The following is a 287,303-nucleotide window of genomic DNA, read 5'->3' on the forward strand; positions in this document are numbered from 1 at the left end:
ACAAAATCTAAAAATTTTTTTCAGTAATATTCTGAAAAAGGAGGAGGGAAGGTGGGAAAGGGTTGAAACTATCTGTTGTGTACTATGTTCATGGTTTGGGTGACGGGTTCAATAGAAGCTAAAACTCCAGCATTAAGTAATATGCCCACATAACAAACCTGGGCATGTACCCCCTGAATCTACAATAAAAATAAGTAAGTACATAAATAACATTCTGAAACTAAATTCCAGATCATTTCAAAGTAGGAAATAGCAGCAGATGGCTAAGGTAGAGAAGTGAAAACATGCTGCTTGTTCTTTTGCTCCTGATGAAATCCTAATTAACTCTATACTTTGAAAGAATAGTATGTTTCATAATGTGTTTAAAATGTCAAAGATAATTGCCAAAGAGACAGAACTAGCATGCATTACTTCCAAATCACTGCAGAAAAAAAATGCAGCAAGAAAAACATAACCAATGTAACAGGGGGAAAAAAAGCAGGAAAGAAAAAGAACAAATTTTAAAACAGGGCAAATGAACATTTCTCAAAAGAAAACATACAAATGGACAACAGGGATATGAAAAAAATATTAAATGTCACTAATCACAAGGGAAATGCAAAGCAAAACCATTATGAGATATTTCACGGCAGTTAAAATGGCTATTATCAATGAGACAAAAAAATAACATGCTGGTGAGAATGTGGAGAAAGGGGAACACTAGCGCATTGCTGGTGGAAATGTCAATTAGTACAGCCATTATGGAAAACTGTACAGAGATTTCTCAGAAAACTAAAAATAGATCTGCCATATAATCCAGCAATTCCACGCTGGGTATATATCCAAAAAAGGGAAATCAACATGTAGAAGAGATACCTGCACACCCATGTTTATTGTAGCACTAATCATAATAGCCAGCATATGGAATCAAACTAAGTGTTCGTCAATGGATGAAGAAAGAAAATGTAGTATATGCCGGGCACGGTGGCTCACACCTGTAATCCCAGCACTTCGGGAGGCCGAAGTGTGCAGATCACCTGAGGTCAGGAGTTCGAGATCAGCCTGACCAACATGGAGAAAACCTGTCTGTACTAAAAATACAAAATTAGCCGGGCATGATGGCGCATGCCTGTAATCCCAGCTACTCAGAAGGCTGGGGCAAGAGAATCACTTCAACCTGGGAGGTAGAGGTTGCAGTAAGCCGACATTGCGCCATTGCACTCCAGCCTGGGCAGCAAGAACGAAACTCTGTCTCAAAAAAAAAAAGAAAACAAAACAAAATATAATATAATATATATACACAATGGAATATCAGTTAGCCATAAAAAGGAATGAAATTCTGTCATCTGCAGTAACACCAATGAAACTGGAGGACGTTAAGTGAAATAAGCCAGGCATAGAAAGATAAATATTGCATGTTCTCACTAATATGTAGGACCTTAAAAAGTTGATCTCATAAAAGTAGAGTAGAAGTATGGTTACCAGAGGGTGGGGGGTGAGTGAGGGGTGAAGAGAGGTTGGTTAATGGGTACAAAAATACAGTTAGAAGGAAAAGTTCTAGAGTTCAACAGCACAGTAGGGTGACTATAGTTAACAATAATTTATTGTATATACCCAAATAGCCAGAAGATAATATTTGAAATGCTCCCAACACAAAGAAATGATAAATGTTTGAGGTGATGAATATCCTAATTGCCCTGATTTGATAAGTACACATTGTATGTACGTATCAAAATATCACATGTACCTCATAAATATGTACAATTATTATGCATCAATTTTTAAAACATGGTAAATTGGAATTTGAAATGTCAGGAGTAAATTCAAACTTATCAATAAGCACAATAAACATAAATGGGCTAAATTTCTCTAATAAAAGATAATGCCTTTCAGTTTGGGGTGCTTCTTTTTAAAAAATCCAGTTAAATACTGTAGACAAGACTATGCAATAAATAAACAACAAACAAAACAAGACAACATGGAAACATTGAAAACAAAAATGTATATCACAAAAATTCTAACAAAAAGAAATCAGCAGATGCAAAAGAAAAGTAAAAACAAATTTCCCTATAATCATTATCTGATTGTCACTCCAGAGAAGTAGGCATAAAATTGGTTAGTGGGAGTTGGCAAGATAAATCAGTTAAGCATTTAAGAGACTCATTTTTAAATTTGATATGATGGTGGTGGTGGTGGTGGTGAGTCTGTGGGTGGTGGAATGCATCCATGACCAGATCTAGACAGTAGCAACAGCCATCAATGTCTGCCACTAATCTCCTGTGGATTTTAGATCTAACATAAAGATTGCATATGGCTCATTCTGCGGGGATGACCAGAAGTGACAAGCTAAAGGTCCTCACCCTGAAAGTGGATGCATCTCTGTCTCCTGAGAAACTTAGATCACAGGACATGAGCCATAGATAGGCATAAGACCTGGAGGTATAAAACTTTCAGGCCTTTGCTTACGCCGTTTTCTCCACTTAGACGACCTCCCACTGCACTCATTTCCACCAGTCAAAATCCTCCTTACCATTTAAGACCACCTTTTTCATGAAGCTGAATTTTACCCCAACCACGAGAGAGGTTTCCCACAGTACTCATTTTGTGTCTCTCTCCAGACATTCACTGTACTCTATATTATAGATTGCTTTATATTTCTGTGTATCTCTTTATATAAGCTCTTTAAAGACACGTTAGTCATCTATTGCTGCATAACAAACAACTAATATTTCAGTTGTTTACAATGACAAACACTTCTGAAAACTCTCAGCGATCAGTAGGATGACTGCAATTTAACTGATCTAGGCAGGGATCAGATGGGCAGGTCTACTTCATGCTGTGGGAAACCTGCACTTAGCTTTAGGCTGTGTGTTAAATTCAGGTCTGCCTCACATATCTTTGCTGTGACTCTCGGACTGAAGGAGCAACCGCTATGCAGAGTGTGTTCTTCTCATAGTGGATCAGGAGAACACAGGAACATGAACCACAGCACAAAAAGCACATGTGAGGCATCACTTTGCATCATATTTGATTCATGTTCCTTGGCCACAAGTCACATGGGCAAACCCAACACCATGGGGTGGTGTTATAGTTTGGATATTTGTCCCCACCTGAATCTCATGTTGAATTGCAATCCCCAGTGCTGAAGGTGGGGCCTGGTGGAGTTAGTTTGGGTCATGGGGGCAGATCCCTCATGATTTGGTGCTGTCTTCATGATAGTGAGTGAGTTTTCATGAGATCCGGTCATTTAAAAGTGTGTGGGCCGGGCCCCGTCTGGGAAGTGAGGAGCGCCTCTGCCCAGCCACCCATCGTCTGGGAAGTGAGGAGCGCCTCTGCCCGGCCACCCATCGTCTGGGAAGTGAGGAGCGCCTCTGCCCGGCCACCTATCGTCTGGGAAGAAGTGAGGAGCGTCTCTGCCTGGCCGCCCCGTCTGGGAAGTGAGGAGCGCCTCTGCCCGGCTGCCCCGTGTCTGGGAAGAAGTGAGGAGCGCCTCTGCCCGGCCGCTCCGTCTGGGAGGTCTACCACGGAGGCCAAAAGCAATGTGGGGGCTGGACGTGGTGGCTCACGCCTGTGGTCCCGGCACTCTGGAGGGCGAGGCGGGTTGATCACTTTGGGCTAGGAGTTCGAGACCAGTCTGGCCAACTTGGCGAAACATGAAAAATACAACAGACAAACCAACCAACCAACTCAGTGACAACAAAACAGGTCTACCCTGGGGTCATACTCTCATTTTTTCTATTTTCCTCCCTCTCTGATCCTTTATCCCACTTTCTTTTTCTTCCTCTTCCTTCTCCCTCTTCTTTGTCAAATAGAGGATTGAGTTATTATCACTGATCCATATAAAGTCCCTCTCTCATTTATTTTAACTCCCACCCCCCATTTCTATTCCCTGACTTCCCATGTGCAACCTTCCTAATATGTTTGATATGCATCTTTTTGTTTGTATGTATTTTTAGAAAATGTTTACTGTTTTTGTGTGCAAAAAAAATTAATTAAAAAAAAAAAAGTGTGTGGGCCGGGCGCGGTGGCTTACACCTGTAATCCCAGCACTTTGGGAGGCCGAGGTGGGCAGATCACAAGGTCGGGAGATCGAGACCAGCCTGACCAACATGGTGAAACCCCATCTCTACTAAAAATACAAAATTAGCTGGGCGTGGTGGTGCATGCCTGTAATCCCAGCTCCTCGGGAGGCTGAGGCAGGAGAATTGCTTGAACCCAGGAAGCGGAGGTTGCAGTGAGCCAAGATTGCACCACTGCACCCCAGCCCAGTGATGGAGCAAGACTCTGTCTCAAAAAAAAAAAAAAAAAAAAGTGTGTAGCATATTACCCACACTCTCTCTCTTGCTCCTGCTTTCGCCATGTGATGTGCCTGCTCCCCCTTCACCTTCTGCCATGAGTAAAAGCTCCCTGTGTTTTCCCCAGAAGCCAAGCAGATGCCAGCTCCATGCTTGTACAGCCTGCAGAACTGCAAGCCAATTAAATCTCTTTTCTTTGTAAATTATCCAGTCTCTGGTATTTCTTTTTTTTTTTTTTTTTTTTTTGAGATGGAGTCTCGCTCTGTCACCCAAGCTAGAGTGCAGTGGCACAATCTGTGCTCACTGCCAGCTCCATCTCCTGGGTTCACGCCATTCTCCTGCCTCAGCCTCCTGAGTAGCTGGGACTACAGGGGCCCACCACCACGCTGGGCTAATTTTTTGTATTTTTAGTAGAGACGGGGTTTCACTCTGTTAGCCAGGATTATCTCAATCTCCTGACCTCGTGATCTGCCCGCCTCAGCCTCCCAAAGTGCTGGGATTACAGGTGTGAGCCACCACGCCCGGCCTCTGGTATTTCTTTATAGCAATGCAAGAACAGCCTGATATGGGTGGGGAAATATGCTCTGTCTATCTGGTACACTGAAAGGTCATATGGTAGAAAAATTGTGATCACTAACCAACCTAACCAGGCTAGGTGGCTCAAGCCTGTAACCCCAGCATTTTGGTAGCCTGAGGCAGGAAGATTGCTTGAGCCCAGCAGTTTGAGACCAGTCTTTGCAACACAGTGAGACCTTGTCTCTACAAAGAAAAAAAAAAGTGTAAGTTAGCCAGGCATGGTGGTACATGCCATGATCCCAGCTACTCAGGAGGCTGAGATAGGAGGATCACTTGAGCCCAGAATGTTGAGGCTGCAGTGAGGCATGATTGCACCACTGCACTCCAGCCTGGGCAACAGAGTGAGACTCTGTCTCAAAAATAATAATAATAACCCAACCTACCACAAAAGGCAGAAAACAAGCCATATCACTTTCATCTCTCTATTCCTACCATTTAGTACCAGGACCAGCATAGAATAAACATCAAGCAATAATTGTTAAAATGAATTGATTATTCATGGCATGGAGTAACATGAGACATACACATAATGCAATGGTTAAGAACTTGGACATCAGAGTCACAAGGACCTGAGTTCAATGTAAAATGACAAAGCCTCTTTGAAACGTTTGGCAGTTTCTTACAAAGTTTAACATGAGCTTACCATAAAACCCAGCAATTCCACTCCTAGGAAACTACCCAAATGAGATGAAAACATCTGACCATACAGAAACCTGCACGTGAATGTGCATAGCAGAATTCCTTATAGCAGCCAAGAAATGGAAATAATCCAAATGCTTATCAACTGGTAAAATGAATAAATAAAATGGGGTATACCCAAACATTGGAATAATATTCAGGAATAAAAAGGAATGAACTATGTTGTTGTCGTTGTTGTTGTTTTTGTTTTTGTTGAGGAGGAGTCTTACTCTGTCACCCAGGCTGGAGTGCAGTGGCATAATCTTGGCTCACGGTAACCTCTGCCTCCTGGGTTCAAGTGATTCTCCTGCCTCAGCCCCCTGAGTAGCTGGGATTACAGGTGTGTTCCCCATGCCTGGCTACTTTTTGAATTTTTAGTAGAGACAGGGTTTTCCCATGTTGTCCAGGCTGGTCTTGAACTCCTGACCTCAAGTGATCCACTCACCTCAGCCTCCCAAAGTGCTGAGATTACAGGCGTGAACCGCCATGCCCGGTTAGGAATGAACTGTTAATATATACAACAACATAGTTATCTCACCATGAGCAAAAGAAGCCAAATGAAAAGACTACATATTGTGTGATTCTATTTATATGAATTGTCTGGAATAGGTAAATTTATAGAGACACACGGGCCCAGGCACAGTTGTCACCTGAAGCTACAGAGGGGAATGAGGATTGACGGCAAATCAGCACCAGGGGTCATTCTGGACACCATGGAAAGGTTCTAAGACTGTGTTGTCGGCCGGGCGCGGTGGCTCACGCTTGTAATCCCAGCACTTTGGGAGGCCGAGGCGGGCGGATCACGAGGTCAGGAGATCGAGACCACGGTGAAACCCCGTCTCTACTAAAAAAATACAAAAAATTAGCCGGGCGCGGTGGCGGGCGCCTGTAGTCCCAGCTACTCGGAGAGGCTGAGACAGGAGAATGGCGTGAACCCGGGAGGCGGAGCTTGCAGTGAGCCGAGATTGCGCCACTGCACTCCAGCCCGGGCGACAGAGCGAGACTCTGTCTCAAAAAAAAAAAAAAAAAAAAAAAAAAAGACTGTGTTGTCATAATAATTACACAACTTTTAAAATTTACTAAAAATATTAGCTGGGCATGGTAGCCCATGCCTGTAGTCTTAACTACTCAGGAGGCTGAGGTAGGAGGATGGCTTAAGCCCAGGAGTTCAAGACTACAGTGAGCTACAGTTATGCCACTGTCCTCCAGCCTGGCCAACAGAGCAAGACCCTGTCTCTTTACAAAATAATAAGTGGGCCGGGCATGGTGGTTCATGGCTGTAATCCCAGCACTTTGAGAAGCCGAGGCTGGCAGATCACCTGAGGTAGGGAGTTTGAGACCAGCCTGACCAACATGGAGAAACTCCGTCTCTACTAAAAATACAAAAATTAGCCAGGCGTGGTGGTGCATGCCTGTAATCCCAGCTACTCGGGAGGCTGAAGCAGGAGAATCACTTGAATCTGGGAGGCGGAGGTTGCAGTGAGCCAAGATCATGCCATTGCACTCCAGCCTGGGCAACAAAAGTGAAATTCCATCTCAAAAAAATAAAATAAAATAAAATAAGTGGCTCACGCCTGTTATCCCAGCACTTTGGGAGACCAAGGTGGGTGGGTCACCTGAGGTCAGGAGCTCATGACCAGCCTGGCCAACATGGTGAAACCCCATCTGTACTAAAAATACAAACATTAGCCAGGCAACATGGCATGTGCCTGTAGTCCCAGCTACTCGGGAGGCTGAAGCAGGAGAATCACTTGAACCCGGGAGGCAGGGGTTGCAGGGAGCCGAGACTGCACCACTGCAGTCAAGCCTGGGCCACAGAATGAGACTCCATCTCAAATAAATAAATAAATACATGAAATAAAATGAAACGAAATAAATTTACTAAAAATCATTGACGTGCACATCCAAATGGGTAAATTTTAATAAATTAAAGAAGAATCTGTGTTCAGAACTTGGCTCTACCATTTAGTATCCATGTGATCTAGAGCAACTTATATAGTGACATAACCTCTGTGAGCCTCAATTTCTCCATCTGCGAAATGGAGATGAAACAGAGGCCTGTTGAAAAGTAGATGAGATAATGCAGGTTGTGTCCCCAGCAAAGGGCTTGAGAGGTGTCTGAGGAGTTCTTAGGGACTCTCCAGCACCCTGTGCTTTTAGGGAAATCATTTCCACCCAAGTCTCTCCCACATCCAAGGTCCAACCTTTGTTTTTATTTAAGTTGCTAGTTCCCATATTCCCTTAGGACTATGTTGTTCTCTGCCTTGTCCCCAAATCTCTAGTGCAAGAATTTTTTTTTTATTTTTGAGATGGAGTCTCGCTCTTTCACCCAGGCTGGAGTGCAATGGCAAAATCTTGGCTCACTGCAACCTCCACCTCCCAGGTTCAAGGGATTCTCCTGCCTCAGCCTCCCAAGTAGCTGGGATTACAGGCATCCGCCACCACACGCAGCTAATATTTTGTATTTTTAGTAGAGATGGGGTTTCACCATGTTGGCCAGGCTGATCTTGAGCTCCTGACCTCAGGTGATCCACCCGCCTCGGTCTCCCAGAGTGCTGGATTACAGATATGAGCCAACGTGCCTGACCTCCCTGATGCAGGAATTACTCAGACCTTTTCTAGGCCAGAATAAGAGTAGCTCAATTTCATCCAATCCACAGCTCCAGAAATTGAGGCATTTCCAGAATACTGTACAGAGATGAGAGGCCCTGACCAAACAAACACATTACCTTTCCACTTTGTATGTTCCTTCTCATTCTTAACAACAACAACAAAAAAACAAAAAATAAATAAATAAAATTAAAAAAACCCTGGCTTGGCAGTTCTAAGCTAGGGCTGACAGATCCTATAAGCAAGTCCCAGAAAACATCTCAGCCTTTGCAATGAACCTTCAGGGAACAAGTGGCCAGTGAGAAGGTGATTCACTTTGATGATAGCTTCCTGATGAGGGCTGGAACCAGCCAGAGGGTTGGTCAATTTACGACTTCATAGAAGACTCAATAAGAGCCATAAATAAAAGGGCACATGGGTGTGAGTGCACTTCACAGTGCTGGGAGGCCCCATACGACAGAACACGAGACCAATAATTCTGATTTGGCTCAAGGTTTATCACCTACACAGTGAAAGGTGCAGACCCCACATGCCTGGGCTGCTTGTCTCCCAGTGAAAATAGATTGAGCCTATGGACTAGGGGAGACATTTCTCAGATTCCTTAGGCCTTGGATCTGTGGGTAGTGTGGGGTGAGGAATGGCTGCCTTCTCTAATAAAATACATCTTGGTGCCTCCAAGGTTGACCCTGGATAAGGACACTTCTGGGAGTACACAAGGGATGCCTCTGCTTCCAAACCACCTGCCCCTCCTCCGTTCAATCCCAGAGCTGAGCACTTAAAGTCTTCTAATCACCTTAGAATAGGTCTCATGTTGGGCTGGGCGCGGTGGCTCACGATTGTAACCCCAGCACTTTGGGAGGCCAAGGCGGGCGGATCACGAGGTCAGGAGATCGAGACCACGGTGAAACCCCGTCTCTACTAAAAATACAAAAAAAAAAAAAATAGCCGGGCGTGGTGGCGGGCGCCTGTAGTCCCAGCTACTCAGAGAGGCTGAGGCAGGAGAATGGCGTGAACCCGGGAGGCGGAGCTTGCAGTGAGCCAAGATTGCGCCACTGCACTCCAGCCTGGGTGACAGAACGAGACACTGTCTCAAAAAAAAAAAAAAGAATAGGTCTCATGTTGTGCTTTCATTCATTCATTTAATAACACTACTATTATTACCAATATTAATAAAGCTGATTCTGAGTTTACTTCCTCTCCTGCAATAATACAAACTTCAAGGCATTCTGTGATAGTGAGAGTTAAATGAGACAGAGTTGAAAAAAAAAAAAAAAACAACTTAGCACTTGCTGGGCACATAGCTATGCTCCATAAATGGTAGCTATATAATTTCTGACTATCAAAACCTTTTCTTGGTCTTGCATGGTAGCTCACACCTGTAATCCCAGGACTTTGAGAGGCTGAAGGAGGAGGACTGCTTGAAGCCAGGAAGTTTGAGACCAGCCTAGGCCATATAGCAAAACCACAGCTCTACAAAAAAAAAAAAAAAATAGGGCCAGGCTCGGTGGCTCACGCCTGTAATCCCAGCACTTTGGGAGGCCAAGGGGGGCAGATCATGAGGTCACGAGTTTGAGACCAGCCTGACCAACATAGTGAAACCCCATCTCTACTAAAAACACAAAAAGTAGCCAGGTGTGGTGGTGCATGCCTGTAATCCCAGCTACTCAGGAGGCTGAGACAGGGGAATTGCTTAAACCCAGGAGGCGGAGGTTGCAGTGAAACAAGATCATGCCATTGCACTCCAGCCTTGGTGACAGAGAGAGACTCCGTCTCAAAAAAAAAAAAAAAAAAAAAAAAACTTTTTTTTTTGGCGGGGGTCGGTGGGGCAAAGTCTTGTTCTCTCACCCAGGCTGGAGTGCAATGGTGTGATCTCAGCTCACTGAAACTTTTGACTCCCAGGTTCAAGCAATCCTCCCACCTCAGCCTCCCGAGTAGCTGGGACTACAGGCTCACGCCACTACACCTGGCTAATTTTTGTATTTTTAGTAGCGACGGAGTTTCACCATGTTGGCCAGGTTGGTCTCAAACCCCTGACCTCAGGTGATCCACCTGCCTCAGCCTCCCAAAGTGCTGGATTAGAGGCATGAGCCACCTTGCCCAGCCTTAAAAAAACCTTTTCTCATGAAAGGATTTAAAACTCACACAGCACTGTCTATAATAACAGAATGAATAGTAATAATTATTACCATTATTTACCTATTTTGTGCCATACACTAAGCGCTCTGGGGCCTTTCAGAGAATGTAAAAATGCTGAATATATATATATCCAGAGAGTTTATGGTAAATGCTAAGTATGTGTGTATGGCAAGATACGTTAAGAAGACAGAAGTGATGGGAGGTGTTATTTTTGTTAGGATGATCAGGAATGTCCCCCCAGATGAAGCAACATTTGCAGAGTCCTGAATGGAGTGAACAAGAAGGCCATGCAGATATCTTGGAGGAAAGACATTCCAGGGCAAGGAAACAGCAAGTGCAAAGGCCACAAGGTGGGATTGAGTGTGGTGTGTTTGAAAGCCTAACTGTCACCGGTGCAGGAGCAGAGTGGGCAAGGCAGAGCAGGGGAGTGATCCAGGCAAAGGTAAATTTCAGGAGAAATTGACAGTAAGGAGTTCGGATTTTATGCTATATGTGTTGGAAAAACCAATGAAGAGTTTTCAGCTAAGTAACATGATCCGATTTACTCCCTTTAAAGATTTGCCAGGCATGGTGGCACATACCTGTAATCCCAGCACTTTGGGAGGCCAAGGCAGGAGGATTGTTTGAGCTCAGGAGTTCAAGATCAGCCTGACCAACATGGCAAAAACATGTCTCCACAATAATAATAATAATAATAAAGTAAAAAAAAAATACAAAAATTAGTTGTGGTCCCAGCTACTCAGGAGGCTGAGATGGGAGAATCATCTGAACCCAAGGCCGGGCGCGGTGGCTCACACCTGTAATCACAGCACTTGCGGAGGCCGAGGCGGCGGATAACGAGGTCAGGAGATCGAGACCATCCTGGCTAACATGGTGAAACCCTGTCTCTACCAAAAATACCAAAAATTAGCCGGGCGTGGTGGCGGGCGCCTGTAGTCCCAGCTACTCGCGAGGCTGAGGCAGGAGAATGGCGTGAACCCGGGAGGCAGAGTTTGCAGTGAGCTGAGATCGTGCCACTGCACTCCAGCCTGAGGACAGAGCGAGACTCCGTCTCAAAAAAAAAAAGAATCATCTGAGCCCAGAAACGTTGAGGCTGCAGTGAGCCGCGATTGTGCCACTGCACTCCAGCCTGGATGACAGTGAGATCCTGTCTCAAAAAAATAAAAATAAAAAAATAAAGATCACGCAGGCTACTATGTGAAGAGTGGATTATAAAGAGATGAAGGAGGAAGCAGGAAGAGTAGTTAAGAGACCATTGTAGTTGTCTAGGCAGGTAGGGGGAGCTGGCATGGGGTGATGGGGCTCAGAGAAGAGTGGATGTATCCGGGCCATGCTTTAGAGCCAGGATCAGTAGAGGCAGCCAAGGTGTTAGATGTAGGGTGAGTGTAGAGCAGGAGGGAGGAGAAGAGTTTCAATGTGTCAGTGGTGACTCCCAGCCCTTTGGTGGGCCTCCTGAGAGGAGGATGGCCCATTAACCGAATGACAAAGGCAACAAGAAGTAGTTGAGGAAAAAATAGTAAAATAAAATATTAAGAGTCAGGGCCAGGCATGGTGACTCACGCCTGTAATCCCAGTACTTTGGGAGGCTGAGGTGGGTGGATCACCTGAGGTCAGGAGTTCGAGACCAGCCTGGCCAACATGGCGAAAACCAGTCTCTACTAAAAATACAAAAATTAGCCGAGCATGGTGGCACATGCCTGTAATCCCAGCTACTTGGGAGGCTGAGGCAGGCGAATTGCTTGAACATGGAAGGTGCAGGTTGCAATGAGCCGAGATCACACCACTGCACTCCAGTCTGGGTGACAAAAATGAGACTCCATCTGAAATCCCAGCACTTTGGGAGGCCGAGGCAGGTGGATCACGAGGTCAGGAGATCAAGACCATCCTGGCTAACGTGGTGAAACCCCGTCTCTACTAAAAATACAAAAAATTAGCCGGGCATGGTGGTGGGTGCCTGTAGTCCCAGCTACTCAGGAGGCTGAGGCAGGAGAATGGCGTGAACCCGGGAGGCGGAGCTTGCAGTGAGCCAAGATCACGCCACTGCACTCCAGCCTGGGCGACAGAGCAAGACTCCATCTGAAAAAAAAAAAAAAAGAAAGAAAGATAAATTAAGAGTCAGGTAGGGAATCAAGCAGATGATAGAAAAAAAGAGACTCAGGGTCATACCATAAACCTTATCAGTCATCTTTATCTCTATATGAATAATAACAGCTTCTATTAATCATGGCTTTTCAATTCACGAGAAACTTTCATCTCTACTATATTATATTGGTATATTACATAATATATAAGATATAGTCTAGAGGAAAGTTGCTTGTATATATAGCATATATTACATAGTATACTATATTATATATAGCATATATAGTATATATATTATAGTTTGTGTTATATGGTATGTATATCATATATACTATAGAATACTATATGATATATAGTATATGTTATGTACAGTATAAAATACAAACACGGTATAATATGTATATGTGCCATTATGTTACATAGTACATATGTTAGAGCATATATCATTGTACTACATGTTTATATGCTATAGTATGTATTATATTTATTATTAAACATTTAATACTTAGTATACTATAGTATATTAGATACATACTATATAATATATATATAATATATTGTATTAGTCTGTTTTCATGCTGCTGATAAAGACATACCTGAGATTGGGCAATTTACAAAAGAAAGAGGTTTATTACTCCCCAGCCACGTGGAACTGTGGCTGGGGAGGCCTCACAAGCATGGCAGAAGATGAAAGGCATGTCTCACATGGCAGCAGACAAGAGAAGAGAGCTTGTACAGGGAAATTCCCCTGTATATAACCATCAGATCTCATGAGACTTATTCACTATCACAAGAACAGCACAGGAAAGACCCACTCCCATGATTCAATTACCTCCCACTAGGTTCCTCCCACATGTGGGAACTGTGGGAGTTACAATTCAAGATAAGATTTGGGTGGGGACACATCCAAACCATATCATATATTATATAGATATGTCATATATACCATATATTGTGTATATATAATATAACATGTTATGTGAAGTTCATATAGATGAGTTTCTTATATACTATTATGTGTTATATATTAACATATATAAACATATATATGATACAAATATTATGCTAAGAATTTCTAAATTATATCTAATTTAATTCCCCCCACCAAAACCACCCCATAGTGCATATTTTTTCATGATCGTCTTTCCACAGATAGAGAAATTGAGGCTCTGATAGGTCGGGGACTTTGCCCAAGGTCACAAGGCTGATGAGGAACAAAACCTGAACTCTTCATCCGCCACAAAGGGGCACTTGGATGGAGACGTTCAAGTGCCAGTTACACCAGTTCAACTGCTGGAATCCAGGTGTTGCTTCTGTTAAGTCTATGGAAAGAAATGCCCAATTTTACTGTGACTTTTCACTTCTGAACTGTCTTGTCTGTAGTGAAAGAGATTTCCAATTTAGGTTTCTATGCATAGATTATGTTGCAAAGTTAAACCCTCTTCCTGGGAGAAAATTTAAAAAAAGGAAATTATTAAAATTGAGCCTGAAAAAGAAATAACTAGCACACAGACAGCAAAGATGGAGTTGAAGCCTTCAAAGATGGAAATTACATAAATAGCCTACACTCCTAAAATGTAGATTTCTCCTATCCAGGTTCTTCAAAAGCTCCAGATGCTTGAAGGAAAATATCTCTAAGTAGATGTTGGCTCCTGATTTTCTCTCATTACCTATGAGAACTCGCCCTTCTAAGCTGCACATTTCTCTTATCTTCTCCTATTCTCCATCACACAAGCTGCCTAGAGCTGATATTTCTTCATTGTTCATCTCTCTAAATTGCACACAGTTTCCTAAAGCATTGCCCAGCGCCTTTGGTTTGTCAAGATATTGTATATTCTGTGATACTGGCTAGAACAGGGAGATGGGGAGAGGGCGAGGAAGCAAATGAAAACAAGAGCCTAAGTCTTGTCCCCAGAGACCAGGAAAATGAGCATTTGCTCAGATGAGCTAATAGAGGGTGGGCTGCACAAATGTTAAAGATGGTGCAAAGCCTTTTTCTAGGAGAACATCGTAGTCTCATGGAATTGGCTTCATTCTCCCCCACCTATGCAAATAGAGAGTTACCAGCTCCTGGGAGTGAAGGAAATCAGGAGCCAACACTTATTGAGCACCTACTATATACCAAGCACAACACTTATTGAGCACCTACTATATACCTAGCATAATGCTTATTGAGCATCTACTGGGTACCAAGGACACATTTCCCTAACCCTCACAGCAACCCTCCGAGAGGGATAGTTTCATTTCCTTCTACAGATGAGAGTAATAGGAGATAGTGGCCAGCGCAGTGGCTCATACCTATAATCCCAGCACTTTGGGAGGCTGAGGTGAGAGAATTGCTTGAGTCCAGGAGTTCTACAACAGCCTGGGCAACATAGCAAGACCTCATCTCTACAAAAAATAAATAAATAATTAGCCGAGTATGATTGCACACACTTGTTGTCCCAGATACTTGGGAGGTTGAGGTGGGAGAATGCTTGAGCCTGGAAGGTCAAGACTGCAGTAAGTTATGATCAAGCCACTGCACTCCAACCTGGGTGACAGCAAGACCCCATCTTTTTGAGAAAAAAAAAAAAAACAGTAATAGGAGATGACTCACACTGCTATAAAGAAATACTCAAGTGATCCACTTTCCTCAAGCCTCCCAAAGTTCTGGGATTACAGGAGTACAACAGCAGACTGGCCAACAGAGCAAAAACCCCTCTCTACTAAAGATACAGAAAAATTAGCCAGGTGTGGTGGCACATGCCTGTAATACCAGCTATTTGGGAGGCTGAGGCAGGAGAATTGCTTGAACCTGGGAGGCAGAGGCTGCAGTGAGCTGAGCAAGACTCTGTCTCATAAAAAAGAAAAAAGGAAAGAAAGCCTCAAGACTGGGTAATTTATAAAGGAAAGAGATTTAATTGACTCACAGTTCTGCACGGCTGGGGAGGCCTCAGGAAACTTACAGTCATGGGGGAAGGGGAAGTAGGCACGTCTTACATGGTGGCAGGCCAGAGAGAGTGAGCAGGAGCAGGGAAACTGCCCTATAAAATCATCACATTTCATGAGAACTCAATCAGTATCACGAGAACAGCATGGGGGAAACTGCCCCCATGATTCAATGACCTCCACTTAGTCCCTCCCTCCATACATAGGGATTATGGGGATTCCAATTTGAGATAACATTTGGGTGGGGACACAGGGCCAAAACATATTGTCATGCTACCAGGGATTTTGTCTGTCTCATTTGCCCATATCAGCAGCAAAGGGCCTAGCACCTAGGAGGTGCTCAGAAAACATTTGGTGAATTAATTAATAAGGAAGCTAAGAATCACAGATGTATGGTATATAGTATCAGTAAAGAAAAAGACATTGGAGTTGGGGTGACCTGGGTTGCAGCCCCAGCTTTGTTATTTACCTGCTGTGTAATCTCTAAACTTCATCCACAAAGTGGATGTAACAATGGTACCTATCTCCTGAAGTCTGAGGGAGGATGAAGTGAGATAACACTAACAAAAGCATTTGGCAACCAAGCCCTCAATAAATGCTAGCTATCTTTATTACAGTTTCAACACATAGCCAAGTCCACATTTGAATTTAATTCATGGAAGAAGAAGAAGAGGAAGAAGAAGGAGGAGGAGGAGGAGAGGAGATGGGGAGGGTGGGAGGGAAAGTGGGAGGAGGTAGAGGAAGAAAAGATTGCGGTGATCTCAGGAGTAAGTATCAATGGAAAAAAAGATCCTGGCTTGGAAGCATGTAGACGACTTGCGAGCAGATGGAAACAACCCAGTCAGGGCCGGACATGATGGCTCACACCTGTAGTCCCAGCACTTTGGGAGGCCAAGGCAGGTGGATTGCTTGAGGCCAGGAGTTCGAGACCAGCCTGGCCAACATAACAAAACCCCGTCTATACTAAAAATACAAAAAATTAAAATTAAAATTAACTGGGTGTGGTGGCACACACCTGTAGTCTTAGCTACTCAGAAGGCTGAGGCACGAGAATCGCTTGAACCCAGGAGGCAGAGGTTGCAATGAGCTGAGATTGCACTACTGCACTCCAGCCTGGGTGACAGAGAGAGACTCTGTCAAAAAAGAAAGGAAGGGAAGGGAAAGGGAGGGGAGAGGAGGGGAGGGGAGAAGGAAAGGAAGGAAGGAAAGGAAGGGGAGGGGAGGGGAGGGAAGGGAAGGGAGAGAGAGAGAGAGAGAAAGGAAGGAAGGAAGGGAGGAAGGAAGGAAGGAAGGACGGAAGGAAGGGAGGGAGGGAGGGAGGGAGGGAGGGAGGGAGAGAGAGAGGGGAGAGGAGAGGAGAGGAGAGGAGAGGAGAGGAGAGGAGAGGAGAGGAGAGGAGAGAAGAGAAGGAAACAACCTGGTTGGTGCCCAATATATTCTTACTGAATTATATCAGTCTCTATAAATGCTGCCAACTGTCTTAAACATTCCAGACTTCTCCTTTTCCTACTCCAGCTAAGTAGAGTTAGATGTGATATTCTTCCCTCCACTCTCCACTTTGGGAGTGGCTTTTCAAGTTTTGCATTCAATCTCTTTAAGGACACTCCACATTGATCATATCCAAAATGTCTGGATTGAATGTTCCTCAGATCCAGTGGTTCTCAAAGTGTAGCTACCAGACCAGCAGCACCAGCATCAGAATCACCCAGGTACTTATTAGACATGCAAATCTTATTTTGGATATGGTGGCTTATGCCTGTAATCCCAACACTTTGAGAGGCCAAGGCAGGTGGATTGCTTGAGCCCAGGAGTTCGAGACCAGCCTGGGCAACATAGAGAGACTCATCTCTACAAAAAACACAAAAATTAGCTAGGCATGGTGGCACATGCCTGTAGTTCCAGACTATGGAGGCTGAGTGGGGAGGATGGCTTGAGCCCAAGAGGTCAAGGATGCAGTGAGCCAGGATTGCACCACTGCACTCCAGCCTGGATGACAGAGCAAGACCCTGTCTCAAAAAAAAAAAAAAAAGCAGATTCCCTAGACCTTACCCTAGACCTCCTGAACAAGAAATTCTGGGGGAATGAATCCCAGCGATTTGCATTTTAACAAGCCCTCCACATAGTTCTGAGGCATGGGAAAGTTTTGAGAACTGCAGTTCTAACAAAAAGGCAAACAGGGCAATCAAAAGCTGTTTTCTCTGCTTAGTCCCTGAGTGGTTTCCCGGTTTGTTGGTTGGTTGGTTAGTTGGTTTGAGCTGGAGTTTCTCTGTCACGCAGGCTGGAGTGCAGTGGGGCGATCTCAGCTCACAGCAACCTCTGCCTCCCAGGTTCAAGTGATTCTCCTGTCTCTGCCTCCCAAGTAGCTGGGATTACAGGTGTGTGCCACCACGCCCAGCTAATTTTTGTATTTTTAGTAGAAACGGGGTTTCACCATATTGGCCAGGCTGGTCTCAAACTCCTGACCTCGTGATCCACCCGCCTAGGCCTCCCAAAGTGCTGAGATTACAGGAGTGAGCCACTGTGCCTGGCCCAGTTTCCTGGTTTTGAATTGGGAAGAGTGAGATGAAAACAGGACTCCCTGGAGAACAAATGGCTTCTCCAACAAATTGTAATGGAATTTTACATGAGAGGAGCCAGAAAACTGCTGCTCAATTAGTCAGCCAAAAAACATGGAGTACCTACTATATTTCAGGTGCTGTGCAAAGTGCTGGGAGAACCATGGTGAACAAGACATATGCATCCAGCTCTGCAAGATTGAACACTGGGTGCCAGCAGACTGCATTTCACACACATCAAACTGGCAAAGATAAAAAGTCTGACAAAACCAAATGTTGGAGAAACTGAAATTCTCATGTACTGCAGGTAAGAGTGTAAATTGGTACAACTGTTCTGCAGAGCAATTTGGTGAAACTGGGTAAAGTTGAAGATGGATAACCCCCACAGCCCAGCAATTCCACTCCTAGGTACATACCCTGTAGGGTCCAGCCCCACAGGGTCAGTGGGTCTCTTCCCGTGTGTGGCAACGAGAGAGTGTAGAAATAAAGACACAAGACAAAGAGATAAAAGAAAAGGCAGCTGGTCCCGGGGGACCACTACCACCAATGCACGGAGACCGGTAGTGGCCCCGAATGTCTGACTGCGCTGTTATTTATTGGATACAAAGCAAAAGGGGCAGGGTAAAGAGTGTGAGTCATCTCCAATGATAGGTAAGGTCACGTGGGTCACGTGTCCACTGGACAGGGGGCCCTTCCCTGCCTGGCAGCCGAGGCAGAGAGGGAGAGGAGACAGAGAGAAAGACAGCTTACGCCATTATTTCTGCATATCAGAGACTATTCATACTTTCACTAATTTACTACAGCTATCTAGAAGGCAGAGCCAGGTGTACAGGATGGAACATGAAGGCGGACTAGGAGTGTGACCACTGAAGCACAGCATCACAGGGAGATGGTTAGGCCTCCGGATAACTGCGGGCAAGCCTAACTGATGTCAGACCCTCCACAAGAGGTGGAGGAGCAGAGTCTTCTCTAAACTCTCCCCCGGGGAAAAGGAAACTCCCTTTCCCGGTCTGCTAAGTAGCGGGTGTTGTTCCTTGACACTTTTCGCTACCACTAGACCACGGTCCGCCTGGCAACGGGCGTCTTCCCAGACGCTGGCGTCACCACTAGACCAAGGAGCCCTCTGGTGGCCCTGTCCGGGCATAACAGAAGGCTCTCACTCTTGTCTTCTGGTCACACCTCACTATGTCTCCTCAGCTCCTATCTCTTTATGGCCTGGTTTTTCCTAGGTTATGATTATAGAGAGAGGATTATTATAATATTGGAATAAAGAGTAATTGCTACAAACTAATGATTAACAATATTCATATATAATCATATCTAAGATCTATATCTGGTATAACTATTCTTGTTTTATATTTTATTATACTAGAACAGCTCGTGTCCTTGGTCTCTTGCCTCGGCACCTGGGTGGCTTGCCGCCCACAATACCCTAGACCAGAAGAAGCTCTATCAGTTTGCACAAGGAGAAATGTACAGGAATATATATATTTGAGACAGAGTTTTGCTCTTATTGCCCAGGCTGGAGTGCAGTGGTGTGATCTTAGCTTACCGCAAACTCCGCCTCCCAGGTTCAAGCGATTCTCCTGCCTCAGTCTCCCAAGTAGCTGGGATTACAGGCATGCACCACCACACCTGGCTAATTTTGTATTTTTAGTAGAGATGGGGTTTCTCCATGTTGGTCAGGCTTTCTCAAACTCCCAACCTCAGGTGATCTGTCCACCTCGGCCTCCCAAAGTGCTGGGATTACAGGCACAAGCCACCATGCCTGGCCTGTACAGGAATATTTACTACAGCACAGTTGGTAATAGAAAAATAGAAACAGGTCAGGTGCGGTGGCTCAGGCCTATAATCCCAGCAGTTTGGGATGCCAAGGTGGGTGGATTGCTTGAGCTCAGGAGTTGGAGCCCAGCCTGGGCAATATGGTGAAACTCCATCTCTACAAAAAATACAAATATTAGCCAGGCATAGTGGTGCAAGCCTGTTATAATCCCAGCTACTCAGGAAGGCTGGCGTGGGAAGATTGCTTGAGCCTGGGGGGTCGAGGCTGCAGTGAGCCATGTTCATACCACGGCACTCCAGCCTGGGTGACAAAGTAAGACCCTGTCTCCAAAAAAAAGAATAAAGAAAAGAAAAAGAGAAAGAGAGAAAGAGAAAGGAAAGAAGGAAAGAAGGAGGGAAGGGAGGAAGGAAGGAAGGAAGGAAGGAAGGAAGGAAGGAAGGAAGGAAGGAAGGAAGGAAGGAAGGAGAGGAGGGATAGAAAGAGGGGAGGGGAGGAGAGGGGAGGGGAGGGAAGGGAAGGTAAGGTAAGGGAAGGGAAGGGAAGGGAAGGGAAGGGAAGGGAAGGAAAGGGAAGGGAAGGGAAGAGACGGCCAGGCTCAGTGGCTCACGCCTGTAATCCCAGCACTTTGAGAGGCCGAGGCGGGTGGATCACCAGAGGTCACGAGTTCAAGACCACCCTGGCCAGCATGGCAAAACCCCATCTCTACTAAATATACAAAAATTAGCCGAGTGTGGTGGTGGGTGCTGTAGTCACAGCTACTTGGGAGGCTGAGGCATGAGAATCACTTGAACCCAGGAGGTGGAGTTTGCAGTGAGCCGAGATGTCGCCATTGTACTCCAGCCAGACAAAAGAGCAAGACTCCGCCTCAAGAAAAAAAAAAAAAGGAACCTAAATGTCCATCTGCGGAACAGATAGTTTAATTATGATTGAGCTCTACGGTGGATGCTAATACTAACAGATTAACACTAACAATAGTAGAAAATAAATGAAACACAACCTGTATCAACATTAATACTTTGCAAAATCGGCCAGGCCCGGTGGCTCACGCCTGTAATCCCAGCACTTTGGGAGGCCAAGGCGGGCAGATCACCCGAGGTCGGGAGTTTGAGACCAGCCTAACCAACGTGGAGAAACCCCATCTCTACCAAAAATACAAAATTAGCCGGGTGTGGTGGCACCTGCCTGTAATCCCAGCTACTCAGGAGGTTGAGGCAGGAGAATCACTTGAACCTGGGAGGCGGAGGTTGCGGTGAGCCGAGATCACACCATTGCACTCCAGCCTGGGCAGCAAGAATGAAACTCTGTCTCAAAAACAATAAATAAATAAAAATAAAAATAAATTGCAAAATCATAACAATGAAGCAAAAAGCAAGTCATGGGAACAATACATACAGTGGTAGTCTATTTAAAGTGTTAAAATATGCAACATAATGTTATATGTTGATAATGGATAACATATATTCAATAAGAATACAAAATAGCCATGAAATATAAGACAAAACTGCAGGATAGAGGTCCCATTGGGAAGGAAGGAAGAGAGAAAGGAGCACAAGATTAAGAGGGGTCCACAGAAGGACTCGATTGTCTTTGTTTTGTTATATTTTTTAAACTGAGTGATGGGTAAATAGTTGTTCACTGTGCTGGTCTTTATAGTTTTTTGTGTGTCTGAAATAGTTCAGAATAAAATTATTTTAGGTCACTGTTTTTTTCTGGGTTTTTTTTTTAATTTCTTTTAAGGAAAGCAACACTAGAAAATAAAATTATTTAAAATAAGCCACTTCGAATAATTAATGTAAAATTACAAATGTGCAAAGCACTGCAAAGAGGGACTACAGGGTATCATAAGAGGAGGTCTGATGAATTACTCATCCTCTATCTCAACCCTGCCCTTAATCTGGCTTCTTAAAAGTCTTACTATTAACCCCAGCCAATTATAAGTTATTTTAGGCCAGGTGTGGTGGCTCACACCTGTAATCCCAGCACTTTGGGAGGCCGAGGCAGGCAGATTGCTTGAGACCAGGAGTTCAATCCCAGCATGGACAACATGGAGAAACCCCGTCTCTACTAAAAATACAGAAATTAGCTGGGTGTGGTTGCATGCGCTTGTAATCCCAGCTACTTGGGAGACTGAGGCATGAAAATCACTTGAATCCAGGAGGTAGAGGTGCAGTGAGCCAAGATCATGCTACTGTACTCCAGCCTGGGTGATAGAGTGACTCTGTCTCAAAAAAAAATTATTTAAAAAAAGTTATTTTATTTTTGTTTGTCTATGTTCTCTAATTTTTCTACCCAGAAGATATGCCACTTATATTTCAAAATACCTAAATGATATTTTTAAACAAGGCAATCAAAATCAGCTTACAAAAGTTTGCATAGGATATCTCAATGTTCTATATATCTAGTATATGCTTATAAGTATAGCTAAATAAGGGGAGGGGAATTCTGGGAGGATTTACATTAAGAAGTCAACAGTCATTATTTCTTTTTTTTTTTTTTTTTTGAGACGGAGTCTTGCTCCCTCACCCAGGCTGGAGTGCAGTGGCGCAATCTCGGCTCACTGTAACCTCCGCCTCCCGGGTTCACGCCATTCTTCTGCCTCAGCCTCTCCGAGTAGCTGGGACTACAGGCACCCGCCACCACGCCCGGCTAATTTTTTGTATTTTTAGTAGAGACGGGGTTTCACCGTGGTCTCGATCTCCTGACCTCGTGATCCGCCCGCCTCGGCCTCCCAAAATGCTGGGATTACAAGCGTGAGCCACCGTGCCAGGCCTAACAGTCATTATTTCTAGATGGTGCAAGTATTGGAAACTTGCTATTTGCTTCTTTTGTTTTTGTTTGTTTTGTTTTCTTTTTTGAGACAGAGGCTCGCTCTGTCGCCCAGGCTGGAGTGCAGTGGCATGATCTCGGCTCACTGCAAGCTTCGCCACCTGGGTTCACGCCATTCTCCTGCCTCAGCCTCCTGAATAGCTAGGACTACAGGCGCCCGCCACCACGCCTGGCTAATTTTTTTGTATTTTTAGTAGAGACGGCGTTTCACCACGGTAGCCAGGATGGTCTCAATCTCCTGACCTCGTGATCTGACCACCTCGGCCTCCCAAAGTGCTGGGATTACAGGCGTGACCACGGCGCCTGACCTTTTTTTTTTTTTTTTTTGAGATGAAGTTTTATTCTTGTTGCCCAGGCTGGAGTGCAATGGCACCATCTTGGCTCACAGCAACCTCTGCCTCCCAGGTTCAAGCGATTCTTCTGCCTCAGTCTCCCGAGTAGCTGGGACGTGCCAACACGCCCAGCTAAATATATATATATAGTTAGTAGAGACAGGATTTCTCCATGTTGGTCAGGCTGGTCTCGAACTCCTGACCTCAGGTGATCTGCCCACCTCAGCCTCCCAAAGTGCTGGGATTACAGATGTTATTTGCTTCTTATATAGCAATATCCATTGTTTTCATCAATTCATTTCCTTCTCCTCTTTCTTTTGGAACAGAATCACCACTTCCTGTGGAGGACCTATTTTAAGTGGGCCATTCCTTGATTTCATCTCCCCGGCCATTGACTAACTGATCTGGCCAATCAGAGCACCTCATCCCCAACCACAGGGATTGGTTCAAGGATGCACACGTGGTACATCCCCAACCACAGGGACTGGTTCAAGGATGCACACGTGGTACACCTTCAGCCAATCAGGTCCCTCCCTGAGACTTTCCTATCTGAGCACTGGGAAGAGACTCTTCCTTTCTAGTAGCATTGTTCAGTTGATGGAGATTAATCTGGAATTGATAATGTCTACATTTTCCACCATCTGGAGAAGGCCTATTAATGAAATAGAGACAGAGCAAGCAAGATGGCATTACGCTAATAACGTTTGAGCCCTGGATACAGCCATGCCTGATCCACCTCTGTGACATCCTTGTTCTGTGGGCCAATATATTCTCTTGAATCATCTAAACCAGTTTGCAATTGATTTCTGACGCTTTCAGCTGAATGAGCTCTGACTTTTTATATTTTTTCTGTTAGCTTGTCTATATTCATCACTCATGAGTTCTGACTTTTACGCTTTCATTTTGTTCCCATCTATTTTCTACATTTTCCACAATGAGCTTGTATCACATGTAGAATATGTCTCAGACTTTCTTTTTTTAAGCAATTAAAAGAAATGGCAGATTAGCATTTGTCTGTAGAGGGCTGGCTCACAGACACTTTTCACCTAAGGCGTAGGTTGGGCCTGCCTAATCTGGGGGACACCATGGGTTGCCTCTGGCTCCGTGATTTCTCTGGCTCCGCTGAGGTCCCCAGGCCTGATTCACTGCTTCCAGACTAAAGATTTTACTCTCCCAAATCAAGAGCACTGCCAAAGACACCTTTGCTGTTCCCCCCCACCACACACACACACCCCTTGGTCCCTGCTTTAAAGTGGTAATTAGCATAGAGCTGGGTGTCTTTTTCCCTGTGGGAGAAACATTCCTTAACAGTGTGAAGTGGAACAGAGTGTGGGTGGCCTTAACAAGGAGCTAAGGAAGCTTATGTAAGTGGCATTATTCTATATAATTATATCACTGGTATAAGAGAAACTATACCGATCATATTGTTTTAGGCTTAAGTGGAATAAAATGATGAGGAAAAACCATGAGAGCCTCCAGCAACCCAAGGTTGTTCTTGCTCCTTCTCTCAACCCCAGAATAACATCAACACTTACTCAGCTTTAGTATGCTCCAGACAGTCTTAACTCCTTCTGTATATTAAATACTCATTGAAATTTCATGAGGGGAGAATCATTATTATCCCCATTTTACAGATGGAAAAACCGAGTTACCAGGAGATTTCATAATTTGCCCAAGATCTCATGGCTGGCAAGTGGGAGAGCCAAGATCCCAACCCATGTCATCCAATCCCGATGTCCACATTCAAAACCTCTCAGGAAAGACAACATTGAAGCTGTGCACAAAACCAAAAATCAACGAGCCAGGTCTCTCCATGAGGTCAAATATACAACAAATTTATTAATGGGTTTGGGGGGGTAGGAAAATCAACCTAACCGGGGTTTTTGGGGTGGTTTTGGGTTTTTGTTTTTTTTTTGAGATGGAGTGCTAGGCGTGCTGGGATTAAAGGCGTGAGCCACCACGCCCAGCTATTTTTCAAACCATTTTAGATGGTGCATGTGCTCTCTAGTTTACCATAGTCCCCACCACTCTCTAATGTCTTACACTTGGCCCACATCACTCATTTACAGGGAATCTGACTGAATTAGCAGCCTCTGATACAGGGAATGGTTGATAACAAAAGGAGAAGAAAACTTTCTTGTTGGCTTCAAAAGAATAATTGGGTAATCATAATAGTTAAAATATGTTGAGTATTTATGCCAGATCTTGTACCAAGTGTTTTACACATCTTTTCTCCTTTGATTGTAGTAACAATCCCATGAGAGGTTAAGTGATGCGTGGCCACGAGAATGTACCTGCCACCAACCTCCAGCTATGGGGAACGTAAGAGAGCAAGGGCCCAGCTAGATTTAAAATCCAGCTCACCCATCAATAGTGTATGGCAGCAGAGAAACTAAGGCAACTCATTCCTAGAAAACACAGTGGCCCTTGACAACTGACTTTGGAAACCCCAATTTTCTTTAGACTGCACAGCACAGACAGTTCCACCAACATTCTCTCTTCTCCTCCCTTGGAGTCAGGCTTCATCACTGTCTAACTTCTTTCACACAAGGGTTTCCCCTAACAAAACCCTTGCATGTTAGGCCAGGTGCGGTGGCTCACGCCTGTAATCCCAGCACTTTGGGAGGCCAAGGCAGGTGAATCACTAGGTCAGGAGATCGAGACCATCCTCACTAACACGGTGAAACCCCGTCTCTACTAAAAATACAAAAAAATTAGCCGGGCATGGTGGCGGGCACCTGTAGTCCCAGCAACTCAGGAGGCTGAGGCAGGAGAATGGCGTGAACCCAGGAGGTGGAGCTTGCAGTGAGCCGAGATCACGCCACTGCACCCCAGCCTGGGCAACAGAGCGAGACTCCGTCTCAAAAAAAAAAAAAAATCCTTGCATACTGAGTCTCAAAGCGAGCTCTGCTTCTCAGAGGACCCAGACTGACACAAGGAGATTTCCTAAGGCTCACACCAAGCAAGGATAGAAGCAGGATTGGAACTGAGGCCACAAGCCAGAACTCTGAACCACTACCTCAGAACTTTCTTGTCCATGGATTCTTATTTTCTCAAACTTCTTGGTCCAGAACACCAGAACAACTGGAGATTTCCATCTGGATCCAAGAGCGAACCAAAGGCAAAAGGGAGAGTTTTTTGTTTTTGTTGTCTTGGCTGGATTAATAGCTTTATAACCTTTTTTTTTTTTTGGATAGTGAGTCTCCCTCTGTCACCCAGGCTAGAGTGCAGTGGTGCAATCTTGGTTTGCTGCAACCTCCACCTCCCTGGTTCAAGTGATCCTCCTGCCTCAGCCTCCCGAGTAGCTGGGATTACAGGTACATGCCACCACACCCGGCTAATTTTTGTATTTTTAGTAGAAATGGGGCTTCACCATGTTGACCAGGCTGGTCTCCAACTCCTGACCTCAGGTGATCTGCCCACCTCGGCCTCCCAAAGTGCTGGGATTACAAATATGAGTCACCACGCCCAGCCTGATAGCCTTGACACCTCAAAATATCTAGCAAAGACAAACATAAAACCCATATAAAAATGTATGTTGACAATTCTGAAGACATTTCTATTTGTATTTACCAATAATTTTAAAGCCAGCTAGTTTTGTAAAGATTTACTTAAGTCACATGAACTTGAAAATTGCTTGGACTTATTAAGTTATGAGCACTCTCTTACTTATAAGCCAATTTGGTAGGCACAACATATAACAGTAAGTCTACATACAAATAAACACATTTAGACTTGTATACACGCACACAGATGAAGATCCAATGGCTTTTACCTTGGAACTCTAGCCATGAGATAGCAATACAAGCTCACTGGTTTTACATGGTTCCACTGTTTGCCCCAATAGGTAATCCAATGAAGGCTGTGAACCAAAATTTTGGAGTAAAGCAGTTTCCATGCCAGTTTGATTTTTAAATTCCAAAGAACACTGGGGCCAAACAGCACCAAAAGAGAGCATCACATGCTAACCAGGCCTGACCCCGCTTAGAACAGCAGCACAAAAGCCTGGATACATACAACACCATCCCACTTTCCCATTCAGCAACAAACTCCAGATTCCAAGCAATATTGGGGACAAACTATTGCAAAAGAATATCAAGCATTTCCTCCTTAGATTATCGGGGTCAAATTGATACCAGTGGTTGAGGATGCAGCCAAGCAGGGGATCAGGTAGCATAGATGGAGTCTTTCCCATTATTGTCTCCTGGCTGGAACGCCAAAATATGTTACTGGTGGAGGGTATCCAGGTTCTTAGCAGTTTGAACAAAGACTCAGACAAAACATACAAAGCAATGAAAGCACAGATTTGCCAGGTGCGGTGGCTCACGTCTGTAATTCCAGCACTTTGGGAGACCGAGGCAGGCGGCTCATGAGGTCAGGAGATCGAGACCATCCTGGCTAACACGCTGAAACCCTGTCTCTACTAAAAATACAAAAAATTAGCCGGGCGTGGTGGCGAGCGCCTGTAGTCCCAACTACTTGGGAGGCTAAGGCAGGAGAATGGCGTGAACCCTGGAGGTGGAGCTTTCAGTGAGCCAAGATCGCGCCACTGCACTCCAGCCTGGGCAACAGAGCGAAACCCCATCTCAAAAAACAAACAAACAAACAAAAAGAAAGCACAGATTTATTGAAGCAAAAGTACCCTCCACAGAGTGGGAGTGGGCTCAAGCAAGCGGCTCAAGCAAGCAGCTCAAGAGCCAAGAGGGAGAGTTTTGAACCCCCAAAGCCAGGCACAATATTCATTCCTAGATCCTAGTAGGCTCCACAGCAATCAGGAAAGTGCATCGGCTGCCCAGAGCACAAAAAGGAAACACAGGTAACTGACAAGCAGACATATGTCTATGATTCTCCTTTCTTACAGTCCTGCAGAAAAGTCAGCCCCTCCCCCAGGACTGGGGCAACCCAAGGCCATGAACAATAAAAGAGAGCACTTGACTAGGAGTCCGGGGATGCACCCAGCCTGCCCCACACAGATGAAGCAGATAGCAGGGTGAATAGCTTTGTAGTCCATGAAGTATTTTCATGTCCACTATCATACTATTGGATTCTTTTTTTTTTTTTTTTTCTGAGATGGAGTCTTGCTCTGTCGCCCAGGCTGGAATGCAGTGGCCTGACCTCGGCTCACTGAAACCTCTGCCTCCCGGATTCAATCAATTCTCCTGCCTTAGCCTCCCAAGTAGCTGGGATTACAGGCATGTGCCACCACACTCGACTAATTTTGGTATTTTTAGTAGAGACGGGGTTTCTCCATACTGGCCAGGCTGGTCTTGAACTCTTGACTTCAAGTGATCCACCTGTCTCGGCCTCCCAAAGTGCTGGGATTACAGGCATGAGCCACTGCGCCCAGCCTGCTCTATGCTTTGAGGCCTCCTTTCTGTTAGCTAAAATAAAGAAAAGTCTTAGAGACACACTAGTATCAAATTGAGCTATTCTCCTTGGTGTAAGCAGATTAAAAGGGAACTGAAATGAGATTGATAGTTTCACTTCAAAATGCATCCCAGACAAGAGCTCTTCTTAACCTCGGCAGGGTTACCACCTAACTGCAAGTCCCCATTATCTCTCTCCTAGCTTTTGTCTACTCAAAATGTGGTCCAGGACCAGCAGCACTGGCATCACCTGGCAACTAGTCAGAGACGCAGACTCCAGGGGCAGGAGGCTGAGTTTTAACAACCCCTGCATGAAATTCTCATGCGTGGTTAAAATTGAGAACCACCGCCCTAGATTACAACAGCCTTCTAAGGGGTCTACATGATTCTGTTCTGCCCACTACCCTGCATCCACCAACATGCCTTAGAGGTAGGAGGCAGGACTCAACTCCAGAGGTGGGGCTCAGACACCAGACCAAAGTGAAGACTAGCTATAAAACAGGGCCAGGGTGGAAGCAGCTTTCCAACAGACACTCCCACCAGCGTGACATGTCAGTTTACCGTTACCATGGCAACACCCAGGAGTTACTGCCCCTTTCCATGGCAATGACCCGACGACCCAGAAGTTACCACCTTTTTCCTAGAAATGTCTGCATAAATCGCCCCTTAATTTGCATATCATTAAAAGTGGGTATAAATATGACTACAGAACTGCCTCTGAGCTGCTACTCTGGGCACACTGCCTATAGGGTAGCCCTGCTCTGCGAGGAGCAGTCCCTCTGCTGCTGCTGTGCACTGCTGCTTCAATAAAAGTGTCTAGGCCGGGCATGGCAGCTCACACCTGAAATCCCAGCACTTTGGGAGGAGGTGGATCACCTAAGGTCAGGAGTTCAAGACCAACCTGGCCAACATGGTGAAACCTTGTCTCTACTAAAAATACAAAAAAAAATTAGCCAGACATGGTGGTGGGTGCCTGTAATCCAAGCTACCCTGGAGGCTGAGGCAGGAGAATCACTTGAACCCAGGAGGCAGAGGTTGGAATGAGCAGAGATCTTGCCATTGCACTCCAGCACAGGTGACAAGAGTAAAAAACTCTGTCTCAAAAAAATAAGTGTCTAACACCACCGCTCACCCTGGGATTCTTTCCTGGGGGAAGCCAAGAACCCTCCCAGGCTAAGCCCTAACTTTGGGGCTTACCTGTCCTGCATCACCTTCTCCACACAGTAGCCAGAGTCGTCTTTCTAAAAGCATAAATTTTACCATGTTGCTTCCCTGCTTAACCTTCATAGGCTTTCACTGGATTTAAAATAAAATCCAAACTTCTTCCTTTCCCTGCAAGAGTCAAGAGTTTCCCTCTCTGAAATCTATATCTTACCACCATCCTCCTTCATGATGTGCCCCAGACTCTCCAACCTTGTGCAAGTCCCTCACATTGCCCCAGGAACACTCCTGCCTCCGGGCCGTTGCAGGTATTGTTCTGTCTGCCTGGAAACCTACTCGGCCAGCATTCCCATCATTCACTCCCTCATTGCACTGAGTCCCTAACCAAATCCTACCTCCTCAGAGGGCCAGACCCTGACCACTGCTATCACAAGGATGCCCCTCTTAGTGTGACCAGCTCATCCCAGTTTGTCAAGGGTTGCCCCAGCCTTAAAACTGAACGTCCCCAGCAACCTTTGGTGGTTGTCCACCCTGCAGTCCCCTCCACTCTCTGTGACATTGCCCTACTTTGTCCCCCATCATGTAGCATCTTCATATCTGTTCTTATTTGCTCTCCTGCTCCCTCACTAGAATTGGAACCCCACGAAGGGCAAGGAGTTCAAGATGTTCTGTTCACTGCTGTGTTCCTGGCACCTAGAACAGTGCCTGGCACATAACTGGCACCTAATTCATATTATCAACAAAAATATCAAAAGAATGAGCATTGTGGCCTATTTAACCTATTGCTCACAGTTTAGTTGTTTCTCCTGTTTGGCAGCAATGCATAAGGCTCTCTCCACATTTAAAATTATTTCCTTGGGCTAGATTGCCAAAAATTGATTTATTGGGCCAATGAGGATGCCCGTGTTTAAGGTTTTGCTACCCAGTGTCAAACTGTTTCCCAAAATAATCAGATTTCCAATTCCCACTGCCAGGGTTCCTGCACCTATTTCATTCCACCAAGGCCAAAGCCAGGATTCTCATTTTCAGAATCTTTATGAGGTGAAAATACAACGGTTTGTTGTTTTAATTTGCATTTCTTTGATTACCAGTTAGGCTGACTTTTCCCATGTGCTTAGCTAATTGCATTTTCTCTTTAGTGAGTTGACTGTTCACACCCCTTTGCTTGTTTTTCTACCCAGATTCAGGGACTTGTCTTAGTGATTTGTTTGAATTCTTTGAAACATAATTATGTTAACCCTTTCCCTTCACACATTGAAGACTTCATTCTATGCATTTTCTGGTCTCTTGTCACTTGTGTCCCTTCCATATTTCCTTACACCTTTTTACATGTTTACACCTCATTTTGCACTTCTTTTTTCACTTATCTCTTTTAGTTTTTTTTGTTGGTTTTTTTTTTTTTTTTTTTTTTTTAGAAACACAAGGTCTTGTTCTGTCACCCAGGCTAGAGTGGCACCATCAAAGCTCACTGCAGCCTCAAACTTCAAACTGCTGGGCACAAGCAATCCTCCCACCTCAGCCTCCCAAATAGCTGGGACTACAGCAGTGCACCACCACATCAGGCTAATTTTTTGTTTTTATTTTTTGCAGAAACAGGGCCTCCCTGTGTTGCCCAGGGTGGTCTCAAACTCCTGGCCTCAAGTGATCCACCTGCCTCAGCCTCAAAAAGTGCTGGGATTACAAGCATGAGCCACTGTGCCTGGCCCAGATTTTCTTTCATAGTCAGTTACTGAACAGATGCTTAGAGAAACTGTCTTATGGTTTTCTATCTCATTAAGAGGAAGACATTTTTCTCACAATCATCTATAAGGCCTTTCATGACCTCTCCCTTACCCCCACCCATAGGACCTCTTTGACCTCAGTTCCTGTCTTTCTGCCCCTGGATCTCCCTGCTGTGACCCTTCTGGCCTCCCTGCTGGTCCTCAAACACAGGCACTCACTGCACTCTCTCCTCAGAGCCTTTGCACTACCATTTCCTCTGCCTGGAAGGGTCTCTCCCCAGGTGTCTATCCATCACTTCCTTCAGGTCCCTACTCAAAAGTCACATCAATAAGTTCTTCTGGGAAGCCGTGGTGGCTTGTGCCTGTAATCTCAACACTTTGGGAGGCTGAGGCGGGAGGGTCACTTGGGCCTAGGAGGTTGAGACCAGCCTGAGCAACATAGCAAGGCCCTGTCTCTACAAAAAAAGAAAATAGCCGGGTGTGATGGCACACACCTGCAGTCCCAGCTACTCAGGAGGCTGCAGTGGGAAGTTCACCTGAGCCCACAGTTCAAGGATGCAGTGAGCTGTGATTGCACCACTGCCCTCCAGCCTGGGTGACAGAGTGAGACCCTGTCTCTAAAAATAAATAAATAAATATATAAGTTATTTCCTGGCCACCTTATCTAAAATCTCTGTCCCTGTAGTAGACAGAATAATTCACAACTACCCCCTCCCCAAAAATGTCCACAGGCTGATACCCAGAACCTGTGAATGTTACTTTACATGGTAAAAAGGAGGTTGCAGATGTGATTAAAGTAAGGATTTTGAGATGAGGAGATTATCCTAGATTATCTGTATGGCTCAATCTAATCGCAAAAGCTCTTATAAAAGGGAGGCAAGAGGGTCAGAGACTGAGGTGTGTGTAGATCAGAATGACGTAGGGCCATGATCCAAGGAATGCAGGAAGCCTCTAGAAACCAGAAAAGGCAACGAAATGGATTCTCCCCTGGAGTCTCCCGAAGGAATACAGCCCTGCTGATCCATTTTAGAGTTCTGACCTCCAGAACTATAAGATAACACATATGAGTTGTTTAAAGCCCCTAGATTCATGCTGTAATTTGTTATAGCAGAAAAAACTAGGAAACTAATATCCCTAACATCCCCTCATCCTCCTTCTCTGCTTTGTTTATCCTTAGCTTTCACAGCTCTCTAAGTTCCTATATTATCTATTTCTTTTTTACTTTTTCCTCCCACAATAGAATCTCAGCTCCACGAGGGCAGGGGCTTTTGTCTGTTTTGTTCACTGTTGTATCTCCAGCACCTTGCACAGTGCTTGGCACACATAGGTGCTCACTGTGCATGTGCTGAGTGAATGGATAAAGGAAGGAGAATGAAGGAACCTTTTGCTCTCTTTTTATTTCGAGATGGAGTCTTGCTCTGTCACCCAGGCTGGAGTGCAGTGGCATGATCTCGGCTCACTGCAACCTCCACCCCCTGAGTTCAAGCGATTCTCCTGCCTCAGCCTCCGGAGTAGCTGGGATTACAGGGGCCTGCTACCACGTTCCGCTAATTTGTTAATGGAACAAACAAAGTGGGGTGTGGTGGTGCATGCCTGCAGTCCCAGCTACTCAGGAGGCCGAGGCAGGAGGCTCACTTGAGCCCACGAGGTTGAGGCTGTGGTGAACTATGATTGTGCCACTGTACTCCAGCCTGGGCAAGAGAGTAAGATCCCTGTCTTTAAAAAAGGAGAGAACTAGCTGGGCACAGTGGCTCATGCCTGTTATCCCAGCACTTTGGGAGGCTGAAGTGGGAAGATCACCTGAGGTCAGGAGTTTGAGACTAGCCTGGCCAACATGGTGAAACCCTGTCTCTACTAAAAATACAAAAATTAGCTGAGCATGGTGGGGGGTGCCTGTAATCCCAGCTACTCAGGAGGCTGAGGCAGGAGAATTCCTTGAACCTGGGAAGCAAAGATTGCAGTGAGCCGAGATCAGGCCATTGCATTCCAGCCTGGGCGACAAGAGCTAGACTCCCCATCTCAATAAATAAATAATAAATAAATAAATAAAAATAAAAAATAAAAAAGGAGAGAACTGAACTGACATCGTTGAATACCTATTGTGTGCCAACACTACACTTCAGATATTCAGTCTCACTGGAACTTTGCAACTAGTCTGCAAGATGGGCATTATCGCCACCCCCCTCCCTGCTCCACTGCCCTGAACTGCCCTTCCCTGATTAGGGAAGCCAGTTTCCCTACTGGGAGTGGGAAATGGCTAACAGAAACCCTTTGGGAAAACCCCACTATGCATTTCAGTTACCTTTAAGGACATCCAACTGGAAGGCTGTCTGCTGGCTCTTCCTGCTCATTTTTCTTCTCCCTGACCTCCTTCTTTCCCTCCCAATCTCTCCTCCTCTCCTTTGCCCTCTCTTTCCCCCTTCTCATCCTTTTCCAGGATATCCTGGAGCCACTTCGCCAGTCTGTTCAGATCCTGCCAAAGTCTTGTCTCAGAGATTTTTTAACACAGGAAAATCTGTGTTTTTCCTCCACAGGAATGGGTGATGGCAGATGGCTGCACAGATCCACTCTGAAAAGGGGAGGGCCACCTCCCACAGGCCCCGCCACGTCTAGACTCCAGCTTCCTGAGACATGAATCAGAGGAACTCAGCAATGGAACTCCCAGAAAAATCCATCTGATAACTTCAGCTTTCAAGATGTTCTTGCAGAAGATGGGGACAGAGCTCTTGACTTACCCAAATACCATGGTAGAAAGTCTAAAAGACTGGGTTCACAGGGCTAGGCATGGTGGTTCACAAATGTAATCCCAATATTTTGGGAGACAGAAGTGGGAGGATCACTTTGCCACAGGAGTTTAAGGCCAGCTAGGTAACACAGTGAGACCCCCATCTCTACAATAAAGACCAAAAAATTAGCCAGGCATGGTTGTGTGCACCTGTAGTCCCAGCTCCTCAGGAGGCTGAGGCAGGAGAATCGCTTGAGCCTAGGATGTTGAGGCTGCAGTGAGCTATGATCACACCACTGCATCCCAGCCTGGGTGACAGAGCGAGATCCCGATATATATATATGTATATATATATATATATATATAGAGAGAGAGAGAGAGAGAAAGAGAGAGAGAGAGAGACTGGGTTCACATCCTGACCCCAGCTCATAACATGATGACTTCAGGCAAGTTGCTTAATTGCTCTGAGTCCAATTTCTTCATCTGTAAAATGAATGTAATGATTCTTTCTTGAAAGGTCACCATAAGGATTAGTAAAAACATCACTAGCACCATGTCCTGCTTGCAGTAGATGATCAATAAGTGGTAACAATAACCAGTGGTCTGTCAACTCCTTGAGGTCAAGGACCATGGCTGAGGGCGTCTCATTCCCAGCCTGTATTAGTCGGGGTTCTCTAGAGGGACAGAACTAACAGGATATATGTGTATATGAAAGGGAGTGTATTAAGGAGAATTGACTCACGCAATCACAAGGTAAAGTCCCACCACAGGCCGTCTGCAAGTTGAGGAGGAAGGAAGCCAGTAGTGGATCAGTCCAAGTCCCAATACCTCAAAAGCGGGGAAGCAGACAGTGCAGCCTTCAGTCCGTGGCCTAAGGTCTCAGAGCCCCTGGCAAACACTGGTATAGGTCCAAGAGTCCAAAAACTGAAGACTTTGAGTCTGATGTTGGGCAGGAAGCAGCCAGCATGGGAGAAAGATGAAGGCCGGAAGACTCAGCAAGTCAAGTCCTTCCATGTTTGTCTGCCTGCTTTTATTCTGGCCATGCTGGCAGCTGATTAGATAGTATCCACCTAGATTGAGGGTAGGTCTGCCTTTCCCAGTCCATTGACTCAAATGGTAATCTCCTTTGGCAACACCCTCACAGACACACCCAGGAACAATACTTTGCATCCTTCAGTCCAATCAAGTTGACACTCAATATTAACCATCACTCAGCCCCATCCCCAGTGCTCAGAGCTTTGTAGATTCTGAATAAGTCTTGGTAATATATACACATTCATCTTTTTCTTTAAGTACATATAATGATGCTGAGCTCCCTCCAGACGAATGAGAACTGATGTGTTGCTTCTTAGGTGCCAGGACCGGGATGAGGGAGAGGCAAGTGAGACATTCCCCTCAGGAGCAAAATTTAAGGAGGCACCAAAAACCCAGTCATCAAGATAAATAACACTTGGATGCAATATGTTTAAAAACAAAAAAGAATGAAAAAATTAATGCAAAACTAATGCAAAAATACTCATGATAAACAAATATCACAGTCTTCAAGAAATGATTGGTATTACTAACTTTTCCTTTGGCCCCTGGCACCAGAGTGCCAGGCATCATTGAAGTGCTTTGAAAATACAAACTCCTTCTTTTTTCTTCTTCTTCTTTTAAGACAGGGTCTCACTATGTCACCCAGGTTGGAATGCAGTGGCTCCCTGCATCCTCAAACTCCTGGGCTAAGTGATCCTCCCACCTAGGCCTCCTGAGGAGCTGGGACTACAGGTGCATTCCACCATGCCCAGTTAAGTTTCTTTCTTTCTTTTTTTTTTTTTTTTTTTTGAGATGCAGTCCCTTACTCTGTCACCCAGGCTACAGTGCAATGGCATGGTCTCAGCTCACTGCAACCTCTGCCTCCCAGGTTCAAGCGATTCTCCTGCCTCAGCCTCCTGAGTAGCTGGGACTACAGGCATGTGCCACCACACCTGGCTAATTTTTGTATTTTTAGTAGAGACGGGTTTCACTATGTTGGCCTGGCTGGTCTCAAACTCCTGACCTTGTGATCCACCATCCTTGGCCTCCCAAAGTGCTGGGATTGCAGGCATGAGCCACTCGGCCTGGCAATTTTTTTATTTTTTTGTAGAGATGGGAGCTCACTATGTTGCCCGGGCTGATCTCAAACTCCTGGCCTCAAGTGATCCTCCTGCCTTAGCTTCTCAAAGTGCTGGAATCACAGGTATGAGCCACTGCACCCACCCATTCAATCCTTATAACAAGGCTGCGATGTAGCCATTTTTTCAGATGAGGAAAGGGAGGCCCAGGGAAGTGAGATAACTTGCCCAAGGTCATTCAGCTTGTAAGTGGCAGAGCTTGGACTTGAACCCAGGCAGTCTTCATTCACAGTCCAGGTTCCTAACCACTCTCCTGTGGCTGTGTGTGATATATCTCTGCCCAAAGGGTCCTGTGTCAGTACATCCTAGGCTCTGACCAAAGCTTTGGTGTTTGAGCAGTACCTTCGTCCTTTCATTCAAATTGCAGACATGCAGGGGCCCCTGCCATGCTCCAGCCCCTGGACTGGACTCTGCAGACAGAGAACTAGCTACAAAATAGCACCTGTTCACAGAAGCGCCGGTGTCTCACATGACAAGTGTAGGGCTCCTGTCGACTGCTCTCAGAGACCTGGACAAGTGGTCTGTGAGGACAGAGGAGGACATGACTAATTCTGCTTCAGCCAGGAGGTCCCTTGAAATTCAGAGGAGCTTTCCGGCTTCCCCATTCTGTGACAACTGACGCACCTTTGAGAGATGAGTAAGAGGTTGTCAGCCTGAGAAGACAAAACAGTGCTGTCCCCATTTGACAAAGACGGAAACTCAGCTCCAAGGCACACCACTTAAGTGTGCCTCAAGTGACACTGTGACGACCTCTCCATGTTTACTTCCAGTTCATTGTGGGTGACCAAATGGCCCTCAACTCTTCAATCAAGACCCTGAATGAACGGCATGAAATGACGCTTAAGAGCATTAAGTCAGAGAGCTGTGAACCCAATCCGCACTCAGCACTTTTTCAACTGCGTGACCTGAAGCAAGCCAGAGTCTCTCTGAGCCTGTTTCTTCATCAGTAAAATAGGGATAGGGATGCTGACGCCACAATCGTTGTGGGGATTAAATAAAATAAAGTACTTAGCACAGTTCCAGAGAAATGGAAAGCACTCAATATGTGGTAAATACACATTTATCACAAATACACAAAAACCCATTAGTTTCAAAAATGGATGGCAAGCCAGGCATGGTGGCTAAAGTCCCATCTCCTCAGGAGGCTGAAGACAGAGGATCACTTGAGCCCAGAAGTTTGAGTCCAGCCTAGGCAACATGGAGAAACATAGTCTCAAACAAAAAAAAAAAAAAAAGGAAAAAAATGGGTTGCAATGTAACCTATGCTTATAAAACAGTCCAGCAACTCAGTCCCTTGATGAGAAAGTGAAATTGCCTGTTGGATGTAAGGAGCAGTAAGCTCGTTGAGAAATTCAAGCACAAATATGGCATTCACCTGAAAAGCTAGGGCAGCTGAGACCGCACATTAGAATCACCTGTGCGCACTCCCAGGGAGTCTGTTTTCACTGGGCTGAAGGAGGCTCAATTGCATTATTTTGTAAAGTTTTCCCAGGTGATTCCATAGGCAGCCAGGGGTAAGAGCGCCCCAGAGAATGGGAGGGAAGCAATTACTCTGGGGCAGAGGTTCTGACAGACGGCAGGAGCCGGTAATGACCTGGTAACAGATTTATAGATGTCCACTTGAACTAATGCTCATTCACAATACCTTCCTGTTTCATGCATTTTTTTTTTTTTTTTTTTAATTTGAGACAGAATCTTGCTCTGTCGCCCAGGCTGGAGTGCAGTGGCGTGATCTCAGCTCACTATAACCTCTGCCTTCCAGGTTCAAGCAATTCTCCCTGCCTCAGCCCCTTGAGTAGCTGGGATTACAGGCGCCCACCACCATGCCCAGCTAACTTTTGTATTTTTTAGTAGAGACGGGGTTTCGCCATGTTGGCCAGGCTGGTCTCAAACTCCTGACCTTAGGTGATCTGCCCACCTCGTCCTCCCAAAGTGCTGGGATTACAGGCGTGAGCCACTGTGCCCAGCCTGTTTCATGCATTTTCTATGTGAATATTCTATATCATCATCTTAGGTTTTTATTGTGGGGAATTTAAAACATACACTAAGTAAACAGTATACTGTGTACTGTGTCTGCCTGGGTCATGACACAGTTCCCCAAACCATCAACTCACAGTCATTCGTGCTGTGTCCACATGTCCAGACTTTGTCCAGCTCCACCAGTATTTTAAAACAAATGCCAGCATGAAATCATTTTATCTCTAAGTATTTTCATGTGTAACTCTAAAAGAAAATTTTTTTTTTTTCTTTGAGACAGAGTTTCACTCTTGTTGCCAGACTGGGCTGCAGTGGCAAGACCTCGGCTCACTGCAACCTCTGCCTCCCAGGTTCAAGCAATTCTCCTGCCTCAGCCTCTTGAGTAGCTGGGATTACAGGCACCTACCACCACGCCTGGCTAATTTTGTATTTTTAGTAGAGACGGCATTTCACCATGTTGGCCAGGCTGGGCTCGAACTCCTGACCTCAGGTGATCCACCCACCTCAGCCTCCCAAAGTGCTGGGATTACAGGCATGAGCCATCGCGCCTGGCCAAAAAGGCTCTTTTTTTTTTTTTTTTTTTTTTAAATAAAACCTCCCTATCACCTAGGAAATGAATCATTCCTTAATATCTGCAAATGTTCAAATTTCAAATTATCTCATGGATAACTTTTTAATTCTCTCAGGATTTAAATAATGTCTGCATATTGGCATTTGGCTTCTTTGTCTTCTAAGTCTCATATGTATGTTCAATTTCAGTGCTTCTCACACATCAATATGCATATGAATTCCTGATGATCTGGTTAAAATGCAGATTCTAACTGAGTAGGTCTGGGATGGGGCTGGAGTTCTGTATCTCTGACACATTCCCAGCAGATGATGCAGTGATGCTGGTGCACGGACCATACCCTAAATAGCATAACTCTACTTCACAATAAATGAAAATCTTTTTTTTTTGAGATGGAGTCTAACTCTATTGCCCAGGCTGGAGTGCAATGGTGCGATCTCAGCTCACTGCAACCTCTGCCTCCCGGATTCAAATGATGATCGTGCCTCAGCCTTCTGAGTAGCTGGGATTACAGGCATACGCCACCATGCCAAGCTAATTTTGTATTTTTAGTAGAGACAGGGGTTTCTCCATGTTGACCAGGCTAGTCTGGAACCCCTGACCTCAAGTGATCTGCCCGCCTCGGCCTCCCAAAGTGCTGGGATTATAGGAGCAAGCCGCCACACCTGGCCCAAAATAAAAGAAAATCTTTTATTAAAAAAAGGAATGTTGACATGTTGTGGTGGTAGGGGGCCAGCTTGGTATAAAATCCTGGAAGGCAAGCTGCTGCTGGCTGGGAAGGGGCCTCACCTTCCCCTGAATTGTAGTTTTAATCACACCTGCTATGGATATTTAAACATAAAAGGCAACACCTGACCCTCCAGAATTGGTACCTGACACCCTGGCCACCCGAGAGTTTATCCCTGCAGGATCTGGCCGTCCCAAAACCAGAGGCCCCCTTGTCAAGATCCTCAGAACCTCTGGAAGTGCATTGATTTGTTCAGTTTCTGGCAGGCAGACAGAAACACAAGCTGCAGAAATAAGGCAGTTACCTTTTCTCGCAGTTATAGGTTTAATTAAAAAGCCCCATGCTGCCAGATTCCAAGCACCCTCCACTGATCTGCGAGACCTATTGATTGCCTAGCTCTCCCTGCAAGACACAGCAGAGAGAAGACTTTATCTTCCTTTAATCAGACCTGCTTCCTTCCAATCTGGCTCCGACAGGGCTGCTGAGTTCCTGTGTAGCACACTTCCATGGCCCCATCTTCATCCAGCCCCGAATACAGTGGGTAGAGCCAGCATCAGCCACGGGGAGCTGTGATCTATGCTCGTGGTGTCACAGGAGAGACGGCATCATCATCGTCATCACCGTGGCCAGCACAAATGGAACATACACCAGGTGCCAGGCGCCAAGCTGATACTTCAAATACATTCTCTCATCTTATGCATCAATATTGTTCATTTCTGTCTGTATTATTACCTAATTGCCCTATTTAATGTCACCTGCACCAGGCATTTGTTCCCTTTCATATCACCTGTACTATTTTCTTCATTGCCCATAGTATTATCTGAAACCGTTATTTACTTATCTGCCTCATTATTCATTGTCTCTGCCCCTGAACTGTAAACTCCAGAGGGGCAAGGATTTTGCCCTTCTCATTCGGTCCAGCATCTTGGCACTGAAAACGGCCCTGAGCACATCAAAAGTTCTCCATAAATGTGTGTTGAATTTGATTTGTCACATTTACTCTTCCCAGCACCCTAGGAGCTCACTGTCTTACACCCACTTTACAGTTGAGGAAACTGAGACTCAGGAAGGCAAAGGAATTTACCCAAATGCACCCACACAGGGAGCTATAGAGCAGAGATCGAAACCCATGTCTAGCCCGGGATGGTGGCTTATGCCTGTAATCCCAGCACTTTGGGAGTCTGAGGCAGAAAGATCACTTGAGATCAGGAGTTCAAGACCAGCCTGGACAACACAGTAAGACGAAAATAAAAATTTTTAAAAAGCCACAAAAGCTCACACCTGTAATCCTAGCACTTTGGGAAGCCAAGCTGGGCATATCACCTGAGGTCAGGAGTTCGAGACCAGCCAGACCAACATGGTGAAACCCCGTCTCTACTAAAAATGCACAAATTAGCTGAGCGTGGTAGCACATGCTGTAATCCCAGCTACTCAGGAGGCTGAGGCAGGAGAATTACTTGAACTCGGGGGGTGGAGGTTGCGATGAGCCGAGACCATGCCACTGCATTCCAGCCTGCACGACAGAGCAAGACTCCGTCAAAAAAAAAAGTCACAAAAAAGAAAGAAACTCAAGTCTATATAACTCTAGCAAGGGCCAGTAACCTGGGGTCAATGAACTCAGAAGAAAAAATAGACCTCTTAATTTTACTAACATCAAACTGGAATGTAGCAATTCTTTCCATTATGAGTGTAGGCAGCAAACTGCAGTTGTGTCAACAGAACCTGTAGCTTTGTCACCCACGGAAATCACAGATATTTTCATGTCCTGTTACATTTGTTGCAAAGATGTTGGAATATCATTTACACTCATCACTGCTTTAAATTACAATTGTAATAATGTTGCCAACCCACCACCAGATTGCCTTATATGGTGTGTTAATAAAGAGGCATGGGTATTGCTATATCACAGTTTGGCATTGTAATATCTTTGTAATAATTTTGTAATATTTATATCAGCTGTATTTCCATATAATCATTTGTCTTCACAAGCCTTTGGATTTCATATTTAGAAACATTGCTCAGAGGCTGGGAGCAGTGGCTCACACCTGTAATCCCAGTGCTCTGGGAGGCCAAGGCAGGCAGATCACTTGAGGCCAGGAGTTCAAGACCAGCCTGGCCAACATGGTGAAACCCCATCTCTACTGAAAATACAAAAATTAGCTGGGCGTGGTGGTGCATGCCTATAGTCCCAGCTACTTGGGAGACTGAGGCAGGACAAGCACTTGAACCCGGGAGGCGGAGGTTTCAGTGAGCCGAGATGAAGCCACTGCACTCCAGCCTAGGTGACAGAGGGTCACTCCGTCTCTACAAAAAAAAAAAAAAAAAAAGGCCGGGCAAGGTGGCTCATGCCTGTAATCCCAGCACTTTGGGAGGCCAAGGCGGGTGGATCACCTGAGGTCAGGAGTCTGAGACCAGACTGGCCAACATGGTGAAACCCCATCGCTACTAAAAATACAAAAATTAGCCGGGCGTGGTGGCAGGCACCTGTAATCCCAGCTACTCAGGAGACTGAGGCAGGAGAATCACTTGAACCCAGGATGTGGAGGTTGCAGTGAGCCGAGATGGCACCACTGCACTCCCGCCTCAGTGACACAGCAAGACTCCATCTCAAACAAAAAATGAAAGAAAAGGGAAGAAAAAGAAACATTGCTCTGAGAAGGGTAATAGGCTTCCCCAGATATCAACAGGGCCCACAGTGCAGAAAATATTCAGGACTGGGCTCTAAAGCCCATGCTCAGACCACAGGCTGCAAATAGCGTGTGGGTCAGACAGAAGAGAAACATGAAAATGACCACAGGTGAGTTTCCAGCTCTCCTCCCTCCAAGGGCAGGGATGCTGAGGTTCAGTGTGGGGATGTGACCCGGGAGGACACATAGCAAGGTAGAACCTGAGTCTGAACTGGACTCCGAATTGTCCCATTAGCAGCCTGGCACCTTTTCAGCTGCACCATGCTGCCACCTAAGGACACAAAGCATTCCAAGCTCAGACGTTTGTGGGCTGTAGCCCATGGTGATGGGCCACTTGGAGGCAGTTTGTGCAGTGGAGAAGGCTCTGGTTCACTGACCTGCAGTGACTCATAGTCACTTGTTCACACAAAACAGTGATTATTCGCTCACACACTGCCAGCAGGATGTAGATCAGTTCAGTCACCTTGAAAGGCAATTGGGCAGAGCCTGGTAAAACACGGGGTTGGGTTCCTCTTTTGGCCCAGTCATTGCAACACCAACATCCCCAATGTACACCCCAGAACAGCAGGTCTCAACCCTGAATGCACATTTAGAAGCACCCTGGAGCTTCTAAAACTGCCGACACCTACCCTGAACCATTCAATTAAGAATTTGGGGAGAGGCGGAGCATTGGTGTGATTGTAAAAAAAAACTTACAGGTGATTCTGTCTGCAGCCAAGTTGAGAACTACTCACCTCAGGAAACACTTCACGGTAGTACACAGAGGCCTATGCAGTGCACGCACTGAAGTGCTATTTTCAATAGCAAGGCAGTAGACACAACACAAATGCCCATCAACACAGAAATAGCTTGAGAAAACAAAAGGCAATTAATAACATAGTGAGATGCTATGCAGAAGGCAGGAGGAATTAACTAGCTCTCTATGTATCAGCGAGGATTGATCTCAGAAACACAATGTTGAGTGAAAAAAAATTGAGTTGCAAACTATACACATAGCATGCTATATCTTGAGGTTTTCAGAACAAAACTAAAGATGCATACAAATGGATGCAGAAGTATTTGAAGGTCCTTAAGGATACTACGATGTTCATAAAAATAAGAGCTAGCTGAGCGTGATGGCTCACGCCTGTAATCCCAGCACTTTGGGAGGCCAAGGCAGAAGGATCACTTGAGGCCAGGAGTTCAAAACCAGCCTGGATATCATGGTGAAACCCCGTCTCTACTAAAAATACAAAAAATTTAGCCAGGCATGGTGGCACGTGCCTGTAATCCCAGCTACTCAGGAGGCTGAGGCAGGAGAATCGCTTGAACTCAGGAGGCGGAGGTTGCAGTAAGTTGGTATCATGCACTTCAGCCTGGGAGACAGAGCGAGACTCTGTCTCAAAAAAATAAAATAAAATAAAAAAGCAACAAGGTGCAGGAACTTGGTGTGATCACTAAAAGGACTTGAGTTTTCCTTTTTTTTTTTTTTTTTGAGACAGGATCTCACTCTGTTGCCCCAGGTTGGAGTGCAGTGGTGCAATCATGGCTCACTCAGCCTCGAACTCCTGGGCTCCAGCCATCCTCCCACCTCAACCTCCCAAGTAGCTGGGACTAGAGGCATGCCCCACTAAACCTGGCCCAGTTTTGCATTTTTTTAAAAAAGCAAAATATGTATATTTTTTACAGAAGGAATTAAAATTGATTCTAAACATTAGTATATTTAAAAATATCCCAGTGCTTTCTATGTATTATTGTACTAGGCTCAGGAAAAATGAACTGGAATGGAAGACTTCAAGAAAGATACAATCCAGAGAGGGATAAAGACAATGTTACCAGAATACAGCATTTTAGTTGGTGATGAGAAAGAGCTGCGGAAGATCTAAGAAGCAGCTCCTAGGCCAGGTGCGGTGGCTCACGCCTGTAATCCCAGCACTTTGGGAGGCCGAGGTAGGCAGATCACTTGAGCCCAAGAGTTTGAGAACAGCCTGTGCAACGTGGCAAAACCTCCATCTCTGCAAAAAATACAAAAAATTAGCTGGGCACAGTGGCATGCACGCACTGCACACAGTGGCATCCAGCTCCTCAGGAGGCTAGGGTGGGAGGATCACTTGAGCCCAGGAGGTTGAGGCTGCAGTGAGCCATGATCACACTACTGCACTCCAGCCTGGGTGATAGAATGAGACCCTGTCTCGAAAAGAAAGAGAGAGAGAGGGGAAAGAAGGAGGAGGAGGAAGAAGAAGGGAGGCAGGGGAGGGGAGGGAAGGAGAGAGAAAGAGGGAGAGGAGAGAGAAAGGAAGGAAGGAAGGAAGGAAGGAAGGAAGGAAGGAAGGAAGGAAGGAAGGAAGGAAGGAAAGAAGGAAGGAAGGAAAGAAGGAAGGAAGGGAGGGAGGGAGGGAGGGAGGGAGGGAAAGAAAGCATCTCATGCACAGGAAATAATAAGGTCAAAATCCTAGAGTGAAAAATGAGGGCAGCAGCCCCATGGCATTCTTAGGTCACTGGTCATTCCTTTTGGCTGGAGGAAATGGTGAACAGTGAGGCTGAGAAGTGGGCAGGGGCCGGATGGTTGTGGGATCTCTTGAGCCATGTTAACGATTTTGGTCTTGATCCTCAAGGCAATGGGACCAATGAAGTGTGTTATGCAGGGAACTGTCACCATTACATGTATCCTCCTGGGTGGAAGGAAAAAGGGAAGGGAATAAGAGAGGGAGCAGAAGCTAAGCAGCTTCTGTGGTCACCAGGTGAAAGCAGGAGGTGGCGGTGGGAGTGGAAAGAAGTGGACAGAGCTGAGAGAGGCTTTGGAGGCAAAAGTGACACACTTGGTGACAGGTTCAAAGTGAGGAGTAAGTAAGGAGTCCAAGAAGATACCCCTTCAACTAGGCACTTCTGGCCCCCAGGGTCCAGCCAGACCTCTGTTGGTCCGATCCCAGGTCTGCATCCCTCTAGATTGTCTCTGGTCCAGAACAAAACTCTGGCTAAACAATGAACCTTCCACATGCCTGTAATCCCAGCATGCTGGGAGGCCAAGGTGGGAGGATCAATAGAGCTCAGGAGTGTGAGACAAGCCTGGGCAACATAGTGAGACCCCCATCTCTACAAAAAGTAAAAAAATTAGCCAAGCATGGTGGCATATGCCTGTAGTCCCACCTACCTGGGAGGATGAGATGGAAGGATAGCTTGAGCCTGAGAGGTCAAGGCTAGAGTGAGCCGTGATCACGCCACTGCACTCCAAGTCTGGGTGACAGCGTGAGACCCTGACTCAACAAAAAAGAATGAGCTTTTCAGTCGGGTGCAGTGGCTCACACCTGCATTCCCCACTACTTGAGAGACTGAAGTGGAAGGATCACTTAAGCCCAGGAGTTTGAGGCCGGCCTGGGCAACATAGCGCAGAAAAACATCATCTCTTAAAAAAAAAAAAAAAAAAAAAAAAAATTTAAAGGGATTGAGCCTTCCGGTAAGGAGGGTCATCTGAGTTTCAGCACATCTCAAAACAAAAATCCAAATGATACCCTTGGCTCACCACATCCAGTCTCTTGTGCCCCAAAAGTCATTATCCTGTTATGGCGTCCAGTGACAATTAGTGGGAAATTGTATGGACAGCTCCCGATTGGATGGAACACCCCTGACACGGAGCATCGTGAATCAATTACTCTGCGTAACTCAAGCCTAACACTTTGACACTCTGCCTCCCAGGAAAGTGCCTCCTTCTTTCCACATACACTTCTTTCTTCCCAGTGAAGAAATTGAGAGCTGTTTGTTCACAGAGACAAGGTTATTTTCATTCGTGACTGAAGAAGCAGCTCTGCTCACCCTGTTAGCGGTGAGTCACAGTTGATTCCCTCAAGGATGGGACTGAGTTGGGATGAAGGGCCCCAGCCTCCCCAGGTATTGGTCCCAGTCACTGCCCAAGGAGTGGACTGTCTTACCCTGGGTCCTGGGGACCCACGAAGCCAGAGCTCCTCAGAACAGGGCTCCCAACATAGCTCCAGGGAGTGAACCCTCAACCTTCATTCAAGAGCAAATCCTGACCGCCTGCTCCATACCAGGCTCTGTTCTGGAAACCCCCGTCCACATAGAGGAGGGAGATACACAAGAAACAGAGATATGTAGTATGAAGATGATGAGAAGTTCTGTGGGAAAAAAAAAAAAGCAAAGACATGAACAGACATTCTTGGGAGGGGATGGGATAGAGGGAGCATTGCAAATGTAAATGGCATCATCAAGGATGTCTGGCTGAGAAGGTCACATTTGAGAAAAGTCTCAGCCGGGCGCAGTGGCGCATGCCTGTAATCGCAGCACTTTGGGAGGCTGAGGCAGGCAGATCACTTGAGGCCAGGAGTTTGAAACTAGCCTGGCCAACATGGCGAAACCCCATCTCTACTAAAAATACAAACATTAGCCGGGCATGGTGGCACACGCCTGTAACCCCCGCTACTCAGGAGTCTGAGGCAGAAGGATCACTTGAACCCAAGAGGTGGAGGTTGCAGTGAGGCAAGATCACACCACTGCACTCCAGCCTGGGCAACAGAGTGAGACTCCATCTCCAAAAAAAAAAAAAAGAGAGAGAGAGAGAAGCCTGAAGGCAGTGAGGGAGCAAGTCGTGGGGATGTCTGGGAAGGGCACAGGAGACAGCAAAGGCAAGTGTCCTGGGGCAGGAGTGGCAAGCGTTTTGGAGCCACAGCCAGCGGACCAGTGCAGCTGGGGAAGAATGAGCGACGTGGGAACAACAGGAGGTGAGGTCAGAGAGGCCACAGGGTGGGGTAGCAGGGGAGGGAGGGCAGAGGGCCTGGGGCCTTTTAGGACATTGAGAAAACTTTGGCTTTGATGCTGAAAGAATTTAAAAGATCAGCCTGGCAACGTGGCTCCTGCCTGTAATCCCAGCATTTTGGGAGGCCGAGGTAGAAGGATTGCTTGAGGCCAGGAGCTCCAGACCAGACTAGGTGAGACCCCATCTCTACACATTTTTTTTTAACTTAGCCTGGCATAGTGGCTTGTGCCTGTAGTCCCAGCTACTCAAGAGGCTGAGGCAGGAGGACTGCTTGAGCCTGGGAGGTCGAGGCTGCAGTGAGCTATGATCACACCACTGCACTCCAGCCTGGGTGACAGAGCAAGACCCTGTCTCAAAAAAAGAAAAGAAATCTCTCCAGCTGCTATTGCTGCTGATGATAATTGTGATGACAGTTGTGATGGGCTTTGCTGCTGTCATGCTGGAGTTTTGGTCTGCTTTTCTTTCTTTATGCCAGGCCAACATCTCATCTCTTCCTCTTTTACCCTGGTGGCCCCTCTGGGAGTTCCCCGTTATGAACACCACAGTGAGGGGATGGTGGCCTCCCCTTGCATTAGGAAACCCTCAGTGGGCTGGGAACGCGGTGGCTCACGCCTGTAATCTCAACACTTTCGGAGGCCGAAACGGGTGGATCACTTGAGGTCAGGAGTTCGAGACCAGCCTGGCCATCATGGTGAAACCCCGTCTCTACTAAAAATACGACAATTAGCCAAGCATGGTAGCATGCGCCTGTAATCACAGCTATAGGAGGTTGAGGAAGGAGAATTGCTTGAATCCGGGAGGCGGAGGTTGCAGTGAGCTGAGATCACACCACTGCACTCCAGCCTGCGTGACAGAGTGAGACTCTGTCTCAAAAAAAAGAAAATGGAAACCCTAAGTGGCCAGGCCTCCCTCCCTGCACCCCAGCCTGAAGGTCATGTGGCTTGGTTGGACCAATGAGCTGCTCTCCTCAGACCCTGCATCATGAGGGGTGATCCCAGCAAGGGGCCGCAGGAGGTCCTATCCACGTGGTGGCTGTGGGGGTTTTAGGACCAGACTGCTCCTGCCAGGGGCCTTTTCTGTGACTGCCGCTGCTCAGATCTTCAGAGCCTCCTTGGCCCCCACTTATTTCCCCAGCCTGGATCCCCCAACTTCCTGGTGCGTTTGTGGACCCCTAGAGTTTTCCAATAATTTCCCTTTTTGCTCAAGGCAACTAAGTTTTCTTTTTTTGAGATGGAGTTTTGCTGTGTCGCCCAGGCTGGAGTACAATGGTGCAATCTCAGCTTTCCCAAACTCTGCCTCCCAGGTTTAAGCGATTCTCCTGCCTCAGCCTCCTGAGTAGCTGAGATTACAGGCACACGCCACCACATCCGGTTAATTTTTGTAGTTTTAGTAGAGACAGGGTTTCACCATGTTGGCCGGGCTGGTCTCAAACTCCTGACCTCAGGTGATCCACCCGCCTCAGCCTCCCAAAGTGCTAGGATTACAGGCGTGAGCCACCATGTCCGGCCTGCAGCCAAGTTTTCTGTTACTTGCAACCAAGAGCCGCTCTTGATGCAATAATGAAGACAGCCAGGCAGGTGCTAACGACAGCTCCCAAATCCAGCTGTCTGGCCCAGGCTGCTCTGCTGGACTCCAAGCATGGACATCTACCTGCTGACACCACATCTCCTCCAAAGCTTAGATTTCTCATGCTCAACGTGTCCGCCATACTCCTGATACTCCCTTCTCAATCGATGGCAACCCCATTCTTTAAGGTGCTGAAGCCAAAAACCACAGGTCACCCATTATTTCTCTTCTTCTCTCTCTCATCCCATCTGCACTCCTTTCAAAATACATCCAGAATCTAATAACCTCGTCACACCTCCTGCCACCACTTTAGCCCAAGCCACCGCCACACTTACCTGAATGACTATATGGTAGCCACCAAATTCACCTTCCTGCTTCTGACTCCCCAACCCTACCCCTACCTTCATACTATTCTCAACACCACAGCCAGAGAGAGCCTGTAGAAAGCTACATCCAGTGAAGCCACTTGGGATGGTCAATTTGATGTGTCAATTTGACTGGGCTACGGGCTGCCCAGAATTTTTTTTTTTTTTTTTTGAGACAAGGTCTTGCTCTGTCACTCAGCCTGGAGTGCAGTGGCACAGTCAGTCATGGCTCACTGCAGCCTCAACCTCCCTGGGCTCAGACGATCCTTCCACCTTAGCCTCCTGAGTAGCTGGTACCACATGTGCCATCATATCGGCTAATTTTTGCATTTTTTTTTTTTTATAGATACAGGGTTTTGCCATGTTGCCCAAGCTAGTCTCAAACTCCTGGGCTCAAGTGATCCACCCATTTTGGCTTTCCAACGTGCTGGGATTACAGGTGTGAGCCACCATGCCTGGCCCCCAGATATTTTTATTCAAACATTATTGTGAGTGTGTGCCTGTAAGGGTGTTCCTGGGTGAGATTCACATTTGAACTGTAGACTAAATAGAGCAAGTCGCCCTCCCTAATGTGGGTGGGCCCCATCCAATCAGTTGAAGGCCCAAATAGAACAAAAAGGCAGAGTACAAGGGAGCTTGTGCTGCCTGCCTGCTTGGGCTAGGACACTGTGTTTTTCCAGCCTGAGACTTGAACTGAAACATTGGTTTTTCCTGGGTCTCAAATCTGCTCGCATTAGGACCAGAACTTATGTCATTGGCTCTCCTGGGAACTCAAAGGGTCTTTGGGCCTCACACTGGAGCTAAATCATCAGTTCTCCTGAGTCTCCTGTTTGCCAGCTGCCGATCTTGGGACTTCTCAGACTCCATAATCATGCGAGCCAATTCATTATAATAAATATCTTTAAATAAATTAATATAGGCCGGGTGCGGTGACTCTTGCCTGTAATCCCAGCACTTTGGAAGGCCGAGGCAGGCGGAACACCTGAGGTCAGGAGTTCAAGACCAGCCTGGCCAACATGGTGAAACCCCGTCTCAAGTACAAAAACTAGCCAGGTGTGGTGGTGGGCACCTGTAATCCCAGCTACTTGGGAGGCTGAAGCATGAGAATCGCTTGAACCCAGGAGGCAGAGGTTGCAGTAGGCCGAGATTGCGCCACTGCACTCCAGCCTGGGCGAAAGAGCATAACTCAGTCTCAAAATTAATCAATTAATTAATATAGACGTGTATATCCTGTTGGTTCCTTTTCTCTGGAGAACCCTAATATGCCACTCGTCTGCTCAAACTCCTGCACTGGCTCCCCTCTGACCCAGAAAAAAAGCCAAAATCCTTCTCACAGCCTCCAAAGGCCCTGCAAACTCTAACCCACCCATCATTACCTCTTTGCCTTCATCTCCGACAATCTTCTCCCTTCTGTACTGGGCTTCAGGCACACTGGCACTCATTCTGTTTATTGAACACCCCATGCATGCTCTGGCCTAAGGGCCTTTGCACTGACTCTCCCTTCTCCCCGGAATTCTCCTCTCCCAGAGATCTACATGGCTGGTTGCGTAATTCCTGCCAATCTTTATTCAACAGTCAGCTTCTCAATGAGCCCTTCCCAGGCCACCCTTTCTGAAATATTAATCTCCCCACCCCAACACTGAATAGTACGTCTTTCCTACTTTTCTCACTTACTTCCTGTCCCTTTTTTTTTTTTTTTTTTTTTTGAGATGGAGTTTCACTCTGTCGCCCAAGCTGGAGGGTGGTGGCTCGATCTTGGCCCACTGCAACCTCCGCCTCTTGGGTTCAAGCGATTTCCCTGCCTCAGCCTCCCGAGCAGCTAGGATTACAGGTGCGTGCCACCATGCCTGGCTAATTTTTGTATTTTTAGTAGAGATGGGGTTTCACCATGTTGGCCAGGCTGGTCTCAAACTCTTGACCTCAGGTGATCAGCCCGCCTCGGCCTCCCAAAGTGCTGGGACTATAGGCATGAGCCACCGTGCCCAGCTACTTCCTGTCTCTTCTGCCAGAATGTGAGTTCCTAAAAACCAAAGACTAATAGGGCTTGTTCGATTCCAGCTGTATCCCCAGAGTAATGCCTGACACAGACTTAGCACTCCATAAATATGTGTGGAATTTAGCCATCCATCCATTTACTCATTTATTGCACACCTACTCTGGGCTAGGCACACAAGTAATTTTATAACAACACAACAAGGGAGGTCTTATCATCTCTAGTTTAGATAAGGAAACTTAGACTCAAAGAGAAGGGTGCTACCCCAGGTTATCCACCCAGAAATTGCCAGAGCCAAGAGGGACACTTGCATAGCTTCAAACCACTCCTTCTGTCTTTTGTTTTCTTATCTTTTGTAAAGATGGAGTCTCGCTATGTTGCCCAGGCTGGTCTCAAACTCCTGGGCTCAAGCATCCCACCCAAAGTGATCCTCCCAAAGTGCTGGGATTACAGGTGTGAGCCCCTCACCCAGCCCAGCTTTTTTTTCTTTTTTTTTTTTTTTTGAAATGGAGTCTCGTTCTGTCACCCAGGCTGGAGTGCAGTGGCACAATCTCGCCTCACTGCAACTTCTGCCTCCCAGGTTCAAGCCATTCTCCTGCCTCAGCCTCCCGAGCAGTTGGGATTACAATCGCCCGTCACCACGCCCAGCTAATGTTTGTACTTTTAGGAGAGATGGGCTTCACCATTGGTGAAGGTTGGTCAGGTTGGTCTCGAACTCCTGGCCTCTATTGATCTGCCCACCCCAGCCTCCCAAAGTGCTGGGATTACAGGCATGAGCCACCATGTCTGGCCTGGCTTTCCTTCTTTCTGTGTAGTCCCATGAAGTAAGATCTGAATTGAGATGGAGTCCTGCTGGCAGTAACTGGCTATGAGGCCCCAGCTGTCACGTACACTCGCTGTTCTTTAGGAAACAGGACGCGGTGGCCAAACCACCACCAGGTCCCCTTCTCTCCATATCGTGAAAACCTGGTGCCATCCTGTGACTGCTCATCAGCTCAACTCAAGGTCCTCTGACCCACTCCACATGAATGTAAAACCTTTCTCTGGGGAATATCACTCAGCTTCGGTGACTTCCAGCCTCACTCTGCAAATCCCTGCTTCCTTTGCAAAGTCTGCATTTGTCTCTGTTTTAATAAGAAAAACCTGACCTCCTTCTGCTTTTCTGCTGAAAGAGAAATTGCTGGTACTTTCCAACTACTAACCAAAATCTAGAGTTTCCTGTGGTCCCACCGAAGCACCACTTCCCTTCTCCCACCTCCCCCGCCTACTCCTTCATACAAGCTGGCAGATGGGCACCCACAGCCAGGGTCCTCTCCCTCAACCAGCCGTGGGCCCGCATCTCAGTTTGGTGGTAGCCCCTGCCACTTCCTCACCCCATGGCTCCATGGGACCCAGGACCAGCTTGCAGCCCCATGATTCAGGCTCCTCTCTCTGGGGTGCTCCTGTCCCACCACTTCCCTTCTTCTAGACCGGGTATGTGGGGCTGGATGAATCCTCTACAGAACAGAGCCCAGCACCAGGTTAGACATACATGGGTCCAAATCTCAGCTCTAACCCAGTTAGCTGTATGGCCTCAGGCTAGACACTTAACCTCTCTGAGCTGCCTTTTTTCTTCTTCTTCTTTTTTTTGAGATGGAGTCTTGTTCTGTCACCCATGCTGGAGTAGAGTGGCACAATCACTGCAACCTCCACCTCCTGGGTTCAAGCAATTCTCCTGCCTCAGCCTCCCGAGTAGCTGGGATTACAGGCGCACACCACCACATCCAGCTGATTTTTGTATTTTTAGTAGAGACGGGATTTCACCATGTTGGCCAGGTTGATCTCAAACTCCTGACCTCAGGTGATCCATCTGCCTCGGCCTCCCAAAGTGCTGGGATTACAGGCGTCAGCCACTGCACCTGGCCAACAATAATAAATTTTAAAAACAAAGACTATGATATGCTGCAGGTCAGAAATATCCTACTAGGAGCCAAAGCTTTAGAAGCCGGAAAGTCAGGAGTTGGCAGAAATCCCAGGGAAGACTTGAGACCGCCTCAGGAATGGGGTAGAGGAGGAGGAGGAAGACAGGACATTGGGGGAAATTTTATTGAAATCAGAAGGGGCAAAAAGGGCCCCAGATGAAATCTGCTTTATATTCAGAAGTAAAAGAGTGAAGAATAATATTGGGAATGGGATGCTAGTAACGGGTACTACAGACAGGTCCAGAAATCTGTAGTACCAGCTGCAGAGATAAAAGCAACCTTGACACTCAACAAAAGGCAGTACCGCTTATTCTCCGTGTGTGTGTATGCATGTGTGTGATATATATCAGTGTGTATGTATGTGTGTGCATAGATATGTGTGTGTGTATATATGCATATTAGCACAGGTGCTCAAAAATATTTATTGGATGGATGAGTGGATTGGTGGATGGATGAACGAACGCATGGACCGATAGGTGGGTGGATGGATAGATGGGTGGTTGGACGAATGCGTGGATGGATGGATGGATGGGTAGATGGATGGGTGGGTGGGTGGATGGGTGGATGGGTGAGTGGGTGGGTGAATGGAGGGTAGGTGGATGGATGGAGGGTAGTTGGGTAGATAGGTGGGTAGGTGGATGGAGAGATAGACGGATGAGGTACACCAACTATTCCTGTTCTCCAGCCCTCAAATCAACTCTGTTTTGCCTCAAGACTGGCAACACTTCTACTTTCCTTCCTCCTCCCTCCGGCGTCCTCCTCTTCCCCACGGCAAGCAAATGCTGTACCCCAGCTCCAGTCTGGGCTTGCGCTCAGGGACCACTATTCCAGGACATTTGCAGTCCTACCCTACCACCTACAGGGAGCTCTGTGGTACTGCAGAGAGGAGCCCTCATTTGACTTCGATTCAGGGCAGAGTCACGTATCTCACCTTATTCAGAAAGAGAAAGGGTAGCACTCAGAGTGCTTGGCAAGGAGTCGGCAAAGCCCACGGGGAACTGGGGGCTGGTTTCGGCTTAGATTCTTCTTTCAAAGGGTGAAAACATTGGGCTAATTCAGGTACGCAGAGCCCAGAGCTGTTAGGTAGGGAATGCAGGCACATCAGAGAGATCGGGGGAGGGAAGGGGAGGGAGCGCCCAGGAGGCGAGAAAGAGCACCCGCCTGGAGGTCGCGTCCCCACTCCCCTTTCATCCCTGACCGCCCGTGCGACCTGGAACTGCTCACTTCTCCCCTCTCTAGACCTCACTTTGTTCAACTGAAACACAGGCCAGAAGATTCCTTTTTTTATTTTTTGGGACGGAGTTTCACTCTTGTCCCCCAGGCTGGAGTGCAGTGGCGCGATCCTGGCTCACTGCAACCTCCGCCTCCCGAGTTCAAGCGATTCTCCTGCCTCAGCCTCCCGAGTAGCTGGGATTACAGACGCCCGCCACCATGCCCGGCTGATTTTTGTATTTTTTTAGTAGAGACGGGGTTTCACCACGTTGACCAGTCTGGTTTGAAACTCCTGACCTCAGGTGATCCACCCACCTCGGCCTCCCAAAGTGCTGGGATTACAGGCATGAGCTACCGCACCAGGCCAGAAGATTCCTTTAAATCATTCACCAAGCGTTTCCACTTATGTGGTGGCTTATGTCACTTCACAGCAGACCTGTGAGGTGTGGGTCTAGTTCGGGTTATTACTTTAACAAGATAAAAATATCTGTAGGAAGGCTACAGTTGGCCCTCTGCCTCTGTGAGTTCCGCATCTATGCGTTCAACCAACCGAGGATAAAAAAAATATTCAGGAAGGCTGGGCACAGTGGCTCATGCCTGTAATCCCAGCACTTTGGCAGGCCAAGGCAGGAGGATCACTTGAGGCCAGAAGATCAAGACCAGCCTGAGGAACATAGCAAGGCCCCATCTCTATAAAATATATATATATTTTAATTGACAACAAAAACCATCTGTACTAAACACATACAGACTCCTTTTCTTGTCATGATTCCCTAAACAATACAGTATAGCAACTATTTACATGGCATTTACATTGTATTCATTTTTATGGGTAATCTAGAGATAATCTAATGTATACAGGAGGGCCAGGCATGGTGGCTCACGCCTGTAATCCCAGCACTTTGGCAGGTCGAGGTGGGCGGAACACTTGAGGTCAGGAGTTCAAGACCAGCCTGACCAACATGGTGAAAACTCATCTCCACTAAAAATACAAAAAGTAGCCGGGCGTCGTGGCACACCTGTAGTTCCAGCTACTCAAGAGGCTGAGGCATGAGAATCGCTTGAACCTAGCCGAGGCGGAGGTTGCAGTGAGCCAAGATTGCGCTACTGCACTCCAATCTGGATGACAGAGTGAGACTCCATCTCAAAAATAATAAATAAAAATAAAGTATACAGCAGGATGTGCATAGTTAAATGCAAAGACTACATCATTTTATATAAGGGACTTGAGGGTCTATGGGGTTTGGTATCCATGGAAAGTCCTGGAACCAATCCCCCATGGATACCAAGGGATGACTCTATTCGGAAACTCTCAGAAAGAAAACAGAGTTGAATAAACTGGCCTTAAAAAACACAGGAGCCGGCCAGGCATGGTGGCTCACGCTTGTAATCCTAGCACTTTTGGAGGCCAAGGCGGTCAGATCACCTGAGGTCAGGAGTTCAAGACCAGCCTGGCCAAAAATGGCAAAACCCCATCTCTATTAAAAATACAAAAATGAGCTGGGCATGGTGGCGCATGCCTGTAATCCCAGCTACTCAGGAGGCTGAGGCAGGAGAATCACTTGAACCCAGGAGGCGGAGGTTGCAGTGAGCCGAGATTGTGCCCCTGCACTCCAGCCTGGGTGACAGAGCTAGACTCCGTCTCTAAAAACAAAGAAAACACAGGGGCCTGGACAGGTTAGAATATCCCAGAACCCAGGAACTCTCTCAGGGTTTCCACCTCCTGACCTAAAGGCAAATTTCTACAATGAGGCTCTGACGGGCCCGGCCTGGATTATGTGTCCACCTTAGAGGTAGAATCCTGTTACTGGCAGATGTCAAATAAAGGCTGGTATCCCCAAAAAAGGGATGCTAAGCAGCCCAAAGCAAGTATACAAGGTAACATATATGTTAATTAGCTTGATTTAGCCATTCCCTGCTGTATACATATATCAAAATATCATATATACATATAATTTTTATTTGTAATAAGAAAGTAAAATGAGTCTCTTGTAGACCGAATATAATTGGATCTTGTTTTCTCAACCCATTCAACTTGTATATTTAGCTGTCCTCATTTCACAGGCAAGAAAACTGAGTCTCAGAGGAGTTTGATATGGGTAGTGTGTCAGTCAGATTCTTCTAAGTTGGCCAGAAAGAGAAATATTCTCAGTTTACATTATGAAAGCTGGAAGGCCAAAGTCTCACCACCCAATCAGGGCTGCCAGAGGCTGGAACATCTTCAGGTTACACTCATCACTGACAGCAGCTCTGTAATTCAGGGGACCATCCTAGCTCTGCCCTCTAGGCTCCACCAAGATGGTGACACAGCATCTCCGAGTCTTGGCCTATTCCTCTGCTATCTCCATGCTACTCTCTATCTCATAGTTTCTGCTGACTTGTGGCGCTTGCCACGACTCAAGTTTCTGCTGACTCATAATTCCTGTCAATTCACGGCTCCTATTCACCCATAGCTTCTGCTGACTCAAAGCTTCCTCTTATAACTTTCTTTTTTTTTTTTTTTTTTTTGAGACGGAGTTTCGCTCTGTCGCCCAGGCTGGAGTGCAGTGGCACAATCTTGACTCACTGCAAGCTCTGCCTCCCAGGTTCACGCCATTCTCCTGCCTCAGCCTCTCCGAGTAGCTGGGACTACAGGTGCCCGCCACCACGCCAGGCTAATTTTTTGTATTTTTAGTAGAGACGGGGTTTCACCGTGGTCTCCATCGCCTGACCTCGTGATCCGCCCGCCTCAGCCTCCCAAAGGGCTGGGATTACAAGCGTGAGCCACCGCACCCGGCATAACTTTCTCTGTGTTTCTGTTTCTGCCCCCAATACTGACTATTAATCCTTTCTCTATGTCTCATATTTAGACTCTTCAATAGAAACCAACTGAATTTTTCAGCTGGTCCTCAATATCCCTATTTGTTGGATTTTTCACCTTAGGTTCGGTGTCTGCTCCTGTCCAGTTAGCTGAATCCTGCAGTTGTAAGTTGCAAAATGGGGTTTATCAGTGTGAATAACCTCTCAGAAGGGGCAGCAATGCAAATGCAATGGGATCCTTCAAACCAAGTAGGACCAAGATTTTGAGTCAAGGTTCTCTGGTTGCAAGTGTTTCCCACCTGGGTTGCCCTATCCCACAGGATCAAAAAATAATAACTAACACTGACTGTCAAGCACCATCCTAGCCTTACACAGACTATCTCAACTAATCCTGACCCCAGTCCCAGGAGGTGGCCTCTTTAACTGTGCCCATTTCACAGAAATGAAAACTCATTTAGAAAAGATAAATCACAGGCTCAAAGTTATACTCCTACTAAGTAAATTAACTATCAATAATTACTTTAAGTATAAATGAATTAAATTCCCCAATTAGAAGACATAGAGTAGGTGAATAGGTTGAAAAACCAAGATCCAACTATACTCTGTCTACAAGAGACTCGCTTTACTTTTTGTTACAAATAAAAATTATGAGCTGGGTGCAGTGGCTCACGCCTATAATCCCAGCACTTTGGGAGGCCGAGGTGGGCAGATCACCTGAGGTCAGGAGTTCGAGATCAGCCTGACCAGCATGGATAAACCCCGTCTCTACTAAAAATACAAAATTATCCAGGCATGGTGGTGCATGCCTGTAATCCCAGCTACTAGGGAGGCTGAAGCAGGAGAATCGCTTGAACCCAGGAGGCAGAGGTTGCAGTGAGCTGAGATCCTGCCATTGCACTCCAGCCTGGGCAACAAGAGTGAAACTCTGTCTCAAAAAATAATAATTATTATATTTATGGTGTACATGACTTTTTGATATACATATACAGTGTGGAATGGCTAAATAAAGCTAATTAACATATATGTTACTTTGTATATGGATCATTTTTGTGGTTAGAACACTTTTATTAACTAGTCACAATAGACCTCTTGAACTTTTTCCTCCTGGCTAATTGAAATTTTTTATCTTTTGACCAATGTCTCCCCAACCCTCTCACAGACACCCTCACCTTGCTTCTGATAACCACCATTCTACTCTCCACTTCAATGACTTCAACTTTTTTACATTCCACATATAAGTGAGATCATGTGGTATTTGTCTTTCTGTGCCTGATTTATTTCACTTAACATAATGTCTTCCAGGTTCATCCACGTTGTCACCAGTAACAGGATTTCCTTCTTTGTTTCCTTAATTTTATGGAAATGGGTTAAGGCTGAAGAGTATATATACCACATTTGTGTAGTGTATCACATTTTCTTTATCTACTCATCCACTGATGGACACTTAGGTTGATTCTATACCTTGTTTGTTGTGAATAATATTGCAGTGAACATGGAAGTGCAGGTATCTCTTCAACACACTGACTCCGTTTCCTTTATTTTATTTATTTATTTATTTTTAATTTTTTTTTTTTTTTGAGACGGAGACGGAGTCTCGCTCTGTTGCCCAGGCTGGAATACAGTGGCACAATCTCGGCTCACTGCAACCTCCATCTCCCAGGTTCAAGTGATTCTCCTGCCTCAGTCTCCTGAGTAGCTGGGATTACAGGCATGTATCACCAAACCCAGCTAAGTTTTGTATTTTTAGTAGAGCTGGGGTTTCGCCATGTTGGCCAGGCTGGTCTTGAACTCTAGACCTCAGGTCATTTGCACAGCTTGGCCTCCCAAATTGCTGAGATTACAGGCGTCAGCCACTGTGCCCGGCCCTTCATTTCCTTTAAATACATAATAGGATGGCTGGATCATAGAGAAGTTCTATTTTTAGTTTTTTGAGGAATCTCCATACTGTTTTTCATCATCATTATACTAATTTACATTCCTACCAATAGTGTACAACGGTTGCCTTTTTCTTCATATCCTTGCCAACACTTGTTATCTTTTGTCTTTTTGATAACAGCCATTTTAACAGGTGTGAAGAAGACAATGAAATTGTCTCTTCATGGACAGGTGCGGTGGCTCATGCCTGTAATCCCAGCACTTTGGGAGGCCGAGAGAGGTGGATCACGAGGTCAAGAGATGGAGACCATCCAGGCCAACATGGTGAAATCCTGTCTCTACTAAAAATACAAAAGTTTTCTGGGTGTGGTGGTGCATGCCTGGAGTCCCAGCTACTCTGGAGGCTGAGACAGGAGAATCACTTGAATCCAGGAGGTGGAGGTTGCAGTGAGCCAAGATCGCACCACTGCACTCCAGCCTGGCGACAGAGCAAGACTCCATCTCAAAAAAAAAAAAAAAAAAAAAAAAAAAGAAATTGTCTCTTCACTCTATTGATTGTTTCCTGTGCTGTGCAGAAGCTATTTAGTTTGTTGTAATCCCATTTGTCTATTTTCACTTTTGTTGCTGTGCTTTTGTGGTCATATCCAAAGAAACCATTGCCCAGATCAATGTCTTAGAGCTTTTTCCCTATGTTTTATTCTAGTAGTTTTACAGTTTCTGGTCATATGTTTAAGTCTTTAATACATATTAAACTAGTCTTTGTGTATGGTGTGAGGTCTAATTTCATTCTTCTATATGTAGATACCCAGTTTTCCCAGCATCATTTATTGAAGAGACTGTCCTTTCCCTTTTGTATGTTCTTGGCATCTTTATCAAAAACCAATAGACTATAGATGTATGGATTTACTTCTGGGCTCCCTATTCTGTCTCATTGGTCTACCTGTCTGTTTTTAGGCCATTACCATGCTGTTTTGACTACTGTAGCTTTGTAGTATATTTTGAAGTTAGATAGTGTGATGCCTCCAGCTTTGTTCTTTTTGCTCAAGATTCCTTTGACTATTCAGTGTCTTTTGTGGTTCCATACCAATTTTAGGATTATTTTTTCAATTTCTGTGAAAAATACTGTTGGACTTTTTATAGAGAATGCATTAAGTCCACAGATCACTTTGGGACTATGAAGTCTTTTTTTTTTTTTTTGAGACAGAGTCTCACTCTGTCACCCATGCTGGAGTGCAGTGGCACAATTTCGGCTCACTGCAAGCTCCGCCTCCCAGGTTCACACCATTCTCCTGCCTCAGCCTCCCAAGTAGCTGGGACTACAGGCACCCACCACCACATCCAGCTAATTTTTTGTATTTTTAGTAGAGACGGGGTTTCACTGTGTTAGCCAGGATGGTCTCGATCTCCTGACCTTGTGATCCACCTGCCTCGGCCTCCCAAAGTGCTGGGATTACAGGTGTGAGCCACCATGCCCAGCTAACACTATTAACTCTTATAATCCATGAACATGGAACATTTTTCCATGTGTTTGTGCGTTTTTAAATTTCTTTCATCAGTGTTCCATTGCTTTTGGTGTACAGATCTTTCACCTCCTTGGTTAAATTTATTCCTGAGTACTTTTTTTTCAGCAGTTGTAAATAGGATTGTTTTCTTGATTTCTTTTTCAGATAGTTGCAACAAAAGCAAAAACAGACCACAATCAACAGAGCAAAAATCAACCTACGGAATGGGATAAAATATGTGCAAATTGTATATCTAATATGGGGTTAATATCCAAAACACATAAGTAACTCAAACAACTCAATAGCAAGAAAACAAATAACCCAATTTAAAAATGGGCAAAAGGCCTGCACAGACATTTCTCCAAAGAAGACATACAAATGGCCAATAGGTATATGAAAAGATACTCAGCATCACTAATCATCAGTAAAATGCAAATCAAAACCACAGTGAGCTATCACCTCACACCTGTTAGAATGGCTGTTGTCAAAAGGATGAATAATAACAAGTGTTGGTGAGGATATGGAGAAAAGGGAGCCTAATATGGTTTGGATATGTGCCCCTACCCAAATCTCATGTTCAATTGCAATCCCCAATGTTGGAGGTAGGGCCTCGTGGGAGGTGATTGGATCATGGGGGCAGAGTTCTCATGAATCGTTTAGCACCACTCACCCCCCCCTTAGTACTGTAAAGTGACTGAGTTCTCACAAGACCTGGTTGTTTAAAAGGAAGAAAGCACCTCCCCTATCTCTCTCTCTCTTCCTCCTGCTCCCAGATATGTGAAGTTCCAGCTCCCCCTTCACCATCCACCATAATTATAAGTGTTCTGAGGCCTCCCCAGAAGCCAAGCTGAGACTGCCATGATTCCTGTACAGCCTGCAGAATCACGAGCCAATTAAACTTCTTTTCTTAATGAATTACCCCATTTCAGGAATTTCTTTATAGCAGTGCGAGAATGGACTAATGCAGAGCCTTTCTACACTGTTTGTAGAATGTAAAGCAATACAACCATTATGGAAAGCAAACAACAGAATGTTAGGATGGCTCTTTTCTTTTTTTTTTTTTTTTTTTTTGAGACAAGAGTCTCACTCTGTCACCCAGCCTGGAGTGCAGTGGCACAATCTCAGCTCACTGCAACCTCTACCTCTCGGGTTCAAGCTATTCTTGTTCCTCAGCCTCCTGAGTAGCTGGGATTACGGGCATGTGCCACCATGCCCAGCTAATTTTTGTATTTTTAGTAGAGAAGAGGTTTCATCATGTTGACCAGGCTGCTCTCAAACTCCTAACCTCAGGTGATTCACCCGTCTCGGCCTCCCAAAGTGCTGGGATTACAGGCGTGAGCCACCACATCTGGCCCAGGATGGCTATTTTCAAAGAAGCAAAAGATAACAAATACTAGCCAAGACGTAGAGATCTTTCACTGTAGTTCTGACCAAAAAAAGGGTTGTTATTTGTATGTGTGTGTGTGTGTGTTTTTTTTTCCCCTGAGCAGCCCAGGCAGAGGACACTGGGCCGCATGCACTATGCTGTTACCTTCACATTTTGTCTCCACTAACCCCAGGCCCAACCCCTACTAGACCTGCAGCTGTGCCTGTGCCCAAAGTCAATAGACTGAAGAGCAGACAGAGGGAGTGGACTCTTACCCCATGGCTGGCGGACATTAAGATTTATCTCTAGGCCAGGCACAGTGGCTCACACCTGTAATCCCAGCACTTTGGGAGGCCAAGACAGGCAGATCACCTGAGGTCGGGAGTTCGAGACCAGCCTGGCCAATATGGTAAAACCTCACATTTACTAAAAATATTTTTTAAATTAGCTGGGTGTGGTGGTGCGTGCCTGTAGTCCCAGCTTCTTGGGAGGCCGAGGAAGGAGAATCACTTGAACGTGGAAGGAAGAGGTTGTAGTGAGTGGAGATCACACCACTGCACTCCAGCCTGTGTGACAGAGCAAGACTCCGTCTCAAAAAAAAAAAAAAAAAAAAGATTCATCTCTAGCTTGCAAAGCCAAAGTCTCCCAACTGCCACTGAGAAGCCCCTAATCCATGAATGAGGGGCTTTAGCTTTCTTCATAGCCAGACAAGGACGGAGGAAACGGAAGACAGGAGACGGATCAACTACCCAGAGAAGCCAGAAAACCCTCTGCAAGGGAAAATCCCACTTGTAAAAATAAGAGGATTATTTGGCTGTGAAATTTGCTTAATAATTGAATAGAAAACTTATTTTGATTCCCTAGGAAAAACCCAGAAATTAAGTAATGTAAATTACTGTTCAGCCAGGAGCCAAATAAGCAGAAAATATGAATTACTAGAGTCCTCCCCAATGCCACACCCACATTCTATTTCACAGGAAATAAACAAAGAAAAAAATTCTCTGACATGGGGATTTTTCTCTAACCAGCAAACTGTCAGAATGGGTTGGGGAGGGAACTGCCCGCATTTTCCCATCCTCCTTTCTCTCTCTCTCTCTCTGTCTACCACGGCCCCTCAGAATCACTCACAGAGGACTAATCATATCCCTTGTGTCCTTTTGTGAATCACTTGGATCCTCCAAGGGCTAGAGGAGGAGTGGCTCATGATCCGGCAATGTCATGAATAAGTGATCAATGTCTCAGGAGAGGGAAGCCATCAAGAAGCAGAGAATGGACTGGGCGTGGTGGCTCACACCTGTAATCCCAGCACTTTGGGAGGCCGAGGTGGGCTGATCACCTCACCTGAGGTCAGGAGTTCAAAACTAGCCTGGCCAACATGGTGAAACCCCGTCTCTACTAAAAATACAAAAATTGGCTGGGCATGGCGGCAGGCACCTGTAATCCCAGCTACTCAGGAGACCGACACAGGAGAATTGCTTGAATCTGGGAGGCAGAGGTTGCAGGGAGCCAAGATTGTGCCATTGGACTCCAGCCTGGGTGACAGGAGTGAAACTCCATCTCAAAAAAATAAAATAAAATAAAATAAAATAAAATAATAAAATAAAATAAAATAAAAAATAAACGCTTTCTTTCCCTCTCTGGCCCAGGCTACAATCTACTCGGCTTGCTGCTGCCCGCGCACAAAATGAATCAATTCATTTTGTGAAAACTGGTAAACAAAGGAAATGACCGACTTCCTTCCTTCCTTCCTCCCTCCCTCCCTCCCTCCCTCTCTTTCTCTCTTTCTTTCTTTCTTTCTTTCCCTCTCTGGCCCAGGCTACAATCTACTCGGCTTGCTGCTGCCCGCGCCGCGGACTGCCTGGGACTGCCGGCGCGCGCGACCGCTGCCTGCCTTTTCTCCTTTGGATGCAGGCACGCGTTCGCCATCTTGGCCACGCTGGTCGCCAGCTCCTGACGCCGAGTGCTCTGCCCGCCTCAGCCTCCCGAGGTGCTGGGACTACAGACGGAGTCTCGCTCACCCAGTGCTCGCTGTTGCCCGGGCTGGAGTGCGGTGACGTGGTCTGGCCTCGCGGCAGCCTCTACCCCCCGGCCGCCTGCCTTGGCCTGCCAGGGTGCTGGGATTGCAACCCCTGCCCGGCCGCCGCCCCATCTGGAAGGTGGGGAGCGCCTCTGCCCGGCCGCCCCGTCTGGGAGGTGAGGAGCACCTCTGCCTGGCCGCCCCGTCTGGGAAGTGAGGAGCGCCTCTGCCCGGCCGCCCCGTCTGGGAAGTGACGAGCGCCTCTGCCCGGCCGCCCACCGTCTGGGAAGTGAGGACCGCCTCTGCCCGGCCACCCACCGTCTGGGAAGTGAGGAGCGCCTCTGCCCGGCCACCCACCGTCTGGGAAGTGAGGAGCGCCTCTGCCCGGCCGCCCCGTCTGGAAAGTGAGGAGCGCCTCTGCCCGGCCACCCACCGTCTGGGAAGTGAGGAGCGCCTCTGCCCGGCCACCCACCGTCTGGGAAGTGAGGAGCGCCTCTGCCCGGCCGCCCCGTCCGGGAAGAAATGAGGAGCGCCTCTGCCCGGGCGCCCCGTCCGGGAAGAAGTGAGGAGCGCCTCTGCCCGGCCGCCCCATCCGGGAAGAAGTGAGGAGCGCCTCTGCCCGGCCACCCACCGTCTGGGAAGTGAGGAGCGCCTCTGCCCGGCCACCCACCGTCTGGGAAGTGAGGAGCGCCTCTGCCCGGCCACCCACCGTCTGGGAAGTGAGGAGCGCCTCTGCCCGGCCACCCATCGTCTGGGAAATGAGGAGCGCCTCTGCCCGGCCTCCCATCGTCTGGGAGGTGAGGAGCGCCTCTGCCCGGCCGCCCCGTCCGGGAAGAAGTGAGGAGCGCCTCTGCCCGGCCGCCCCGTCCGGGAAGAAGTGAGGAGCGCCTCTGCCCGGCCGCCCCGTGTCTGGGTAGAAGTGAGGAGCTCCTCTGCCTGGCCGCTCCGTCTGGGAGGTCTACCACGGAGGCCAGAAGCAATGTGGGGGCTGGACGTGGTGGCTCACGCCTGTGGTCCCGGCACTCTGGGGGGCGAGGCGGGTTGATCACTTCGGGCTAGGAGTCCGAGACCAGTCTGGCCAACTTGGCGAAACATGAAGAATACAACAGACAAACCAACCAACCAACTCAATGACAACAAAACAGGTCTACCCTGGAGTCATACTCTAATTTTTTCTATTTTCCTCCCTTTCTGATCCTTTATCCCACTTTCTTTTTCTTCCTCTTCCTTCTCCCTCTTCTTTGTCAAACAGAGGATTGAGTTATTATCACTGATCCATATAAAGTCCCTCTCTCATTTATTTTAACTGCCACCCCCATTTCTATTCCCCGACTTCCCATGTGCAACCTTCCTAATATGTTTGATACGCATCTTTTTGTTTGTATGTATTTTTAGAAAATGTTTATTGTTTTTGTATGCAAAAAAAATTAATAAAAAAAATTAACTTTTTATGTTAAAAAAAAATAAAAATAAAAAAATAAAAATAAAAAATAAACAAACAGAGAATGGGGTCAGCTCACCCAGCCGCACGTGGAAGCAGGCCAGGGCAGGATGAGGGACGGCTTGAGCAAATTTTACCTTTCATATGGTACAAAACTGTTTTTATTTGTTCCAAGTAAATATCCAAGAGTTCAAAAAATAGTTGCAAAACATGATGTTCCCCACTCTCCTTTAAAAGTGATTAAGGCCGAGTGTGGTGCCTCATGCCTATAATCCCAGCACTTTGGGAGGCTGAGGCAGGCGGATCATGAGGTCAAGAGATCGAGACCATCCTGACCAACATGGTGAAACCCCGTCTCTACTAAAAATACAAAAATTAGCTGGGCATGGTGGTGCGCACCTGTAGTCCCAGCTACTCAGGAGGCTGAGACAGGAGAATCGTTTCAACCCAGAAGGCAGAGCTTACAGTGAGCCGAGATCGTGCCATTGCATTCTAACCTGGGTGACAGAGCGAGACTCCATCTCAAAAAAACAAAACAAAACAACAACAACAACAAAAAGTGACTGATTAGCCAGGAGCAGTGGCTCATGCCTGTAATCTCAGCCTTTTGGGAGGCTGAGGCAGGAGGATTGCTTGAGTCCAGGAGTTTGAGAACAGCTTGGGCAAGATGGTGAGACCTCATCTCTACAAAAAATTAAAAAAATAAAATAAATAGCTGGGCATGGTGGCACACGCTGTGGTTCCAGCTACACAAGAGGCTGAGGTGGGAGGATCGCTTGAGCCCAGGAAGTGGAGGCTACAGTGGGCTGTGTTCTCACCACTGCCTTCCTGCCTGGGTGACAAAGTGAGAACCTGTCTCAAAAAAAATTTTTTTCATAAAAAAAACAGTGGCTGATTATACAAGCACATGTGATGTTAGAGAGTTGGCGAAAGTCCCACTTGTTTGTTTGGGTTCTGATACTGATAGCAGCTGTTAGGATTTTCTGAACATTGATCCTGTGCCAGACACTGAACTAAACACTTAGCATGTTCACGCATTTAATCCTCATGATAAGCCCATGAAGCCAATGCAGTGATGAGGACAGAAGCCAGGGTTTGAATCTGCCTCTTCCACACACTAGCCGTATGATCAAGTGACTTGACTTCTCTATGCCTCAGTTTCCTCTTCTATAAAATAGATATAAAAATAGTACCCATCTTGGCCGGGAGCTGTGGCTGACACCTGTAATCCCAGCACTTTGGGAGGCTGAGGCAGGCGGATCACGAGGTCAAGAGATCGAGACCATCTTGGCTAACATGGTGAAACACTGTCTCTACTGAAAATACAAAAATTAGCTGGTATGCGCCTGTAGTCCCAGCTACTCGGGAGGTTGAGGCAGGAGAATTGCTTGAACCCAAGAGGCAGAGGTTGCAGTGAACTCAGATTGTGCCACTGCACTCCAGCCTGGCGACAGAGCGAGACTCCATCTCAAAAAAAAAAAATAATAATAGTACTCATCTTGTAAAACTGCTATGAAAATTAGATGAGTTATATGAACAATATCTGCAACACAGTATGTGCCATAGAAGTATGGCATCATCTTTATCATCATCATCATCATCATCATCATCACAGGCAAGATAACTGCAGCTCAAAGGAAAGAAGGCTACGCTATTTCCCCACCGTCCAGTCGACTCTCAGGCTCATCCTCAAGCCCCTTCCTTCTCCACATTCTTACGCACACGGTTGCTAGGCTGCATTGCATTCTTTAAGTCCCCGTCCCTTGGATGCCTTGGGAAGTGGGAACATCACCTCTTCGCTCTGCTTTTGGAGCCATCGTGCTGGAAGGAGAGCAGGCGTGGACCTCCTCTCCCTAGGCACCTACCCACCACCCGCAATGCAACCTCTTCACCTGGCACAAGGCACTCCTGGGAGCTCTCTCCGGCTTCCACTTGCCATATTGTGTGCTTTTCGAAGAGGATGCAGACATGCAACCCCATCCCACAGCAGCCCACAACTTCTAACAACAAAAGAGAACGCATCAAGCAGTGGTTTCTCAGTGTCTTTCACCACACCTGGGCACACTAACTCAGAACACATGCCCATCCACTCAGTTCCAAAGACACGACTCTTTTTTTTTTTTTAACTCTGTGCCTATGCTTACCCAAAGACAATATCGTTCTACTTTTTTTTTTTTTAAACAAACAAAAAAGACAAAGTCTCGTTCTGTCGCCCAGGCTGGAGTGCAGTGGTGCCATCTCGGCTAGCTGAAGCCTCTGCATCCCTGGGCTGAAGCAATTCTCCTGCCTCAGCCTCTCGAGTAGCTGGGATTATAGGCGTGCACCACCACACCTGGCTAATTTTTGTTTTTTTGTTTCTTTGGGTTTTTTATTTTTATTTTATTTATTTATTTTATTTTTATTTATTTATTTATTTTCTTGAGACAGAGTCTCACTCTGTCCCCCAGGCCAGAGTGCAATAGCATAATCTCAGCTCACTACAACCTCTGCCTCCCAGGTTCAAGCGATTCTCCTGCCTCAGCCTCCCAAGTAGCTGGGAATACAGGCATGCACTACCACGTCCAGCTATTTTTTTTTTTTTTTTTTGTATTTTAAGTAGAGATGGGATTTCCCCATGTTGACCAAGCTAGTCTTGAACTCCTGACCTCAGGTGATTCACCAGCCTCGGCCTCCCAAAAGGCTGGGATTACAGGCGTGAGCCACACAGCACCCCACCTAATTTTTGTATTTTTAGTAGAGACGGGGTTTCACCATGTTGGCCAGGCTGGTCTCGAACTCCTGACCTCAGGTGATCCACCCGCCTTGACCTCCCAAAGTGCTCGGATTACAGGCACAAGCCACCGCGCCCAGCCTCAGAGCTTTCTTTCTCCAAATTTTTCCTTGGTAGTTGTAAGTCTGTTTGTTTCCCTTTTAAAAATCTAGAAGGCTGGGTGCGGTGGCTCAAGCCTGTAATCCCAGCACTTTGGGAGGCCGAGGCTGGTGAATTGCTTGAGCTCAGGAGTTCAAGACCAGCTTGGGCAACATTGTAAAACCCTGCCTCTACAAAAAATACAAAAATTAGCCTGGCGTGGTGGCCTCCGCCCATGATCCCACCTACTCTGAGGCTGAGGTGGGAGGTCAAGGCTGCAGTGAGCTGAGATTGCACCATGGCACTCCAGTCTGGGGGAAAGAGACCCCATCTCAAAAAAATGAAATATAACAAAAAGCTAGATCCAGAGTACTTCAGAAGTTGATTCTGACAGTTTTTGCCACCTCATTAGTTGTATTAGGGGAGGGACAGAGCCCTGGAATTCCCTACTCCACCATTTTGGGCCGCACAGTATCTTTAAAGGGCTCCTCTGTCTCCGCGGAAATTCCTACATTGTGAGTCTATAGATCCCCTAGGTGGAGGCCAGGACTTGTTTTCCCCATCTCCCTTGCAGCCAGTAACCCCCTCAGTTCCTAGCAAGATTGGCTCTCCATCTCACAAATATATTATTTTTTTAAATGGATTTTTCTTTTTTTTTTTTTTTTTTGAGATGGAGTTTTGCTCTTATTGCTCAGGCTGGAGTGTGTATAGTGGCACCATCTCGGCTCACTGCAACCTCTGCCTCCTGGCTTCAAGCGATTCTCCTGCCTCAGCCACCCGAGTAGCTGGGATTACAGGTGCGTGCCACCAGCCCAGCAAATTTTTGTATTTTTAATAGAGATGGGGTTTCACCATTGTTGGCCAGGCTGGTCTCAAACTCCTGACCTCAGGTGATCCACCTGCCTTGGCCTCCCAAAGTGCTGGGATTACAAGCACGAGCCACCACACCCGGCCAAGAGTTTTTTTTTTTTTTTTGAAACACATTATCTGTCTCAAATAGGCTGGAGTGCAGTGGCACAAGCATGACTCACTACGGCCTTGACCTCCTAGGCTCAAGCGATCCTCCCACCTCAGCCTCCTGAGTAGCTGGGACTATAGACTCATGCCACCACACCCAGCTAATTTTTTTCTTTTTTGTAGAGACAGAGTCTTGTTACGTTACCCAGTCTGGTCTCAAACTCCTGGCTCAAATGATCATTCCACCTCAGCCTCCCACAGTGCTGGGATTACAGGTGTTAGCCACTATCCCAGCTCTTAAAAACAGATTTACTAGTGACCACAAAGGTGTTCCTGTCCACTCAGGATCTTATGTTCAGTACTGGCTCAGCACAATCTGCAGCCCTAAACATCCATTTCATAACGAACACTGTTCAGGCCCCAAAGAATGTCTCATCTCTGTCGGGCGCAGTGGCTCATGCCTGTTATCCCAGCACTTTGGGAGGCCGAAGCGGGGAGATCACCTGAGGTTGGGAGTTCAAGACCAGCCTGACCAACATGGAGAAACCCTATCTTTACTAAAAATACAAAATTAACCGGGCATGGTGGCACATGCCTGTAATCCCAGCTACTCTGGAGGCTGAGGCAGGAGAATGGCTTGAACCCGGGAAGCAGAGGTTGCGGTAAGTCGACATCACACCATTGCACTCCAGCCTGGGCAACAAGAGCAAAGCTCTGTCTCAAAAAAAAAAAAAAAAGGATCATCTCTTGTCCTAAAATCTCAAAACAAAAGGCAACTATGGCCAGGTGTGGTGGCTCACGCCTGTAATCCCAGCACTTTGGGAGGCCGAGGCAGGCAAATCAGTTGAGGTCAGGAGTTTGAGACCAGCCTGGCCAACATGGTGAAACCCCATCTCTACTAAAAAATACAAAAATTAGCCGGCCGTGGTGGTGCACACCTGTAATCCCAGCTACTCGGGAAGCTAAGGCAGGAGAATGGCTTGAACCAGGGAGGTGGAAGTTGCAGTAAGCCAAGATCGTGCCACTGCCACTCCAGCCTGTGCGGCAAATAAATGAATGAATGAATGCAACTATTCTATGTCAGGAAGGTTTGTGGGTTGCAGCTGCTATCAGTGTTGGAGACACACATTGCTTCAGAGTATGCAAAGGACTTGAGTGTTGAAACACTTAAGAGGAAGCAGAAATTAATTCTTAAATTCCTCTTCTCAGGGAGCCTGAATGCAGTAGATTCTTGTATAACAAGTATCATTTCTCACAAGTGCTGAGAATCCATTTTTCTGTTTCTCCTCATGTTCCAAATTGTGCCTCCAGACATACTCATGAGTTAGAGAGGAATATGGGTCAGGCATGTTAGTTCATGCCTATAATCCCAGCACTTTGGGAGACTGAGGCAGGAGGATCATTTGTGGCCGACCAGCCTGGGCAACATAATGAGACCCTGTCTCTACAAAAAAAATTAAAACTTTGTTTAAATAAAAATAATAAAAATTTTTAAAAGAGACTAATATGGCTACTCACCGTAGCTGAGGAACATTTAGCCATTTAAACAATTTGTATCACTCTCTAATTTGTATATAAGATCGAGACACAACATGTATGATGCAATATCAGTCCTTTAGATGAGCAATTAGACTGACATTGAACGCTAGAACTGGGAAAAGTTATTTAATAATATGCAACAAGATTTAAGTTTTCAAAATATTAAATACAAATTTTTCAGCTTTTATTTTTTATTTTTCATTTTTGTGTCTTTTGAGACAGTATCTCGCTCTGTCGCCCAGGCTGGAGTGCATTGGCGCGATCACACCTCACTGCAGCCTCAACCTCCCCAGGTTCAGGTGATCCTTCCACCTCAGTGGAGTATCTGGGACTACAGGTGTGTACCTCTAGGCTTGGCTACTTTTTGTATTTTTTGTAGAGTTGGTATTTCATCATGTGGCCCAAGCTGATCTCGAACTCCTGGGCTCAAGTAATCTGTCCACCTCAGCCTCCTGAAGTGGTAGGATTATAGGCGTGAGCCACTGCACCCACCCAATTTTCAGCTTTAAGCAATTTTTATTTAAAACTTTGTAAAAATACAAAAATTAGCCAAGCACGGTGGCAGGCACCTGTAGTCCTAGTCTCCCGAGTAGCTCAGATTACAGGCGCCTGCCACCGCACCCTGCTAATTTTTGTAGTTTTAGTAGAGACGAGGTTTCACCATATTGGCCGGGCTGGTCTCAAACTCTTGACCTCAGGTGATCCACCCACCTCGGCCTAAAAAAAAAATTAAAAATAAATTAGGAGGATCAGTAGTGCCATTCCCAATTATCTCACAATTTCCACCATTTTAAAGAGACAACCCTCACATCTCCCAGGTTCAAAATATCCTAAAGTATCTTCAACCTGGGTTGAGTCAGTTGCCCCACCCCGGGACTAAACGCATGTGTCAGAGGGTTTGGGGTGCGGGTGAGTATTTAAGAACCATGTGGCTGGGCACAATGGCTCACACCTATAATCCCAGCACTTTGGAAGGTAGAGGCAGGAGAACTGCTTGAGCCCAGGAGTTTGAGACCAGCCTAGAGAAAATAGTGAGGCCCCATCTCTACAAAAAATAAAAAATTTGCTGGGCCTGGTGGTACATGCCTGTAGTCCCAGCTACTAGGGAGAGTGAGGCAAGAGGATCGCTTGAACCCAGAAGGTCGATTTGCACTCCAGCCTGGGTGACACAGTGAGACCCTGTCTGGGAAAAACAAAAACAAAAACAAAAACATGTCGAGGGAGGGGGGTACAGGCTGGTCATGGAAGACAGGCATGTTGCGAGCACAGGGAGCTACAGATAATCTCTTGACATCCCTAACTGACAAAGAGAAGGCTAATCCCTTTTATTACTCTAGATCCCATTGTTTTCTATTCTGCCACTGAATAAGCCCTTACTAAATATCAGAGGTTGCTCTCTCTAAGCATTTGTATCAGTCAAGATACGTTAGGTTATAAAAACGCCAAATCACAGTTGCTTAATTCACAAAAGGGTCATTTCTTGCTCTTGCTACACACCCATTGCTGGGTGGCTGGATCTCTGCATTGTCACCCTCACTCCTGTGCCAAGCAAATGAAGCAGCCGCTCTTGGGCATAATCGCCCATCACCATGGCAGAAAGAAAGAGGAGCCATATCCACTGATGGTAGTTTCTTTTGCTGTGCAGAAGTTCTTTAGTTTAATTAGATCCCATTTGTCAATTTTGGCTTTTGTTGCCATTGCTTTTGGTGTTTTAGACTGAAGTCCTTGCCGATGCCTATGTCCTGAATGGTATTTCCTAGGTTTTCTTCTAGGGTTTTTATGGTTTTAGGTCTAACAGTTAAGTCTTTAATCCATCTTGAATTAATTTTTGTATAAGGTGTAAGGAAGGGATCCAGTTTCAGCTTTCTACACATGGCTAGCCAGTTTTCCCACCACCATTTATTAAATAGGGAATCCTTTCCCCATTTCTTGTTTTTGTCAGGTTTGTCAAAGATCACATGGTTGTAGATGTGCAGCATTATTTCTGAGGGCTCTGTTCTGTTCCATTGGTCTGTATCTGTTTTGGTACCAGTACCATGCTGTTTTGGTTACTGTAGCCTTGTAGTATGGTTTGAAGTCAGGTAGCGTGATGCCTCCAGCTTTGTTCTTTTGGCTTAGGATTGACTTGGCAATGCGGGCTCTTTTTTGGTTCCATGTGAACTTTAAAGTAGTTTTTTCCAATTCTGTGAAGAAAGTCATTGGTAGCTTGATGGGGATGGCATTGAATCTATAAATTACCTTGGGCAGTATGGCCATTTTCACGATATTGATTCTTCCTACCTATGAGCATGGAATGTTCTTCCATTTGTTTGTATCCTCTTGTATTTCATTGAGGCAACCTACAGAATGGAAGAAAATTTTTGCAATCTACTCATCTGACAAAGGGCTAATATCCAGAATCTACAATGAACTCAAGCAAATTTACAAGAAAAAAACAACCCCATTAAAAAGTGGGCGAAGGGTATGAACAGACACTTCTCAAAATAAGACATTTATGCAGCCAAAAGACACATGAAAAAAATGCTCATCATCACTGGCCATCAGAGAAATGCAAATCAAAACCACAATGAGATACCATCTCACACCAGTTAGAATGGCAATCATTAAAAAGTCAGGAAACAACAGGTGCTGGAGAGGATGTGGAAAAATAGGAACGCTTTTACACTGTTGGTGGGACTGTAAACTACTTCAACCATTGTGGAAGTCAGTGTGGCAATTCCTCAGGGATCTAGAACTAGAAATACCATTTGACCCAGCCATCCCATTACTGGGTATATACCCAAAGGATTATAAATCATGCTGCTATAAAGACACATGCACACGTATGTTTATTGCGGTACCACTCACTATAGCAAAGACTTGGAACCAACCCAAATGTCCAACAATGACAGACTGGATTAAGAAAACATGGCACATATACACCATGGAATACTATGTAGCCATAAAAAAGGATGAGTTCATGTCCTTTGTAGGGACATGGATGAAGCTGGAAACCATCATTCTCAGCAAACTATCACAAGGACAAAAAACCAAACACCGCATGTTCTCACTCGTAGGTGGGAACTGAACAATGAGAACACATGGACACAGGAAGGGGAACATCACACACCGGGGCTGTTGTGGGGTGGAGGGAGAGGGGAGGGATAGCATTTGGAGATATACCTAATGTTAAATGATGAGTTACTGGGTACAGCACACCATCATGGCACATGTGTACATATGTAACAAACCTGCACATTGTACACATGTACCCTAAAACTTAAAGTATAATTTAAAAAAAATTAATTAAAAAAAGAAAGAAAGAAAGAAAGAGGAGCCATAGAGGTCTCCCGCCAGCCACTAAAGGCTCCCACCTGGAAGGAGGCACTTCTGCTCCCAGCTGACTGGCCAGAGTTAGTCACATGGACAAGGCACTCCCACCATGTGCCAACCGGGGAGAATCTGAATATTTGGTGAAGAGCTCTAATGACCACTCCACCAGGTTACAAACATTATGTATAATCTTCACAAGCACTACAGAAAATGTTACTATTATCTCTCTACTAAAGACAAGGAAACTGACACACAGAGGCACAGCAAGTGGCCAGAGATCACACAGCAAGCAACCAGTGAAGCCACTAGATTCCAAAGCGCATTCTCTTAACCTCATTTTGTTTTTTTGGTTTTTTTTTTTTTGAGATGGAGTCTTGCTCTGCTGCCCAGGCTGGAGTGCAGTGGCACAATCTTGGCTCACAGGGCGAGACTGTCTCAAGGAAAAAAAAAAAAAGCCGGGTGGGGGATAGGTGTGGGGGCAGAACCTGGGTGTCCTGCCCATATCCCAGCCTACTCCAAGACTGATTTTTGAGTCCATGGAATTCTGTGAACACAACACTGCAGCAGAGGCACCTAGATCGGATTATCTTTTTTTTTTTTTTAGACGGAGTTTCACTCTTGTCGCCCAGGCTGGAGTGCAATGGCGCAATCTCAGTTCACTGCAACCTCTGCCTCCAGGCTTCAAGCGGTTCTCTTGCCTCAGCCTCCTGAGTAGCTGGGATTACAGGCACCTGCCACCACGCCCAGCAAATTTTTGTATTTTTAGTAAAGACGGGGTTTCACCATGTTGGCCAGGCTAGTCTCGAACTCCTGATCTCAGGTGATCCACCTGCCTCGGTCTCCCAAAGTGCTGGGGTTACAGGCATGAGCCACTGCACCCAGCCGGATTATGCTTTAAAAGGCATGTTTTCCCATGGCCGTGAGGGTCAGGGATTTTTTTTTTTTTTTTAATAGCATAGCGCCATGCCCTGGGAGAGGCTAGATGCTGGGGATACACAGGTGACTAAGAGGGTTCTTGCTGTAGGGAGGCTCAGCCCTTTAGGGATTAACAGGTTCCAATAATGGCACGGACTGTTTGTGCACGCCTTGGGTCCCGTCTGCCTAACATTGTCTGGACACTATAGACATCTAATAAACACTGGGAAAGACCAGGAAAACACATGACGAAACACGCTAACGGCCTGGAGAGGAGTAGGCTGAGGCTTAAAAACATTTAAATGCTCACATGACCACTTCCTGGACAAATGGCTTTACAATTGTGTCTCACCTTTTTCACCTGAACAACTGGACTGGGCCAGGCGCAGTGGCTCATGCCTGTAATTCCAGGACTTTGGGAGGCTGAGGCGGGCAGATCACCTGAGGTCGGGAGTTCAAGACCAGCCTGGCCAACATGGCGAAACCCTGTCTCTACTAAAATACAAAATTAGCCGGGCGTGGTGATGTGTGCTGGTAGTCCCAGCTGTAGTCCCAGCTACTCAGAAGGCTGGAGCATGAGAATCGCTTGAACTCATGCCACTGCACTCCAGCCTGGGCGACAAAACGAGACTCCATCTCAAAAAAACTGGAGCTGGTAATAGTACCCATGATGCAGAATTGTTCAGATTAAATAATATATGTAACACTCTTAGCTCCACGCCTGGCAAGCACTAACAACCATTATTAGTCTCATTAAGGCATTCACATTTTTAGGAGAAAGATGAAGTAAAACACATGTTCCTTTTGGAGGAAGATAAATGGAAGTGACATTTAACTTGGCCCTCGGGAACATCTTTGGAGAGAAAAAGGCATTCCAGGTGGGATGAACCATGAGCGAAGGCTGACATGCAGCATGTATGGAGCCCTCTGAGGATTCGGGATTGGCAAGTATGTCTTTGGCAACAATGGATTAGACTGAAAAGCCAAGTGAGATTCAGAGCTTAGGTCTCCCAGAGCTTGCTTTCTCCCTGGCCGGGAGCTCAAAGTGACCTTCCTAGCCTGGGGTGAAGTCGTCTTCTCAGATGTTGGTCCAGACCTAGATTCAAACTCTGCCTTGCCCAGACACCTGTGTGCTCTTTCACCTGGCACTCCTGACCCTGAGGTGAGACAATAGCCCCTAAGTGAGGACACTTGGCATGCACGAGTATAGATGTGTTGCTGAATGTAGAGGTCCTCGGCAGTGGTTCCTTGGTCTTTTGAATGACAAATTTCTTTCAGCCTCTGGTCAAAGGCTCTATGGAGTCTCTCCATAAAAATGCACAGGTGTTAAGTTTTGCATGTATTTTTGGACAGTGCATTATATCCCTGACACCTGCAGCTCCGAGGCTGAGAAGTGGATAGGTGCTGAGATCCCTTTTACTATGACTCAAAACCACCTAGGTAGGAATGGATGATCCAGATGCTATCACCATCTCTCCACTCCGGGGTCTCTGCCTGCCAGCAGCAGCAGTATGCTGGGAGGAGGCTGGGATCAACCCACAGAAATACTTGTCTCTGAGCCAAGACATCCTGCCAGCACGAACCTAAATTGTCTTCAGACCCTCAAACCCTGGGGTCTAGTCCCACACCAAGCAGCCCTGAGTCATGTTATAAAGCCACTTACAGGATCTGAGGAACAAAGGGTAAGGTCATCTGCTTCCTTGCCAACATAAAAGAACACGTTACATCCATCAGCCACACCACTCCTTCTTCCCCTATCACGTTTCTCCCACTCCTGACCACTTCAAAGGACACAGGATCCCCATAAAATGGTGACAACAAATGGAGCCATTTTCATGTCCTATTTTATTTTTGAAGTCAGTGTCCAGAAACCGATGATTCACTCAATCAACATGTAAGTGACTGAGGTATCCCTATATGCCAGGTTTGCAGGCTAGGGACCAGAGACACAATGGTTAAACAAGCCACAGCCCTGTGATCCTAGGGCTTACAACGCTGGCATAAGAAAATCCTTCTGGACTCACTGTCCCCATGCCTGTGACTGTCATGTGCCAAGTGCGCTTTACACAGTCTCATTTTTCCCTCAACTCAGGGATAGGTTTTGAATCATTCCCATTACAGATACGCATGTTGAGGTTACTGAGTGGAAGAGGAAACCTGAATTCTGGTGCTGGACCCCAAAACTCACGTTAATTACCCACAGCCTCCCAAACATCAGAGGACCCAAACATGCCTCCCAATTCACTTCTCACAAATGGGGGCCGTTATCTGCCCCATCTCTAGGGCGGTTCTGTAACATTCTCAGCTACTTCCCATCTTACAGAGTCAGACCCTCCTTTCAGGAAGCTGATCCATGCCCCTTCATAAGGTAGCTTCTCTCCCCCCTTGGCACACCACCTGGCTAGCCAAGGACAGAGCAGAGACTAGGGGACAGGCCCCAGCACCGGGTCAGCACCCACTACCTCCTCAGTGATCAACAGCGCCCACTGCACTTCAATGGGCACCTGCAAGTGGCACCAGATCCTCTTAAGGCCAGGTGCGGTGGTCACACCTGTAATCCCGGCACTTTGGGAGACCGAGGTAGGCGGATCACTTGAGAGCAGGAGTTCAAGACCAGCCTGGACAACATGGTGAAACCCCAGCTCTACTAAAAATACAAAAATTAGCCAGACATGGTGGCACACACCTGTAATCCCAGCTACTCAGGAGGCTGAGGCACGAGAACTACTTGAATCTGGGAAGCAGAGGTGCAGCGAGCCAAGATCATGCCACTGCACTCCAGCCTGTGTACAGAGTGACTTTATCTTAAAAAAAAAAAAAAAAAAAAATTCCTAGCAAGTATTTATTACAGCAGTCAGTGACGAAAGCCAGATCTAAAATCCTATCTACACAATAATCCTAGCCAGGCAAAACAAATTCATCAAAAACTAATAGAAAATACTGAAATATAGGCCAGGTATAATGGCTCATGGCTGTAATCCCAGCACTTCGGAAGGCCGAGGTGGGCTGATCACTTGAGGCCCAGAGTTTGAGACCAGCCTGGGCAACATGGTGAAACTCTGTCTCTACTAAAATATAAAAATTAGCCGGGTGTGGCGACACACACCTGTAATCCCTGTTACTCAGGCTGCTGAGACAGGACAATCACTTGAACCCGGGAGGTGGAGGTTGCAGTGAGCCAAGATCATGCCACTGCACTCCAGCCTGAGCAACAGAGTGAGACTCTATGTCTCCAAAAAAGAAAAAACAAAACAAAACAAAACTGAAATATAACTAAAATATTTAGTGTCAAATACCTGGTTTTGGCGGACAGCAGGGGTGACTGTTTCTTAGGCATATTGGTTTCATAAGAACTTTTTCCCTTGGCTGTATTAGTCACTCCAGGGAATCGCATTCACCAATAAACGAAGCAACTGCACGCTGCCGCAGAAGCTCTGGCTACACTGCTGTAAAGGCTCAAAACGACCAAGTGGAAGCACCAGAGTCCATGAGGCATTTTATTTGTAAATATATGTATTACATCCCTAGAAAAAGAATCCCAGGATTTTCCCTCCTGTGTGTTTTCGTCTTGCTTCTTCATGGTCCATGATGCCAGCTGAGGTTGTCAGTACAATGAAACTATGGAGTGGAAAAAGAAAGTGCTGGTAAGATTAATAGTTCAACATAGTGCCTTCTAGTGCAGAAAAACACCAACACTCATCAGTGGTTAAGGGCGCTTTCCTGTGGGGCACATAAGAACTGACAGTGCCTACATGAGCTGGTGCCTCATGCAGCGTATTAGCCATGACTCCTGCAACCCAAAGAGCCAAATCCAGAGAGCCCAGCCACACAATCACACAGCCCTGACTTCTGCCTACACCATGAAACAAACTGCACTGAAAACAAAGGCTGGGAACTCCTTTAAATTTAAATGTCACTTTCTGCTCTCAGGTAAGGAGACTTTGAAAGTATTCGTATAAACTTCAGTTTGAATTGTGTTTCTGCCATGTACTGTACAATAGCTAAACTATTATATGGAGACATGTTCATTTGTACAATGAGTGGCTGCTTCATGAGCTACTGTGGGGATCACTGTAACAAGCATATGGTATGCAAATGTGCGGCATTAAAATCAGTATCATAACTACAAAGAGAAATGATTTTGGTAAGAGAATATCGTACCTGTAATACAGCAACCATGAAGTAAGAACACTTTCAACCAAGGCACCAGACGCATAATTTGGAGGGTATAAATTCTTAACCACAAAGATACGCATTTACTGTGTCAGCTCATAAAGTGCTTTACCAAAATTAAATCAGGTGCTAAACAGAGGAACTATTACCACTTTTATGGATGAAGAAATCAAGGCTATGACTTGCCCAAGATCTCATGGCTTTAAGGCAGAAAAACAACGGTTTGAACTCAGATAGGCTCTTAAGGACAAAGATTCCCAAACTAAGTTTTCCCAAAGGCCTAGGCTTAGAACTGATTCTGGCCCTGATCTGGGATCACAGGGAACTATCTGCAGTGAGCCAAAAGGGCAGACATGAAAGTGGACACGATCCTCCTCTTCTGCCAGTCTAAGCTCTCATGCGCCTCTCAGAACCTGAAGCCCAACACATGAAATGTGGCAAATAGCCAGGCACGGTGGCGGGTGCCTGTATTCCCAAATCCACAAGAGGCTGAGCGGGGAGGATTGCTCGGGGCCAGGAAGCCAAGGTTGCAGTGTGTTATGACCACACCTGTGAATAGCCACTGCATTCTAGCCTGGGCAACAAAGTGAAACCCTGTCTCTCTCTCTTTTTTCTCGAGACAGAGTTTCGCTCTTGTTGCCCAGGCTGGAGTGCAATGGCACAATCTCGGCTCACCGCAACCTCTCTCCCAGGTTCAAGCTATTCTCCTGCCTCAGCCTCTCAAGTAGCTGGGATCACAGGCATGTGCCAGTAGGCCTGGCTAATTTTGTATTTTAGGTAGAGACGGGGTTTCTCCATGTTGGTCAGGGTGGTCTCGAACTCCCAACCTCAGGTGATCCGCCTGCCTCAGCCTCCCAAAATGCTAGGATCACAGGCGTAAGCCACCGTGCCTGGCCAACCCTGTCTCTTTATAGAGAGAAAAGAAATATGGATAACACTTGAGCTAATTATTAGGTCAAAATGGTTAAGAGTAGACAAATTACCACTGCTTTGCTTTAAAAAGAAAAAAAAAAACCCTCAAGTCAAACTGCATCACAGCAATTCTTAGCATTAACTTCTTTTAATTAAGGAAAGGCCAACTTACCCAAACTGGCGGGATGGAAGCAGATTATTCTGCCATTTTTCCAGGTCTTTGAGTTGCACGTCAAATCTGGGGCTGATCACTCCGCACTATAAAATAACAAAAAAAAAATTCTTCACTTTACCTATAACAGAAAAACTGAATAACACAAGATGACATTCATAAATAAACAGTCCTCCAAAGCAACCAACCCAGCATTCAGATGGGTACCTATTCTGTGCACAATGCTTGACATACTTTTCAAAAAATACACCTAAGTAAGACTATGCCTGCCTAGGAGAAAAAGCAAAGGTACGCAAAGAGATGGAACAAGGCAATACATGGCAGTGTCAGGCCACTGGCATGCTCCCTGTTGGCTGGAGAGCTGTCCAGGATGATCAGATTTTACATAGCCTAGACATCAAGTCTCTACAAGAGAGACTACAGCCAACCCTTTCTTACATAATAAGGCTGAAATAAAATCGTAGGGTCTCAAATCCTGAAGCTCTACAAATTATTAGAATATCTAAGGAACATGCTGCACAGGCACTGAACTAAGAATGCTGTTCCCACCAATGAAGTACCATTACATATTTCCAAGAAACAATGTCCTACAGCCCCAGACAAATTTTTCCAAACAAATCTGACAGAATGATGGAAGGCAGAAAGAGCAAAGGGCTTGCAATTATCTCATCTCGTGGCTATTGGGACATGGCAACAATGATCCTCCCAAGTAAGAGCTCGCCAAGGGCTGCCATCGCTCAACTACATGCCAGCCCTAAAACACTACTGAAGAAAGTCCACTAACTGAAGACCCTCCGCTCACAAAATCTGCTCTAAAACCACAGGCACACTTGAAAAACACTTCCAAAAGCAGAGATTGACCCACAGAAACTGAAAATGGGCTTGTCAGAAAGGCCTAACTGCTCTACGCCAGGAAGCCTGCTTAAATTCTCCTACTATTACCCCATCAGCTATGCTGTGACTTGACTAACAAGGACAATCTCACAGCAGATGAAAGAAATGCAGGGATAGGAATATGGGAAATCTAGTTTTATCCAAGCAAGCTATAGTGAAAGATCTTTCCAAAGTCTGCTGCATGCTGCATCCAAGTTTTATGTTGATTCCAGCAGCAAAAATCCTTCTCATTCTGGTAGAATTAAAACAGCATACCCTCTCCCAACCCAGAAGAATCCTAAGAGGATGTGATCAAGGCCAGAATTTTAATCAATCTAGTCTTTACAACACTATCTTACTTCCAAGCTCAATTTCCACGCCAAGGGTAGGTCCATGTCTTGCATGAAAGCAATGGAGGAGGACATTCTCTTATAAATGGGGAGAAATGAAATTCCAAGAAACCAAAAATTGTTTGCTTTGCCGAAAGTCACAGAGCAGGCCAGGCACGGTGGATCACTTGAGGTCAGGAGTCCCAGATCAGCCTGGCCAACATGGCAAATCCCCGTCTTTACTAAAGATACAAAAATTAGTCGGGCATGGTGCCACTCACCTGTAATCTCAGCTGCTAGGGAGGCTGAGGCAGGAGAATCGCTCGAACCTGGGAGATGGAGGTTGCAGTAGCCAAGATCGTGCCACTGCACTCCAACCTGGGTGAGAGTGAGACTCCGTCTCAAAAAACGGGCAGAGAGCAGCAGGGCCTGCATATCAACTGTTGTAGGCTAGAATTTTTCAAACTGGCATACCACAGAACAAGGGTGCCACAAGTAAGTTCCATTTACAGAATGCTCTGTTCAAATTTATTTCTCGGCTGGGCCCAGTGACTCACACCTGTAATCCCAGCAATCTGGGAGGCTGAGGTGGGAGGATCACTTGAGCCCAGGAGTCCAAGACAAACCTAAGCAACATAGCGAGACCCCACCTCTACAAAAAAGTTAAAAAAAAATTAGCAGTCACAGTGGAATGCATCTGTATTCCCAGCTACTCAGGAGGCTGAGGTGGGAGGATGGCTTGAGCTAGGGAAGCTGCAGTGAGCCAAGATGGCGCCAGTGCACTCCAGCCTAAGCCAGAGCAAGACTGTCTCAAAAGAAACATAAATAAAAATAAATCAATCCTATTTTGAGGTGCGGTTCTAATGGCTACAACTAGAACAAAACATGACATACTGAAAATTACCCTTGCAAGTTCTTCAAATCTTAGGGAGTCTTGCCCCGCACCCAGGCAGTGGTGCGATCTCAGCTCACTGTAACCTCCGCCTGCCAGGTTCAAGCAATTCTCCTGCCTCAGCCTCCTGAGTACCTGGGATTACAAGCGCCTGCCACTGCGCCCGGCTAGTTTTTGTATTTTTAGTAGAGACGAGGTTTCACCATGTTGGCCAGGCTTGTCTCAAACTCCTGACCTCGTGATCCACCTGCCTCAGCCTCCCAAAGTGCTGGGATTACAGGCGTTGAGCCACCGTGCCCAGCTAGTTCTTCAAATCTTTAATAAATACTTCAGCAACTCACCTTCTGGGTCTCTTTCCCCACTTGTTGCAATAAACACAGGGGTGTCCAAGGGAGAGAATACAGTCATGGGTTCTTAGTTTCTGTTTCTAGTTGGGCCAGTAAGGACCCTTCCTCATCCCTCTTTTCCATTTATCACTAGAGACAGAAACTAAATACCATGGTTTCAGGCTGCTACAAGTCTAAAACAAAACAACAAAATAAGGCAGGTTGGACAAGCTTGGACTAGAGGATCTGCCTCCTCGCAAATCTGAAAGCTACAAACCTGACAAGAAGCACAGTGGACACCTCAACTAGCTTAGACACCTGCCCCCAAAATACAGGCAATCACTTAAACCAAAAAGACAGTTTTACTTGGTTAAGGTGTTGACAAGTCAAACTGAAAAGCCGCACAGACCCCAAAGACCTATGCCAGCAAAAACAGAAAAAGTATTAATATTGCTACTTAGAAAGCCCCACTTACTCAAAGATAAAGATTCCATTCAAAAAACCCAACACATCACTGAGAGGAAGGACACAGCACCTTGGACAAAAGGCTCAGTGGCCTTGAGCCACCCAAGTTCAGGCCAGTGAGGTGGGTAGTATTAACATCCAAATACCAGTACCAGCGTTGGTTTCACCCCCATCTCTCCTGAGACAGCTTATACCCCATAAAAACACTAGGTCAACTGACATAATCCTAGCACAATCAACCTAGGAGAACAAATGAAGTTACATGTGTCAATTTTTAAACCTTTTTAAAGTAACTGGATAAAGCAAGTATGGCACCACTACTCGGTACTTCCAAAGGCAATTACAACATTTAACGCCACATTAAAAAATTATTAAAGCTTTGAAATATATAGATCACTCATTCTTACCTTGTTTAGCCTGCCTGTGAGGTTCACAACAATTTTCCCAGCTCTGTGGTCATCAATGATTTCAAATTCGCCAATGTAACCTACAAAAGATAACTGACTGGATTAAATAAAAGACATCAACTTGAGAGCTAAATCCCTGTGCTCTGGCCTACTCAATTCTTCACTCTCTCATCACCTCAGTGACTGCTTCTCCAAGAAGTTGGGGGAAGACAGTTGCTCTGTATCAGAACTAACTTTTACAACCTAACATATAAGATTTGGGAGACAATACCCAAAACAATCCACCTTGCAATTCTGAAAGAAATTATTTTCCCCCGACCCTCCCTTCACTGCTTCCCATTCCCAAAGACTACTTTGTGCCAAAGAAGTGCAATAATCCCATCTTTCCTCTCAAGGAGCTCTGAGAAGATCTCAAGAGTCCTTTCTTCTTCTTTTTTTTTTTTGAGATGCAGTCTTGCACTGTCGCCCAGGCTGGAGTGCAGTGGCCGATCTCCGCTCACTGCAACCTCCACCTCCTGGGTTCAAGCAATGCTGCCTGCCTCAGCCTCCAAAGAGCTGGGATTACAGGCGCCTGCCACCACGACCGGCTAATTTTTGTTTTGTTTTTTTTTTTTTTTTTTTAGTAGAGCCTTTGCCACATTGGCCAGGCTGGTCTCGAAATGAGCTCAGGAGTCCTTTCAATGGCTTAGATTCATTTAGCTCCCAAACACCTAGCAGAGCTTCTTTTTCCAGCAGTCCTACTCTAAGTGACTCTTTAGCAGTTTCAGACTATCCCCTCCTCCACAGCCCACAGTTCAATTGCATTGGTTCTCAGGTATGACAGACATACTTTGGTCCCCCATAATTAATTTCTACAGGACTGATTTCTTAAAGAGTCTCACATCAAAACATATAACACCGCGGCAGCAGACTTACCATGCTTCATCATCACAGTGAGAAACCGGACGATGACTTTGGAGCACGGCCTAATAAGCACCTGGCGTTTGCCTCTCTTTTCGGCATTGTTGATGCTCTTGAGAGCATCCGCCAGGACATTCATGCGCACCATTATGGCTGTTCAAGGAAGACAAAACAGGAGGTTTTACTGGCATTGCCAACATCAACAGACACCAACCATTACACTGCGGAAGTATTCTTTCTTTTCTGGCCCCACCTTGGCGAAGTTTTCTTAAGCCTAAGCAGGCTGCTTCTCCACTTCCCACCACCCAGGAAAATTCCTATTTACTACGGTTGTTGAAAACAGGTTATCGGGACGTCAGCCTGCACATTTTGAAACTCATTCATTCGCTAACCACTCTTCTTCGAATCGTGCCACACACCAACGTCTGGAGACAAAAAAATGTGGGACAAAATCCACTTGACACAAGACAACGTCAGAACTGGCAGCAACTACCAGCTACGGAAACGAAAACATCGGGTACAGTCGATCAGTGATTCAGAATAGAAGCAGAGTATCATCGACAACATTTTCCAAATTGCTGAAAATCAGCAGAGTCTGTACTATTAACATTGTACTTTAAATCGGTTCACTCTCACCTACCATGAACACATCTAACTATTAAACATCCATCTTCGTGCCACTTAAAATTGAGTCCAACAGCAAGAGCCATAGTGACAAATAGAAACATTTTACATGCTGTCAGACTGGACTCTCTTCTAATGGGCACGAACCGCAAACTACACTGAAGTTTTGAAAACAAGTCTTGAGTATGGAGACCAAAGTGCCAACAGTAAAGAGAATAACTTAAATCCCTTAAGTTCAAAAGTGTCTAAAGAAAAACTCCGCGGCCCAGAAGATCCAAGTTGGCACCCAGCAAACTGCCAACCCCGGCACGATGCAGCTTTTACCTGCTGGGTGGCCTCAGCCTCCCAAGCTCCCAGTGCGGCCGCAGCAACGAGAAGCTGCACGGCCCACCAGCCCCGATGTTGCCCGCCGCCCGGGATCAAGGCGCTGCCTCAGCACTAAAGGGAGATCCAGACGCTCCGGCCCGAACCGGAGCTAGCTACCGCCTAGCTGGGCAGTTGAAGGCTCCGGCTCCCGGCAGCGCTGCGGCCTGCACCGCACGGCCCGGGATCCCTGGAGTGCACAGTCTGGGGCGCCCAGGCATGGCTCTCCTCTATGCCTGTCCAGGAACCGGCAAGGCCAGGATCCTCGGCCAAGGAGGGGGCCAGCCTCCTCGCAGGACACCAAGACCGAACCTTAGATTGCAGGATGGCGCCGATGGCAGACGGATGAAATTGGAGCTCTCAGAGAGTGCTACTCACCGGCGCGGAAAGATGGCGGAAAGAGAACGGGAGGGGAGAGCGCACGGAGTTATGGGAAGCGGGAGAGCTATCGCGAGACTTTCAAAGGACCGGCAAAAACAAGGACCGCCTAGGAGAAGGACGAGGAAGGCGGAGCCTCCTCAGGGGTTGGCAGTTGAGAGTCGATGGAATCGACCTCCCCCGGTGGGGCCTGGGAGAGGCAAGGTGAGCGGTTCGTTGGTGGTTCATCTACATTTTTTTTTTTTTTTTGAGACAGAGTTTCGCTCTTGTAGCCCAGGCTGGAGTGCAGTGGCGTGATCTCGGCTCACTGCAACCTCCGCCTCCCGGGTTCAAGTGATTCTCCTGGCTCAGCCTCCTGAAGAGCTGGGACTACAGGGGTGCGCCACCACGCCCGGCTAATTTTTGTATTTTTAGTAGAGACGGGGTTTCCCCAAGTTGGCGAAGATGTTCTTGATCTCCTGACCTTGCGATCCGCCCGCCTCGGCCTCCGAAAGTGCTGGGATTACAGGCGGGAGCCACCGCGCGGGCCTTAATTTTTATTTTAGTTTACTTTTGATACGGACTCTCGCTCTGTCGCCCAGGCTGGAGTCCAGTGGCGCGATCTTGGCGCACTGCAACCTCCGCCTCCCGGGTTCAAGCGATTCTCCTGCCTCAGCCTCCAGAGTAGCTGGGATTACAGGCGCCCGCCATCACATCCGGCCAATTTTTATATTTTTAGTAGAGACGGGGTTTCACCATGTTGGCCAGGCTCGTCGCAAACCCCTGACATCAAGTGATCTGCCCACCTCGGCCTCCCAAAGTGCTGGGATTACAGGCGTGAGCCATCACACCCAGCTAAAGTATCTTTTTTTTTTTTCATTGAAAAATAAGTGAAGCTCAGACAAAAGTCACCCAACAGTTGTTTACTGAGCACCCATGTACCAGACGCTAGCAAGGCCCTGGGGTACGAGGTGCCCACACAGGCACCATTTAGCCAGTTCTGTCCCTGCCGGTTCTTCGAGCTTCCTCCTCTCTCACACGTCATCATTGGCCCCTGCCCATTCGTTGCATTTCCTCTTCCCTCTAGCATGGTGCCTGGATATTTGCTAAATAAATAAACTTAAACCTTTTATTTTTGTTTTTAAAATTTTTCATAGACAGGGCCCTGCTCTGTTGCCCAGGCTAGAGTGCAGGGGTACACTCGGCTCAATGCAACCTCAAACTCATGGACTCCAGTGAACCTCCTGCCCAGGCTTCCCAAAGTGGTGGGATTACAGGTGTAGCCACCATGCTCTTAAAGCGTACCTTATAGACATGTAAGGACCACACAGTGTACTTCATTAATCAGATTCAAAAATCCAATCATAAATATTATATTGGCTAAGTTATAAAGAGAGACATGAAGATTCCAGCTTTTTTTATTTTTTCCCCTTTTACACAAAACAAAGTAGAAGAAATAATACAGGATTAAAACTGCAAAAGTAGTTAATCAGTAGAATATATATACATAAAAAAAATCCAGATAGGAAGACAGGATAATTTACAATGAAAGTAAGGTAAAATTAAGGTAGTTTTCTTATGAAATATTAAAAAAAAAATCAAACATATGCTACAATGGGCACCACTGTTTACAGCAATATTAAAGAGAAAACAACACTTATTTAATAGGGACAGATATACCACAAGGTACAACATCAGTGCAATAAATTCACAAAACTATATTACAGCTAGTTAATCAGTTTAAGAATTGTTCCCACGTCAGTCACATTTTTTGGCCCTCAGAAGTTCATTCCTAAAGATTTCAACTACTCTAAATTTCTAGCTACCAAGAAGTTAAGAATGATTATAAGAAGCTTTCCAAGGAGTTACGAAATCTTTGTAGACCAGAGGCCAACTATCATCACCTCAAGTCTGCTCTCACCAACAGCCCCTGTGTTTTTCAGGGAGAAATCTCTAGGAAAAAAGTCAAGACACCAGTGTAGTCACTATCTCCCATGTGAAACCTAGGGGACTAAAATGGCCAGTATTACCATAAAATGAGAATTTTGAGGTTTACCTTAAAAGGCTTATTCTGGTCTCAAAAATTAGGTAAGATTATCTTCTACTGAAATGAATCTTGACTAGACATAGAAGACTGCTGTCCTTTTGCTGGTCTTAGAGTGAAAGGCATAGACATAAGTCTTAACCTACTATATACTATAGCTAATGTCAGCTGAAAATCTGAAATTAAAAGTATGCTAGAAATCCTAAATGCAATCTTTTGGAAGTCTGCTATTAAAAAGCCTTTAAGGATTTACTAACTTCAAGTCTAAGTGCAAGGGGACAAAAGCTTAAGCCTGTCAGACATTCCTTTTTTTGGACAAAAAGATCAAAGTTTCCTACAAATTGCTAAGCTTTGCACAAGGGAGAGGCCTACACGTACTAGCGCATGGACTCAGTTTCATTTTATTTCATGGGGACTCTTCTCCCACCGGAAAGAAACAGAATGAGGAATGAATCTTAATTGGTCTCTTCATCAGAAGTGGTAACCTTGGTCTCTATATTCATGAAGTCAGACAGTTTTTTAAGCAGACTGTGGAAGCAGACAGAACCAGCTTCCTGTAGCCACAGACCACTACATGGTATCTAAACTAAAGCAAAGATAAACACTTATCCAGATTCACTTGAACTGTACTAAAGGGCAAGGTTCACCACTACAAAAAGGAAGTTGTCTAAAAGCAAGAATTCAATTAACGCTGGATAAGAACAATCAAAACAAATCATACACACTAATGAGTTGTCCATGAAGCCAACTGCTAAGAACGCACTCAACTATACGCGACATGAAGACACTATGCACAAAGCCTTACTTGGCGAGTCTGAATTTCTACTAACTAAGGGCAGAGTGAGGGAGAGCAAAGAGCTACTTCCGTAACATTTTAGTATCCAGATAGTACAGCAGAAACCGTTCCCAGGGCAATGGGTGCTGCATTAATCACACTGATTAAGGCAGATGAATCATTCATTTTTCTTTTCTTTTTGTTTGAGAAGTTTGTTTATCTCCCTCTTGGCCATTCCAATGTACTTCGACATGATTCCATGTTGGTTTAGTCCAGGAAGCAATAGTAAGGAAGTCACTTAAAATAAAAAAACAAACAACATTAAGGAGGCAGCAATTAACTTGCTAAAGGTTATCACTTTTTTTTTTTTTTTTTTTTTTGAGACAAAGTTTCACTCTTGTTGCCCAGGCTGGAGTGCAATGGCGAGATCTTGGCTCACTGCAACCTCCGCCTCCCAGGTTCAAGCGATTCTCCTGCCTCAGCTACCCAAGTTGCTGGGATTACAGGCAAGCATGCACTACCACACCCGACTAACTTTGTATTTTTAGTAGAGACGAGGTTTATCCATGTTGGTCAGGCTGGTCTGGAACTCCCGATCTCAGGTGATCCGCCCGCCTCAGCCTCCCAAAGTGCTAGGATTATAGGCGTGAGCCACCACGCCCAACGACAAGTCTCACTCTTTTTGCCCAGGCTAGAGTGCAGTGGCACATTCTCGGCTCACTGCAACCTCCACCTCCCAGGTTCAAGCGATTCTCCTGCCTCACTCCACCAAGTACAGTAGCTGGGAGTACAGGCACCTGCCACCATGCCCAGCTAATTTTTGTATTTTTAGTACACATGTGATTTTGCAATGTTGGCCAGGCGGTCCCCAACTCCTGACCTCAGGTGATCCGAGGTTATTACGTGTGTGTGTGTGTGTGTGTGGTGTGTGTGTGTGTGTGTGTGTGGAGTGCAGTGGTGTGATCTCAGCTCACTGCAACCTCCGCCTCCTGGGTTCAGGCAATTCTCATGCCTCAGCCTCCCAAGCAGCTGGGACTACAGGTGCGCACCACCACATCCGACTAATTTTTGTATTTTTAGTAGAGACAGGGTTTCGCCATGTTGCCAGGCTGGTCTCAAACTCCTGGCCTCAAGTGATCCATCCACCTCAGCCTCCCAAAGTGCTGGGATTATAGGCTGAGCCACCGTGACCAGCCAGTTATTACATTTTAAAGAAGGTAGGTTCCTAGATTATTAAACTCTGTAATGGGAGGAAGCAACGTGAAACCAGTTACTTCCACTGGGATGTATCCCCGGAAACTTCTGCTCTCATCCCCTCTTCCACCTCAGAAAATAATCATTGCTTATTTTTACCTCTTGCACATTACTTTCTACCTTGGTTATTGCATTGTTTTCACTTTCTGTGAGACCATAATCGTATTTCTATATTCCCACAGTTCCTTTTCGGTGTCTAAAACTTAGGAAGTACTCAGTTGTTTACTGAAGAAGTTACAGTTAAATTTCACTGGCCGGGATGTGCCTGTAGTTTTTCCTCAAAGACTTACCTATCAGGTAGGTGAGAAGCAGGTTGTGGACTTGTTGTCCCACCCAAGCAACCGCAGCAAGGGAAACGATCATGGTCATGAAGTACTAGCAATGAAAACAACAAGAATTTAATATCAAAACTTCATGTGACACCATAAATATATGTAATTTTTATTTGTCAATTGAAGAAGAGTGTGTTTCAAAGTTCAGGAAATAATTTAGCTTTTATTATCACTTTTCTTTAAAAATTCTTAGATTTAAAAACCTATTCCATTGGATCTACTTTATAGAATTTGGATACATTTCTTCCTAGAATTACTGCAATTCTATATGTAAACATTTTATGATATAAATTATGCAATCTTTTCAGTTAATAACTTCACCGAGCAGCCTCACAATGTGAAGCTGACAGATAAGAGAACAGATGAACAGATGCTTTCCTTTTTTTTTTGAGACAGAGTCTCATTCTGTCACAAAGGTTGGAGTAAAGTGGTGCAAACAGCTCACTATGCAAGCACAGCTCACTGCAGCCTCGAACTCCTGGGCTCAAGTGATCCTCAGCCTTCCATGTAGCTGGGATCATAGGCATGAGCCACTGTGCCTGGCCTAAACAGATGCTTTCTAAGTATATGGCTTTTACTATTATTTCAGTAAGAAAAATGAAACAGAAGAATTTTGTTTTACTAGAATAAAAAATTAAATGCAAAAATGTAATTTTTAACTTTAAAATGATTCGGTCTAATTAATACAGGTAAACATTTATGAATGTACTTAGGAATTAACCAATGAATAAATTTCAAATTATAACTATTAAGACAAAAAGGCAAATTTACTCAAATCTTAAAATTTTATTGTACTTAAGTCAAAGCAAAAAAAGTACCATCTTAGGTTTTTCTTCCTTTAGTGTGAAGAGGCGTTTCCACCAACCAACAGCTCTGCGTCGAGTTTTTACTAGATTGCTGCAAATTTCATGGAATCTTTGCTGTTGTTCAGTGGTCCTAGAAAAAGAAATTTGCCTTTTGCTATAAACAAATCTTTAGAGTTGACCAAAACACAACACCCTATTCAATTTAAGAGCCATCTTCTAAAGAGAATCAAAATAAAAACAATGTTTCACCATTATCTTATGTAGGTGGAAAAGTCCTTCCACCATTAAGACACCTTTTATCGCACAGGAGCAAGTTTTTACATAAACTGGGCAAGTGTGTGTGAGAGTGTGTGTGTGTGTGTGTGTGTATGATAAAGAAATGATCATCTATGGCTCTGAAGCCACATTTATTTAATGGTAGTAAAAGACTCATGACTTCTACGGGCCATAGAGAAATCAGTATAAATTTGATTTTGCTATTCCTAAATATTCTTTAGATCCTAATAAATTCTGCACTATACCTATCAGAATCCCACCAAACAGCTGTATTTGAACACTCTTTAGAAAGATACTAACTACTAGCATTTAACACATAACATCCCCAACTGGGCTTCATACATTTGATGACAAGGCAGCAATTAACAGCTCAAATCTAAATTCTTCTTTATAAATTTAGTCCCAGGGAGGGAAAATATAATCAACAAACAGCACAGCAGTAAAAATCCAACAAGAGACCCTCCAAGAAAACTTTTATATTTATAATGTTTTTCTTGGTTCTGACTTTTTTTTTTTTAATTGCCTTTGCACTGTCTTTGCTACACAGCTATAATGGCTGCTATTATTGCCCTGTGCTGAGGGATGTGTTGCCTTCTCTTCTCTAGCCCTCATCTCTGTAAAACTGCAGTGATAGATAAAGTAGAAGGATTTCTGCTGAGCCCTGGAACTTCTTTTTAACAATGAGACGTTATTTCTTGCCCATGGTCAAGGCTAGATTGTGGCTATGCAAGAGTGTTCTTTCTTCCCTGTAAGATCAAATAAAAAAAAAACAAAATCTGCTGTATCAATAACTGAGTCACATCATGAAACTATCAGTGGTTATTTCTGCAAACTTTCCTCTAGGAGTTATAAATTAGCAGACTGGAATGTTATCTGGCTAATAAGGCCAAGGTCAGTGATTTATTTCCTTTGCTAACTCTGTTACATTGCACATTCAGAAACTTGCCCAAAAGAGCCAACAACATTGATTCATTACTGCAAGTGAAAAACAATTCAAAGTTCCTAACACTAATCCATTCCGCTGTTGGGGGAAACACCTTTAAATATTGTCAATTATATCACAATTTAAGCAAACTTTGAATTTGTTCTTAAAGATCCATAAGGTACACATTTAAAATTCTTATATTTACAGAATTATTTTGCAATTTGCTATCCTCTGAGATACAAACAACCAAAGGCACAAGTAGAATACTAACCAAATAAAATAAACAGCCAAGGATAGAATAGCAGCTGAGAAGAAAAAATCTATTCCAACATGTATTTTGGTTGATTATTTCAATCAAAATTCAACATGCTAGAGAAAGTTAAAATACTTTTAATATGATCCTTATCCACTTAACTGTATCTGAGGAGTTCATAAACAACCATTTAAAGAATGGTATAAATAGGCCGGGCACGGTGGCTCACGCCTGTAATCTCAGCACTTTGGGAGGCCGGGGGGGGGGGGCGGGGCGGGGCGCGGATCACAAGGTCAGGAGATTGAGACCATCCTGGCTAACATGGTGAAACCCCGTCTCGCCGGGCGCGGTGGCTCACGCTTGTAATCCCAGCACTTTGGGAGGCCGAGGCGGGCGGATCACGAGGTCAGGAGATCGAGACCACGGTGAAACCCCGTCTCTACTAAAAATACAAAAAATTAGCCGGGCGTGGTGGCGGGTGCCTGTAGTCCCAGCTACTCGGAGAGGCTGAGGCAGGAGAATGGCGTGAACCCGGGAGGCGGAGGTTACAGTGAGCCGAGATTGCGCCACTGCACTCCAGCCTGGGGGACAGAGCGAGACTCCGTCTCAAAAAAAAAAAAAAAAAAAGAAACCCCGTCTCTACTAAAAATACAAAAAAAAAAAAAAAAAAAATTAGCCGGGCATGGTGGCACGCGCCTGTAGTCCCAGCTACTCGGGAGGCTGAGGCAGGAGAATGGCGTGAACCTGGGAGGTGGAGCTTGCAGTGAGCTGAGATCGTGCCACTGCACTCCAGCCTGGGCGACACAGCGAGACTCCATCTCAAAAAAAAAAGAACGGTATAAATAAAATCAGCAACCCATGTGTATACAGCTTGAACCTCTTCGGAAACACTTGGTATTCACTTTGTTAACTGCCATTCCACAGGCATTTAATAAATAATTGCTAAATGAATTTGAATGAAAATCTGCCAGTTTCCTTTTCTGTATTCATTCAAAAATAATTTGTGAAGTTATTATACTATCCTAAATATCAATGGAAATGTAAAAATGTATATGTACATCTACCATAAAAGAACTATGGAGTACAGAAAATTCATAGTTTATATTTAAATCAGTTATGACATTCTTCACATAAATGCAATAAATCTAATGCTTAGGTGTCTGATGGTTAGACAATTATCTCTGCTTATTTACAGCACACTAATCAGCCACCAAGTTCAGTAACTACACAGAAATGAGACTGCCAAATCATTATGCTACCTACCATTTATTGGAGCCAAAAATTCTAGGCGCTAGAATGGGAACAAGGTAGTCAGCCAAGCACAAAAACATAACAAAACAGGAAACGCCGGACAGAACAGATGGATCTAGATAGTAGATAATCCTGTTAAAAAAATTAATAAAGGTTAGAAAAACATAGTCATTATTACTCCTAACTAAACATGTCTAACTTAACTATTCACTTAACCCACTGGCCTCTCAGAGAGGCCATTTTTCTTCTAATTTTCTCACAAGTGGCTTTCCAGAGGCTTTGTGACATGCTGATATCATAGCTGCAGTGGCTAAGTAAATATCAATGGACAAAAGCTCTTTGGAGTTCTCACTACTTTTTAAGCGTTTAGGGAGGTGGGGGACTAGGGGAGGGATAGCATTAGGAGAAATACCTAATATAGATGAAGGGTTGATGGGTGCAGCAAACCACCATGGCACATGTATATATACCTATGTAACAAACCTGCACATTCTACACATGTATCCCAGAACTTAAAGTATAATAACAAAAAAAGAGTTTAAGGGTCTGGAGGACAAAAAGTTTGGGAGTCACTGATTTACTCAAGTGCTTTAGGTTACCAAGTTTACAGAAGTACTACAAATTCTGGAAACTACAAGTGCTTATGAGAAACACATTCTTTATGGGTTCTTTATGGGTTATATATTACAGAAGACTTAAGGCACTCCCACAAATAGAAGCTATATATTAAAAAGTCTTTATTAATAAGAAGCACAACCCATAGTAATCTAATAGCTCACTTACAGAAACACCAAAGAAACCACACCCATGATGGCAGGTGGAAACCAGGCTCTTTCCCATCGGAGGACTTTATCAGCCATCAGCATCACTTCTCCCCATCCTTGCAGCTGTTCTTCCAGACTTGCAGTCTCTGCAGCCTAAATACCACCGACATTTAAAGTGATCATTTTATCACTCTCCACGTTTTTGTGGTTCATAGACTTCAATTATTTTAAAGCTCCAAATACAAAAAATAACCTCTTAACCAAATTGCCAATTTTAAACAAGTTGGTTTCTGAAAAACTGCAATTTCAAAGATGAAAACCCAATGGGTTTTTCTTTTTTTTTTTTTTTTGAGACGGAGCCTCGCTCTGTCACCCAGGCTGGAGTGCAGTGGGGAGATCTCGGCTCACTGCAGCCCCCGCCTCCCGGGTTCAAGTGATTCTCCTACCCTCAGCCTCCTGAGTAGTTGGGACTACAGGCGCACGCCACCACGCCCGGCTAATTTTTTGTAGAGACGGGGTTTCACCATGTTGGCCAGGCTGGTCTCGAACTCTTGACCTCAAGTGATCCACTCACCTTGTCTTCCCAAAGTGCTGGGATTACAGGTGTGAGCCACCAGGCCCAGCCTAAATATCCTTTTAATGGTCACTTTTCTAGTCCAAGCACTGGGCTATTCTTTATATACATGATGTAACTTAATCCTTACAGAGAGCCACAAGGTAGGAATAATTAGACTCATTTTACAATTAAAGAAAGTGAGCTCAAAATGGTTTACTTTCTCAAAGTCATACAGGGAATCGTGGCAGTGCCCAGAGTATTAGTAAAATGAAATAACTTTAAGTTTGTTTATTTCAGATGGCTAGAATTGATCTGTTGTTTTTGTCATCTTATTGATTTAAACCCTTCTAAATCCATTAGGAAAGAATTTCGCTGAACAGCATTCAATTTCTAAAATAGCTCTTTATGTAATGGAATCACTCAGATGCTGACATTCATTGGACAATTAAGGAAAACTACTTTCACCAAATTAAAGTGGCATTTTAGGGTCAATATACCTCCTCAATACAGTGTTTCTTACCACTTAGGATGTCATTTTGATTATACTTCAAATTTCTCTGTGACTCTCAACAGCCGAAAGTGGGCCTCTAGGATGAGCTAATGTGGCAAAAGCCCTTAAAGCTGGTTTTGGTAAAGGAAGAAAAATTTAGAATAAGAAACTCAAGTGTCTCCATGTTATCAGGCTGGATGCAGTGGATCGTGCCTGTAAAGCCAGCACTTGGCGTGTAGGGGGTGGGGGGCGGCGGGGATCGCTTGAGCCCAGGAGATCGGGACCAACCTGGGCTGAGACCTTGTTTCTTTGTAAAAGTCATTCACTGGAAATCATGCAAATGACAGAACAAGGCACTTAATCTTAACAAAGACGCTCGCTATCTGTGCCACGGTGAGCACTAGTGTGATCTCAGTATTTCTGACTTTATATTCCATGCTTAATACTAGTGAAAGAAGAGACTACTACGTGTGGGCACTCTGCTGAGCATTTATATTTATACTTCAATTAATCTTCCCAACAACCCTTAAAAAAGGTGTTATTAGTGTCCTCATTTTACCAAGGAGGAAACAGATACACAGAGGTTAACCGATCTGCATCCAAGAAATCCACGACCAAAGGCTTTGCTTTCCTTAGAGTTATATTGCTCTGCTGGAAAGAGAGTTGGGAAGCAGGAGCTCTAGCCCAGGATTTGTCATTTCAACAGGGCTTGAGCAACTTCTTTGTGCTTCAATTAATCCTCTTAAAAAGATCCATGCTGAGGACTAACTATGTTAGAAGGAGTGTGTGTTTAAAGGAACAAACCATGCCATTTCTAAAAGCAAATATAAAATCACGCACAATCAAAACTGCCCTGAAGTCACGTCATTGGCCAGCGTCTGGGCTCTTGGAAGTTCAAAAGCCCCTAAGTAAATCTTTGGTTCCTTTATTGATTGCTGGTATGTGACCTGCAGTCACTAGGGAAGGGTAACTGAGAATACGCAAGGATATTTCTCTTGTTTTTTGCCCACATGGTGCGCTTAAATTCATAACAAATAAAAATGTGTCCGCCTATGATACCATCTCACTGCAGTTCCTTCGGATCCCTGCTTATCACTCTAAAGCTGTTTCCAGTAGTCCTGTGACCCCACCCCCGCCAGACTTCCAAATTCCAGACAAACGCCAAGATATCCCATTGTCTGTTCAGCTGGACCCCGCTCCCGGTTCCCCACGGTGAGCTCGCAGCCTCCCTGTCGTTTTAAGTTGTACCAGCTCTAAGAGAAATTCTGGGCAGTAGTCCTTTGACCCTCCACCCTTGTCCAAGTTTTAGGGGGAGAAGAAGGCAGGCACATCCAGGTTAAGATCAAAGACGGGGAAAGTCGAATACGGCTGGGGCCTGGGCCCCGAAAGCGCTGGACAGGCCCCAGGAGGCCTTCTGCCCCCACCCGCACCCCAGGCTAGTGTCGCAGCCCCTCTGCCTCCCACTTCCTCCTCGACTCCTACTCGCGGTGAGGAATCACGCGCCCTCCTCGCCCCGTCGCGCATCGTCCCTAGGAAAGGTAAGGGTTCGACACCTAGGAGTCACCCAAGAAGCCCGAGAGCCAGGCATCGTCGCCTGCCCCTGGAGAGAAGGGCCGGGCCCACGGCGGGTGACAGGGACAAGGCCGCGGTGTTTGAGCCCACGGACGTCTGGAGGCCTCGCTCGGCTCCCGGGGGACAGGCGGCCAGGGCTCACCAGCAGGTTGGTGCTGCGATTATCTCCCTCAGCCATCGTCTGGGGGATGCAGTCTCTACGAGCGCAGGCCACCTTCACAACGAGCCCTCCAACCGAGACCCGCACGGCGACCACAGCGCGAGGGAACGCCCCGCAGGCTACTTATACCGGTCGGCCGCCCTTCCCGACAGACCCCACGACGCTCGCTCCTCATTGGACAGACCGAGCTCACGCCTCAAGGAAGCCGGGCCAACCGAAGCTCAGCGCATGGCTTGAAATCGAGGTCAAAGGAGAGAGAGGCAGCGCCGGGCCGAGGGGGAGGGGACACGGAGTGCCCAATCAGCGCCCAGAGACTGCGCGACGCCCCGCCCAGGGCCGTGGGAAGCGGTTCAACCGCCGCTGCAGGGGGCGCGGTCCGTCAGTGGTTCCCCCGCTCCTGCCGCTGCGGTGGCTTTGGGGCCCTCTTCGTCTGGCTCTCGCAGCCGAGGAGACTCTCTGGAAAATGGGCTACTCGGAGAGAGATGCTCCGTCGCCTGAGGCGGAGGGCGGGGACGCCGGGCCTGCGACACTTCATCTCTTCCTGGCCCCGAGGCGGCTGGGATCCGTTACACCTTCGGCCCGGTGCCCTAGCTAGGTGCCTGAGCCGTTTAGCCCGGATTTGCGACCCGTGAGGTTTTGAGGACAAGTGAAAAGAGCTCTTTGTGTGGATTTTGCTGCAATGTTTCTCTCCTACCCAGTAGGAATAAGGCCTTAGCTTGGGCGGAAAAACCCAGGCCTGGTTTGAGAACGTGTGAAAATGCGCCGCCTTCTAAGTGGCTTTATTATACGTGGATGTTTAAGTTACTTAAACTAAAGCTCCCTCTCCAAAAGGATTTTTTTTTTTTTTTTTTTTTTGAGACGTTGTCTCGCTATGTCGCCCAGGCTGGAGTGCAGTGGCGCGATCTTGGCTCACTGCAAGCTCTGCCTCCCGTGTTCACGCCATTCTCCTGCCTCAGCCTCCCAAGTAGCTAGGATTACAGGCGCCCGCCACCATGCCTGGCTAATTTTTTGTATTTTTAGTAGAGACGTGGTTTCGCCGTGTTAGCCAGGATGGTCTCAATCTCCTGACCTCGTGATCCGCCCGCCTCGGCCTCCCAAAGTGTCAGGATTACAGGCGTGAGCCACCGCGCCCGGCCAGGATTCTTTTTCTGTTTGTTTTTTGAGACGAAGGAGTCTCGCTCCGTTGCCCCCGCTGAAGTGCAGTGGCACGATCTCTGCTCACTGCAACCTCCGTCTCCCGGGTTCAAGTGATCCTCGCGCGTCAGCCTCCCGAGTGGCTGGAATTACAGACACCCGCCACTACGCCCGGCTAATTTTTGTATTTTAATAGATATGGGGTTTCGCTATTTTGGCCAGGCTGGTCTGGACCTCCTGACCTCAAGATATCCACCCGCCTTGGCCTCCCAAAGTGCTGGGATTACAGGCGTGAGCTACCGCGCCCGGCCAAAAGGATAGTTCTTGACACGACCTTTCTTCCATTAGAGGTCATGCTAAGAAAATATGTAAACCCTCTCACAAGCAGTGGAATTCCTAGGCAGTTTAGGAACTGTGTTGAGGCACTTGTACATCTTTTCTATCCAGGATTTCAAATGCAATAACAAGTGCTTTGATCTTTTTTTTTTTTTTCTTGAGACAGAGCCTCGCTCTGTTGCCCAGGCTGTAGTGCAATAGCCACTGCGCGCCCGGCCGATTTCTCATCTTTTGATACAAACAGAATCATGCCAAATGTCCTGATCAGATGTTTGTTTCAGGTGAATTAACTAGAGTTTTAACTTCCAACCTTTTATCTTTTTTACAGGTTTTAACTTCCAATCTCATGGTCATTTGTATTCGGCCATTGAATTTAAATTTATTTTTAAAATGTTCCTTAAGTAACCACCAGGTTCTTAAATGTTCAAGGAAGTCATAAATGTGAGAGAACATAGCTGCAGACCACATACTGCCCCTAAGAGAGCTGGACAAGGGCAAGAGCATTGTGAATTTCATAGAAGGGTGTCAATTTGCTGTAGGTCTTTCGGGGAAGGGGGAGTGAAGTATCTGGATCAGGGAGAAGCACTTGAAAAAAAGTCTTTGCAAGGGAAGCCGACTGTTCAATAAAGTGCCACTTTGGAGAATGTTGGGGTAAATTAGTTGTATAGGCAGGATACAGCCAGTTGACAGAGACGCTATTTGGAGAGATTTTAAAGCTATGGAGTCTGAAGAGCAGGTTCTTCTCCATGCCCTAAAAAAAAAAAAAAAAAAAAAGACAAACGGGGAGGCGGGGAAGATCCCTTGAGCTCAGGAAATTGAGGCTGCATTGAGCTATGATTGCACCTACTGCACTGAAGCTTGGGTGACAGAGCAAAAAATCTGTCTCAAAAAAAAAAAAAGACAAAAAGATCGAAGTAATCAGCAGCCACATAATTAGTGAATATGTTGAGCACTGGGTGTGTGATCTTGCTAGACCCACAGTAATAGTCACTTCCAAAAGAGAGAGTATAGGGTTATTAGGGTTTAAAACTGACATTTCTACTTTTGGGAAATCAGCTTTTGCTGCAGAATATGCTTCTCGTTTTCACCCAAGTTTTCCATGCACAACTTAAGACTTGTTAACACCAGCTTGTGAAATGAAGGTAGGTGAAAAAAAACAGAAGCAACTCAAGCAGCAGTTTCTCCACTTAGTATTTTTTGTTACTTAACAATGTATTCCTATACCTATTTCTAAATGCACAGCCCTGCTATATGGTCTGTCACTAAATTTCCGATTGGTCTAATTATTAAAAAACACCCACCCTTAACGTAGCTTTCTTTAGAGCTTTGTTTTTGTCCTACAGAGACAGGATGTGATCTTTTGAAATGTGCCAGATGACTAAGCAGTTAACACAAATCCTAACATCTAGCAGCAACAAATGCAATCTCCAAGATACAAAGCCAAGCTGGACATTTTCTATTTTTTTTTCAGAGGTTTCACACTCCAAGGAATGCACCTATCTCTCAATAATGATCTATGGGAATTTTGTTTTTAAATACTGCCAAAATTAAGCTTTATAAATTGGGCCTTAATACAAAGAATTTTATCGTTGAAGTAAAATTTCTACTGCTATTCAAAAATACAACAGACGTTTGAGAGTAAAATAGTTACTTTTCTGAGAATTTAAGGGTCTTTTTTGAGGTACTAGTGCTATTCAGAAAAAAAGGCTAGGCTTGGCTCGGCTTAGTGGCTCAGGCTGGTAATCCCAGCACTTTGGGAGGCTGAAGTGGGAGGGTAACTTGAGCCCAGGAGTTCAAGATCAGCCTGGGCAACATAGGGAGACCATGTCGTTTTGTTTTTTCAAGCTACCCAGGTTCCAAAAGGTTTCAAGTTTTGCAAAATCTATTTTGACCAATAAATTCAGAACTTAAATGCTGTATCTTTTGAGACTGAACCTTTATTTTCTGAAAAACAGGTATTTCATACAATCTTTGCCATGTTAATGCAAATATGCACAAAGTAGGCATGTATTTTTGTTTTCCAAAAGATGCATTATGAACATTTTCAGGAAGCTGGTGTGATTTATTCAACTTTTAAATACAATCACAAAATTATATCCATCAGGAGGCATTACAACCTTTTGTACAGAGAAGCCACTATTTATACATTGTTACTAGGACAAGGAAGATTCAGTTCAACTCAACTTGCTCTTAGAATAAGGGTAAAAAGTAAATTAACAAGTAAGTGAAGTATGATGTTGTTGCCACTGACATCACAGGTGGAAATATAAGGGAAATTTTTAAACCAGAAAAATGACACAATAACTTTAAAGAGGAGCTGAAACTTTGTCAAAAAAAGAAAAAACTATTAGCCTGTTTTCAAAGAAAAACATTCTAAAAGTCTGCATTTCAGAACATAAAATTCTTCTAAGTTTACCATCTTCAAAAATCTACTAAATTGTATGACACTTTTACATTAGCACAACAAACCACTTTTTCTAAGTCTAACCAAGTTCCCATGGAAAGCAAACGACCCTAAGTAGTTCATGTTTTACAACCCTTGAACTTATAAAGCTTTTCTCATTAAGAGTCAGTTTTGCCCTTCTGTAAATAAGGATGGTGATACTGTTATCCAGGCCTAAAAAGCAGGAAGTGCAACAAACCTTTAGGGTTTCATGATACAGTGAATTTTCCCCTCCCCAATGTTTCGAAAAATTTGGGACACTTGCTAGTTCTTCCCTGTAGGAGGAAGCTTTCTAATATTACCCAAATACTGAAAACAAAATCTACCTTCTTTAGCCCTTGTATTAGTAATTCTACCTCCTTGGCTTATGGGGGGGAAAGTCCTAGTTTTAAATTGCTGGCATTTTACAAGCTCAACAAGATAAAAAATTGAACACTGGTTTTCATACTCTAATTTTATGTAAAACAAAGATGCTTAAATGTGCTAATACTAAAGCATTCACTGATATTTGATGTATCTGAATAGGACTAACAGGCTAATTGTAGGTGCTTTCATATGAAAATAATTGGGAGAAAAGAAGAACCAGCTCCTTTGATTTTAGTACTGCCAAAACAAGTAAGCCCCCAGAGTTAATTACAAAAATGTGGAGGAAAATAGGCCCGGAAGACTTTTCAATTTAAAGTACTGCCTATAATACCCCAGATTAAAAAGGACCTAAGATTGCACATCAAGTCTAATATTTGGCTGTACTTGCATTGCCCTGCTCAGCATTTTTAAAAATGGCTCTTTCCTTAAATTTCACACGTCAGAACAACCACAATTAAAAAAACAAAAAACAATGCAGATAACACCAAACGTTGGACAATATTAAGAAAATTACTTACTAAGCTTAGGTAATAGAGGCAAGGGTTAAGGGCAGAAGTGATGGAAGTTTTTCTTTGTATTACAAACCCTCACCCTAAACCTGGGGTTTGGGCTCTAAAAAATTTAGGGAAGCAGATCAAGAGCCTGATTATCAGTTCTCACACGGAAATCTCAACAGATTTCAAAAGCAACTCACCACAAGTGTCAGACACAAAAGAATCTTAATAATCATCTAGCAAACTACACTAAGAACTCAATGACCAAAAATAATCAATCAAACTTCAAGACACACCAAAGCAAAAAGAGAAATAACTACACAAGCTAAGCCTCCACAGCTCTGTAGAGAAATCAACCAAAGAATTAGGTAATTCTAGTAAATTAAAGACAACAAAAAACTTAAGATTGAACTTCAATTTCCAAGGGTACTTTGAAGAGGTTGTTTGTAGGTTATTCTGTACCCCCTGATTCTTAAAGAAAGTGGAGGAGAGGGGCAGGGGACAGAGGAATGGAGGGAAAGGGGGAGGCAGGAGAGAGAAACAGGAGAGGATCCCTGGTTTTCCACAGGTATTTTGTGTTATCAAAAATGTATGACTTCATAACTACAGCACTCTAACTTTTCTCAGTCTAACTGCTGAGGTCTCTTACAAAAGTTCAAATGGCAAGTCACCTTGTAGAATGACTTAACAGAGGAAGCCAAACTATACAGACCAGGGTCTTGTCCAGAGTGCAGTAAGGAGCAGGCTTTTGAGGTCATCTGTTACATCTGCCTTACAACCAAACCCACTGTGTATGCCACATTATTCTTGGAGGGACCACTTTAAAACAAAAGTGATGGATAATTTACTACAGGCACATGCTTTTGAAGTAAAGCTGTTTTTTGTTTTTGCTTGAGTAAGGTGCCAGGTACCTCTGAAGCCTGAAAACACAGGCAATAAAATTCACCTATTTATCTTCTTTACCAAAGAGAAAGCAATTTCTGAATACTATCTATAGTGCTAAACTAATGTGAACTGACTTTATCATTGCAATAAAAGTTTTTCCTTATGATGACAATTATGTTGCTGAAAGACTTTAATCTTGAAGTTTTTTCCTTATGATGACAATAAAGAATGTTGCTGAAAGACCTTAATCTTGAGAGAGCAGAGGTAATGTGATGAATGTAATTTGCTCCCAGAGCCTCTAGAAAATAAAGCAGCGTGCAAAATACAATATGGCATTATTATTCCAGCTAAGTTTTTTGCGAAAATAAGGTTCCAAATGAATGAAGAAAACAAAATTTGATGTGCTAGGTTCCTTAACTTGCTATTGGACACATGGGTATTTCAAAAAATCCACCCTGCCTACAATACTTGTTAAAATACCAAGAAAGCACTGATACTGAAACACATTCTTTCATGGGTACTTAAAGATTACAGATTAACGTGGCAATCAGAATACAAAAAAGGCCCAAAGCTATGTGGAATTTTTTCCTTAGTACCTTTCAAGTTTGTCTGTGAAGACGGCAACTAGAAAGTGACCACTGTCCTAATCTCTAAAATGCAGGGAAAATGTACTCAAACAATTAAGATTATTTTTATTTATTTTTTATTTTTGACATGGTGTCTCGCTCTGTCGCCCAGGCTGGAGTGCAGTGGCACAATCTCGGCTCACTGTAAGCTCCGCCTCCTGGGTTCACGCCATTCTCCTGCCTCAGCCTCCCGAGTAGCTGGGACTACAGGCGCCCGCCACCACGCCCAGCTAATTTTTTTGTATTTTTAGTAGAGACAGGGTTTCACCATGTTAGCCAGGATGGTCTCGCTCTCCTAACCTCGTGATCTGCCCGCGTCGGCCTCCCAAAGTGCTGGGATTACAGGCGTGAGCCACTGTGCCCAGCCAACAATTAAGATTTTAGTTGTGTTCTATTTTGTGTTGATACTTGATTTTAAGAACCCTAGTCTGGGTTTTTATTTTGGATCAGCAATTTAGTTTACACAGTCAGTACTGAAATGCAATGCTAAATTTAAGGAAACCTTGATCATGAATTCACTATAATGTATTACTGAATAGCAAGTTATTAAAATTGTGCAAAAAGTAAAGCACTTCAAAGACTAATAACTGAACTTAATAAAAGATGTTGGTGGATCCCATTTTCGCTGTTTCATGTACATGTCCTAAAATGCCAAGTAAACTAAAGAACTTTTAATTTACACTTAGTAAATTAAAAGTATCAAATGAAAAACATGAAGTAAAAAAATTTCAGTCTACCTCCACCAGAACATCACTTTATTGTTAATCTATCATCAACAATGTAAAACTCTAATAGATTCTCTATCTTGGTTTTTAAAAAGGTAAAAGATTACACTGGATTAGCTACTTTCTATGAAAGAAACTACAGCTATCACAGAAGAGGGAAAATTTGAATGACCTCCAAAAAAAATGCACACTATAAGCAAAAGGGAGTGTACATTAAATCGTCTGTCAGATTCATTACTTTTGAATGCACAGTGACAATTCTGGAAACTGTACATGATAGAATCACAGAAATGACTTAAATAACCGGAATTACATTTTGTGTGTGATCATCAGATCTTTAAACAATCCTTGAATTTTCCATGTTATCAGAAGTTGTTAACAGCATCGAGACGGAAGTATATGAAATATAAGGATTGAAATAAAAGTGAATTTAAAAATGGCTAATCTACTAGATCAGGTAAAGGGGGAACGGGTAAGTGGTGGGGAGGAGTAGGGAACGATGGGGTGGTTTTTTTCCCTTCATTTCAGAAGTAAGTTCTTCCACTGTAGTGTATCTGTTACATAGCTCTCCATTTTCAGTCCATTTCTGAAATTCATATCGCATAGCCTTTAGCCTTTTTGTACCTACTGGTCAACCCAACCAGTACTGTTGCCAAGCAACAAGTGTTACACGAGAATCTGAATGCATCAAATCTTCCTTGGCTGTGATTTCTTCACGACCCCAGTTTTCTCTGTTTCTGAGCGGGGTTTTTTTTTTCCTGGATTGTACACAGGGTCAGGTGGAATGGAGTTCCAAATCACTCTGTGCTCCGCGGCATCCCGATTTCTTTCCGCAGCTAACCTCCTGACACGTCTGCTGCTGTTCTGTGGCAGAAAGACAATCTCCGTGTTCAGGCGGTGAGCTTGCTTTCCTTCACCCTTGACCCTGGGGTTGCAGGCCATGGTGTTGGGCGTATCCCTGAGTGCAGCTGTCCTGCAGGATTCACTTCCTAGGGCACCGAGATTTCCTAGGTTTCCTCAGAGTAAGCCCCCAGTTGCATCACCACCGACTGTGGTGTGGCTTTGGATGCCTGAGGCTGAGTTGATTCTGGTGGATGTCTGACCTCGCTTAACCAGACTCATCTACTGTCTTGCCATTCACACCCAGGCTGTCCAACCTTCATACAGCTGAGCCAAGTTATCTAGATTAGTTGCTTCCTTAATGACATAGTCAACCTGTAAAAATAGGCAGGATAGTATGTAAAGTCATTTAAAGCTTTTCAATTGTCCGCTGAATTACAATTAGCAGATAAATTATGCCAAAAGTTACGTGCAAAAGACTCTATACTTACCCTGCTCCTGTAAGCCCCTGAATTTTCATATAAAATTTAATGACTATCAGAATAAAAATCACAATAACCAAGTATACTTTAAAAAGAGAGCTAAGACAGTTATAAAGATATGAAAAGCACACAATCCATTAACCTACCAGAATGTTTCTTAAGTAAAAATATCCCTAACTCAGAATATCTCTCATGGTTTTTGACAAACTTGACAAAACGGTTTCTTAAAAAAAAAATTCTTGCCCAAGAAGAGTTCAAGTCTAGGTCCTATACAAGAATGTAATAGTGTTTAAAAGAAAAAAAAAAAAAATTCCTTGCTGATGTTAAAATTGAATTACGGATGCCAAACCATCAAAGAACAGGACATTCAGTCTCTTAATTTTTATCCCACAGGAAAAATATGTACATTTATAATGAAGACATCAAGAGGATACCTCTCTTGACCAAATGATCTAGCTTATCACCACCAAAGATGGCACAAACTGACTGTCTCTTGATGTAAAATACTGAGAAACATCACTAATGTATTCCTTCCAAAAAAATATTGAATGAATTGAATTATGAGGAAAATATCAGACAAATATAAACGGAGGCACATTCCGTAAACCAACTAATCTAGACAAACCAAAAATATCAACGGAAGGGAAGAGGGAAAGGCTCAGGAACTGTTCTAGATATTAAAGCAGATCAAGAAGTAGGACAAGGATGGACAGTCCCTGACTCACACTGGGTCTGAATGACCATTTTTTACTTCACCATGGGTTTATCAGGGTATTAAATGCATTTTAGACTTATGATGGATTTATTGGGATGTCACTCCATAAGGGGAGGACTGTCTATACACAAAATGCATGATGATCCTTGACTAGATCTTGAAGGTGGGAGGAATGAGGGGTTCAGAAAGGAGGAATAAGCAATAAAGGATATTTTGAGATAATTGGAGAAATCTGAATGTGGACTGAATGTCAGATAATAGTATTACATCAATGTTATGTTTCCTGAGTTGACAGTTACGTAGTAGCTATAGTATTATAGTATTTTGTACAAGAGACACATGGTGAAGTTTAGGCATGAAGTGTTAAGATGTCTGCAAAGAACCCTCAAATTGTTCAGAAAAACTGTGTGTGCATACAAACACAGAACACTGAAACATGGGAAATTGTTAACTGGTGAGTCTAGGTAAAACGTTTATGGGCATTCCTACAGCTTTTCTGTATCTTTATTCTCAAATTTATATATTCAATATTAGTAAGACTAATGAAAAAATTTCAGAATAATGACTTCACACAAATGTCCCAATACCCAAAGATGCTTTACAAATACAGGTTGAGTATCCCTTATCCAAAATGCTTGGGACCTGTAGTTTTAGATTTTGGATTCTTTGAGATTTTGGAATACATACATGTATATAATGAGGAACTTGGGGGTGGGATGCAAGTCTACACACAGAATCCACTTATGCCTTATTATACACATAGCCTGAAGGTAATTTTATACATTTTCAGTAATTTTGTGCATGAAACAGGTTCTGACTAGATTTTCACTACTGGGATCCATTGCCAGGTCAGGCATGGAATTTTTCACTTATGGCATCATGTCAACTCTCAAAATGTTTCAGATTTGGAGCATATGAGTTTCTAATTAGGGATGCTCCACTCATACTACACCTGCAACCCAAAGGGTCCTTGGCATTTCATTTGAAACCTTAAACAGTCTTCTTCAAATGGAAACTAACTGTAGTCTGGTGGAGGAGGACTGGACTTATATTTGGGTTAAAACAGGGCTAGGGGAAAGGAAAGTGCTCATAGGGAAGGGTCAGAGTAAAATGGTGACTACTTGACGACGCCAGAGCTGTGTTACTCAAAATCTTCTGAATCCTGAAAACACATTTAAGTTCCTTGATGAACTAAGGAAATCGATGAGAGGGATCTTTATACACCTCTACTTTTCCAGCAGCATTAAAATGTGTAGCCCAAGCTTAAAACACGGTCACCTGTTCAGCAACTGACATCCTCCTATTCGGATCAACATCTCGGCCCTCTAACTTGGCTTTCACTCTCTTCCACACACTCACTGCATAGGAGTTTCTCTCTTGAACCGCTATGAAGCAACAAAAACATACATAAGTCAAACCATCATTTTATATAAAAATTTAAGGCATCTTTATTCTAACTAATTACCTTTCCCAGTTTTAGGGTCTCTGACTGCCTTTTTAGGACTACAAGCAACACTCTTGCCAGTTCCTGGAACGGTGCTTGGTGGAGTATCAGCTGATGTAGCAAGATTTTTCTGGATCAGCTTTCTAGCATTCTGTGACATGACATCAGGCTGAGTCTTCTGGCCAGTGTTACTCCGGACTGCTACAGAGAAAGAGTTGGTGGCTCAATTTACATGTAAACAGAACACGGAGGGGGCAGAGTGGAGCAAGCACGGGACAGGTGGTAGTGGTTGATACCCCAATTAAATAATCAACTATAAATCCTTATCCTTGGACACAGCAATTGTCTTCCTAAAAATATAGCCTAAAAACAGCCAGACATTCAGGTATGAATTTGTACAATTATGTTTACTAGGCTTGTGGCATCAAAAACAATAAATATCAGCCAGGCATGATGGCTCACACCTGTAATCCCAGCACTTTGGGGAGGCCAAAGTGGGCGGGTAAGTTGAGGTCAGGAATTTATTAAATTCAATAAAAGTGAAATATAAACATTAATTTACCAAAATATACAATGGTAATATGACATTTTGGGTATCCACGTGTTAATCTTTGTGAATATACATATATATATGTATGTATACTTTAAGTTCTAGGGTACATGTGCACAACGTGCAGGTTTGTTACATAGGTATACATGTGCCATGTTGGTGTGCTGCACCCATTAACTCGTCATTTACATTAGGTATATCTCCTAATGCTATCCCTCCCCCCTCCCCCCCACCCACAACAGGCCCCGGTGTGTGATGTTCCCCTTCCTGTGTCCAAGTGTTCTCATTGTTCAATTCCCACCTATGAGTGAGAACATGTGGTGTTTGGTTCTTTGTGCTTGCAATAGTTTGCTGAGAATGATGGTTTCCAGCTTTATCCACGTCCCTACAAAGGACATGAACTCATCCTTTTTTATGGCTGCATAGTATTCCATGGTATACATGTGCCACATTTTCTTAATCCAGTCAATCATTGTTGGACATTTGGCTTGGTTCCAAGTCTTTGCTATTGTGAATAGTGCCACAATAAACATGTGTCTGCATAGCAGTGCATGTGTCTGTATAGCAGCATGATTTATAATCCTTTGGGTATATACCCAGTAATGGGATGGCTGGGTCAAATGGCATTTCTAGTTCTAGATCCCCGAGGAATCGCCACCTGACTTCCACAATGGTTGAACTAGTTTACAGTCCCACCAACAGTGTAAAAGTGTTCCTATTTCTTCACATCCTCTCCAGCACCTGTTGTTTCCTGACTTTTTAATGATGGCCATTCTAACTGGTGTGAGATGGTATCTCATTGTGGTTTTGATTTGTATTTCTCTGATGGCCACTGATGACGAGCATTTTTTCATGTGTGTTGGCTGCATAAATGTCTTCTTTTGAGAAGTGTCTGTTTATATCCTTCGCCCACTTTTTGATGGGGCTGTTTTTTTCTTGTAAATTTGAGTTCATTGTAGATTCTGGATATTAGCCTTTTGTCAGATGAGTAGATTGCAAAAATTTTCTCCCATTCTGTAGGTTGCCTGTTCACTCTGATGGTAGTTTCTTTTGCTGTGCAGAAGCTCTTTAGTTTAATTAGATCCCATTCGTCAATTTTGGCTTTTGTTGCCATTGCTTTTGGTGTTTTAGACATGGAGTCCTTGCCATGCCTATGTCCTGAATGGTATTGCCTAGGTTTTCTTCTAGGGTTTTTATGGTTTTAAGCCTAACATTTAAGTCTTTAATCCATCTTGAATTAATTCAAGCCTAGCCAACATGGCAAAATCCTGTCTCTATAAAAATACAAAAATTAGCAGGGCGTGGTGGCAAGTTCTTGTAATTCCAGCTACTTGGGAGGTTGAGGCAGGAGAATCCCGTGAATCCAGAAGGCAGAAGTTGCAGTGAGCTGAGATTGCGCCACTGCACTCCAGCCTGGGCGACGGAGTGAGACTCATCTCAAAAAAAAAACTTAAATTAAATTTAAAAAACTAAACTAAAATAAAAATAAGAAAATAAAAAATAAAAATAAATTGGCCATTAAGTCATTTTTAAAAAGATTATTTAATGACTGAAAAATTATTAACTGGAAAAAGGCAACAAAAATTGCATTTGCATAATCATCCCAATGTGTTTATGTGTGCATATGCACAGCGAAGTAAATCAACAAATGCAGAGTGGTTTTTGCCTCTATTTGGAATGGAACTACAAATTTTTCATTTGTATTAAGTATTTTCCTAAGTTTCTCTGAGATAGATATATATATATATAGTTTTTTAGCCAGGCATGGTGGTGGGCACCTGTAATCCAAGCTACTCAGGAAGCTGAGGCAGGAGAATTGCTTGAATCTGAGGGGTGGAGGTTACAGTGAGCCGCAACTGTGCCACTGCACTCCAGCCTGGGCAACAGAATTTTGAGACTCCGCCTCAAAAAAAATAAAAACAATATTTTTAAAGAAAACTATTCAAATTAGCAAAGCATTTTTACTCCCCCAAGAGTTGTTTCATTTTTTTGAGACAGAGTCTTGCTCTGTCACCCAGGCTGGAGTGCAGTGGCACAATCTTGGCTCACTGTAACCTCCGCCTCCCAAGTTCAAGCAATTCTCCTGCCTCAGCCTACTGAGTAGCTGGGACTACAAGCATCTGGCACCACACTCAGCTAATTTTTTTGTATTTTTAGTAGAGACAAGGTTTCACCATGTTGGCCAGACTGGTCTCGAACACCTGACCTTAGGTGATCCACCTGCCTCAGCCTCCCAAAGTGCTGGGATTATGGGTGTGAGCCACCTTGCCCGGCCTTTTTTTTTTTTTTTTTTTTAAATAGCTGTTTATTTATTTATTTTTAAAGAGACAGGGTCTTGAACTCCTGGCCTTAGGCAATCCTCCCACCTTGGCCTTCAAGTAGCTGAGATTACAGGTGTGAGCCATCGTGCCTGGCTCACATTAGTATTTTTAAGGATAAGCTAAAATCTGTTCAGTTTAAGATTATAGAATGACAGGCCTTAAGTGTTTAATATTAGACAGTTACGTATAATTAAACATCTTAGCATCTATGTGTAACATTAACAACAGATCAAGACTCAGGACTCTTCTCCTACCTGCAGCGAAGGATGGCTGATAAGTAGCAGATGACGTTGGACTCGAACATTCATTTGTTGCATCGGTGACTAAGGGTGATGCAAAACTCACTAAATTATTATAGATACTGAAATACAAAATAAAATGGCATATTTACAAAATGTTTTACCTGATAACTACTTACAAAAATATGAACACCACTGAAAAATTAAATCAAGAGATAAACTTCTTATACCAGTAATTTTGTACTTACGTTTTATAAATTTTGACCAGAAGGCATTCTTACCTCTGACTTTGTGTTTTCAGTTCTTTCAAGGTGGGAGTGATTTCCTGGAGCATTTCAACATGTTCTTGACTTCGAACCTGACCCATAGCCTGGACTAATGTAAACAGAACTGTTTGAATGTTGTCTTGCCATGATTTATATTCACCCAAAAACTGCCTAACACTGTTCTCATAGGGAACATCTTCGCCATCTGCCAGAGCAGCTTCTTCATCCTAGAATTGATAAATTAATGATTAAGAAAAATAGTTTTAGTATCAGTAATTACTCTCAAGACAGTCACCTAGTGATTAAGTAACAAATGTTACAAATATGAATGTGTTTAAAGTGCTTATTATATAGTTCAACTCCATTTTTACAGGAACTTTGTTTCCACCATCAAATAAAAATTCAAAGTAAAAGTAAATTCTAAAATTAAATTATTTACTGTTTGTAATGATGAAGTAACAGCCTTTTCTGGAGGCTTAGTTTTCTTACTAACTAGACTATGTACAACACTGGAGGGAAGAAACAACATTTCATTCATTTTGGAGGCAAAGTGTATGGGTTTGTTGGTATAGCTAAGAAAGAGAAAGACGAGCTGGATATCTGAATGCTCAGACTAGGTTCACACCTTGGTTTTATTACAAGTTATATCACAATAAAGGAATCTATTTAAGCCTTAGTTTCTCTGTGTATGAAACTCAAACTACTATTACTGGCTTTAAAAAATAGTTGATGAAAACACAAGTTAACTCAGTTACGAACAAATTGGAAGATGTGATGAGATAAATTGTTATTTACAAAATGTCACTGTTTTTCCTACAAATAAAACTACTTGTAAATTTTATAAGAGAGAGAGAGTAAATGTGTGTTCATGGTATTAGTCTTACCTTAGCCATAGCTTTCAAGAGATGTTTCACATCTCCAAGCTGTCGGTTATGACCAGTGAGCACAGTCTTTATATTATCAACCAGATTCTGAATTGTTTCACAGACCGTTTCTATCTGCTGCTCTTTCTCTGTCTGAATTGCCCTCTGAGTAGACATATCCTGGGTCAATTGTTTGTGTGCTGACAAAAGCCATTCAGAGCTGCCAATGGGATGTTCAAGACCAGTGTCCTAAATAGAACAAGCATTTGTTTGACTTCAAGTATCAGCTGAAATAATGAGTTCTTTCTTCATTATCATCATCAAAAGATATTAGTAACTCAAGCTGACACAAAGAGAACCTCCATTGCTAAGTCATGAATTAATTACCTACAAGTTACTTAACAATAATCTCAATAATCTATGAAATATAGATGAAGATTTTTACTTTTCTGCATAATCACGCAGGCTTTAAATGCTTAAAGTTTAAGACCTGAGAAATACATTCGGAATCACAAAGATGACTGGCAATCCAGGTCCCTAAATTCTAAATAACTCTTCGAGATGAAATGTGAACTTCCTAACATACAGCTTTAAGCCTTCTGACAAAATATAAACGTCAAACTTACCAACTTGGTATTTCTGGCCTTCACTAACCTTTCCAGTATTAATCTTCCATAAGCCCTCTTTCTCCCGCTCTATTTTCAGTGCATTGGAATCATTTGCTGTATATCGTCTTTCTCCTCCCTTCTAAACTTTCATAGTATTTTGGTTGTAGCTGTGAGGATCCTTTATACTTTCTCATTTTTTTATATTTTTAAACATATAATAATATGTTTCTGGGAAGGGGGGGGCTAAGAAAGTAATTTAATCATCACTGTCCCCCATGCCCCCATAACAACCTCTAACATACAGTAGCTCAACAAATGTAATCTGAGCCGGGCGCGGTGGCTCAAGCCTGTAATCCCAGCACTTTGGGAGGCCGAGGCGGGCGGATCACGAGGTCAGGAGATCGAGACCATCCTGGCTAACACGGTGAAACCCCGTCTCTACTAAAAATAGAAAAAATTAGCCGGGCGTGTTGGCGGGCGCCTGTAGTCCCAGCTACTCGGGAGGCTGAGGCAGGAGAATGGCGTGAACCCGGGAGCCGGAGCTTGCAGTGAGCCGAGATCGCGCCAGTGCACTCTAGCCTGGGCAACAGAGCAAGACTCCGTCTCAAAAAAAAAAAAAAAAAACAAATGTAATCTGAATGTATATATTAAATTGATTTTAACAGTATAACACTAGCCTTATTTAATCAAGTTTCTTTCCAAGACTCACCACTCTCTGTAATAAACGAAGCTCTAACTCAGACACTGAACTGTTAAACTGTGATGCAAACGAACACATCTGCTGACATCGCTTGATTAGTTCAAATAATGCCGCATCCAGGTTTAAGGCTTCTGCAGTTCTTGTTCGTAAACTTTCAAAATGAATGATATTGCTGCAGAGAAAAGTGACCTGTGAAGACAGAAATGGAACCACAAGAGAAGATGGGAGGAAGGTGGGAAAGGGAGGTGGCAATTAATAACATGAAAAAATACTACTTCCTCATTTTGAGAATTCAGGACCAGAATTGGTCCTGAAAATGTTTGGGAAATAGATCAAAACCTTATAAAGGCTGTAAATAAATGTACATTTATATTGACACTGTTAGGTCTGAGATGGCCAAAAGCACTGACAAACAATTAGGTAAATTTATCTTCTACATTACTGTTTTTACATAGAATATTTACTCTACAATAAAGCTGTTATCATATTCAGCTGCAATTTGTGTTACATCCACAATTCAGAAGACACTTCTGTCAGAATGTTCCCCTTCTGCTTCTATTCTTGCCTAACTTATCTGGCAATATTAAGCTCATTTTAAGGGTATGATTAATATTGTGGTGGTTAGTTTTTTTGTTTTATGTTTTTTGTTTTTTTCCCTTTGAGACAGGGTCTCCCCTGTTGCCCAGGCTGGAGTATAGTGGCTTAATTATAGCTTACTGTAGCTTTAAACTCCTGGGCTCAAGCAATTCTCCCGCCTTAGTCTCCCAGGTAGCTAGTATCCCAGCTGGGACCAGAGGTGCGTGCCACCATGCCTAGCTAAAAAAAAAAAAAAATTTATTGGCCAGGTGTGGTGGCTCACACCTGTAATCCCAGCACTTTGGGAGGCTGAGGCCAGCAGATCACCTGAGGTCAGGAGTTCAAAACTAACCTGGCCAACATGGTGAAACCCTGTCTCTACTAAAAATACAGAAAACTTAGCTGGGCATGGTGGCGGGTGCCTGTAATCCCAGCTACTTGGGAGGCTGAGGCAGGAGAATCGCTTGAACTCGGGAGGGAGAGGTTGCAGTGAGCCAAGATCACGCCACTGCACCAGAGACTGGGCAACAAGAGCAAAACTCCGTCTCAAAAAAAAAAAAAATTTTTTTTTTTTTTTGGTGGAGACAGTGTCTTGCTATGTTGCCCAGGCTAGTTTCAAACTCCTAGCTTCAAGCCATCCTCCTGCCTCAGACTTCTGAATAGCTAGAGCTAAAGGGACATACCACCACGCCCAGCTATGATACATTCTTAAATAGCTCTTAATAGGTATATACTGAAAAATTTATAGATAAAATTATGCACTATTTGGGATTTCTATTAAACATGGATAGAAAGGAGGATTAGGGAGTATGGGTGAAATAAGATATGACTTAAGTTGATCATTATTAAGCACTGGCGACAGATATGAAGTATGAGTATCATGTATTAGTCCAATTTTGTACTTAGTTGAAAATGTCCATAATAGTTTTTTTGGTTCTCCTCCCCCTGCCCAATCCACAGCCTCTTGACAGGGCACAAGGTCTTTTTTTTTTTTTTTTTTTTTTTTTTGAGACAGTCTTGCTCTGTCACCCAGGCTGGAATCCAGTGGCACAATCTTGGATCACTGGAACCTCTGGCTCCTAGGTTCAAGCGATTCCCCTGCCTCAGACTCCTGAGTAGTTGGGACTACAGGTGCCCGCCACCACGCCCAGCTAATTTTTTTGTATTTTTAGTAGAGACGGGGTTTCATCATATTGGTCAGGCTGGTCTTGAACTCCTGACCTTGTGATCCGCCCACCTCAGCCTCCCAAAGTGCTGGGATTATAGGCGTAAGCCATGGCGCCTGGCCAACAGGGCACAAGGTTTTTTTTTTTTTTTTTTTTTTTTGAGACGGAGTCTTGCTCTGTCGCCCAGGCTGGAGTGCAGTGGCGCTATCTCGGCTCACTGCAAGCTCCGCCTCCCGGGTTCACGCCATTCTCCTGCCTCAGCCTCTCCGAGTAGCTGGGACTACAGGCGCCCGCCACCACGCCCGGCTAATTTTTTGTATTTTTAGTAGAGACGGGGTTTCACCATGGTCTCGATCTCCTGACCTCGTGATCCGCCCGCCTCGGCCTCCCAAAGTGCTGGGATTACAAGCATGAGCCACCGCGCCCGGCCGGGCACAAGGTTTTAAGACGTTTTATTGTCATGTGGAAAAAATCATATTCAAAGTACCTTTCCAAATCTTTGGATCACTTTAGTTGTATAAAAGAGAACCAGAGAACCTTAAACAAATATGAATTTAAAACCTCTTTATTTTTCAACAGAGGATGAATTTATTTAATTAATCTTTAAATGGGAGGCAGTAAAGGCTCAAGGAAATAACCTGCTGTGGGTTCAACTTAAGGCATGTCCTGAAAGGCCTATCCGTCCCTCCTCCCAGTGCTGTAAACCATAAAGTGGGCTCTCAAGCTCCCCTAGTTACCCCACATATAACTTCCAGCTACTCATCTAATCCTGTAAGTGAATACAAAGATGGTGCATGTAAGTCACAATACCTGACTTGCTCTTTGGCTCTCTTTAAGGACAAGATTTCTTCTTTCAGCTATCGTTGCTTCAAAATCTTGTAGTACGGGGGCCAATGCAGGGTTGGCACCACCTGCCCACTTGAGTCGCTGTTCAATACTTGATTCAAGTGCTGCTAGCTTCTCCTATAAAAGCCAGCAGAATCTTGGTGAATGTATATGACATTCTCTACTTCCTATTTGTGTAGTATTTTATATAACACAATAAAGATTCAAAAGAACCAGGGTGGACATATGTAATTTAGAAAACAAAAGCTTTAACAATCACCTTTTGGAATTAACCTTGATTTCACTTTGAACATTTAAGGCCAAACATGTATGGAGACAGAGGCAAGAACTGGCTTTCAGTTTATTATCTTAAAACGTACAGAAGGAAGTTTCACTTTCATTTTAAAATAAAATGATCTTTAAAAAATAAAAAATACGCTACACCAAATTCTTTTTTTTTCTTTTGAGACGGAGTCTCACTGTCACCCAGGCTGGAGTGCAGTGGTGTGATCTCAGCTCACTGCAACCTCTGCCACCCAGGTTCAAGCGATTCTCCTGCCTCAGCCTCCCGAGTAGCTGGGACTACAGGCACCTGCCACCATGCCTGGCTAATTTTTGCAGTTTAAGTAGAGACGGAGTTTTACCATCTTGGCCAGGCTGGTCTTGAACTCCTGACCTCGTGATCCACCTGCCTCGGCCTCCCAAAGTGCTGGGATTACAGGTGTGAGCCACCACACCCAGCCACAATCTTGGCTCACTGCAACCTCCGCCTCCTGGGCTTAAGCCATCCTCCCACCTCAGCTTCCTGAGAAGCTGGGACAAGAGGTGCGTGCCACCATGCCCAACTAATGTTTTGTATTTTTTGTAGAAACGAGGTTTTACTATGTTGCCCAGGCTGGTCTCAAACTCCTGGCCTCAAGCAATCCACCCACCTTGGCCTCCCAAAGTGCTGGGATTATAGGCGTGAACCACCATGCCTGGCCAAGTTCATGCATAATGGTAAAAATCCATCCAGATTATCATGACAAGGAAAGTTTAATGTAACAAAGTTATTTGATTATTTATTCAACATTTCAGGTGGACGCATTCACATTTTCTCTCCCCAACTCCCTTTACTTTCCTGCATGTCCATGTCTCTAAAATCATAAAGAGGGAGAGTTCATTCTTGTAAGTTGAAAACACATCTTTTCTCTGACCAATACACTGTAGAGAAAGCTTATTTCAATCTTCAAATGACTGAGCTCCAAAAAAGCTTCATTACAAAACTTTAAAACATCACAGAATTATACTTGATTTTATACTGCTATTAATTTACAAAAACAGAAAAATGTCAGTTACTACTGAGTACAAGAAGTATAACGGACAGACAATATAAAGATATACATAACTTTCATTAAGGCAAGTTTCTCTTACGTAAAAAAATAAGTAGGATTATGTACATAGCTTTCAATATCCCATCAATATAATAGTTCACAAAAATATTCTGCTGCCTTAGGCATCATAAAATTCCATTATCTATACAACATAAGAAATGCCCATGCTTGTTAGCTACTACTAATAAACAAAATAGAACTACTTATATACATTTCACAAAACAAATTCAGTATTCAAAGTTTTTCTAATCATCAAAATTTCCTTAATGTATTAAGGCACAATAATTATCAAATTCATTAAAAACCTGAGATATTTAGTATGTTTCTACACGTGGTTCAAAATATACCTGTTACTATAAGATTCAGTTACCTTGGAGGGTAAGAAATAAAAAATATAGGCCGGGTGCGGTGGCTCACGCCTGCAATCCCAGTACTTTGGGAGGCCAAGGTGGGCAGATCACCTGATGTCAGGAGTTCGAGACCAGCCTGGCCAACATGGTGAAACGCTGTCTCTACTAAAAATACAAAAATTAGCTGGACATGGTGGTGCGTGCCTGTAGTCCCAGCTACTTCAGAGGCTGAGGCAGGAGAATCGCTTGAACCCGGGAGGCAGAGGTTGCAGTGAGGTGAGATAGTGCCACTGCACTCCAACCTAGGCAACAAAGCGAGACTCTGTCTCCAAAAAAAAAAAAATATGTATAAATATATCAAAATATATATTTTTATATATCTTTGGTATAAATATACCAAAATATATATTTTTATATATCTTTGGTATAAATATGCCAAAATATATATTTTTATATATCTTTGGTATAAATATGCCAAAATATATATTTTTATATATCTTTGGTATAAATATGCCAAAATATATATTTTTATATATCTTTGGTATAAATATGCCAAAATATATATTTTTATATATCTTTGGTATAAATATGCCAAAATATATATTTTTATATATCTTTGGTATAAATATGCCAAAATATATATTTTTATATATCTTTGGTATAAATATGCCAAAATATATATTTTTATATATCTTTGGTATAAATATGCCAAAATATATATTTTTATATATCTTTGGTATAAATATGCCAAAATATATATTTTTATATATCTTTGGTATAAATATGCCAAAATATATATTTTTATATATCTTTGGTATAAATATGCCAAAATATATATTTTTATATATCTTTGGTATAAATATGCCAAAATATATATTTTTATATATCTTTGGTATAAATATGCCAAAATATATATTTTTATATATCTTTGGTATAAATATACCAAAATATATATTTTTATATATCTTTGGTATAAATATACCAAAATATATATTTTTATATATCTTTGGTATAAATATACCTATATATAGGCATAAATTAAAAGCAAAAGTGAAAAATATTATGGTCTTCTGGCTTACAAGCCAAGGACACACAAATAGACACACTGAACAAAAAAGCACTAACAATCATAGTGTTGGTTATTTCTAAAAAGAAAATGCCCTGGAAGGAAGATCTGGCAAAACACACCTGAACTGTTGCAATAGAAGTTTCAATTTGGCTCAGGGTATGCAGCTTCTTTTTCATGCTGGTTAGGATAGCAGACCGTGGGGGAGGTGTGACTGACATGGCTTGTGGTCTACTGATAAGTAGATCTTCATGTTGCCACTGTTAAAAGAAAAAGAAACGTATTAAAATCAGCAAGAAAAAAGCGTTTAAATAAGGGAAGGGAGGTGCAACCTAGGACTGGCGGAAGAGAAAAAATCCCAGCTGCAGCCAATGGGAGGTAAGCAGGGAGAAGTAACAGAAAAGACACTGAAAAAAATCACATCCAGGTGAGTCTTCTTGAGGTGGAACATGGCTAATAAATTTCTCGGATCACTCACATGCAACATTTAAATAGTAATTCTGAAGATGTTAACTACAGTTAAGGAAATCAGAGCTTAAGGAAGTTAAGTACAAGTGTATATACCTAAGTCTCATTTGAATACAAATCCATCTCATCCCAAAGCCTGTGCTGTTATACATCCCCTAAGGAATTAAGGCCAAAACTAGGCTTCTAAAACCCATTTCCAAAATAAAGACAGATTTATTCCCACAGCTGTTTATCACATCAACAGGGCATCACGGAAACTACTTTAGAAATAAATACAGGAAGCATACCTACATATGAATGAATTCAACATTAAAAACTATATTTATGCCAGGCACGGTGGCTCACGCCTGTAATCCCAACACTTTGGGAGGCCAAGGCGGGTGGATCACCTAGGGTCGGGAGTTCAAGACCAACCTGACCAACATGGAGAAACCCCGTCTCTACTAAAAATACAAAATTAGCCAGGCGTGGTGGCACATGCCTGTAATCCCAGCTACTTGGGAGGCTGAGGAGGGAGAATCGCTTGAACCCAGGAGGCGGAGGTTGCGGTGAGCCGAGATCACGCCATTGCATTCCAGTCTGGGCAAGAAGAGCAAAATTCCATCTCAAAAAAAAAAAAAAAAAAAAGGCAATATTTAATACAGATCATGCTTATCATACAGCTTTGATGGAAAGAAATTCTAAGGACACAAACCATAAAGGATAAATGATCTCAACTATACAGAAGAGAAACAAAGTATCATTGGAAAGAAAGTGCCAAAATGCTATGGTGTGTTTGCATTGGGTTGGTGTGAGTTCAGGAAGTTTTTAAAAAAATTCCTGTGTATTGTTTTAAATTAATTTCCCCCATTTTTCAAGTTTCCTACCTTGAGGAAAAACACATTATAAAGAAAAACACTTACCTGAAACATGGCAATATGCAGCTGAACCCGCTGCAGGCTTGTCTTACAAGAAGAAATACTGGTTTCCAGCCTTCGCACCAAGTCATGCTTCTTCCAGGCAGTGTCGTAAGAACTTGCTAACACAGTTGCCCTGTTCATAACCAACTGAGAGAACTTCCCAATCTGGATGTTATGTTCCACCGCTTTCTTACAGAGATCATCAACAGAAACTTTGCTTTCGGCACCAAAGTCCTTTGCCTCTACTTGAGCAATGATGTCTACACCCAGAGCACTGATAAAACTGCACAGTGTGAGTCCGAGGGCTTGGTTGGGTAGTCCTATCAAGAGCTGCCTCACAAAGTCAGCTGTGAATGCCTTGATAGGTTTGGCCATTTGGTCTTCACTGAAACAAGAGTTTCTAAAAAGAGTTTTCACATTGACAATCTGTACAGGCCCATTCACAGTATTCTGATCTTCAAGTGTACTTGAACCTACAAAAAGGAAAATTTTCTTATAAAGTATTTCATGAAAAAAATCAAGTAATATGCTGCTTATTTATAGTATTTAAGGTGTCATAAATGCATAATTAAATTAAGCCTACTCTATCCTGCCCCCTTCCATAGTGCTACATAGCTAAAGCTAGTATGTTTACAGGCAGAATATTACCTGACAATGTTTTAGAAAAGGTACCACAGAGCCTGAAGAACTCCTTAATAGTCTGTAGTCTTTTTAGAAAGAAAATCTCTTCTAGCACCTGCCGGTGATTATCGTCATCAAAAAAATTAACTTGAGTACTCCTGGCTTCCCTTATGATGTCAATCTTTCGCCAAGCTATAGGAATTTCCATCTTGTTCAACTATGTAAATGAAAGAAAACAAAGTTCATTTCTCCACTCTTCACACAACTGAACAACTACTTTATGGCACCTGCATTATTTTTAAATCCAAGTCCACATTTACCTTTTCAACTAATAAGCTGAAAGCAGTTTCAACTTGTGCAAACATGCCATCGAATGCTACCAAAAGCATCTGGCCAGCTGACATTTTGGGTGTTTCATCAACTGAACCATTTCTTGGCTGGATTAATTCACCGTACTGAGCATGTAGTAGTCTACAGGAAAACAAAAGGAGTTAAAACCTTCGCTGAAAAGTAATGCCTTTGGTGGGAACATACAAAGTCAGTACATCTCACAGCTGCATGCGAAGTCTAGAAAGCCTTCTGGCATTAGGAAGAAGTGTTATTAGGCCGGGCGCGGTGGTTCACGCCTGTAATCCAGCACTTTGGGAGGCCGAGGTGGGCAGATCACCTGAGGTCAGGAGTTCACGACCAGCCTGACCAACATGGAGAAACCCCGCCTCTACTAAAAATACAAAAAAATTAGCCGAGTGTGGTGGTGGGCACCTGTAGTCCCAGCTACTCGGGAGGCTGAGGCAGGAGAATCGCTTGAACCTAGGAGGCGGAGGTTGCTGTGAGCCAAGATCACGCCATTACACTCCAGCCTGCGCAACAAGAGCGAAACTCAATCTCAAAAAAAAAAGAAGGAATGTTATGATGATAAAATGGTATTTCATGTCAACCACAATAGGATTTCAATGATTCCAATTCACTATTAATGACTGTTATGTGATTAAATTTTACGCAAACGAGTGATTAGTCTCACTTTTACACACAAAATATGAAATAATATAAAATCCTACATTGAAAAATGTCAGAAATCACACCATTCTAAAGCTGGCAGACCTAGTAAATTGTCAGGTATGTTCGCACTATTACTACAAGATACGATACAACCAACTATACTTGCTGTTTTGGGTATGCTTGGTTTTTATTTATGCACATTTTGAATGTAAGGTCTTCAGAAATTCACCCCTCACATTACCATTAAGACTTATATAGTGCTTACGTATCCAGGCACTATTTCTTATCACACACACACACACACACACACACAGAAACCATTCCAAATGGCTGGAACTATTAAGAATTTTTAAGAGAACTAAAAATGTTAAGCTACCAGATAAATTTCTAATGGAAAAAGAGCTGTAAGATGGTATGAGATTTTCCTTGAGATTACCCAAAAAAAGCTTCTCTGAAACACGGCACAGACAGGCTGCCATAGATCCAGGCACAAAGCTTGTTACCCAAAGTACACATTTAGGTAAACATTCCTCTGTATGAGGATAAGAGGAACCCAGATAGCATATTAAGAGAGATAAAATGAAGTCTGAAATTCAGTGCAAAACAAAGATGTACAGATCTAGCATTTAACTTTTTAAATACTGCTAAAAATTATATGATAAAGCTGTTCTACAAATAATCTAATATTTGTTTATGCTATTAATGATTATACTTTTACTAGCCGGGCATGGGGGCATACGCCCATAGTCCCAGCTACTCGGGAGGCTGAGCCAGGAGAATCTCTTGAACCCAGGAGGTGGAGGCTGCAGTGAGCCGAGATTGCACCATTGCACTCCAGCCTAGTGACACAGCGAGACTCCATCTCAAAAAAAAAAAAAAAAAATATATATATATATATATATAGACACACACACATACATATACACACACATATATATGAATATATTTATTTATGAATATATATGTATGTATTTCTTTATGAATATAACCACTCCAGAGAAACATGAGAAACAGGAAATTTCTGAATGCAGGATAATTAACATTAAGGAATTATTGCTACTTTTTTCATGAAATAATGGCACCACAGTCAAGAAAAATAAGATTACATATATATGTATACTTTCTGCATTATGAATATTTAAGAATGAAAAAATATTTGCTTCAAAATAACTAGGGTAGTAAATTTAAACAAGACTAACCCAGTGCAGATAATTACCAAAGATGGTGACATGGGGTTCATTAGACTATTCTCTCTACTTTCTTGTATCTTTGAAATTTCCCGTGGGAGGAAACGGTGCTACAATTCATTTCTACTCTCTCAATTATACTTCTTTTGTGAATTAGACATCGGAACGCCAAAGAAAAGAGGCCCTGAGTCACTAGGGACAATGGAGCTTAGGAATTAGCTCTGAGTACAATGCATGTCTGCAGGAACTGCCCAAACTCTACAGATTCCAAAGTCAGATTGCTTTTCTGAACTAACGAGATAAAAAATACAATATTCAATTAGCTAAAACAAACTTATAATATTTAAACTAATTTAAAAGTATTCACCTGAAATGAGGTGTATACTCTGTTAGCTAAATAAATTGTTTCAGGTGCCTCCACAGGGTTCTACAAGATGGCTTAAAAATATCACGTTCAACTGTGTGTATGTACATGTACATAACTACAAGCACTAAAAGGATATATTTATGTATGTGACCAAACTATACACTTGCACATACACACACAAGTGAGTGCATGTATAACTAGTGAAATCTGAGTAAGCGGTGTGGACTATATCATTGTCAGTTTCACAGTGTTGCTATAGATACTAACATTGAAGGAAGGACGAAGCATGCACAATACCTGCCTGCACTTTTTTTTAAGCAACTTCTTGTGATGTATAATTATTTCAAAATAAAAAAGTTTTAAAAAGATACGTGTATGAGCATTTATAAGTAATTACACCTGCTCTAAAAACTAAAAGTAAACTTACGTTAAAGATCTCAGAATCCCTTTCTCTGGCTGTCCCATCTCTTTTACGAGGAAACAGCACAGCCAGCATTCACTTGCCTGGCAACATCGATGTAATGAGCATGTGTTTCTTCTTCCAGTCCCATAGCTGCGTTTCTTAAGTAGGCCTGAAGAGATTCCACTAGAGTCTGCAGGGGAACGCCATCGGTGGTCTGCTCAATAAGACCGTCCAGTTCATGCAGCATACTTTCTAACGTGTATTCCCCTTTCATTAAACATCGAAGTGCTTCTGGAAATATGATTTGCCGGAAATTTGAATTCAATTCCTATAAATATGAGAAAAAATTTTTCAATATTTTTTGAGTTTAGCTAAGTTACACATTTGGAGACTTAGAGCCATACATTAAGAGCAAACTTATGTAACTATGCCATCAACTCATTCATGTAAATACATCTTTTGTTTACTTTTTATTTGTACTTTTAAATATTTTCTTTTTAAATTCTGTTGCATAGTCGTGTGAAATTTTTCACGAACTATTTCAAATGACTTTAAAAAGTTGTCACATAATTAAACATTCCGAGGATGATGTACTTTAAGAACAAAAAGAACTGCCCTAAAGTATGTTATATAATGTTATTAATTTTTAGGAATCTTATTTCTGATAGTGATATTAGTATTGTTATTCTCTTTTTGGTTTGGTTATAAGTAGCTTCTGCTTCCCTTCAAAAAAAAGTCTTATCAAGGTATAATTTGCATATAATAAACTGCATGTTTAACATATAATTTGTTATACTTTGATACTTGCATACACTCATGAAACTGTCACCACAATCAAGAAAATCAGCATACCGATTACCCTACAAGTTTCCTCTTGACTCTTTTTAATCTCTCTCACTCACTTCTCCATACCACCTCCTCCATCTCCAAGTAAACACTGATCTGCTTTTTCTCATATTATACATTCTCCATTTATAGGGGTAGAAATGTCAAGCTTTCTTTACTCAGCGTAATTACTGTAAGTTATACATATGGCTGTATGTATCAAAGTGTCGTTCACTTTTATTGCTAAGAAGTATTCCATTATGTGGATGTACCATATTTGTCCATTTGCTTGATGAACATTTGACTTGATTCCAGTTTTTGACTATTACAAATAAAGCTGCTATAAAAATTCAAAAAAACAAAGAGCAACTATAAGTTACAGCTATAAATCTCACAATTATCTTCCTTTTAAATGACTGGTTGAGCAACATTCAAACGGGGAAGTCAAATTGCTTTCCTGGGTTAAAGAGATGAGAAAGACCTATTCAGTATCTAAAACAAACTAATATTTAAAATAAAAGTGTTCACCTGAAGTGAGGTATACACTCCATTGGCTAAGTGAACTGTCTCAGACGCTTCCATGGGGTTCGGGATATCTAAGTCCTGTGGCACCAGGTGGCACTGCTTCAGTAACTGAACCAAGCAGGTGACGTTTCCGCTCATACTGCAGAGTTCCTCCAAGAACCAGGCTCCATCCCGAGAAGTCAGATCAACCAGCTGTTCTCCAGCACTTGACGCTGCACCTTCCATCATCAGGTTACGCCTACAAGAGATAAATATCTGTACAGTGAAACTTAAATGTATGCACAAAACAAGGTAATTGGTCGGGTCAAGGCCATGCCTGTAATTCCAGCATTTTGGGAGGCCAAGGCAGGTAGATGACTTCAGGCCGGGAGTTCGAGAACAAGCTGATAAACATGGCAAAACCCCATCTCTACCAAAAAATACAAAAATTAGCCGGGTGTGGTGGCACACACCTGTAGTCCCAACTATTCAGGAGGCTGAGGTTGCTGTAAGCCGAGATCGTGCCACTGCACTCCAGCCTCAGTGTCAAGAGTGAGACCCTGTCTCAAAAAACAACCAAGATAAACTAAAATCTGAAAAGCAAGCAGGCAGCTGTAACACCTGGAAAGACTAAGGAAAGTAAAAGAACATTTTAGGTTTGGGATTAAAAATAAGACACAGGAAATGGTCCAATATGAAGTTGGCTAACTCACCTTGTAAGGGTACAAAGGGCAGAAATAATAACACTTGCTAGACTCAAAGATCCTTCTTCTCCATTCTCATGAAGGAAAACTTTAATGCAACGTTCAATTTCTTTCAACTGATCTTCACAAACTGGCACAGTGACAGCTTCCTGTTTCAAGCGTTCCACTTGTCTAATAAGTCTGCTGTTGATGTCTGCTGCATATCGCTGCAGGGTCATTTCAGTGGCAGTGATGAACTGACACACTGTTGGGGGTGGCTGGGGAGCATATTGCATTTCATATCTATAAAAATAAGAAAGAAATGCTTGTTTATAACACAACCACTCCAACATACAAAAGAATATTGCATTTAATCCTCAAACAAAACTTAAAGAGTAGAAATCATTATTTACATTTTACAGATAAAAATGTCTCAAGAGCTTAAGTAATTTCCTAAAAGGACCTGTTGATGACTGTGACAGAATCAACATTTGAGGCCAGGCACCACGGTTCATACCTGTAATCCTAGCACTTTGAGAGGCCAAGGCAGGAGGATCGCTTGAGCTCAGGAGTTCGAGACCAGCCTGGGCAACACGGCGAAACTCCATCTCTACAAAAAAATATAAAAATTGTTCAGGCATGGTGACACACACCCGTGGTCCCAGCTACTTGGGAGGCTGAAGTGGGAGGATCACCTGAGCCCAGGGAGGTCAAGGCTGCAGAATACAACTTTGCTTCCACTCCCAATAAGAAATAAAATTGGCCAGGCGCAGTGGCTCACGCCTGTAATCTCAGAAATTTGGGAGGCCCAGGCAGGCAGATCACATGGTCAGAAGTTCAAGACCAGCCTGGCCAATATAGTGAAACCCCGTCCATACTAAAAAGACAAAAATTAGCCGGGCATGGTGGTATTGTAGTCCCAGCTACTCGGGAGGCTGAGGCAGAAGGATTGCTTGAACCTCAGAGACGGAGATTGCAGTGAGCCAAGATCATGCCACCACACTCCAGCCTGGGTGACAGAACACGACCCCATCTCAAAAATAGAAGAAAATTAAGCACTATCAACTTACTTCCTGTAGAGCTCTTGACAACGCTCTACTGTGGTGTTACAGATGAGCTCTTCCATCCAGGTCTTCCACTGTTCAATTCGATGTTTCTGAAATATGGCCTTTGGATACTGCAGAGCCACGGTTGCATAGTGATGCAGTTGTTCCAGACAGCCACGGAGCACCGAGCGCCTCTGCTGCAGGAGAGCACCAACCTCCCCCTCCAGCTGCTCGCACTGGCTAATCAAGTGGGCCTGGCCAGCATTCTGCAGAAAGGCTGTTGCTGGCACGTAACTTGGAGGACCTTTTGGTAAAAGACAATATTAATCACAGTAAAACAGGGTCAAGTCAGCTGTCACTAAAAGCAAGCACAAACCAGGAACCCACCCAAACACACATAACTATAAAACTCATAGTTTCACATGTGAATCTAAAATAAGTCAACCCATACCAAGGTCCATTTGTGTGCTTATCTCTTGAAGCAAGCTTGCAAGCTGTGTTGCCTCTAAATTATTGAATGCAGCCTGATAATGTGTTATCCACTGTTCAAATTCATTCAGCTTCACCTGGATTGCTTCCTGAACAGCTCTTTGCTGAGTCTGTAGTTGGGTGTGTTCGGAATACCTAATCAGGGGGACACAACCAAAATCAAAAGATTTATTGCTGTTTTCTTCCACATACTTTCCTACCCTGGAATGTGCTCACACATGGACTGTCTGGTACGCTCCTTGTCCATCTTGAGGGCCCTCCTCAAATGTTCCTTACTTCTCTGTTTTTCCCGACCCTGTGATTCCCTCAACCATGCTCATGACATTTTAATTAAAACTGCCACATCTGCCAAGTTTTGGGTTCCCTGAAGGTTAGAGACTGATGCTTGACAGATCTTTGTAATCTGAGAGCCTCATGCAATGCCTGACACTTTCATATTCAACTACCCTTTACTGAGCACCTGCTGTGTATAAGGTTCTTTCAGTTAATCATCCTATTTAAAACTTACTGAGGTAGATGAAGTAGCTGCCATTGTACAAATGAGTAAGGACTCAGATACAATAATGGTAACAAGAAAACCAAAACCCAGATTTTCTGATTCCAAGTTTTGTGTTCTAACCACTACACCCACCTATCTCCCACAATTAGTCATTCAAACATTTAAGTTAAATATAATAAAAGTGGAAAATTTCAGTGAATTTTTGTTTACTAACACTTTGAAGTTGCAGTCACTGAGACAGCTTTTATCATTTATGTGAGTTGTCACAATAATTCTAATCCATATTGATAATGTTTACACAAATATGAAAATTCTAATTAATGGCACAAATTTATAAGAATTCAATACTGTTTTAAACCTGTGTTGCAGAGTATGAGAAGGATGATCCACCCCTTCAGCTCCTTCTAGAAACTCTATTTCCTCCAGTAGTTTGCCCTGCAGTTTTTCCACATCTGTCAGTTGCTCTTGCAAGCTTAGGTATTCGTCTAAGCTACCGTCCAACTTGGGAAGCACAACCAGCATCTCATCTCTATTCTTAAACCAGTTCACCTGTAAAAAGATATTACGATTAAGAAGATTCTTACAGGGCCAGTTGTGAGACACAACAGCGTCAGAAGAACATTTTGCACATCCTACTTAAATCTCTACAAAACCCCAAAGGGGTGATGCGCTGCCTCCACTGTACAAAGACAACTAATGTGTTCAAGTTTACACAGGCATAAACTGACAGGCTCAATCTCGTAATACCATGTATTAATAGTTGCCAACGTCACCCAGAACAAGACTGGCATCCCTGGCTACCAGATAGGGAAGGGAAGCTATCCAATTAAAGAACATTTACAGTCATCACTGGTAAACACATTTCAATAATTAAGAAATATAATTTTTTCAAATCATGAACCCACCTCTTAGGAGTGTGGAATGTAACTGTGCATGTTTGTGTGGAAGAATTACCTAATAAAAAGTTAACATCAAATTGCCATATTTAACTGCCATTTCAATATTATACATTAGTTTTGCCAAAAAAAAAATTAGAGAAACAATTTGACTCAACATTTTGATGAGCATATTTACTCTATTAATAAAAAGAAGATAATGACTTATTCCGTCACTGGGCTTCACCTTAATCTCAGCTACTCTAGAAGAAAACAGGCTGCGGGTGATCTCTCGCTCCATCTCTCTCTTGCTCTGCTTGCTCTCGGCCTGCTGGCCGCCTCCACCATAGACCGCACCAGCAAACCCAGCCTCGCCTCCTGCTGTCCAGTCCACCAGAGGGTCGTACACAAAGGCCTCCAGCAGCGTCAGCAGGGTCTCTCTGCCACGCCGCATAATGTGTAAAACCTGTTTTCAGGAGAGTTTTTAAAATAAGGTCTGCCACAAGTTTCATCACTAAAGTGTGTTTTTCATTCCGGTTTTGCTCATTTAACAAGTACACTAAAAGGGAGAAGAGAAAACAGCATACCTGCTCACATGAAAGCCTAAATACACCTTCTACTCCAGTTACACCCAGTGCTGTTTCAATGTTTTGTGTCATTCGAAAAGGTACTTTCTCAGGAACTCTAAGGCTTTTACCTTGAAAAGACAAATCATTATATTTTTGCCCTTTCACCAAGAAACATTTGGCCCTGATAAATGTAAAGTCTACTTTTATTTTACCTTTTTCAAAGCAAACATTGTAATCTATGTGAACAACTTCTCCAGTCGTCATATCTATGAGAACATTATCCAGATGTCTGTCTCCAAGGCCAATTATGTATCCAACCATAGACATGACTGCAGTAGATCTTGCATAAGACTAAAGGAAAGGAAATAGGGGCAGCAAGTGAAACACCATTAAGAAATTTCCCTCCAACATGGACGTGATACTATAAAATTTACAAAGCACCATAAACCTACTCCCTTATTTTAAAATAAATCAACAAATAAAAAGCATTCCTGAAGGTTGCTGCATGTGGTCATGCAGGCATACAACACTGTAGACCTGACTGGTCCTAGTTAATCAGCTATCAGGATGCTGGATTTAAAAAAAACACAAACAAACAAACAAACCTTTCTTCAGCCTTCCTAGTTTGTCCCTTTCTAAATTTTTTTTTTTTTGGTTGAAATTAGGTTTCGCCATGTTGGGCAGGCTGGTCTCAAACTCCTGACCTCAGGTGATCCACCCACCTCAGCCTCCAAAAGTGCTGGGATTACAGATGTTAGCCACTGTGCCTGGCCTCTTTTTTTAAATTTAAATATTGATTTTATTTAAAAAAAATTTTTTTCCTTCCAACTTTTATTTTAGGTTTAGAGGGACATGTGTAGGTCTTTACGTGGGTAAATTGTATGTCACTGGGGTTTGGTGTACACATTATTCTGTCACTCAGGTAGTGAACATAGTACCCAACAGATATTTTCTCCTACCTCACCCTCCTCCTGCCCTCCACCCTCAATAGGCCCCAGTGTCTGTTGTTCCCTTCTTTGTGTCCATGTGTGCTCAATGTTTAGCTCCCACTTATAAGTGAGAACATGCGGTATTTGGTTTTCTGTTCCTGTGTTAATTCGCTTAGGCTCTCCTTTTCATTTCATCCATAACTCTTTCCCTATCCTGCCCTCGGACACAGTCATGTTCATGCCTTTATAACTGTAATATTAAACTGAAATATACGTCTCAAACTACCAACTCTGGAGGGACAGAGGAAGGAAGGGAAGGACGACAAACAAGATAAGTAAGAAGGTAGCAGGCAAAAGAAATACTACTACTAAGTATAGTCTAAAACAAAGCACATACCTGTGTAACTCTCCACCATTCATCAGGCGTTGTGCAAGATGACCAGAGCTCTTTGGCAAGGAGATTCGGGGGTGTGGCCTCCATTAACTCTTCCAATACGGCCTTCATTACATGAAGAGGCCAATCCCGACGGGACACATCCAGGCTAAGCCCAACTGTTTTCAAAGCAGGGCCAATTTTACTGTAATAAAGTTCACTAGGACGGGGTACAATTCCAGGATTCTGAGGAGTTTGGTAGGAATCTTGGGCCTTAAGAAAAAACAATTTTTTTAAAAAAGAAAAGATCAATTTTATATAAGGAAAAAGAGTGCCTTTTGTATGTAAAGTAGAATTTTTAAAAATGATTTTTCAGTAGCATTCTCTCGTTACTCAGCTAAATTTCATGTATTAATATAAAATAGCTAATTCTTCTGGACTATGGATCTTTCTTATGATATACACCTTTTAATTAGGCCCATTCACTTTATTGAAAAATTGGTCTACTGTTTAATTTTCTAGAGGTTCAATTCAAAACTAAACACTCAAGTTACTTTCTTCTTTATAATACAGAATTGTTTTAAAATTATAGTTCATAATTTATGCACATCATTCTTCACACACGACTTAATCGTTAATATAAAACTAACAACAAATTCAAAAACACATTACATGAGAATTAGATAGCCCTTCTCTAATTACTACTTTGAAATTACCCTTCAATAACAGTTCTGCAGTCTCCTGTGCCTAGGTTTAAAACTTGCCTCCTTTCAAACTCATGCTCTTTTCCCCTACCTACCCTTATCAGAAGCATTTTCTTTAGCTAGATGTGGGATCCTGAAGATAAGACTATATAAAATTTATCTCAATATCCTAAGAGCTTAGTACTGTTCCTGGTATATATTGAGCACTCAGATACATGGCTAAAATATATTCTAAATTAAACTCCTAGGCTAAATCAAAGCATAAAATTCATAGGTACAAAATAGGATGACATGGTGATTAATTCCAAATTTAAAGTTGCTTCTTATTTACATATATAAAAGAACCTGGGTTTTAAAGCGATTATTTACAAATTTAATTTAAAAGTATGGTAAATCCAATAAAAACACTAAGATGTAAATTATCAAGTTACTGAGTGATGAACAACCACACATTCCCCCTTCTCCAAATTTGTCTCAAGTTAAGATAAACCCAATGCCATCACTTTTGCCTCTTATATAACTATTTTTGGCTGGGTGTGGTGGCTCATGCCTATAATCCCAGCACTTAAGAAGGCTGAGGTGGGAGGAATACTTGAGCCCAGGAGTTCAAGGTTGCAATGAGCTATGATCATACCACTGCACTCTAGCCTGGACAACAGAGCAAGACCCTGCCCCTTTAAAAAACAAAACCAAAAAAAAAGCAAACAACTTTATTTTTATAAAAGGTACCTCAAGGCCAGATGCGGTGGCTCATGCCTGTAATCCCAGCATTTTGGGAGGCCGAGGCAAGTGGATCACCTGAGGCCAGGAGTTCGAGACCAACCTGGGCAACATGGCAAAATCCCATCTCTACTAAAAATACAAAAATTACCCAGGTGTGGTTGTGCGCCCCCCATAGTTCCAGCTACTTGAGAGCCTGTGGCCGAATTGCTTGAACCTGGGAGGCAGAGGTTGCAGTGACCCAAAACCACACCACTGCACTCCAGCCTGGGCGACAGAGCAAGACTGTGTCACAAAAAAAAAAAAGTACCTCAAAAATACTCTCGTGGGACCTCAAGTCTTTTCCTTCTTTAACCACTTATAAACATGCAAAAATGGTCTAGTAAGCCTAGAAGTATTTCACATAATAACAGAGAATAGACTACTACACCACGTAGATGATTTAATCAACCTTTTGTGCTTGTAAGGCAGCTTCCCGTTGTTGCCATCGTTTGTAAAGACCAAATAAGGGTGTGGCTCCATCTACCCACTGGATTAGTCCTGATCTTGTTCCTAATGGTGTTACAGAATAGTGTCGAGCATGGAACCGGGGTGTTTCTTGGCGATTAATTGTAGCAAACATGGTATTCACAATAGACAGGAATTGCATTATTCTCTCATCCAGATGTAAATCCTCCAGTCCTATGAAAACAAAATTAAAATAGCTAGGATAGGTGATTAAACAGGGTTGGGAGCATACCACTCCTCTTCTTCAACTAGCAATGGCAGTCAAAAAACTGACAGTCCATGAGGCACACTGAGAGCATTAAAGAATTCTATTTTGGGACAAGATATTGGCAGTAGATATTAGCATTATTAGCTGTACCTCACCTGTCCTGCTTGTACAAGTTCATACACAAAGTGGGGGTGGAAAATCTTTCTGCACGGCATCCAATCACTGCCCTTCAAAAGCACGTAAGATATAGGGCACTGCAGGCTAATAATGACATACAGAAATTCGCCTGAAATAATCTCTTATCATACACACCCACACTCAACACAAAGCATCGGTAGGACTAATACTCTTCTGAAAAATGGAGGAAGTCTTAAATTCTACCTTTGAAAAGATAAGGATAGCTCTTCCCATCTGATCCAAGAAAGAGAAGTTTCTTTGGCTTGGTTTTAGTCGGTAAGATTGTGATGGTTCCGCCCACACTATGGATTGTGACAGTGTCTCTGGCTGAGACTTCCCCAGGAAGAGCAATTTCAGTGTTAGTCATGGCAGCCAACCATGGACTGATTTCTTCAAGACGCAAGATGTAACTTGCACGTTTCTGTGCTCTCTGTTGCAAACTTAGCATTATCTATATTCATAAGATAGGAGAAACAAACTTACATTAGATTAGAACACTTATTTTCTTCCACATTCAATCTAGCATAAAAGTAAATTTTAGGTCAGGGCGGCAGCTCATGCCTGTAATCCTAGCACTTTGGGAGGCTGAGGTAGGCAGATCACTTGAGTTCAGGGGTTCAAGACCAGCCTGGGTAACATGGCAAAACCCCATCTCTACAAAGAATACAAAAGTTAGTCAGGCACAGCGGCTTCTGCCTATAGTCCCAGATACTTGGGAAGCTAGGGCAGGAGAAGAGGATCACCTGAGCCCAGGAGGCAGAGGTTGCAGAGAGCCGAGATTACGCCACTACACGCCAGCCTGTGTGACAGAGGGAGACCCTGTCTCAAAAACAACAACGACTAAAGTAAATTTTAAAATCCATACAACTATCTGTTGTTCTAATTTCTACATTTAACTCAGTACTGGGATCTGGGCCATCCTGGATGGGTTAACGCTGGTGGCCGATGTGCATTACAGGATTCTTTGTTAAGACTCTTTCTTTTCCTCTGTCCAAACAAGCAGTGAAATCACAGGAGACAGAAGGAAAACACTACTGCGATCATCACCCAATTAGGGGCTTTTAGCAAACTATTAATAATTCCCCAATGTTGAGCTATGTATGCACAACACCAAAACAATCCAGTCCATGCAACAGGTACAGCCAGCAGTCAGCTGTCAGGTAGACAAATCTTTAAAAAGCCACCTGCAAAGTTATTAACATTAAATTACAAGAAAAAACGAGGCTCAATCTACTCTTATCAAACTGGAGAAAAGGAAATTTGGTGGATCTCTAAGAGACTTAACAAAACTGAAGAAAAGACAAAGACAAATAAGAACATTTTTAACAGAGAAGTAACCATTTAGGTCTGACCACTTGAGGTTTGCAGAAAAGCCCCATAATACTTTCTAATAACCAGAGAGAACAGACTCTATGTACAGTTGTGTTGTTACATGCAGCGAACTCAATAATATGCACCCAAATTAACAAATCATGTGAAAAAATGTAAAGCAATCTTCAGCAAGCTCTGTTCATAAAAAGAAAAAACCAATTGGAAACACCCCAAGTGCCCAATGACAAAAGAATAAATTGTGGTATTTTCATATAACAGATCATTGTTTAGCTACACAAACACACACAAAAAAATCGATCAATTATTTTAAAACTTAATACCAATCCAGTATGGCAGTAAAAAGAAGTAGACACGTACACACAATATGATCTCATTCGTAGAGGTTCAAAAACAGGCAGAAACTAAACAGTGTCATTTAGAAATGCATCTATAAACAAAAACTATTTTTTAAAAAGTAGATAGTGATTAATTAAAACTCAGAAAACTAGTTGTGGGTGGGGAGATAAAATTAGGGAGAGAAGTAGGACTTCTATAAAGTTTAATTTCTTTAGGTAATTCCTTTTTTTTTTGAGCTGTACTATATCTAAAAGAGAGACAGGTATTCTTAATTTTTAAAATTATTCTTTAAATGTACAAAATCATTTAAAAAATTTTCTGTGATTTATTATACACACACACACACACACACACACACAGGGTTCACAGGGTTTCCTCCTATATCCTCTTCTGATTTTCTAACTTGATTTACTGAAAGGCAAACAAAGAAACAAGAAACTGGTCTTAGAACACAAGGAAACGAGGCCGGGAGCAGTGGCTCACACCTGTAATCCCAGCACTTTGGGAGGCCGAGGAGGGTGGATCACTTGAGGCCAGGAGTTCGAGACCAGCCTGGCCAACATGGTGAAACTCCGTCTCTACTAAAAGTACAAAAATTAGCCAAGCATGGTGGTGTGTGCCTGTAATCCCAGCTACACGGGATGCTGAGGCAGGACAATCACTTAAACCCGGGAGGCAGAGGCTGCAGTGAGCCAAGATCGTGCCACTCACTCCAGCCTGGGCAACAGAGACTCCATCTCAAAAAAACAAACAAAAAAAAAACAAACAAAAAAAACAAACAACACCCCCCCACCCACCTACCTACACACACACACAAACACACACACACACACACACACACACACACACAGGGAAACTCGAGTTTTGGCAAGAACACATAATAAACTTCATCCTTCATGTTAGTTTTCTTTCTTGTACTTCTAGCTATTTGCTCTGAATTTAGCACCTTGCATTTGCTAAAGTTGGCTGTACTTTTTGTTTCTATATGTATCTTTTAATAGCTTTCTCACTGCTCAGGTTCAGTAAGGAAATCAGTTAGGAGCAATAAAGGTAAGAGACAGAGAAAAGAGGGAGGGAGAAGGAAAAGCTGGAGCTCAAAGTAATAAGCTCCCCCAACTAATGGCGCTATTTGCTAGAAAAGATAAAGACCTAAGAGAATATAGAATTAAGAAAACCAAAATATAAAAGATAAGGGTTCTCAAATATGTGAATACACTAATCATCCCACGCAGCATATGTGGAATTGATTCCAGAACAACTACTTGTAAAACTTTATGTTGTTATAAATGACTATTTTATCTGTTAGAAATACTGAATGCTCTCCTCGTGAAAAACTACATAGGCACAAAGTTAAATTTCTTATCTTTAATGAGGCAAATAAAGCAGGCAACCAATATTTAGCTCAGGGTCACAGCCCCTTCCTTGGCTAATTTCTTCATCTGTTGTTCACTGGTGTGAGCCTTCCATACATGAAAGATTGGGCACCTTTTCCATCCATCCCCCTTTGCCCACTGATTTCCAAATTCTTAAACAGAAACACTTTTTTCTATATTCATTATAAGCAACTGGCCACAGGCTGCCCTCTACAGGCTAAAATCTCTTACATTCCAAGTAAGGAGTCCACTTATTTAAATTTTGTATCTCATGGGAACTGTGATGTGCCATTCCAGTAGCATGCTTGGGATTATTCCGTACCTCTTTAAATGGAATCCAGCTGCTCCCAGGCTTTGCAGGGTTCGATGGAGTCTTCAGTTTTTCTAGGGCATTTTCAATGGCATCACCATAGTTATCCTGAAACCATTTTTCATGAGGTGTTTCTGCTGGAGCCGCTGTGATACTCCTCACATGCTCCAAAGCAAATACGATGGGCTTCATCAAAGCTGTGTGCTTCTCCCGCATGATTGCAATTTTCTCTTCTCTGACCAAGAAGACATTTTTATTCAAAAACTTAAACGTGTACATTAAAGTTTTACACAAACATGGAACAATTTAAATATATCAACTGTTAAGTAAACAGTACCAAGGAATAAGTCTAAATAAAGCAATAACATATTCACAAAGTAAATTACTAACAAAGAATTTTTTTTTTTTTTTTTTTTTTTTTTTTTTTTTTTTTTTTTTTTTTGAGACAGAGTTTTGCTCTGTCGCCAGGCTGGAGTGGAGTGGTACAATCTTGGCTCACTGCAACCTCCACATCCCAGGTTCAAGCAATGCCTCTGCCTCAGCCTCCTGAGTAGCTGGGAATACACGCGCGCGCCACCACGCCCAGCTAATTTTTTGTATTTTAGTAGAGATGGGGTTTCACCATGTTGGCCAGGATGGTCTCGGTCTCCTGACCTCGTGATCCACCCGCCTCGGCCTCCCAAAGTGCCGGAATTACAGGCATGAGTCACCGGGCCCAGCCAAGAATTTTTTGTTTTTTAAAAAAATGCAGCTCATAAAAGCAGCAGCTCCTCTTTTCAATGAATTAAATGATGCAGGGAAAATGTGATATCAACGTGCAAAAGAATGAAGCAATAACTCAAAATGGATCAAAGACCTAAACTTAAAAGCTAAGACTACAAAACTCTTAGAAGAAAACATAAGGGAAAGGTTTCATGACACCAGATTTGGCAATGACTCCTTGGATATGGCACCAAAAGCACAGACAAATTAAATTGAGCTACATCAAAATTAAAACGTTTGTAAATCAAAAAATACTATACACTATGGAGAATGAAAAGACAACCCACAGAATGGCAGCAAATATTTGCAAATCATGTATCTGATAAGGGTTAGTACCCAGAATACATAGAGAACTCCTACAATTCAACAATAAAAAAAACAAAAAACACAATTAAAAAATGGGCAAAGGACTTGTAATGACATTTCTCCAAAGATAGGCAAATGGCCAATAAACACATGAAAGGATGCTCAACATCACTAGTCATTAGGAAAATCCAAATCAAAACCACAGTGAGATACCACTACGCATCCATCAAAACAGCTATTGTCAAAAAAAGAAAAGAAAAGAAGTGTTGCCAAGGATTAGGAGAAACTGGAACCCTCATGCATGGCTAGGAGGATTGTAAAATGGTGCAACCACTGTGGAAAAGTTTGTTGGCTCCTCAGTAAGTCAGAGGTAGAACTGCCATACGATTCAGCAAATCCACTAGATCATCCACAAAACATACATGAAATTCACAAAAAATAATAGAAAGCAGAGACTCAAACAGATACTTGTACACCAATGTTCACAGCAGCATTGTTCATAGGACTAAAATGTAGAAGCAACCCAGCTGTCCATAAACAGATGGATGGACAAAACGTGTTATAATCATACAATATTATTCAGCAATAAAAAAATGAAATTCTATCACGTTACAACATAATAAACCTTCAGGCCATTATTCTAAGTATAAAAAGCCAAACACAAAAAGGTGGATACTTTATATTTCTACTTCTATGAGGTAGCTAAAATAGGCAAATTCATAGAGATGGCAAGTAGAATAGAGGTGGCCAGGAACTGAGGTGAGGGGGAAATGAAGAGATAATCTTTAATGAGTACAAAGCTTCTTCTGCTTAAGATAATGAATAAGTTCTGGAAATGGACCATGGTGATGGTTGTACAATATTGTGAATGTATTTAGTGACACTGAATTGTACACTTAAAAATGATTAAAATAGTAAATTTTATGTTATTTATACTTTGACACAAAGAGGCAGCTTCACCGTCTCAGGACAAGTGTATGGAAACATACTTGCGTAAGGTATTGTTGTTCTGGACTCTCTTCACCTCATCTTCGAGCTGCTGAATTCGTCTCAGGACATACATGTGTTGTTGCAGCAAAACTCCCAGCCAGAGCTCATCCCAGAGCACAGTGACCCTGCGCAGTTCAGCCACGAGCATCTGAACCTGCATACACAGCACACCCAAATAGCTCATCTACAAGCCTATGCACAGCACAGCTCTTCAAACACTGGACTTTGTAAGTTAAGTGTGTGCAATTTGTGCTCATTATACAATTGGAGAACCCTGACTGGTGATTGTCAATACAGATTGGCAAAAGCAATTTTTATTATTCTAAAAAAAATTCTTCTACAACATGTGAGTTTCTTTGTACCTGTAACACCATGGTTGGGTTTGCAGAGGACAGCTTATCTACAATTTTGCTGTAACAATCCTGCATCATGGCTTGGTCTTCATTTAATCCACTTTTAGGTTCATCCTTATTGCTATCCTGAGATGCAGGAGGACTTCCTCCCTCACATTCAGAAACCAGCAATTCTTCTCCTTGAATATTGCCAAGTAAAGTTGGAATTGCAGTGGAAAATTTATTTCCTGTAATGAAACAGGAGAACAAGGAATATTTTGAACATTTCTCCCATGTGCATATGCTGAGTTAGGGAAAACACTGATAATCTATTTGACTCAAGAGCACTCATTGAACTCGTTTGCCTTCCAGGCATCAAATTGATTAAAGATTGTGGATATTCTGCCTTTTTATAGGTAGAGCTTTCATATTTATTAATATTATAAGCTAATGGAAGATACGAAGGAGAAAGATAATAAGTGTTTAACAAATAATGTATTCTTCAAGCCAGAGTTCAAAACTTGGTATAATCCTTTCTTTTTTTTTTTTTTTTTGGACACAGGGTCTAGCTCTGTTGCCCAGGTTGGAGTACAGTGGCACGATCTCGGCTCACTGCAACCTGTCTCCTGGGTTCAAGTGATTCTTGTGCCTCAGCCTCCTGAACAGCTGGGACTACAGGTGTGTGCTACCATATCCAGCTAATTTTTTTATTTTTTTAATAGAAATAGGGTTTCACCATGTTGTCCAGGCTGGTCTCAAACTCCTGGCCTCAAGTGATCCACCCTCCCTGGCCTCCCAAAGTGCTGGTATTACAGGTGTAAGCCACTGCCCCTGGCCAAAACTTGGTATAATTCTTATCTACCAGTAACAGCTCAGTGAGCCTGGCAGTTACTCCATTTCTCCACGTCTTGGTGGATTACTGTCAAGGCTATAGATAATGTGTAAAGCACATGTCCTGGTGCCAGATACACAGTAGTTACTCCATCAATAAATGCTAATTATTACTAATAAAAAAACCTACAGCTGGGCACGGTGGCTCATACCTGTAATCCTATCACTTTGGGAGGCCAAGGCAAGTGGATCACGAGGTCAGGAGTTCAAGACCAGCCTGGCCAAGATGGTGAAACCCCGACTCTACTAAAAGTACAAAAATTAGCCGGGCGTGGTGGCACGTGCATGTAATCCCAGCTACTCAGGAAGCTGAGGCAGAGAAGTGCTTAAACCTGGGAGGCGGAGACTGCAGTGAGCTGAGATGGCGCCACTGCACTCCAGCCTGGGCGACAGAATGAAACTCCATATGAAAAAAAAAAAAAAAAACCCTACAAACTAACATCTCTGGAACATAAAGCTTAAAAACTTTGACCTAACTAAAATCATTGGCATAGTCATTTATATTTAAAGTAGCAATATTTGAATATTCCATACCTGAAGCCTGGGATTCACTACTAAGCGATATGGTACCCACTATTGCAGGATACAATATGAGATGTGGGGAATCCTGAGCCACGCGGCAGAGAAGGTTACAAATACTTTGGCGCACATACACTTCAGGGTGGTTTAAGCGTGAGAAAAGTTGCGGAATAATTCCTTCAGGACAAGAAGAGAGAAAGACACTTTAAAGTTATTTAAAACTATGAAGAAACTATCAGCATCGTAGATCAAACAGATAAAACCTGATGTGTGTCGCCATTAGTACAAATTTTAAGAGTTCAAAGTTCTCCCTGTGATAATAAAGAACCATACACAACAGTTCTTGATTCGCAAGTCTGGTTAAGGTTGGTTTAAATACAGAGCTGTAATCAAAGGCCAGGGCAGCTCAAAAATGTTATGGAGAAATGTATCTTCCATGAATGCCTACAAACAAGGCAGACACAGACAAGTTTTACAGAGGGTATACAAAACCTTTTGAAAATTTTTCACCACCCTCTCCAAAATTCATTTTGTATATAAAAAGCTCCTGCCTTTCAGCTTCCCATTTCTTGGAAAGGTGGGAGGAAAAGTCCTAGTGATGTAACAAGCAGTGCAGGGTGTCCTAGGAAGTTAATCTGGCTGTTCTTTTTACACATTGAAATAATAAACATAAGGAAACCACTTTTTAAAATCTTAATATATCCTAGTGAGAAACAATTTTTCCTGAAACATTTTATGCAGGTCTCACCTCTCCACGGTGCAGTGGGTGTTGTCTCCAAGCCATGCTCCAGATACTGCCGAAGCTCACCAGCATGCTTCACAAGCAACCGCAGCAGGCGCAATGTGGCCATCACGATCATGTCATCAGTGCTCTGTTCCACTCTGTGACTTAAATGCAGCCTAGGGTCATCCTCATCTAAAGGAATCTAAGAGTGAAAGATGAGGGGAATAAATAAGAAAATAACTCAGAACACTACTTTTGTTTAATAAGAAAAAGTTTCCAAATAAATTTTCTTAGAACACTGTGCTACATACTTGACCAGCGTTGAGTTTAAGGAAAGTAAAGTATGCACTGCAAGAGAGTTTGTACAGGCTGAATATTCTATCTACAACTTTCCTCCACACTTTAATAACTCCTTCAGTTGCACTTTCATCAAGTTCTGAAAGCCATGGGCAGCTTGATATCAACTGACGCCAGATAACATCAACCATGTCATCTTCTTCATTATCTTCACTCTCTGTTATCTGAAGCGTTATATCTTCATCCTGAAGAAAAATTGTGCGCAAAATGCTATTTTAAATACAAACTGAAAAGGGAAAAAGGTATGTAATTTGACTATCATAAAAACATTCTTCTCATATATAAAAGATAAAATTATCCCACATTTAGTGTTATACACACTAAGTCAATGTCAGTATGCTTCTCTTTATATTTACTAATATGAAGCCAGTGAAGAAAAATATAAGCATTGAGCAAAGATTAGACTTTTCTGGGGTTTCGTTGTACTTTAAATGCTTCCAAGTTACAATACGGTACTCTGCCTGCAGAAATTTTTTTTTTCCTTGTGACAAAGTCTCACTCTGTCACCCAGGCTGGAGTGCAATGACACAGTCATGGCTCACTGCAACCTCTCTGCCTCCCAGGTTCCAGCGATTCTCATGCCTCAGCCTCCTAAGTAGCTGAGATTACAGGTGCCCACCACCACGTCCTGCTGTTTTTTTGTGTTTTTAGTAGAGACAGGGTTTCACCATGCTGGCCAGGCTTGTCTCAAACTCCTGACCTCAGGTGATCCGCCTGCCTCGGCCTCTCAAAGTGCTGGAATTACAGGTGTGAGCCACTGCACCCAGCCTATGCCTGCAAAAAAATAAGCACAATCTGCTCAAAAGTTTGAAGCTGAATGTACACAGAATACATATATTAAACCTCATTCTCTTCACAGTACTGTGCATGTATCAGACACTAGCTTAGGCAGAGACTTAGATACGCTGCTGTTTACAGCAAGAACTGATCGATATAGCTTAGCTTGGCAAGTAAAATCCATGCCTTTGAGGACTGCAACTAAATAATATATTGCTTTGGCATTCTAGAATTGACGGAACTCTGAGGGGAGAGAGTGTGAATTACACAGATCATCCAGTCCATTTTCAACACTGGCTGCACATTAGCATCACCTAGTAAGTTTAAAGACACACATACACACATACACACATACACATACACACACACACACGTCTCATTCAGAATATCTGGGAGTAAGTTTCGTGCACTGGCATATGTTAAAAGCTCACAACCAAGGATTAAGAACTTACAATTTCTGATAAGAGTAATTAAAAAATAAATTAAATTTACCTAAAGTGAACTTCACTTATTAACTTTTTTTTTCTTTTGAGACAGTCTCACTCTGTCACCCAGGCTGGAGTGCAGTAGTGTGATCTCACTGCAACCTTCAAGTGGTTCTCCTGCCTCAGCCTCCTGAGTAGCTGGCATTACAGGCATGCACTACCACACCCTGCTAATCTTTGTATTTTTAGTAGAGATGGGTTTCGCCATGTTGGCCAGGCTGGTCTCGAACTCCTGGCCTCAAGTGATCCACCCACCTCAGCCTCCCAAAGTGCTGGGATTACAGGTGTGAGCCACCATGCCAAGCCAACTTCGCCTATTTTTAACAGGACTCTAAGGAAATGCCTTATTTTCTCAAAAGAAGTATATTCTTCTTAGAAAACTATAACTCACTTTCATCTTAAAATGCAGAAGTTTTTATTTACAACAACAATTGGTAAGCCCCATTCAATATTTTATCAAATATATATGATCAATTTTCTCAAAATCAATGATTTGGAGTAGCAGTCATGCCCCAAGCACCATGTTTTCCTTGCCTGAATCCCTGCTGGCCGACACACAGCCTGTCCAAGAATACCATATATTCTCTCTTTCTCTTCCTCAGTTATAGTGTCTGGAAGCAGATTCTGAACTTCAGATTTTTCTCTAGGCAGCAGACGAACACCTTCTCCCTGACTATAAAAATAAACAAGTCATCAGTATTTCAGCTACCCAAACTTTACAATATCAGCAGACATTTAAATATCTATTTATGCAATGCATAAATAAACTACACATTTAAACATACCTGGCATTGTCAACCACCTTTCTGCCCCACCTATAAGCCCAGCTGGCCAACGCTGCCCAAGATTTGGCTACTTCAGGTGCCTGTACTGAAGATAGGTGATACAACTGTCCCAAAATGAAGTCAGGTTCTCCAACTCCAATATGCACTGCCAAAATGGACAAAAAAAAAAAAAAATTATAATAAAAGAACCCAACAATGTTACATTCATAAATTCCTAATGACATTCCCATTAGCATTTTACGTTTTTATCTGCAAGCAATAAAAAGTTCCATAATATTACTGTACATAACTTGATAAGGCACAAATATGAATTATGTTCTCTAAAAGGTTGGTATGTTGAAATGAATTCATTAGCTTCCCAAGTAAGATTGTATTATCTCCTGTGGAAGACATCAATGTTTTTCATGACACTGAACATTGTAAACAGTCAGGTGTCAGCTGTGCTGTAGAATGTCTTGCATTATGAATCTGACTGGCTATTTCCTCATGATCAGATTCACTTTAATCATTCTGGCAAAAATAATAAATAGGTGATGAGTATACTGTTTCATTCATACAGACTCATGAAGCAAACATCTTTATTCCCTTGTTAGAGGTGAAGACACTGCCTGCTATAGTGCATCTGCCAAGATGAAGATTTATAATGACAACAAGACATATCCTTTATGAATATCAAGACTCTATCAAAATTAACACCAACGTAAGTAATTAAAACTCTTAGGCTTCAGAACAACAAAATTAAGGTATATTCTCATGTTTCAGCAAAGAAAATCATCTCCCAAATTTTCTCTCAAATTTTAAAAACAGGGGAATTGTGCCTTCCACAACAGGCACTCAAACATGCACAGAATCAACTACCCTATCTGTAAGGTATCTTTCTGTTACTAGCACTAGCATCAGAATGGGAAACTTGAATCTTTATATAGTTCCTGTGTTCCACCAATCAATAGGAACACAGGTAACTATTTTAAATCTTTGTTGCTCCTTCTATTGTGAGGTGAAATTTTTTTATATGAGGGGCAGGATCTTATTGCCAGCAAAAACATCTAAGTCCATAAAAGCAAATAGCCTGGGGGCAGAGTTCAGTGACTTCCAAAATGGCATTCGATCCTAAATATGTTTTAGTTATTTCCCGACAATAAAATACACTCAATTTCCACAGATATACTTTTTATGGAAAATTATAGCCAGCATAACATTATAAACTTTAAAACAGAAAAAAATATAGCTTCTAAAATTAGTATTCTAAAGCTAATAAAGCAACTCTACCTGTAGATTCACTCTCGATCCGAGGATACTCTTCTTCCATCGTATTAACAGATGGCAGTTCTATTAAAGTCAGTATGTTTTTAGACAAAGTAGAAAGACCTGTGAAGTTCTGTTGGTGCTGAGCTCTGTAAACCTGTTTCAGCTGTCCTGAAATCTCTTTCCATTCTGCCTGGATCCATTTAGCCAGTGTCAGAATTGACTTAGCAACTGCATATTCAGCTTTCGCAGACTTGCAGAAAGATATGGCACAAGAACTCAACATTTCCATTGCATGTGTTGACTGGCCTACAGAAAACCACAAAGTCAGAACTTAGAACCTTTAAAAGCAAATGATGGAGGGAGGCACTTGGATTAGGAAACAAACAAAAATGCAAATGACTGACATTACTTCAGTGTAAAATAATCAACTTAAAAAAAAAATAGAGACAGGACCTCACCATGTTGCCCAGCATGGTTTCAAACTCCTGTGCTCAAGCAATCCTACTGTCTTAGCCTCCCAAAGTGCTGAGATTGCAGGCATTAGCCACTATGCCCAGCCAAAATACTAAACTTTTTTTTTTTTTTTGAGACAGGGTTTTGCTCTGTCACCCAGGCTGGAGTGCAGTAGCACAATCAGGGCTCACTGTAGCCTCAACTTCCCAGGCTCAAGCAATTCTCCTGCCTCAGCCCCTCAAGGAGCCGGAACCACAGGCATGTTCCACCACACCCGCCTAATTTCTTTGAATTTCAGTTTGGCTGAGGTTTCACTCTGTTGCCCAGGCTGGTGTCAAACTCCTCCTAAGCTCAAACAATCCTCCCATCTTGGCCTCCCAAAGTGCTCAGATTATAGGCATGAGCACCTGGCCCAAAATAATAAAGTTAAAAAAAACAAGTAAATTCAGTGATCAATGATCTCCGGAAATACTTCTTACTTTAATACATTGCAACAAAATTCTTTTAAAAGCACAGAATTATAAAGGTAAGTCAGTAATAAGCAACTTATTATTCAGGATGCAGATGTTCTGCAACAGCTGGAGATGATCAACTTTCCTATTACTACCTTATACCATACATACACAGTAACATTCATATACATGATTTTTATTACACTCATGTATTAACCATAATTAATTTTACTAACCTGCTGTATATAGCAATTTGGTTTTTTCAATATCAAGTTCGGGCCCCCATTTTTCATCCACTTGACCTTGGGTTGATAGTTTTTTAAAATGTTGGACTAAATCCTGTGCAGTGGTGGTCTTTCCCAGCTGAACTTCACTGCACTGTGCCAGCAGTCTTGTTGCAAGGGACACATTCCCTCGTTTTCTAGCAAATTTTGCTGCTGTTAGACCTAATTCCATGAGATGGCTTCTAATTGGGACTGTTTGTTCTGAAGAGAGGAAAACGTTTTATTAGTCCCTAATTTGTCTAAACCAGACTGCATGGAAACATGGCCAAAAAATTATTCCCCAACTATCCCTCTTCTGCACCACCTCCTGAAACAAAGATAACTCATCCTCAAATCCCTAGCAGCTAGCACAGTGCTTGAGATACAATGAACAGGTTTTGCTAAATTAAATGTATACAATGAAGTAAAGTCAAGTCATTCATTTCAAGAAATTTCTTTTTAGTTTCTGAATCTTTGGCAAAAAGCCTGGGCCAACGGGTAGGGAAAGAAAGGAAGCAGGGAAGGCTAAACCATCCCCCCACACTTCTTCTGTAAGTACTCTCTGCCCTTCAACCATTCTCTTGGTTTTCTTCCTACCTTGCTGAAGAATCCTCAGTCTGTTTCTCTTCCATTACTCATCCATTAAACACCGGTGCTCCTTGGACTCAGTCCTAGGCTCTCTACTTTTCCCACTGCATACTCTCCCTGGACATCATCATCATCTCTTCCTGCGTCTTCAATTACCACAGAAATGCTGACAACCGCTGAATCTTCACCCAGACCTGATATCTGAATCCCACCTGCCAACCGGTCATCTACACTCTATTTATTTCAAGAGTGCTTCCGCTAATGTCAGTCATGCCAAATGGAGTTCATTTTCCACCACCCTCCAAATCTACTCCCTTTTTCCATTTTCCGCTTCTCAAGGAAGGGCACAGGATCAGCCGGCTGCCTGTGAAAAGTACTTGGCCACCATCACAGACTTTACTTTCAACCCTCATGGCCCATTTGCTTTTTCCTTTCCCTGCTGCCACCCTAGTTACCCTCTTTAGCAGAGACTTCAGCATAACTTAGGTCCCTTTGCCCCCATTCTTATACTCTTCTAATCCATTTTCCAACTTGCAACTGAAGTGATATTACGCGAAGGGTAAATCTGAACATTTAACTTCCCTGCTTAAAAGCCTCTGATAACTTCTCACTGCCATTCTGACAAATCCCAAACTCCTGAATTCGGCTTGTTACTGATGCCTTCCAGCATTCGATTCCAATCTCAATCTCATCCAGCGCTCCATCTCTTCCTGCTCTCTCTTAGGTGAACTGCGTCATCTAAGAATCATTATTTTCTCGGCCTGCACACGTTTTTTCTAACCAAGTCAGCCTGCCTTCTTCCTCATCTTTATCTTCCTTAACTCTTAGCTTAAATGTTACTTCTCCACAAGTCTTTTTCTGATTCCTAGGATTAAATCAGTGCCCTCGTTATTTGCTATTCCTTGTTGTGGGTTTGTTTTTTGAGACAGGGTGTCACTCTGTCACCCAGGCTGGAGTGCAGTGGCATGATCATAGCTTGCTGCAGCCTTCATTTCCCAGGCTCATGCTATCCGCCCACCTCAGCCTCCTAAGCAGCTGGGACTACAGGCACATGCCACTACACCCAGGTGATATTTTTTTCTTTTTGAGATGGAGTCTGGCTCTGTCACCCAGGCTGGAGTGCAGTGGCGTGATCTTGGCTCACTGCAAGATCCGCCTCCCGGGTTCATGCCATTCTCCTGCCTCAGCCTCCCGAGTAGCTGGGACTACAGGCGCCCGCCCCAACGCCCAGCTGATTTTTTTGTATTTTTAGTAGAGATGGGGTTTCACCGTGTTATCCAGGATGGTCTCAATCTCCTGACCTCGTGATCCACCCGCCTCAGCCTCTCAAAGTGCTGGGATTACAGGCGTGAGCCACCGCGCCCGGCCCACACCTGGGTGATTTTTTAAATTCTTCTAGTAGAGACAGGGTCTCGCTATGTCGGGTCGCCGTGTTTGATGTCAGTTTTCCCTGCCAGAATCTACAATCTCCTTGATCACCATTATATCCCAACGTAGAGCACAGTACCTGGTACAAAGCACATTTGATCAATACTTCCTGAATAAAGAAATAAAAATGAAGAGGAATGGAGTTCTGTCTCTGAATATAACTGCTGGTTACTGACTTTTCTTCTCAATTTAAAAACTTACATGATATAAAAAAAGGACTGGTTGGGCAGTGGTGGCTCACACCTGTAATCCCAGCTACTCGGGAGACTGAGGCATAAGAATCACCTGAACCCAGGAGGCAGAGGCTGTAGTGAGCCAAGATCGTGCCACTGCACTCCAGCCTCGGCAACAGAGTAAGATGGTCTCCAAAAAAAAAAAAAAAAAAGGTACTTGTGAAGCCCTATTATATGACACGCTCTGTGCTAGGACTTTTATATATCTTGTCTCATCTCTTCATCTCATATAATCCTTACAAGTATCTCAAAAATGGGGAAATCCCCATATAACTGAAAAGGAAAGCAGTTCAGAAGTTCACTGATGTGCCCTAAGGTTCCTCAATTTGCAAACATCAGGCCAATGATCCAACCCCAGGTATGTTTGGCAGTGAAGGACCAGTTGAGTCACAGCTGCAAGTAACAACCCTGCAGTACAACTCCCTCTCCCTATCTTGGCTGTTAGCTTACATTGACATTTAACACTCAAATTTACTCAGTAACACCAGCCATCATGTTTTCCACTAAAACGCCACAGCATTCTGGCAACTTTTCTATTTTAGAGCAATAAACTGTTAGCATCCCTTTCACATATAAATATTTATACAAATAGTAATTCTCCAGCCATTCATTTGGAGTATTTAAAACTTAACATTCATAGTACATTTTATGTGACAAGGAACTTATGTTCAGAACACAAAAATAAGTCTTATGTCTTCATTTAAAATGGGTGAAGAATTTGAACAAACATTTGCAAACTAAAATACAAATGAAATACACTCAACATCATTAATCATCAAGAAAATGTAAATAAAATTGTAAGATAATCACTAATAATCACTACATATGCACCACAGTGATTAAAATTTTTTTAAGTTAAGCCATGTGACCCAACAAGACGCATTCACTCCAGAGAAACACAAATATACATCCATTCAAAGACTTGCACATGAATGTTGAGGGCAGGTTTATACTGAATAGTACAATGTGAAAAAACCCCAAAATCTATCAAAGGATGAAGGGAGAAATAAACTGTGGTATATACATACAATAGAATATTACTCAATAATAAAAAGGATTGTATTCCTAATACATGCAATATGGGTAAACCTTAAAAATATCATGATGAGCAAGAGAAGCCAAACACAAGAGAACATGTTATGATTTCACGTACACGAAACTTTAGTAAAGACAAGTCTAATCTATAGTGACAGAAAGCAAATCAGTAACTGCTGACAGGAGCAAATGAGGAGATGATCCCAAGGGAATCTTCTGGGGTAAGACAGTGTTCTGTATCTTGATCGTATTGGTGGTCACACAAGTGAAGACACGTTAGAACTCATCAAACCATACACTTAGAATGTGTAATATAAACCTCAATAATGCAAAATTTAAAAAAACACCTTTTATTTTTCTCTTAAAAAAAAAAAAAAAACACTTACCTTTGATTTTCTCCAACAACTGATTCTGGTACATAGTATACCTTAATGCCTGCATCCATGGCCTCACGTCATGCTGTTTACATGAACGTAAAGCTTCACTGAAGAGTGGAATAAGACAGTCCTGCCAGACAAAAACCAAAATTACTTAACGTAAAACAGGCTCTTGATATGTTTGCAGATATATAGCAAGTCTTAAGTCCAAGACTGCAATATAGTTTGGCTACTTCAGATTGATTACAGTAGTTTTATCTATTACACTATACCCTTACATCATTTATCTTCTACTCACAAGAGGCAAGCACACAGTAAGAGAAAGCCTTTTGTTTTGAAGGGAAATTTTCTTCAGAATATTAAGTCTAATTTATCAATATACTTAATAAAGCACATTACAAAAAAAAAGTCACAGCACATTTACTATAAAGCAGACTGCTAAATTGCAGAAAAACATTACAACTAATGCTTTATAATGAAGTTCTCGAAGATCATCATTCATTCAGAAGCCCCCATCTCTGGCTGAACTTTACCCCATTTGGGATGAAGAGGAGAGATCTTTGGTTGCAGCAAATCTAAAATTTACGTAATCTGCCTAAAGGAACTGTCTTTACATACACCACCTCCCACCCCAAAAATAGAAGAAAAAAACTGAGCAATTTGCCATCCTTGAGATTATCTCAGGTTCTTCCATCTGCCCCATGTACTTCCCAAATGAAAGACTGCCTGAAAACAGCATGTTAGATTTCTGGATTTACTAGCTTGACCAACTACAAATCCTGTTTCAAAAAACTCAAAAAATAAGGTCTTTGTTCTACAGTAATGGCCATTAATAGTCATAAGAATGTGCTTGTAAAAATATACAGACCTCTGTTGAAAGTCTGTTAGAAACTGTGTTCTCCAAAGCAGATGAGCAATACAGCTGCAAGGTACTTAGAACTGGCAAAGACTGTGAAACTGTTAAAGTAGAAAGTCTCAGGGGTCCAATAGCGATGCGGGATGTTTGCTTCAAGTACTTTACCACATTTCTGAAACAAAATATTTACTGTCAATAATGAAAATTACAATTCATAACCACTCAAAGAATAGAGCAATTGATAAGATGCTATCAAACTGAAATCCAAAGTTAGGGGGAAGTAAGAGGAGCGGCCTGCTCTATAATAAAATGATATTAGCAAGTCAAGACATTTGCTTTTGGGGATTTTTACATTTTATTTCATTTCAACCTCCATTTATGTTGGCAAGCAGCATTCATATATCATATGACTTCTACAACTAAAAAGAAGCTATTAGCACTAGTATTTAGTAATCTAGTAACTCTCCTTCCAGCCCTCTTCACCCCATGTATGTTTATCACATGATATACACAATGTACATTTACCTCCGTAAGAGTAAACTTACTCAGTTATAGACTGCCACTTCTGATCTTGTTCTATCGGGTTTAAAGCAGTTGCCAAACAAACAGAACTTCTTAACAATTGAACTTCAATGGATTTCTGAAGTTCCCTTGGATCTGGACTTAACATGTTAGGAAGCAGTTTTTTCATGTCTATGGAAGTTAAATAAAATGTCATTAAGTTAATGTGCTTTTATTATAAATTTTGATTTATGTTTGGCATTATTAAAAACTAATCACCAATGAACAGCTCCTTTAATATTTAAGGTAGTTAAACACTATAAGCATTACTGAGAGCTAAATAAAAATCATACTTCATACAAAATTACTGTACCTCCGACCCCTAAAAAGCAGTTGCCTTCAAAGGCTCAAAAATCAGTAAGTCGAGGCCAGGCGTGGTGGCTCACTCCTGTAATCCCAGCACTTTGGGGGGCCAAGGTGGGTGGATCACGAGGTCAGGAGTTCAAGACCAGCCTGGCCAAGATGGTGAAACCCCGTCTCTACTGAAAATACAAAAAATTAGCTGGGCACGGTGGCAGACACCTGTAATCCCAGCTACTCAGGAGGCTGAGGCAGGAGAATCGCTTGAACTCAGAGGGCGGAGGTTGCAGTGAGCCGAGATCGCGCTACTGCACTCCAGCCTGGGCAACAGAGTGAGGCTCTGTCTCAACAAAAAAGAAAATCGGTAAGTCAATCTACTATTTAAGGGGACAAATCTAGACCTGCATTAGCAAATCTTGCTCAATCCAGAATATTCATTAAACTTTTTAATAACATTTTATAAAGTGTTCCATTTGTGATAAAGAACTTAATGAGCCACATCAAGATGAAAATCAAGAAAAATATTTAGCTGAAACACTACTTTGTCCTTTGTCAAACAAAATGGCTAGATAAATCTCAAAGTATTAAGGTGGCCATTTTTTTTATTTGACTTAATTTTAACTGCTTTTCATTTCCCAAATCAAACATAAATAGGGCAGCCCTAAATTTGTTGCTTCACATGGGATTCTGCCCCCCCAAAAAAGTAAAATAACTTCCAGATTTTCCAGTAAAATATACTAAGCCATATATTTTGAGCAACTTGTCCATTAAAATAACTTTAAAACTATTTTCTCAAATACCTATTTTTTCTTTTGATCCTCCAGCAAGTAGATTGATATTTTCTCCTGGTAACAATTCTAATTGCTCGGTACATTCAACAAATTTTCCAGACTCAAAGCTGCTTAATGATCTGTAATTAAAATATTGGTTAGCTTGTATTCCTACGCAGCCTGTGGAACCATTTAAAAAAAAACAAACAAAAACAAAAACAGAACAAATTCTAGGAAGACAGCAAAGTACACAGCATTTTTCTGACAAAATTCCTTCCATGAGGATGCCATTATTTTGGTTTTTATGTTGAAGATGTGACTACCATTTAATTAGTACTCAAATTGGAGTGGCAAACCAGAAAGTCACAGCTAGACTTTCAGTGGAGCTGACTCGCCCCTGTGTCTCCTTCCTGTTTTCGTGTGTTGCAGCCTGTTCTCTTCAGAGCCTAATACACTGACAGTAGACCTCTGCAAGACAACTGTGACACCCAGTGCTCTCCAAGCTGCCGGTGAGCTCCCTGTGCAGCCTCACTCCTCACCTACAGCATGAGCCCTTGCAACTCTCCCAGCATCACAATCTTGTATCTCAGTCCTGGCTTCTTTCACTACTGGCATCCCTCCGTCTCTCCCTTTTTCACCTACTTCTCTTTTTTCAAAGAATTCTTCTCTTTCATCGGCTTATATGAAAAATAATGACACCTCTGAAATTCTTTCCTGTAGTCCTGCAGCATCAATGCCAGGAAGACAGGCCTCATCCTCCCAGCTTCTATGCTGCGCCTTTCAGATCCCTCACCCTGTCCCCATTTTCATGACACAGGCTCTCCAGCCAGGAAGAAGACACTGTTTCTCATTCTCTCTTTTCCATCTTTGCCTGTCCCTCTCGCTGTGTAACTTCCCTTATAACTCAGCCTGACGCCAGTGCTAGAAAGGCACATCACCTGACTTATTCTGTGCCTGATTCTACCTAGATCAGTGCAACCACCGGCTTCTCAGGAGGACCCTTGAGTACTGGGCACTGATGAACTGCTGCCAACACATTCACCATTTCTGCCATTAAAAGGTCCTAAGTCCTCTCCTGTGGCAGGTTCCCCAAGTCCTCACTATGCTCAATAATGCCCTATGCTTTCAGCTAATGACTCAGTCCTCAGAAAAACAAACAAATAAACAAAAAAACACAGGCTTTAATTTCCTCTACCCCTACCCCCAATCCACCATACACTGCTGAAATTCTGTCTATACCAACTTTGACTGCTTTCCTTGAGGCATAGAAAAGGTGAGGGCCAGTTAATCTATCAATGTTCTTTCTCCTGTTTCTTCAACCTCTGCTTTCTAGTGGCTCCCTCCCCTTGGCCAAAAGAACATAATCTCTCCAACATTTAAAATAAACATCTCATATTTCCCTCCAGCAACAGCTTCCTATCCTCGACTTCAAGAAAAACTCACTGACCAAATAACTTACCTCAAGCTTTTCATTTTCAAATGTCTCTACCACTCAATAGTATTCAATCTAGCTTCTTCTGTCTCTCTACAAAACTCTTTTTCCTTATAATCCCTAGAGCATTTGACAAGGTTGACTACTCCCATCTGGACGTCCTATATCTACGACACTTCCCTCCTCAATGTCCTGGTATTTTTTTGAATGGCTTCCTCTTCTACCCTTTCACACAAATGCTAAACTAGGATTCTGACCCAGGCCTTCCTTCCTCTTCACTCACTATTCTCCAGAGGCGTCTCTCCGGTTTGGTTGCTTATAAAGGCTCTAGAGTATAGAGACTGAAAAAGAAAGAGGGCCTTTTCTGTGTACTAATGATCTGCAAATCTCTCAAGCTTAGACTTTCTCCTTAGTTCCAAATCCAGTTCTTAACAGCTTACCCAACAATCTCATCTGCACATTTCATTAGAAATCTTAAAACATGGCTTGTTCTCTGTGTGCTCCTACTCCAGTTAATAGCATTGTTTCTCTTCCCTGTACCATTGCCCCCACAAATTAATGGTCTCCATGCTTCCATACTTGCCCCCCACCTCTAGTCTCTTCACCATAGCAGAATGAACCACCAAGTTAGATCACAACAGTTCAAATCCCACCTGAAACTTTCAGTCTTACTAGAATAACAGCCAAAGTTCTTTTCTCAGTTCCCAGCTACTTCTCTGCCCTTATATCCTACTGTTTAAGGCGCTTCTAAACACACAGGCCTCCCAGCTATTTCCAGAACACTCCAAGCCCATCATTCTCACATCAGGTCTAGGACCAAAGGGCATCCTGATGGGCATGCCTTGACCTTGTGTCTTCCCTCCCGAGAAGGTCAGCTTTACCTAACTGCTTTCCTTACGGCACAGAAAAGGTGAGTGAGGTCCAATTAATCCTTCTATCATTATTCTTTATCTAATCTTTGCTTTAAAAGGTTGGAATTTGTGTCTGTTTTATGTGCTCCCTGGGTCACAGTACATGCTCAGTGAAGCAATTACACATTAACCCATTTAGCAGTAGAAGGCAAGGGTATCAGACAAAGTCTAATGACCTTTATCTTCCCAGCCAAGTGTCTGCAACAGAGTGAGCGCTCAGTTTTGAATTACAGAATAAAAGCACAGAGAAATGAGAAGAAAGTTTAATTTACAGATGTTCACAAACTCTGTCCTCATTAGAATAAATGTTTTTGATATATTCAGACCTCATTTAGAAACAAAGCCATCAAATGTGATAAATGTGATTCTTTCTAAAGCAGTACAAATTTTTCTTTATATTCACTCTGGCATAATCTTCAAACTGTATTAAGATTTTAAAACGACAGGTTCTGGAAATTAATACCAAATGACCATCTCAGCAGTGTTTTCCCATTACACAAATACCTTCCCTCACCTCTGAGGTCAGTTTCCTGTTGTCATTTTCACAATGGCAGTAAGTTAGAAATATAACCATTTAGTATTACTACAAATGATCAATTTTAATATTTTTTTGCCATAGGAAAATCATAATAGTTATTGGAAATTTGTTTTATAACTGGAAAAAGAAAGCCTTACTTTATATAGTTGAAGTCAGCTTTCAGGTTGAGGGAAGTGCTACTGGTACTCTTTTTCAAGTCATGGATAGCATTCTGCCATTCCTGCACAGCAGCCCAATCCGCAATTGAGATGTAGCACTCACATGCTTTATTTCCTAAATAATTTATAACCTCAGGGGAAGAGTCAGTTGGTTTGGACAGCACAGTTTTTCTGGATTCACCTGAAAGTATTTTATAAAATAAGAAGAGAAAGATTCAGATTAATTAGAAATATTTCAAAGAGCACAGAAACCTAAAAACATAAAATAAGATCATCAGTATGAAATATATTACTATAACTTTTGCTTTATTTAAAAATACTGAACGCTCACCATTCAGACAATGTTTCGGGCTGGCACTGTTACGCCCAGCATTGGCTAAGGTGAGCACTGATTTGTCAAAGCTGGAGATGCAGCAGTCAACACCTGTCATGGCACACAGGTGTTCCTGATACTCCACAGAGGCCTTTTCAAACCTGAAAAGCAAATTGAAGCAGTCTTATTTATTTATCTACTTACTTACTTTTTTTTTTTTTTTTTTTTTTGAGATGAAGTTTTGCTCTTCTTGCCCAGGCTGGAGTGCAATGGCACTATCTCAGCTCAATGCAACCTCTGCCTCCTGGGTACAAGCGATTCTCCTGCCTCAGCCTCCTGAGTAGCTGGGACTACAGGTGCTCGCCACCATGCCCGGCTAATTTTTTTGTATTTTTAGTAGAGACAGGGTTTCACCATGTTGGCCAGGCTGGTCTTGAACTCCTGACCTCAGGAGTGATCAGGTAATCCGCCTGCCTCAGCCTCCCAAAGTGCTGGGATTACAGGCATGAGCCACCACGCCTGGCCTTTACTTACTTACTTATTTTTTGAGACAGAGTCTTATTGTCACCCAGGCTGGAGGGCAGTGGCATGATCATGGCTCGCTGCAGCCTTGCCCTCCCACGCTCGTGCAATCCTCCAACCTCAGCCTCCCAAGTAACTGGGACTATAGGCACCCACCACCACACCCGGCTAAAACAAGGTTTTGCTATGTTGGCCAGGGTGGTCTCAAACGCCTGGGCTCATGTGATCCGCTCACCTCAGTCTCCCCAAGTACTGGGATTTCAAGCATAAGCCACCGTGCCCAGCCCCAAAGAAGTCTTATTTTAAACACACATCTCATTTCCCCCCTCCCACAAAAAATGGTGCAAGAATAAACTGAGCTAAAACAGTGAGTTGACTATGGTGGGGGGAAGTTTGATGTCTTCCTCACAACTATGAAACTAAATTTAAAAGTGATTAAATGTTTAAAAAAAATGTAAGACAGTATAAAAGAACTCGTGGAAAATATTGATAAGTAACTGATGTCAGTGTGTGGAAAGGCTTTGTAGAAGGATAAAATGCAAGAAAAGATGCACAAGTAACAGATCTAGATGCATAATGCTGAAATACAACATTAAACATTAAAAAAATTATAAATCAAGAAACTAGATAGCATCAACAACCTTAGTATTTAATAAAATTTCACAGATTAACACAGGAAAAATTGAGGCCATGAAGACATGATCCATGTTTTAAAAAATCACAAAAGGTCACTATATGGGGCAACTTCTACTATTAGTCATTAATAAATATAGAAATGTAAAGTACAATAACTATTTTCGCTGATGGTGGTGGCAGCATTCTTGTTTCTCAGTGACTCTCAGTATCCACAAAGATGAAGGGAAGGGGGTACTCTATTATTAAGGGTATAAACTGCAGCCATCTTTCTCTGTAAAGTAACTTAGCAATAGAATATATCATAAGACTTATGGTTTGGCAGCCTTTCTTCTAGTAAATCAGTTTATGAGAATGGATTCCAAGAAAGTAATCAGAAATATAAGGAAAGATATTAAGTGCTATGGTACATTTAGTAAAAACATATCAGAAACAACCTTAATGCCCAACAGTAAGAAATATTAAATTATGATACACTCATAAATACAAATCTTCATTAAAAATAACACTGTAGAATATTTAACATAGCAATTTTTTTTTTTTGAGACAGAGTTTCGCTCCTGTTGACCAGGCTGGAGGGCAGTGGCACAACCTGGGTTCACAGCAACCTCTGCCTCCCAGGTTCAACCGATCCTCCTCCCTCAGCCTCCCAAGTAGCTGGGATTACAGGCATGTGCCACCACACTCCGCTAATATTTTTTGTATTTTTAGTAGAGACGGGGTTTCACCATGTTAGGCTAGTCTCAAACTCCTGACCTCAGGTGACCCACCTGCCTCGGCCTCCCAAAGTGCTGGGAATACAGATGTAAGCCACCGAACCCAGCCTAACATGGCAAATTTTTTTAAAAAATATTGAGTGGGAAAAACAGATCATAAAACCATGTGCCTATCTACACTGCTGTTTTGGTGAAGAGTAGAGAAAACGACATGAAAGAAAAAAGAATCACAAAGCATATGGATATGGAAATATGGAACTACAAGAGGACACACACCAGAAGTTACTACAAAAATATGGAAGTAGGAGCAGTTCTTTTATTTTCCTAAATTCGCAAGATTTCATTAAACTAACATAAATGGACACAGAATATTATGGTACAAGCTCCTCTACCTGGAGGAAGCAATGAGTCTGAACGTAGAGTTCACAGGACTAATGAGCAAATACTCTGACAATAAAGGGTAATTTGTATCAGACTCTGAGGGGGAAGGAGCTCAACTATGGATCAAGTTCAAAAGCATTTATAAAACAACTGACAGGTCTTGTTTTACAGTGTGATTTGCCACTAATTCTTAAGTAAGAAAGGCACTCAAGTATTGCTGCTAACTAAAGAACAAACTGAAGATGCCTCCTGGTGAAGTGATTTATAGCAAGCTTCAATGCTGAAAGCAAACAAAGCTGTTTTAAGATTTGGCTACAATGTCAGTGAGTAATACAAAGAATTTAAACATAAAGTAATTCTATCACCCATTTCCTTCCCTCCAACCTACCTCCCTTCAGCCTGTTGAGCCACTGAGTTAATCCACAGAAGATTTTTTCCAACAATAGATGATGACCAGACAGCAATTCCCTGTATAGCTTCAGGACAATGAAGTTCACATAGTGCTTCTACCACCATCATAATCGTTACTTCCAATTCATTCCCCTGAAAACACATTCAGAAAAATTAGTCACCCAATACCATTAAAACATAAATCCCTATAAAATTTACAGCTGATCACAGTCTGTGCCTGCTTAAAGCCAAATGTATTTAACAATTATTTTCACAATTTTCACATTATTTAGCTCAGAATTCTTGAAAATGTTACATATAAAATAGCCACAAAGGGTGACTAACAGAACCTTAGCAGCACATGGATGTTTGTACCCCAACCCCAAAGTTACCCAAACATTTAACCTGTGACCTCTGTAGGAATAAAACATGGAGTAAAAAGAAAGCAAAAATTAAATATAAATAAACAGGAATTAAAGAATGATTAACTTCATGTGTTTGAATACTGCTTGACATTACCTGAATTGCTAAACATTTTGTTATTTTTGGATTCCAGTTATTTTTTGTGAGCCCACTTTCGAGCCAGGAATTACTCAAGCATTTGTCATACGTTATAAAAACAATTTCTCCTGGCCAGGTGCAGTGGCTCATGCCTGTAATCCCAGCACTTTGGAAGGCCGAGGTGGGCAGATCACTTGTGGTCAGGAGTTCGAGACTAGCCTGGCCAACATGGTGAAACCCTGTCTCTACTAAAAATACAAAACTTAGCCGGATATGGTGGTGGGTGCCTGTAATCCCAGGGACTGAGGCAAGAAGAGGCTTGAACCCGAGAGGCGGAGGTTACAGTGGGCCAAGATCGCACACTGCACTCCAGCCTGGGAGACAGAGTGAAACTGTGTCTCAAAAAAAATAAAATAAAATAAAAAATAAAATTATCCCATAAATAAATAACAAATTTTCAGAATTACCTTTAAAGTTCTAAACTTTGCACATAAGAAATATAGTTTTAACGTGTTCTAACATGAATATTGTTTTAACATGAACAAAAACATGAACATTATTTTAACTTCTAACATTGTTTTAACACGAATAAAATAGGTAACTCTGGCAGTTGTTGCTTTTACAAAATACAGGATCAAAACCTTTGAAAATGAATCCAAGCTTTAACTTATTTTACCCATAGATTAAATCATACCAAAAGAATTAAACCATATTTTTCTTATTAACAGACTTAAAATGAACTGCAAACACACCACTTTACCTGAGATAGGCTGGTTGTTTTCATCTCTGTAAGCAAATCAAAGCCATGTCTCACTGTCACTGCAGGCTGGCCTGCCAACAATCCTACCCTCATGATGGAGAGTCGAATCCGCGTTAGCCAGTCCTGACAAGTTTGGCGATTGGTATAGAAAAAAGTTCTAATGACCTTTACGATAAGAGAAAGAAAAGCTCAGGACTGGTTCAATTTGTAGGTAAGGATGTCTCACCTATATATAAACCAAATACACAAGTCTATTGTGATTTCAGCTCTGCACATACTGCCAGCTGTGACCATTAAACTGCTATAAAACAATACTATCTCACGGAAACCAACCTTGGGAGGTGAAGTTAATGCATTAGCACATCCCTCGTATGCATTATACATTAATTTCTCCAGATTTTCCAGATACTGCAGAAGAAGAACAAGTCTAAGTTGGTTGTTACCATGGCCTTCATCATTGTCTGCAGTTGTCCACTGACTAACATCCTGATCAGGGTTTAATGTGTGAGCTGCGAGACTTCGAATGATACCTGAAAGCAAAGACAACATTCTGAATTTTTAAAAATCTTAAAGTTCCTAGAATAAGTGTGAATTTTTTATGAGAAATTCACATTTATCAAGTATCCTCTGTCTACCCATCATTTAAAAATAAAAAATCTCAACATGAAAGATCTTTCATTTTAGGGGAAAAATATATACATATATTTCTCCACACAACTCCCATAAGCTTTGGGAAAAAAACATATTTCCAATGCAATTATTCAATGAAAGCTTATTCTAACAAACATACCTGAAAATTATTGACTTTCTTCAAAAAAATCATATTCTCTCAAATCTTTAACAAAGACTTAAAAATCCATTATTTCTTAATAAGGCTTTGAAAGTATTCACATCACAAAGCTTGAGTGAGTTACCTTCAATTGTCTGGAAGGTGTCTTGAGCTCTGCCCAGTGGGGTTCTCAGCTTAGAAAGAACAGTGAACTGTGCAGCTTCCCATATGGCCCACTGCCAAAGGACAGCATCTGTCTTCAGGAGATTGCGTGGAATTGTTGACTGGTCACGCTTATCCAGTCTCTGGCAGCTATAGAACAGTCTTTCCAACCAATTGTCCTTCCTGGGAAAAGTAGTTTCATATTTAAAAGACAATGACAACTTTATTTTAATAACGAAAAAAAATGCAAGGGGAATGGGAATAAGGAACTGTAATTTCCCCTACTCCAAAAAAGGCAAAACCTATGAAATTGAGAAGCATTATGTCCCCCCCTCTCATTTTGAGGTCTTTGATAGTTAACAGGATGAGGTACAGTGTGGAAGGATGATTAGGGTAAATGGCTCATGCCAGTCAGGAATGAAACCCATTCAATGCAACTAAGCATCTCTAGAATATACCCACCCCCACCCTATTCCCCAAAGTGTTAATGACATCACATCAGTTAACTGTTAACCACATTTCATTACTCAACTTCAAAGCCCATTTTTGTTTCTACAGATGCTATCTTCAAAGCAATTTTCCTATTGATGAAAACTAAAATAACCCATATGAGAAGAATGTTACTTGATACTCTGCCACCCCCAAACATATTTTCTCTTCAAAACTGCATGTAAAGTCAAGGGAATCTTAAAATTATGTTTCCCAGATAAAATAGTCAAAGAAATGCCTTACCCTGTTCTATGAGAGTTCCCATACAAAATAAAACTAATAACATCAGAGAAATCTTGGGGGTGGAATGTATTACTTGGTGCTTTACTCATGTGACTTCTTAATGCTAAAGAAATTTCTTGAATTTCTGTGTGATTGTTATTGCTGTAGACAGAAAATAAAGTTGTTGTTATGCAAAATGTTTTAGCTTAAAAGGTTAGCACATACTGTAAGTGGATTATTTACTTATTAACTCACTGGAGGTAAAAATACAGTAAAATTGAGACTTTAAAATGGATACAGAGATGTGATTACAACTTTAGATCCTTTTATTCACCTCAGATGGGTAATGTGCCAACATCATAAGAGGATTTGAGGGAGGCATATCAAACATGTGAACATAAAAACCCAATCATCATGCTTACGTATTACAAAAGGATCAAGTTTAGGCTCTTAAAGCTCCCAAATCAACTTGATCAAAAACAATAAAAGATTACTGTTTAGTTTTTCAAATATCTGAGCTACTAAGAAACATATTTTGGCACTATATGGGTTATTCTATATTAATTATTGTGAGCCTATAAAGCTCATTAAAAATTTTTAATTTTCTTGCAGACCTGCAAAATTTGATTACTTGACATCACTTCAATCACTGACAAGCAGGGCCATAAAAGATGTCATTAATGCTCTAATAGGTGATTTGTCGTCTCCTAAAGTAGACAACCACAAGAGGCTGTAAATATAACAGAATGTCTTTGCTCCAAAACAACTGTTATACCTTAGGACAACATCTAAAGGAATTGATTTCAACAGTTTTCCAAATGCTTGTCGAATACGAGTTCCACTGTGCACTAGTTGAACACGGCAAACATCAACACATCTATGAAAGAACGAAATAGACAAAGCAGGTGTGTTAACATTTCCAGGTTATTGGGGTTAGTGTCAAAAGACATGATATTAATTTCATACCTCTGTAAAAGATCATCTGGCAGGGAAGAGGACAGAGCATGTAGACTGCTGCATGCCTGCAGACAGATATTCACATCTTCAACGAGAGCTATTAAACATTAAAAGACAGTTACTTTCAACTGGCCAAAAGAAATTATATCCCAGTTTGTCATAATTATCTGAATCCATTCATTCATTCAACAAAGAGTGAGTGCCTACTATAGACTAGGCACTGTTCTTGTCCAGAATCCTCACTGACTGTCACATTTGGAAAAATGATACATTCAACAAAACCCACGTAATGTAACTGACTTGTCATCACACAAAACTTTTTCTGAGAGAAAATGTAAAAGTATATGCAAACTATAAACATGCACGTAAGCTTAAAAATGTGACAATCACTTCAAAAACATTTTTCTAATACTAAGAATGAAAAAAAGTCAAGACTGTGTATCTGTCATTAAAATGAGGATTACACATCTTCAGGTCAGGAAAAGAGCTCGACTGATGACCATCTCCCATTACCAAAGACCCTTTTAAGGATTGATAAGCAAAATCGAAAAAAAAAAAAAACAGAGTCTTACTGTTGGCTAAAAGGCCTTTGCAAAATTTATGGAAAGACGGAAGAGAGAATAAAGGTGCATATGTTTCGGACTTCTTCATTAAAACAGCTACTTCCAAAGCCCAAGTCATTAACAGTTTCCTGAAACACAAAATATACAGTTGACTGTACATTAAAAAAAAAAAAAAAACTTTAAAAGCCTAGTCTTACATTGGTTTTCTCTTGGTTTTTCAAACATCTCAAACAATAAAAAATAAAAATAAAAAATGAAACTATAGAAATTGCTGTCAAAATTGTTGTGTACCTTTTAAGAAAACCTCCCAACGCAGCATGATCATAGCAAAGAGGCCGGGTGTGGTGGCTCACCTGAGGTCAGGAGTACAAGACCAGCCTGGCCAACAACATGGTGAAACACCATCTCTACTAAAAATACAAAAATTAGCTGGGTGTGGTGGCGGGGACCTGTAATCATGGCTACTTGGGAGGCTGGGGCAGGAGAATTGCTTGGACCTGGGAGGCAGAGGTTGCAGTGAGCAAAACTCTGTCTCAAAAAAAAAAAGCAAAGAATATTAAAAATCTATATATATATTATTCTATGAAACACTGGGGGTGGGGGATTGAGATTTTTCATGTATTTCTTTTCAGAAAGAATAAGAAAGCCTAGATTAAATAATAAAACCAAATTATAAGCTGTTTGACAATAAAGAAGCTGCTCTATCTCACTTCTATAATCCACATTTTTAAAAATTTTTTTGTAATCCACATTTCTTATTCTCAAATTATAAAGGCAAATTAATAAAGTTAGGAATGGTTAATACTATATAATATCTGTTACCTCGTGTCCTGGTTAAGGTTATCTTTCTTAAGTAATATTCCCAGAAGATTTAATATAATTGAGAAATGTTTCTTTGTAGCCGTAGTTACAGTGCTAATCACAGCTCCATCAAACAAAGAAGGAGAGGAAGAACTGAGGCTACTAGAGATAAAGTGATCATGCCTGAAAGACAAAGCATAGATTATCTTTTCATCTTTAATCAAAGAAAGCAAGCAAGTCCAAAGTTAAATCAACATACATCTTTAAAATCTATCCATTAAAAAAATAAAATGTTTTGTGGGGTTCTTTTCTTAAGAAAAATTTGTAAATACAGTACCTGGTACAATGAGAATACAATGTGTAGAGCACAGCATACTGAATGGCAGGGAAGTGAACAGCCAGGTCACTGTGCACAATCATCAGATTCTTACTCAGAAGTGCAAAGACAGTTGGAGATAGCGCCCACATCTGATCATGTACAAAACAAAGTAAGTTTATGGCTTCTCCAAAATAAGCACAAGCATACAGAGTTTATCCTTCAAAATAGGGGTATTTGGACATTTTTAAAGTAAAATTACAGACTGGAAGGGATCTAGTACACTAAACCTCGGACAAACACTTTTTTGTGAAGTCAGTAAAGCCTTTGCATGCAATATAGCATCTCTGTGCAATGCAGCAACTCTTCATCCATCGCTGCAGTAAGAAAACAGCCACAGGTCAGGTGTTGTGGCTCGCACCTGTAATCCTAGCACTTTGGGAGGCTAAGGTGGGCAGATCACTTGAGCCCAGGAGTTTGAAACCAGCCTGGGCAACACAGCGGGAGCCCATCTCTACTAAAATTACAAAAATTAACTGGGCATGGTGGTGCACACTTGTAATCCCAGCTACTTGGGAGGCTGAGGCAGGAGAATTGCTTGAACCTGGGAGGCAGAGGTTGCAGTGACCCAAGATCATACCACTGCACTCCAGCCTAGATGACAAAGTTAAGACTCTCTCTCTCAAAACAAAACAAAACACCAGCCACATACAAAACACAGGAATGAGAGTACCTGTGTTCCAAGAAAACTTTCTTTTTTGAGTCGGAGTCTCTCACTCTGTTGCCCAAGCTGGAGTGCAATGGTGCGATCTTGGCTCACTGAAACCTCCACCTCCAGGGTTCAAGCAATTCTCCCTGCCTCACTCTCCCAAGTAGCTGGGATTATAGGCGCCCATCACCACGCCCTGCTAACTTTTGTATTTTTTTAGTAGAGACAGGGTTTCACCATGTTGGCCAGGCTGGTCTTGAACTCCTGAGCTGAGGTGATCTGCCCGCCTTGGTCTCCTGAGGGATTACAGGCATGAGCCACTGCGCCCAGCCCAACAAGAACTTTCTTTACAAAAACAGGCGCCAGTGTTGTGATGGTTGTACACTTCTGCGAATATACTAAAAATCAGTGAATTATACATTTAAAATAACAAAAAACAGGTGCTGGGCTGTATTTCGCCCATGGACCATAGTTTGCTGATCTCTGGTCTAAACAAAGCCCTTTGTATGTGCTTTTTGTGGAAGCAGACTGTATTTCCTCAATTTTTCATATAACTGCAAATGGCAAGGTGCCCTGTTCAATAAGGAAACAAAGGTACACCCTGCCACTCTACACCTTTTCCATCCATCTTTTTCCTTTACACTGCCAAGACATTCCACCTGACTGCCCCATCCCCACCCACTTTGTCCTTATTTCTAGAATACAGGACATAAACATCTTTGAATCTGTAAATAATGTGAATTCCTCAAAAATCAAACTTTCATGTTTGAAGAAGAGTTTATTGTGACTTCAAACATAAGCTGTAACTGGCAATAAGCAAAGCAGCTATGGAATTATACGAGGCAAACCAATCAAACAACATGGAGCACATGCAAGCGCAAACATCAAATTTTACCTTTTTCCTCCTAAAGACTTTATTCCCTAATTATGTCCACTACTTTCTTTCTCTTTTTTTTTCCTTTTGAGACAGAGTCTGGTTCTGTTGCCCAGGCTGGAGTGCGGTGGTGTGATCTCAACTCACTGCAACCTCCACTTCCTGGGTTCAAGCAATTCTCCTACCTCAGCCTCCAAAGTAGCTAGGATTACAGGTATGCACCACCACCCCTGGCTAATTTTTCTATTTTTAGTAGAGGCGAGGTTTCACCATGTTGGCCAGGCTGGTCTCAAACTCCTGACCACAAGTCATCAGCCCAACTTGGCCTCCCAGAGTGCTGGGTTTACAGGTGTGAGCAACCATGCCCAGACTACACCTATTACTTTCTATTAAAAATAATGTTTTTCAACTCTGTGTGGTCCAATAGGAAGAAGAAATACACAAACCATAAACAATAAATACAAATCAAGAGCAGGGCCACATCGAATTACTTAAAAAAAAAAAAAAAAAAAGAAAAGAAAAGAAAACAGGGCCGGGCACGATGGCTCACGCTTGTAATACCAGCAATATGGGAGGCCGAGGCGGGCGGATCACGAGGTCAGGAGATCGAGACCACGGTGTAACCCTGTCTGTACTAAAAATACAAAAAATTAGCCGGGCATGGTGGCAGACGCCTGTAGTCCCAGCTACTCAGAGAGGCTGAGGCAGGAGAATGGCGTGAACCCGGGAGGCGGAGCTTGCAGTGAGCCGAGATTGCGCCACTGCACTCCAGCCTGGGCGACAGAGCGAGACTCCGTCTCAAAAAAAAAAAAAAAAAACAAAGAAAGAAAACAGGCTGGGCGCGGTGGCTCATGCCTGTAATTCCAGCACTTTGGGAGGCTGAGGCGGGTGGATCACCTGAGGTCAGGAGTTTGAGACCAGCTAGCCGGGCGCGGTGGCTCACGCCTGTAATCCCAGCACTTTGGGAGGCCGAGCCGGGTGGATCACGAGGTCAGGACTTCAAGACCACCTGGCTAACACGGTGAAACCCCGTCTCTACTAAAAATACAAAAAATTACCCGGGCGTGGTGGCAGACGCCTGTAGTCCCAGCTACTCAGGAGGCTGAGGCAGGAGAAGGGCATGAACCCAGGAGGCGAAGCTTGCAGTGAGCTGAGATCGCGCCACTGCACTTCAGCCTGGGCAACAGAGTGAGACTCTGTCCCAAAAAAAAAAAAAAAAAAAAAAAAAAAGAACCAACAGGAGTTTGAGACCAGCCTGGCCAACATGGTGAAACCCTGTGTCTACTAAAAATACAAAAATTAGCCCATCGTAGTGGCAGGCGTCTGTAATCTCAGCTACTAGGGAGGCCGAGGCAGGAGAATTGCTGGAACCTGGGAGGCAGAGGTTGCAGTGAGCCGAGATTGCACCACTGCACTCCAGCCCAGGCGACAACAGCATGACTCTGTCTCAAAAAAAAAAAAAAAAAGCCTTTTTTTTCCCCCTTAAAGAAAGACTACAGGTTGAGTATCCCTTATTCAAAATGCTTGGGACCAGAAGTGTTTCAGACTTTGTATGTTTTTGGATTTGAGAATACTTGCATATATATAAAATATGTGGGGGATGGGACCCAAGTCTAAACACGAAATTCATTTATGTTTCATAGACACCTTCTATTCATAGCCTGAAGGTCATTTTATGCAATATTTTAAATAATTTTGTACATACAACCGTTTGGACTCATCACATGAGGTCAGGTGTGGGATTTTCCACTTGGGGCATCATACTGGTGCTCAAAAAGTTTCAAATTTGGGAGCATTTTAGATTTAGAATTTTCAGATTAGGGATGCTCACCAGTTTAAGTGTTATGAAAATATTCCAAAATCCGGCTGGGCATGGTGGTGCCAACCTGTAATCCCAGCATTTTGGGAGGCCAAGGCAGGTGGACCACCTGAAGTCAGGAGTTCACAACCAGCCTGGCTAACGTGGTGAAAACCCATCTCCACTAAATACAAAAAAATCAGCCAGGCGTGGTGGCACATGCCTGTAATCCGAGCTTCTTGGGAGGCTGAAACAAGAGAATCATTTGTACCCGGGAGGCTGAGGTTGCAGCGAGCCAAGATTGCGACATTGCACTCTAGCCTGGGCAACAAGAGTGAAACTCCATCTCCGAAAAAAAAAAAAGTATTCCAAAATCCGAAATCTAAAACACTTCCAGTCCCAAGTATTTCAGATAAGGAATATTCAACCTGTATGAATGTTCCTAGGGAAAAGAGACAGCCAAAATATAAGACCTAACTTCAGTAGACAGAAAGAAAAAAGTATCAGGGGAAGAAGAAAGAGACTGCATTTTAAAACAACTATACAAATTTGAGCTGTAAGAAACATTGACATTTTCTATAAGCATGCTAGAGCAAATAGGAGAAATTCATAAGACATTTCTAGAAAATAAAACTAATATAAAAAAACTTATCAAGATTTGTCAAGGAAAAAGAAGAAAAGTTAAATATAACGGCAAGAAAACATTCCTAACAATTTTATTTATCCAGGCATGTCTTAAATATGGCTGTTTGTTACACACAGTGATTCTGCAGACATGTTGACATGACAGTGAAATACATAAATATGTAATGAGAAAAGGCTTAACTGTGGATAAAACAAAGTCATTACAATTAAAGACTCACCCCTATTAGTGAGTTTTTGGCATTTCCAATTGTAGTCAGGGCACTGAGGTCAAATATAACTACAAATTTTGCATTGTCTACATTGAACACATGATTCTTAAAAGCCTCATGTTTTATTTCAGAACAGGCCTCAGGAAGTTGCAGGCTGTATAGGAGGTTGTTTAGGGCACAAGTCATTTCTCCCAATATTAACTTATAGGCAGTCTCCAAAACAGGAATATTCTTCAAGCTGAGCACTGCTTGATAAACAGCATGGGCTACAGCAACAACCTGAAAAACAAAAAATTCAAGGAAGCGATAAATGGAAAATAAACCTTCTAAAATTATATGGAAAATAAATCACTACCTGTATTAGTGCTGATGATACAAATAAATTTAACATTGATCAATTCACTGTCCATAATACTCAATATTTTAATTTCTTAAAAATCAATCAGAAAATTGACACAGATCAGTACGCTATCTCAAATCTATAAAGTTTTATCACAAATAAAGAGTACTATAAATGAAAACTGTCAATATGAAATTTCTGAAATGGCCGGTTTTTTTTTTTTTTTTTTTAAATAATCAACATCAAAAGACATATGCAAACAGTAGTTTAAGACTGGGTTTCTTAAATCTGCCAGGAAAGTCTGTGGTGGATTTGACTAGGGGGTGGTTGAAAAGCCAGTCATTTTTGTTTACAAAATATACAGTACTTCTTAATTTATAACTTTATAAATGTGTCAACTTGTTTTACCCTTATGAAAATTTAATAAATTTAGTAACAGCAAAAGATGCATAGTCTGAAAAGAGCATCTGGCACATCATTCATGAAAGTATTCAGTATGATTATCAAGAAATAGAAATTTAAAAGAACAAATACAATCACTATATTCTAAATTAAACATTTCACATTTCACTAAATTTCACTTATACAGCCTGGTAAGCAACATTAGGTCCAACTCTTCAGTGACTCAAGTTGTCAAAATTCATTATCAATGTATTACTTACCTCTTTTTCTTTATGATAACGCAAGAATAGTAGTTTAGATGATGGTATAAACAGTTTTTCTACAAATGATGATGGCAGTTTTGTATTTATCTGTTCAACAATCTAAAAGAATAAAATTTTTTTAAAATGAGCTTCTCAAATCACAAAAAGACATGGAGAAACCTTAAATGCACACTGTTAAGTGAAAGAAGCCAATTGAAAAGGCTACATACTATGACTCCAACTACATGGCATTCTGGAAAAGGCAAAACGATGGAGACAGTAAAAAGATCAGGGGTTGCCATGGGCTTAAGATGGACGGAGGGAGGAGTGGGGAGAGGGAACAAGGAAGGAGTGGGTAGAACATAAAAGATTTTTAGGGAAGTGAAACTATCCTGTATGATAGTGGTAATAGGGGATACATGTCATTACACATGTTAAAGTCCATAGAATACATAACACAAAGTAAACTATAAAATTAGTTAATAATATATCAATATTCGCTTCTTTGTAATAAATGTACCACACTAACACAATATGTTAATGAGGGGAAACTGTTGGGATGAAGAAGGTATATGGGAACTCATTGCTTTCTGCTCAATTTTCTGTGTATCTAAAAAATAAAGTCTTTTAATTTAGAAAAATATATCTAAGCTATATTTTAAGGCCTAATACTGTGACATTAAAGTGTTTAGACACCTAAATAGGACACACGTATTTTACAGTTATCATGGGCATTTTTTCACATTAGCAAAAAGAGGTGTAATTCTGGCAGAAATGCTCAGCAGGATGTCATCTAGAATTTGCTTTAAAATAATCCAGTTGGAGGCCGGGCGCGGTGGCTCACGCTTGTAATCCCAGCACTTTGGGAGGCCGAGGCGGGTGGATCACGAGGTCAGGAGATCGAGACCACAGTGAAACCCCGTCTCTACTAAAAATACAGAAAATTAGCCGGGCGTGGTGGCGGGCGCCTGTAGTCCCAGCTACTTGGAGAGGCTGAGGCAGGAGAATGGCGTGAACCCGGGAGGCGGAGCTTGCAGTGAGCCGAGATCGCGCCACTGCACTCCAGCCTGGGCGACAGAGCGAGACTCCGTCTCAAAAAAAAAAAAAAAAAAAATAATCCAGTTGGAGATGAAAGGATAGCAAAGAGGCCTAGATGAAACCAGATGGGCCATTTGTTTCTAATTATAGAAGCTGTGTTAAGCATGTACAAATTTATTATACCATGCTCCCTATTTTTATGTGCTTCAGAATGTCCATAATAAAAGTGGGGGGAGGATATTTATGGCTAAGAAATTAAAGGAGGCCGGCCGGGCGCGGTGGCTCACACCTGTAATCCCAGCACTTTGGGAGGCCAAGGCAGGCAGATCACGAGATCAGGAGATCGAGACCATCCTGGCTAACATGGTGAAACCCCGTCTCTACTAAAAATACAATTGCGCCACTGCACTCCAGCCTGGGCAAAAGAGCGAAACTCCATCTCAAAAAAAAAAAAGAAAGAAAGAAATTAAAGGAGGCCAGGCATGATTGCTCACACCTGTAATCCCAGCACTTTGGGAGGGCAAGGCAGGAGGATTACTTGAGACCAAGAATCTTGAGGCCAGCCTAGACAACGTAGTGAGACCCCTTCTCTCCAAAAATTACAAAGGTTAGCCAGGCATGGTGGCATGCATCTGTAGTCCCAGATAGTCGGGAGGCTGAGTGGGAGGATCACTTGAGCCCAGGAGTTTGAGGCTGCAGTGAGCTCTGACTGAACCGCTGCACTCCAACCAGGGGAATACAGCAAGATCCTGTGACAAAAAAAAAAGAAAAGAAAAAAAGAAAGAATCTGGTGCATAGAGCAATGTTTCCTCAAAAAAAACGAGTAAAGCTACACCGAGACTAGCTATCAACCACTAAAAATAGAGGTCTGGCAGAGTAGCTCACGCCTATAATCCCAGTACTTTGGGAGGCCAAGGCAGGTGGATTGCTTGAGCCTAAGAGTTCAAGACCAGCCTGGGCAACACAGCAAAATTCCATCTCTACAAAATAATACAAAAAATTAGCCAGGTGTGGTGGTGCACGCCTGTAGTCCTAGCTACCTGGGGGGCTGAGGTGGGAGGATCACCTGAACCCAAGAGGGCAAGGCTGTAGTGAGCCAAAATCATGCCACTGCACTTCATCCTGTGCAACAGAGAACCTGTCTCAAAAAAAAACTGCATTAAAAATAAAAGTAAATAGACACTAAAATGAAAGCATAGATTATAAGACTGATGAATGTACTCTAAAAAATAATATAATAAAGCAAAACCCTTATTTTTTTTCTTTTTTGGAGACAGGGCCTTTTACCTTGGCTCAGTGCAGTGGCACAATCAGAGCTCACTTCAACTCAAGTTCCTGGGCTTAATCAATCTTCCTCCCTCAGCCTCCCGAGTAGCTAGGACTACAGGTGCACACCACTACACCAAGCTAATTTTTGACTTTTTGTACAGATGGGGTCTCACTACATTGCCCAAGCTGTGCCAGAATTCCTGGATGCAAGCAATCCTTCTGCTTTGGCCTCCCAAAGTGCTGGGATTACAAGCAGGAGCCACCATGCCCAGACAAAGCCCTTAATTTCTTACATATCGATTTAAGGGCCTGAATAAACCAACACATTAAAAAGGAAAAGAATAATTCACATACCAGCGTGAGTAAATTCAAGACTGAGATGATATAATCGGTACCACAAGTCTGGCAATTCTCCAGTTGGTCTAATCCATATGTAATGACCATGTCACAATGTATAGTCATGCTAGGATCCAAGCTGCCGAGCAAAACACCAACACACTCATTAGCAGCTGTCAACACAGCCTCAGAAAAAAACACCTGGTTTGCAGCCGTCACACATCTCATTACTCTGTACAGAACCTGTAAATGGGGAAAACAAGCAGCTTTTTAAAAAAATTCACATGCTTCCACAAAGCAAGAAAATACTTTTTATTTAATACAATTTCAACTGAAAATTAACTGCTTGCCTTGCCAGCAGTCTCTTAATATTCTAGTTCTCAGTAGTTGAATAATACTGATATCTTTAGTACAGTATGTAAATATGATCTTGGCTAAAAAATCCTAAAGTGCTATTATGACAGGAAATGGAATGTGCCATCCTCTATTTCCCATATACCCAACTTCATTTCTCCCAATGTCACTAAATGGCTGAAGCTCAGAATCTTTATCATGAAATACACCACGACAGTAATGGTATTGACAGCACGGGAATAGCCTGCCCACACATACTACACCAAGCTAGCTCTAAGGCTTTTGGGAATCAGTCTTTTAAAACTAAACATACAAGTCACTTTAAGCTTATTAAAGTTTCTATCTACTGATGGTCTCTTTTGAAAGATAAGCACTCTCATGCTTACCACATAATATCTTCAAAAATCATACTATTTCCAATACACACACAAACAAAATCCCCCACTTAACTATAATGGCCAATAATTGTGTACTAAATTTCTAATAAAATAGGGGAGAAAACAGAGCAAAGGTTAAAAAATATTTCTATAATATTTAACAACCAATACATACAGGATTTTATTTAGTCTACCCATAGTTTTCATTAAAAGTATCCTTGGAGGTTGGGCACAGTGACTCACATCTATCATCCTAGCACTTTGAGAGGATTAGCTGGAAGGTTCTCTTGAGTCCAGGAGTTTGAGACCACCCATGTCAACATAACAACACCTCATCTCTACCAAATTTGTTTTTAAATTAGTTGGGCGTGGTGGCTCGCACCAGTAGTCCCAACTACTTGAGAGGCTGAGGTGGGAGGATCACTTAAGCCTGGGAGGTCAAGGCTGCAGTGAGCCAAGATCGTGCCACTGCACTCCAGCCTGGACAACAGAGATCATGTCTCTAAAAAAAACAAATAAATAAATAAATAAAATGGGGGCAGAGGGGGAAGGATTCTTGGCCATGCACAGTGGCTCATGTCTATAATCCCAACACTTTGGGAGGCTGAGGTGGGAAGACTGCTTGAGGCCAAAAGTTCAAGACCAGCTTGGGAAACACTGAGACTCCATCTCTACAAAAATAAAAAATTAGCAGGAGCTATGGTGGGAGGATCACTTGAGCCCAAGAGATAGAGGCTGCGCTGAGTCGTGATGGCACCACCTCACTTTAAAAAGAAAAAAAAAGCTGGGTATGGTGACACTCGCTTGTAGGGCTGAGTGAGGTGGGAGGTTCACATGGGCCCAAGAGTCCAAGACTACAGTGAGCTATGACTGCACCACTACACTCCAACCTGGGTGACAGAGTGAGGCTCTAGCTCCCAAAAAAAAAAAAAAAAAAAAAAAAAACAAACATCATTCTACCATTCTCAAAGGCCTAAAAGATCCCCATAAATCAATATACACCTATCCTATAAATTATGTCCCTTTTATTTAATGTCTGAATTAATGGCTTTTTATTTCAACTCTGTACAGGCTTCAACCACCTTTTAGACATTAAAAATGAAGCAAAGATATTAAACCATTTTGAAACCATATTGGTTAAAAATACCAATATGCTGGTTTCATTTATCTTTAAGTTCTGACATTTCTGCTCAAATACACAACTTACTAAAAATTTTATATACCTATATAATCAATATCCTATTTTATCTAGCAACATGTTCAGCGAAAAGTATCTGATCCTAAAAGCAAGTTTTATCCTAACAGTAAAATTTTCATCAGTTAGATTAAGTCTTTTATGACTGTATCACACATGCTTCTTTCTCCTTATTCAAAGCAGAGTACAATGCCTGGGGTTCATTTCTTGTGTCTTTTCCACTGAACCCTCATTGGATGTGCTACATACAGTGCAGCTAATGTTTGAGGCTGCTGAAGTGTGGCAATCTAGCTACCTCATTTTTAATTTGTTTATGTTCTTTGATATCAGGCTATCAAAGAATATAAAGGCATGTAAGTTTTCATATGAGTTCCATCTTATGCTCAGAGAAGATTACTTTCTGAGGCTTTTCCTATAGTGTGCTATTCGTAGTATGTTGAAAAACTAAAAGGAAACCCAATAATTTAAAAGTAAAATTATAATAAATATTATTTAAAAACGAAAGAATGAGATTTAAAAATTCAGAGTGGCCTTTTGTCATGGGAGGGTAGGGGAGTTGGATGAAAGGAGGATGAGATATAACAGGATTCCTTACTTTTCTGGTTATTTAAGAAAGCAGTCAGACAATATATACATATATACATACATACTAAATAAATGATTAATAACAGTTCACCAGGTAAAGAGAAGCATTTACAATGTAAAACAATTTTATTTTTGAATGACACGTGAAATGCCCAAAAGCACTTACATCTGTTACATATGCCTCAGTAATTGGAGGACCCCGAATCGGGCTGAAGCGTTCCCCAATGCTCCTCACCACAGTACTAAATACCCGGAGAAGCGCAGCCAGCTTTGGTAACGACACTGATGGAGGAGGGACATCTTCATCCACTGATTCCCCAGAGGCCACATGGCTGAGGTCCTAGATGTGAATTCACAGCATTCTTAATAAGTAGTACATTGTTTAAAAAAAAAAAAAAAAAAAAAAAAAACTCTAAAATATTTCAGTCAATTCATTTTAGAATAGATTTTTAGGCTTTTAGAAAGAGAACTGTGGCCCATGAGAATATTCATGACTCTAAATATAAAAATGGGTTTTACCAAATTATTTCAAAAAGCCAACATTAAACCCAATAGACAATAAATTAAGGAAATAATCTCTTATATCAACTCAGAAAGCTGTTGGGGAAAAATCAATTCTAGCACATATGCTCTAGTTATATGTAGGTATAAATGAAGGCGGAAGCTTTTGCCACTCCTGAAATTAGTTTTTGGCTAAAAATCTCATTCTAGGTATTCTCTGAGCCACTCAGCTCAACAGTAAGTCCTCCAAACCAAGAGCATGCATATGAAGAGCAAAGGGAGGTTATAAGACCTGGTCTACAGATGTGTAACTGAGGAAGTACGATATATGAAAAGGACAAGATTCGCAAAAACTGGGATACTAGAACCAATGTATACATCTACCTAAAATTAAGAACCAAAATAACAGAAGAGAATGAGATCTTAAGGATAACAAGGGGAAGCATCTCTACAAACTAGAATGTGTGGCTTATGAGAGGTAGATCAGCTTTAAACATGGGCTGTGAAAAAAGATGTTCTGGGTGTGGGGACAAAGGAAAAAAAACACAGAAGCAAAACATTTCCTTGCTTTTCTAGGAAAGAGTAAACACATCAGTACAGCTAAAGGTACTGAATTCCTGATGACTACAAGCAGCAAAGATGAAAAAAACAAGATGAGGCTAAAATCTTTATGGGAGCCTTGATTGGTTGATCTGAATAGGGGAGAAACACAAGCAGATTCAGATAAGAGATGGCACAGAGTTAAGCCACGACAGTGGGGCCAGAAAAGCCAAGTACCAGTAACAGAGGCTTCAGCAGCACTCTTAAAGCTCCTACACTATATTCGTACAGCCACGAAAGCTGGCTGAAGCCAAGGCTTGTCCTCCAAAGTACGATTCAAGATCTCCTGTACGTATGTAAGAGGAAAATCTTTAGGGGCTTTTGGTGTTTTGTGTTTTTTTTTATAACACAACATCAATTTGCTTTAAGACTCTGAAGACTGGGAACAAACAATAAAAATAAATAACAAAAAATGTCTTTAGAAAAATACCAGCTACCAAGAGTACGTAAAGCTTTGCGAAATACAAAGCTTGCAACATTTCTTTTAGTCTCTCCAGTAATTCTCCTGGTAACTTAAACACATCTGAAATAAATGCTTAAAATATTGACTGGGTGTGGGGGCTCACGCCTATAATCCCAGCACTTTGGGAGGCCGAGGCGGGTGGATCACCTGACGTCAGGAGTTTGAGACCAGCCTGGCCAACATGGTGAAACCCCATCTCTACTAAAAATACAAAAATTAGCTGGGCGTGGTGGTGGGCACCTGTAACCCCAGCTACTCGGGAGGCTGAGGCAGAAGAATCATTTGAACCCAGGAGGTGGAGGTTGCAGTGAGCCGAGATCGTGCCATTGCACTCCAGCCTGGGTGACAGAGCAGGACTCTGTCTCAAAAAAAAGTTTAAAATATTGCAATGGGCTTGCAATTTCTGCTTAAATATGTCAGGAGGTCTGAGCTATTTTAAAATAAGTCTAGCACAATTTAAGATTTTTTTCTTAACCAAAATTTTAAGAAACAGCTTTCTATATACTCACCTCAGCATATGCTTCCATGTCTTCTAGAAACTGACCAAGAAGAGTGGTAGAAAATGCAAGATCAGCTACCCAAAATGGCTCCAAACTCTGCAACCACCCTTGGAATCGTATAAGAAATTGTGAAAGGGTAGGGGGGAAAAAAAACACCAAAAAATCCAAATTAAAAAAGTATAAGAGCCTTGTTTTAAGAGGTATCTGGTTTTCAAGCAGCATACCCTAAAACATGTCCTATAGATCATAAAATTAAGACTGTTAAACATGCTGATCACGATGAACCAATACCTCTTTAATTAATACCTCTTTAATTTCTGCAGAAATTAACATGTAAATGTTATTTACTTACTTTTTCAGTAAATTTCATATCTATATTGTCAGTACACATGACTTAAGACTAAAATGCCACAATCTACCATTGGCCTGGCTAATCCCAGGGCCACATCTAACCATTAAAGGTGTATACTCATCTTCTCAGTGAAAATGAAACAGATCACTATCACCTGAATATCCTATTTTCAAAAGTTTATCACACCAATTAAGTTAGGAGAAACTATGACACTTGAAACAAGCTGAAATGTGCAAATGAGCCAAGCCGGTCATTCACTTAACTCCAAAAAAATGGGAAACAAAACCATTTCTCATTTATGACAATTCTCCAAATTAATCCTGTATTTCCCTTTTTAAAAAAATAAGCAGAAAAACAATAAAATGTTACAAATAACTTGGATCTTTCATTGTCCACTTCAGGGTATTGCCACTACAATATATTCTTACCACATATTTTCCTACCAGTACAAACTACAAATAACTTGGGTAAGTCCTGTCTGTACTTACTCTACCCACCTACTAGTAATTTCCTCTGAAAATATATATTTAGCTAACAAGTAATGTTCATTTACAATAAAACATTTCTCTGAATTAGTTTTCTTGCATTATTAAAGAGATGGTATTGATAGATGGTCACTGGGGGACCACTGCTCCTCCCCGACAGTATTTAAATAACTGGTATAGGCTGCAAGACTTACCAGATACCTGCTGTGTGAGCGAAGGTTTCTGAGTATGATCTATATGCCATCCAACTAATATATCAACTGTATCCTTGATGGAAACAAAGAGAGAGGGGGCCAATCATTTTAAGATATTACTGCCATTCACCTGTGGACCATTTCACAGTAAAAGATCCTAAAAGGAGCATCTATGTTCTACCTACTTGACATTCTAGAAACTTAGAAAGGGGAGAGGGGCAGGAAAATAAAAGAACTACGTTTCTGACAACAATGAAATAGTTTATTTTCTTCAAATATTTTAAGGTATGAATGTCAGAAAGAAAAATGCGGCATTTAACCCTGGAACCTCAAATATCCCTGCTTATATTCAAAGGAGCAGAGGCATGGTTTTCCATCTGATTCCTCAGTTCCTCACACACACAACCATCCCCCTCACCCCATGATCTAAAAAGCAGAATGAGGAACTCACCCTAAAATTAGTGCTGAAAATATGAGGGTAACATCGAGCCACCAAAAGAATGCACTTAACACATTTGCAAAGCAATTCTGGTGTATCCACATTTTCAAGAATAGACTGCAGGCTGGTCATTACAAGCTTAAAAATAAAAGTTACAAACCGTGAACATTCAACAAAATAGGGAGAAAACAAGCAAATTAGGTTCATTATTTACTAAGTGACTACATAAAAAACTGAGTATGAGACCAAGAAAAATAGATTCTGTAGTTTTAGTTAAAAAAAAAAAAATTGACTTGTAAATCCCAACTACTCGAGAGGCTGGGGCACAAGAATCACTTGAACCCAGGAGGCAGAGGTTGCAGTGAGCTGAGACTGCACCACTGCACTCCAGCCTGGACAATACAGCGAGACTCCATCTCAAAAAAATAATAATTAATAAATAAATAAAATAAATAAATTGAAAATATTTCACTCCACTAAGATGTTAGGCTAAAAACACTGTTTTCTCTTCTTCAATGTTTGTTAATATTAGTCCTTTGACGTCAGTTAACATTCGTCCTTAATAACATCTGTTTACAATATCCCTAAATGCTCTCTTTAAGATTCTACCTGTGATTAAATTTCAAATACAAAAAAGTAAAATGGATTTGGGAAACTTTTTTATAAAGTACAACAATTACTTTGCAATCCAAAATATGAAGCAAATTTTATATAATTTATGCTTTAGTATATTAGTACTTGCTTTAAAATTAAAGAAGATCAGTATGGCACCACACATGAATAACATGCAGGCTCAGGTTACCATTATACATAAATTTTTAAAATAAATATATGGCAAAAATAAAATAATAAATAATTATTTGGCATTCCATTAAAAGAATATTTATTTTGCGGCTGTTAAAAAATATTTTTCCCTAAAAAAGGAAAAGCTGGCCGGGCGCGGTGGCTCACGCTTGTAATCCCAGCACTTTGGGAGGCCGAGGCGGGCGGATCACGAGGTCAGGAGATCGAGACCACGGTGAAACTCCGTCTCTACTAAAAAAATACAAAAAAAAAATTAGCCGGGCGTGGTGGTGGGCGCCTGTAATCCCAGCTACTCGGAGAGGCTGAGGCAGGAGAATGGCGTGAACCCGGGAGGCGGAGCTTGCAGTGAGCCGAGATTGCGCCACTGCACTCCAGCCTGGGCGACAGAGCGAGACTCCGTCTCAAAAAAAAAAAAAAAAAAAAAAAAAAAAAAAAGGAAAAGCTCTGCTTTACATAGCAATCTTATAAAAGAAATGCTAGAATCAGAAAACCATCATTTCAGGCTGGGTGCAGTGGCTCACACCTGTAACCTCAGCACTTTGGGAGGACGAGGCAGGTGGATCACTTGAGGTCAGGAGTTCAAGACCAGCCTGGCCAGCATGATCAAACTCCGTCTCTACTAAAAATATAAAAATTAGCAGAGCACAGTGGCACATGCCTGTAATCCCAGCTACTCAGCAGGCTGAAGCAAGAGAACTGCTTGAACCTGGGAGGCGGAGGTTGCAGTGAGCCGAGATCGTGCCACTGCACTCCAGCTTGGACAATAGAGCAAAATTACGTCTCAAAAAAAAAAAGAGAAAAAGAAAACCATTATTTTGCAATAGCCAATGTTATAATCTATACACACACAGACTATCAATGCTAAAAATCATTTAAAAGGCATCTTAGGGGTAATTACAGAAATTTGAATATAGAACACATATGTAATAAAATTCATTTTCTTAGGTATGATTACAATACTCTTGTTATACAGAAGAAAAACCTTATTCTTGGGAGATGCATACTAAAACATTATGAGGTGAACTGTCATCATGTGTATGGTTTCCAGATGCTCAACAAAAGCGTGTGAGAAAATAAAACTGTGGCAAAATATTAGTAACTGGTAAATCTAGGTGAAGTATATATTATGAAATTATTATCGTATTTACAGGTATTTATTTTACTGGTGTATCTATCTTTCTATGAATGTGAGAATTTTCACAAGACCTGGGGAAATGTTCATAATTACGCATGCAGAATAAGCCCAAGCTGGTGGCATTCTGTTTAGTTACAGGTAATTTTCTGAATCTTCCCTCAAATTTTTCTCAAACCTCTATAATCAAGGGGAAAAATGTTTTGTTTTGTTTTATTTTTTTTGAGATAAGATTGCCCATAATGGAGTGCAGTAGCTTGACCATAGCTCACTGTAGCCTCAACCTCCCAGGCACAAGCGATCCTCCTGCCTCAGCCTCCAAGTAGCTGGGACTACAGGTGCATGCCACCATGCCCGACTTATTTTTTTTCCCTTTTTTTTTTTTTCTGATAGAAACACGGTTCCACCATGTTGCCCAGGCTGGTCGCAAACTCCTGGACTCAGGTGATTCACCAGCCTCAGCCTCCCACAGTGCTTGGGGTTACAGGAGTGAGCCACCATGCCCAGTTAAAAATACATTTTTTATTTAAAAAAAAAAAAGAACATTCCCTATATTTCCTTTATATTTTTTAAATCACATATCCAAAATAAAGCATATCAAAAACTGTAAAAAAAAAAAAAAAAAACCCTAATATCATATATTCCAAACACATCAATACCATAATTTAATCACTTAAAATCTTACTGAAAACTAAATCAATGATCTTTTAGGCCAGGTGTGGTGGCTCATGACAGTAATCCCAGCACTTCGGGAGGCCAAGGCAGGAGGATCACTCGAGGTCAGGAGTTCAAGACTAGCATGGCCAACACAATGAAACCCCATCTCTACTAAAAATACAAAAATTAGCCAGGCTAGTGGAGCACTCCTGTAATACCAGCTACTCGGGACGCTGAGGCAGGAGAATCACTTGAACCTGGGAGGCAGAGGTTGCAATGAGATGAGATCGTGCCACTGCACTCCAGGCTGGACAACAGAGCAAGACTCTGCATCAAAAAAAAAAAAAAAAAAAAAAAAAAAGGAATGATTTTTTTAATATATTCAGATACACAAATGTGAAATAAAACTAAGCAGAGCTGGTATTCATTTACACATAATTATCTTATACCATTTGCAATAAGAATTTGGGGCACGTTAGCAAACCAAAAGGCTCCGCGGACGTTGTGATATTTAGTTCTCGTCTTCCTCTACAAATGTGAAGCACTCTTCTATCCAGCATTCCTAGTGGAGTTCCTATTTTCAAATTTGCAAATCATTCTGGTCCTAAGCAATCTCAAAAAACATTTCTAAAAACCAAAGAGGAAAAAATTAGTTTTTTTTTTTTTTGTTTTGTTTTTTTTTTTTTTTTGAGAGAGTCTGGCTCTGTCGCCCAGGCAATGGCACAATCTTGGCTCACTGTAACCTCGGCCTCCCAGGTTCAAGCAATTCTCCTGCCTCAGCCTCCCGAGTAGCTGGGACTACAGGCGTGCGCCACCACGCCTGGCTAATTTTTGTATTGTTAGTAGAGACGGGGTTTCACCATGTTGGCCAGGATGGTTTCGATCTCTTGACCTCATGATGTGCCCGCCTCGGCCTCCCAAAGTGCTGGGATTACAGGTGTGAGCCACCACGCTTGGCTGAGGAAAAAATCTTAAAACTAACTTATTTCAAATCTAACTTCAACGTGTATCCTTTTTTTTTTTTTTTTTTTTTTTTTTTGAGACAAAGTCTCGCTCTGTCGCCCAGGCTGGAGCGCAGTGGCGCGATCTCAACTCACTGCAAGCTCCGCCTCCCGGGTTCACGGCATTCTTCTGCCTCGGTCTCCCAAATAGCTGAGACTACAGGCGCCCGCCACCACGCCCAGCTAATTTTTTTTTTGTATTTTTAGTAGAGATGGGGTTTCACTATGTTAGCCAGGATGGTCTCGACCTCCTGACCTCGTGATCCGCCTGCCTCGGCCTCCCAAAGTGCTTGGATTACAGGCGTGAGCCACCTTGCCCAGCGTGTAAGCCAATTTCTTAGAAGAAATCTCTCCCTCTCTCTCCACATATATGCATATATGTACGTAGCACTGATCCTTGAACAGTGTATCCTTTACTCAAACTGAGAAAGAGGAATTTTAAAAAAATATTTCCTATCAGTAGATAACCCCTATTCTATGTTTCCCTTCTTCAAGCTCCCCTCCAAGGACATTTGTTAAGAGACAATTTTCTTCCCAAGTACATCATGCATTTTTCCCCCTTCATTCTTACCTGCATTACAGATGAAAAGGCTTTCTTTTCTCCTACAGTCTCTAGTGCTTTGTAGGTGGCACATAAGTAGAGGAGTTTAACTTCATCTTTTGCAGATGAGCTAAATTTGCTAAAAATCCACTTGAAGATCTTCTCAGCCTCATAGCTCAGAGAAGCACAAAGAAGGCCAAGACAGCAAGCTCCCTCCTGTCTCAACTCCTGAAGCAATTTGCTACTGTGTTTATTTTAATGCAAACAAAAAACACACACAAAAGGCTTAAGTTTTCTGTGATGACACGAGTAATACATCTTACAAAAGAATGTCTTAAGTGGTTTTTTAAATTTCTATTCAAACTACATAAAAGGTTGAAATTTTCTCCTCTCTAAATACTATATTCTGTCTAGCCTGCATTGCCCTAAAGTATCTGTCTGACATTACTTTCTTTTTACAAAATCAATTATTTACAAACAGTGAGAGAAGGCCCAAAAATGCTGAATTCCATCTCAAACTGTATTAAATAACTCTCAGAAAAGGGCAGCAACAAATAATTAGATAAAACACACTATACATAACTACATTCTACATAATATCCAATATGTAATGACTATAAAATAAAAAATGGTAATAGTTAAATACACAAACTTAAAAGGATAACAGTAATGATTTATGTATAACTTTAATAAGTAACTCTATAAAATAAAACCATCAAAAGGCACTAAGGTTTATGACTGGCTGAGATAAATTTTGGGTACTTGCCAACACTGCAAATCTTTGGGAATCACCACAACAAAAAAATGACCACACACCTCTGGAGACTCAAATAGCCAGAGAATATATGGTTTGGATCCACTCTTACCCAAAGAAGGAAACTCCTTTTTACCTCTATTCTCTAAGCAGTTTCAAATTCTCTAGTTTATAAAAACTAATTTTATTCATTCATGCCTGCATCCAGAGTTTATGTCATTCCATAAGTCAAGACTTGGTTATCCAGTGAGACTAGCAAATTAAAAAAATAAAATATTCCGGCCAGGCGCGGTGGCTTATGCCTGTAATCCCAACACTTTGGGAGGCTAAGGTGGGTGGATCACCTGAGGTCAGGAGTTCGAGACCAGCCTGGCCAACATGGTGAAACCTTGTCTCTACTAAAAATACAAAAATTAGCTGGCAGTGGTGGTGCACGCCTGTAGTCCCAGCTACTCGGGTGGCTGAGGCAGGAGAATCGCTTGAACCCAGGAGGTGGAGGTTGCAGTGAGTTGAGATCGCACCACTGCACTCCAGCCTGGGCGACAGGGTGAGACTCTGGCTCAAAAAATAAATATTCTTTTCAAGTGGATTCCATTTGTATTCAACCGTAATTAACACATAATTAATGCAGATAAAAATGACAAGACCCACTGAAATGTCAATAGATGTTCATAAACAAAGCCAGTGGGTTTGTCTTCTTGTGTATTGTTAAGTAATTTCTAAAAATATATTTTAAAGTCATTTAAACTGAACCATTATTAGTTACTTACCTTTCATTAAGCACATCATGTACAGCAGCCAAGATATTATCCAATTGTTTAACTAGTACCTTTAAAAGAAAACACATTTATAAAAACTTCAAATTCCTATACTTCTAAGAATAGCATTGTGTACTTTTTTACTTGTCTTCTCCTCCAAATTATAATTCAACAGTACTTTAGTTTCTTTATTATTCCCAGTCCCCAATGAGCATGTATCAGGAATGTCATGTTTCCTTTCAGACTATGAAAGAAATTCACCCACTGGAAACATAGAGCTGTGATCATTAACAAAAAAAAAACTCAAAAAGCTTGTTTTATTTACTTTGAAATCCATTTGAAAAATTGACTGATGGATGGAGGGATAGATGGAGAGATATGTGACACGGCAGTATTTAGGGTAAAATGTTAACGACAAAAATTAGATGATGGGTTTAACAGATTCAATGTCAAATTCTTTCAACTTGCTATATATTTTAAACTTCTCATAATAAAATTTGGAAGGAGAAACTCGCTTTGATCCAGATGTCATCTGCCTCACTAGACCATTTTCATTAATTTTCTCCTGCTCATTATCAAGTTCTTTTTTTTTAAGATGGAGTTTCACTCTTTTTGCCCAGGCTGGAGTGCAATGGCGTGATCTCAGCTCACTGCAACCTCCGTCTCCTGGGTTCAAGCGATTCTCCTGCCTCAGCCTCCCATGTAGCTGGAATTACAGGCATGTGCCACCACGCCCAGCTAATTTTGTATTTTTAGTAGAGATGGGGCTTCACTATGTTGGGCAGGCTGGTATCGAACTCCTGAACTCAGGTGATCCACCCGCCTTGGCCTCCCAAAATGCTGGGATTACAGGCATGACTCACCACACCTGGCCCATATCAAGTTCTTAATTGGTGTAAAGAAAGTGAAGAAAAAAATTGAACCCTTCCTATACTTTGTTACATTTCAGTTGTTGTTTTAAGAGACAAGGACTCCCTCTGTCGCCCAGGTTGACATGCAGAGGTGTGATCATATCTCACTGCAACCCTGAATTCCTGGGCTCAAGTGATTCTTCCACCTCAGCCAGGTGTAGTGGCACATGCCTGAAGTCCCAGCTACTCAGGAGGCCACAGTGGGGGATAGCTTGAATCCAGGAGTTTGAGACTGCAGTGAGCTATGATTGTGCCACTGCACTCCAGCCTGGGCGACAGAGCAAGATCTTGTCTTTAAGAAGAAAAGGAAATTACATATTAGAGAGCATTAAGTTCTCGATCATCATAATACAGACTTTCCCCATTCTTAAACTACTCAAGGTAGCATTGCCTAGTTTATTATGGAAACACAAAAATCCTCATATTTCCAAACATACTATACTTACCAGCTTATTTTCTGGTTGCTGAATAAATTCTTTCAACTGCTTTACAGTAGCCAGTCTTCGGTCTCTGTCGTCTTCCCGGGTGATCCTCCGAAGAAGATTCGACAGTCGAGACTCATCAGAATAAGACATCGATCTCTCTGTGAATATATAAACATTTTGTTGTCCATTGAGTATAAATAAGCAAAAGAATTTTTAAATTTTAAAATAATTTTTAAATTTTTAAGATTAAAAATTATTTAAATAATAATTAAAGTATTATAGTGGCTCATGCCTGTAATCCCAGTACTTTGGAAGGTGGGTAGATCACCTGAGTTCAGGAGTTCCAGACCAGCCTGGGCAACATGGTGAAACCCTGTCTCCACAGACATACAAAAAATTACATAAACTAGCCAGCCAAGGTGTTGTGCACCTGTAGTCCCAGCTACAGGAGAATCACTGGAGCCCGTGAGGCGGAGGTTGTAGTGAGCCGAGATCACCCCATTGCACTCCAGCCTGAGTGACAGAGCAAGACCCTCTCTCAAAAATAAAATTACATCAAAAGTCACAGTCCACTGGTCAATAAAAGCTCAGGGAATATAAGTCCTATCACTCTTTTGTTCATCTCTATATTCCAAATCCCAGCAGAGTGCCTGGCACATAACAGACCCTCAAAAAAATATTTGCTGAAGGAAACGAGAAATGAATAACCCTAGGCCAACTGAACACCTCATTCCAGAGGACTGGCTGGGAGAGAAAAAAGAAAGGCCTTAGTAACAACTTTCTTTGGGACCATTCCAAACTGTTTTCAACATGCAGGTAAGGAGCCTGGGTATAGGTAAATTAAACAACTTCCAAGGGGTACGGATAAAGTCTCGATTGAGTAAAAACAGGATATAGGCTTCTACTTAGCATCTAGGTATCCGACTGGAGGAAAGTCTCTTATTCACATTATCATCATTTCCCTGGGATGAAGTTTTGGGGAGCCGTAATCACACATTTAGTTCAACAAATGTCTAATTATCATCTACCACATGCAAGGTATGCCTCCACTAGAAAGGTAGCAAACCACAACTTTTCTCCCCTTATTTTTTAATCACAAGAATAAGCAAACAATAGTGAATACTATTAGTATATTAAAAATGCCTTTAAAAACTAGATTTTTGCTGGGCAAGGTGGCTCTTGCCTGTAACTATCCAGCACTTTGGAAGGCCAAGGCAGGCAGATCACTTGAGCCCAGGAGTTCGAGACCAGCCTGGGCAACATGGTAAAACCCCATCTCTATGAAAAATACAAAAATTAGCTGGGCATAGTGGCACATGCCTGTGATCCCAGCTACTCAGGAGGCTGAGGTGGGAGGATCGCTTTAGTCTGGGAAGCAAAGGTTGCAGTGAAATTACACTAGTGATTCCAGCCTGGGTGACAGAGCGAGACTGTCTCAAAAAACAAAACAGAAAAAAAACTCAATTTTTGCAAAACATTTTCAACTGTGCTATTTACCATAATTAGCCAATACATACATAAACAACAAATCACAAAGAGTCTGACAGTTTCATTTCTAAGGTATAAGAAAAAAACTGATAATAAAAGAAACCACAAGGCCAGGCATGGTGCCTCACAATTGTCATCCCAGCACTTCGGGAGGCCGAGGAGGGCAGATCATGAGGTCAGGAGTTTGAGACCTGCCTGACCAACATGGTGGAACCTCGTCTCTACTAAAGATACAAAAAATTAGCCAGGCATGGTGGCGCACTCCTGTAATCCCAGCTACTCGGGAGGCTGAGGCAGGAGAATCACTTTAATCTGGGAGGTGGAAGCTGCAGTGAGCTGAGATCGCGCCATTGCACTCCAGCCTGGGTGACAGGGCAATACTCTATCTCATAAATAAATAACTACAAGGGGAACGATACACACTGGATGCTTTTGGAGGGTGGGGGGTGGGAGGAGGGAGAGGATCAAGAGAAACAACCAATGGGTACCAGGCTTAATACCTGGGTGATAAAATAATCTATACTACAAACCTTCATGACACAAGTTTACCAATGTAACAAATCTGCACTTGTATCCTGAACTTAAAAGTTAAAAAAAAAAAAAAAAAAGAAACTACAACATCTGAGAGAAGAACAGGATTTTTACAAATCCCTAGCCCTCAGAGTATTTCAATAAGGACAGATACCAAAAATGTCATCAAGTTACCAGCTGGGAAATTAGGCTCTACTTACAATTCTGTCACTAGCAAACTACATGACCCTGAGCCTTTGAAGAAGAGGAACTGTTTACTGAATTACTTTAGAGTCTCTGTTTAGCTTCTATAATATCATAAGTCTAAGGCTTCAAACACTGTTTTAACAAACAGCATAGCCTTTGAATTCATTCCACTTGTGAAAACATAAAAAGAAATCAGTTTTTTAAAAGTTATATACCAACAATAAAAGCTACAGGCACAAAGATTTTCACCAAGATACATGAAGCACACACACAGTATAACAAAAAAAAAAAAAGTCAAAAACTAAATGTCCAAAAAGTAATTACATCTGACAAAGCCCATAATTCAGCTTTACTGATAAATTTCTCTTTAAGGAAAAAAATTATCATTACCTCTAATCCTCTGAACTTTCTTTTTTGTTGTTGTTTTAAGTGCAGTGGTGCTATCTCGGCTCACTGCAAGCTCCGCCTCCCGGGTTCACGCCATTCTCCTGCCTCAGCCTCGGGAGTAGCTGGGACTACAGGCGCCTGCCACCATGCCCGGCTAATTTTTTGTATTTTCAGTAGAGATGGGGTTTCACCGTGTTAGCCAGGATGGTCTCGATCTCCTGACCTTGTGATCTGCCCATCTCGGCCTCCCAAAGTGCTGGGATTACAGGCGTGAGCCACTGCACCCAACAAATCCTCTGAACTTCCAAGGCACTCACCTATACAGTGAGGCTACGTCACAAGGCAGAAATGCTATCAGTGTACTTAACTTTAGAAAAGTGCCCACTCTACGCGGTGGCTCACGCTTGTAATCCCAGCACTTTGGGAGGCCGAGGCGGGCGGATCACGAGGTCAGGAGATTGAGACCACGGTGAAACCCCGTCTCTACTAAAAATACAAAAAATTAGCCGGGCGTGGTGGCGGGCGCCTGTAGTCCCAGCTACTCGGAGAGGCTGAGGCAGGAGAATGGCGTGAACCCGGGAGGCGGAGCTTGCAGTGAGCCGAGATTGCGCCACTGCACTCCAGCCTGGGCGACAGAGCAAGACTCCGTCTCAAAAAAAAAAAGAAAAGAAAAGTGCCCACTCTAGGCAGGGCCCAGTGGCTCACGCCTATAATGAGCAGGCGTGGTCACTTGAGGTCAGGAGTTCAAGATCAGCCTGGCCAACATGGTGAAACCCTGTCTCCACTAAAAATGCAAAAATCAGCTGGGTGTGGTGGCATGCACCTGTAATTCCAGCTACTTGGAAGGCTGAGGCACGAGAATCACTTGAACCTGGGAGGCGGAGGTTGCAGTGAGCAGAGATTGCAGCACTGCGCCCCAGCCTGAGTGACAGAGCAAGACTCTGTCTCAAAAAAAATACACTGAAAACAACAACAACAAAAAACCAGAAAAGCACCCACTCTAGGGGGCAGGGGGAAGGACAGCATCAGCAAGAATAGCTTAATGGATGCTGGGTTTAATACCTAGATGATGGGATGATCTGTGCAGCAAACTACCATGGCACATGTTTACCTATGTAACAAACCTGTACATCCTGCACATGTACCCTGAACTTAAAAGAGAAAAAAAAAAAAAAACAGAAAAGTACCCCCTCTATATATATATCTATATCCTCCACAGGCCCAAGAGTTCAAGGACTTGCTGTAGTAAGAGCCTACTATGCACTATACATTCAATATCCACGATAATTGGGTAAACCTTTTCTGTAAGATCTTATCCAGTCTTCTAATCTTGTTTTAAGAGAATTCTCTTTTAAGATGTACTATAACCTTTCTAGTGGGAAATTAACAATTCACAGGAAGAGAATGTAAACAATTTTTACCTGCACAGTAGACTAATCAACTTATGCTTGTGCAAAGCGTTGGTAAGATGCATCCAGAATAAGAGGAGATACAAGTCTTTGGAAGGTGTATGTGATTGGTCCCCATTTTCCCAGCCTTACCCTGTGATTTCCTCATGTCTTTGGTGGCTAAAGCACGACTGCCATGCTGAACACTGGTGAACTCAGGGCTGGTCACATTGTTAACCCTCAGCTCTTGCCCCAACGACTTCCGACCATAAGTATTTTCCCCAGATCCTCCATTGACACTGTAGCCACCTACAAACAGCAATGTGTACGTTATTTAAATGTGATTGTTCGTTTCATTCAGTCAATTTCCTGATAGTTCAGGATCTTATTACTCAATCTGCAGCTCAACCAGCCTTTGTTTCTCCTACCTTTTTCCTGTACTGTCTGCCTTGAAAATCATTTTGATTTCTTTTAATACGCCTTTGAAGTTAAATTAATTTTATTTTGACCCCTTCATTGGAAAATAAGCAAAGAAATAAAAACTAAATTAAATCAAATTTTGCACCTTGTTTTAAAACTTTCTTGAAGTTTAGAGACAGTAGCCAAGAGGAACTTCAACTTTAGCTAAATATTTTTGAAAATAAAAACAAAAATAGTATTGTATATTTTTTGTAAGAAAACTGCATTTATGAATTATGTATGGAAAAAATTTTAAATTTTAAAAATAATAAAGTGGATAAACGTCCTATGAAGTTTTCAGAAATAACACTGCATTTATTATTCATATTTTAAATATATTAGAAGAAAGCGAGAAAGTTGGGGGTGTAAGAAGGCAGGAAAGTGGGATAGGTAGGTTCAAAAAACATGCTTGTAGCAATAAGAAAATATATATACCCTTTTCGTCATTCTGTATGTCAGCGTGGACTCTGGTATCATCGTGCCTTTGCCGAGACACCACAGCTGAATGTGAAGGTTGCAGTCCATAAGAGGAAGAACCACCTCTATCTCTGGATGAAGAATATTTTAAATTATCTGGGTCGGCTGATGCACTATCAGTTCTATAAAAAGAGAAAGGTTTAAGATTAGAACTTTAAATAACATAAATAAATCTTTCTTTATACAAGCCTCTCTTCTCCCAAATTTTACATTTAACCATTACTATTATATTTAGTGTAATATGTACTATATATTATATGTAAGCACTCAGCTGTCAAGTAAAAAGTCTTTCACTGGGAAGAGATTCTCAATAGATGAAATGCCAACTTTTCAGTCACTTCTACTGTTCTAAAGACCCATTCAGAAATATGAATAACTACTGGGATTAGGGTGACTTTCCTGGTTTTAGCATTGAAAGTCTCCTGTCCCAGGCAAAACAGGACAATTGGTTACTCTGGTCCAGAGTTCTCCTCACATGACTTGATAATAAGAATAATTCTTTCTAAATTCTCCCCCCCTGGAGAGGGTTAATCAGTCAAAAAATTTCAGCCTTTCCTGTCATAAACATAAAAAACACTGGCAGCATGTCAGGGACGGGCAATGTCTTACCAAGTTATTTTCTAAGTACTGATTAGGTACTGTAGTATTGAAGACCCCACTGAAGATGCCTTAATTGTAAAGAGTAGCATTCAAAATTTTAAAAAGTAAAAAAGAAGACATTTTAAGAAAATAAAAGGTATCAGAAATGCAATAAAGTTATATCGGAAAGTTGTAGTTCATAATCTATTTAAAATTTAGGTACTGTTTAGAATAATACCTGATGCTTATTAGTAAACAAGTAGGGTACAGCCAAGGGTAAAAGTGTGTCCTCATCTAAGTATCTGCTCTATGCTTCAACTGCCTCATAAGTAAAACAGAGCTGAGTTACAAGACTTCTCACGAGTGTTACTCTTTCAGCCATCAATCATAAACTATCAAGAAAGAAGACAACAAAATAATCTGTTGTAGCATATGAAAAATCCAAGTAAGTTCTTCCTCTACTGATTTTCTCCTGAGAGGAACAATTTTGAGGAAAAAAAAAAATCACTTCTATGATATTTACTGAAAATGCTTTCTCAACCTTTTAGAACCTGAATCTTTTAGAAAAGTTTAGGACACTGGCAAGGCCAGAAACTAACCTATTCCTCTATGCTTTGCCCCTCCCTCCATGGTGTAAAAGTGACAGCAGTGTTTGTATACTGCAAATATTTCATTTAGAGTTTTATTAGTCTTTCCTTGCTCCCAAAAATACTAAACATAAAACTTTGCATGAGCTCAATCAGTTGGACACCTTGATCTGCACTTACTGCAATCACTGTTAATACAGAATGCAGACAATAGGTACGATTAAACTTGGCTATCTAACTGGTACAAGTCATTACTTATCAAGGATCTCAATCTGAAACTTCATGAAATTCATAACCTAGCATACTAAAATGACGAAGGCTCCATAAGGAGCATCTTCTAATATTCAGAGTTCACTTATTCATAAAGCTAAGTACTTCGAATATAAGGGAAAATAAAATCTATGGAATTTCAAGAAAAATGTATGAGAATATTTTCTGACTATACTAAGTCTATAAGAATTAAAATATTAACTCAATGGACCATAACTTTTTTAAACTAATGAAAAGACATTCCTTATGTATCTAAAAATAGCACATTTAACACGCATCTATATAAATCATAGCATACCATTACTTTCTGAAAGGAGATTGAAACATAAGAGAGCTTATAATCTTTTCTGACAGGGTTTGAATTTTATATGTATGCCACAGTAAGCTCTTATTAGATGAGCGAATAAAATAAGCACTTGACTAATTCGGAAACACAAAGATAACTGAAGTCTGCCAATATTTAAACATATCTTCACTTCCTGTTTTCATCATGTTTACTTATCTCCTATACTACCTTTACTATTAAGAGTTAAATATTTGTAGTCATTTTCTGGTGACACAGTAGTACCATGAGGCAGCAGAGAATACAAGTTAAAAAAAGATCTGGGCTCAAATCCCAGTTCCAGCACTGAAAAGTATGTGTGCCTTTGCACAAATTACTTGATCTCCAAGCCTTGGTTGTCTCTTGCATAAAATGAGGATGATACCTATCTAACATGCAAGGTTGTTGTGAGGCTTAAATAAGATAATGAATTATAAAGAAATGCTTAGTTTGGAGGGTATGTTAAAAGTTATTATGACCATAATACAAAATAAACTCAAAGTTTCCAGTCTAAAAGACAATGTACAAACAGTTCATGAGTATATGAATATAATCAAAAGTTTTTACAGTCAATATAGAGCAACTTAAATATTTCACTGAAGAAACCAGGTAATCTGTTGCTACCAACAATGTGTTTCCAACTAAGAAGCATCTGATTTCACACTAAACTGTAAAACCATGAGCAGCTTCCCCATTGGTTAGAAATAAGGTTTCTAAATCCCCTAAGTTATGAACACTGAGATTTTTTTTCCCACCGAAAAAAATTTGTGTTTTCAGAAATATAACAAAAAAAACTAACTGGAATAGAGCCACTGTCTCAGAAATACCTAAAAACTCCCTAGTTTCCAAATTATTTTAATACAAATTGATCAAAGCATCCCCAACCAGAACTCAGGTTGTAAGCATTCTGAACCTAAAAGCACAAAATGGTTTAGCATTTATACGAAATTTCTATTTTTATACAATCTTGACTGCTTAGGTTTTAGAAAATGTCAATGTCAGGCTGTTAGCACCAACAAGATCATCCCAGTCCAATAAATAGAAAACTGTTAAAGAACGGAAATGAGCACTTAAAATGAGGCAATCAAAGCCACAAAATAGAAACTGCAGATTTGAACTCCAAGAAGCAGGCATAAATGTTAGGCTAGTTAGTTAGAAGAGCTGAAAGGGATATCATCTGCCAGAATTAGTGTCTCAATTTAATGAAAAAAGAAAATCTGTTAAGTCTAAGAATCCTAGCAAGGATCCAAAAATACCTCTACAGCCCCTTTAATATTCTAAAAATATCATGGAGAGAAAAAAAAAGAAATGCATAAATTTCCCCAAAACAATCAAACTGAGGTTAAAGCCTGATGTACATGCCACATGAGAGGTAAGTTTCTAAAGCTCATACCTCAAAAATCGCATACTGTATAATATGGAGCCTTTGTGATGTTTTGCATCAAGTCAATCTGTAAGACAGTAGTTACAATATTAGTGAAGACAGTGGGTTAAAACATTTGTTGTTCAAACATGGAGCAAATATCATTCATGAGTTAGGTGCTTTTAGTTGAACTATGGTCCCATTAGGGTTCATACATTAAAGCAAAAATAGAGGTGGAAAGCCACTCTGTGCCTTACAGGATAAAGAGGCTTAATGTGGCAACCAAAAAAATTTTAGTACATAAAAGAATTTAAATGTTAACTATAACATACAAATCACATGCAAATATAGTTACCACTTATTTTAGTTACCTATTCTCAATATACAGAAAAATGCCATAAATCTAGGAGGCCATTCATTTCAAATGACCGGAATCCTTAGACCTCACATCAACAATCCACCATGTGCTGGGGATAGTATCTCCTGACAAAATGTAGCCTTGCGGTCCAGTTCTTGTAAGTATTAGAAAAAGAGAGAGAGCGTTATCTCTGGAAAATGTGAAGTCAGGGAATTCCCTACTAGGAAGCATTTCCATAAAGCACCCCAAAATGACTTGATGCAAACACCACACCTAGTGGTGTCACTGGAGTAAGCATCATATTACTTCAAATTGCTTTTACCTAGGTTTATTAAGGGATTTTGCTCTCATGGTGAGATCTAATTTGTAATGGATATAAACCAGGAAATGAGATTTGCACTAAAGCCAATGAAGTAGGAATGTACTTATTCTTTAAAGTAGCAAAGATAGTCTCACTGTCACAAAGCAGTTATAGGATATGTTGCTTTCCATACTAATGGTTAATACCACTTGAAAATGATTTACCCTTCAAAAATAAATTCAAGGTTATCCCCTGTAATGCCTCTTACCTGGATTCAAACATGCTTTAATGAGGAATAAGAGAAAGGGTGAAATTAGGAATAACCCTGGGCCTTGTATCATTACATTAGAAACACTGCTCTAAATATGAGTCTGTGGCTAAAATATTAATTTGATAGGCTCAGGGAATTTATTATACAAATCTCTTCTTGCAGAGAACTTTAAGTTCAAATTTAATAAAACAAAACAGAACCATTCCATGTCAAAATTATAAATGAGTATGCATCAGTTTTGCAATATTGAAATATTAAATTAATATAATTTATTGGTAAAACTAGCTTAGCTACCTAAGTATTAAGTGTCTATAATAACCAAATCTTAATTATCCATTTATAGGTGATTTGTTTCCTTTTTTGAGACAGGGTCTCACTCTGTCACCCAGGCTGGAGTGCACTGGCATGACCATAGCTCACTGCAGCCTCGACCTCATGGGTTCAGCCTCTCAAACAGCTGGGACCACAGTGCATGCCACTCCATTTAGCTAATTTTTTATTTTTATGTTTTTTGTAGAGACAGGTGTCTGATTATGTTGCTCAGGCTGCTCTCAAATTCCTGGACTCAAGCAATCCTCGCACCTCAGCCTCCCAAAATGCTAGGATTAGAGGCATGGGTGACCACATCTGGACTGTCACCAATTTTTAACTGTCTGTCAACTAAACAGCCAATATAGACTGATAAAATATACTTAACTATTGTAAAATTGTAAAGAATTGTATCTTGACCAAGGAGAGGTCTGGCTTTTACCTGTGAATTCTAGAAGGTAATCTCTAAACTCTTGAAATGTCATACCTAATAAGAGGGTCCTGGCCAGGAGCAGTGGCTCACACCTGTAGTCCCAGCACTTGGGAGGCCAAGGTGGGCAGATTGCTTGAGGTCAGGATTTTTTTTTTTTTTTTTTTTTTTTGAGACTCTGGACTGTCACCAATTTTTAACTGTCTGTCAACTAAACAGCCAATATAGACTGATAAAATATACTTAACTATTGTAAAATTGTAAAGAATTGTATCTTGACCAAGGAGAGGTCTGGCTTTTACCTGTGAATTCTAGAAGGTAATCTCTAAACTCTTGAAATGTCATACCTAATAAGAGGGTCCTGGCCAGGAGCAGTGGCTCACACCTGTAGTCCCAGCACTTTGGGAGGCCAAGGTGGGCAGATTGCTTGAGGTCAGGATTTTTTTTTTTTTTTTTTTTTTTTGAGACGGAGTCTCGCTCTGTCGCCCAGGCTGGAGTGCAGTGGCGCAATCTCGGCTCACTGCAAGCTCCGCCTCCCGGGTTCACGCCATTCTCCTGCCTCAGCCTCTCCGAGTAGCTGGGACTACAGGCGCCCGCCACCGCGCCCGGCTAATTTTTTGTATTTTTAGTAGAGACGGGGTTTCACCGTGGTCTCTATCTGAGGTCAGGATTTTGAGACCAGCCTGGCTAGCATGGTGAAACCTGTCTCTACCAAAAATACAACAATTAGCCAGGCACGGTGACGGGCACCTGTAATAATCCCAGCTACTCGGGAGGCTGAGGTTTCAGTGAGCTGAGATCATGGCACTGCACTCCAGCCTGGGCAACAGAGCAAGACTATCTCCAAAAAAAAAGGTGGGGGGGCGGCGGTAGGGGGAAGGTGTCCTTGTTCATCTGGGGGCTTTAGGCCACAGCAGAGTCTAATAATGTGGCTTATGGTGAGGGCTTTGAGTCACATGGATCAGTTTGACCTCCAATGGGGCTGGAGACTAAGGTTAGCCACATGGGCATGCAACCATGGAACCCCAGTAAAAACTTTGGACATAAAAAATGGAGTGAGCTTCCCTGGTTGGCAATAATCCATGAGTATTGTTGCACACCAGTGACACCAGGAAGGTATCATTTTTCACAACTCTACAGGGAGAGGATAATTCGAAACTCCAGCATTTGAAACTTCCCTGAACTCTGCCCTATGCACCTCTACCCTTGGCTCATTCTAATCTGAATCACTAAACTGCAATAAACTCTAACCGTGGGTATGAGAGCTTTCAACGAGTTCTGGTGAGTCCTCCTGGCAAATCATCCAACCTAAGAGTGGTCTTGGCCAGGCACAGTGGCTGAAGCCTGTAATCCCAGCACTTTGGGAGGCCCAGGCAGGCGGATCACTTGAGCTCAGGAGTTTGAGACCAGCCTGGCAATATGGTGAAAATGTCTCTAAAAAAAATATAGAAAAACTAGCCAGGCAAGGTGGTACGCGCCCATAGATCCAGCAACTCAGATGGCTGAGGTAGTAGGATTGTCTGAACCTGGGAGGGAGGAGGTCAGGGCTCCAGTGAGCCGTGATCATGCCACTGCACTCTCACCTGGGTGACAGAGAGAGGCCCTGTCACAAAAAAAAAAAAAAAAAAAAAGAGTGGTCTTGGGAACCCCTGAACTTGCAACTAGTATTACAAGCAGGGGTCATCTTATGGACTCCCTCTTACTCTGCACTCATATTTAAAACCATTAAATATACTGTAGCTCAAAAAAAGTTGTTTGTTTTGAAACAAGGTCTCACCCTGTCGCCCAGGCTAGAGTGCAGTGACGCAATCCGAGCTCAAGCAAACCTCCCACATCAGCCTCCCGAGTAGCTGAGACCACAGGCTTACTCCACCACACCCAGCAACTTTTGTATTTTTTTTGTCCCATTCTCTACGACATTCCCAAAATGTTGCCCAAGCTGGTCTCGCACTCCTGGGCTCAAGTGATCCACTCACCTCAGCCTTCCAAAGGGCTGGGATTACAGGCATAAGCCACTGCACCCGGCCATAAATTTTGTTTTTTAATAACATTTCTAGCAAACATGATAAAGATTTGACTTCAGTGTTGCTTATTTTCCTTCCAAGGAACCTCTAATATTCTCTATTTTCAGACCTCCAATCAAATTAGCCAGAAGGAGCAAATGAAGCCAATAACTCCAGGAGGGCAATAGATCTGATTTTAACCTTTGTTCACATACACAATTGTCTTCAGAGAAAAGCTGATGAAAGTACCCCCTCACCTCCATGCCCCAATGCTCCTTTTCTCTGACTTCAAGTGGGCCTCTGATGCTGCCCACATTTCCCTCACCAGGTTTCTTTCCTTTCCAAAACATCTGTAAAACTTTTTGCACCTTGTTCCTTCTCCCACCACTACCAGCGGATGGCCTTATAGATTTCTGCTTCATGAGAAATAGAGGCCATTTGACAGCACCCTCAGCAAGAGCTAACATTTTAGCTCCTAACAAGAGCTAGTGGGCAACTGATCCAAGCAGTTTACATATGTTTATCATGTCATTTCATGTTCAACACAATCCTATTAGTTATAACTTGATAACTAAGGTTTCATAACTAGCCTAAGGTTGCAGAGCTCGTAAAAGGCAGAGCCAGAACTCAGACCCAGTACTGTCTAATGTTTGAGCTCTTCAACACTCCATCACTGCTGGTCATCTTCCTTCTAATATATCCACAAATTCATCTGCATCTGCACATACAGCTTTTCTTCCCATCATCTTCGCATAACGGAACAAATAAACCTCCTATCCATAGAAATCATCTGGATCTGTCTATTCCCCCCATTTTTCAAGGTATATCTTGTCTTTTTTTTTTTTTTTTTGAGATGGAGTCTCGCTCTGTTGCCCAGGCTGGAGTGCAGTGGCATGATCTTGGCTCACTGCAAGCTCTGCCTCCTGGATTCACACCATTCTCCTGCCTCAGCCTCCCAAGTAGCTGGCACTACAGGCGCCCGCCACCATACCTGGCTAATTTTTTGTATTTTTAGTAGAGATGGGGTTTCACCATGCTAGCCAGGATGGTCTCGATCTCCTGACCTCATGATCCGCCCACCTTGGCCTCCCAAAGTGCTGGGATTACAGGCTTGGGCCACTGCGCCTGGCCTGTTTCTTTTGTATGTTGCAAAATCTCCCATTTTACTACTGTTTATCACATCATCAACATATGAGCACTCTCAAAAGTCTTACTTTAAAAAAAAAAACAAAAAACAAAAAACAAAAAATGGCTGGGCACGGCGGCTCACGCCTGTAATCCCAGCACTTTGGGAGGCGAAGGCAGGCAGATCATGAGGTCAGGAGATTGAGACCACCCTGGCCAACATGGTGAAACCACGTCTCTACTAAAATAGAAAAAATAAAATTACCTGCCCGTGGTGGCACACACCTGTAGTCCCAGCTACTTGGGAGGCTGAGGCAGGGGAATCGTTTGAACCCGGGAGGCAGAGCTTGCAGTAAGCTGAGATCGTGCCACTACACTCCAGCCTGGTGACAGAGCGAGACTCTGTCTCAAAAAAAAAATAAAATAAAGGCCGGGTGCGGTGGCTCATGTCTGTAATCCCAGCACTTTGGGAGGCCGAGGTGGGTGGATCATGAGGTCAGGAGTTCGAGACCAGCCTGGCCAATGTAATGAAACCTCGTCTCTACTAAAAATACAAATATCAGCCAGGCGTGGTGGTGGGCATCTGTAATACCAGCTACTCAGGAGGCTGAGGCAAGAGAATCGCTTGAATCCGGGAGGCAGAGGTTGCAGTGAACCGAGACTGCACCACTGCACTCCAGCCTGGGCGGCAGAGAGACTCCATCTCAAAAAAATAAAATAAGGCCGGGCGCGGTGGCTCACGCTTGTAATCCCAGCACTTTGGGAGGCCGAGGCGGGCGGATCACGAGGTCAGGAGATCAAGACCACAGTGAAACCCCGTCTCTACTAAAAATACAAAAAATTAGCCGGGCGTGATGGCGGGCGCCTGTAGTCCCAGCTACTCGGAGAGGCTGAGGCAGGAGAATGGCGTGAACCTGGGAGGCGGAGCTTGCAGCAAGCCGAGATCGCGCCACTGCACTCCAGCCTGGGTGAGAGAGCGAGACTCCATCTCAAAAAAAAAATAAATAAAATAAAATAAAATAAAATAAATAAAATAATTTAAAAAGTAAGGTGGGGCACGGTGGCTCACACCTGTAATTCCAGCACTTTGGGAAGGTCAGGCAGGCAGATCATGAGGTCAGGAGTTTGACACCAGCCTGGGCAACATAGTGAAACCCCGTCTCTACTAAAAATACAAAAAATTAGCCGGGTGTGGTGGCGGGCACCTGTAATCCCACCTAGTTGGGAGGCTGAGGCAGAAGAACTGCTTGAACCCTGGAGGCGGAGGTTGCAGTGAGCTGAGGTCACGCCATTGCTCTCCAGACCAGGCAACAGTGTGAGACTCTGACTCCAAAAAAAAAAAAAAAAAACAAGAAAACCCTTTAACTGCCTTTCTCCTTCTATCAATCCAATAGCCTGGACTCTTCACAGACAAACCTGTTGAAAAATTTATCTTCCTTGCCTTCACTTACTTTTTAACCCACTTTAATCTGGGTTCCACCTGCAACACACCACTGAAGCTATTCCTACTAAGGTAGGAACTGCCACTCAAGGCCTTCTTGGTTCTAAAATCCCATGAGCCTTTTTCAGTTCACCTTACAATTTCTCAATACCATTCTAAAGTTTATGAATTTTTTAGTTAACTTTAATTCCAGTGACTCTTTCTACTTTATCGCAATCTAAGTATTCTCCTCCTTCTTCATATTTTTTTTTTTTGAGACGGACTCTGACTTTGTTGCCCAGGCTAGAGTATAGTGGTGCAATATTGGCTCACTGCAACTTCCACTTCCAGGTTCAAGCGATTCTCCTGCCTCAGCCTCCCAAGTAGCTGAGATTACAGGCCCCTGCTACCACACCCGGATAATTTTTGTATTTTTAGTAGAGACGGGGTTTCACCATGTTGGCCAGGCTGGTCTCGAACTCCTGACCTCAAGGGATCCACTCGCCTCGGCCTCCCAAAGAGCTGGAATTACAGGCGTGAGCCAACGTGCCCAGCCCCTTCTTCACTTCTTTAACCAGCTTAGATTTCATTGTGTATCATTTCAACAACACTCTTGCCTATACCCTTAACTCTTAAGATTTTCATCGCACCCATCTGGCAAAACCCCAATCCTGGATAAACCCAATGATCCATCAATAAGCACCACATTCCCAGGTCCTCCAGTGTTTACTTCCCATTCTATACATGCACTATCCAGACATTCCCATTCTCTTCAAATTCCAAAATATCCTATCACCTCCCCTCCCCATACACACATTCTACCTCACCAAGAAAAAAAAAGGTACCAGCTGGGCACGGTGGCTCACGCCTGTAATCCCTGCACTTTGGGAGGCCGAGGCAGGTGGATCACTTGAGGTCAGGAGTTGGACACCAGCATGGCCAAAATGGTGAAACCTCACCTCTACTAAAAATACAAAAATTAGCTGGGTGTGGTGGTGCGCACCTGTAATCCCAGCTACACAGGAGACTGAGGCAGGAGAATCGCTTGAACCCAGGAGGTGGAGGGTGCAGTGAGCCAAGACTGCACCACTGCACTCCACAGCCTGGGCAATAATAAGAGTGAAACTCCATCTCGGGGTGGGGTGGGGAAGATACCATAAAATACCTGCACCCGATTCTAGACCTTACTTAGGATTCCATCTACTTCCACCTTACTGTAACTTTTCTTTTTTTTTTTTTTTTTTTTTTTTTTTTGTCTGTCGTCCCCTCTGTCGCCCGGGCTGGAGTGCAGTGGCGCAATCTCGGCTCACTGCAAGCTCCGCCTCCCAGGTTCACGCCATTCTCCTGCCTCAGCCTCTCCGAGTAGCTGGGACTACAGGCGCCCGCCACCATGCCCGGCTAATTTTTTTTTTTGTATTTTTTAGTAGAGACGGGGTTTCACCGTGGTCTCGATCTCCTGACCTCGTGATCCACCCGCCTCGGCCTCCCAAAGTGCTGGGATTACAAGCGTGAGCCACCGCGCCCGGCCGTAACTTTTCAAATACTTTTCCCACTGAACTAAATCCCCCCCATAAACATGCAACACTTTCTAATGTATCCCATTTAAAAATACAAAAACATATAAAAAGTAAAAACAAAAGGAAAAACTCCATCAATCCCACATGTCCCTCCATCAAACAATCTGCCTTCACTTGCTGCAGGCAAACTGAAGTTGTCTAGACTCCCCTCTCCCATTTCTTCACTTCTTCTAGCCCCTTAACACACACTGGTCCAATTTCTGCCCCATCACTCTTGGCAAAATCCATTATGACATCCATGCTGCTAAATCCAAGATACAGTTCAGGCCTCAATCTGCTCATCCTTTCAGCAGCTTTCACAGGGCTGCTGAGTAGGGTTGGGCAGTTTTGCCCTGCACACAGGTGCCCTGCAGAGGAATGAGCTGGCTGAATGAAACTTCTTTTTTAAAAATTCTTGGCTGGCATAGTGGCTCACGCCTGTAATCCCAGCACTTTGGGAGGCTGAGGTGGATGGATCACTTGAAGTCAAGAGTTCAAGATCAGCCTGGCCAATATGGCGAAACCCCGTCTATTAAAAATTTGGCCGGGTGCGGTGGCTCACGCTTGTAATCCCAGCACTTTGGGAGGCCGAGGCGGGCGGATCACAAGGTCAGGAGATCGAGACCACGGTGAAACCCCGTCTCTACTAAAAATACAAAAAAAAAAAAAATAGCCGGGCGTGGTGGCGGGCGCCTGTAGTCCCAGCTACTCGGAGAGGCTGAGGCAGGAGAATGGCATGAACCCGGGAGGCGGAGCTTGCAGTGAGCCGAGATTGTGCCACGGCACTCCAGCCTGGGCGACAGAGCGAGACTCCGTCTCAAAAAAAAAAAAAAAAATTCAAAAATTAGCCAGGTGTGGTGGCGGGCACCTGTAGTCCCAGCTACTCGGGAGGCTGAGGCAGGAGAATCACTTGAACCCAGGAGGCGGAGGTTGCAGTAGCTGAGACTGCGCCACTGCACTCCAGCCTGGGCAACAAGAGAGAAACTCTATCTCAAAAAAAAAATTGTTTATGCCAACTAATTGTACACCTAAATGCACCGTGTTCATGCCTTCCTCCTTTCATTTATTTATTTATTTTTTAATTAGGTCTCACTCTATGTTGCCCACGTTGTAGTGCAGTGTGTGATTACAGCTCACTGCAGCCTTGAACTCCTGGGCTCAAGAAATCCTCTGGTCTTAGCCTCCCCAGTAGCTAGGACTACAGGTATGGAGTGGCTCTTTGCCTTTATTTCTAACCTAAGCTAGCTTACAACCTTAAAAAGAGACCCTGCTTCGCCGAGCATAGTGGCTCTCGCCTGTAGTCCCAGCACTTTGGGAGGCCGAGGCGGGTGGATCATGAAGTCAGGAGCTCGAGACCAGCCTGACCAACATGGTGAAACCCTGTCTCTACTAAAAATACACAAAAACTTAGCCGGGCCTGGTGGTGCGACGCCTGTAGTCCCAGCTACTCAGGAGGCTGAGGCAGGAGAATCACTTGAACTTGGGAGGTGGAGGTTGTAGTGAGCCGAGATCACGCCACTGCAATCCCGCCTGGGCGACAGAACGAGACTCAAAAAAAAAAAAAAAGAGAGAGAGAGAGAGAGAGACCCTGCTTCAGCTCTCATTTGCATCGCTTATCTTCCCCTTTTGTCAGTAAGTCCTGGAAGTACCCTAGAAACATATCATTTAGCCTGGGAAATTGCCAAGATTGAAAGGAAATATCTTACTCTATGACCTCTTTAATAGATGAAGGACAAAAAAGGCTGAAAATGTACAAAGATATGCATCCCTCCCCCACCAGTTACCTGCCAAACATAGGCCAGGCGCAGAGGATCACACCTGTAATCCCAGCCGTTTGGGAGCCTGAGGCCGGCAGATTAGCTGAGTTCAGGAGTTCAAGATGAGCCTGGCCAACATGGTGAAACCCAGTCTCTACTAAAAATACAAAAAAATTAGGCAGGCGTGGTGGTGCACATCTGTAATCCCAGCTACTTGGGAGGCTGAGGCAGGAGAATCGTTTACTCAGAGGCGGAGGTTGCAGTGAGCCGAGAGCTCGCCACTGCACTCCAGCCTGGAGAACAGAGTGAGACTCGGTCTCCCAAAAAAAAAAAAAAAAAAAAAAAAGCCAAACATAGCCCATTCCAACGAAGATTAAGAATCACTAAGAGTTACATCGCACCACTGCACTCCAGCCTGGGTGACGGAGCGAGACTCCGTCTCAAAAAAAAAAAGTTACACACTGCAGAAATCTAAAGAATCTCAAAAGTAGACTGGGACTTTATAATCAAGGTAAAGGTGAAGTGATGTTTACCACTATAAGAAATGAATGCGCCAGGCGCGGTGGCTCAAGCCCATAATCCCAGCACTTTGGGAGGCCGAGGCAGGAGGATCACGAGGTCAGGAGATTGAGACCATCCTGGCTAACACAGTGAAACCCTGTCTCTACTAAAACTACAAAAAAATTAGCCAGGCGTGGTGGCAGGCACCTGAAGTCCTAGCTACTCGGGAGGCTGAGGCAGGAGAACGGTGAGAGCGCGGGAGGCAGAGCATGCAGTGAGCTGAGATCGCGCCACTGCACTCCAACCTGGGTGACACAGCGAGACTCCACCTCAAAAAAAAAAAAGAAATGTATGCAACCATTTTTTTCAACTCCTGAAAATAGTCAGATAATAACTGTAGTTATTCTGGTAAAGTTCCTTTAACCAACAGGTTGAAGCACATTCCCAGGGAATTACATGTTTATAAGATTTTCTAACAATTGCATATGTTAAATCTTCTCTTTAAAAATAATCCTGGCCAGGCGCGGTGGCTCACACCTGTAATCCCAGCACTTTAGGAGGCCGAGGCAGGTGGATCACTTGAGGTCAAGAGTTCAAAACCAGCCTGATCAACATGGAGAAACCCTGTCTCTACTAAAAATACAAAATTAGCCAGGCGTGGTGGTGCATGCCTGTAATCCCAGCTACTCAGGAGGCTGAGGCAGGAGAATCACTTGAACCCGGGAGGCGGAGGTTGTGGTGAGCCAAGATGGTGCCATTGCACTACAGCCTGGGCAACAAGAGCGAAACTCCACCTCAAAAACAGGAAAAAATAAAATAAAATAAAATAAATAAAAATAAAAATAATCCTAGGCCAAGCCGGCTGCAGTAGCTCACACCTGTAATCCCAGCTACTCAGGAGGCTGAAACAGGAGGATCACTTGAGCCCAGGAGTTTGAGACCAGCCTGGGCAACACAGTGAGTCTGTGTCTCTAAAGAAAAAAATCATCATCATCATCCTAGGCCAGTCCAGACAACATAGCAAGACCTCCAACTCTAAAAGAAAATGAAATAAAAAATTTTAAAGGTGAATTTAATTAGAGGTCTCAAGTAATTCCAGAAGATACGGTCTCACAAATCAAATACTGAAAAAGGAAGATGTCTTTCAAGATAATCACACTATTATTTTAACTGTAGGAAAATGTATTAAATGAAGACAGCTTTTGCCAGCTGCTGAAACATACTAGTAAGAGCAGGAAACGATGGTCCCACCATGCTCAGCAGTAGCCAGAAATTTACTGAGGTCTTTGTATTTAGTCTTAAGTATAAGACACCTAGGAAACTTCAAAATCATCACTTAAGCCACTTTAAACCCACAGTCTATACAAACCCTATCTTTTTCTTTTGCTACATTTTATACTAAACACACTTTAATCAGATTGACATAAGTGATTTAAAAGAAGTAACTTTTATAATTCCCTTTTACAAGAAAAAAAAAGTTTCTAGATATTAAGTTCCTTAAGAGACAGCAATCATTTATTATAGATTTACAGTACTACAATTTCAAATAGTATCAGAATCTTTTTTTTTTTTTTTTGAGACAGTGGCACAATCACAGCTCACAGTAGCCTCGACCTCCCGGGCTAAAGCAGTCCTCCCACCTCAGCCTCTCAAGTAGGTGGGACTAAAAACTCATGCCACCATGTCCAGTTTTTTTTTTTTTTTTTTTTTGAGACAGAGTCTTGCTCTGTCGCCCAGGCTGGAGTGGAGTGCGTGATCTTGGCTCACTGCAACCTCTGCCTCCTGGGTTCAAGCAATTCTCCTGCCTCAGCCTCTCAAATAGCTGGGATTACAGGCATGCACCACCATGCCCAGCTAATTTTTGTATTTTTAGTAGAGACGGGGTTTCACCAGGTTGGTCAGGCTGGTCTCGAACTCCTGATTTCAGTGATCTGACAGCCTCGGCCTCCCAAAGTGCTGGGATTACAGGTGTAAGCCACCATGCCCAGCCAATTTTTTTATTTTTTGTAGAAGCGAGGTCTCACTATGTTACCCAGGCTGGTCTCCAACTCCTGGGCTCAAGTGATCCACTCACCTCCCTGCCTAGGTCTCCCAAAGCACCACCATGCCCGGCCCAAAATCTTGTAATTGCTTAATACTGTATATACATTCTTATAATGATATTTCCCATCTTTGTTTAGAAGATGTGTGTGGTTCTTCTCCACCCCCCAAGTACTTAAAACTATCACATTGGCAGAGTACAACCTTCCAGTGTTTCTGGCATCCTCCCTCCTCCCATTAAAATAAAAATATGTATATACACACCATACACACTACACCAGAGGGAAAAAAGCAATTCATCGTTCAACTGGTATTCTTATAAGAATCAGTTCTTAAATTCCAATTGTGTAGTAAAAGGTAAGCAAGCTATAAGCTACCTTTTAACCTACCCTTTCTCTATATACATTCCATTTACATTGTACTTGCCCTCCAATCTATGCAAATAGTCACAAAGATTAGATTATGTTTGCTGGCTTATCATTTCAACTAGTAACAAATTCTTAAAGTGTGAATACAAGATATGGAGAAAAGATGATGCAGAGCTATGTTGAAATTTCTTATTGTTCAACTTGAAATAGGTTTACAGCCTAATGGGAGTATACTAGAAAATGTAGAAAGAGGGCAGGCACGGTGGCTCACGCCTATAATCCCAGCACTTTGGGAGGCAGAGGTGAATAGATCACAAGGTCAGGAGTTCAAGACCAGCCTGGCCAACATGGTGAAACCCTGTCTCCACTAAAAATACAAAAATAAATTACCTGGGTGTGGTGGCACATGCCTGTAATTCCATCTGCTCAGGAGACTGAGGCAGGATAATCCCTTGAACCCGGTTGGCGGAGGTTGCAGTGAGCTGAGATTGCACCATTGCACTACAGCCTGGATGACAGAGCAAGACTCCGTCTCAAAAAAAAAAAAAAAAAGAAAATGTAGAAAGAGAGCCACTCCACCTCCACTGCAGAGCAATTAATTCTAACTCCACTAATATTTTTCTAAATATTCACTGAAACAGTTTTAAAAATAATTTCCTGAACTTTAACCCTCCCAACGTCTTCAAAAGGCAAAAATTACCCGCTCAGAGGGACACAGTTGGTAGTGCCAATACAAAAGATCTTTGTCTTCCCATTCTTAGTCCATAGCTTTTTTCATGACACCAGCCTCTGCTAAGATAAATATCTGTGAAGGATCAACTTTTTAAAATACACACATTCTAGCTGGGCTAGAATGTGGCTCACATCTGTAATCCCAGCACTTTGGAAGGCTGAGGCAGATGTATCACCTGAGGTCAGGAGTTTGAGACCAGCCTGGCCAACATGATGAAACCCGTCTCTACTAAAAATACAAAAATTAGCTAGGCATGGTGGCATGCACCTGTAATCCCAGCTACATGGGAGGCTGAGGCAGGAGAACCGCTTGCACCCGGGAGGTGGAGGTTACAGTGAGCCAACGTGGTGCTAATTACACTCCAGCCTCGGCAAGACGCCATCTCTAAAAAAAAAAAAAAAAAAAAATTCTGAAAAATAAAGACACTTAGAGAGGAATCTAAAACACATTGGTTCTATTTTTAACTTCACCAATGCTAAGACAGCGGATGGATTTTTTTTTTTTTTTTTTTTTTTTTTGAAAAAGAAAAGGGCACAAATTTCACATAGGAGAATAGTTTTTGAAATCTTTGCACAACAGGGTGGCTATAGTAAATAATGATGTACTTATTTGCAAAGAGAAGACAGAGATAAATAGCAATAATAATAATGTATTTCAAATAATTAAGAGTAAATTTCTTTTTTTTTTTTGAGACGGAGTCTCGCTCTGTCACTCAGGCTGGAGTGCGGTGGCGCGATCTTGGCTCACTGCAAGCTCCGCCTCCCGGGTTCACGCCATTCTCCTGCCTCAGCCTCCCCTAGTAGCTGGGACTGCAGGCGCCCGCCATCACGCCTGGCTAATTTTTTGTATTTTTAGTAGAGACGGGGTTTCACCATGGTCTCGATCTCCTGACCTCGTAATCCGCCCGCCTTGGCCTCCGATTACAAGCGTGAGCCACCGTGCCTGGCCTAGGAGTAAATTTCAAATGCCTCACCACAAAATATAAGTAAGCAAAGTAAGGCGATAGTATGTTAATTAGCATGATTTAATCATACCACATCACACATATATGTATAAACATTACGTTGTACCCTATGTGTACAATTATGATTTTTGAATTAATATTAGAGTGGGGAGAATAATGATTAATTTTTACTTCTTCAGTAAGATTACAATGAAAATGCAGAGAGCACTAGCATAGTAACTACACGATAGGTCACTTTAAATAAAAGGCATCTTTTAGGCCGGGTGTGGCGGCTCACGCCTGTAATCCCACCACTGGGGAGAATAATGATTAATTTTTACTTCTTCAGTAAGATTACAATGAAAATGTAGAGAGCACTAGCATAGTAACTACACGATAGGTCACTTTAAATAAAAGGCATCTTTTAGGCGGGGCGCGGTGGCTCACGCCTGTAATCCCAGCACTTTGGGAGGCTGAGGCAGGCAGATCACAAGGTCAGGAGATCGAGACCATCCTGGCTAACACAGTGAAACCCTGTCTCTACTAAAAATACAAAAAATTAGCCAGGCGAGGTGGCGGGGTGCCTGTAGTCCCAGCTACGCAGTAGGCTGAGGCAGGAGAATGACGTGAACCCTGGGGAGCAGAGCCTGCAGTGAGCCGAGATCGCGCCACTGCACTCCAGCCTGGGTGAAAGCGAGACTCCGTCTCAAAAAAATAAATAAACAAATAAGAGGCATTTTTTACAAAATTTTTAGTCAATAAATTGATTACCACATACTTACGACCTATTTGCTATTAAGTGTAAATTCATTTATAATTTTAGTATTTTCAAAAAAGGAACATATTAAAATCCTATCAATATTTCAAATAATGACAGAATTAATCATTTTTAATAGTCAGAATCCTTACTCAGGTCCTTCAAAAACAATATAAACTATGACTTAAGGTAGATTCCTTTAAATCTGACTAATGAATAAATGTTAAATCTCAAATTTCATGGTCCCAGTGCTGGAAAACCTGTATTTTTATTTTTCTTCACGTTTATACAAAGAATGTACAGACAGGCAAGAAATGTAATCAACCTTTTTAGGAAAGAATCTCAGGATTTGTTTTCTTTTCAATTAAATATATATGAATTCTGGGTGATACTGGTGATCATCTCTGTATCTTTTTTACTCATCTCATGAGAAAAGAGTCTCATTACACAAAGAGGATAGTCAAAAAGCCTAATGATTTCCTCACATAAGTAGGTTTTTCTGTGTGGCAAATCTGAAGAAGTCAACATAGAATCTGTCATTAATGCATTGAATCTGGACTTCCACTATTAAAATCAAATTAGAGCCTGGAAATAAAGTGTTAACACTTCAGACAAGAAATTCCAGGGTTTGTATCATCAGGAATATAAACCAGGGACACCCTCAAGAGGCTGAAGAGCAAGAGTCATGCACTGCTTCAGAGAATTAAATACTCCAAGACGAAAGTTAAAATTTCAAACACACATATCACACATATACATCTTTTAACATCAGGTTGAAATGCTAAAGGGAACAGAGTAAAGTTAAGTTTTTAATTAATAAATTTAAATAAGAGAGAAAACTTTAAATTCAAAGAGCTTCAGTAAAAAAAAAAAAGAAAAGAAAATGTTAGCAGTGTTATCAAATGTGGAGGAAAAGCTAATATATGTCACTATGTAATCCAAGACATATTCATTAGTGGAGCCTTTTTTCTAGGCTATTAATATAGTAGATGCCACCAAAAAACAAATATCTAGTAAATATTAAGTTTAACAACTTCTTAAAAACCTGTAGGTTCCCAAAGACATATACATGTATGTGCAGTGAGGCCACTGCTAAGCCTCTAATATTCTTGTAGACTACTAAAGTTCTCTATGACGATAAAAAAGGGTAATAAAAAAAATCTAGTGTCTCCCCTTAATAAACAAAGAACGAGCATAACTTAGGAAGTTCGGTAACAAAAACAATCTATAATTCTGGTACCAGAAATCCCTCTGAGAGGCCGGGCGCGGTGGCTCACGCTTGTAATCCCAGCACTTTGGGAGGCCGAGGCAAGCGGATCACGAGGTCAGGAGATCGAGACCACAGTGAAACCCCGTCTCTACTAAAAAAAATACAAAAAATTAGCCGGGCGTGGTGGCGGGCGCCTGTAGTCCCAGCTACTCGGAGAGGCTGAGGCAGGAGAATGGCGTGAACCCCAGAGGCGGAGCTTGCAGTGAGCCGAGATTGCGCCACGGCACTCCAGCCTGGGCGACAGAGCGAGACTCCGTCTCAAAAAAAAAAAAAGAAATCCCTCTGAGGCTGGACGGGGTGGCTTACGCCTGTAATCCCAGCACTTCGGGAGGCCAAGGCAGGGGGGATCACCTGAGATCGGGAAATGAAGACCATCCTGGCTAACACGGTGAAACTCTGTCTCTACCAAAAAATACAAAAAATTAGCCAGGCAAGTGGCACATGCCTGTAATCCCAGCTACTCAGGAGGCCGAGGCAGGAGAATCACTTGAACCCAGGAGGTAGACGTTGCGTGAGCCTAGATCGTGCTGTTATACTCCAGCCTGGGCAACAAGAGCAAAACTCCATCTCAAAAAAAAAAAGTAAGAAGTCCCTCTGAAAAAAGGTTTAAATAATAAACAAAAAAAGTCTATAACAGGTTTTTAAATAAAGTCCTACACATATTATATGAATACCAACATAATAATAATATGAATATGAATATCAACAGGATATCCAATTCCTTTTTTGAAAAGGTCTGAAAATTAATATGAAAGAAGTAATTCAGTATGTTTAGAAATCTGTTGATTCTAGGCCAGGTGTGGTGGCTCACGCCTGTAATCCCAGCACTTTGGCATTTACAAAATGGGATTTCCTCCTCACCTAAGGTCAGGAGTTCAAGACCAGCCTGGCCAAGATGGTGAAACCCCATTTCTACTAAAAACTACAAAAATTAGCCAGGCGCGCTGGCAGGCACCTGCAATCCCAGCTACTCAGGAGGCTGAGGTAGGAGAATCACTTGAACCCGGGCGGCAGAGTTTGCAGTGAGCCAAGATCTCACCACTGCACTCCAGCCTGGGTGACAAATAAAATAAAATAAAGAAATCTGTTGATTCTGGAATATTTGCGTTTCATTCCCCAATCAGCAGGCATGAGATTGGCAAGAAGTGTGTTTCCCAGGCATTCTAATGGGATGCCAGAAGGCTCAACCCAGTGCTTAAATTTTTAGTGATTACATTGCTTAAATAATGTAGACAGATACAATAGACCCAAGATAAGTCAATGTGTAAAAAGACTTTAAATATGTGCACAAGGTATTTTTCAAGATGGATAAAACACATGAATCTTAAATTACCATATTCTTTTTTTTTTTTTTTTTTTTCTGAGACGGAGGTTTTTTTCCTCTTGTTGCCCAGGCTGGAGTGCAATGGCATCATCTCGACTCACTGCAACCTCTGCCTCCCAAGTTCAAGCAATTCTCCTGCCTCAGCCTCCTGAATAGCTGAGACTACAGGCGTGTGCCACCATGCCCAGCTAATTTTTGTACATTTTTTAGTCGAGATGGGGTTTCACCATGTTGGCCAAGATGCTCTTGATCCCTTGACCTCATGATCCGCCCACCTCGGCCTCCCAAAGTGCTGAGATTACAGGTGTCAGCCACTGCGTGTGGCCAAATTACCATATTCTTTCTTCTGTAAAAAGATCTGGCCACTCCAGTCCATTACAATACTGTCCTTTTGAGCCTGCTCGATCAGTTTGTTCAAGCCCTGCCTCAGGCTAACAGGGCTGCCATAAGAGGAACGCTTTCCCCAAAAACACATCCTACAAGAACAGTGTTGTAATCCCTGGAGTTAACACTAAATATAAAAACACAAACTTGCAGGATCTCATTTTCATGTATTTACTTGAGGAAAGACACAAATATAGAGTGTATGCTATTTACTGATGCACTTAGTAGGAAAGAAGGGGATAGCAAAAGTAACAATTTTACCAGATCCATGCACATATGCAGGTTATATTTTACTGGAGATGGCACACATAAAAATTCCAGATAGTGGTAACTATATGAAAAAAACGTGGCAGGAATGGGTGTGATAGTGGAAAAAGTCACCGCATATCTGTACCTTGACTGAGGTCATGGTTACACAGGTGTATACATTTGTCAAAATTTACTGAATTTAAGACCTATACAAGGCTGGGCATGGTGGCTCACACCTGTAACCCCAGCACTTTGGGAGGCCGAGGCAGGTGATCACCTGAGGTCAGGAGTTCAAGATCAGCCTGGCCAACATGGTTAAACCCCATCTCTACTAAAAGTACAAAAACTAGCCAGGCGTGGTGGCAGGCATCTGTAATCCCAGCTACTCAGGGGGCTGAGGCAGGAGAATCACTTGAACCCGGGAGGTGGAGGTTGCAGTGAGCCGTGATAGCAACATTGCACTCCAGCCTGGGAGATAGGAGCGAGACTTCATCTCAAAAGAAAAAAAGAAAAAAAAAAGAACACCACCACCTATACACATACATAAATTTTATCTCAAAGAAGCACCACAATAGAATTCAAGAGAATTCAATTTAAAAAGGAAAAGTACACTCGATTAATACAAGATGGAAAAGAACAACATTATAAAACCAAGTATCTCTGCACGAGCAAACTCCACAAGAATTTACTAAGTTATACTCTACATTAAAAAAACAAAAAACAAAAACACAGAATAAGGGAGCATTTCCTATACATATGAAACCACAAAATTTCTGTACTCTTTACTGTTAGGCCTCTATACAACGGGAAGGATGTTTTATTTTATAGTTCCAAAAATAAAATGGGCTCTGAAAAACTTCAAGATAGTCAAAGACAGGTAACCAAAATGATGACAACGTGAAAAGATAACAAACAACAGCTCCTCTGAATCATTAAGGGTGGTCCAATGAAAGGAGCCTCAGGGATTTGTTTCAGGTGATTAGGATAAGGAACAAGAGTCAGGTAACAAAGGCAGAAAATCCTAAAGAATTGTTTAACAATTCAATGTTCCCAAAAGACACCATGGACCGCACTCCATTTTATATGACACTTATATGACATTCCATACATGTGTCTAACATGAAGATTGAGCAGATAAAAAGTATCACTTTAATAATCATCCTCAATCAACACCAGATAACAAATGAGGGGCCTTTGCTTATGGAAATTCTCACATATTGAGCTGAACACTTTTACCTTAATTAATTAATTTATTTATTTTTTGAGACAGAGTTTCACTCTTGTTGCCCAGGCTGGAGTGCAATGGCCCGATCTCGGCTCACCACAACCTCCGTCTCCCGGGTTTAAGTGATTCTCCTGCCTCAGCCTCCCAAGTAGCTGGGATTACAGGCATACGCCACCACGCCCAGCTAATTTTTGTATTTTTAGTAGACACAGGGTTTCTCCATGTTGGTCAGGCTGGTCTCTCCCGACCTCAGGTGATCCACCCACCTTGGCCTCCCAAAGTGCTGGGATTACAGGTGTGAGCCAACATACACAGCCTTATCTTAATTTAAATTGTTAAATATAAACATAATACTCAGGTCCTTAGCAGCCCCTTCTCTATATTGTTCCAGTTAACTGCCTCCCACTGCGATCTCTCTTGCACGTGCGTGCACGCACTCTAACACACACATTCTTTTCTTTTTTAGACGGAGTCTTGCTCTTGTTGCCCAGGCTGGAGTGCAATGGCGCAATCTCAGCTCACCACAACCTCGGCCTCCTAGGTTCCAGCAATTCTCCTGCCTCAGCCTCCCGAGTAGCTGGGAATACAGGCATGCACCACCATACTCGGCTAATTTTGTATTTTTAGTAGAGACGGGGTTTCTCCATGTTGGTCAGGCTAGTGTCGAACTCCCGACCTCAGGAGATCCACACACCTCAGCCTCCCAAACTGCTGGGATTACAGGCACGAGCCACCACGCCCGGCCCACAAACTTTTTCAAGAAGCAACTAGATTTAATCTTCCTAAATTGTGCCACTTTCCTGCAGGTAAAATTTCAATGATTCCCTAAAGTCACTCCAAATACACTTAAACTGGGCCAGGGTGGTGGCTCACGCCTGTAATCCCAGCACTTTGGGAGGCCGAGATGGGTGGATCACCTGAGGTCATGAGTTCAAGACAAGCCTAACCAACATGGTGAAACCCCATCTCTAGTAAATACAAAAAATTAGCCAGGTGGTGTGGTGCGTGCCTGTAATCCCTAGAGCTACTTGGGAGGCTGAGGAAGGAGAATTGCTTGAACCCAGGAGGCGGAGGTTGCAGTGAGCCAAAATGGCACCATTGTGCTCCAGCCTGGGCAACAAGAGCAAAAACTCCATCTCCAAAACAAACAAACAAACAAATAAAAACACTTGAACTATGATTCAAGGCCTACAATAGGGTTCCCAACCCAGTGCTTCAGCTTCACCTCTTATTTGTATTACTCCTCATAAGTACCCAATTCCTCTACACACTGACAATTTGCACCTGGTGTTATCCTAATTTTCTTCTACTTGGGGGGATTCTCCCCCAAATTCACAGTCAAAATTGTACAGACCAATTCCATCACCCCACTGCTCCATACTTAACTGCCCTACAGCTTTCCCTCCTCTGACCCTCCAGGTTTTTGTTTTTTTGTTTTTGAGACAGTCTTGCTCTGTCACCCAGACTGGAGTGCAATGGCATGATCTTGGCTCACTGCAACCTCCACCTCCTGGGTTCAAGCAATTCTCCTGCCTCAGCCTCCCAAGTAGCTGGGATTACAGGTGCCCACCACTGCATCCAGCTAATTTTTATATTTTTAGTAGCGATGGGGTTTCACGATGTTGGCCTGTAACCCCAGCACTTTGGGAGGTCAAGGCGGGCAGATCACCTGAGGTCAGGAGTTCAAGACCAGTCTGGCCAACCTGGTGAAACCCTGTCAATCACGCCACTGCACTCCAGCCTAAGTGACAGAGCAAGACTGTCTCAAAAAAAAAAAAAGGAAGGAAGGAAGGTATACTGAGAATTATATCACAAAATCCACATGCTCTACCCTTTACAAAGCCCTTTACTTTTCTCCCATAATAACTTATAGCCTCCTCGAAGACAGTGGTTTTACAAGTCATAAAAATCCTGGCCGTGACCCAGTGCAGTAGCTTATGCCTGTAATCCCAGCACTTTGGGAGGCCAAGACAGGCAGATCACTTGAGGTCAGAAGTTCAAGACCAGCCTGGTCGACATGGTGAAACCCTGTCTCTACTAAAAATACAAAAATTAGCCAGGGGTAGTGGCGCATGCCTGTAATCCCAGCTACTCGGGAGGCTGAGGTAGGAGAATCGCTTGAACCCAGGAGGCTGAGGTTGCAGTGAGCCAAGATTGCACCAGTGCATTTCAGCCTGCAGTGAGACCCCATCTCAAAAAAAAAATTTACATATATATACACACACACACACACATACACACACACATCTCCCTAGAAGCATCAATATTTACTGAATCAGAGTATTTCATTACCTGTTATAAAAAACAAACAAAAAGACCTTCCATTATACCAATTTATAAAGGAATCAAAACAAAAGGGGTTGGGGGGGTCCAGGCACGGTGTCTCACTCCTGTAATCCCAGCACTTTGAGAAGCCGAGGTGGGAACTTGAGGTCAGGAGTTCGAGACCAGCCTGGCCAACATGGCGAAACCCTGTCTCTAATACAAAAATTAGCAGGGCCTGGTGACATGCGCCTGTAGTCCCAGCTACTTGGGAGGCTGAGGCACGTGAATCGCTTGAACCCAGGAGGTGGAGGTTGTACTGAGCCAAGATCGTGCCACTGCACTCCAGCCTGAGAGAGAGAGTGAAACTATGTCTTAAAAAAAAAGGCCGGGTGCAGTGGCACACACCTGTAATCCCAGCACTTTGGGAGGCCGAGGCAGATGGATCACCTGAGGTCAGGAGTTCATGACCAGCCTGACTAACATGGTGAAACCCCGTCTCTACTAAATATAAAAAAAATTAGCCAGGTGTGGTGGCACATGCCTGTAATCTGATCTACTTGGGAGGCTGAGACAGGAAAATCGCTTGTACCTGGGAGGCAGAGGTTGCAGTAAGCTGAGATTGCACCATTGCACTCCAGCCTGGACAAGAGCAAAACTCCGTCTCAAAAACAAACAAAAAAAAAAAGTTGGGGTGAGGGAAAGGTTCAACTTAAAGATACAACTACTAAGTGTTTCATAAGGAATGACTTATTTCATAATGGAGTAGGAGTTTGACACATGGTGAGGCCCCATCTCTACAAAAAAATAAAAATAAAAAATTAGCGTGCCAAGCACGGTGGGTCACACCTGTGATCCCGGCACTTTGGGAGGCCAAGGAGGAAGGATCACTTGAGCCTAGGTATTCAAGACCAGCCCAGGCAGCATGGCAAAACCCCATCTCTACAAAAAACAAAAAAAATAAAGTAGTTGGGGGTGGTGACATGCACCTGTGGTCCCAGCTATCGGGAGGGTGAGGTAGGAGGACTTACTGAGCCTGGGAGGTGGAGGCTGCAGTGAGCTGAGATGGTTCCACTGCACTCCAACCTGGGCAATGGAGTGAGACTCTGTTTCAAAAAAAGAGAGAGGAGGCTAGGTGTGGTGGCTCACGCCTGTAATCCTAGCACTTTGGGAGGCCGAAGCGGGTGGATCACCTGGGGTCAGCAGTTCAAGACCAGCCTGGCCAACATGGTGAAATCCCATCTCCACTAAAAACACAAAAATTAGCCGGGCATAGTGGCCTGAACCTGTATTCCCAGCTACTCGGGAGGCTGAGACAGGAGAATCACTTGAACCAGGAGGTGGAGGTTGCAGTGAGCTGAGATTGTGCCACTATACTCCAGCCTGGGCGACAAAGTAAAACTCTGTCTCCAAAAAAAAAAAAAAAAAAAGAGAGAGAGAGAGAGGAAAAATAAATAAATTAGCCAGGTGTAGTGGTATGCACCTGTGGTCCCAGCTACTCAGGAGGCTGAGGCGGGAGGATTCCCAGAGCCCAGGAAGTCAAGGCTGCAGTGGGCAGTGATTGCACCACTGCACTCCAGCCTGGGCAACAGAGCAAGAGTGTATCTCAAAAAAGAGGAAAGAAAAGAAACGAAAAACATAAAAACAAACGTTCCTTTAGTTTTATATTTTATTTTTATTTTTTAGTTTATTATGGGTGTTTTACTCTCCCCCAAGTAAAAGAGCCATACACAATTTGCTGAAATTTTCCTTAGTGTACTTTGAAATCTGTGGAACAGAACTGGCAATCACTGAATTCTATTTGACTCTAGTTCCATTTAATATTAGACTGGCGTGAAAGTAATTGTGGTTTTTGCCAAAACCGCAATTACTTTTGCACCCACCTAACAGGTATAAAATATGTAACTTCACTTAATTTTATCCTTTATGTATTTCCCTATATTATGTACCTAAGGACATCAAACAGTACAGACTGATAAAAGGCTGAATAGACAACTCTGGTTTCAAAAATCCAGCTTCTCACAACATCAGACATACTAGTATACAGCTTTTCTAATTTCACAACGCATTTCCATTTTTTGGTCTTTCACAATAGGGAAGATGTGTGTACTTTTGAATACTTTGATCTGTCTACAATCTACCAAAATTGGAAGGTGTTTTTATTATACAGTTTCATCCTTTTAGAAGTATAGAAAGATCCTAAGTCTGGGCACAGTAAGACACTCAATATAGATCTACTACTAAACAAGTAAGACCAATTACACAATTAATGTCCTAACACCCCAAGTGGAGAAGTAAAATCTACTTGTTTTCTGTTGACTTGAATGCCTTCTCTTCTTTGTTGAATTAATCAATCTATTCGACTCCAATGTCAAATTAATCAGTCACTTTAGAATATTAAAATGTACAATTATGAATTACACATTTAATTTTAAAACACATCATTCTGATCTCTATCTTGACTGATACTAGAAGATTATCTTCCAAACTAAGGTGGAAAAAATGACAGACTTTAGCTATTGGCAATGATACGTCATTTTTTTAGGGAAGAGGAGTAAAGAGGGCAACCTCCATAGGTCAGATATCCTTTTGTTCTAAGAAGCCACCACTCCTGTTTCTTCATATGAAAAAAACCAGAGGCATCCAGTGGTTCCCAAAACCTTCTCAACTTTATGCTTAAGGAACCCACAGATTTCAGATAATACAACTGACCTAAGACCACTCATTTACTCATTTGTTTAACCATTCTTTTTTTTTTTTTTTTTTTTTTGAGGAGTCTTGCTCTGTTGCCCAGGCTGGAGTGCAGTGGTGTGATGTCGCTCACTACAACCTCCGCCTCTCAGGTTCAACTGATTCTCCTGCCTCAGCCTCCCGAGTGACTGGGATTACAGGCATGCACCACCACATCCCGCTATTTTTTTTTTTTTTTTTTTTTAAAGTAGAGACGGGGATTCACCATGTCAGTTGGCCAGGCTGGTCTCGAACTCCTGACCTCAGGTGATCCACTCACCTCAGCCTCCCAAAGTGCTGGGATTACAGGCGTGAGCCACTGCCCCTGGCCTGCTTAACCATTCTTAAATGCCGGGTGCGGTGGCTCACACCTGTAATCTCAACACTTTCGGAGGCTGAAGGTGGGCAGATTGCTTCAGTTCAGGGGTTCAAGACCAGCCTGGGCAACGTGGTGAAAACTCCATCTCTACAAAAAATACAAAAATGAGCCGGGCTGGTGGCAAGGGCCTGTAGCCCCAGCTACCTGTGGATGCTGAGGCAGGAGGTTTGAGCCTGGGAGGTCGAGACTGCAGTAAGCCAAGTATTTGTGCCGCTGCACTCCAGCCTGGGTGACACAGCAAGACCCTGTCTCAAAAAAATTTACAAAAGAGTTGACTGAGAGCACAGTGAATGAAAAGGAAGACTATAAGCCAGTGCCATATAAATGCTTACTGTTGGAGGTATGCTTCTATGGACCATGGGTTTGCTCTCTTGCCATATGACATTTACGTATTCAGCCACCTGGAACATTTCCTGTTAGTATGTGTGAAGTATCATGTGTGGTCAAAATTGACTCAACAGTCATTTTCCACACCAACTGGCAAACTAACACTAAAAGAAACCAACAAGTGTTGCTTTTTCAAAAGCCTAAATCGGCTGAGTGCGGTGACTTACACCTGTAATCCCAGCACTTTGGGAGGTCAAAGCAGGTGGATCACCTGAGTCAGGAGTTCAAGAACAGGCTGGCCAACATGGTGGAACCCGGCCTCTACTAAAAATACAAAAATTAGCTGGGCGCCTGTAATCCCAGCTACTCAGGAGGCTGAGGCAGGAGAATTTTTCCTTGAAACCGGGAGGCAGAGGCTGCAGTGAGTCGAGATTACACCACTGCACTCCAGCCTGGGAGACACAGCAAGACTCCATCTCAGGAAAAAAAAAAAAAAAAAAAAAAAAAAAAAGCCTACATCAAGGAAAACAGAACCAAAACACCAGGGACAAAATGGTACATAAGAGGCAAAAAAAAAAATTAATCAAAATTATTCAGATAAACCATAATAAATGTGCCTGCATCTGAAGATGTTCTAAACCTTCATTTAAGCAAGAAGCAAGATAAAGATTCGTTCTGTCAGTTACCTGGAGTCTGCCATCTTTCTGAATAGGGGACAGAATCACCTCAAATTTAACTAATAAAAATTTATGACTTGGCAAACACCCCAGGTATTTTTCTTGACTAACAAATCAGCTATGACAATCTTAGAAACAAATCAAGTTATGCTATGGGGTATGTTCACACTTCCCTGTTCCCTCTACAGCACGAGAAAATCAAATCTTTCCAACATCCTAACAAACTGTTACTCCCTGTAACCAAATGTATCACAGTATCGTCTACCAAGGCGTTACATTCTGAAACTTTGTTACAAAGCACAGCTTCAAAGAAACCTTGTAGGCTTTCTTGTAAGCTCCTCCCTTCCCCCATCGCCCCTCCCCAGAGCCAAGAAATAAAGCACTTGAAAGAAACAACATGGATAATATTTATTAATAGCTCATGTACATATTCCATAACTACATAAGCCATTTGGCTTCATACCTGTCAGCAATGAAGTCAAGTGGCCCCAGCACGTGGCTGCGACTCCTCTCTATTTATTTAGAACTACAAACTACAATTTACACTTTTCCAAAAGCTCTAGGACTATTTGGGAAGGGCACTTTATTCTTCTAAAAGGTTACTAAATTCTCTTATATACTTATACTGATCACAATACTGAAAAATAATAGAAAATCCATTAATAATAGAAAATCCAAAAATAATAGAAATAATCCAAAATAATAGAAATACATTAATAGACAATAATAGAAAATCCATTAATAGAAAATCCAAAAATAGAAAATCATTCATTTACCACCTAATTTGTTAGATGCCAGAAAATCAAATTTCACACATTTCAATAAAAAGGCAAAACCAAGCATGTCAATCACAGAAAAAAAATACTTAATCAACTAATTTTATTTAAAGCACTCACAAACTCTTAAGTGGTACAAGACAAGTCAACGCCATGTTTATCGAACAATTTTTTTTTTACGACTAAACATCTCAATTCTAAACTCAGGCACTAATTATTAAAGTCATCTAGTTATAGACACCAATTCTCAACAGACACAGTATTTGGAAAGGCATATTAAACAGACTAAGATGTGTACCACCCATTACCCAAAGATAATTTTATTGATTTTTCTAATGAGTCTTCAAATGTTACATTCTAACATCTTAGCAAATTATTTCCAAATACTGTTGGAATTACATGTAACTATCAGGAAACAAAAGGGCTTCCCAACAACTTGTGCGTTCTACATTATTTGGCCAGTTTCTGGACAATCATAATACAATTGTGCTCCAAAGTAGGAGAGTTTCATGAATCAATAACCCCTAAAATACATTTCTGTACATTTAAGGAGTTCTAAGCATTGGGTTAAATTCCAAACAGACTCTGAATACAAGCATTTATTTAGTAAGAGAGGTTAGAATAAATCAGTCCTAAATTAGGCACAGCTGCCCCCACCTTGATCAAAAAGACAGGAAATTGCATTTATTTAAAAAGTGAATGTTCCTAATATATTCAAATCTAACTAAGCCCCAAAACGGTCTGAGATCAAATCCTCCATAAAAGAGGAAATTCTCTAGACTTCTAAGTGGGTGCCCAAAGAGTACACTCAAGTGTCCAGGTATGAATTACGATTCACCACAGTAACCGGCCTTGCACTTAGGGAAAACTTCCATCGCCCAAGACCAGAGTGGGTCGATTCCATTAACAGTCACACAATCTCATCTCATACTCCACTAATGAATGTTCTGCCTAAAGTCACAGCAATGCCTTAGCTGGAGTTTTGTTTTGGTTTTTTTCGATATTAACACGTGGGGGGTCACAGAAAGGAACACAGGTTAGAAGATCTCTCACGTGGCGGCTGAAAGAGTGGGGAACCGAGAAAGTGAATGAGTAACAGGGAGGGTCCTGGACTCTCAGGATTTCCCAACTCGGGGTCGGAGGGAGGCGGTAACTGGAATGCCCCCCGGACCCCCGCCTCTTTCTCACTTTCTGGTCCCGACCCCAGGCCAGTGTCACCGCCGGGAGCCCCGGGTTTCGGCTCCCGCCCCGGGCTGAACAAGCAGGGAGGGGAGGCACTTAGGCCTCGCCTCCCCGCGGCCTTCCTCCCCCAGCCGGGGCGGAGGAGACCAAGGAAGCCGCGCCCGGCTCCGAGGGATGGAGGGCCTAGGCCGCGCCTCCCAGCCCCGCAGCCCTAGGCCTCGGCCCGCCCGAGGCGGAGCCCGGGAGGTCGGGGCGGGGTCCCGGGCCGGTCACCCACCTGGGTTGCCAGTCATTCCAGCTCCGCGGATACTTGGTGCCGCCGCCGCCGCCGCTGCTCAGCCGAGACCCCGGGGCTCTGCGGCTCATTACCTTCCCCGACACGACATGGCCAAGCGCCGCCGCCCAAAGAAGCGCGAGTCGCCGCCCGAACCGGCCGCCGCCGACACCTCGCTCCGGCCCGGGGCTAAGGAGGAAGCCGAGGAGGAGAAGGAGAAGGAGAAGGAGGAGAAGGAGAAGGAGGAGGAGGAGAAGGAGGAGGAGGAGGAGGAGGAGGAGGAGGCGGCGGAGGGCGGGGGAAGAGGACGGCCGTTCCGGGTTCCGCCTGAGCCCGCAGCGCAGGACGAGGAGGCGGGAGCGGCGCGGTGAGAGAGAGGCGGATGAAGGGGAGGCGACGTCTCTTCCAGGGCCGTACGCGGCCCACGACGCCGGGGCCCCGGAGGACGAGGACGACGAGGAGCAGGCGGTAGCGGCAGCTCCTCACACTCACACGGCCACTGCTTCCCCGCCTCCCGGCTCCGCCCGCCGCGCCGCCGCTGTCGCACGGCATGCTGGGAGCGAGGGGCGGGGTCGGCGCCCGCCGGGCCTGGGGAGAGAGGCGGGTCCTGTCGGCGGGGCGGGGCCGGGAGAGGCGGGTCGATAGCAGGCCGCCCCGCCCCCCACGTCCCCAGGCTCTTGGAGGGCGCAGAGGTCTGGGCGTAGCGGTGACGAATCCTAAGACAGGGGATCTCCACTACCGCGGCCACACACTTTTCTCCCAAACGCTTCCCGGAAAGCACCGGACCCCCCGAGGGCCGGGCAGTCAGGTGTAAACAGGCGTCCAATCAAGGACCTGCGGTGGGGAGGGGCGGGGCTGGTGCCGTGGGGTGCGCGCGCACACAGGCGTGCCCTTGGATTCACGTGCGCCAGTTTTCCCACTTTCTACGGGGCGGGGTGGAAAGTGAAAATAGTAAGATCGAGAGGTGGATATCTACCTTCCCAACCTCCACCTGAAATGTGCCCATCGAGTCCCGGCACCTTTTATCATTTCTTAACAATGAAAAAAACTAAACGATGGAAGGGAAGGGAGTACCCACGACCACCAAACCCTGTCCTCTGCAATGTGAAATGTGCTTTGAAGTCCTCTCACCCTGAGGCTTGCCCGCCTTCTGCTGGTGGAAGAAGCTGGGGGCTAGGCGCGGTGGATCACGCCTGTAATCCCAGCACTTTGGGAGGCCGAGGTGGGCGGATCATCTGAGGTGAGGAGTTCCAGACCAGCCTGGCCGACAGGGAGAAACCCCGCCTCTACTAAAAATACAAAAATTAGCTGGGCATGGTGGAGGACGCCTGTAATCCCAGCTACTTGGGAGGCTGAGGCAGGGGAATCGCTTGAACCCAGTAGGCCGAGGTTGCAGTGAGCCGAGATCAGACCACTGCAGTCCAGCCTGGACAACAAGAGTGAAACTCTGTCTCAAAAAAATAAAAAGAGAGAGAGAGAAGAGAGAGAGAGAAAGGAGGGAGGGAAGAAAAAAGGAAGGAAGGAAGGAAGGAAGGAAGAGAGGGAGGGAGGGAGGGGAGGGGAGGCCGGGCGCGGTGGCTCACGCCTGTAATCCCAGCACTTTGGGAGGCCGAGGCGGGCGGATCACGAGGTCAGGAGATCGAGACCATCCTGGCTAACACGGTGAAACCCCGTCTCTACTAAAAATACAAAAAAATTGCCGGGCGTGATGGCGGGCGCCTGTAGTCCCAGCTACTCCGGAGGCTGAGGCAGGAGAATGGCGTGAACCCGGGAGGCGGAGCTTGCAGCGAGCCGAAATCGTGCCACTGCACTCCAGCCTGGGCGACAGAGCAAGACTCCGTCTCAAAAAAACAAAGAAAAAAGAGAGAGAAGCAGCTGGGTAGAGGAGACGTACCTGACCGTTTACCCCATGACATGCCCCATGCCCCAGGGAAAAAATTCCCTAAAGCATCTGATGCATAACGAGAATGCATACATATTTTTTAAAAGGTGGGCCAGGATGCTCCTTCAACAAGTGTCTAAACCTTATCTGCATAAGGAGTCTTAACCTATCGTTTTATGTTGCAAAGAAAAGGTCTTTTTTTTTTTTTTTTTTTTTTTTTTGAGACGGAGTCTCGCTCTATCACCCAGGCTGGAGTGCAGTGGCGCGATCTCGGCTCACTACAAGCTCCGCCTCCCGGGTTCACACCATTCTTCTGCCTCAGCCTCTCCGAGTAGCTGGGACTACAGGCGCCCGCCACCACGCCCGGCTAATTTTTTGTATTTTTAGTAGAGACGGAGTTTCACCGTGGTCTCGATCTCCTGACCTCGTGATCCGCCCGCCCCGGCCTCCCAAAGTGCTGGTATTACAAGCGTGAGCCACCGCGCCCGGCAAGAAAAGGTCTTTATATATCGCTTGTGCAATTAAAAATTGTTACCAAAAGTACTTGAAGATTACGCGGAGTCGATACCTCCACACTCATGCATATCCCCTCCACCTTGAGCTCCTTGCTTATGGCCACCAATCCCTCACTAAGGGAGGATCCTGCCAATTCTAAATGATGGGGACTACAAAAAATACAAAAATTAGCCGGCGTGGTAGCTCGTGGCTGTGGTCCCAGGAACTCAGGAGGGTGAGGCAGGAGGATGACTTGAGTCCAGCGGGTGGAGGCTGCAATGACCTATGATCCCGCCACTGCATTCCAGCCTGGGCTGCGGAGGGTAGGGAGGGTAGGTAGGGTAGGGAGGGAGGGAGGAGAAGAAAGAGAAAAGGCGGGGCACCATGGATGGCTGACTCCTGTAATCCCAGCACTTTGGGAGGCCGAGGTGGGTGGATCACTTGAGGTCAGGAGACCAGCCTGGCAAACATGGTGAAACCCCGTCTCTACAAAAAATTACAAAAATTAGCCAGGCATGGTGGCGCATGCCTGTAGTCCCGCTATTCGGGGAAGCTGAGGCATGAGGATTGCTTGAACCCGGGAGTCAGAGGTTGCAGTGAGCCGAGATCGTGCCCCTGAACTCCAGCCTTTGAGACAGAGCAAGACTGTCTCAAAAAAAAAAAAAATCATTTAGGTGAAGTGATTCATGACTGTAATTCCAGTGATGGGAGGCTGAGACTGGAAGATCCTTGAGCCTGGGAGTTATAGGCCAGCCTGAGCAACATAGTGAGATCCCCATCTCTACAAAAATAATATTAAAAATTTTTTTTTCAGACGGAGTTTCACTCTTGTGGCCCAGGCTGGAGTGCAATGGTGCGATCTCAGCTCACTGCAACCTCCGCCTTCCAGGTTCAAGCAAGTCTGCTGCCTCAGCCTCCCAAGTAGCTGAGATTACAGGCACATGCCACCACGCCCGGCTATTTTGATAAAATTTAAAAAATTTTTTTAAATTAGACAAGTTAGAAATTGCTTGAGCAACTGGACACAATCTCTGGTACTACCTTTCTTTTTCTTTTTTTTTTTATTTTTATTTATTTATTTATTTATTTTTTGAGATGTAGTCTCGCTCTGTCGCCCAGGCTGGAGCTCACTGCAAGCTCTGCCTCCCGGGTTCAAGCCGTTCTCCCTCCTCAGCCTCCCGAGTAGCTGGGATTACAGGCACCTGCCAGCACGCCCGGCTAATTTTGTTTTTTGTATTTTTAGTGGAGACGGGGTTTCACCGTGTTAGCAAAGATGGTCTCAATCTCCTGACCTCGTGATCTGCCCGCCTCGGCCTCCCAAAGTGATGGGATTACAGGCGTGAGCCACCGCGCGCCTGGCCCTCTTTTTCTTTTTCTTTTTTGAGACAGAGTCTTGCTCTGTCACCCAGGCTGGAGTGCAGTGGAGCAATCTCGGCTCACTGCAAGCTCCGCCTCCCGGGTTCACGCCATTCTCCTGCCTCAGCCTCTCCGAGTAGCTGCGACTACAGGCGCCCGCCACTACGCCCGGCTAATTTTTTGTATTTTTAGTAGAGACGGGGTTTCACCGTGGTCTCGATCTCATGACCTCGTGATCCGCCCGCCGGCCCTCTTTTTCTTTATTGGTCAAAATATTATCCAACTGGGCATATGGATGTGGAGGCATGCCTGTGATCACAATTACTTGGGAGGCTGAGGTGGGAGAATCGCTTGAGCCCACGAGTTTCAGGCTGTGGTGAGCTGTAATGGTGCCTCTGCACTCCAGCCTGGGCAACAGGATGAGACCGTTTCTTAAGGGGACGGAAAAAATCACTCTGGCTGTGGCAGATTTCCTTAGGATAGATTCCGAGAAGTGGAGTTATTGGGGAAAAGGCTGTTAATGATTTTAAGTCTTTGGATACAGACTGTTAAATTGCTTTCCAGGAAGTTTCTGCCAATGATACTGTGATACTTTCTGTGTCCTCATACCACCCTTTGTCAACACTGAGTGTTTTTGAGGGTTAATTATTTCTATGGGAGAAGTTAAAAAAAAAAAAAAAGACAACAAAGAAATTGCTTCAGGTGGAGCACGGTAGCTCACGCCTGTAATCCCAGCACTTCGGGAGGCTGAGGTGAGAGAATCACTTAAGCCCAGGAGGTGGAGGTTGCAGTGAGCCTAGATCGTGCCACTACACTCCAGCCTGGGCGACAGAGTGAGACTCCATCTTAATAAAATAAATCAAATTAATCAAACGTAAGCAACTCTCATAACTTCCAACATTTTTTTCTTCTTCCTTTTGGTAGTTCTGCCTCTCTGGTTCCATTAGGATTTCCCTACTCCATTTCAGTCATGGGAACCGAGTTTCTGTTCCTGAAACACACCAAGCCTTTCTGGCCTCTGGATTTTTGTACTCGCTGTTCCCGCCATCTGGAATGCCTTGCCTGCATTTGTTCCCATCAAGGTTGGAACTAGCAAAGTGACAGGTGATGGGAGTTGCTGAGGGAGCAAAATTTAAGGAGGCACCTACTCCCAGGGTCATGCAAAAGCCAACTTTCCATTTGTACAAGCCTGTGAGTGAGTCCCTCCTTAAATTTGAGGCTCTACTATAATCCCAGCTACTCAGGAGGCTGGGGCAGGAGAATTTTTTGAACCTGGGAGGCAGAGGTTGCAGTGGGCCGAGATCCTGCCATTGCGCTCCAGCCTGGGCAGCAGGTCGAGAATCCGTCTAAAAAAAGAAAAAAATGAGGCTCTAGGCACCACATTTGCCTTACTCGGGCCTCTGCCCTGATTTTCCTGGCCTGTCTCATCTCCAGACAGGTTTGCTTTGACCTCCCTGCCCATAAAAGCTGGCCAGTGCCCTTTCCAGGTACTCTGTCACACACCCTATTTCTTTCCTTGGTAGTACCCGGCACCATCTGCAAGTATTGGGTTTCTTTGCACAATTAGCATCTGTCCAACCCTTAGGATATTAGCTTTGCAAGAGCAAAGGTCACATCTATCTCAGCCCTACCTCCTCTATACGCAGCACACAGCACAGCACCTGACCATAGGAAGCACTCAAGAAACGGGAGGAATGAAATGGAAATTATCTAAAATAAGGATCAAGATTGATACAGAAGTATTCATCTCAGTTTTACTTGTTAATAGCAAAACAAAAACAAAACACCTGGTAATTATACTAATGCTCAACAATAGGAAACTGATTAGGATGCAGTACATTCAGAGTTGAAATTTTCTGCAGCCATTACAAATTACATTTGTAAAGTTTTTGTTTTTGTTTTTGTTTTTGAGAAGTTTTTTTTGCTCTTTTTGACCAGGCTGGAGGGCAGTGTCTCGATCTCGGCTCACTGCAACCTCCGCCTCCTGGGTTCAAGCGATTCTGCCTCAGCCTCCTGAGGAGCTGGAATTACAGCCTTGTGCCACCACGCTTGGCTAATTTTTGTATTTTTAGTAGAGGTGGGGGTTTCTCCATGTTGGTCAGGCTGGTCTTGAAGTCTCAACCTCAGGTGATCTGCCCACCTTGGCCTCCCAAAGTGCTAGGATTATAGGCATAAGCCACCGCACCTGGCCAAGAATTTTTAATGAAATTGGAAAAGTAAGGCCGGGCGCGGTGGCTCACGCTTGTAATCTCAGCACTTTGGGAGGCCGAGGCGGGTGGATCACGAGGTCAGGAGATCGAGACCACGGTGAAACCCCGTCTCTACTAAAAATACAAAAAATTAGCCGGGCGTGGTGGCGGGCGCCTGTAGTCCCAGCTACTCGGAGAGGCTGAGGCAGGAGAATGGCGTGAACCTGGGAGGCGGAGGTTGCAGTGAGCCGAGATCGCGCCACTGCACTCCAGCCTGGGTGACAGAGCGAGACTCCGTCTCAAAAAAAAAAAAAAAAAAAAAAAAAAAAAAAAAAAAAAAAAATGAGGAGGCTGAGGCAGGAGAATCGCTTGAACTGGGAAGGCAGAGGTTGCAGTAAGCCGAGATTGCACCATTGCACTTCAGCCTGAGCAACAAGAGTGAAATTCCATCTAAAAATAAAAAAATAAAAAGAACATGTGCTTTGACCTTTTTAAAAAGTGTGGGGTCACGGTGGTGCAAGCCTGTAATCCCAGCCCTTTGGGAGGCCGAGGCAGGTGGATCACCTGAGAAGAGGAGTTCAAGATTAGCCTGGCCAACATGGTGAAATCTTGTCTTTAATAGAAATACAAAAATTAGCCGGGCATTGTGGCGCACACCTGTAATCCCAGCTATTCAACAGGCTGAGGCGGGAAGATAGCTTGAACCTGAGAGGCAGAGGTTTCAGTGAGCCGAGATCGGACCACTGCACTCCAGCTTGGGGAACAGAGTGACACTCCGACTCAAGAAAAACAAAAAAGAAACGCACAAAAAGTGAAGGAAGGAGTTTGTAATCCCAGCACTTTGGGAGGCTGAGGCGGGTGGATCACGAGGTCAGAAATCGAGATCATCCTGGCTAACACGGTGAAACCCCGTCTCTACTAAAAATACAAAAGGCCGGGCGCGGTGGCTCACGCTTGTAATCCCAGCACTTTGGGAGGCCGAGGCGGGCGGATCACGAGGTCAGGAGATCGAGACCACGGTGAAACCCCGTCTCTACTAAAAATACAAAAGGCCGGGCGCGGTGGCTCACGCTTGTAATCCCAGCACTTTGGGAGGCCGAGACGGGCGGATCACGAGGTCAGGAGATTGAGACCACGGTGAAACCCCGTCTCTACTAAAAATACAAAAAAAAAAAATTAGCCGGGCGTGTTGGCGGGCGCCTGTAGTCCCAGCTACTCGGAGAGGCTGAGGCAGGAGAATGGCGGGAACCCGGGAGGCGGAGCTTGCAGTGAGCCGAGATCGCGCCACTGCACTTCAGCCTGGGCGACAGAGCGAGACTCCATCTCAAAAAAATAAATAAATAAATAAATAAAAATAAAAATACAAAAAATTAGCCGGGCCTGGTGGCGGGCGCCTGGAGTCCCAGCTACTCGGGAGGCTGAGGCAGGAGAATGGCAAGAACTCGGGAGGCAGAGTTTGCAGTGAGCGGATATCACACCACTGCACTCCAGCCTGGGTGACAGAGAGACTCCGTCTCAAAAAAAAAAAAAAAAGAAAAAAAGAAGATAATGGCCAGGTGCAGTGGCTCACGCCTGTAATTCCAGCACTTTGGGAGGCAGAGGCAGGCGGATCACGAGGTCAGGAGTTTGAGACCATCTTGGCTAACACGGTGAAACCCCGTCTCTACTAAAAATACAAAAACAAAATTAGCCAGGCGTGGTGACACACGCCTGTAGTCCCAGCTACTTGGGAGGCTGAGGTGGGAGGTGGAGCTTGCAGTGAACCGAGATGGCTCCGCTGCATTCCAGCCTGGGCGAGAGAGCGAGACTCCGTCTCAAAAAAAAAAAAAAGAAAGAAAGAAAGAAAAAAAGAAGATAATATATTAACCTACTATTTAAGACCTGTGATAAATGGAATCATGGGTGATTTTTTCCCCCTGCTTCTTGCTATTTCCTAATGTAGAAGTGATATTTGTAAAACTTTTGTTTGTTTGTTTGTTTTGAGTCTCTGTCACCCAGGCTAGAGTGCAATGGCGCGATCTCGACTCACCGCAACCTCCGCCTCCCGGGTTCAAGCGATTCTCCTGCCTCAGCTTCCCGAGTAGCTGGTATTACAGGCATCTGCCACCATGCCCGGCTAATTTTTGTATTTTTAGTAGAGACAGGGTTTCACCATGCTGGGCAGGTTGGTCTCAAACTCCCGACCTCAGGTGATCTGCCCACCTCTGCCTCCCACAGGTGTAAGCCACTGTGCCCGGCCTAAAACAAAAATTTAAAAAGCTAAAAGTAAGCATTCAATAAACAGGTGTTGAATGAATGAACAGAGAATGAATACTCTTAGGGTGTGGCAGTGACTCAGACCAACTGAGTAAACTTTAGCCAAGACATCAAGTCTTAGCTCTAAAAATAGTGACCAACTCTACCTGATGTTTATTGAGCATTTATTTTTATTTTATTTTATTGTATTTTGAGACGGAGTCTCGCTCTGTCGCCCAAGCTGGAGTGTAGTAGCACCATCTCGGCTCACTGCAACCTCCGCCTCCCAGGTTCAAGCAATTCTCCTGCCTCAGCCTCCCAAGCAGCTGGGACTACAGGCATGTGCCACCATGCCCAGCTAATTTTTGTGTTTTTAGTAAAGACAGGATTTCGCCATGTTGGCCAGGCTGGTCTCGAACTCCTGACCTCAGGTTATCTGCCCACCTCGGCCTCCCAAAGTGCTGGGATTCCAGGCATGAGCCATGGCACTCGGCCTTTATTGAGCATTTATTAATGCAAAAGCACTCAGTCAAATGATCAATATGAGTTGTTACTTCAAGGAATTCCCCCAAACCATGCTAAGGTAGGTATCAATGTGGCATTTTACACTTTGGGGCTGTGATACCAAGAGAAGCTAGCTCCTTGCGCAAGGTCACCCAGCTGGTAGCAGGCAGGGCCAGGAAGGGAATGTCACAGGCAGAGACAGAAGGGACATTTGGCCCCAACTCCACATTTGTCAAAGGCGTCAGATTTAGACCTTTGACGTGATCGCCTAGTGAAGTTATACGCAGGGTCCCAGAGACACATGAACAGGTAGGAAGTCTGAAGTTAACAAACTGTGTCTCATTACCAGCCCACACACCTGTAGAGGCTGTGCATGGCATTCATACTTCCTAATAAATTATATTATTACCTGGTGAATATGCAATTATATCGCTTCATAGTTTGTTTCCCCTTGTGTTAAAAGTGTTCAAAACATAAAAAGGAAACAAAATATAGTACAAATTTTGAATGCTCCTTGTTATTTCTTAAATTTTTGATACACTCAGAGCCTCAAAAACTGTGAGTAACGTGATCCTGTCTTAACTCCTAAAAGACCTTCCAGTAAGGTTTCGAACACAAACCAACCCCAGGGTCTTTCATCACCAGGATTTTCCTAGAAATCTTCCACACTTCGTAGAGAGACACTGTACTGACATTTATTCTCTAAGTAAACAAAAGAGAACTCTCTCTTTTGCTTTCTTTTGACCCTATGTCTGGCCCAGGATTAACCCCCATTAGGCACCAAGAATTGAGGAACTTTATTGTCAACCAGGAGACTGAACTTACATGGGTAATTTTTAAAATGCAATCTTAAAAGCAAATCCACATCATAAAGACATTAAAGCAGATTTTTCAAAAAGAAAAACAGCAGCCTTCTTGTTCCTGCTCCCAGCTAGGAAATCTTTGTCACAGGTCAGGCTCCCTCAGTAAGGGCTATTTTTATAGCGAGTTTTCAAGTTGGTGCAGGAGGAATTTGGCTGAGAAACCTCATGACACATTTGAAATCTCCACTTGGGCAGTCTCAGCTTGAGGCAGGGGCCAAAATTCTATGAATCAGGGCACAAGAAGTGCTGCCCAGTGGCTCATGCATTCTTTCAACAATAAAATAGGAAGCCAGTGATGCTCATCTTAAGCTATTTGTAACTTACAAATTGGAGAAAACGAGAAAGTGAAATTCTCCTATGTTTGGTCCTGAACTGCCCAAGGACTGGCATGGTGATTTTAATGGAGCTAACTCCTTTGCTTTCCCTGATTAATCCATTATTAGGGATATATGTAAATAAAATGCGAATTTATGTAAATAAAATCTCCCAACAGCAAGTTACTGCCCTCCATTGTTTATACAGTTATCATTTAACATTTTTAAAAAGATATGTGCCAGGCGCAGTGGCTCATGCCTGTAATTCCAGCACTTTGGAAGGCCGAGGTGGGCGGATCACAAGGTCAGGAGATCAAGACCATCCTGGCTAACACGGTGAAACCCTGTCTCTACTAAAAATACAAAAAATTAGCCTACTAAAAATACAAAAAATTAGCCGGGCTTGGTGGCAGTCGCCTGTAGTCCCAGCTACTTGGGAGGCTGAGGCAGGAGAATGGCGTGAACCCGGGAGGCGGAGCTTGCAGTGAGCTGAGATCGTGCCACTGCACTCCAGCCCGGGCGACAGAGTGAGACTCCACCTAAAAAAAAAAAAAAAAAAAAATCCTGTGTAAGTCTTTTTTTCTATCCATAGTAAAGTATTTCTGAAGAACTGTATTGTGTAGAGGTGAAATTTAAAAAAAAAAAAAAAATTTTTTTTTCTTTTTTGAGACGCTCTTGTTGCCCAGGCTGGAGTACAGTGGCGTGATCTCAGCTCACTGCAACCTCTGTCTCCCGGTTTCAAGCGATTCTCCTGCCTCAGCCTCCTGAGGAGCTGGAATTACAGGCATGTGCCACCACGCTTGGCTAATTTTTGTATTTTTAGTAGAGATGGGGGTTTCTCCATGTTGGTCAGGCTCGTCTCGAACTCCCAACCTCAGGTGATCCCCCCGCCTCGGCATCCCAAAGTGCTGGGATTACAGGGATGACCCCGGCCTTTAAAAAAAAATTAATCTAATTTATTTATTTATTTTGAAACCATGTTATGAGACTGGCTAATTTTTGTATTTTTGGTAGAGACAGGGTTTTGCCTTGTTGCCCAGGCTGATCTCAAACTCCTGGGCTCAAGTAATCCACCTACCTCAGCCTGCCAAAGTGCTGGGATTACAGGCGTGAGCTCTGAACTCTTTACTTTGAATGCTAATTACAAGCTTTTTCTGGCCAGAGGTATTTCATCTTCCTTTATATCTTTGGCTTTTAGTAGGAGCCCCTAGAATTGTAGCCTTCTATTTCTCCCTCATTTTTTCTTTGTTTTTTTTTTTTTTTTTTTTTTTTTTTTTTTTTTTTTTTTTTTTTTTTTGAGACGGAGTCTCGCTCTGTTGCCCAGGCTAGAGTGCAGTGGCGCGATCTCGGCTCACTGCAAGCTCTGGCTCCCGGGTTCACGCCATTCTCCTGCCTCAGCCTCCCGAGTAGCTGGGACTACAGGCGCCCGCCAACACACCCGGCTAATTTTTTGTATTTTTAGTAGAGACGGGGTTTCACCGTGTTAGCCAGGATGGTCTCGATCTCCTGACCTCGTGATCCGCCCGCCTCGGCCTCCCAAAGTGCTGGGATTACAGGCTTGAGCCACCGCGCCCGGCCGATTTTTTCTTTGTTAAAGAAAGAAAGCTTGTATTTGTATTTTATTTAATTTGTATAAATTTAAGAGGTACAAATGCAATTTTGTTACATGCATAGATTGCCCAGTGGTCAAGTTAGGGCTTTTAGGGTCTCCATCACCTGAATAACATACATTGTACCCATTAAATAATTTCTCATCATGCATTGTATCCATTAAGGAATTTCCCATCATCCACCCCCCTCCCATCCCATCACTGTTCTGAGGAGTCTCCATTGTCTATCATTCCACCCCTTATGTCTGGACGGGGCAAAGTGGCTTGTGCCTGTAATCCCAGCACTTTGGGAGGCTGAGGTGTGTGGCTTACCTGAGGTCAGGAGTTCGAGACCAGCCTGGCCAATATGGTGAAACCCAATCTCTACTAAAAATACAGTCTTGGCTCACTGCAACCTCTGCCTCCTGGGTTCAAGCGATTCTCCTGCCTCAGCCTCCCGAGTAGCTGGGACTACAGGCGTGATCCACTGCACCCAGCAAGTTTAACTCTTTATAAATAAAGAGTTAAAGAGACTACCAAATAAGGGAAGGATAAATATTTCACTTCAGAACTTCTTGTTGAAATGGGATCATTTAGCTTCTTTGGGACACTGCTATCTATGTCTTAGCTGAAATGATTTCTTCACCCCATACCAGGGAGGCAAATGGAGGCTTATTCCATAAAGTGTTTTGTGCTGTAATAATTTGAAGGTCACACTGCTTGGCATGGTGTTTGCACCATCCCCCAGGCATACCACCTCTCAGAGGACCCTCCCCGCTGGGCCCTGGAAGAGGCTTCTCAGATAAAGCAGGACTTGAGGTAGTTTTTAGATGAAGGGGAGCAGATGGCTGAGTATTACATCACCTCAGGTAAGGGAAACAGGGATATGAAAATAATAGGATTGTAGAAAAATGATAGTCTAATCTCCAAATTATCAACAAGTATTGGGGAAGTGTTTACTCCCAGCAAACACCAGGGATGGAAGGGGACTAATAAAAGCCTGGCCCTCTACTACCCAATTTAAAAGCAGATACCATCTTTTTTACCATTGTGTCAAACTAATAATAGCCACTTACTAAGAATTTTAATTTTATTTCTTTTCTTTCCTTTCTTTCTTTTCTTTTCTTTTCTTTTCTTTTCTTTCTTTCTTTCTTTCTTTCTTTCTTTCTTTCTTTCCTTCTTTCTTTATTTCTTTTCTCTTTTTCTCTTTCTTCTTTTTTTGACAGAGTCTAGCTCTTTCACCTAGACTGGAGTGCAGTGGCACGATCTTGGCTCACTGCAACCTCCACCTCCCAGGTTCAAGCAACTCTCCTGCCTCAGCTTCCCAAGTAGCTGGGATCACAGGCGCCTGGTGCCACACTCGGCTAATTTTGCATTTTTAGTAGAGTGGGGTTTCACTATGTTGGTCAGGCTGGTCTCGAACTCCTGACCTCAGGTGATCCACCCACCTCAGCGTCCCAAAGTGCTGGGATTACAGGCATGAGCCACTGTGCCCAGTCGCTCTCTTTTTCTTTCTTTCTTTCTTTCTTTTCTTTTCTTTTTTTTTTTTTTTTTTTTTTTTTTGAGACAGGGTCTTGGTCTATTATCCAGATTGAGTTGCAGTGGTGCAATCACAGCTCACTGCAGCTCAACCTCTTGGGCACAAGTGATCCTCTCACCTTAGCCTCCCCAGTAGCTGGGACTACAGGTGTGTTCCACAACATACATTGGGCTAGTTGGAATTTTTTTTTTTTTTTTTTTTTTTGACGGAGTTTCACTCTTGTTACCCAGGAACGGAGTGAAATGGCGTGATCATGGCTCACTGCAACCTCCGCATTCCAGATTCAAGCAATTCTCCTGCCTCAGCCTTCCAAGTAGCTGGGATTACAGGCATGTGCAAGCACACTAGCTACTTTGTATTTTAGTAGAGACAGAGTTTCTCCATGTTGGCCAGGCTGGTCTCAAACTCCTGACCTCAGGTGATCCAGTCACCTCGGCCTCCCAAAGTGCTGGGATTACAGATGTGAGCCACCATGTGCAGCCTTTTTTTTTTTTTATTTATTTTTTGAAACAGAGTCTCACTCTGTCGCCCAGGCTAGAGTGCACTGGCAAGATTTTGGCTCACTACAACCTCTGCCTCCCGAATTCAAGTAATTATTCTGCCACAGCCTCCTGAGTAGCTGGGATTACAGGTGCTTGCCACCATGCCTGGCTAATTTTTTGTATTTTTAGTAGAGACGGGGTTTCACCATGTTGGCCAAGCTGGTCTCCATCTCCTGACCTCATGAACTGCCCACTTAGCCCTCCAAAAGTGCTGGGATTACAGGTGTGAGCCACCCCATCCAGCCAGAGATGGGGTCTTTCTATGTTTCCCAGGCTGATCTTGAGCTCCTTGCCTTAAGCAATCCCCCCACCTCCCACAGAGGAGCTGGAGACCAGCCTGACCAACATGGTGAAACTCCATCTCTACAAAAATACAAAAATTAGCCAGGCATGATGGCAGGTGCCTGTAATCCCAGCTACTTGGGATGCCGAGGTGGGAGAATCGCCTGAACCCAGAAGGCGGAGGTTGTTATGAGCCGAGATCGTGCCACTGCAGTCCAGCCCGGGTGACAGAGCAAGATTCCACCTCAAAAAAAAAAAAAAAAAAAAGAAGAAGAAGAGAAATACACCAGCTGGGCCTGGTAACACATGCCTGTAATCCCAGCACTTTGGGAGGCTAAGGTGAGTGATCACTTGAGTCCAGAATTTCAAGACCAACCTGGGCAACATGGAGAAACCCTGTCTCTACAAAAAAAAAAAAAAAAATTTAGCCAGGCATGGTGGTACACACCTGTAGTCCCAGCTACTCAGGATACTGAGGTGAGAGAATTGCTTGAGCCTAGGAGGTGGAGGTTGCAGTGAGCCAAAATTGCACCACTACACTCCAGCATGAGTGACGGAGTAAGACCTTATCTTAAAAATAATAATAATAAAGAAAAGAAAAGAAATAGATTTATAGCTATCTATATATATGTTATGTAATGTTATATAGATATAGGAAAAGGCTGGAAGGACATTGTGACAATTAATTTTAATGTGTCAACTTGACTGGGGCACAGGGTGCCCAGATATTTGGTTGAACAGTATTCTGGCTGTGTCTGTGAGGATATTTTTCTTTTCTTTACTTTTTGAGACAGGGTCTTGCTTTGTCAGCCAGGCTGGAGAGCAGTGGTGCAATCATGGCTCACTGCAGCCTTGACCTCTCAGGCTCCAGTGAGCTTCCTCCCTCAGCCTTAGGTGTAGCTAGGACCACAGGTGTGTGCCACCATGCTCAGCTAATTTTTTAATTTTTTGTAGAGACAAGGTCTCACTATGTTGCCTAGGCTGGTCTCAAACTCCTGGGCTCAAGCGAGTCTACTCCTTCAGCTTCAAAGTGTTGGGATTACAGGCATGAGCCATCACACCCAGTCTGTGAGGGTATTTTTGGATGAGATTAACTTTTATTTATTTTATTTATTTATTTATTTATTTATTTTTTAGATGGAGTCTCCCGCTGTTGCCCAGGCCGGAGTGCAGTGGCATGATCTTGGCTCACGGCAACCTCCGCCTCCCGGGTTCAAATAATTCTCCTACCTCATCCTCCCGAGTAGCTGGGATTACAGGCGCCTGCTACCACGCCCAGAAATTTTTATATTTTTAGTAGAGACAGGATTTCACCATCTTGGCTAGGCTGGTCTCAAACTCCTGAGCTCGTGATCCACCCACCTCAGCCTCCCAAAGTGCTGGGATTACAGGCATGAGCCACCGTGCCCGGCCAAGATTAACTTTTGAATTGTAGACTAAAGCATACTGCCCTCCCTCATGCAAGTGGGTCTTATACAATCAATTAGAGAACTGAATAGAGCCAAAAGTCTAAGAAGGAACTCCTCCTGTTCAACTGGGACATCTCAGAGTCACATGAGCTTAAAAAAACTAAATAAGGCCAGGCACGGTGACTCACTCCTGTAATCCCAGCACTTTGGGAGGCCGAGGCGGGCAGATCACGAGGTCAGGAGTTTGGGACCAGCCTGACTAACATGGTGAAACCCCGTGTCTATTAAAAATACAAACATTGGCCGGGCGCGGTGGCTCACGCCTGTAATCCCAGCACTTTGGGAGGCCAAGGCGGGTGGATCACGAGGTCAGGAGTTCAAGACCAGCCTGGCCAAGAATGTGAAACCCCGTATCTACTAAAAATACAAAAAATTAGCCGGGTGCAGTGAAAGGCGCTTGTAATCCCAGCTACTCGGGAGGCTGAGGCAGGAGAATTGCTTGAACTCGGAAGGCGGAGGTTGCAGTGAGCTGAGATTGTGCCAGTGCACTCCAGCCTGACAACAGAGTGAGACTCCATCTCAAAAAAAAAAAAATAAAATAAAAAAAATCAGCCGGGTATGGTGCGCCTGCCTGTAATCCCAGGTACTCAGGAGGCTGAGGCAGGAGAATTGCTTGAACTCGGAGGGCGGAGGTTGCAGTGAGCTGAGATTATGCCAGTGCACTGCAGCCTGACAACAGAGTGAGACTCCATCTCAAAAAAACAAAAAAACAAAAATCAGCCGGGTATGGTGCGCCTGCCTGTAATCCCAGGTACTCAGGAGGCTGAGGCAGGAGAATTCCTTCAACCCAGGAGGCAGAGGTTGCAGTGAGCTGAGATTATGCCAGTGCACTGCAGCCTGACAACAGAGTGAGACTCCATCTCAAAAAAACAAAAAAACAAAAATCAGCCGGGTATGGTGCGCCTGCCTGTAATCCCAGGTACTCAGGAGGCTGAGGCAGGAGAATTCCTTCAACCCAGGAGGCAGAGGTTGCAGTGAGCTGAGATTATGCCAGTGCACTGCAGCCTGACAACAGAGTGAGACTCCATCTCAAAAAAACAAAAAAACAAAAATCAGCCGGGTATGGTGCGCCTGCCTGTAATCCCAGGTACTCAGGAGGCTGAGGCAGGAGAATTCCTTCAACCCAGGAGGCAGAGGTTGCAGTGAGCCCAGATTGTGCCACTGCACTCCAGCCTGGGCGACAGAGAGAGCCTCCGTCTCAAAAAATAAAAAATAAATAAATACATAAATAAAAACAAAAACAAAACACCACAACTAAATAAATAAATAAAAATTTCCTATTGGTCTTATTTCCCTGGAGAACCCTGACTAACATAGATATATATTAAGCTCTAATATAGTAAACTTGGTCAGCTGTGATGGCTTACACCTGTAATCCCAGCACTTTGGGAGGCCAAGGCGGGTGGATCACTTGAGGTCAGGAGTTCGAGACCAGCCTAGCCAACATAGCGAAATGCCATCTCTATAGAAAAAAAAACCCATGGCCGGGCGCAGTGGCTCACGCCTGTATTCCCAGCACTTTGGGAGGCAGAGGTGGGCGGATCACGAGGTCCAGAGATCGAGACCATCCTGGCTAACACAGTGAAACCCCGTCTCTACTAAAAATACAAAAAATTAGCCGGGCGTGGTGGCGGGCGCCTGTAGTCCCAGCTACTCGGGAGGGTGAGGCAGGAGAATGGCCTGAACCCGGGAGGCGGAGCCTGCAGTGAGCCGAGATTGTGCCACTGCACTCCAGCCTGGACGACAGAGCCAGACTCTGTCTCAAAAAAAAAAAAAAACCCTCTTCTACAGAAAAAATTAGCCAGGCATGGTGGTACACACCTGTAATCTCAAATACTCCTCCTATAATCTCAGGAGGCTAAGGTGGGAAAATCACTTAATCCGGAGTTGGAGATTCCTTTGAGCTGAGATCATGCTGCTTCACTTCAGCCTAGTTGGCAGAATGAGACTGTGTCTCAAAATAAGGAGAGAGGAGAGGGGAGGAGAGGGGAGGGGACGGGAGGAGAGGGGAGGGGAGGAGAGGGGAGGGGACGGGAGGAGAGGGGAGGGGAGGGGAAGAGAGGAGAAAGGAGGAGAAGGCCCCAGACCTATAAAGGGGGACACTGTACTGTAGGCCCCAACCAGTGCACTTACTGCAAGTGGGAAGGGCATTGGAAAAGAAACTGCCCATATCTTAAAAGGACTAACAGCAGGAGAAACTCCCTCCCCACTCACCAGATGCCAGGATTGGCTGAGAGTTCTGAAACTGAAGATATCAAAGACCAGGAATGACAGTGCTCAGGGGTCCCTCCTGACCCCAGCAACACCCTCCTTATTTCCTGTATGGAGCCCCAGGTCATGATGACAGTGAGAAATCAACTTTTGGACTTTTCGGTGGACACTAGGGCTCAGTATTTGGTGATAAACACCCGTTGTCCAAACTCTCTTCAGAAACCGTAAAAGTGATTGGGGTCTCTGGAGAAACCTTGATGAAACTGTTTCTCCAGCCTCTAGAATGTAAACTGGGACAAACCCACCTAGAGCCCAGCTTTCTGTATATACCTGAATGACCCATTCTCCTGCTGGGGCGTGACCTTCTAACTAAATTAAATACCAAAATTGGGGTGGGTGTGGTGGCTTCTGCCTGTAATCCCAGCACTTTGGGAGGCCAAAGTGGGTGGATCACCTGAGGTCAGGAGTTCCAGAACAGCCTGGGCAACCTGATGAAACGCTGTCTCTACTAAAAATACAAAAATTAGCCGCGCATGGTGCCGGGCACCTGTAATCCCAGCTACTCGGGAGGCTGAAGCAGGAGAATCACTCGAACCCAGAAGGCGGAGGTTGCAGTGAGCCGAGATCGTGCCATTGAACTCCAACCTGGGTGACAGAGTGAGACTCTGTCTCAAAAAAAATAAAATAAAATAAAAAAGCCTAACTTACTTTCAGCCCAGAATAGCAAAGTATCCAAAGGGGAGGGGAGGGAAGGGGAGGGGAGGGGAGGGGAGGGGAGGGGGGGGAGGGGATGGGAGGGGAAAGGAGGGGAGGAATATACAATACAATACAATTAATAAAAATACAAAAATTAGCCAGGCATGGTTGTGCACATGTGTAGTCCCAGCAACTTGGGAGGTTGAGGCAAGAGGATCTCTGGAGCCTGGGAGGCAGGGGTCGAAGTTAGCAAAGATTTCGCCACTGCACTCCACCCTGGGTGACACAGGGAGTTTCTGTCTCAAAATAATAATAATAATATTCTAAACTCAGTGAAACAATCTATTTTGATATAATGCGTTTCTGTAACACCAAGCAGGCTGATAATTAGAGGGATGCTGGCAATACAATCCCGAAGATGAATTGATTCAAACACATTTTTCCTAGCCAAGAGGCACAGGAATAAGGGAATTGAGTTATAACCTTCAGCTCAGCTACAGCACTGACAGGGGTCTGTCATTTCAGCTCTTTTAAGAAAATCTGGGCCAGGCTCGGTGGCTCACACCTGTAATCCCAGCACTTTGGGAAGCCAAGGCAGACAGATCACTTGAGGTCAGGAGTTCGAGAACAGGCTGTCCAACATAGCAAAACCCTGTCCCTACAAAAATTACAAAATTAACTGGGCATGGTGGTGGGCACCTGTAATCCCAGCTGCTCGGGAGGCTGAGGCAGAAGAATCGCTTGAACCTGGGAGGTGGAGGTTGCAGTGAGCCAAGATCGTGCCACTGCATTCCAGCCTGGGCAACAGAGCTAGACTCCATCTCAAAAAAAAAAAAAAAAAAGTGAGGGCATCAGGGCGTCCTTCCAGGAGAAGCACACCACAGCCACAGCCTTGGGGTAGCCTGAGAGGAAAGGTAGGTGGCACCCAGCTCCCAGCAGTTTCCACCAGTTTCTGGTAGGTTAACCTTCCTCCTGTGCCTGGAGCCCCACTTCATCTGTGATGTCAGGCCATTGAGCCAGCATTTCCATACTATTTTTTTTTTCCCAGGCTGGGGTGCAATGGCCTCCATCTTGGCTCACTGCAACATCTGCCTCCTGGTTTCAAGTGATTCTCCTGCCTCAGCCTTCCAAGTAGCTGGGATTACAGGCGCCTGCCACCATGCCTGGCTAATGTTTTTGTATTTTTAGTAGAGATGGGGTTTCACCATTTTGGCCAGGCTGGTTTTGGACCCCTGACCTCAGGGGATCCGCCCACCTTGGCCTCCCAAAGTGCTGGGATTACAGACGTGAGCCACCGCGCCCGGCCGACACCAGGCTAATTTTTTGTATTTTTTAGTAAAGACAGAGTTTCACCGTGTTAGCCAGGTTGGTCTTAATCTCCTGACCTCGTGATCCGCCTGCCTCAGCCTCCCAAAGTGCTGGGATTACAGGCGTGAGTCGCCGTGCCCGGCCCTCCTGCAACTTTAAATGACCATAATGATGATTCATCTATCACCTGCTACCATCAGATAACTGATGGCAATAAATACCTGAGTTTGAAGATATAAATTTGAAAAGACAGGAAATACTACTTGATTCCTAGGATCAATACTACCCTCCCCACCATTTTCAAAAATAATCTCATTCTGTGGTCTAAGAAAAATAAATAAATCATAAAATAAAACATTAACACTAATCTTTGAAACAATATTTCCCAAATTATGTTTCTTAGAACATAGCCCCTTGAGGTATGAAAATGGGGCTGGGTGTGGCGATTCACGCCTGTAATCCCAGCACTTTGGGAGCCCAAGGTGGGAGGATAGCTTGAGCCCAGGAGTTCCAGACTAGCCTGAGCAACATAGCAAGACCTCCATCCCACCCCGCCCCTCCCCCCACAAAAAATTAGCTGGGCGTGGTGGTGAACATCTGTAGTCCCAGCTACTTGGGAGGCTGAGCTGGGAGGATCACTTGAGCCCAGGAAGACAAGGCTGCAGTGGGCTGTGATTGCACCACTGCACTCCAGCCTGGACAGCAGAGGGAGACTCTCTCTCAAAAAAAAAGAAAAAGAAAAAATATATAATTTGAGCCACATACATAATTCTAAACTTTCTAGTAGTCGTATTTGAGGAAATTAAAAACAGGTGAAATTCATTTTAACAATATATTTTATCCAAAATATTATCACTTCATGTAATCAATATACGATTATGAATGAGATATTTTGCGTTCTGTTTTTGATAAGTCTTTGAAAGCCAGTGTGTATTTTACTTACAGCATATTTCAATGCAAAGCAGCCACATTTTAAGTGTTCAGTAGCTATAAGTACTTAGTGGCTACCATATTGAATTCTGTCAATCTAAAACTACCACTCTTGTTTAGATGTTCTTTCTTCTAAAAAGTTTATTTTTATTTATTTATTTACTTAATTTGTGAGATGGAGTTTTGCTCTTGTCACCCAGGCTGGAGTGCAATGGCACAATCTCAGCTCACTCCCAGCTCCGCCTCCCGGGTTCAAGCTGTTCTCCTCCCTCAGCCTCCCCAGTTGCTAGGATTACAGGCACCCGCCTCCATGCCCAACTAATTTTTGTATTTTTAGTAGATAACGGGGTTTCGTCACGTTGGCCAGGCTGGTCTCAAACTCCTGACCTCAGGTGATCCACTCGCCTTGGCCTCCCAAAGGACTGGGATTACAGGCATGAGCCACCGCGCCCAGCTTCTTCTAAAGAAGACCTCACCTGAGGTCAGGAATTCGAGTCCAGCCTGGCCAACATGGCGAAACCCCATCTTTACTAAAAAAATACAAAAATTGGCCGAGCTCGGGGGCTCACGCCTGTAATCCTATCACTTTGGGAGGCCGAGGCAGGTGGATCACGAGGTCAGGAGATCGAGACCTCCCTGGCTAACACGGTGAAACCCCATCTCTAAAAAAAAAAAAAATACAAATATAGCCGGGCGTGGTGGCGGGTGCCTGTAGTCCCAGCTACTCGGGAGGCTGAGGCAGGAGAATGATGTGAACCCGGGAGGCAGAGCTTGCAGTGAGCGGAGATCGCGCCACTGCACTCCAGCCTGGGCGACAGAGCAAGACTCCGTCTCAAAAAAAAAAAAATACAAAAATTAGCTGGGCGTGGTGGCAGCCACCTGTAATCCCAGCTACTCAGGAGGCTGAGGCAGGAGAATCGCTTGAGCTCAGGAGGCGGAGGTTGCAATGAGTCGAGATCGTGTCACTGCACCCCAGCCCGGGCAACAGAGCTAGACTCCGTCTCAAAAAAAAAAAAAAAAAAAAAGAAAAGAAAAGAAAGCTATTTCCCAAATTTTGATGTGAGTAACCAGTGTGTTGGTGCCATTTACTGAGATAAGAAAGGCCTGGACAGAGGAAAATTGGGGTCAAGAGTTCTGTTTTGACCATGTTAAATCTGAGATGCGCATGAGATTGCCAAGTGCACATGTCAAGCCAGGAGTAGGGTATATAAACATGTGGTCTAAATACGCAAATTTGAGAATCATTGGCCTGAAGATGATACTTTAAGGATATGTGTGGAAACAATGTTACAGAAAATTGGCTCAAGGAAAAGGAAAGTTATACATTTTTAAGTGCAATTAAACAAATTAAAAAACCTAGACTCATCCCTCTTAAAGGCCCTTAAACATCCCTAGAAGCCTGCTTCAGAATCTTGAAGTGTGAACTCTTGTTCTTGGTCTTCTAATTAATCATGCCTTAGAGTCTCAAGGGCTATTCACAAGCAAAAAGCCTTTTATCATGACTTGTAAAGAAGAACCTGCAAGAGCTGCTTCTCCTGCTATATTTCCATTATATCAGTGCTGTTTTCTGAGTTTTTTTTTTAATTGTAGTTGTGCAATATTTAAGTCACCTTATAGTTTAAACAGGTGTTTCCAGATTTGCCTTGGGAAATAAGCAGTTGATGCTGTCTCTGTGGGAAAAAAGCTCTGAGGTATATACACTTTTGGAACACAACCTGTTGCCTACAAGTTAGGAATTGCCATGTTTGGTTTTAATAAGACCCAGCCCTTAACTCCAAGGAGTTTATAATGTATTAATAAACATGGTAACACCAGGGCTGGGTGTGGTGGCTCATGCCTGTAACCCCCACACTTTGGGAGGCTGAAGCAAGAGGATCACTTAAAGCCAGGAGTTCAATATCAGCCTGGGCAACATAGTGAGACCCTATGTTTACAAAACAATAAATTAACTGAGCATGGTGGCACTCACCTACAGTCCCAGCTACTTGGGAGACTGAGGCAAAAGAATAATTTGAGCCCAAAAGTTCAAGGTTGCAGTAAGCTGTGATTGTGCTACTGCACTCCAGCCTGGGCAACAGAGCAAAGGTAGAAACACTAAATATTATAGCATCGATTGAGCATTGCTATGGTCTGAATGTGTTCCCCACAGATCTATCTACCTTTCTCTTTCTTTCTTTCTTTCTTTCTTTCTTTCTTTCTTTCTCTCTCTCTCTCTCTCCCTCCCTTCCTTCCTTTTATTTTTTTTTAGACACAGTCTCGCTCTGTCGCCCAGGCCGGAGTGCAGTGGTGCGATCTCAGCTCACTGCGAGCTCCACCTCCCAGGTTCATGCCATTCTCCTGCCTCAGCCTCCTGAGTAGCTGGGACTACAGGCGCCCGCTGCCAAGCCCGGCTAATTTTTTTGTATTTTTAGTAGAGGTGGGGTTTCACCGTGTTAGCCAGGATGGTCTCAATCTCCTGACCTCGTGATCTGCCTGCCTCGGCCTCCCAAAGTGCTGGGATTACAAGCGTGAGCCACCACGGCTGGCCTTCTTTTATTTTTTATTTTTTGAGACAGTCTCGCTCTGTCGCTCAGGCTGGAGTGCAGCGGCGCAATCTTGGCTCACTGCAGCCTCCACCTCCTAGGTTCAAGCAATTCTCCTGCTTAGCTTCCTGAGTAGCTGGGACTACAGGCACACACCACCATGTCCAGATAATTTTTGTATTTTTAGTAGAGATGGGGTTTCACCACGTTGGCCAGGCTGGTCTCGAACTACTGACCTCAAGTGATCTGCCCGCCTTGGCCTCCCAAAGTGCTGGGATTACGAACAAGAGCCACCATGCCCTGCTTCCCACAAGTTTCTGTGTTAAAATCCTAACATTCAAGATGATGGTTTTAGGAAGCAGGGTGTTTGGGAGGTGATATGGTTTGGCTGTGTCCCCACCCAAATCTCATCTCTAATTGTAGCTCCCATAGTTCCCATGTGTTGTAGGAGAGACCCCTGGTGGGAGATAATTGAATCATGGGGGTGGTTCCCCCGTACTGCTCTTGTGGTAGTGAGTAAGTCTTGAGATTTGACGATTTTATAAGGGGTTGCCCCTTTTGCTTGGCTCTCATTCTCTCTTGTTTGCCTCCATATAAGACAAGCTTTCCACCTTCTGCCATGATTGTGAGGCCTCACCAGCAAGGTGGAACTGTAAGTCCATGAAACCTCTTTTTCTTTATAAATTACCCAGTCTAAGGTATGTCTTTATCAGCAGTGTGAAAATGGACTAATACAGGAGGTGATCAGGTCAGGAAGGCAGAGCCCTCATGAACAAGACTAGTGTCCTTATAAAACAGGCACCAAGAATCTGCCTTGTACCTTCCACTATGTAAGGACAACAAGAAGGTGTCGTGTCATCTGTGAACCAGGAAGTGAGCCCTAACCAGATACCGAATCTACGGGTGCCTTGATTTTGGACTTATTCTCTAGAACTATGAGAAATAAATTCCTGTTGTTTATATGCCACCAGTTTATCCTTTTTTTGTGTTTGTTTTGTTTTGTTTTTTTTTTTTTTTTTTTTTTTTTTTTTTTTTTTTTTGAGACGGAGTCTGGCTCTGTTGCCCAGGCTGGGCTGGAGTGCAGTGGCGCAATCTCGGCTCACTGCAAGCTCCGCCTCCCGGGTTCACGTCATTCTCCTGCCTCAGCCTCTCCGAGTAGCTGGGACTACAGGCGCCCGCCACCACGCCCGGCTAATTTTTTTTTTTTGTATTTATTTATTTATTTTTTTTTTTTTTTTGAGACAGAGTCTGGCTCTTTCACCCAGGCTGGAGTGCAATGGCGCGATCTCGGCTCACTGCAGGCTCCGCCCCCCGGGGTTCACGCCATTCTCCTGTCTCAGCCTCCCGCGTAGCTGGGACTACGGGCGCCTGCCACCTCGCCCGGCTAATTTTTTGTATTTTTAGTAGAGACGGGGTTTCACCGTGTTAGCCAGGATGGTCTCGATCTCCTGACCTCGTGATCCGCCCGCCTCGGCCTCCCAAAGTGCTGGGATTACAGGCGTGAGCCACCGCGCCCGGCTTTTTTGTATTTTTAGTAGAGACGGGGTTTCACCGTGATCTCGATCTCCTGACCTCGTGATCCGCCCTACTCGGCCTCCCAAAGTGCTGGGATTACAAGCGTGAGCCACCGCGCCCGGCCGTTTTGTTTTGTTTTGTTTTGTTTGAGATGGAGTCTCACTCTGTCGCCCAGGCTGGAGTGCAATGGCACAATGTCAGCTCACTGCAACCTTTGCCTCCCATGTTCAAGAGATTCTCCTGCCTCAGCCTCCTGAGTAGCTGGGACTACAGGTGTTCACCATCACACCTGGCTAATTTTTGTATTTTTAGTAGAGATAGGGTTTCACTATGTTGGCCAGGCTGGTCTCGAACTCCTGACCTTAGGTGATCTGCCCGCCTCCCAAAGTGTTGGGATTACAGGTGTGAGCCACTGCACTTGGCCACTATTTTGTTACAGTGGCATCCATGGACTGAAACAACCATCTGCCCCCATGCCCCGTAGTATACTTCTCAGCGCTTCACAGAGCTCTAATCTTTACACATGCTTGATGGGGAGGTATTATTATTCCCATTTTACAGATTAAAATGCCAAGCTTCAGAATGATTGTGTGTATTACTAAAGACCTGGACCTTCCTTACCTTAGACTTTTCAGCAAATGTAGTTGTTCACTAAGCCTTATTATTTATTGTGGCATGTGACTTAGCTGTCTCATTTGCTAACTCAAAGGTACAAACCCCTTCTCATTTTTTTTTCTGTCAACAACAGTTTCCAGCTTATAATGGGTACTCAAATATTTATTGAAGGAATAAATGAGAGACACAGATATGACTACACACAAAAAAAAATAACAGGCAACAAAGTGAGACTCCATCCTTACAAAAAAATGTAAATATAGCCAGGCATAGTGGCGTATGCCTGTAGTCTCAGCTACTCGGGAGGCTGAGGCAGGAGGACAGCTTGAGCCCCAGAGACCGAAGCTATAGTGAGCTGTGATTGCACCACTGCACTCCAGCCTGGGTGATAGAGAAAAGAGAGAGAGAGAGAGAGGAAAAGAAAAAGCCAAAGCCCCCAAGTGCATTAGAGGGGAAGAATTGGATCCTAAAAAAGTCCTGGGATATCATTTAATCTAGAAGTCATTACCTAGCTGGCTCTAGGTAAACGATGGCCTCAGGAGTATTTTGTGTAATTTCCAAATTCTGCAAAATAAAGTTGTGTTAGTTTCTGGCATTTATAAATTGAGAAATTGCAAATGGAAATCCAGATTTTATTTATTTATTTATTTATTTGCTTCCCTTCAAATCTGGCAATTCTGGACCCACGTTCCCAGAAGTTAACAAAGAAAGAGGGGCTGAGTAGGGGCTACGCTTAGCCCCATATAGGCTATTCCTTAGCTCCTGTAGGCATTGGAATTTGCACCCTCAGGCATCAAATTTCCTTATTTTGGAAGTGAGAAAACAGAGACCCAGCATAGCAGAGTGACTTGCTCTAAGGGATCCAGGTGTCCTTACTCCCAGCCCTGACCTCTTTCCATACCACACTGCCCAGGATACAAAAGCATCCTAAAACTCCTTATTTGTCATGACTGCACATATGCGCACATATATCAAAGCGAGTATGTGTTTGGAGACTCTAGAGAAATGAACCAGCCATGAATCATTTTCAAGCTAAGGAAAAAAGACTTAAATATATGAATGGGATTAGTACAAAAGGATCTTGTCAGTTAAAAAATTCCAGACAGGCGGGGCACGGTGGTTCACGCCTGTAATCCCAGCACTTTGGGAGGTCGAGGTGGGTGGATCACAAGGTCAGGAGTTTGAGACCAGCCTGGCCGATATGGTGAAACCCTGTCTCTACTAAAAATACAAAAATTAGCCGGGCGTGGTGGCGGGCGCCTGTAGTCCCAGCTACTTGGGAGCTGAGGCAGGAGAATCCATCGTGCCACTGCACTCCAGCCTGGGCAAAAGAGGGAGACTCTGTCTCACAAAAAACAAACAAACAAAAAAAAAAAACAAGGAAAATGACATTTCTGTTGCCTTTGGTTAGAAGGCCCATTGCAATCTGGGGTTCTCATTCTACCTGTTCAGGGAAATACGAAGTCCAGATGAATGTGTATTCCAATTCTGACTCCGGCTTGGTTTCACTTTCTAAATTGCTCAGCAGGGATCTGATAAAATGCTGAGAAAAGAGTAAAGAGAAAAAATTGGACGGTGGGGCGGGGAGAGCCAGAAATAGCTGGTTTAGGGGAGGCCTCCTGGGAGTTACCATGAAACAATGCAGTAATTAATAATATGAGGAACAGAATCTATCCGAATGTTAATTAAAGTGTTTCCTCCTCCCTTACTCACTCTCTCTAGGGCCCCCTGGAGGTGCTCATTGAATTTACTTTTCCCAGGCCATTCTCCTCTCCCCTAGACAGATCATCTGAGGTGGGGTGCGGGGGTTGGGCAGGAAAACAGTCTCTGGCACCAGAGAATCAGAAAAACGAAAGCTGGCCAGGCTCGGTGGCTCACGTCTGTAATCCCAGCACTTTGGGAGGCCAAGGTGGGTGGATCACTTGAGGTCAGGAGTTTGAGACTAGCTTGGCCAACATGGTGAAACCCCATCTCTACCAAAAAATACAAAAATTAGCCAGGTGTGGTGGTGCGCGCCTGTAGTCCCAGCTATTCAGGAGGCAGGAGAATCACCTGAACCCGGGAGGTAGAGATTGCAGTGAGCCGAGATCGCACCACTGCACTCCAGCCTGGGTGACAGAGCAAGACTTCATCTCAAAAAAAAAAGAAAAGAAAAGAAAAGAAAAGAAAAGAAAAGAAAAGAAAAGAAAAGAAAACAACAACCTCTGAACCGGGTTCAGTAAATCATTGATCTGTAAGTCAGACAATTTCAGACACACATCTCAGATTGAGTTTTTGTATTCCAGGACAGGGCACCTCACATTTTAATGTGCTTAGGAGAGTCACAGGGCCAGGCAGGGTGGCTCGTGCCTGTAATCTCAGCACTTTAGGAGGCTGAGGCAGGCGGATCACCTGCGGTCAGGAGTTCGAGACCAACCTGGCCGACATAGTGAAATCTCGTCTCTACTAAAAACACAAAAATTAGCCTGGCGTGGTGGCAGGCGCCTGTAATCCCAGCTACTTGGGAGGCTGAGGCAAGAGAATCTCTTGAACCCGGGAGATGGAGGTTGCAGTGAGCCAAGATCGTGCCATCGCCCTCCAGCCTGGGGGACAAGAATGACGACTTTGTCTCAAAAAAAAAAAAAAAATGTATTTTTAGTAGAGATGGAGTTTCACTATGTTTACCAGGCTGGTCTAAAACTCCTGACCTCAAGTCATCTGCCCGCCTCGGCCTCCCAAAGTGCTAGGATTACAGGCATGAGTCCCCGCACCCGGCCTGTTTTTGTGTTTTTTGAGACAAGGTCTCATTCTGTGGTTCAGTCTGGAATGCAGTGACACGATCACGGCTCACTGTAGCCACAGGCACGCACCACCACGCCCAGCTAATTTTTTGTATTTAGAGACAGGGGTTTCACCATGTTGCCCAGGCTAGTCTCCAACTCCTGGGCTCAAGTGATCACGCGCATAGGCCTCCCAAAGTGCTGGGATTACAGGCGTGAGCCACCGTGCCAGGCCTGAGGTTCTGCATTTCTACCAGGCACCCAGGGGATGGTGATGCTGCGCATTCTAGACCACACTCATTCTCAAACTCTCCTGCCCACTTGAATCACCTGCGGGATGTGTAAAAACTACTGATGCCTGAGTCCTGTCACCAGATTCTGATTTAATTAAGTGTGAGTGAAGCCTGAGCATTAGAATTTCTCAAAGCTGCCAAAGAAATCCTAGTGTGAGGTAAAGTTTGAGATGCACTGCCTTAGACTAGAGCAGTCACTCTCAAACTTTGTGTACACAAAGTTACCTGGAGAGTTTGTTACAAAAAAAAAAAAAACTCACCAAGCAAAACAAGCAAACAAAAAAACCACACAGATCGCTGGGCTCCACCCTCCTGAGTTTCCGACTCATCAGGTCTGGGTAGGGCTTGAGAATCTGGCTCAGGCTATAATGCAGTGGTGCCATTATAGCTCACTGTAGCCTTGAACTCCTGGGTTCCAGTGATCCTCCCACCTCAGCCTCCCAAAGTAGCTGAGACCATGGGCACGTGCCACCATGCTCAGCTAAGTTTTTATTTTTTTTATTTTTTATTTTATTTTATTTTATTTTTTTATTTTTTATTTTTTATTTTTTGAGACAGAGTCTCGCTCTGTCGCCCGGGCTGGAGTGCAGTGGCGCAATCTCGGCTCACTGCAAGCTCCGTCTCCCGGGTTCACGCCATTCTCCTGCCTCAGCCTCCGAGTAGCTGGGACTACAGGCGCCCGCCACCGCGCCCGGCTAATTTTTTGTATTTTTTAGTAGAGACGGGGTTTCACCGTGGTCTCGATCTCCTGACCTCGTGATCCGCCCGCCTCGGCCTCCCAAAGTGCTGGGATTACAAGCGTGAGCCACCGCGCCCAGCCTAAGTTTTTATTTTTATATTTTTATTTTTAGAAACCAGGTTTTGCTGTGTTGCCCGGGCTGGTCTCCAACCCTTGGCCTCAAGCGATCCTCCCGCTTCCCAAACTGCTGGGATTACAGGCATGAGCCAATTTTCTTTTTTTTTTTTTTTTTTTTGTATTTTTAGTAGAGACAGGATTTTACCTTGTTGGCAAGGCTGGTCTCACCCACCCAAGAATTTGTATTTTTAACAAAGTGTGGCCGGGCGCGGTGGCTCACGCCTGTAATCCTACCACTTTGGGAGGCTGAGGCAGGTGGATCACCTGAGGTCGGGAGTTCGCAACCAGCCTGAGCAACACAGAGAAACCCCATCTCTACTAAAACTACAAAATTAGCAGGGCGTGGTGGTGCATGCCTGTAATCCCAGCTACTCAGGAGGCTGAGGCAGGAGAATCGCTTGAACCCGGGAGAGGGAGATTTTGGTGAGCCGAGATCAGGCCATTGCACTACAGCCTGGGCAACAAGAGCGCAACTCCGTCCCAAAAAAAAAAGTGTGGCTGAATCTGCCAGTTCTTGTGATCACACTTTCAGAAATACTTCCTTGGGCAGGTAAAATTATGTAATGCAGTGTTTGAAATGGGAGAACAATTATTATTATTATTATTTTGGCAGAGAGGACAGGTTCTCACTCTGTTGCCCAGGTTGAGAACATCATAGTTCACTGCAGCCTGGAACTCCTAGGGTCAAGGGATCCTCCTCCCACCTCAGCCTGCTGAGTCTGGGGCTACAGTTGCACACAACCGCACCCTGCTATTTTTTTTTTCTCTTTCTTTCTTCTTTTTTTTTTTTTGAGACAGGGTCTTGCTCTGTCATCTAGGCTGGAGTGCAGTGGTGCGATCTTGGCTCACGCAACCTCTGCCTCCCAGATTCAAGTGATTCTCCTGCCTCCACCTCCCCAGTAGCTGGGACCACAGGTGTACATCACCATGCCCAGATAATTTTTTTTTTTTTTTGTATTTTTAGTAGAGACAGGATTTCACCTTGTTGGCAAGGCTGGTCTCAAATTCCTGACCTCAAGTGATTTGCCCACCTCGGTTTCCCAAAGTACTGGGATTACAGGCATGAAGCACCACACCCAGTTTTGCCCTGCTAATTTAAAAAATGTTTTTGTAGAGATGGGGCCTCACTATGTTGCTCAGGCTGGTCTTGAACACATAGGCCTCAAGCAATCCTTCCATCTCAGCCTCCCAAAGTGTTGGGATTACAGGCATGAGCATACAGTGCCTAGCCTATTATTATTATTTTTATTGAGCAGACTCCTGAACCAGAATAGGTTCGGAGAGACTTTTTTTTTTTTTTAACTGTATGATATCTCTCAGTTGTGGCAGTGTAGTGTAACTTGTGCCACTGAATTTCCAAAGTATACCTTTTTTTTTTTTTATTTTTTTTTTTTTTTGAGACGGAGTCTCGCTCTTTCACCCAGGCTGGAGTGCAGTGGCGCGATCTCGGCTCACTGCAGGCTCCGCCCCCCGGGGTTCACGCCATTCTCCTGCCTCAGCCTCCCGCGTAGCTGGGACTACAGGCGCCTGCCACCTCGCCCGGCTAATTTTTTGTATTTTTAGTAGAGACGGGGTTTCACCGTGTTAGCCAGGATGGTCTCGATCTCCTGACCTCGTGATCCGCCCACCTCGGCCTCCCAAAGTGCTGGGATTACAGGCGTGAGCCACCGCGCCCGGCCCCTTTTTTTTTTTTTAAACTGTGCTTCAAATAAATAGAAAAATAGTTATAGGCTGGGTGCAGTGACTCATACCTGTAATCCCAACACTTTGGGAGACCAAGGCAGGAGGGTCACTTGGGGCCAGGAGTTCAAGACCAACCTGGGCAACATAGCAAAAACTCATCTCTAAAAAAAAAAAAAAAAATACAAAAAACAAACACTAGCCAGGTAGGATGGTGTGTGCCTATAGTCCCAGCTACTGGAGAGGCTGAGCCAGGAGGATCACTTGAGCCCAGGGGGTTGAGGCTGCAGTGAGCCGTGATCACACCACTACACTCCAGCCTGGGTAACAGAATGAGACCCTGTCTTGTGGCCGGGTGCGGTGGCTTACGCTTGTAATCTCAGCACTTTGGGAGGCCGAGGCAGGTGGATTACGAGGTCAGGAGATCGAGACCATCCTGGCCAACGTGGTGAAACCTTGTTTCTACTAAAAAAACACAAAACATTAGCTGAGTGTGAAGGTGCGTGCCTTGTAGTCCTAGCTACTCGGGAGGCTGAGGCAGGAGAATCACTTGGACCCAGGAGGCGGAGATTACATTGAGCTGAGATTGCACCACTGTATACCAGCCTGGCGACAGAGCGAGACTCTGTCTCAAAAATAAATAAATAAATAAATAAATAAATAAATAAATAACAAATAAAAAAGAGACCCTATCTCAAAAACAGAAAAAGAGAAAGAAAAATAAAAATTTAAAAAAGAAACACAATTATACAGATGAAAAAAAAAAAGAACCACTTCCTGTGGGGTGGTAAAGAGGTGAGGGACCTCATAGACAGCAGCTGTGTTACCAAAGGGAAGACCAAGGGGAGGCCATTGATCTTCACTTAAGGAAGTATAAATTGTCAGTGTCCAGACGCTGTGTTGGCCATCCTTCTCTTGCCACCGGGGGAGAAGTGTCTACCAACTGTAGCCAGCCTGTGGTCCTCTATTTATGCCACACGACTTGCCAGCTCTCCAGTCTATCCACTCCACGTGGACAGCTGCCTTTGCCATAGTTCAGGACAACTGTCGCCTCTCTAGAGCAGAGGGTGATGGGGCTTGTCCTCAGAGGGTGGTGCTGACGGGAGGGTAAACTCCTGTGCCTGGGCATGCTGCAGAATTCCTAAGTTAGAACAGTGGTAGAACATCACCTTTATGTCAGTAAAATCCCATGACTCCTTTACAGAATCATGGCTTAACCACCTTAGTTTTTATCCCAAGGGTAGAAGAACTGATCTATAGCTATAGGGACACCAAGATATGGTCCAAGGAGTAAGAATTTTCTTATGAGGGCATGATGGTTCACACCTATAATCCTAGCATTTTGTGGCCAGGCGCGGTGGCTCACGCCTGTAATCCCAGCACTTTGGGAGGCCGAGGCGGGTGGATCACGAGGTCAGGAGATCGAGACCACCCTGGCTAACACGGTGAAACCCTGTCTTTACTAAAAAAATACAAAAAATTAGCCGGGCGTGGTGGCGGGAGCCAGTAGTCCCAGCTACTCTGGAGGCTGAGGCAGGAGAATGGGGTGAACCCTGGAGGTGGAGCTTGCAGTGAGCTGAGATTGCACCACTGCACTCCAGCCTGGGCGACAGAGTGAGACTCTGTCTCAAAAAAAAAAAAATCCTAGCATTTTGGTAGGCCAAGGAGGGAGGATGGTTTGAGCCTAGGATTTTGAGACCAACCTGGGCAACATAGCGAGACTCCATCTCTACAAAAAAAAATTTTTTAAATTAGACGGGCATGGTGGTATGCACCTGTAGTCCCAGCTACTCAGAAGGCTGAGGCAGGAGGATTGCTTGAGCCCAAGAGTTCTAGGCTGCAGTGAGCTATGATTGGGCCACTGTACTCCAGTCTCTACAACAGATTGAGACCTTGTTTTTTTTTTTTTAAGTGCCACTTAACTCAGGCTACTGGTTATGAAAATGCCCCTGAAAGAAATTAAATAGGTAAGTAAAGGAAATTTCCTGGGGGAAGATATTTATTTATTTATTTAGAGACAGGGTCTTTCTCTGTTACCCAGGCTGGAGTGCAGTGGCACAATCTCAGCTCATTGCAAGCTCTGCCTCCCAGGTTCAAGCGATTCTCTTGCCTCAGCCTCCTAAATAGCTGGGATTATAGGCGTGCACCACCATGCCTGGCTAATTTTTGTATTTTTAGTAGAGCTGGGCTTTCACCATGTTGGCCAGGCTAGAAAATAAATATTTAAAAACAGCTTCTGGGCCTTACCTCTGCTTTGTCTTGAAGCTTAGTTGTAAATCAGCATGCTTTTTTCTTTTCTCCTTTTAAATTAACTAATTAATTAATTAATTGTTTTGAAACAGTTTTGCTCTTGTCTCCCAGGCTGGAGTGCAATGGCGCAATCTTGGCTGACTGCAATCTCCACCTCCTGGGTTTTAAGTGATTCTCCCGCCTCAGCCTCCCAAGCAGCTGGGATTACAGGCACCCACCACCACGCCCAGCTAATTTTTGTATTTTCAGTAGAGATGGGGTTTCTCCATTTTGGCCAGGCTGGTCTCAAACTCCCGACCTCAGGTGATCCACCTGCCTCGGCCTCCCAAAGTGCTAGGTCACAGGCATGAGCCACTGTGCCTGGCCATCTTTTCTCCCTTTCTAAATGTAAAATGTGAAGTAAAAACTGGAGAAAACATTATGCTGATTCAGAAATAACTTTTTGGAGTAACAAGCTTGGTCTCTTTAGGGACATACCTGACGTTGAACATTCTTCCATCTGGCTCCCCATAAGAATTTTTTTTTTTTTTTTTTTTAAGAGACAGAGTCTTGCTCTGTCACCCAGCCTGAGTGCAGTGGCTCACTGCAGCCTCGAACTCCTGGGCTCAGGCGATCCTCCCACCTTAGTCTCCCAAGTAGCTGGGATTACAGGCAAATGCCACCCTGCCTGGCTAATAGGTAGGATTTTTAAATAGCCCTTGAGATGTGGGAAGGCAACTACCATTTATTTATTTATTTATTTAGAGACAGAGCTTTCACTCTGTCGCCCAGGCTGGAGTGCAGTGGCATGATATCGGCTCACTGCAACCTCCACCTCCCAGGTTCAAGCGATTCTCCTGCCTCAGCCTCCTGAGTAGCTGGGATTACAAGCGTGCGCCACCATGCCCAGCTAATTTTTGTATTTTTAGTAGAGACCGGGTTTCACCACATTGTCCAGTCTGGTCTTGAGCTCCTGACCTTGGGTGATCTGCCTGCCTCGGCCTCCCAAAGTGCTGAGATTACAGGCCTGAGGCATGCGGCCCCGCAACTACCATTTATTAAGCACCTGCTATAGGTCGGGCATTCCACAAGCCTCTTTGTGTTCATTAACTCATGTATTGCAGTAGGAAGCTCTGTTATCATTGGGATTATGACTTGTTTGGAATATTTTCTTAGAAAATTTGCAAAAATATTTTCTAAAGCAAAACAGTCTATTCAGATAAAGCATTCCCACAGAGAAAATTATGCAGATATTAAAGACTCCTGTAGGGCTGAGAGTGTATGCAGGTCATTAAGCCTTAAAAACTTTCTGGACCTCTTAGGCTGGCCATTAAAACTCCTGGTGAGAGCTGGTTATTTAATTAGGCTACAAACAAAATTTCAGCAGTTGCTTCTAAATGGTTTTTCCAGGCCTGGAGGGAACCCAGGCAGGATTGGCGTGTGTTTAGGCTAATTTTTGCTTCCTGGCAGTTTTAAAATATTGCTTTCTTTTGTTATATGTAGACCATAGATTATATAGCAAAACACCACCATATATTAGGCAAGGGACCAATTTTGTTTTCTCTCTAAAATACATGTCAAACATTGGCCTTCAAAATGACTAGGTTTGCTCATTTTCTTTTCTTTTCTTTTTTTTTTTTTTGAGACAGGGTCTTGCTCTGTCATTCAGGCTGGAGTGCAGTGGTATGATATAGGCTCACTGCAGTCTCAACCTCCTGGGCTCAAGCAGTTCTCCCACTTCAGCCTCCCAAGTAGCTGGGACTACAGGCACATGCCACCACACCTGGCTAATTTTTTTTTTTTTTTTTTCCGAAAGAGTCTGGCTCTGTTGCCCAGGCTGGAATGCACTGCAACCTCCGCCTCTCAGGTTTAAGTGATTCTCCTGCCTCAGCCTCCCGAGTAGCTGGGACTATAAGTGCATGCCACCAGGTCTGGCTAATTTTTGTATTTTTAGTAGAGATGGGGTTTTGCCATGTTGGCCAGGCTGGCCTTGAACTCCTCACCTCAGGTGATCCACCTGCCTGGGCCTCCCAAAATGCTGGGATTACAGGAATGAGCCACCACGTCCGACCCTAGCTAATTTTTTAGGAAACTTTTTTGTAGAGATGGGGTTTTGCCATGTTGCCCAGTCTGGTCTCAAACTCCTGAGATCAAGTGATACCATTTGCCTTGGCCTCTCAAAGTGATGGGATTACAAGCGTGAGACACTGCGTCAGGCTGCTTTGCTCACTTAATAAATATGTTTTAAGGTACCTATTATATGCAATGGTGAATAAAATAGACATATTCCTTACCCTCAAGGAGCTTCAGAGCTGGCACAAGAAAGAGATAACTGCAAGTAAGTCAATGTATAATCCAAAGCTGTGTTATGAACTTGTCTCTGCGTTGCGTGTGTACAATCCCAATTGTATATGTGAGAGAAAATATCTAGGGCATCATTTATAGTGGAAGTCCAAGGAAAATGATATTAGCTGCGTCTTAGGGGATGAGGAAGAAGGGGCTAGATGGAGATTTGGTGAGGGGGAAAAGATTATCAGCTATTATAGAAGTAAACGTCCCTCAGCCGGGCGTGGTGGCTCATGCCTGTAATCCCAGCACTTTGGGAGGCAGAGGGGGCCGGATCACGAGGTCAGGAGTTCAAGACCAGCCTGGCCAACATGGTGAAACTCTACTAAAAATACAAAAATTAGCTGGGCATGGTGATGCATTCCTGTAATCCCAGCTACTAGGGAGGCTGAGCCAGGAGAATTGCTTGAACCAGGACCCTGGAGGCAGAGGTTGCAGTGAGCCGAGATCACGCCACTGCACCCCAGCCTGGGCTACAGAGTGAGACTCCATCTCAAAAAAAAAAAAAAAAAAAAAGGGTCCCTGAAGTGTGAAAGACCGTGGCAACATCTCAGAGCAGAAAAAAGAGTGAGGTGGCTCACGCCTGTAATCCCAGCACTTTGGGAGGCCGAGGAGGGCGGATCACTTGAGGTCAGGAGTTCGAGACCAGCCTGGCCAATGTGGTGAAACCCCATCTCTACTAAAAATGTAAAAAACAGCCAGGTGTGGTGGTGGGCACCTGTAATCCCAGCTACTTGGGAGGCTGAGGCAGGAGAATCACTTGAACCCAGGCCATCACTGAACCTCTTACGCTGGCCATCTCCAGGAGGTGGAGTTTGCTGTGAGCCGAGATTGCACCACACTCCAGCCTGGGCAACAGTGAGACTCTGTAACAAAATAAAATAAAATAAAGTGAGGCAGGAGAGAGGGAGTAATAGGGTTATGCGAATAAATAGAACCAATAGTTACACAGAGCGGACCCTTGAACAACACGGGTTTGAACTGAGCAGGTGTCCACTTCTATGTGGATTTGCTTCCGCTTCTGCTACCCCTAATGAAGCAGCCTCAATGTCTGGGGTGACACCCAAGGTTCTTGGTCTCATGGTCATAGAGATCAAGGACAAGAACACACACAAAAGGTGAGGTTTAGAGCAGAAATTTAATAGGTGAAAGAAAGAGGATAGCTGCCTGCTACAGAGAGGGGTCCTGGAAAAATGGGTTGCTGAAGCTCAGTGAATTGCAAGGGTTTTTATAGATGAGCTAGTGGGAAGCGGTATTTGATCTACATAGGGCACGAAAAACTGGTTAGGACCAGGTGTGCCACATGCATAGGGCTCAAATCTCTGGCAGCCCCCACCTCAGTGGTTTATTATGCAGGTGTGTCCACTGCCTGAGCTACTCCATGTTGCTTATTTCTTTCATACTGTGCATGTGCTAACAAAAAAGGGAAGGTGGAGCCCCCATGGTGGACCTGCCTGGCCCCAGGTAGTCCTTTCTATCCATGCAACTGCCAGCATTCCCCCGTGCAAGCTTCCAGTTTCCTTATCTATGTTTGCAGCCTGATCTTTCAGGCTGCTCCTTGTTAGGAAGTGATTTCTTGGGCTGTTTTTTCTTAGAAGGGAAGTTCTACTGAGGACTCTCTTGCCCTCACTATCTGCCTAAATAATTTCTTTCTGTCTCCTGTATCACTAAGACAGTGAGATCAACCCCTCCTCTTCCACCTCCTCTCAGCCTCCTCAATGTGAAGACAATGAGGTGAAGACATTTTTTGTTTTGAGACGGAGTCTTGCTCTGTAGCCCAGGTTGGAGTACAGTGGCACAATTTCGGCTCACTGCAAGCTCCACCTCCTGGGTTCAAGCGATTCTCCCGTCTCAGCCTCCCACTTGCACCCAGGAGGCGGAGATTGTAGTGAGCTGAGATCATACCACCGCACTCCAGCCTGGGCAATAGAGTGACACTCGGTCTCAAAAACAAACAAACAAAACAAAACAAAACAAAGCATGCATTAATTGGCTTTAGGTTATCAGTAAGGCTTCGGGTCAATAGTAGTCTATTAGTAGTTAAGTTATGGAGGAGTCAAAAGTTTTATGGGAGACTGGGCATGGTGGCTCACCCCTGCAATCACAGACTTTGGGAGGCTGAGGTGGGAGGATTACTTGAGCCCAAGAGGTTGAAGCTACGGTGTGCTGTGATTGTGCCACTGCACTCCAGCCTTGTTGACAGGGTAAAATTCTCTCTTTCTCTCTCTCAAAAAATAAAACAGTTTTGGCCAGGCACGGTGGCTCACGCCTGTAAGATCCCAAAAGTTTGGGAGGCTGAGGCGGGTGGATCACCCGAGGTCAGGAGTTCAAGACTAGCCTGACCAACATAGAGAAACCCCATCTCTATTAAAAATACAAAAATTAGCTGGGCATGGTGGTGTGTGCCTGTAATCTCAACTGCTTGGGAGACTGAGGCAGGAGAATCGCTTGAACTCGGGTGGCGGAGGTTGCAGTGAGCCGAGATTGCGCCATTGCACTCCAGCCTGGGCGACAGAGCAAGACTCCATCTCAAACAAACAAACAAAAAACATGGGCGTGGTGGCCAGCACTTGTGAGGCTGAGGCATGAAGATCACTTGAACCTGGGAGGCAGAGGTTGCAGTGTGCCGAGATCATGCCACTGCACTCCAGCCTGGGTGACAGAGGGAGACTCTAGGTTGAAATTATGTCTTCAGGGATTCTAGCCACAGTTAGACTTGGCCGAAAGAGGCAGGTGCAAGTGAGCAGCAGCCATCCCCCAAGGCCACTGTGGTTAGATGTGGCAATAGACACAGACACCTGTGGGCTCCAGTTTGTCCTTGCTGTCCTCTGCATCTAGCTCTTCTCCTGACTTCTGACCCTGATGACCAACACAGCCCCAGGCCCACCACCAGGTGCTTGGTGGTAGTAGCTACATACAGGCACAGCTTGCCATAGAGCGTTCCCTTGGCCATCCTCTTTCAGTGACTAAATGTGCCTGGCTACTCAGGTGGACTGGCCAGTACCTCCTCTGAGCCTCCAACTTTCCTCCCAGTCTGTCCCTTCTCCAGCTTCTCCTATGATTCTATAAGGTCTAACTCCTAGACTAACTCTCTTATGCCATAGCTCATAGTATTTCTGCATTGAGCCCTGACTGCTGCAATGAACCAGGCTACGCAGACCGTGGTGAAGGCCAAGAGAAGCTACTGAAGGTCTCTGAGTTAGGTAGTTGGCCTATGTCTGTGGGTGCGGCTCCCTTAACTATAGCCAGGTTTAAGATTCTGAACAGAATAGTGTGCTGTGTGGAAAAAATTGCTGTTGGACTATTTTCCAAATCCCCACAGCTGGTTCCTGCTGTGTTCCCATCTTGCGGGCAAGTGGTTATTAGGATTTTGCTTCTCAGTCCAGGCAAGAGGAAGTGTTTGTGTTGTCATCTGAGAGCCCAAAACAGACTCCTCTTGATTAAGATGGACCCTGCTGGGCGCGGTGGCTCACGCCTGTAATCCCAGCACTTTAGGAGGCAAGGCGGGCGGATCCCGAGGTCAGGAGTTTGAGACCAGCCTGACCAACATACGGAAAACCCGTCCCTACTAAAAATACAAAAATTAGCTGTGCATGGTGGGGCGTGCCTGTAATCCCAGCTACAAGGAGGCTGAAGCAGGAGAATGGTGTGTGGAGTGAACTCAGGAGATGGAGGTTGCAGTGAGCTGAGATTGTGCCACTGCATTCCAGTCTGGGTGACAGAGCAAGACTCCATCTGAGAAAAAAAAAAAAAGATGGACTTTAAGGTTAAGGAAACAAAAATTACCTACAGGTCACGGGTTTAGGTATTGGATGGCATGAATTCCTTCCTAAATTCCTAAATTCTTATGGCTGCAAGAATAACCACCCTCTTGCTAAGCTCCCTGACAATAGGAGCTGTCAAGGCAAATTATCATACCCCTCCTAACTTTGATTTACACCCGGACAGCTACAACTCTGATTGGACAGAGGACTGACCTTACAGACAGTGTCTTCTGATGAGCAACTGCAGACCTTAAGCAGTTTCAGCCAGCTTATAGAGGCTGCACACGAACTGTCTTTGTGTCCTATAGCTCACCTTTTGACACAGAGAGCCAAATTCCACCTCATTTTATTGCTAAAACCCCACCCCAACGTGTACATGGGATGTATGTTACACATGTTTACCCACTGTGCATATACTTAATTCCCCTCATAAATATGCGTAGTCTTTTCCCCAAACCTGCTGAATATGTATGATTCCATTGTGTAATACAGGCCCTGTAAGGTAAAACCCAACCTGCCCTTTCTCCCTTCAAAGAGAGAGCAGCTTCCACACATTCAGGAGACTGTCTCTTCCTGGTTTGTGAACTGATGTGACCAAATACAACTCTCCTGTTACTTAGCCATCTTGGTGGTCTTTGGATGACAATATCTAACACTTAGAAGGGTTCATGAGCAAGAGAACAGACTCCAGTCTTTTGTGGCTATTTATAGTCAACAGCTCAGCTTTGTGGCAGGCACAGGAACAGATTAAGTGAGTTGACTTTCAGACTGAGAGCAGCTCAGAATCTACCGTCCATCAGAAAGTGTGGGCCGGGCGCGGTGGCTCACGCCTGTAATCCCAGCACTTTGGGAGGCCGAGGTGGCGGATCACAAGGTCAGGAGATCGAGACCATCCTGGCTAATCTGGTGAAACCCCGTCTCTACTAAAAATACAAAAAATTAGCCAGGCGTGGTGGCAGGCACCTGTAGTCCCAGGTACTCGGGAGGCTGAGGCAGGAGAATGGCGTGAACCTGGGAGGCGGAGCTTGCAGTGAGCCGAGATGGCGCCACTGCACTCCAGCCCAGGCAAGAGTGCCAGACTCCGTCTCAAAAAAAAAAAAAAAAAAAAAGTGTGTGCAGTAATCCAGGGATAAATACATGTAATTTGCCAAAAGAGGCAGTGGGTGCTATACTTGGAATCAATGTGAAGGTTTTAAAAATATACAGATGCTTGAATTCTGTTGCAACTCATTTAAATCTGGATTTCTGAGGGTGACGCCTAGACATCTCTACTTTTTTTTTTTTTGAGAAGGAGTCTCATTTTGTTGCCCAGGCTTGAGTGCAGTGGTGCAATCTCAGCATCCTGTAACCTCTGCCTCCCGGGTTCAAGCTATTCTCCTGCTTCAGCCTCCCGAGTAGCTAAGACTGCAGGCATGTGCCACCACGCCTGGCTAATTTTTTGTATTTTTAGTAGAGACGGGGTTTCACCACGTTAGCCAGGATGGCCTCTATCTCCTGACCTTATGATCCGCTCACCTTGGCCTCCTAAAGTGCTGGGATTACATGCGTGAGCCACCATGCCCAGCGTCACTACTTTTTTCAGTCCAATTTATCTATTTTTTTTCTTATCTTTTTTGGGACAGGGTCTTGCTCTGTTACCCAGGCTGGAGTGCAGCGGTGCAATCACGGCTCACAGTAGTCTCAACCTCCTTGGCTAAAGTGATCCTTCTCACACAGCCTTCCTAGTAGCTGGGACTACAGGTGCATGCCACCGTGCTTGGCTAATTTTTGTATTTTTTTGTAGAGATTTGTTTTGACATGTTGCCCAGGCTGGTCTCAAACTCCTTGGGCTCAAGCAAGCCTCCCAAAGTGCTGGAATTACAGGCATGAGCCACTTGCACCTAGCCCTATTTTTTTCTTTTGTCATTTGTGTTTTGTTGTCATATCTAAGAAGACTTTTCTTCACCCAAAGTTACCAAGATTTACTCCTATATTGTCTTCTACGCATCACATTTTAGCTGTTACATTACCGTTCAGTTCTTGAATGAACAAATGTTCATTAATAAAATCCAAATATATTACTATAAAAACTGTACCTAAGGCTGGGTGCGGTGGTTCACACCTGTAATCCCAGCACTTTGGGAGGCCGAGGCGGGTGGATCACGAGGTCAGGAAATCGAGACCATCCTGGCTAACACGGTGAAACCTCGTCTCTACTAAAAATACCAAAAATTAGCCAGGCATGGTGGCACATGCCTGTAGTCCCAACTACTTGGGAGGCTGAGGCAGGAGAATCACTTGAACCCAGGAGGCAGATATCTCAGCGAGCTGAGATTGTGCTGCTGCACTCCAGCCTGGGCAACAGAGCGAGACTCCATCTCAAAAAAAAAAAAATTAGCCAGGCATGGTGGCGCATGCCTGTAATCCCAGCTACTCAGGAGGTTAAGGCAGGAGAATTGCTTGAACCCAGGAAGCAGAGGTTGTGGTGAACTGAGATTATGTCATTGCACTCCAGCCTGGGCAACAAGAGGGAGACTCCATCTCAAAACAAACAAACAAACAAAACACAAAAACAAAAACAAAAAAAGCGGTACCTAAGAAGGGTCATATCCCTTCTCTCCAAAGGATGCATCTCATTGGAGGGTCAAAACACACCAGCATTTATCATCACTGCTAGCTGAGGGCCCAGGAGGCAGTCTAGTGTAGTGGTTAAGGGAGCAGATGCCATAGTCAGTTTGCCTAGATCAGGAGTTGACAGACTTTCTGTAGAGGAATGTCTTAGTCTGTTTGTGTTGCTATAAAGGAATACCTGAGACTGGTAATTTGTAAAGAAAAGAGTGTATTTGGCTCATGATTCTGCTGGTTGGAAGACTGGCCATTTGGTGAGAGCCTCAGGCTTCTTCTACTCATGGTGGAAGGCAAAGGGGAGCTCCTGTGTGCAGAGATTACATGGAGAGAGAGGAAGCAAGAGAGAGATGGAGGGTGCAGGCTCTTTTTATCTTTTATTTTTACTTTTATTCTTTTTTTTTTTTTTGAGACAGGGGCTCAGTCTGTCACCCAGGATGGAGTACAGTGGTGTGATCATAGCTCACTACGTCCTTGAACTCCTAGGTAGCTGGGACTATTGTTGTGCTACCATGTCCAGTTAATTAAAAAAATATATATATTATGTGTGTGTGTGTGTGTGTGTGTGTGTGTGTGTGTGTAGAGATGGGGATCTCGCTATGTTTGCCCAGGCTGGAGTGAGGCTCTTTTTTTTGAGATGGAGTCTAGCTCTGTCACCCAGGCTGGAGTGCAGTGGTATGATCTCTGCTCACTGCAACCTCTGCTTCCTGGGTTCAAGCAATTCTCCTGCCTCAGCCTCCCAAGTAGCTGGGATTACAGGCGTCCGCCACCACACCCAGCTAATTTTTGTATTTTTAGTAGAGACAGGGTTTCACTGTGTTGGCCAGGCTGGTCTCAAACTCCTGTGATCCACCCACCTTGGCCTCCCAAAGTACTAGGATTACAAGTGTGAGCCATCACTCCCGGCCGTGAGGCTCTTTTTAACAATTTGCTCTTTTGGGAACTGAAAGAAGGAGAACCCACACAGTTCCCCATCCCAGGGTGTTATCTGTTCATGAAGGATCCACCCCCATGACCCAAATATCTCTCATTAGATCCCACCTTCAATATTGGGAGTTAAATTTCAACATGAGGTTTGGAGGGGTCAACTATCCAAACTGTAGCATTCAAATGGCTTTGCAGTTCTTTAGATTCTGTAGCATCTATTCAACTCTGCCAATTATTTCATAAAAGCAGCCATAAACACGGTATAAACAAAGGAGCATGGCTATCCCTGTAAAACTTTATAAGGGGTGGAACTGAAAGTCCCAATCCTCTAATCATGCCTTAGTCTTTCTGGTGACCAGCCCCTATCCTGAAGCTATGAGAGGCCCTCTGCCACCAGCTATCTCGTAGGCATACATGAGACATTGATATTACTCTGGACATTCCAAGGGTTTTAGTAGCTGTATGTCAGGACATGAGCTGAATATCAGGTAGGTCATTTTTTTCATAGGCCCTTAACACTGTATGAAAGAGTCTTGGTAACACTTCTGCTTGCTTGCGGAATGCTTGTTTTGTCTCTTTGAGTGTAAGCCCCATGAGGGCCAGGACTGTGTCTGAATAGAACTCACACCCACAGCCTGCAGCAACCAGCCCAGGAAACCAATCCAGGAGGCCAGCCTGCTATTCCTCACAACTTGACTTGTAGGAAGTCAGATCACTTTCTCTAGCAACCAGTCCCAGAAACCAAACAATAACTCTTGTGATGATTGGCCCCAAATGGCTAGGACTTGATTAATAGCTGACAGCTTCTCTAATTTTTGTCTCCACTTCTAACTTAGGGCCAACCAGAGAAAGCCAAACAGGCACCCCTAGCCAATCACATAGGACGTCCACTTTCAGTTAGTCCACCTACAGCTTCCCCAGGTCAACAGTCCCCAATTAGGGAGCACCTGAAGACTTCCCTTTCTCCACTCTAAAACTTTCCTATTTCTCTGCCCACCTTGGCATCTTGGCCAAAACGCTGGCTGCCTTGCTACAGAAAGCTCTGAATACGTAGCTTCTGTTTGTTCTCATTTGGCTGGTCTTTGTTTATTTCCACTGCCTCCATCTTCTCGCTTTATTGCCCAGGCTGGAGTGCAGTGGCACAATCATAGCTCAGTGCAGCCTCAACTTCCTAGGCTCAAGTGATCCTCCTGCCTCAGCCTCCCAAGTAGCTGGGACCACAGTTCTTGCTGGAAAAATGTCTCAATCCAGACCCCAAGAGAGGGTTCTTGGATCTTGCACAAGAAAGAATTCAAGGCAAGTCCATAAAGTGAAAGCAAGTTCTTTCTTGCTTTCGCTTTAAAAGACTCTTTCATACAGTGCTAAGGGTCTATGAAAAAAATGAATACTTAAGAAAGTAAGGGCCGGGCACAGTGGCTCACGCTTGTAATCCCAGCACTTTGGGAGGCCGAGGCGGGCGGATCACGAGGTCAGGAGATTGAGACCACGGTGAAACCCCGTCTCTACTAAAAAAATACAAAAAATTAGCCGGGTGTGGTGGCGGGCATCTGTAGTCCCAGCTACTCGGAGAGGCTGAGGCAGGAGAATGGCGTGAACCCAGCTTGCAGTGAGCCGAGAATTCTTCTCAAAAAAAAAAAAAAAAAAAGAAAGTAAAAAGGAATAAAAGAATGGCTTATGTATAAGCAGAGCAGCAACATGGGCTGCTTGACTGAATATACTTACAGTTACTTCTTGATTATATGCTAATCAAGAGGTGGATTATTTATGAGTTTTCCAGGAAAGGGGTGGGCATTTCCTGGAACTGAGGGTTCCTCCCCTTTTTAGACAACATAGGGCAACTTCTTGATGTTGCCATGGCAATTTATAAACTGTAATGGCACTGGTGGGAATGTCTTTTAACATGCTAATGCATTATAATTAGTGTATAATGAGCAGTGAGGACAATCAGAAGTCACTTTCATTGCCATCTTGGTTTTGGTGGGTTTTAGCCAGCTTCTTTACTGCAAACTGTTTTACCATCAAGTTCTTTATGACCTGTATCCTGTGCCAACCTCCTATCTCATCCTGTGACTAAGAATGCCTAACCTCCTTGGAAGGAAGCCCAGTATTCTCACCCTCATTTTACCCAGCCCCTATTCCAGATGGAGTTTTTCTGGTTCAAATGCCCTGACACAGGTACGTGCCACCATACCCGGATGATTTTTTATTAGACAGGATCTCACTTTGTTGCCCATGTTGGTCTTCACTCAAGCAGTCTCCCGCCTTGGCCTCCCAGTGTACTAGGATTACAGGTGTGAGCCACCATGCCCAGTTGACAGTAACTATTTATGGTGTGAATGCACATTGCAGAGGAGGGACCAGTGTAATCACCCAACAGGTTCTTCTTGCTCACTGCCCAGAAAAGGCAGTGCACTTAGAACAGCAGGACTTGAAGCAAAGAAAGAGTTTCGGCAGGGCATGCTGGCTCACACCTGTAATCCCAGCACTTTGGGAGGCCAAGGTGGGTGCATCACCTGAGGTTAGGAGTTCAAGATCAGCCTGGCTAACATGATGAAACCCCATCTCTACTAAAAATACTAAAATTAACTAGGCATGATGGTGCATGCCTGTAATTCCACATGCTCGGGAGGCTGAGGCAGGAGAATCGCTTGAACCCGGGAGGCAGAGGTTGCAGTGAGACGAGATCATGCCATTGCACTCCAGCCTGGGCAACAGAGCAAGACTCCATCTCAAAAAAAAAAAAAAAAAAAAGAGAGAGAGAGAGTTTAATAATCACAGGGCCCATCAAGCAGAATGACGGGAAATAATTCTTGAATCTATCTCCCTCAGAATATGAAGGCTAGGGTTTGTCAAGGATAGTTTGACAAGTGGTGGGGATAGGGAATATGGAATGTTGATTGGTTGGATTGAGGATAAAATTATAGGGGGTCAAAGCTGTCTTCTTTCCCTGAGTCAGTTCCTGGATGGGATCACAAGACCAGTTGAACCAGTTTCTTGGTATAGGCTACAGGTCTGGGTGGTGCTGGCTGGTCCATCAGAGTGCAGGGTCTGAGAAATATCTGAAACACCAATCTTAGGTTTTACAATAGTGATGCTATCTATATAGGAGCAATTGGGGAGGTTACAAATCTTGTGGCCTCTGGCTACATGTCTCCTGAGCCATCGTTCTAACCTTGTGGCTAATTTGTTAGTTTCATAAAGTTCATTTCAGTCCCTGAGCAAGGAGGGAGTTAGTTTTGAGAAGGGACTCTTACCATGATTGCTTTAAAATTAAACTATAGGTGGGGTGTGGTGGCACATGCCTGTAATCCCAGCACTTTGGGAGGCTGAGGTAGGCAGATCACCTGAGGTCAGGAGTTTGAGACCAGCCTGGCCAACATGGTGAAACCCCATCTCTACTAAAAATACAAAAATTAGCTGGGCATGGTGGCGGGTGGCCGTAATCCTAGCTACTCGTGAGGCTGAAGCAGGAGAATTGCTTGAGCCCAGGAGGCGGAGTTTGCAGAGAGCTGAGATCACACCACTGTGCTCCAGCCTGGGGGACAGCTCCGTCTCAAAAATCAAATCAAATCAAATCAAATAAACTTAAACTATAAATTCCTCCCATAGTTAACTTGCCTATGCCCAGGAATGAATAAGGACAGCTTGTGAGGTTAGAGGCAAGATGGGGCCGGGTGCGGTGGCTCACACCTGTAATCCCAGCACTTTGGGAAGCCAAGGCAGGCAGATCACGAGGTCAAGAGATCGAGACCATCCTGGCCAACATGGTGAAACCCTGTCTCTACTAAAAATACAAAAATTAGCTGGGCATGGTGCCGTGTGCCTGTAGTCCCAGCTACTTGGGAGGCTGAGGCAGGAGGATCGATTGAACCCGGGAGGTAGAGGTTGCAGTGAGCCGAGATGGCACCACTACACTCCAGCCTGGTGACAGAGTGGGACTCTGTCACAAAAAAAAAAACAAAAGCAAGATGGAATCAACTATATCAGATTTCTCTCACTGTCATAATCTTTGCAAAGGTGATCTCACTGGTGCAGTCCTTCCATTGTCTCCTGCCTGGACACTCAAACCCGCAGCACACTCCCTGCTTTTATTCTCACCCATCCTCTCTCTAGAACTCCAGTTCTGCCCACACAGTGGCTGACTCGCCATCTCTACCTGGACATCCACAGGCCCTGGGACTCAGTGGGTCCCAGACCTACTGGTCATCTTCTCCTTCCCTCCTGCAGCTGCTTGCCTGGTTTCCTGACCCAGGATCCTCCCAGTGACCATCTAGAACCTGGGAATCAGCCTGCCTCCTCCTTCTCATGCTCCTGGACCTGTGATCAGTCAGTAAGTCCTGTCGGTTCCACCTCCAGGTTCTGGCAAATCCCCGCCTTCCTCTGCTCCTTTCCTGGGTCACACCTTCCTTGCAGCAATAGCCCTGGATCTGGTCCAGTTGCCTTCAGTCTGGCCTCCTCAAAAGCAGCCAGGGGACATTTCATGTCCCCAAACAACTCATTTCCGAGCAGGAGCCTCCCTTGCCTAAGAGCCTCTCGGTCACCTTCAGATAGAGTAAACTTATGAGAAGAGGCTTTTTTTTTTGAGACTGAGTCTCAGTCTGTCACCCAGTCTGGAGTGTGGTGGCATGATCTCGCCTCACTGCTACCTCCCCTTCCCAGGTTCAAGAGATTCTCATGCCTCAGCCTCCCGTGTAGCTGGGATTACAGGCACCCACCACCATGCCCGGGTAATTTTTGTATTTTTAGTAGGGATGGGGTTTCGCCATGTTGGTCAGGCTGGTCTCCAACTCCTTACCTCAAGTGATCTGCCTGCCTCGGCCTCCCAAAGTGCTGGGATTACAGGCGTGAGCCACTGCACCTGGCTGAGAAGGAGCTTTTTGGAAGCCCCCAGATCTGGTCTCTGCCCACTTTTCCACCTCTAACTACAGATCCAGCCTGCCCAAGCAGGGTGACATCTAGCTCCCAGAACTCGAGGGCACGCCCCGCTCACCCAGCTGTACTCTGCCAGGCATGCCTTTCCTCCTTCTCTCACCTACTTGGCAGACTAGCTTCTCTTCAAGCCCCAGCAAGTCTCTGTCTCTGTGGTGAAGCCACTTAATCCCCCACGTACCGATGGCTCTGGGTTCGTTTTTACACGAAGGAGATTTGCTTGTCATTTTCCCGACCCCTCGTGTAAATTCCTTGAAGGCAGATATATATATATTTATACGTATATGTATATATATACGTATAAATATATATATGTATAAATATATGTGTATTTATATATGTATGTATAAATATATATGTATACATATATATGTATACATATATATGTATAAATATATTAGGTAACCTTTGTCTTCTTAGAATGCTTGGCACTTGGCAAATATCAACATGTAAATATTAGTTGAGCAAATAAATGTTTGCTAAGGAAATGAGCTGTATCAGGGCTGGATTACCCAATAGAGTTTAGGGCCAGTAGCAGAACAGGGGAGACCCCCAAATTATTTAGAAATAATTTGATATTTAATAGTTGGATAAAAGCATTGAAGCGTCATAATGAGAAAATGAGAATTTTGGAGGACGTCTTTACATTTCTTTCACTGCTTTGTTTGTTTGAGCAGGGTCCCACTCTGTCACCCAGGATGGAGTACAGTGGTGTGATCATGGTTCACTGCAGCCTCAACCTCCGAGGCTCAAGTGATCCTCCCATCTCAGACTCCTGAGTAGCTGTGTGCCACCATGCCAAACTGGTTTTTTATATTTTCTAGAGATGGGGCCTAACTATGTTGCCCAGGCTGGTCTCAAATCCCTGAGCTCCAGTGATCCTCTTGCCTCAGCCTCCCAAAGTGCTGGGATTACAGGAGTGAGACCCTGGGCGCAGCCAATTTTATGTATATATACATATATATATATTTGTTTATTTTGTTTTGTTTTGTTTTGTAGAGATGGCATTCACTATGTTGTCCAGGGTGGTAGCTCCTAGATTCAAGTATTCTGCCAGCCTCGGGATTCCGAAGTGCTGAGATTACAGGCATGAGCCACTGCACCTGGCCTCTTCTCGATTTCTTTACCTTTATTTATTTGTATTTATTTATTTATTTATTTTTAGACGGAGTTTCACTCTTGTTGCCCAGGCTAAAGTGCCATGGTGTGACCTCGGCTCACTGCAACCTCCACCTCCTGGGTTCAAGCGATTCTCCTGCTTCAGCCTCCCAAATAGCTGGGATTACAGGCATGCGCCACAAGGCCCAGCTAATTTTGCATTTTTAGTGGAGACAGGGATTCTCCATGTGGGTCAGGTTGGTCTGGAACTCCTGACCTCAGGTAATCCGCCTGCCTCCGCCTCCCAAAGTGCTAGGATTATAGGCGTGATCACCGTGCCCAGCCTTTACCTTTATTTTTCAAGCTGAATTATACTATTGTTTTTTAAATAGCAGACTTTAAAAAGAGCAATTTTGCAGAAACAGCAGGTTTACAGAAAATTGAGCAGAAAGTCCAGGAAGTTCCCAGATATTACTCCTTTCACCTCCCTCCCTTTAGTTTCCCCCATTATTAACATCTTGCATTGGTGTAGCACACTTGTTAAAATTGATGAACCAATATTGATACATTATTATTAATTATAGGTAATCATTTACATTAGGGTTCACTCTTGGTGTTGTACTTTCTATGTTTTTTTTTTTGAGATGGAGTTTCACTCTTGCTGCCTAGCCTGGAGTGCAATGGCATGATCTTGGCTCACCGTAACCTCCACCTCCTGGGTTCAAGCTATTCTCCAGCCTCAGCCTCCCAAGTAGCTGGGATTACAGGCATGCACCACCACACCTGGCTAATTTTGTATTTTTAGTAGAGACGGGGTTTCACCATGTTGGCCAGGCTGGTCTCGAACTCCTGACCTCAGGTGATCCACCTGCCTTGTCCTCTCAAAGCGTTGGGATTACAGGCATGAGCCACCATGCGCAGCTGATCCCTGTTTTTCTAGGGGTGAACATCTGTGGGTAGGGTTTGACTGACACATCTGCAATGCTACTAAGAGTGGCAAGTTTCTTTATTAGCTTCTCAGTATCAGCTGTGGCCTGAGATTCATGGTCCGGTCATTCAGACCAATGCTCCAAAGGCCCATAAAGAAGAAAAAACCAGGCTAGGTGTATTGGCTTTTGCCCGTAATCCCAGCACATTGGGAGGCTGAGGCAGGAAGCTCTCTTGAGCCCAGGAGTTGGAGACCAGCCCAGGAGTTGGAGACCAGCCCAGGAGTTGGAGACCAGCCTGGGCAACATAGTAAGACTGTCTCAATAAAAAAAAAAAAAAGAAAGAAAAAGAAAAATTAAAAAATTAGCTGGGTGTGGGCTGGGCGCAGTGGCTCATGCCTGTAATCCCAGCACTTTGAGAGGCCGAAGTGGGCAGATCACCTGAGGTCAGGAGTTCGAGACCAGCCTGACCAATATGGAGAAACCCTGTCTCTACTAAAAATACAAAAAAAATTAGCCAGGCTTGGGGTGGGCACCTGTAATCCCAGCTACTGGGGAGGCTGAGGCAGGAGAATCACTTGAACCCAGGAGAGGGAGGTTGCGGTGAACTGAGATTGCACCACTGCACTCCAGCCTGGGCAACAAGAGCGAAACTCCGTCTCAAAAAAATAAAAAAATTAGCTAGGTGTGGTGGCACGTGCCTGTCATTTCAGCTACTCAGGAGGATGAGGCAGAAGGGTCGCCTGAGCCTGGGAAAGTGAGGCTGCAGTGAGCCAAGATTGCGCCACTGGACTCCAGCCTGGACAACGACAGAGACCCTGTCTCAAAAAGCAAAACAAAACAAATGAAAAGCAGGCCAGGTGCGGTGGCTCACGCCTGTAATCCCAGCTACTCAGGAGGCTGAGGCAAGAGAATCACTTGAACCTGGGAGGCGGAGGTTGCAGTGAGCTGAGATTGCGCCATTGCACTCCAGCCTGGGCAAAAAGAGTGAAACTCCATCTCAGAACAAACAAACAAACAAACAGGCCGGGCGCAGTGGCTCACGCCTGTAACCTCAGCCCTTTGGAAGGCCGAGGCGGGTGGATCACGAGGTCAGGAGATCAAGACCATCCTGGCTAACACAGTGAAACCCTGTCTCTACTAAAAATACAAAAAATTAGCCGGGTGTAGTGGTGGGCGCCTGTAGTCCCAGCTACTCGGGAGGCTGAGGCAGGAGAATGGCGTGAACCCGGGAGGCGGAGCTTGCAGTGAGCCAAGATTGTGCCACTGCACTCCAGCCTGGGCGACAGAGCAAGACTCCATCTCAAAAACAAACAAACAGACAAACAGACAAACAAACAGCAAAAACCAGGCAGATGAGAACTGTTATGGAAAAGCCAAGGGCTCTGGTCTGTGAGCATCCCGTTTCCTGTCTTTGCATCCTGCAGATTAAAAAGGCCCTTCTGCTGCTCGTAAATCCCAAAGTCACATCACTCAACACGGTTGTCAGATTGTGACTGGTTGAAATGCGGACAGGATTTAAGACTTTGAAAATAGACAGAGATGGACACATCAGAAAGAACAGAAAGACCCGGGGACATCCTGCATCTCTGCAGATTGAAGGTATCTCATGTGTATAAATTAATACAAATATATGACTTGCTCACACAGCCAGGGCTGGGACTCAACCCCTGGGACTGCTAGAAACCTTCTTTTTACTTTTCCTTTTTTTTTTTTTTTGAGACGGAGTCTCACTCTCAGGCTGGAGTGCAGTGGCGCAATCTCGGCTCACTGCAAGCTCCGCCTCCCAGGTTCATGCCATTCTCCTGCCTCAGCCTCCCAAGTAGCTGGGACTACAGGCACCTGCCACCATGCCCAGCTAATTTTTTGTATTTTTAGTAGAGACAGGGTTTCACCGTGTTAGCCAGGATGGTCTCGAACTCCTGACCTCGTGATCTGCCTGCCTCGGCCTCCCAAAGTGCTGGGATTACAGGCGTGAGCCACCGCGCACGGCCACTTTTTCTTTTTTTTTTTTTTTTTTTTTTTTTTGAGACAGAGTCTCGCTCTGTTGCCCAGGCTGGAGTGCAGTGGCGCGATCTCGGCTCGCTGCAAGCTCCACCTCCCGGGTTCACGCCATTCTCCTGCCTCAGCCTCTCCGAGTAGCTGGGACTACAGGCGCCCGCCACCACGCCCAGCTAATTTTTTGTATTTCTAGTAGAGAAGGGGTTTCACCGTGGTCTCGATCTCCTGACCTCGTGATCCGCCCGCCTCGGCCTCCCAAAGTGCTGGGATTACAAGCGTGAGCCACCGCGCCCGGCCACACTTTTTCTTTTTTTGAGACAGAGTCTCGCCCTGTTGCTCAGGCTGGAGTGTAGTCGTGCAATCTTGGCTCACTGCAACCTCCACTTCCCAGGTTCAAGCAATTCTCCTGCCTCAGCCTCCTGAGTAGCTGGGATTACGGGCCACCACACCTGGCTAATTTTTGTATTTTTAGCCGGGCGCAGTGGCTCACGCTTGTAATCCCAGCACTTTGGGAGGCCGAGGTGGGCGGATCACGAGGTCAGGAGATCGAGACCACGGTGAAACCCCGTCTCTACTAAAAATACAAAAAATTAGCCGGGCGTGGTGGTGGGCGCCTGTAGTCCCAGCTACTCGGAGAGGCTGAGGCAGGAGAATGGCGTGAACCCAGGAGGCGGAGCTTGCAGTGAGCCGAGATTGCGCCACTGCACTCCAGCCTGGGCGACAGAGCAAGACTCCGTCTCAAAAAAAAAAAAAAATTTTTTGTATTTTTAGTAGAGACAGGGTTTCACCATGTTGGACAGGCTGGTCTTAAATTCCTGACCTTAAGTGATTGGCCCACCTCAGCCCCGCAAAGTGCTGGGATTACAGACGTGAGCTACAATGCTCTGCCAATTTCTGTGAAACTTCTGTAGTACAATATTGCCACTGGACTTTAGTCCCTTACTATGTGTCTCCCTTAGTATGTGTCTGCCAGGGCAGTTTCCACACTAGAGTTAAACAATTTGTTTATTTGTCTGGGGGACAAATGGGGGAATTTGTCTCCCCATTCCCACCCCCACCCCCACCCCCAACTCTCACTTTAGGATACAAACTCTAGAGGCCAGGCATGGTGGCTTATGCCTGTAATCCTAGCACCTTGGCAGAATCACTTGAGCCCAGGAGTTTGAGACCATCCTGGACAGTACAGCAAGACCCCCATCTCTATAAAACATTTAAAAATTGGCCGGACATGGTGACATGCACTTGTAGTCGCAGCTACTTGGGAGGCTGAGACGGGACGAGGCTGCACTGAGTCAAGATTGCATCACTGCACTCCAGCCTAGGTGACAGAGCCAGCCCCCTTCTTAAAAAAATTAACCAGGTGTTGTGGTGTATACCTGCAATCCCAGCTACTCGGGAGCCTGAGGCCAGAGGATTGCTTGAGTCCAAAAGTTGGAGGCTGCAATGAGCTGTGATCATGCTACTGTACCCATAAGGGCAGGAATTTTTTCTTTTCTTTTTAACTGAGGTGAAATTCACATTACATAAAGTGTACAATTCAGGACATTCACAATGTCAAACAGTCATCACCTCTATCTAGTTCCAAAACGTTTTCATCACCCCAAAGAAGACCTCATACCCATTAAGCAGCCATTCCCCATTCTCCCCTCCACCTCCACTTGCAACCACCAATCTATTCTCTGTCTATGGATTTGCCTATTCTGGACATTTCATATAAATAAAATCACCCACCTTGCGACCTTTTGTGTCTACCTTCTTTCACTTAACATTAAGGCTTTTGTGGTTCATCTACATTGTAGCATGTATCAGCATTTTATTTATTTATTTATTTTTGAGATGGAGTTTTGATCTTGTTGCCCAGGCTGGAGTGCAATGGTGCGATCTCGGCTCACCACAACCTCTGCCTCCCAGGTTCAAGCAATTCTCCTGCCTCAGCCTCCCAAGTAGCTGGGATTACAGGTGTGTGCCACCACGTCTGGCTAATTTTTGTATTTTTAGTAGAGATGGAATTTCTCCATGTTGGTCAGGCTGATCTCCAACTCCTGACCTCAGGTGATCTGCCTTCCTCAGCCTCCCAAAGTGCTGGGATTACAGGCATGAGCCATCATGCCTGGCCTCTTTTTTATGGCTGAATAATATTCCGTTGCACAAATAGACCACATTTTGTTCATTTACTTATTTATTTTTTGAGACAGAGTCTTGCTCTGTTGCTCAGGCTGGAGTGCAATGGTGCGATCTCGGCTCACTGAAACCTCTGCCTCACGGGTTCAAGTGATTCTCTTGCCTCAGCCTCCCAAGTAGCTGGGATTACAGGTGTGAGCCACCACGCCTGGCTAATTTTTGTATTTATTTTATTTATTTTATTATTTTTATTTTGAGACGGAGTTTCACTCTTGTTGCCCAGGCTGGAGTGCAATGGTGCGATCTCAGCTCACCGCAATCTCCGCCTCCCAGGTTCAAGTGATTCTCCTGCCTCAGCCTCCCAAGTAACTGGGATTACAGACATGCACCACCACGCCTGGCTAATTGTGTATTTTTAGTAGAGACAGGGTTTCTCCCTGTTGGTCAGGCTGGTTTCGAACTCCCGACCTCAGGCGATCCCCCTGCCTCAGCCTCCCAAAGTGCTGGGATTACAAGCGTGAGCCACTGCGCCCGGCCTAATTTTTCTATTTTTATTAGAGATGGGGTTTCACAATGTTGGCCAGGCTGGTCTTCAACTCCTGATCTCAAATCGTCCTCCTGCCTTGGCCTCCCAAAGTGCTGGGATTACAGGCGTAAGCCACTGCACCGGGCTCATTTTTCCATTCTTTTTTTTTTGAGGTGGAGTCTTGTTGCTCTGTCACCCAGGCTGGAGTGCAGTGGCACGATCTCGGCTCACTGCAACCTCCGCCTCCCGGGTTCAAGCAATTCTCCTGCCTCAGCCTCCCAAATAGCTGGAATTACAGGTGCACGCCATCATGCCTGACTAATTTATGTATTTTTTTTTTTTTTAAGTAAAGGTGGAGTTTCACCATATTGGCCAGGCTGGTCTCGAACTCCTGACCTTGTGATCCTTCCTCCTTGGTTCCCAAAGTGCTGGGATTACAGGCTACCATGCCCAGCCATTCATTCATTCTTTGATGAACATTTGGATTGATGCTACCTCTTGGTGATTGTGAATATGATAGGGATTCTTGTTCACTCCTCTTCCAGTGCCTAGAAATGTGCTAACCTGAAGAATGAAAGGTGGGCCAGGTGTTATTCATTTCTGTCTTCCCCAGAACACAATGAGCCAAGGGATGAAGTGGGCAGAAAGTCAACAGTCAACAGTAAAACCCAATATGAGGGATGAAGGGAAGAAGGACCTGAATGGGAGAAAAGCTATTTTCTATCTTTTGCACTTGAAAAAGTGAATCGCAATGGCTACAGAGACATATTTATATACCCAGATTTGAAAAGGTTATTTATCATCGGACCACAAAGGCCAAATGATGCTTTGGTATGTTGAGAGATTCACGGCAAATCACAACTGGGCAGAAATGACAGGGCGAGCACCAGGGAGAGAGGCATTGAAATCCAATTGCTTCCCTGCAAAGGACTTCATTAAATTGTCCAGATTACTAGGAGCCTACTGCAAAAAAATACAAAGGGCAAGTGGAGTAATTTCTTTTTGACTGTTGATGCAATTTGGAAGAAATTAAATAGCAATTAAGTTTGTTTACTTAGGAGGAGATAGAGTGTGAACACCCCGCAGGGCCCCCCTGTCAGCCTTTGGAAAATAAAACGGCTTTTGGCTCGGGATGGTTCCCTGGGGACCGCCCTGGTCCTTAGCGAGTTTGGCTACTTCGGCGCGCCCTCTGGTGGCCACGTGTGGAAGGTCTGGCAATTGTGCTTTGTTCCCCATCAGAGAGAAGGGGGTGGCTTCAGCCACAAGAGTGTGGATCTGCAAATTAATTCACATTTAAACTGCAAAGCCTGACTCAGCATGTGCCACTTAGGGGTGCAGGAAGAGCTATATAGATGAAGTGATTTTTTAAATTGAAATTATAACACTAATTATGATTATGATTTTATTTTTTTGAGACAGAGTTTCACTCTGTTGCCTAGGCTGGAATGCAGTGGCATGATCTTGGCTCAGTGCAACTTCCGCCTCTCGAGTTCAAGCGATTCTCCTGTGTCAGCCTCCTGAGTAGCTGGGATTACAGGAACCCGCCACCACACCGGCTAATTTTTGTATTTTTGGTAGAGACAGGGTTTCGCCATGTTTGCCAGGCTAGTCTCGAACTCCTGGCCTCAAGTGATTCATCTGCCTTGGCCTCCCAATGTGTTGGGATTACAGGCATGAGCCACAGCACCCGGCTACTCCAAAATATCTTTAATACCCCACAGGAAGAAATAGAAGATAACCATCTTCTATTCATAAGAATAGAATAGCCTCTGTTCATGTTCATGAGAAACCTGCTCCCATGAGCCAGTCGCCTCCCACCAGGTCCCATCTCCAGCAGTGGGGATTACATTTCAACATGAGATTCGGTCAGGACATCCAAACCCTGTCAAGCAGCTTTATTCATAATTGCCAAAACTTGATATCAACCAACATGTCCTTTAGTAGGTGAAGGAGGTTTTACTTCTCATACCATGCCTGACAGCAAATGAGAGTTTTTATTCCCCTTTTGACACCAAATATGTGGTGTCTGTTTTTCTGAAATAGGGTCTTGCTCTGTCAACCAGGCTGGAGTGCAGTGACATAAATGCGGCTCACTGAAGACTTGACCTCCCAGACTCAAATGATCCTCCCACATCAGCCTCCTAAGTAGGTGGGACTACAGGTGTGCATCACCATGCCTGGCTATTTTTGTTGTTGTTGTTGTTGAGACAGCCTTGCTCTGTTGCCCAGGCTAGTGTGCAATGATGTGATCTTGGCTCACTGCAACCTCTGCCTCCCAGGTTCAAGCGATTTTCCTGCCTTAGCCTCCTGAGCACCTGGGACTACAGGCATGCACCACCATGCCTGGCTAATTTTTGTATTTTTAATAGAGACAGGGTTTTACCATGTTGGCCAGGCTGGTCTTGAACTCCTGACTTCAGGTGATCTGCCCGCCTCAGCCTCCCAAAGTGCTGGGATTACAGGCGTGAGCCACCGCTCCCAGTTGCTATTTTTTTTTTTTTTTTTTTTTTGAGATGTAATCTTGCTCTGTCACCAGGCTGGAGTACAGTGGCATGATCTCGGCTCACTGCAACCTCCGCCTCCTGGGTTCAAGTGATTCTCCTGCCTCAGCCTCCCGAGTAACTGGGACTATAGGCATGCACCACGATGCCCGGCTAATTTTTGTATTTTTAGTAGAGACGGGGTTTCACCTTGTTGGCCAGGATGGTCTTCATCTCTTGATCTTGTGATCCGCCCGCCTTGGCCTCCTGAAGTGCTGGGATTACAGGTGTGAGCCACCTCGCCTGGCCTCTGGCCCTAATTTTTAAAAAATTCGTAGTAGAGATGAGATCTGGCCATGTTGCCCAGGTTGGTCTTGAACTCCCGAGCTCAGCCAATCCATCCACCTCAGCCTCTCAAAGGGCTGGGATTACGGGTGTGAGCCACGGCACCCTGCCATTATGTGATGTTTTTTCCAACACCACCCCTCTAATGCTGACAACAGCTTCCCAAAACAAGCTTTCTGAATCAGATAAGGAAGTTTCAGAGAGATCCTCCTAAGGCTTCAGAAAAGAGCGTCAGAAAGACAGGGTTTAATACAATCATTCTTCTTTTAGGAACGTTTTTGTTACTTGTTGAAGGAAGAGCTGTAGCAGACAATGTTGGTTGGACCACCGAATATTATTCAGAACCTCATTCTAGAGTCTAGAAAATCAGATCTTCACTTTTCCAGACTTTCTTGCATCTCTGGATGGCCATAATGCCAACTTCTGCTGGTTTTGTCCTTAATCCTTTTTTATTGTCTTGAACACAGATATGATGTTTGGAGATGTGGCAGCCATCTTGTAACCATGAGGACAAAAAGTCTATATGCTATGAATGTCATTAGGGCTCAGAAAACAATATCCCAAAAATATGGTGCTTTGTCCTTTATGCTGATCTAAAGAAGCAGCCTCAAGGTCTCTCTAAGACCTTCCCTCACCTCCTTGTCTTTCTGATCCTCTTTCCTGAAGCACCAGGAGGGACTCTGTCCTTGTCCAACAACACTTACCTCCAAAGAAATGCAATTGTCTAAGACTCCTGCCCTAGGAATCTCATCAAGTAACCAGAGGAGACTGGGAGTCATCACCACATCCAGACTTTTCATCTGTTCTTCTGAGGGCAGCTCTAAGGGATTACCTGGAGGACTTTATCTGCATAATAAGCCAATATTTGTTCCTGTGCAGTTCCATCCCTCACCTGGTACGTCAAACCTGTCTGTCTCATCCAGCTTGCAAAGAGAATCACTTTCAAAATAATATCTCTCTCCAGGTTCAAACATCTTTCCTATGAAGAGAGTATTTTTTTTTTTTTTTTTTTGAGATGGAGTCTTGCTTTGTCATCCAGGCTGGAGTGTAGTGGCACGATCTCGGCTCACTGCAAACTCCACCTCCTGGGTTCAAGTGAATGAATCTCCTGCCTCAGGCTCCCGAGTAGCTAAGATTACAGGCATGCGCCACCACAACTGGCTAATTTTTGTATTTTTAGTAGAAACGGGGTTTCGCCATGTTGGCCAGGTTGATCTTGAACTCCTGACCTCAAGTGATCTGCCCGCCTCAGCCTCCCAAAGTGCTGCGATTGCAGGCATGAGCCACTGTGCCCGGCCATGAAGAGAATATTTAATTTTCAACCACCTGGCCTCTCTTCGAGTCTCATAATTTGTGTATGGCTCCTGTGTTCGTAGGCACATGAATAAATTGTGGATCCTTTTTTCTTTATTGATCTGCTTTTGTCAATTTATTATGGAGCAAATGGGCTTGCTTCCTGATGTGCACAGAAGCCAATAACTATAGCACTGGCTTTTGAAAAAAAAAAAAAAAAGGTTTTATTGCAAAATCAGCCAGCAAGGAGACAGGAGTCAGGCTCAAATCTGTCTCCTCTATTTGGGGCCTAGAGCAAGTTATAATGGACCAGAGGGCAAAGGAAAGGATTTTAAAATGTTGGCTTGGCAGAGTCTGATTGGAGGACTTCAAATTTGACCATTTACAATAAGGTATGTTGAGGCAGATCCTAGCCCTGGATCTTTCAGGCCAATGGGCCCCTCACTTCTGAAACAGTCCAGCATTCAGGTTTTGATCATGTCTTCGTCTTCTTGGATCTGAGGGGAAGAATGTTTTTTTCTGGGTGTTATCAGAGGTCAAAACTTTTTCTTTTTTCTTTTTTGAGACGGAGTCTGACTCTGTCACCCAGACTGGAGTACAGTGGCGAGATCTCAGCTCATTGCAACCTCTGTCTCCCGGGTTCCAGCGATTCTCCTGCCTCAGCCTCCTGAGTAGCTGGGATTACAGGTGCCCGCCACCACGCCTGGCTAATTTTTGTATTTTTAGTAGAGACAGGGTTTCACTGTGTTGGCTAGACTGGTCTTGAACTTCTGACCTCAAGTGATCTGCCCGCCTCGGCCTCCCAAAGTGCCGGGATTACAGGTGTGAGCCACCATGCCCGGTCCAAAGCTTTTTCGAATGTGCATGCCCAGGCACATGACTTGAAGTTTTTGGCTATGTTACACCTAAGAATTAACTGGACATTTTATTATCAACAGAGAAGGTCCAGTTTGGGCTAATCCCATGGTTACAAGTTCATTTTTAGGGAACCTTTAGAGGGTAGAGAAAAAGTTTTCTTTTGGCCCCTACAATAGTAGAGCAGAAGGAGAAAGAACTTGAGCACTTGATGGCATCAATGAGCTGCCAAGCCTGCCTTGAGGTGCCTTACTAATAAAAACACCCTATGGTTAAGCTGGGTATTCTCTTTTTTTTTTTTTGAGATGGAGTCTTGCTCTGTCGCCCTGCTGGAGTGCAGTGGCGCGATCTCGGCTCACTGCAAGCTCCGCCTCCTGGGTTCATGACATTCTCCTGCCTCAGCCTCCTGAGTAGCTGTGACTACAGGCGCCCGCCACCACGCCCTGCTAATTTTTTGTATTTTTAGTAGAGATGGGGTTTCATCGTGTTAGCCAGGATGGTATCGATCTCCTCACCTCGTGATCCACCCACCTCGGCCTCCCAAAGTGCTGGGGTTACAGGCAAGAGCCACCGTGCCCGGCCTGGGTATTCTCTTAATTGCAAATGAAAACATTCCTAATACAAGCTTCTTAGAAGAATTTATTTATTTTATTTTTTTGAGATGAAGTCTTGCTCTTGTTGCCCAGGCTGGAGTGCAGTGGCATGATCTTCGCTTACTGCAACCTCTGCCTTGCAGGTTCAAGCAATTCTCCTGCCTCAGCCTCCTGAGTAGCTGGGACTATAGGCATGCACTACCATGCCCGGCTAATTTTTGTATTTTTAGTAGACACAGGGTTTCACCATATTGGCCAGGATAGTCTCGAACTTCTGACTTTGTGATCCCCCCCTTTGGCCTCCCAAAGTGCCAGGATTATAGGTGTGAGCCACCGTGTCCAGCCCTCTTAGAAGAATTTATACACATTATTATAGTTACTTTCTTTTTTTTTCAATCACTGAACACTTTTTCCTAATGAGGAAGAAGAAAGAAACCCCTTACTCAGAATCTATGCCACAGAACTTAGTACTTTGTTAGGGATTCTCTTGGGAGAAGATATCCCAGTGGGAGCAAGGCTTAGCACTCTGCAGCAACTGCTTATTTATTTATTTATTGAGACAGGGTCTCACTCTGTCACCCAGGCTGGAGTGCAGTGACATGATCTCAGCTCACTGTAGCCTTCACCTCCCGGGTGCAAGCAATTCTCCTGCCTCAGCTTCTGGAGTAGCTGGAACTACAGGCATACACCACCATGCCAAGCTAATTTTTGTATTTTTAGTAGGGACGGGGTTTTTCTATGTTGGCAAGGCTGGTCTGGAACTCCTGACCTCAAGTGATCTGCCTGCCTTGGCCACCCAAAGTGCTGGGATTTACAGGTGTGAGCCACCGCACCCGGTCTGAATGCTTTATTTTATTCTTTTATTTATTTATTTACTTTTCCTTTGAGACGGAGTCTTGCTCTGTTGCCCAGGCTGGACTGCAGTGGTGCGATCTTGGCTTACTGCAAGCTCTGCCTCCCGGGTTCACGCCATTCTCCTGCCTCAGCCTCCCGAGTAAGCTGGGACTACAGGCGCCCACCATCATGCCCGGCTAATTTTTTTGTATTTTTATTAGAGACAGGGTTTCACTGTGTTAGCCAGGATGGTCTCGATCTCCTGACTTGGTGATCTGCCCTCCTCGGCCTCCCAAAGTGCTGGGATTACAAGCATGAGCCACCACGCCCGGCCGCTTTATTCTTACAGACATACTAGCACCCACACAGATGTCTTCTCCTCATGCGGTAACATATATGGGAAAATTCTAGAATCCTCCATGAAAATGTCTCCCAAACATGATTAAAAATGTGAACACTGTATAGGTGTGGTGGCTCATGCTTGTAATACCAGCATTTTGGGAGGTGGAGGCAGAAGGATTGATTGAACCCAGAAGCTTGAGACCAGCCTGGGCAACAAATTAAGACCCTGTGTGTACAGAATTTTTTATTTTTTATTTTTTTATTTGCCAGGTGTTGTGGTATGTACCTGTAGTCCCAGCTACTCAAGAGGCTGAGGTGGGAGGATCACTGGAGTCCAGAAGGTTGAGGCTGCAGTGAGCTATGATCACCACCATACTCCAGCCTGGGTGACAGAGTGAGACCTTGTCTGAAAAAAAATTTTTGCAAAAATGTGGATGGTGCTACAGTTCATAACTGATTTAGGAATTGCTCCAAAAAGCACAGGAAGACAGAGAAAGAGACTGAACAACAATGAAATCTGTTAGCATTGTCGCCTACTGCTGTTGCCAGCCATTTTCTGCTGCCTGTACTGGAAACTAGAAAGCCAGGACACAGAGAAGGAATAAGAAGCCTCAGAGAGAGGCTGAAAAGAGATAAAAGGAGAGAGCTACCATCCTGGGTTCCCTCTGGTCCTCAGCTCTCATCTCCTTCTAAACTCAGCTGCATCTCACACAGCGTCTTTCCAGTGAATTCCCATTATCTCTTAAGCAAATCAGACTGGGTTATCATCACCGGCAAATAAAAGAGCTGTGGTCTTTACAGCAACATTTTATCAATCAACAGGCACCAGGACTTTAAGGTAAGTAAGGGAGTGTGTTGGTGTGGTCTTTACAGCAACGTTTTATCAATCAGCAGGTACCAGGACTTTAAGTAAGTAAGGGAATGTGTTGGGAGAGGAAGAAAACATTTTGCCAAAGGTTTTGTTTAGGCAAACCAGCCAAATGGGTTTTAAAAAAAAAAAAGAAAAGTAAACAATAGCAAACTTCAATGATCTGTGAAAATTCAGAGAAGCAAAAACATCGGCTAATTCTTTTACTATAAATGAACTAAAATGATGTGTATGCATCTGTTGCTGCATGTGACATAATTTAAAAAATATATATTTGGTCTCCTTCCTTGGTTCCTGGCACACAGCTCCTAAAACCCTTATAATTTCCTGAGTGATGGGGTGATAAGAGCATCTTTTGCTATGTTTAGTCTTTTTTTTTTTTTCTGTGATGGAGTCTCACTCTGTCGCCCAGGCTGGAGTGCAGTGGCACAATCTCGGCTTACTGCAACCTCCGCCTCCCAGGTTCAAGCGATTCTCCTGCCTTAGCCTCCTGAGTAGTTGGGATCACAGGCACCCACTGCCATGCCTGGCTAATTTTGGAATTAGCAGAGACAGGGTTTCACCATGTTGGCCAGGCTGGTCTTGAACTCCTGATATCAGGCGATCCACCTGCCTCGGCCTCCCAAAGTGCTGGGATTACAGGCATGAGCCACCACGCCCAGCCATGTTTAGTCTTAATCCCTGGTTCCTGATGCAAGAACTTTTAAGACCCTTGGAATTTCCAGACTGATAAGTCTCTTTTTGTAAGTTTATGAGCTGACTGGTGGCTGTGGTCCTAGACAGTTTCAAGATGGTGGCTGGTTGTCAGAGAAACCCACAACATGATTAGAGGGTTGGAATTTTTAGCCCCACCCCGATCCCTGGAGAGGGGAGACAGGCTGGAAGTTGAGTTCAATTACCAATGGCCAGTGGATTTAACCAATCGTGCCTACATAACGGAACCTCCATAAAACCCCTAAACAATTTGAAGAGCTCCTGGATTAGTGAGCACGTGGAGGTGCTGCAGGGGTGCCTAGAGAGGGCATGGAAGGTCCACGCCCCTTCGCCTTGGCCTATGCCTCTCTTCCTCCCGCTGTTCATTTGTACCTTTCATAACAAACCAGTAAATGTAATTCAAGTGCTTCTCTGAGTTCTGTGAGCTGTTTTAGGAAATTATCAAACCTGAAGAGAGGGTCATGGGAACCCACAATTTGTAGCCGCGTCGGTCAGAAGCACTGGAGGCATAGGCTTTGCAACTGGCGTCTGAAGTGAGGGCAGTCTTGTGGGACTGAGCCCTTTATCTGTGAAGTTTGACTCTACTCCAGGTAGGTAGTGTCAGAATTGAATTGAATCGTAGGTCGCCCAGCTGGTGTCAGGAGAGTTGAAAGACTGGTTGGTGATATGGTTTGGATCTATGTTCCCATCCAAATCTCATGTCAAATTGCAATTCCCAGTGTTGGAGGTGGGGCCTGGTGGGAGGTGATTGGTTCATGGAGGTGGAGGCAGATTTCTCCCTTTGGTGCTGTTCTCATGACAGAGTTCTCAGGAGCTTGCTCTCTCTCTCTTTTTTTTTTTTTTTTTTTTTTTTTAGATGGAGTCTCACTCTGTCACCTAGGCTGGAGTATAGTGGTGCGATCTAGGCTCACTGCAACCTCTGCCTCCCAGGTTCAAGTGAGTCTCATGCCTCAGCCTCCTGAGTAGCTGGGATGACAGACGTGCTAATTTTTGTATTTTTAGTAGAGATGGGGTTTCACCATGTTGGCCAGGCTGGTCTTGAACTCCTGACCTCAGGCAATCTGCCCGCCTTGGCCTCCCAAAGTGCTGGGATTACAGGCACGAGCCACTGTGCCCATCCTGAGATCTGGTTGTTTAAAAGTGCGTGGCACCTTCCCATTCTCTGCCTCTTCCTCCTGCTCTGGCCATGTGAGACATCTCATTCCCCCCTTGCCTTCTGCCATGATTGTAAGTTTCCTGAGGCCTCCCCAGCCATGCTTCCTGTACAACCTGTAGAATCGTGAGCCAATGAAAACTCTTTTCTTTATAAATTACCCAGTCGCAGGTATTTCTTTATAGCAAGGTGAGAATGGACTAATACAGTTGGTTGAGGAAAAAACCCACACACACATTTGGTGTCAGAAGTGTTGTGAGAGGAACTGATTGTTTCTTTTGGTGTGTCCAGTGCCCTCTCCTTTGGTCCATTTTGCAATCCCACAATTTCTTTCTCTTTTTTGGGGGGTGGGGGACAGAATTTTGCTCTTGTCACCCAGGCTGGAGTGCAATGGCGTGATCTCGGCTCACTGCAACCTCCGCCTCCTGGGTTCCAGTGATTCTCCTGCCTCAGCCTCCCTGGTAGCTGGGATTACAGGCATGCACCACCATGCCAGGCTAATTTCTGTATTTTTAGTAGAGACAGGGTTTCGCCATGTTGGCCAGGCTGGTCTCGAACTCCTGATCTCAAGTGATCCACCTGCCTTGGCCTCCCAAAGTGCTGGGATTACAGGTGTGAGCCACTGTGCCCGGCCTATAATTTCTTAAAAAAAAAATGAGTGACCATGGCCCATGACAAAGCCCTCAGGAGGTCTTGAGAACATGTGCCTAGACCTCCTTTTCTGAGAGGTTTGCTCCGAGTGCTGATGCACAAGACTTGGACGAGGCAGGGAGACAGTCAGGAGGCCGACCTTGCCCTGGCAGGGGCGGTGGTGCTGGGTAAGGTGAGCCGCTGGAGGAAGGAGCAAAGAGGAGAGATTCCACTTTCCCTCCAAGCCATGGTCCTTTTCTCTATAACATGGAGTTGAAGGTTCCTACTGATGTCTTCGAGAGGATGAAGGTAAATGAAGGGGCACGTGGTAGCGTTTGGCTCAGAGTAAGTTCTCAGTAAGTGACAGTTGTTATTGTTTTTCCCCCTAATAGTAAAAGGGAGCCCTCACCAAGCTTATAGTCTAGTGTGAGAAACAGATAGAACAATTGGCCGGGCGCGGTGGCTCACAACTGTAATCCCAGCACTTTGGGAGGCTGAGGCGGGTGGATCACAAGGTCAGGAGATCGAGACCAGCCTGGCCAATATGGTGGAACCCCCCCCCCCCGTCTCTACTAAAAAACATAAAAATTAGCCGGGCGTGGTGGCGTGTGCCTGTAGTCCCAGCTACTCGGGGGGCCGAGGCAGGAGAATCGCTGGGACCCGGGAGGGAGAGGTTGCAGTGAGCTGAGATCGTGCCACTGCACTCCAGCCTGGGGACAGAGCAAGACTCTGTCTCCAAAAAAAAAAAAAAGAAAAGAAAGAAAAAAAGAAACGGAACAAGTGGTAAAAATAAAGTGCTAGGATTCAGAAAGGCGATAGGGGGTGCTGTGACGACATTCGTGTCTCCCCTTGAAATAAAGCAATACATGCCAGGCGCAGTGGCTCACGCCTGTAATCCCAGCACTTTGGGAGGCCAAGGCGGGTGGATTATGAGGTCAGGAGATGGAGACCATCCTGGCTAACACGGTGAAACCCCGTCTCTACTAAAAATACAAAAAATTAGCCGGGCGTGGTGGCACACGCCTGTAGTCCCAGCTACTTGGGAGGCTGAGGCAGGAGAATCGCTTGAACCCGGGAGGCAGAGGTTGCAGTGAGCTGAGATCGCACCACTGCACTCCAGCCTGGGCGAGAGAGCAAGATTCTGTCTCAAAAAATAAAATAAAATAAAATAAATAAAATAAAAAAGAAAGCAACACGTGAATTGATAATTCTGCCTGTCTTTCTGTCCTACTCACCATCCTTCTGTCTGAATTACTTTGTATCCATCTGTCTGAATTTCTTTGTATCCATCTGTCTGCCTTCTTCCTCTTCTATTCCCTCTAACAGGAGATTTTAGTGACTGTTGCTTCCTGAAGAACTATTCTATTTCTATTCCTGTAAAATTGTCTCCTGGGAGCAGGGAGTCTCCTTCGGGAGCCTGGCTCATTCTTCTGCTCCTGGAAAAATAACTGAGGTCTCTCTGGCTCAGGATGCAGAGCCAAGCCAGGGCCAGGTGCCAGGTACCAGGTGCCAGGTGCAGCCAGGAGGAAGTGCTGGGTCTTCTCTCTAGGGTCACTGTACAGTCACCACTCGCCTCCATCCCATTCCATCTTCCATATGCAGAAAAACTGGGTTCCATCCATCCCTTTCCAGATCTGCAGGCTGGGGCTGCGGGCTGGGAGGTAGCCTCCAGTAAGGAAGGGAAGAGGGAGGAATTGTCTCTCAGTAGAAATAGTCATCATTTCCTGACACTTCCTCTGTGCCACAGGCTTAAAGACCATTTTTTAACATTTGAGTATGTATCAGTAATATGTCTACAGAGCAAAAAAAGGGGTAATCAGTAAAAATTCCCCTGCCCTTGTCCTGAGATGTATGCTGCATTTACAGATACATATATATTCTTGCTTTTTTAACCCAAATGGTGGCTTACCTGATACACTTGTTCATCTTGTTTTTGTTTGTTTTGTTTTTGAGATGGTATCTCGCTGTTGCTGGAGGGCAGTGTCATGAGCATAGCTCACTGAACCTTGAACTCCTGGGCTCAGGCAATCCTCCTGCCTTAGCCTCCTAAGTAGCCAGGACTACAGATGTGTGCCACCTACACCTGGAAAATTTTTATTTTTGTAGAGATAGGGATCTCACTATGTTGCCCAGGCTGGTCTTAAACTCCTAGACTCAAGCGACCCTCCTGCCTCAGCCTCCCAAAATGCTGGGGTTATAGGCATGAGCCACCACGCCCAGCCTCCACCTTGCTTGTTCACTTAATAATATACCGTCTATAAATATAATTTTTGATATATCTCCATGTAGAGCTATGTAATTGCTGGACAGATGTGTCAAAATTTATTGAACCCCTCTCCTGTCAATAGAAATTTAGGCTGCCCCTAGGCAGTTGTTGTTGCCACAGCCCTGCAACCTAAGCTCTAGTCTTGTATCCCCATTTTACAGATGAGAAAACAGGCTCAGAAAGTTTGTGGCACACGGTCCAGCTCACGTAGGAAATAATCAGAAACCAGGATCCCATCCAGTGACCTTGCTCTTAACCACAATAAAAACAGCTTTTATCAGCTGGGCATGGTGGCTCATGCCTGTCATCCCAGCACTCACTTGAGGTCGGTGGTTTGAGACCAGCCTGGCCAACATGGCAAAATCCCATCTCTACTAAAAACACAAAAATTAGCCGGCGTGGTGGCAGGTGCCTGTAATCCCAGCTACTCGGGAGGCTGAGGCAGGAGAATTGCTTGAACCTGGGAGGCAGAGGTTGCAGCGAGCCGAGATTGTGCCACTGCCGCCAGCCTGGAAAACAGAGTGAGACTCTGTCTCAAAATACATAAATAAATAAAAAATAGCTTTTATTTTGAGCCAGGAAATTACTTACCCACCCACGTAATTTTCTGTTTTGGAATAGTTTTAGATCTACAGAAAACCTTTGAGGATAAGTTGGCGAGTTTTCACATGGCCCACGCCCAGTTTCCCCTACTATTAACATCCTACATCAATATGGTACGTTTCTCGCAATTAATGAACCAAGATTGATACATGACTATTAACTGAAGTCCCTACTTCGTTAAGATTTCCATAGTTTTTAATGTGTTTTAATTTGTGTTCCAGGAACTGAGTAGCTCAGATTATAGGCGTGCACCACCACATTCAGATAATTTTTAAAATTTTTTGGAGAGATGGGATCTCACTATGTTGCTCAGGCTAGTCTCCAACTCCTGGGCTCAAGGCATCCTCCTACCTCAGCCTTCTAAAGTGCTGGGATTATAGGCATGAGCCACTGCGTCCAGCCTCCTTTTTTTTTTTTTTTTTTGAGACGGAGTCTTGCTCTGTCACCCAGGCTGGAGTGCAGTGGCACAATCTCGGCTCACTGCAAGCTCCGCCTCCTGGGTTCAAGCAATTCTCTGCCTCAGCCTCCTGAGTAGCTGAGGTTACTGGTGCCTGCCAACACACACAGCTAATTTTTTGTATTTTTTAGTAGAGACAGGGTTTCACCATCTTGGCCAGGCTGGTCTCGAACTCCTGACCTTGCGATCCACCCGCCGTGGCCTCCCAAAGTGCTGGGATTACAGGCATGAGCCACCGCACCCAGTCTCCAGCCTCCTTATTTTTTTTTTTTTTTAAATGATCTTGACAGTTTTGAGGAATACTAATCAGGTATTCTGTAGAATACCCCTCAGTTGAATTTGTCTGATATTTTTCTTATGACCACAGAGGTAAAGTGCCCTTCTCATCACATCGTAGGAAGGGTGCACACTATCTTCGTGGCTTAATGTTGATGTTAACTTATTTACTTATTTATTTATTTTTTTGAGATGGAGTCTTACTCTGTTGCCCAGGCTGGAGTGCAGTAGTGCAATCTCGACTCACTGCAACCTCCGCTTCCT

The 287,303-nt window shown here is 43.8% G+C and overlaps 3 protein-coding genes, 1 non-coding gene and 1 pseudogene across 14 annotated transcripts; all 5 read right to left on the reverse strand.

Annotated features, from left to right (window-relative positions):
* Nucleotides 1–67,121: 67,121 nt before the first annotated feature.
* On the reverse strand, nucleotides 67,122–85,229 carry RPS15A (ribosomal protein S15a). 9 transcript variants are annotated; one of them, XR_010117044.1, is made up of 6 exons: nucleotides 85,098–85,217; nucleotides 83,748–83,885; nucleotides 82,833–82,912; nucleotides 81,024–81,120; nucleotides 79,541–79,626; nucleotides 77,754–77,901 (listed from the first exon to the last, which is right to left on the reverse strand). XR_010117044.1 is itself a non-coding variant. In XM_063623116.1 (5 exons), exons 2-5 carry the CDS (start codon nucleotides 83,878–83,880, stop codon nucleotides 70,737–70,739), a joined length of 336 nt encoding a protein of 111 aa, XP_063479186.1. In that variant the 5' UTR covers nucleotides 83,881–83,885; nucleotides 85,098–85,216; the 3' UTR covers nucleotides 67,122–70,736. The 9 variants fall into 9 exon arrangements, 8 of the variants coding, with proteins under 8 accessions (XP_063479186.1, XP_063479188.1, XP_063479189.1 ...); XM_063623116.1 differs by lacking the exons at nucleotides 77,754–77,901; nucleotides 81,024–81,120 and adding an exon at nucleotides 67,122–70,773 and having other exon boundaries at nucleotides 85,098–85,216; XM_063623118.1 differs by lacking the exons at nucleotides 77,754–77,901; nucleotides 81,024–81,120 and adding an exon at nucleotides 67,122–72,395 and having other exon boundaries at nucleotides 85,098–85,216.
* Nucleotides 85,230–86,478: 1,249 nt separating this feature from the next.
* Nucleotides 86,479–96,812, reverse strand: ARL6IP1 (ADP ribosylation factor like GTPase 6 interacting protein 1). The gene is made up of 6 exons (XM_055253819.2): nucleotides 96,517–96,812; nucleotides 93,776–93,909; nucleotides 93,005–93,124; nucleotides 90,300–90,417; nucleotides 89,440–89,524; nucleotides 86,479–88,192 (listed from the first exon to the last, which is right to left on the reverse strand). Exons 1-6 carry the CDS (start codon nucleotides 96,550–96,552, stop codon nucleotides 88,074–88,076), a joined length of 612 nt encoding a protein of 203 aa, XP_055109794.1. The 5' UTR covers nucleotides 96,553–96,812; the 3' UTR covers nucleotides 86,479–88,073.
* A 3,109-nt stretch (nucleotides 96,813–99,921) lies between these two features.
* Nucleotides 99,922–219,783, reverse strand: SMG1 (SMG1 nonsense mediated mRNA decay associated PI3K related kinase). 3 transcript variants are annotated; one of them, XM_063623106.1, is made up of 64 exons: nucleotides 219,218–219,357; nucleotides 191,314–191,371; nucleotides 188,121–188,284; nucleotides 187,380–187,535; nucleotides 183,268–183,404; nucleotides 181,923–181,981; nucleotides 180,429–180,642; nucleotides 176,276–176,401; nucleotides 175,825–175,897; nucleotides 174,803–174,900; nucleotides 172,896–173,069; nucleotides 170,237–170,461; nucleotides 167,594–167,695; nucleotides 166,601–166,870; nucleotides 162,378–162,508; nucleotides 162,062–162,223; nucleotides 161,249–161,367; nucleotides 160,686–160,773; nucleotides 160,495–160,596; nucleotides 159,741–159,881; nucleotides 158,992–159,191; nucleotides 158,411–158,607; nucleotides 158,078–158,242; nucleotides 156,815–156,969; nucleotides 154,193–154,335; nucleotides 153,841–154,042; nucleotides 150,853–150,962; nucleotides 149,737–149,884; nucleotides 149,204–149,363; nucleotides 148,345–148,465; nucleotides 144,648–144,896; nucleotides 143,528–143,812; nucleotides 142,259–142,403; nucleotides 142,008–142,146; nucleotides 140,166–140,396; nucleotides 139,879–140,056; nucleotides 139,146–139,307; nucleotides 137,751–137,968; nucleotides 137,388–137,542; nucleotides 135,343–135,565; nucleotides 132,184–132,430; nucleotides 131,539–131,768; nucleotides 129,688–129,936; nucleotides 128,574–128,712; nucleotides 128,380–128,489; nucleotides 128,040–128,258; nucleotides 127,276–127,466; nucleotides 126,381–126,553; nucleotides 125,954–126,233; nucleotides 124,914–125,186; nucleotides 124,225–124,459; nucleotides 122,973–123,199; nucleotides 120,236–120,386; nucleotides 119,943–120,132; nucleotides 119,298–119,767; nucleotides 118,050–118,187; nucleotides 115,124–115,276; nucleotides 112,581–112,760; nucleotides 111,285–111,512; nucleotides 110,416–110,627; nucleotides 110,150–110,256; nucleotides 107,046–107,225; nucleotides 106,859–106,965; nucleotides 99,922–104,758 (listed from the first exon to the last, which is right to left on the reverse strand). In XM_063623106.1, the coding sequence occupies exons 2-64, from the start codon at nucleotides 191,325–191,327 to the stop codon at nucleotides 104,681–104,683; spliced, it is 10,908 nt and encodes a 3,635-aa protein (XP_063479176.1). In that variant the 5' UTR covers nucleotides 191,328–191,371; nucleotides 219,218–219,357; the 3' UTR covers nucleotides 99,922–104,680. The 3 variants fall into 3 exon arrangements, with proteins under 3 accessions (XP_063479176.1, XP_063479175.1, XP_055109785.1); XM_063623105.1 differs by lacking the exon at nucleotides 191,314–191,371 and having other exon boundaries at nucleotides 107,046–107,222; nucleotides 219,218–219,783; XM_055253810.2 differs by lacking the exon at nucleotides 191,314–191,371 and having other exon boundaries at nucleotides 219,218–219,783.
* LOC129468743 (small nucleolar RNA U13) lies at nucleotides 160,053–160,156 on the reverse strand. Its single transcript, XR_008652819.1, has one exon. It is a non-coding gene; the product is annotated as a small nucleolar RNA U13 (small nucleolar RNA).
* On the reverse strand, nucleotides 162,515–166,592 carry LOC134733502 (putative uncharacterized protein encoded by LINC00269; annotated as a pseudogene).
* Nucleotides 219,784–287,303: the final 67,520 nt, after the last annotated feature.

The sequence above is a fragment of the Symphalangus syndactylus genome, chromosome 18 (assembly GCF_028878055.3).
Source record: "Symphalangus syndactylus isolate Jambi chromosome 18, NHGRI_mSymSyn1-v2.1_pri, whole genome shotgun sequence".
Lineage (NCBI taxonomy): Eukaryota > Metazoa > Chordata > Mammalia > Primates > Hylobatidae > Symphalangus > Symphalangus syndactylus.

Excerpts from the sequence above, each read along its gene's own strand:
- RPS15A (XM_063623113.1), bottom strand. The coding sequence starts at position 83,880 with ATGGTGCGCATGAATGTCCTGGCGGATGCTCTCAAGAGCATCAACAAT. Across the intron at positions 82,913-83,747 it reads CACTGTGATGATGAAGCATG|GTTACATTGGCGAATTTGAA; the intron begins GTAAGTCTGCTG and ends TATCTTTTGTAG. Across the intron at positions 79,627-82,832 it reads TCACAGGCAGGCTAAACAAG|TGCGGAGTGATCAGCCCCAG; the intron begins GTAAGAATGAGT and ends GTTATTTTATAG.
- ARL6IP1 (XM_055253819.2), bottom strand. The coding sequence starts at position 96,552 with ATGGCTGAGGGAGATAATCGCAGCACCAACCTGCTG. Across the intron at positions 93,125-93,775 it reads GTGGTTTCTTTGGTGTTTCT|GATTATCTACTATCTAGATC; the intron begins GTAAGTGAGCTA and ends TTTTTTTAACAG. Across the intron at positions 89,525-90,299 it reads AGGAAGAAAAACCTAAGATG|TACTTCATGACCATGATCGT; the intron begins GTACTTTTTTTG and ends TTTCATTGCTAG.
- SMG1 (XM_055253810.2), bottom strand. The coding sequence starts at position 219,306 with ATGAGCCGCAGAGCCCCGGGGTCTCGGCTGAGCAGCGGCGGCGGCGGC. Across the intron at positions 154,043-154,192 it reads CCCGAAACATTGTCTGAATG|GTGAATCCAGAAAAACTGTG; the intron begins GTGAGCGTTCAG and ends AAATACTTTCAG. Across the intron at positions 140,397-142,007 it reads GTCGGCCAGCAGGGATTCAG|GATGAAGATATAACGCTTCA; the intron begins GCAAGGAAAACA and ends ATTTTTCTTCAG.